At 35.8% G+C, this 288,358-nt stretch overlaps 1 protein-coding gene across 1 annotated transcript; it reads right to left on the bottom strand.

The window, feature by feature from the left end:
• Positions 1-54,310: 54,310 nt before the first annotated feature.
• Positions 54,311-286,623, bottom strand: KCTD8 (potassium channel tetramerization domain containing 8). Its single transcript, XM_031435221.2, has 2 exons — positions 285,250-286,623; positions 54,311-55,656 (listed from the first exon to the last, which is right to left on the bottom strand). Exons 1-2 carry the CDS (start codon positions 286,295-286,297, stop codon positions 55,196-55,198), a joined length of 1,509 nt encoding a protein of 502 aa, XP_031291081.2. The 5' UTR covers positions 286,298-286,623; the 3' UTR covers positions 54,311-55,195.
• Between the last annotated feature and the right edge of the window lie 1,735 nt (positions 286,624-288,358).

Below are 288,358 nucleotides of genomic sequence, written 5' to 3'. Positions count from 1 at the left end.
CTATGAGGGCTTCTGAGTCAGCACCGCCTCTTGGTAACGAGAGGCCCTTCTGAGTCAACCTCTTAAGAAGGCACCTGCACCCCTTATGTTTGCTATTCTCCTCCCTCTCCTTTATTCCTTAACTTCTGGCCCATTTTACCTGTTTTTAGAAACCTACCCTAGCCCCTGTGGTCATTTAATTTGTGGCTCTTAATTGAAGTGAGATTCCAAGCTCCTTAGGCAAACCCAGTGCCTAATACAGCGTTAAATCCACAATAAAAGTTATTTGGGCTGAAACGAACTGTGTACAGAGCTGAAGTCTCATCCAATAGCTCACATGGATTTTCATATCAATTTCCATTAGATGGAGTTCTTAGTGTCTTTTTATTCATTCTTCATTTCCCACTGTCAACAGCAAATAGCACCTTTATCTTGTACTCGTCTTAACCTCGTCTCTACCGAGCAATGATTGGAGTGGCCTCCTTTCAAAGATGCCATTTCCTCTGAAGGCTCCTCCTGAAGCCAGGAGCCCTCAGCCTCCCAAACCAGGATATGATTCATCTTAAATGAGTAAAAAAATAAACAAGGTCATCATAAGGTTACTCTGGCTGTAAAACTGCTGTTTTCCCTCATTATTGAGGGCAGAAGAGCTTTAGCCCCTTAAGTTTGCATTATTAAATATTTGCTCAAGAATTGTGAACCAACTTTCATTTAACTTGCTAAGTAAGACTTTTTGACTCATTCAAATTAATCAGTTCTAAGCAATTTGAAGCCCTAAAATATAATTAGACTCTTCTCTCATTACTCATGTTATCTTAAACATACAGCCTTCAACTAAGTTTATAGCCTATGTTGTAATCCTCATTAAACTTAAAATAAAAATAAAATGTCCTGAATTCCCATATCCGAATAGCTATAAAATCCAAATATTGTGTGATTTTACTCTATTAATTATACAATGTTTAACAAGTTTGGATTTTTTGGAGGGGTTTTTTTTTTGTATGTTTGTTTTCAGCATTTGGGGTGCTAAATTATACTTCTATTGGTTTCCAGAATTTGGAAGGTTTTTTTTCTCCCATCACAATATATTTATTTCACTATATTCTTGAGGTTTTCATTTTTTCCTACTGATGCAATTCTTTTTACTTCAATTCATAACTCATAACTCTAAAAAATCACAAGACATTTAATTTTTTAAAACACATTGATCCTGCTAAGCTTTTATCTTAATTACATAAACTTCAAGATTTATGTGCATTTTCCTCTAAAGAATCTTTCATTTTTCATATATCTTTATTATTTTAACATGGTTACATTTTGCCAAGATCTCTTCTTAATATGTTTTTTTAAAGATAAGTATAAAAAGAGAACTAACTAGATAGGAGCTCTTAGATATTTTAGAGCTGATATTATTTTCATGTCTTTCATTGATTTCTTCTCTAGTATTTCTCTTTGCCTATAATCATCGCAGAAGCGCAATTTATTCTGTGTAATTACTACAGCTACAATTGCCGCTTTTAGTTTTTTTTTTTTTTTTTAACTATTTGTCTTTTTTCCTTGAAACTTTTAATTCACAAAATATCACTTAGTCTCTAACTTCTAGTTTCCTTTCTAAGCACTGGCTAGGTTGGTTTGGAAGCCCACTTTAGCCACATTTTTTTTTTTCTCTTTTCCGTTGCCTTTCTAGAACCTACATACTCCTGTTTGTTTCATTTAAACTCAGTTTAAGAACACTGAATGCTGTCATTAATTTCTTATTCTATTTAGCAGGCTAGAGTTATTTCTGGTTGAGGGAGTAAATGTACTATATAATTATAGTTGATCAAATGTTTTATAATAAAAGTTATAAGAAATGCTTACTGAATATAAACTCAGCCACCACCCCCATTAGATTAACTGGTAACATTTCTGCTACACACCATTTTCCATCTGGCAAACAGTGAAAGGACTTAGAATGGCTCAGGGTCATCTTAATATATGAAGTAAGATAACATAGAAGGAGAGAGTAAGGACTATATTTTTTTCAACAACTAAGATACATGATTTATTTTTTTAAATAATAATTACATCAAAATGTGTTCTCTAAGGCCTGAAAAATTAATCAACTTACTCTGTAATCTTAACCAACCTTTTCTTTTTTGGAAATTTTACTTGTAATAATCACATTGTTGATAGCTTTCAAACTAAAATTTGGAACAAGTCTAACAAGTCTAACAAGTCTGACAAATAGAATTAGATTTACAAAGAGAGTAGGACAAGATCATTGAAATCAGAGTCGTGTCTTATATTCCAGAATGGAAGGGCCCCACCGTAGAGAAACTTCACTAAGCAGAGTGAATGAATGTTCCTCTCAGCATGGACAGGCCCGGCTGGCTTGGATCTTTCTTTCTCTCTCTGCTTCTTTAAAGAATAATGGGGAACAAACATTACACTTTTCTTTTTCCTGCAAATGCTAACTTCAGACCCTTTCCATTTTCAAGCTTGGCTAGATACTTCCACACTTGTTTCAGCATAACATATACAATATCGCATTTGTAGGCTCATAATGAGCCCTGTTCACTTGGAATATAGGAAATATAAACACAGGTGTACCTCAGAGATACTGAGGTTTGGTTCCAGACCACCACAATAAAGCACATATTGCAATAAAGCAAATCACATGAATGTTTTGGCTTCCCAGTGCATGTGAAAGTTATGTTTACACTATACTGTAGTTTATTAAGTGTGCAATAGCATTATGTTTAAAAAACAATGTACATACCTTAATTAAAAATACCTGATTGCTAAAAAATGCTGTCATCAGATGACTGATCACAAATTACCATAACAAATATAATCATAATAATCATGATAAAATTTGAAATATGCTGAGAATTACCAAAATGTGACACAGAGACATGAAGTGAGCAAATGCTGTTGGGAAAATGAGGTTGATAGACTTGCTTGATGCAGGATTGCCACAAAGTTTCAATTTGCAAAAAACAAACAAACAACAACAGAAAAAACCACACAGCATCTGCAAAATCTAAGAAAGTGAAGCACAGCAAAACGAGGTATGCAGGTAACCTGCTGCCAAACTCTCTAACCAGTTATTTTCATAAGCTCATTTTTTAAAACTATCCACTATTATAGAATAGGGCCAATGATGAATCAAATATGTAAAATTTTCAAATACCTCATCATAATTCGAGGGCTTTTTTTTTTTTTGGAAACAAGTTTAGAGAATAATATACAAATATCCTTGAGTTCACTACATGAAGCAGACAAATAGTAATGATTTCTTATATTTGTCTTATATCTTTAAATAAATAAAAAAATATTACTGATAAAGTTGAGGCCCATTTATACTTTATTCCTTGGTCTCATTTACCTCCACCCCAGCGACAAGCACTATCATAAACTGATGTCTGTTCTTTAGTCCAAGTTTTAATATAAAGAAGGAGGAGGAGAAACAGAAGGAAGATTTTTAAATATTGACTTTCTTTTTTTGTTGAACATTCACTATGAAGCAGGGAATCTTCTAAGTGTTTCTAATTGCTTTTCACGTGTTAACTCATTTAATTATCAAAACAAAGGATTTTATAGATGAGAAAATTAAGGCACAGAGAGTTAAAATTGCACAAGGTCACATAGATTATATATTCTAGAAGAATATACACCCAGCCATTCTACCATATACAGAGGCATGTGTATGCTTTAATTATATTTAATATCATTAAATTATGTTTAGTATCATTTTAGTATCATTTTCTATGGTTTAATACTTGTCTTTTAATCAGTGTTTTACTTTTGAGGTACATTATTTTTTGTTTTGTTTTGCTTTGTCAAAACAAGCACAACGATGTAAATATTTTTAAGAAATTATTTTGTATGTATCTAATAACAGAATTTCTGGATCTAGTGAATATATAGTTCTATTTTTAGTAAAGATGATTCAATTATTCTCCACTGTGATTCTGTTTATAGGTGCATCAAATTTCAGAGTTTTCTATTTATCCCAGATACTTCCCAACACTTAATACCATGAGACTTATTTCTTTCTCATTTACGTACGTGTGAAGTGGCAATTAAAAAAAAATATTTCCTTTGTTATGAGAAAGATGGAAAATTTTGTTTTTCTAAAATTTTCCTAGTTCTGTACTTTTCTCAATCATCTTTTGAGTTATTGGTCTCTTTTTCATTGCTATGCAAAACTTTTAATAAATTCTGGATGCAAATCCTTTGTCCATTGCAAATATATTCTCCCAGTTTGTCATAGGTTTCTAAGTCATCTTTTTATGTTTCACATATATTTATTCTTTTGCTAGTTTTAATAAAATCTAATCCATTACACTACTTGTAAATCTCAAACTGTAAGAAATAAGATGGAAAAAAAGCTTAGAATCATCCAGTCATTTAGAGGATATTAGCTCTACCACAAAGATCAGCTCAGAATGATTCTTTCTAATAAGATCCTCCCAGATTTTCTAGGCTAATCTTTACTTAAAGCAAACTTATTATAGATGTGAATCATATCTGCATAATCACTTCATAACAACACTTAGATTAATATTTGATTGAATAATTGGACAAATTGACACAAAACACTGACCATCATACCACATGTCTCTCATTTCAGATGACCTGAAGATAAATACCCATTAAAGTATGTTGTAGGGGAGGGAATATGGATCATTTAGTAAAGAAATAAGGCAGAGAGTAATTTCTGGTAAAGAATTTTCCGTATGACTACTGGTACACCAAATAGATCCATGACTTACTAATTTTTTTGTTGAGGGAGAACCCATGAGCTTGGTCCAAAATAGCATATGTTTGTAAAATAACTCCTGGCAGTCTCCTTTGCCAGGAAAGAGACATTCAGCAAATAAGGAGAAAAGGTCATACTCCACAAAGTTTATTTCATAATTGCCCAAGGGGAATGAATAATGGACAAAGATGCCAGAACAATACATTCAATTTCCTGTTGGATATTCCCCCTTAGATGATCCACAAATTCAATATATTTAAAATTGCAGGAATTATATGTCACCATTCTATTGCCACCCCCATCATAGTTGTTCTCTCTCTTTCTCTCTCTCTCTCTCTCTCTCTCTCACACACACACACATGTCCCTATCTCTATCTTTACTTCTATCTCCTTAAGTTTTCCTTATCTTTTAAAACGGCACCAACATCCACGTCAATCCTTAAATTAGAATTCTGGGAATAAGTGTTGACTCTGTCTCTCTCACTCTACTAATCCGATTGGTTTCCAAATCCAGTGAATGCTACCAGGTAAGTCTCTCTTTAAAATGCCCTCCTACCCATTTTTGCCATCTTAAAGCTACTAGCCATGTCATATCTGTAGCAGGGGCAGTGCTCATTATTGTTTGTCTAGAGCTGGGTTTAATCACTTTATGGAGATTACCACATTTAATTCACAAAGTAATCTTGTAAAATAGGTTCCAAATTATCTTCACTTTATGGGATGTCATTCATCTAGTACACGGTACAGCCAGGACTCTAACTCCAAGCATCCAACACCAGAATCTTCATTCTCACACACTTCAGGCTGTCCTGTTTTCTCATCTCAGTGTCTGTAGAAGCCCTTTGACTGCCTTCTTCCTCCTGCACTGACACCCTCCAAACTTTTATACATACTGCTGTCAAAGCTAAATCATCTTACTCTACTTCCTAAAAATCCCACAATACTTTCACATTTTTTAATGTGTAGAATTCATCATCTTTTCCAGGTCATTGAGGTCAGCCATGCTTGGGTTTTCTCAATTCAACCTCACATCTCGCCCTATTTTCCCTAATATTCTCTTCTTGAGTGACGAGGGTAACTTGAGTTACCCTCTTTGACAGAAATGTCTTCCTTAATCCTAAGTATGAATATAGTTGGAACAGACTAAACTGCTAGAGCAAAGAGATCCAAAAAGATAATGCAGTGACCCAACTGCAATAGAAGCTTTTCTTTTTCATGCAGTAGTCCAGGGTAGGTGTTTCGGTCTGGGACATGAAGGGATACAGCTCTTCTCTGCACGGTTATTCTGAGTTCAAAGCTGACAGTGGCTCTGCCATTGACGCACGGCTTCCAAGGTTGCTGTCATTACCACCATCACAGTCCGTGGGGGATAGAAAGTTGTGGAAGAGTGAACTCCCAGTTTCATGGACCATTGCTGGAAGTAGCATGCATGCTTTCTACTCATTCTCCTTTGGCAAGAGCTTGATCAGATGATGTCATGTCTCTCCGAAGGGCTGAGGTTTACCGTCTTTGGCTAGGCAACTATAGACTAGACGCAGCTATATTGCTGCGGAAGAAAAAAACATAGGTAACAGTAGACAGATTTACCACATATGGTTAACTCTTATTTGTTCTTAAGAACGCAGATCATATGCCATCTGCCCCAAAACATCTTTCCTGATCCCATCAGCTGTGGGGGAGCATCCCTCTTCTGTGATCTCACAGCCTACTGCCTATCGATAAACCATCCTTCCAATTAGAGAGTGAGTTTTTCGATGGGAAAGACCTGTTGTTGATCTCAGTATTCTCAACACATAACACGTTGCTGAGCACATAATAATATCGTTCTCCAGAATATAAATTGGACTGAATTAAATTAAAATGAAATAATATGGACTGTACCAAGATTGAAAAAAAAAAAGGACTGAAAACTATGAGAGGCCAGTGTTATGGAAGCCAGGAGAAGGAGCAGCTGCATCAAATACTTCAGAGAAAGTAATTATGTCTGAGAAAATGGTTTGTAAGTTCCAGCTAACGAACAGAGGTAAACATGTAAAGGAGCGAAGAAAAGGTGAGATAAAAAGTGAAACTAGGTGACAAAAAAAAAATCTAAGGAGGATTTTGTTTTGTTTTTAAAATGGGAAGTCATGACTTTCCCAAAAGGTACTATACGGTATGGAAAATAAACAGCTTGCTCTATAATTGTTCCCAAGTGTCTCGGCTTGGATTCAATTATTTTATACTAAGCATAAATACCATGTGCCCTCAGGTATTCAAGGATAATGATGTCCAATTTTTGTTTTCTCAGTTGTCAAAGAAGTATACTTTCTAAACTAGCTGAGCAGAAATGTAATTAAACAAGCATATTTTATTACTGGAATCAGGGTATTTTGAGTTTTCAAATGTGTTTCAATTCTCAAAAGACAATTTTCCCAAACGTTATATTTCTTCTTGCATTCTTAAGCTAATTTTGATAAAGAAAATTTAATTTTTATCTCTTTATTAGAAATTCAATGTTTATATCTCTTTGTTAGCATCAGTGCACCATAAATCATAGGAGTGATGCTTACCTCTGCTCCAGCAAAGCTTGTCTTCACATGTGTCCAAAATAAAAAACATTATACATTTTTTAGCCTTTTTGCATCTCAAAAATGAGAATCCTCTGCAATACTCTGCATATACTTTCTTCTTTTCCTCTCATTCTGGCCCCCCTAGAACCAGGAATGTAAAAGCAAATCCTGCTGAGATTGAAAAATTTTGAGAAAGTAGAACACCCAACTCTGGAGCATCTCCCTTCTTATTACTCTTTAGGTATCACTGTGTTCAAGAACAGGAACTTTCAGAAGGAGTGAGGAGATTTTGTGAATATCAGATGTTTTAGAGCAAAGAAGACCTTGGGATAGTCCAACACTGCAGATATCTTTTTTCTTTCTTTCTTTCTTTCTTTCTTTCTTTCTTTCTTTCTTTCTTTCTTTCTTTCTTTCTTTCTTTCTTTCTTTCTTTCTTTCTTTCTTTCTTTCTTTCTTTCTTTCTTTCTTTCTTTCTTTCTTTCTTTCTTTCTTTCTCCAGTGTTCTTTGAGCCTGGTTATGCACTCCTTCAGCCAGGGTTAAGATTCTATCCTGTGTGTTTCCATAGAACCTTGCATTAATCATGAAATATCATGTAACACACTTCATTGGAATTATCCTTGGAACCCATTTGGCCCAACTTAGGCCACACATCTACCCCCTGACACGAAATACATATGGCTGTCTGGGTGGGGTTAGAATTCTTAGACAAGGATGATCATGGACTAGAGAGGTGTTTACTGTAGGGACAAAATTCTAGTCAGGACTAGGAAGAACACATGTTAGGATTGTGCATCCGAGTCTGCAGTTAAGAGAGTGTATTAATCATCTGCACAGATTTTGTTTTATTTAAGATATGACATTCCAGAAATATACAAATTAAAGATGGCAAAAGAACAAGGCTTGAGAAGTAGACTGGGAATATCCTAGGAGAGAAGATTCCAAAGGTGAAAAAATTGTGCTTTCTGTCAATCTTAAAAAAAATTCTCCCTCTTTATTTTTTTTAATGCAGCAAATCCTACTAAAATGAATAAGTGTCACTTCAGTAAAGCCCAAAGCGCAGTTTCTAATTAGCTGTCTAAGTTTCAGAGAGATGAGAAAAAGAATTTCATGAGTAATAATTAGCAAGAGATAAAATTAAGCTAAGACTTTTTTAGTTACAAAAAAGGATTTTCCCCTTATTTTTTTTTTACAAAGATGTGGATTTATAATTATAGTTCAAAGTTTTACTATAATCTTTCTTCAAAGTAAATGGCCTTAAACAGACCAATCAAATAGTTCTCATTTTTAACAGCTTTATTGAGATATAAATCACATACCATAAAATTCACCCTTACAAGGACACGATTTTGTGGGTTTTAGAGTATTCACAGAGTTGTGCAAGCATTACTATTATGTATTTTTAGAACATTTCCATCACTCCCCCAAAGAAACTTTGTAACTATTAGCAGTGGTTTCCCTCTTATCATCTTCACATGCCTGGACCCAGTTCTAGGAAGCCACTAATGTACTTTACATCTCAATAGATTTGCCTATTCTGGAAATTTTATATAAATGGGATCATACCATATGTGGTCTTTTGTGACTGGTTTCTTTCACTTAGTATGTTTTCAGGGTTCATTCAAGTTGTGACATATACTAATACTTTATTTTTGTTGCTGAGGAATTTCCCATTGCATGGAAATGCCACAGTCTACACACTCATCAGCTGATGGGCATTTGGGAATCTACACTTTTTGGCTATTATGAAGAATATTGATATGAACATTTATGTACAAGCTTTTGTGTGGACATGATTTTTCAATTCTCTTGCATATATACTTAAAAGTAGAATCACAGGGCCATATGATAACCCTATTTTAACTTTTTAAGGAATTGCCAAACTCTTTTCCTAAGCAGCTGCACCATTTTGTATTCTTACCAGAGATGTATAAGTGTTCCAGTTTCTCCACATCCTCAGCAATACCGTTGGAAGTGCATTGTATTATGATTTTGATTTGCATTTCCCTGATGAAAAATTATCTTAAGCAACTTTTCTTATGAGTTTGTTTGCCATTTGTATCTTTGGAGAAATGTGTATTCAGATCCTTTGTCCATTTTTAATTGAGTGTTTTCCCTTTTTATTGTTGAGTTGTATGAATTCTTTATATATTCTAGATACAACTTCATTATTAGATACATGATTTGAAAACATTTCTTCCCACTTTATGAGTTTTCTTTCTTGATGGTGTCCTGTCCTGTCATTTGAAACACAAAAGTTTTTAATTTCACTGAAATCCAAGTTATCTATGTTTTCTTTGAATATTCATACTTTTGATGTCATGTCTGAGAAACCATTACCTAAACTAAGGTCATGAAGATTGATGCTTATTTCCTTCTGAGAGTTTTATAATTTTAGGTCTATGATCAATTTTGAGTTAATTTTTGTGTATGATGGTAGATAAGAATCCAACTTTAATTCTTTGCATGTGAGTATCCAGTTGTCCCAAGAACATTCACTGAAAGAATATTTATCTCTTAGCTGAGATATTTATGGAAAAGAATCAGACTAATTATTGATATCATTGATAATTAGAAAGATTACTTTTAGAGTTCATAGGAAAAGAAGAAATGTCTGGTTAAAGGTCATTAGACTCTTGGCTGGCAGTCTTCTGGATCTCTAGGTTAACACTTTCCTAGAAAAAACAGCAGGCCCATTATTTTCCCTCAGAAATTACTTACGCATTTCATCAGAAATACAGTTGCTTCCCAGAAGGTGGTTATCATATGTATCACCAAAATAGTTTATTTTCCAGTTCAAGTTTAAAAAAACATTATTAGACTCTAGCAAAAGAGAGATACCAGAGTTCCACCAAATCTGTGCTTTTGACTAATAAAAGTTCTGATAAAATGTTTGTATCAAAGGAAAATATAAAACTTCATATATTGATGTGACATTTACATTTAATCCAGTTTCAGATACTAGAAAAAAATTATTATAGCAAGTATGAGTGAATCTCTTTGCAAAAAAACAAAAACAAACAAACAAAAAAACAGAAATGTTTTCAGTCATTCAAACAATCTCTAGCAAAATTATCAAGGTCCATCTCCTCCTTTTTTGGTTGTCCAGATAGGTTAGAATCCTGGGGTGGTGTACAGGAACAGACACCATGTATTTTAAGAATCTGAGAGATTTTTTGTTGTTCTTGTCATTGTTTTGTTTATTATTGTTGCTATTGTTGTGTATTTTTATTTGAACCAGTCATTATCCCAGTCCAATCTGGACTCCAGAAACCTGTGTTTGCAAGGATTGTGTAACCCAAAATATTATAATATTTAAACAATTCTATATTTTCCAAATCAGAGAGACTGATTTCTAACAGTCCAATGATGGAAATAATAGGAATATTCTAAATCCATTTACTAGATACAAAAGGAAAATAGAGAAGCCATTATGCAAATGATCTCCATGCAAAGGCTTTCAGAGTCACTCTGCCTAGAGAAGATGATATATAATACGGAGGAAAGGAGAAAACCAAAATGGATTTGGCTCACTTGATTTTAAGTTTAATGTTTCATTAATGTTTGTCTTTTGAATGGAGATTAATTTATCATCCTTTTAGTCACCTGTTTGGTATATTTGTATTTCTGGTAATTATTCCCACATTTTTGGGCAAATAATTGTCACTTATAACAAGAATATAAGTTTCAGGAATGTAGGAACTTGATTCCTTAGGAGCCAAGAACTGTTCTAATTTTACTCGTCAACTCCCTTACTCAAAAGTTTCTTAAGATCAACTTTATGAAGTCTTTTTTAACTCTGAGAATGAACAAGTCTATTTTTGAAAGATATTTGCTTTCAAATCCTGTCTAGAGTGAGTAGCATCAATTCCAAAGGCATGGCCTATCCCTGGAATCTAAAAGGAAATGGAAAATGGAAATACATGTGTGTGTATACGTATATATATTATTCTTAGTTGTTCCTCTCATTGTAAATGGAAGGAAGTTTCCCCTGAATAATTTGAATTTTGGAAGGCATGAAAAGGCTATAGCTTATGACTACCTCCAAAGAAATTGAGAGTTTTTCTTAAGCTGAATCACTAGTATCTATGATGCTTTCTTTAGTTCTCATCACTGTGCGACCTTAGGCACGTTCTATAGATTTTCTAAATCTCAGATTTCCAAATGTAAATTGGAGATAATAATAACACCTAACTCATAAAGAAGTTGAGAGGATGCCATTTAAATACTGAATACAGGAGCACATTACAAAGAATCAATACATTTTAGCCATTATTATTATTATCATCACAGAGGTTATAAGAGTAACTTCATAAATGACCTTCCCAGTCATCTATGATGTGTTCTGAAATTCCAAACCAGTTCCACAAATAGCCAGCTTCTTCTGGCTTTCCTCCAGGGGACCAGCAAAGGTGCTGCAGTAGCATTGCCTCGGCCAGACAGAGGACCCGAAGGGAAGTGACACCTTCATTGTAAAAAGAGGAAGCTATTGTTTGAGTTTCCAAGTAGAGTTTATTGAACTAAATAGAAGGAAACACTCTTTAGTGAAATTTGATGGGAAATATGAGGTGGCGAATAAGTGAGAGCTGAAGGAAAATTCAAAGAGATCCACAGAGCTGAGATAGAAAGCTCAGGGTTTGTTTTGTTTTGTTTTGTTTTTTCTATTTATTATCATTTTAACAAGAAGAGTAATCAATGTCTCAGCAATTCTCCTTGCTCAATTCATTTTTTAAACGTTGACTTCTTCCTAAGACTGGCTTCCTTAATTGCAAAATACTTTCACACAGATACAATATAGCTACAGATTTTCTCATTTACATGGATGTGGCAAGACTGTAGCTTTCTACAACCATCAAATTAAAGTTCTGAATTTCAGTTTGATGGGACCAACATGGACCAATAACTGTGACCAGAGCTAATACTACATGGTCACTGATTTAGGCTTGGGTAGTTATTCATCCTTCAACCCATGACTGTGGCAATAGGGATTGTCATTATGTTGATTTGCCCACATCAATCAGTGGGCTCCCATGGAGCTAGAGGTGGGGTTAGCAGCCATCTATATTCCATGAATGCTACACAGGAAAAAGAGAAATACTCTAAAAAAAAAAGATGTGAATTTCCCAAGAAAAAAATCTGCAGTTTGGCTAAAAACAGGTGAGGAGGAGGAAATTGTTGTTAGGGAAGGAGCTGGTTAACATTCACCCCAGATCCAATCAAAACTCACTTTAAGTTCAGTTGGTAAAAAAAAACAAAAACAAAAACAAAACCTCTTTTATTGAAAAATGGGCAAATATGAAGAGATAATAGCTACCATGTATTGATTTTGCCATGCACTCTGGTACAGGAAATGTTCAAAATATCTTCTGTAAGTCTTGAAACATTTGGTATGAAAGTGTAGTTTTAATTTTCCTCATTTCACAGAATGATGACTTAGAGAATTTGAGATACTTGCTCCATGGGCACAAATCTAGTAAGGGATGGAACCAGAATTCGAGCCCAGTTATGTTTGACTCCAAAGCTTTTTCTCTTTGTCTACCACTCTACAATACTTCCTCCTGATCTTGCAAAAAAAAGACATTTCCAGGGAAATAAATAACATATTTAAGACTCTTTGCTGGAGGCAGTGATGAAAAACAATTTTTTATTTAGAATGTAATAAACAGTCATAAAATTAGTAGGAGTATAAATTAACATAAACTTTTTGGAAGGGAACATCATAATATGCACCAAAACTTATATCATAGATAGTTTTTGTTCTATCCATTTCATTGTTAGAGAATACAATTTCAAGTTTGAAAAAATACGGGTACAAGGATATTAATTGCAGTAATTGGTGAAATAAGATAGGAGATAACCAAAAGCATATGTGTTAGAGGGAGGTGAGAGGGAGGTTGCAGTATTAAAGAGAATGGTGAGCAAGGACCTTATCAGGAAGGTGAGATTTGAAACTTGCAGAAGTAAGGAAGGGCATTCCAGAGTGTGGAACAACTTAAAGCAGTATACTAGGATGGGAAGATGCCCAGCAAGTTTAAAAAGCAGCAGGGAGGCCAACATGGCTGGAACAGTACCAGGGAGGGTGAACGTAGGAGATGAAGGCAGAGGCTCAACCAAAGACCACCCAAGGCATTTCAAGCCTTGAAGGGACCTGTACTCATAAACAAACTTGATACAGCCTCATTGAATAGGTATGCAGACTTAGATTGTGTGTATACATATACACTAGAGTGTGAGAGCAGTTCATCTAAAGACTGGGCAGCTGACATAGAGGAGAGATGGGTGCTAGTGAGTAGGAGGCTGAAGAAGTGACAGGTTTGAGAAGATGATGAATTAATTAACTTTATTTATGTCCTTCAGGAGGAAGGACAGATGATGGCATACCTTTAGAGAGACAGAGAATGAGCATGCTGATTCTCTTTCCTGGCTATAGGAAAAGAAGGCTATTTTGATTAGAGATGGGTTGGAGGGAAATAGTTATTTCATAGCTCAGTTCATGTACTGTGAAGAGACTCCGAGTTGATGTTTGAGAAAAATTCTGAAAAAACATAATTTGTTTGCCACCAAAAAAAAAAAAAAAAAAAAAAGCAAGGAGACAAAAACCACTTTGAAAGGAACATAGGAAATGTGCTTCTCCAAATAATTTGAAGACTCAATAAAAAAATCGATTTTTTTTCTTCTTAAGATTTTGTTTTTCAAGCATGGATTAATTACTCCCATAAATTATCCCAGGAAAAATTAGGTATTATACTTAATTAGTCTCTCTTTCTGCATAAAATCAATGTACTTATTTTAATATCACTTTAAATTACAGGAATTCCACAGAAATGCATAAAAATAAATTACTAACAGTGTATATGAATTCTATTTTCTATTTTTATTGCAATCTAGTAACTTGGGAAAAGTTGGTTCTTAATTGCTTCAGGTAATTGTGTCTACCAAATAATTTAGTATAGAGAGAATTAAGTGGCTATTGATTAGAACTCCATGAATTTCCTAATTAATTTTAAGATTTAAAAATGTAACTCTTAGTTATTTTTTAGATTTGCTGTCCCATTCTTTTTTCCTTTTACTTGTATGATACCACTACAGTTGCAGCCAGGCTAGTCCTGGAGAATGACTCAGTGACAAAGTGAAAACACAAAACTACTATATATAAATAGGTAAACAACAAGGTTCTACTGTATAGCACGGGGAACTATATTCAATACCTTGTAATGGTCTTTAATAAAAAAGAATATGAAAAGGAATATGTATATATATATATATACACACACACACACAAATTAATCACTATATTACATACCAAAAATTAACACAATATTGTAAATCAACTATACTTCAATAATAAAATTTTTAAAAAATGAATAAGATTGAGGGCAACATACAACAAAAGAGGACTTGAGAGAAGATGAGGATGGCAGATGGAAGGAAACTCAGGAGACCTTGCAAGGAGAATGGAAAGGGAAGATTTTCAGGCTCTCAGGTCCTTTAGCCACAACACAGTCAGGTAAACAATTAATGTGAGGAAAAAATACACAGTTCAGCTTCTACATGTGAAAAAGAAATTACAATGTTTTTGTTTGTAAGAGTGAAAATACCTTATCAGTTGAAAAATAAAAAGTTCTTCCTTCCTAGACACATTAATTTGATACAATTTCTAATTAGTTAGTTGCTCAAGTGAATAATCCAGAAAATCTGCAGCAATTTGGAGGACGATTGTCCTTAACTTCATAAAGAGGAATTAATAAATGCACTATAGGAGTCCTGCTCCCAGGAGATTTATTTTATTGATAAATATGGTCAAGAATGTGACACAGTTCCTAATATCAGAAGAAGCAACATTTAAAGTATGATAATCTTGCAGGTAAATGATGTAATTCTTTTATACAATTAGTATTGATTGGCTGTGGTGACATTCCACTTCCTATCAGGTGGAGCCTAGTTCCCCTCATCTTGTTTCTCCTCTTAGCTCACTCTCCAGTTCTCCTTTGCTCATTCCAACTCTTCAACTTGACTTGAAAATTTTGTTGGGTCCTTATCCTTGGAACTCCTCTCTCTTCTAACTTCATGGACTTTCTAGACAAATCATTGGTTTTAAGGCCTTAAATACAGTATACATGCTGATTTGTCCTTTAATCAATTCTCTTGTTTAAATTTCAGGTTCATATTTATATTTATTTGTATTATATTTATTTTATATTAAATCCATCAAAATTGAGCTCTTGAATTTCTTCCTGAGACTTCTCTATCTCCAGTGTTCTTCATCCCCAGTAACAACTCCATCATTTCATTTTCTCATGTCATAAACATGAGTCATCTTGACTCCTCTCCTTCTCACACACTATAAAAACAATGTTGGCTCCTTCAAAAGATATCAGAATTGATTATTTATGTTACTACCCTGGTCCTTGCCTCATTCACCCCTCGCCAGGCCTTCTGCTCTCACTCTTGCCCTTTTAAGTCTGTTTTCAAATATATGGTGAAAGTGATAGATCCCTTTAATATCAATGCAGTTGTATCTCTCTTCTGCTTTTAACTTTCTGGTGGGATCTTATCTTACATAGAATAAGTGCATAAATTTTGCAATGAAATACAAGGCTCTCAAAAGATCCTTCACCTTTTTATGTCTCTTCCCTTACTATATACATACCATTATATATATAATTCTTCCCTAGACCTGCGCTGGATACTTTACCATATACACTTCATGCATACTCTTAATGGTTTCATTCTTCTTAGAACACTCTTCCCTCAGATTTCCGCTTGACTGATGTCCTCACCTTTTTCACGTTACCTTTTCAATGAAGCTTTCCCTACTCTGAATTTAAAATTACAACTTCTCCCCTAACATTTCCTTGTCCACTTCCCTGCTTTGTTTCTCTCTGTAACACTCATTATTATCTGACATACCATGCAGGTGGCAAAGGTCATTAGATTCTCTTCGATCAACAGCATTTGTTTTCAATTCAATTTTTTAACTTTAGATTTTATATATACTACATACAGAAGATGAGCTTTACTTTAAATGAGATTAAATATGCATTCCAAGTTTCTTTTATAACATTTATAAACATTAGAAAATGTATGAGACCAAGCCATTGTGTTAGTTTGCTAGAATGGCCATAAAAATAATTACCACACACTACATGGCTTACACAACAGAAATTTGTTTTCTCATAGTTCTATAGACCAGAAGTCCAAGATCAAGGTGTAAGCAGGGTTGGTTTCTTCTGAAAGAAGAATCTGTTTCAGGCCTCTGCCCTTGGCTTTTTCAGGTGGCCATCTTTTCCCTGTGTTTTTATATCATCTTCTTTCTGTCTCTGTCTATATCCAAACTCCCTCTTCTTATAAAGATACATACATTAGATTAGGTCCCACACTACTTACCTCATTTTAACTTAATGACCTCTGTTAAGATCCTATCTCAAATATGGTCACAGTCTGAGGTACTGGAAATTAGAAACTCCAACGTATGAATTTGGGAGACAGCTGGTGGGGAGATACAGTTCAGCCCATGACATCCATTAATTCATACTCAATATCATGAATCTGAAAGTTAACTGACTCTGAATTAAATACAGATATTGTGAAGGAGTGTCTACTGGTGGAAGCGTAAGGAGAAAACATGAAAGAGTAGATTAACAAACAGAATGCATTGGATTTGGATGTTCAGTCACCATTCATGTCCTAGGAGACTTTTCACATCCACTGCTAGCCTCGTCCACCAAATAGAATATTGTTAAAACACAATCTGTTGCCACCTCACCAAAGGATGTCTTAACTTGTGACTTAGACCTAACCCTCAGACGTAGAATCATAGAGTAGTTTGTTATGCTTGAGCATTATGTTGAAAGTTAGAGACATACAAGTTGTACCTAGTTGTGTTTAAACTCTAACCCTTGATATTTTATGAAAGAAATTAGCTTCAAGAATGCTGAATTGAAAATGTTATTTTGATTATTCATTTCTTGGGCCTTAGACTTTTTGACTTTCCCAGACCACTGAAATCTGAATAAATGCCTGAAAACATGCACACCCACACACCCAAAAAGACTGCTGTTGTATTTATCAACTGATTTTTTTTTTTTTTTTGGAAGCCTGCTTAGGAGACTTCAACCTGGTGCGTGTAGAAAATAGGTTATTGTTGGGTTTTGTGTTGTTTTGAATCCTCAAATCTCAGCTACACTATTTATCTTGGAAATGAGTTTAGTTTACATGATTAATTTTTATAAAAATTCAAGATGAGAAACTGGAAGTTTTAAACATTCTGTGTTTGCCAACACTTGGTTCATTGTGCTTATCTGGAAATTAGACACCTGCACTACAAATAAATTATAATTATTTTTAAGTCTGCTTGCTGGGGAATCACTATTATGTTAGAATTCAGGTCATGACAGGTTTTGAATGTCAAATTCACGGTGAATAATCATGGAGCTAATTTGTCTAACTCTTTTGCTTCCAACATTTCTGTAAATCCTTTGGCTTCCTGTTCAGAGAATTCAGGTACAGAATTTTGGGGATTCTTCAATCTGATTCCTGAAAAATTTGATAGGAATGGCTGATCCCAAAATCTCAGAACTTACAGCAATCTCATTTTAGAAGTTTACGAAAAATGTGCAGATGATTGTTGAAAATTCCCTCAGGGGTCAACACTAAGCATTCCAAAAAACTTCAGCAGCACCATCCACTGACCAAAAGCAGGGTATAGGAACCATTATTAATAGGTCCAACGTGAACACTGGCCAGTCGGCTTGGGCAGCTAACAACCAGTCACAGATGGCTCTAGTTCTAAGCAAATGAAATAACCCTTCTGGTGCGTATCAACTATCAGGTCTGTTTACAACTCTGGCAGAATGGCTTCGAATACTCATCTTGCTGTGTGACTTTTAGAAAGTCTTTCAACTCTTTGAACTGCTGCTTTGTTTTGTTTTCTTTCTGTGTCCTGTATCCTGGAAATTATACTGCCTACTTCATGGAATTTTTATAGGATTCAAATGTAAATGGATAATTAAACAAGATATCTCTCAAGCTCTCAACACATAAGCATGCATAAGTGCACATATATGTTTGCAAATCTATGCATTAGAAGTTTCCCAAATGTTTTCTCCACTGATTTGGAGTTTATTATTTCAAAAAGACTATTTGGGGTAACCAAGAATAAAAGAGAATGGGCAGTCCTAAACAATGTGAAGATATTAAGAATTTTCTTCTTTGAGTAATTTTTCCAGATGGTGCTTAATTGCTTAAGAAGAGCCAGGCATTATGAGATATTATAAGAAAAAAAAACAAAAACCAGAGTTTCATTATTATGACTTAGTGTTTGGTTGACTTAGGGAATAAATATGTTGAAAATTTTATTTAATAATGATGATAATAAAAATAACAATATTAATAATATGAATAGGAATCACCTATGTGGTTAATACAATGTTCCAGACATTGTTTTAACTGATTTCCATATATTAACTTATTTAGCCTTGACTATGGAGTATTTATTATCATTGTTCCCTCTTTATAGATAGGTAACTGAGGAAGAAAAATCAAAGCATTGTGACACTGTGACCAAGATCATATCCCGTAAGCGACAGAGCTGGGTCTTGAATCCAAGTAATCCGATTCCAGAGTCTATGTGTGTGACAACTTCACTACTTTCCTTTGTGCATTTCCATGTGCCAGAAACTTTGGCAAGTTCTTTCATTTACCTTATAACATTAATGCTCAGATTGGATTCCTGTCTCAACTCTATGGGATAAGACTCAAAAACATTTAATGATTTAAAAATCAACTTCTGAAGAAGTGACAGATACAGCATCTTCACCTAGGACTTCAAATCCTGTGTCCTATGCAGCAGTTGTATTATATTGAACATTTTATAAACATTTTTAGCTGTCGTTATTTAATTAATTTTAAGTTGGCAAAAGTGTTCCATCTTCTTTATCCAAGTTAATTTTTCTGGCTGAGGTTGTAAATGTAATCTGAAAGCAGGTCTGCTATGTGTAACAAATGGAGCAAGCAACAGAATGGACTGTGATTGTAGCGGTAGGTTCTGCTTTACAGCCACTAAAATAGAATTGCACTATTTGAGAGACTGCCAGTTTTCATTTGGGTGACATCTGGATGTTCCTATAAAATATCTCAAGCAATGGCTAATAAAAGATATTGATAATTGAGAACTCCAAATTCTCAAGGTATAACTTGTCAAGAATGGTAGAGACAAAAAAATCCACTGAGTCCACAGTTTCCTCCTCTCGAGGTAAAATGTGTTCCCCCATAAAGAGAAATGAACACGAGGGCATCACTCTAAAGGGCTGTGACTGATTACCTGGGTGACTAGTAGCAATCAGTCTCTTCCTTTTGAATCACACCTCATATGTCACAACTCAAAGAGCCTTAATGCCGGCAAATGTCTGCACCCAGGAAGAACAAGTAATGAATTCATGGATTGCCTTTCTTTCTATACTTCATTTGGAAAGCTAATTGTTTGGGGAATAGACTCTCCCTGGCTCATTGGTTTAATAATACAGGAAACTCTTGAAATTTCACAAATCTTGCATTTCACAGTAGGAAGCCAAACTCAGCCTAAATGAACAATTCTCTCTTAACCTACACTTGTGATAAAAGCAGAGAGCCTTACTCATTATTAAAATGTAAACAGATAGTGAATGAATTTACTAACTATTCTTTCCTGCTGGGGCATTTAGCCTTTGGGTAGCCGTTAGCTCTAAAATACAAATAAAGTAAATCCTCATTAATTTGAAGCAACAGATCACAAAATAGAACATTTTGTTCCCTGAAATTGATCTTTTAGCTTGACAGACCTCCACCACAAGAATGTCTCCAGATCACTCATAAGGAATAACACTGGTATTTTACCATTTTACTATTTTTGCATTAATTAAGCATGGATTCCAAGTAGCCCAACAGTAATAACATTCGCACGTATTTGCTTTCTGCAATGCAAATTCAGAGTAGGAGAGAAAGTTTTGAAGTTGCAGGCATTGTACCCAGAGTTGCTTATAATCCTAAGTGCATCCAGGAAAATATGTTCAATTTGTGAATGTCATCAGTTACGTGCTTTCAGAAATAAAGCAGGTTGAGAACCACTGATTTAGCTGGTTAATACTTTAAGTCTAAGTTAAAGAAAATATCAATTCTCATAGTCAAAATTGTATACAAGCAGAACTAACAGATACCCAACCCTTGTCCTCTAAGATTTATGTTATAAGGTAAGCATTGCTATCACAGACTAATAAAGTAACGTACTCATGTATGACACAGTAAAAGCATAATGATAATAACACTGCTAATAATAGCAATAATTCAGGTACTGCGTATATAACAGATACTCCATTTTTTTGCCTATATTCCTCCCAACAGCCCACGAAGGTAATGTTATTTTCCCCATTTTTAGAGAAGAAATGCAAGTCTGAGAGAGGATAAAAACTTATCCCTGTAGTCAACTATGGGAGCCGTGATTGGGTTAACAAATTGTAACAGATCCCAGCCACTTACCTCTTAAAGGAAGATGTGCTTAGTAACTGCCTTAAGGTTTTAGCAATGACCCAGGCCCCTGGCTATAAAAGCTGGGCGTGCCTGCTGTTAGTCTTCCATCCCCAAAACAGCCTTGGGCTGGAATGGTAAAAAGCTGCAGATTCAGAGGTGAGAAGGCTGGTTAGCCAATAATGGGTAAGATCCCCTGAGGGGGCAACCTAAGACAGGCACAGCCTGAGTCCAAGAAAAATCTTGTTAAGCAGCTGATTCTCATACGTTCCGCCCTGATAAGCTGAAAGGCTCAACACAAATATGATTTACCAAAAAGGGTCTTCTGACCTTGAGCCAAACACCAACAATAAACAAAGCCTTTGTACTCATTGTGATCCCACCCTATCCTTCCCTAAAATCCTGCATTCCTCCTTTGACTGTACTCAGTAAATATGAGAGATTTGAGAGGCTCATGGAGTCGGCTCCTGACTCCCTCTCAGTCTCTTGACTTTTCCACAGAGTCTTGAGTAATTCATTCCATCTCGGTGGGACTTCTGCTGGCCAGAACCCACAACTGGTGACCAACTCACAGTCGACAAATAGTGGAGGCAAGATTTAAGCCTAGGAATTACTCAAAATTATGTGTGTATCCTTTTCTCTTATGCCATTAAAATATGTTAGCAGCAACCACGGATCAAATTTATGTCCAATATTTAGTCAAGGTCAAAGATGAGTGAGGCTAGGATAGAGAAATAGGAAAGGGTTGAGAAGGATATTGTTAAAATTCTAAGCTGGATCCTGATGGCTCTCGCCCTTGTACAGTCCCCTCCCCTTGAGTGTGGGTGAGGTATGTGAGGACCATGGGATATCCTACTTCACCTGGGAAAACTGAAGGACCTGCTTAGATGTAATCAAGGCTCTAAGCAGTTGATTTTGAGTTACTCAAAAGGAGAGTCTCCTGGGCTTTGCAGGTGAGCTCTTTGATGGGAGGCTCATGTGCTCTCTTACTTGCCTTGAAAAAGTAAACTGCCAGGTCGTGAGAGGGATTGTGGAAGGGGCCACATGGCAAGGATGCAAAGGACACCTTCAACAGCTAAAAGTAGTCCCTGGTCTAGAGCCATCAAATAACAAAACTTATTGATCTCTTTCTAATCATTCTGGATAGGGGAATCCAGAAGTCAACAATGCTTGATACTCTGAAACATGGTAACTAGAAGGTGATTTATAAATGGCCATTTGGAGAAAGCTAATTAGTTAGTGACACCCAATATAATGCCTAAATGCTAAAACTTCCAAACAGCATTGACGAAAAAAGGAAAAAGTAAGTTTAATTCATTAAGAAGAGAACAGTGACTATTATACATAAAAAGTATACTCTCTCTCCTAGAAAGCCTGAGTAGAACACAGAGTGATGATATGAAGAAGCTGGTTTGAAATCCAAGTCTAGCTTTGTCCAATATTTCATTACCTTCACTTCATTTGACATGACAAATGCACAGAAATTTTGATGACACTTTTATATAGAAAATAACACCTCATTTTGACCAAAAATTTACATCTTAAAAGGTTATTTCACCTCTAGGCTGAAATGTAAAATACCACCTTTTGCTTGTCTCATGTGTGTTTCTGAAGCTTTACAATCATTCCTTTTCTGATTTCTGAACGCCCAATCAAGGTGTCCTGAGCTGCATCTAAACTTGAGATTTAATAGAAATTGTGACATCTGCACTGACTCTAAATTGTGGAGGGAAATAGGATATCACACTCAAACTGTGATCACGGAAAATATATAGCAAGCTGAGTAATTAAATGAAGGCAGTACACGATGGTGCTACATTCATCAAGGGAAATACTATGTAACTACTACAAACTTTGTCTTCAAAATATTTAATGACTTTAGAAAACATCAGCAGTAGGTTCAATAGAAAAGTAGGATCTTAGTCTGAGGGTTATTTTGTTAAAAGAAAAATTCAGACAGAAGACATGAAAAAATAGACCAATGTGTTAATAACTATTAGCTCTAGACAGTGGATTATGTGTAATCTTATTTTTCATGTAATTTTGGCATTTATGGGCTTTCATGTATTTATATATAAAAGTATGCAACTTTTTAAAAAAATTTTTTTACATTTTTTCATTGATTTATAGTCATTTTACAATGTTGTGCCAAATTCCAGTGTAGAGCACAATTTTTCAGGTATACATGAACATACATATATTCATTGTCACATTTTTTTTTCACTGTGAGCTACCACAAGATCTTGCATATATTTCCCTGTGCTCTATAGTATAATCTTGTTTATCTATTCTACACTTGGTAGTATGCAACTTTTAAATGAACTGTATTATTTTTAGAATCAGGAAAAACAGTCAAGTTGGGGAAATTGAGCTTCACAGCAAAGCATTAGAATTTGAAGTGACCTAACGGGTCTATAAATAGTGAACAAAATGCAACCATTAAATCCCTTCCAGCTTCCAGATGCCCAGATTCTAAGTTCATGTAGGGACATACGCAGAGAGAGGAACACTTTTTGGCATTTAGCCAGTTTCTGTGGTTCACAATGTAGCATAAATGAAATATTATTCATTTCCTTAACTACAGAAAGGGGTAGCCGAATCAGACCTTGAGCGTCATGATCTCGTCCATCCATAATATTCCATAGTTCCATATTCTGTGATTCACTGGTATAGAATTCTTATAGATTTTCAGATTCGTGTGATGCTTAGAAATTTCATTTTATTTAAAAAAGTATAAACTGAGAACATGCAGCCTTGAATCTCTTATATCATGAAGGAAGTGCATGCAGACAGAAAGTCCAGCATGACATTGACAAGGCCATGGGGTCTGGGGTCAGATTGTCTATGGTCGAGTCATGTCAATAGCACATTTTAGGTGTGTGTCTTGGGGCATGTTATTTCATCTCTCTGTGTTTCAATTTTCTCATCTAGGGTTAAGTGCTGAACTCATAGGGTTGAAGATTAACCTAATTAATAGATGTAGTGTGCTTAGAACAGTGCCTGACACATGTTGAATAAATATGAGTTATTATTATTTTTCTCACCAGCTTAAGTAGGAAGAAAAAATAAGCCAAATGAAAAACAGCTCAAAGGAATTGGAGCAATTTATTCTGCATTAGAAAAGGGCAAGGAGGAACATCTAAAATTTCTCAGTCAAAGCAACCGTGTTAACTTGCATGATGACCTCTCCTCTAAAACCTGATATTTTACCTTTAGAGGAAGAATTATGTGGGCATATTGCTAAAGATAGTAAAATAACTGAGATTCTACCTTAGAAGAGGGAGGATTCTGCATATAACCTGGTTTGCCAATTTACTTTTATCTTTCCTCCAAGGCCATTCTCAAATGGCAAATTTCTCTTTTAAATTTTTCTGTTCATCAAATAGAAATGCTCTCCACCTCATTTTTTTTTAAAGCCCTCCCTTGTGCCAGCACACACATGACACTTTTTATAGAATTCTATTTCATAGGAAATTGTAAATACTATAGATTCTCCAGCCAAGTGTATTAATAATTTATTCAATAAACATGTATCTAGTGCATACTCTGTTCCAAGCTCTGCTCCAAGCACTTTGCAAATATTATCTCATTTAATCCTTGTGGGAGATGGCAAAATATAGCCACAGTTCCTCCCATCTGTGTTTGCACAGCTGTTTGTAATGTGACTTTGTCATTCCTCCCAAATGTATTTCTCCATCCCCTCAAATCCATGTTGCCCTTTGTGATTTGTTTTGACAATAGAATGCATCAGAGGTGACATTTCGTGAGTTGAGAGTTTATGCTGAAAGAAGTCTTACAGCTTTTGCTCTGGCTTTCTTGCTGCCCTGAGATTGCCAGGTAAAGGGACACTAGCCTCTTAGAGGACAAGTAACCACTAACCACGTTGATAGACATTCCAGCCAATGACTAGCACATCGATGAGGTTCTTAGACCAAATATCCCTGGTGAAATCACAAACGACTAGCCACATGAGGACCCAAGCAAGAAGAGCAGGAGCATCACCAAGCTGATTCCAGCCACTAAGTTTGGAGAGGTTTGTTTTACAGCCGAAGATACACTTCCCATAATATTAATATGTAATTCCATTCCCCCTTTACAGGTGAGGAAGATGAGGTGCCTAAATAAATTGTTCAATGTTACACAGCTAGCTCATGGCAAATCGAAGCTTCAAACTCAGAATCTCTGGTCCTAACCATCTCACTAAGCTGACTTCCTTAAATTCATGTTCCTTTATATAGTTTCTTCGGTCACAGAAACATTTATGAAGCATCCTTGCCTTCAATTAAGGACTACAGGTTCTATTGGCATTCTCATTTACATTGTTTTGTTTGAATCTCCCAATTATCCTGTGGTAAGCAGACCAAATGTCAACACTTTCATGCTATAAACGTGAGACAGAGACTCCTAGAGATTAGCATAATGCCCAAAGTTATACATGGAAGAGGGTAGGATCTAAAATACGTTCCCTTTTCTTACACAAATTGCCTAATGCACAGGTACCAAGTTTTCCTCAAGTTGCACACGTTAGAGTGCCTTGCATGTAGTAAGTTTTCAATGAACATTTACCATGAATAAATGCAGTGGGGGTATATCATTTAGCCCTTGTTTAATTTATTTTCCCTTCTTTTGGCAAAAGAGGTCATTCATGTTTCTTATTTCTATTTCTTCATTGCAGATTCCATATGCGACCCTATGTGACAAGGAACAGCCCTCAGAGCCATCGAGAGTGATGACAATAGAGTAGTGATATCCAGAGAGAAATGACTCTCTCTCCTTGTTGTCTCCTGCATGTTTCAATTCAGTACCTAGGGACTTCAAGTGACAATCACCTTGCATTGTGACAGCTTGTGAAAGGAGCAGATAGGTTGGTGAAAAGCATATAGATAGAATAATAGGGTGTAGATTCAAGGACAATAGATTTTTTGGCATAAATATATGACAAGAAAAGGAGGTTACATATGGGCAAGCACTCTGTAAAATCATGGATTTGACCTCTACAGAGCAAAGTTATAAGTTCTTCATTGCATTCCTATAAAAAGATATAGCTATGGATATATCTATATGCATATAGATATAGATATATCTTTTATGCTTGTTATATCTTATGCCAATTTTATGTCTTTCATTTAAGCTTATTATATAAATATATGTGTGTGTGTATATATATATCTTTATTGCTTGAATATGGTATCTGTTTTCAGACAGGAAACTTTGGATGGCATGTAAACTCCAAGTGCTGATAAGAGCCCAGCACTTTTGATTTATAATTAAATGAATAAATATTACAAATCCATGGCGCACAAATATCAGGACTCCTGACCTATTCAGATGCTAATGTCTCACTGAAGTCCTCTGCCATTGCCTTAGGGAAACAGGGCTTGTGGGAGAGTCGTTAATGCCAGCCCCAGGAGGCTGAACTTTAAGAACCAGTGCAAACACCCACCAGGAAGGCAAGATCTATTTGAGCAGAGAGGATGTACTGAATGAAAAATATAAATATAAATGTGCTATTCTTCCTTCCTCTTCGTTTTCCTCCCACAGCAGTGTCTTTTGGGAAACTGAAGGCAAGAAGGAGGCTTGTCAATTTAGCAAAGTGAATTCACTGCCACACTTGAGAAAAAGTAGGAAACAAATTAAAGGTATAACTATAATAATTTAATATTTTTTTCTAGTTCAAGAATCCTTCACACTCTAGACAGAGGCTGCACTACTCCCATAGCACCAGCCTGGTGAGACTCCTCTTCCTGTAGGGATGAATAAAAGGGGAATTCAGAAAGGGTTTGCAAATTCTTTAATACTGCCTCCTCTGGGAAGTGGGATGGACGTTCCTTAGCAAAATATGAGGATGAGGCAGGAAAAGCCTCCTTCCTCCTAGTGAAGAGATGTAGGAGTTGCTCCTTTCCACTCAAAATGAGCCAATAAGGCAAATGACTAAAGCAGATTCATAAAAGACAAGACTTTTACATCCTAGCTTATGATTGCTTTAATAGCACAGCATTGGATACAGAATATTATAGGACCAAGTATTCTTTGGCCAAAAGAGGAAAGGAGGAATAAAGTTAGGAAAGGAAGAAGGGAGGAGGGGAAAAAGAAAGGGGGGATCATGAAAAAAACCCTATTACTGTTAATTTCATAATAGAAAAACAAGAAACTCAGAGAGTAGTCAGAGATTTATTCTATCCTTTTAAGAATTAAGGAAAACAATTTATTAATTTTTTCAAAATCAGTAAGATATTTTCAAAGAAAAAGTCACACTGGACAAAGTTCAACAAGAAAGGAAGATTTTATTCAAGGCTATTGCAATAGGGAAGAGAGGCCAGAACTCAATCTGAACTCAACTTTTCTGATATAAAGAGGTGGAGAGTTTAAGAGCTGGGGTGATGATCTGCGTTTAAGTGCTGTTACCCAAAGGAAAAGTAAGCTTGATAGGAGGTAATTTTACAACTTGGAGAAAGACTCTCCCTTAAATTAGTCTCCTATTTTCCCACAAAAACTGGGAAATAGGGCTATCTCTTCCTTGATGATTACACTCTGAAGAGACAGTTCTCTGGTTCTTGAGAAAGACATTCCTGGGATGTAACCTGGCAAGAGGTTTTTTTTTTTTTTTTAAAGATTTATACTTCAAAGAGGTAGAGAAAGAATTTACAATTACAAGTTTCTAAAGTAAATGCTTTATGAGTAGGGAGGTCAGAAGCCCACTCAGGAAAACATCTGTCTAAAGTTTACTCAAGCTGAGAGGAATATCAAGGCCAGGATTGGTCGATATCATAAACTAGAATTTTAAAAAGGGATAGAGGATATTTAAAAACTCTGATTAGACAACAAATGCTAATGATCCCAATACAGCATAAAAAAAGAATTGGTTGGCAGATAAATGTGGCTGTTCAGTGAACTTTTCTGAAGAGCACAGGTTTACAGGGAACGTATGCTTGAGGAAATTATGAGCAAAGACAGAGCACTAAAAAGAAAAGATTATAAATTAACATCTAAGAAATAAAAACCAATAATGTGCCAATGACTCATAGAGCCTTAACTTGGCACTCATATTTTTGGCTACCTATGATTTTATGATAATGAAAAGGAAACTCAAGATACATTTTTTCAAAAAAATAAGATAATGAAAGAAAGCAAAAGGACAGCTCTGTGACCACTGTTAGTAGAAAGAAGAAAGTCCAGCCAACCTCAGAATTCTTAACCAAGGAGATCGATTTTCAAATGGGAAGTGCTAAAGCAAACATCATTAAAGGGAAATTAAGCCTCAATAAGAAAAATTATAGCAAGAGTACTCAGACATTTGCATTTAAAATAAATGTAAGCATTTAGGCCCAAATCCCCAGAAGAGAGGTTAAAGCTAAAATCTTCAACATATCATAAGAGTCCTGACTACCTGTGGATGGGATTGCAAAAATTATTCTAATAATTTTTGAGAAACTATGGAAAATAAGAAATATATTGAAAGACTTTTTTTTTATTTAAAGGGTACAAAAGGAAAAACTTTCTTTAAAATTTTATAAGCCAAACACATATTTACTATAAGGTTCACCTGCAGCCCTGACATTCTTTTTAGTCTGTATGTTGAAATGACTACTGATTACACATGTATAAAAAGAACCAACTTCTTAGTTTTTTTTTTATTTTTTTTCTATTTAAGATTTACAGTGGTTTCAAATATAAGACAATTCTGAAAGGAGAAAAATAAGCTAGAGCTCACAGAGAAAAAAATGTGACAATGAATATACATATGTTCATGTATAACTGAAAAATGGTGTTCTACAATGGAATTTGACACAACATTGTAAAATGATTATAAATCAATAAAAAATGTTATATTGTTAAAAAAAAAAAGCTAGAGCTGTTGTCTGAATTCTCACAGAAAATACTCTTGTGGAAAATCTTTTCATGTAAATACGAAATATGCATGAAATACATATGCTATATTACATAACCGATGATTTACCAAGACTCAGATTAAACAATAATTTTTTGTGTTTTAAAAATATTAAAATATTTAAATAAAATATTATTGTATCTCTTTACTTAAAAACTCTCTGATTCTACATGCAATTATAAAATAAGAGAAACCACACCCAAATATACTGTCAACTTTATGTTACTACTACATTTTACATCATAAGCACATCTGAGATAGGATTTACTATCAAAGTTTTATCTAATGATTTCAGATTTCCCTCACAAGCAGTAGTAATCTAAGAATTATTTGACAGGTAAAAATTGAATTCAAAATCAGTTTCTTTGTTTCTTTTTTTTTTGCCCATCCTGGTCATTTCTCACTTTCATTATTAAAATATGTCCTCAAGAAAGATTCTGATATTAGTAATTCACATTTGCTTGCAAATCTAATTTAATTTCTTGCCTCCTCCAAATATAATTTCATTTAAACAGTTAATTCGCCTACAATCGTATCCTTTAGGCTTTTTTATCATTCTCTAACAACATGGAATAAGTTGAGTATCACAACATGGATCCTTAAAGCATTATTAATTATAATTTATTGAAATGTATACATTATAATTTATTAATATATGTACTCTGATAGTTATCCACCCAATAGGTAGTTCAGTAGGTCTGCATGTCTCAAGAAGTTTCATATCATTCCACTGACACAGTCCTAGACCATCCCAGATGGGCTCATTCTTTTTCACAAAAAAATTCAGTGTAGATTTTCTGGTGTTTTCAGTTACATTAATTTATATATTCTTTTTCACCGTAATATTCTTAACCTGTGATTAGGGTCACTGCAGGTACAGGAATGGGCAGCTTGGGCTCAGTTAGATCAGGTCTTTCATTTGCTCAATTTATCACTTTGTTCTTGGTGCATCTCACTCTCATATCACCAAAATGCAAGCATTCTGTAGTCTTCGTCTTTGTATCCTCCTGTGGTTTTTCATCAGGTTATAGTGATCCATGGTCCCCTAAATCCACTGACTTAATACTTTCCTATTTCTGCTAGCTACACCTGATATACTGTCTTCATCCAAATCAATAGATTTCTATGCCAGATTTTCTGGAATGAATTTACTCATTGGGTGTTAAAATTATTGCAGACAAAAAGAAACAGAAGATATCTATGTTCTTGAAATATGTCTTCCCAAATGTCCTTGAAAAAGCTTTGCTTTGGTGTATTTGGTTGTTTATTGATAACTAGGCATGAGGGGGGAAACCGATGGTGATGCACAAATCCATGCCCTTCACTCCTTCCTCTCTGCAACTCCTTTTAGTAAGACCTCCACATTGCTCACTGAATTACTGCTTTAGCCTCTTTAACTGGCCTCTACATCTGAAAATGTTGCCTCCTTAAAAGCTAGTCCCTACAATGTTGCCTATGAAAAATTCAGAACTGACCATGCCACTTTCCTGCTTAAAGTATTTCAAAGGGTTTTCTGTGACACTCAAGTCACTTCATGACCTTTACTCTTCTCCTCAGGCCTCATCATCCCACTGTTTCTGCATTTACCCTATTGTAAGTTTTTTTTTTTTTTAACTGATCTGCCTTTATTGACAAGCTAACCAAAAGCATGGGTGGGAGGAGCTGTGATATCTCAGAAGCCTCAGGGGGCCCACAGGGGCTGGCAAGACCCCCCAGTACTCCTTGTGTGCAGGGAATGTCCCACCAGGAGCTGCCAGTGCAGAGAGGTCCACCATGATTACGAAACCAACCACTACTTTCCAGAACACACTCATCATTCGACATCAGTGCCTCCTTGCCTTTGCCATTGCAGTTCTGCTTAGAATTCTTGTCACCTTTCTTTATCTCTGGGCTAAATCCTTACAGTCTTTCTTGGTTATCTCCCTAAGAAATCTTCCCAGCCCCTCTTGCTTCTCTGCTGGGCTGTGCTCCATTAGTAGCCTATGAATGGCTCCAGAAGAGGCTTGCCATATTGGATTTTGGTCTATTTCTCTATCTCTTCCCCTAAGCTCTGAGTCCCTTGAAGTCACACACAGACTCCCTTGAAGTATTGTGTACAGTTTATTTTTCAATGTAAGTGCTATTAACATTTTGAGTGAGGAGATCATTCTTCTTGATGTGAAATGTTATTAACATTATAAAATATTTTGCATTCATGGTCCCAATCAGACGTTTGTAAGACCCTAAGTCAAATTTCCAAATGCCCATTAAGTGGGTGCTACTATCCTTAGTTAAAAACCATTATTCCTCAGCCCCAATATGTGATATAAAGAAGGCACTCAAATGTGTGTTGAAAAATAAAAGAATGGGTAAATGAATTAATGAATGAATAGATGAATGGATACCTTTCCTTTAAAATGAATGAGGATTTTCTTGCTGGTTTCCAACAAATTCTAAATGCTTTAGTTGTCTCCCCTGAAACCTACAATTATTCTGAACCAATTCTTCCTTTAGGCAATTCCTAAGTGACAACTTCTGAAATGATGTCGATGCTGTTAGCACAGATAATGTCTCAATTATTTTAATTTCATAGTCAGATAATTTGTTATTTATTTTAAGTTTTCTTTTGACCTCGAAGCTTAGCCTAATATACTCAAAACTTTTATAAATATAATTTTTTTCCTTTCTTATAACAAATACTACACAACAGACAGCTATCATTAAATGACGGCTGTTTCATGAAGTACAATATACACCAATATTTGTTTCTAGATAAATGATTTTATTACAAATTCCAACAGACTCAGCCCTAAGATTGATGAGTATGTGCTGTTTTGGTGGAATAGAGATAATGGATTATAAATTAGGCTTATATCAATATTAGAGCTTCAAATCATGTCTTTTAGATTGCACAAAAATATGTAGCTTTTATACATATGGAAAGAGTAGTTGTCTAGTCAGTAGAAAATTGTTATTCTACAAGCATCTCACCATAAAAATAAGAAGTTTAGGCATTATCTGTTATAAGAGAGAAAATTTATTTATATCCCTGAAAGCTGTGAATATGTGTAGTCTGTCTTCAAACTTAAAAAATCTATATAAAACTATACATTATCTGAAAGAGAAATGTACATGTCCATGCACACATATACATATACACTCGCCTTGGGAATGTAAACGTTACTGCTCCTTAATGGGTTCAGAACACATAAGAAAACACCTGGGAGGCTCCAATAAAGACACATCTCTTGAGTGTCTTTGAGAGTGATCACCACCACAGTGGTGCCTGCACTGCGTTATATACAGACATTTGCCAGAGCACCTGAAGGTTATGTGTTCATATGTATACATACTTCTTATTGCCCAGTGGCTCTCTCCCACTGGCTCTTTTGTAATTTTTCTTTTAGTGGTGGTACTGGGGATTGAACCCAGGACCTTGTGTATGCTTAGCATGCGCTCTACCACTGAGTCACAGCCACCCCCGCCGGCTCTTGATACACTATTAAGGCAAAGTTTATGGTGGCACTTTGTAAGCAAATTATTACTAATAATGAAGTATTGGAATTTGCCTTGTTTTTTCTATTTACCTCAATTTTAACATTTGTAAGATCGTTTTTATTTTAAAATGTCACTTTCATGTCACTACATTCCTTTAAATGAGAAAGATGATGGTAGACTAATCCTCACAAAAACACCCCATTATTTTCCTATATCCAGACAACTCAAGAACAGTTTGGTTTTCTGTCTGATTTGCAAAATTATCTGAAAACCAGTTCAGCTCTGAGTTTGACACTGTGTTATGCATGTGACCCCAAATTTGCTACTAAACCAAGAAGACTCATTGTGCAATGTCAAACTGGCACCAGACGTAGTAGCCCACTCAAATAATTCTTCTTCAGTTTCGGTTGATAAAAGTAATACAATGTCAGTATAAAGTTACATGTTTTTCTATATTTTGTTAAAGAAGGAAAAAATAAACCAACAAAACATCTATTTTTATCACTTTGGGTCAGAGCTTCTCTTAACTCACTGTGCCTTGAGAGCGAAGCAATTGAATTACGTTTCACTGTTCAGGTTGCCAGGACTACTGCGATTTCTCTTGGGGTGACTTAGTGGCAGGCCTGCAGTCTTAATTCTCCGTGGCCTTCCTTTAATTCATTTGTTACAATATTGCTGGAATTATTATGTTTTTGATATTTAATAATAGGAAAGCTTCTTCTTTTGCTCATTCTCTTCAGATAGCTGACTTTTCTAAGTAAAGTATAATAATTGTGCATACTATCGGTTTACACCACGAAATGCATCTTGAAGGTATCAAGTAAATAAGCCGTCCTGTGTAAAACAAAAGAAGTAATACTACGGAACTCTGAAAGCTTAAAAGGAGATCTAGTACCATTAAATGAAGTGCTCCATCAGGAATCAATTCACAGGATACTTTAGGGCATACCCTCTCATGAAAACAAAAATAAACAAGTAATGTAAAATAAAAATATGATTGTATAGCTTTCTTTAAAAATGATTGTGCCCCCTTACAACAAAAATGAAAGTGTAATGTATGTCTCAACTTCAGTGGCCAAAGTATTTAAGGGGATAAGGCAGAAGACATAAGTTCCTTTCTTTTTTAGGTTCATAGCACTATTTATTTTGTAATTCCAGATAGTAGCATCATCACTACCATATCGTGGAGGTCCAGTGATCATGGGTTAAGAAGCAATATAACAAAGTGATAAAGCTCACAGACTTAGGTTAGAATTCCAGTAATGTAACCTACCAGTTGTGTCACCTTGGACTGATTATGTAGCTTCTGAGCTTCAATATTTGTAGCAATAAAATAGGATTACTAGTACGTCCTTGTCATTTTCATTATATTCATCACCACAACAAATATCTTTTGAGCTTTGCCCATCTTACCATGTGCCAAGGACTGTACTAAGCATTCTCTGTCCATCATCTCCTATAACCCTCCAAGAAATAATAACAAAATGTGTCTTATAGATGAGAACAGAGATCCAGGAAGGTTATTTCATGTGCTCAAGATCACACAGCTAGAAAGAAGCAAAACCTAGAAAGCTAGAAAGAACCAAAGTGTGTCCAAATTCAGGGACTAAGTAAAAGAATGTATATCAAACTTTCAGCCAGGACAAGGTCATAGAGTAAGTGCTACCCTAGATGTTTCCAAGGCAAGTCTCCAAACTCAGAATTTTACAGAGATGGCAGGATAAAGGAGGAAACAGGAGGCAGCCCTCACCACTAGTTCTTCCTCCATTTTCCTTAGTGATTCACACCATGAGTCACACCCAGATAGTTTTAGAACTGAGAGCCCCCAAAACCACTAATGAGCATGTGGTGAGGAAAGAAGAAAATAAACTTACCAAGATAAATATTGGATAAGTGAATCAGTGCCCTGGAGGAGCCAAGCCTCAGTGAAAAACCAACCAGCTAACCAAACAAGCAAAAACAGGGCGCTCAACTTCTCCTTACCCCTAAGGTCATTTTACTGGTCTTTAGAATAGAATGTAATTGTCAGGAAGGGTGAATTCATTCTGAATTTACCATAAATAATGCATTGCTTCCTATGTGCTCTGTTTTCCTTCCTTCAACTTGTCCTTGCTCCCTTTGGCACTGCTAAAACCTAGCCCACTTTCCTCCATTTATGGACCAAAACCAGAGATGGCAAAGTTTTGGGTTATATCTAAACCCCAAATTCAGGTGTTCCTGTAATTCCAAATCAAAGTTTTCTATCCCTGCAATGTTTGTTTTTCTTAACTCACTCTGTGGTCCTTTTACAAATATTTCTCCACCCACAGTTTCAATGAATGAAAATTTATCCTGATGATGAAAGAATTCACTGTCAGGCTCAGTGTCTGGTCAATATTTTCCAAGAAAGATATTGAACAAGAATGTCAGATGTGCAGTTTCCACATGGAGGTAGTCATTACGAGGTGGATTAGTTTGTTAGAGTTGCCATAACAGGGGACCACAGACTGGGTGGCTCAGACCACAAAATTTATTTTCTCACAGTTCTGGAGGCTGGAAGTCCAGGATCAAGGTGTCAGCAGAGTTGATGTCTTCTGAGACGTCTCTACTTGGCTTGGAGATGGTAGTGTTACCCCAAAAGGTAAAGACCCCAGTTTTTGTCTTACCCGAAAGATAAGTTTACAGTTGGGATACAGTGCGTTGTGTAGTGAAAGACTTTAAAAGATTTATTTAGAAAAGAAAAAGTGCACCTCCAAGAACAGGAGGTGGGCTGATCCAATTAAGGAAAAGCAGCAGTTCCTGTCTGCCCTTTCTCTTACACCCTCGCTTGGAGGTGGTCTCTTGATTGACTGCTCTTGTCCCTGGAGTCCTAGTCATGTTTGGCCCCTTTTGCGCATGTCCTTACCCATGGTGTACACAGCAAAACCCAAGAGGGGCCCTAAGCCATAAGGTTATAATTCAATGAACACTGGGTCGTGTACGGTTAAATCCTGTCTGTTACCATGCAGTCATGGCTGTCGGGTTCTAAACTGTTTCTTGCTGGCCCTCATTTAGAGGAATTAAAGCCCCTTTATGCTGGAGGCAGGCATAATGCCATCTTCTGGACCATCCTCCCTCTCCTCCACCTTATCTGCCTGGTGCCTCACTTATCTAACTACCTAAGAGCAGGACCCACTGTATCCTCACATGGTCGTCCCTCTGTCTCCACGTGTGTCCTCATCTCCTCTTCCTATAAGAACAGTAGTCACATTGGATTAGGACTTATAAAGATTCTCTCTTCGACCAAGCTCTACCTAAGCTTACCTGAATTCTCTTCTCAACTAGGCTGTAACTTTTGGGCTTCTGTGTTCCTTTGGAGAATCCTGCATCCTGCTAGGTCAGGTGAGCCAGAATCCCCCACGCTTGCTATGTGATCACCCTGGATATCTGATGGAGTTTCTCCTCCTCTATCACCCTCCAGGTGGTGTCTGATCATCCTGGCCTGCTTTCAGCCAGAATCCTACTAAGGGCAGTTTAGCCAGAATCCCCCCTTATCTCTGATATTTGCTATTAGTAACTTTTTAGCCACGAACACCTGCACCACCCCAACCCTGAGGACATCATTTTAACTTAATTTCATCTTCCAGGACCCTCTGGGTCACATTCTGAGATACTAGGAGGGGTTAGGACTTCAACATACAAATTTGGGGGGAACACAATCTAGCCCATAATACGAGGCATTGTTGCTCTGCATCTGGGCCCTGATTTCAGAATCAGGGCCAAAGGCTTGAGCTTAGAGTTTCCCTCCCTTCTCTTTTCTCTGACTCCCTTTGAGTGAGGATGCAGGCTGGCTCTCAAGAGGCTCCCCAGCGAGACAGCCAATGTGTAGGCCAGCATTTCTGAGCTGCCTCCCTTGGCCTAGGAGCTCCTTATTTTTCAAGTGTTCATAAAAGAATAGTATGATTTACTCAAACCAGTAATTTGCTTCATTCTATTAATTTCCTTTGCACTGAAAAGATTTTAGAAGTCTGTGGAACCAGTGATACAGCAAAGTCAGACAGCAGGTTAATGTGGAGCTCAGTGAAGTGATCTGTGCTGAACCAATAGGCATAAACTCACTCCCTGCAAATATCTGAAGGACTAAGATAGAAACTTATGTCCGTTTTCAGGTGCCCCACATCCACTCTCTCTGGCCCAGTGGGAACAGGCGGCTCTGTGGTGTGGCTGCGGCAGCTGGTTCTGGGGGCAGGCAGAGGCAAAGGATTTGGGCAATCACCTCATCTCATCTCAACCCACACTCCATCATCCATAGAGAACCCAGGTGTCTGAGAGGCAGAATGCAAATCTACATCCCTTTGTTCCCCAGTCCTGACAGTAGGCACAGCGCCATGCCACACGCGTCGCCTCCTGCATTAGCACCAGGAGGCGTCCATCTGGTTTTACAAGTACTTTTTCCTGGAGAGTATAGGCTTTTGTGTTTGTGTGCCTGTGTGTTTACCTTCCTTACAATTTCCAGTGCTAAGACAGAATAGCTGGGATTCTTTTAATGGCTTTAAAAAAATAATCTGTCCTGAGGCCAGGGGAATAAGTGCGTTGTGTGAATGCAATAATAAATAAATAGATTTGGCAAAGAGGAAAATGATACGTTGTTCTTTGGAAGTGCTCCTCAGGGCTCAGCTATGGGCACATTTTACAAATCAGTGATCTTGGAAGTGCTTCTGTTGAAATAAATTAAAATCTCCGGTGAGTGTCAGCAAAGCTTTTCTGCCTTGTTGCTTGTCAGAGGCAACATCCAGAAAGAGAGCTGGGCTCCTTCTGGACTTGCTCTAGAGCTATTTTGACAGATTTTTTTGCTTTTATCCTTTGTACAGTCATTGTTTATGCCTTAATTATTTTTTTCACCACGGAGGCTTAGTATTTCTTCTTGCAGCACAAAAAACAAATTTGCAGAGAGAATGGCCCATTAATCATATTGATCGTAAGTCATTAGCAAGTGTTAACTACATCCCAACAAAAATCCTTAAACACATCCTATAAATGACCATAAAACCTCTGCAACACTTTCTCTGGCCACTTGAAACTTGCTTTGTTTCTGTTATTATAAAGATGTCTTATATTGTATTCGTGAAATATCCATCGAATAAGTGGTTTCTGTTTCTCCTGTGGGTTGTGTTCTTTCAGGATTTCTTTTTGCATTTGGCTATTAATAGTGTAGAGCTCACAGACCGGTATACCCTGATAAAACAAATTTTAATTTTAATAATAGAGGTTTCACTCTATTGGGAAAAGTTAATTAATCATTTAATTGTTTCAAATCAGGCGGGTGTCTCTTTTCAAAACCTCAAATTGTGGAATTGAAATGAATATTAATCTCTGTCTTCTTCTCTGTTAACTCCCTGAGAAAACTCCAATTAAGTAATCATTTTGTCAAATGCAAAGATATAATTGAACCTCACTAGTGGAAGCAGCCTTGAATCTATAAATCCGCGGACACATACACGCACTATACATACACACAAATGAAATACTGGGAGAATCAGGAAAGATGAAAACAATTGTATTTGAAAAGCTTAATTTGAATAGTTTGGACTTTGTTTATTTGTCCCATGGGAAATGACTTCAAGTAAACTGAATCCTTCAGTTTTTATATAAATTCAAATAAAATAGAATTAGATATTATGTAATTCTTTCCATTTGTACCAGTTAAAGTACATTTGATTTGATAAATTCAGTATTTCATCTGCTCCTTCTTTTCTCCTTCCTATTTTCCCTCCATACTTTTTCCACCATTCTTTTTTTTTTGTTTATTTTTTTCACTTTTTGACCCCCTTTTTTTTTTCTTTCTCCTTCTTAAACTATCCTCGCTTGCATTTACCTTTTTTATTTTTCTTTTTGCATTTCCTTCATTGTACTGTCGTTTCTCAATAATTTCCTTTTTCTCTCGAGTGCTTTCTGCATTTTGCTGACTTCTCCCCTCACTCTTCTGCTTCTGTCTCTTGTCCTGTAACATAAAATAACACCATGGTTGCCTTTGCTCTAGCTTCATCGACATGTTTTATTATTGCTCCTTCTCTCCCTCCCTCTGGGCCCTTAAATAATTATTTTTGTCAGGATTTTGCAATCTGCTGCTTAGGAATATAAAATTCTAATAGGTAGGGCTAGTAACGTTGGTAAAGTCTGTGTAATGTTTAAAATGTCTTTGAGTGGAGAATAAATTGTGAACAGCTTATCAAGGGATCTCCTGGCCACCACCACTGACAGAGTGAGACAGGAAGGGGGCAGGGCACAGCCATTCAAGGAATGCTACAGCAATTAATATCACAATGGTGAAAGATTCAACCCCCGGTAGGCCTTGAGGCTTAAGATGGTGGGAGATTTAACTTCTAGTAGACCTTGAGCTTCATTATACGCTTATTGTAATATTAGCATGGTGAATAACATGCTCACAGGTGTCGTGGCAGTCCCAAGGCTAGCCACAAAAGGTCAAAGAGTGGGAAATGGCCAACTTCCTGGGAACCTCAGCCCCTTCCCCAGGCTAGTAAGACTGGTCCTTCCACTTATTTGCATGTGAAGCTACCAAAGCCCATAAAAATGGCAACATTGCCTCTCACGGCCTCTCTGTCTCCCGCACTTTGTCTACTTTTACTCTAATCTGAGCACACAACCCCCACACCTCATGGTCTTTCTCTTGACTTTCAATGTATCTCTCTAAGTAAATCTACCTTTACTCAACTATGGCTCGCTCTTGAATTCTTTCCTGTGCAAAGCCAAGGACCCACACTTCACAGGGCACATCCCAGGGGCTCAACCGAAGCCTGGGACGCGGGCCCTCCTCATGCCCCCACATCCATTTTTCCTGGTTCACGAGCAAAAGATGAATTGATCAAAAATATTTTTCTGGGCTTCATTTTAAAATCTCTGTTCAATTTATTGAATTGAGTATTAATTGAATTGAACTGAATTGAATTGCTCCTTGGGTCAGGGTCTTCTAAAGCTCTTGTATTTTCAGACTTTGCTTTGTGAAGGAAAAACCAGGCTGGACTAACAAGATAACTCACAGGTCTAGGAATGTGAAGGAGAGGCTGGGCTGGGCTAACAAGTCTAAGTATTGGAATACTGATCTGAGTTCTGCTAGACTAACTTGTAAATCTAGGTTAATTAGTGTTGGTTTGCTGTTTATGTGTTTTTGCTAGCCAGCTGGGTTTTCAAAGATACATATCTGGCTTTGGAATGTTGGTTAGCTGCCTCCCAGCCTCCACTTTTGTGATGATAATGCTGCTAAAGCTGTTCCATGCCTATTGGCCGAATACCCCAAGCTTGTACTTTACCCTATAAAACCTCATGTGCACATCTTGAAGGTGCTCAGAGCTTCAGAGCAGAAGCCCCTCTGAGCCCGCCAGCGTAATACATCTGAGTACTCCAACCCTCCGAGTGGTGCTTGTTTCTTGACTGGCCTGTCGTTTCCGTAACATTGTCATTTCCGTAACAGCTTCATGAACTATATAACAACAAAATGAAAAGAGGAGCTTCTTACAACTCAGGTGCTAGCTTTTCTGCACACAAGGATACCAGTTTTGTGAAGGAAAGTGCTGCTTTTGCTTTTATTTTTCATTTCCTCTTAAAGATAATCATTTTCTGAGTTCTTTCTTGTTCATCCTTCACATCAATTTACTAATTATCCACTGTTTTATTATATAAAATATACATATATATACATATGTATACACACACACAGCAGGTGCTACATGGACAGAGTTGATAAAGAAGCCCATTACTGGGCTTTTAGAAACATTACAAAGCAGGAAAGGAATAAGTATGTAAATGACTATTAATATAAAGCATTATGTATCTGTAATTATAGAATTACAAACCAAGTTCCGTGGGTATTTGCGTTAGAGACAGATCTGGTCTTGCTTTGTCAATCAGGAGGTAGAATTTGAGACTATTTTGGAAGATCAATTAACTCTTTTTGAATGCAGAAGGAAATTCCAGGTAGTAAAATAGTGCAAGCAATGACTCAATTAGAAAATCCAGGGTTATTTGTGAAATGATCATCAATTCTGTTTGGCAACAGTGTGAGACATCTAAAAATAAATATGGCAGCTGAAAAAGGACAAGGGGTCGTATTGGGATATAAAGCTGCTGTGTGTTGTCAGCAGATAACTTCAATCAGGAATTCTCTAAAGGTCTTATATTAGGAGAAGAATCTATGTTGTCTGTATGCTGAGGCCAACCAAAGTGATCATTCTATACGGATCCATGGTCAGTCTCAGAACCACTAAAATGTCAGGTCTGTGGTTCTCTTAGACAAACGGCAATACGATATGCATGTAGAGAAAAATTAACATATAAAACCAATAATGTAGAGATTAATATTATGTCTGTGGCTATTTGGACTTTAATAACTCCAAATCATGCAAAACTGGAAGGAGCACATTTCCTGAGTAAAGAGCGAGTGGCTTTACCTTATGCGTGATAAAGAACGTCTTCAGAAATACTCTGCAGCAAAATTACTAGTGATTAACTCTTTGGAGATGAAACTAATCATGCTGTGGGGATATAAGGAAAGCATGTAAATTTATGAAATGGAAATCTCTTTGGGTAAAAATACTGAAAGAAAATAAAAGTGTTGAAAGAAATACACAATAAATACATCTACTTAGTACATAGTAATTCTTTCAGGACTTTTTCCCCAAGATCAGGGAAGACTTTTTTGTTCTGATGAGGCCTCAAATTAACTAGTTTTTAATGAGGCACTGAATGGAAAGTTCACTTATCCAAGCAACAGACATCAGTTTAGGAAACTTTTCAGCAAAGTCCCTTTCTTATCTATTCGTGATAATGTTAATAATCAAGTATCACCTACTGCTTTTTCAAAACTCTGCCAGAGATTTCTCTTTTAAACAATTACAAAGGCCCAAGCCAACCGTCCCCATACACGATCAAAGGACACGCCCTAGTCACTGTCCTTTCCCTTTAAGTGACTTACTTCCTTCTTTTATTTCCAGAATAACATTAATAATGTCTGGTTACATTTTTTTCCCTTTATCATTGGGTGTATGAAGTGGGATTCTTCTGTTTGCTAAAAGAAATATTATAGAATTACAAGGAAAAAAATTTTTTCTTTCGACAGTGAAAGATGGGAACACTGGAAGAAATATTATACTTTATTTTGTTCTTTTCCCCTCATTATAAATTATATAAATTATTTACTGGAAATGGAATGGCTTGGGCTCCTTGGGCTCATAGGAACATTGTGCTGTGTCCATGTGCTCATAGTTGAAGGGAACATCGTCCTGTGGCAAATGTCCAAGAAGCTCTCTCAGCGTGCCTAGGATGGATTGAGGATCCTTTGGCACAATGATCCAAGCTATAAATATAATCTGAAATGAAACAAGGGAGTAATAATGTAGAACATGATTTTACTCAACTTTAAGATGACAGGCTAACTGAAGAAACTATTACATCTTCACTGGGTGGACTGACGATTATACGGGGAAGACTGAAATGTCTGTAGCTCTCTCACTGGGATTTCTGGGATTTTTTTTGACTTGAGTCCAGACCTAGACTGCTATCATTGGTCCAAGTGTTAGGCAATCATTTTACAGGAAGGTGTTGGGTACCAGGGAACACTGTAGAATAGATCAAGTGTCCTTCAGGGGCGCTTCAACTCCCATTTCTCCATCTCAGCCCTCAACCATGTAACACATGTCCAATATTCTAACTGCTTTCTTGCTTTAAAAGTAACATTGAACCAGGTCACTCAGACTCTATTGTAAAGCAGTTTAATTTCCTTTATCTACTCTAGAATTATGTACACATTTAAAGAGAAAAGAACTAATAAAGTTAAAAGACATGAGAATGAATTCCTAATAGAAAAATTCCAGACACTGGTAAGAGAAGAGGCGGTTATTGACACACTGCAGTAGTGTAGTCCTCAAATCATGCCACACAAAAAACAAAGTGTGTTTGTTCTTCACAGTGGAAGGACTCAAGTTTCATGGCATGCTTATGGCAAAAAGGACAAAGTAGTAACTATGTAAAGACTTTTTATGGTAACCTATTTGACTAACAAAAAAGGAAGAGTGTAGTAAACTAATCATACCTTTTGGTACGTGTCGAGAGACCCATAATTGTTCGACTGCCTGCCCTACCCTGTGTACAAAGATCTGCATAAGTAGCCAGGACTGTAAGAGTGTGAAAGCTGAAGCAGATCCTCACTCATGAGGAAGTGTGTCACTCATATTCTAACATACTTGCTAAGTCATACAAGTAAATTCTTACAACCTCTTTAAAAAACAAAACAGTAGGGAGGATATAGCTGAATGGTAGAGCACATGCTTAGCATGCCCAAGGTCCTGGGTTCAATCCCCAGTACCGCCATTAAAAATAAATAAACAAATAAACCTAATTACCCCTCCTAAATAAACGAACAAACAAAACAAAACAAAATAAAAAACCCAAAACAGAAAAAGGAAATTATACAGCTTAAGCAAATAAAGTTTAAAATGAAAGATGTAGTTAAATTAGCTCAGCTAATCAATACCTCAAATTCGTGAAGAATGTAAGATAACGAAACATTACCGTAACACGTGTCCCAGAATGCTTATTTATCTACATGTTATCGCTTACATAGCAACATTCAGCTTTCTTCAGTTCTGATAGTCTGAAGCAAAATAGCCTATGGAATTAAATAGCTGTGGTTGCCAGAAATCACATTTAAGGGCAAGTCAGATCAGCACAAAAGAGAGCAAATTAAATGGGACTCTTGTTCAAGCAACGTGTCACTGACGTCAGGGTGGCTAGGAGGCAAGGGAGTAAGATTCGACCAAACAGCTTTCATTAGTTGCTTTTTGCATGAGAGAATGTTAGTCAAACAGCATCCGGCTTGGCAGTGATATCTCATGGACATAGAGCTAGGAATAAAGAGAAACGTGTCACCAGATGGACTAAAGGTGACCATGAATAATGTAGCAAAGTCAAGCAGGGAAGGAAAAGCTAACACAGGGGGAAACTCCTTTACAGCTACCTCCAGTGACATTAACTGACACATTTTTAGGATCAAAGGCATGTCTGCCTTTAGCCTGTGACTTAAAGAATTGCTGGCTAAAGCAGATGCTCAAGCCTCCATGAAGAAAGATCTAAAGTTTTTGGCAATAAATTAAAGAGTAGTTTCAATGCCTCACCTCACATCTACATCTAAACACTGCTACTTTAAAACTCTATCCAATGGATAGATTTAATTTATCTAAATCCAGAGACTAACTCCAATGGTATCATCTTTCCAAATAATCTGAAGTTATTTGTATGTGGCCATTTAGAATTACTCTTGCAGCAAAGAGCAATTTAAATGAGAAGATTCAAAGCCAACCCATAATTATGTAGACTGTTTCCTAACTGGGAACTCAGAAAACATAGATTCATGCCAGGAAATCAGAGAGGCATTTACTTTAGAGGTTATTGTAATTTTTTGCCATTATCAAAGAGATATGAAAGTTACCAGTAAAGAAAAATATGAGAAGTATGCTCACTAACCTAGGAACACTTGAAGCACTTAATATGCATTTTTATGGCTCTGGGGACACATGATATAAATGACATCTATGTTATAGATACCGTTTATGGACAGTGCTGGGCCAGCCTTCTGGTGGTCTTCACAGGAAGGGGAGGACATGCTGATAATGTTCACATATCATGCAGTAGAAAAAGATACTGACATTATCATTGCAAAGCTCGCCTCTAAACTGTTTTATGCAGGCTAATGGGATTCCTGCAGATGTTTGATGTGACAAATAGATGAAACAGTCAACAGGCTGTGACTTAGAATGTGTAATAGACTATAAAGCTTCTCCTTCCCCAATGTCTCTTTAAGGATAGTTTATTCTTGCTCCAGGTGCATAAGTATTGCTACTAATCTATCTGAATTTACTTTCTTCTACTTATAGCAATATTTCTATTTGTGGTTTATAAAGTACTTTATGTATGTATTATCTGCTAAATATTGTGGGTTTTCTACCATATAACCAAGAAAAGCGAATCCCTGAAGGTTAAGTGGGGCTTGCCAGTCCACGGTGAACAATTGAGGTGGATTTCCATTTGCATCTGCTGCTCTTCTAACTTACAGTTTTAATTACCAACAAAAGTTGTTATAATGGTTATAAAAGTCTTATAAAAGGGTTAAGCTCACCAGACGCATTTGTATCAGGTGTGCTGGGAAAAGAATAGATATATTCTAAGAAACGAATGTATTTCTGACAGACCTGGGTCTTTCCAGTTACTTCACTTCTCTCCATTCCGTGTTTACCACCCTGTTTAAATAGATAATCTCTCCCCTGGGTTATTGTGATGGGATTCCAACTGGTCATACATAAACTCTTACCTTCCTTCCTCTGCAACCACAGTGAGAGTCTAAAAGCTTTCTGGTCATCTACTGTCAAGTTTCCAAACGTTCATCGGCTTCCCATCATCACCAGGAAAAATCCGTAGCCTTTGATGTGGCTTAAAAGGCTCAGTTCTCCACTGATTTCTGCAGCTTTCTCTTTCTACATTCTGCCTTCTGGATTTCTTTTCTTTTCTCTATCTTGCTTTTCAGGTGTAGGCCAAATGTCTTCTGGTAGATCTCCCTCTTTCTCCCGGATCACTTGAGATCCACATGTGCTCCTTTGGCATCTGTGCTTTTATTTTGTTAGCTTTCTTTACACCCAGAATTATTTACTGATGAAAAACTCTGTAAGTCCACCGTGTGTTTCTTATTCGTAACTGTAGCATCAACATTTAATTTGGTTGTCAAATTAAAAAAAAAAAAAAAGAAAAATTAAACAAAAAAATCAACAACAAATGAATGAACAAGTGGATGTAGAAATAAAATGGTGAGTACTGATATGAATGAGAAATGAGTGGTTCTCTAGTCAGGTTTCCATTTAGCTTTTTTAAAAATTGCCCAATTAACCCCCCCCCTGAAACGTGAAAAACCCATATGACAAGTGCATAACGCCAACCTATGGGGTATTTTTACACTACTAGTGGTTAATGGAATGACTAACATACGAGATATGACATTTTGCAGATAGAGAACAGCCGTAGTGATGGATGTTGCAAAAAGGCACACAGTAACAGCATAGGAAACTTTGACTATTTGGAATCAAAATTTCAATGACAGCTCTAACTATGCTATAAATGCATCTGTTTCAGTTTCTACATGCTGACAACAGCACAAGTGAAATGGAAATTTCACCCTAATTTGAAGACAGATCCTGTCTGCTCTCCATCTGTAGGTGATTTCCACTACCAACTGGCAGAATCTAGGCAAAAAATAAAAAATGAAGAACAGTACTAACTACTATATATATAGTATATATATATAATATATATAATAGATAAACAATAAGTTTCTACTGTATAGTACAAGGAGCTATATTCAATATCTTATAGCAATCTATAATGAAAAATAATATGAAAATGAATATACGTATGTATATGTATAACTGAAACATTATGCTCTACACCAGAAATTAACACATTGTAAACTGACTGTACTTTCATAAAAAAATAAAAATATTTTAAAAATTAAAAAAAAACATTTAAGGCTTTCCAGTTAAACATTTAGAGCATTAAATGATTTAACAATACTTTCTATTGTTCTTTTCAATTCTAGGAACAATGACCTGCAAATTTCCTTGGGATAGTTAAGCTTTCTTTATATAGGACTACTGTGATGATTGTTAAAAGCAAGATTGCTGGATATAAAATAATATATTTTTGGCACACTTCATTTTCTTCATGTCCCCAGGTGACAAGAAATAGCATTTTCAGTGACAATTTATTTGTTATTAGGAAGATTCTAGTTTGAGGTTGGATCGATTTAATTAGTGTGTTTTGTGTGTAGGTAGATTCAGAATTTTATGCTGAAATATGGCTAGCAGTTTCTGCTGAGGTGAATGTGCTTATGAAATGGCTGCTTTATCCCTGCATTTGTACTGTCTCCATTTCAAACAAGAAAGAGCCTGAGGTCGTTGAATAATGAGGGAGACGGGAGAAGGCAGGCTATCAAATATGCTAATGAGTTAACTGGATTGAGGGTTTATTATACTGTGATATCAAAAGCATTTTGTTTGGGCTTCAAATTAAAATGCACTATTTAGAAATAAACAGGTTCTAAAGGACATTATACTGCCTTGTTAACAAGCTGGTCCATGCACAGTCATCCACTCACTGTTCAGGGTGCATCAGGACCACACCAATAAACCAACATTTTGAACCTGTACTTCCACAGGCAACTGGTGACTTTGTTTCCTTAATAGAACTTTCCAAGCTGTATCATTCCTCCACTGACAAGTGTTTTGAGAAAGACGTCTATTCTAAACAGCAAACTTTTTGTAATAACCCGATCTAATCAAGGTGAAGATGTGAGCTCTTTTGAAGTGACTGGATTCAGTACTAAGTGAGCAGCTTCTGGCTTGGCCTCTATCGTGCTGCACAAGATTTCTAGGTGCTGAGGGAAGTCGTTATTAGGCTGTGTAGAATGCAGGGAACTCTAGAACAATGGAGGCAGTTATGAAAAATTGATATTTCTGGTTCAGGAAAGGAAATCTAGACACAGCAGTCAGTGTTTTTATTATCATTAGATCAGAACTGCCTATATTTTTAGCTGTGAGAAATATACCTTTTAACATTTCACATTTTCTTTGATTTATGTTTTTCTACTGCAGTCTTATTTTTCATGGTGCATAATTCACCATAGAATTATAATATAATCTCAGAGCGATAAAATCAAGAAGCAAGAATGTAACTAAAGAGGAAAATGGTTGTTCCTGCGGTATGGCTTGACCCTGTATGGTTCTATATAATACCATTGGATGAGCACAGAATTTCTGTGCATAGGAAATATTTGATTTCCTATTTGTGAAAAAAATTTCCCAGAAAAGGACAAATATTAAAATTATATTAAAATTTCAAAACACTGATAGGGCAGAAATGGATTAAAAAAAAATACACTCCAAAAATTCTGTCTTCCGTAGAAGCAATGAAACTGGCAACAGTGGTCAAAATCAACTTTTCAAACACTCAGGAAATTAACCATAGAATTGCAAAAATTTGCGTAGTTTTACTCACAATTTTACAGAATCTCAATAAGAAAAGTCAATGTACTGTTGTCACTGAATTGTATACTGTAAAAGGCTGAATTTTATGGTACTGAATTATATCTTAATAAAAAGCTGATAACACTTGTTCACTAAAGAAAAAAGGGGGAAGAAATTCACTTTGGTGTCAATATTTATATACATTCAAAATAATCAGATAATGAGATATTACAATATTAAATAAAAGTTTAGGGGAAATATTACCTTTGGAACAATAGCAACCCTCCAAAAATTTTTTGGCAAAATCTCAAATTATATTTTCACTCAGATAATTCAGTTTTACTACATTGATATAGATGACTTTGAATTTTAGGTAATTAGAGCAAATATTTGCATGGATAAGCATGGAAAATATCAACACTGATTTGTGTCTGAATTTACTTTAAAAAATTTCCTTGGTGTATAGAAGGGATCTGTGGAGTTTAACTATGTTTATGAAACTTCTGTAAAATAGCCCATTTCCTTGAAATTTTGTACAGCAAATAAATTTTACTAACAAACAAGGGGCAGCTATAAATGATGCATAATGATGAAAAATAGATATGCTTTGGTTTTCTGAATCAGAAAGGTGATGAAAAATTAATAATGGGGCATAACTCCGGAGTCTTAAGGATAAAGCCTGAGTAAAAAATTAGTATCTTATAGAAAAGGCTGGGAATTTGAGAGCATTCATTTCTCCGCAAGCTTCACTTTACAAATTCATGCTACTTTGTTTAATCTCCCTTTCATTCATTAGCCGATTCATTAATATATTTATTCACATATTTAATTTAATTTAGATATTTGATGTTCAGTTAATCTTAAGCATTTATTAAGTAGCTAATGGTGCAAAATATTGTTTAAATGTAGTGAATACAAGACTGGTAACAATTATAACTCTTCTCTCATGTAATTACGGAATGGACTTAAGGCCACGTGTGGAAATCTTTTGAGGTGTAGCAATTACATATCTCTACTAAAGGAATTCAAATACAGAAATACCATCACGGCAAGAAGGTCTTTTTATAAGCAGTTGAAAAGTTCTTGAGCGATTCCAAAAATTGCTTAAAGTGCCTTTCATATGTTAAGTTCACACAGCAACCCTTAAAATAGGCACTACTATTATTACCATGTTATAGAAGGCAACTGTGTGGTGGAGACATGAAGGTTCATCAAGTTCAGCACACTGCTCCTCCCCGTGTGCTATTTTAAAGGTAAACTTGGACATCTTATTGTTTTAGCCATCGTAATTCAGAGAGTATCTCTGAAAGATCTGAACACTTTTTCAAGATAACCACAATATCACTGTTAAAAAATAGTAATTTCTTACCATTAAACATCTATCTGCCTTAAAACTCTTTGATGATGATGATGATTTTTACAGTGGGCTTGACTGGAATCAGGATAAAATCAATATTCCCACATAGCACGTAAAGGCTGTCTTTTGATTAAAGAAATCTTTTTAAGAGGTTTCTTTATCCCCTGTTTTTCCAGCAAAATGGCAGTTAGATCCAGACACCTATAAGATTCAGCTCTAACATTTTTGGTAAGAATACAGCATAGCTCATTTTGGGAGCTTCCTGTTAACATCAAGAGGCACTAATGTCTGGTGTCTCTCTATGTAGAATGTTAAGATTTGGCAGTGAGATCAATATTATAAAGTTTCCCATTACCCTTTCATGTCATAACTTTAGCATCTGTGGATGACAATTATTTAGATCAATTATTTCACTATATTTGCCAAATGGTGGTATTTTATTTTTATTACTTATTCTGCCATGAAAACAAAGCTACAGGGAAAGAGAAAAATGTGGTAGGAAGGGAGTGTGTGCTGTGTTTCCTTTCAAACTCTTTTTATTCTATATCATCAGATAGGTGAGGACTGAGCTCGCAAAACTTCATCTTTAGTTTGGGAGAGGCAGAGGGAGAAACATTCATACACGTTAATGAATTTTGTCCCTGTCATAATAAATATTATATTGGGGGGCACAAAGAAAGAAGTGACAAATAATTCTTGGGAGTTAGAAGCAGTTAGAAACAGCTGGAAAAAGTAATAGAATGTGTGTGTGTGTGTGTGTGTGTGTGTGTGCGCGCCTTTGTACGCATGGGTACATGTTGATAAAATGAGAAAGAGAGGAGGCAGAAAATGGAGGACTTTATTAATCGTATAAAGCACATTTTAAGTTTTTCTTAATAAGAGTGAGATGAAAAATTTTAAGCAAAAGAATATGAAAAATTTGTGTTGTAGGAAGATCACATTTCTAGCTGCAAGAAGGATGGACTGAAAGGAAAAAGACTGAGGCAGACCAGTGCAGTCCTTGGATTCCTGCAGCTGAAGTGGAGGAAGATGAAGGTGTGACACTGTAGCTGCAGTAGAATCAGCCTTTCTTTGTACCCCGAGCTTAGCACTTGTTAAATTAGACTGAAATTTCTAGTCTGCCTTCTGCATTGAACCAGTGAATATCAAACCAAGGTGACGGGAGCAATTTGCCCCAGGTGCAGGCCATAAAAGTGGATCATTTTAAAATGCCAGTAAAACCTACTATCAATTAATCTGCTTTTTATTATCACCATGCACCGGCAATCCTAAACTATGTTCCTATTAAAACACTTCTCCCTGACAAAAACATATTTTGTTGGTCTAAGTTCTCATTCATTGTTTCTTTTCATTAGTTTTAACGAATCAGTTTCCAGTGGGACTCTTAACAGCATTTTAAAGAAAATCTAATTTGCTTCTTCTTTAGTTCCTGCTGCTGTAATTGGAGAGTGAGGGTCAGAGGGAAAAAGAGACTAGATGGATAGAAGTATTTACTCATGAAAATATAATCCTGAAGATGAAGATTATAATAAAAAGTTTCTTCATTAATGTATTCTTGCACATAATAATGTTATATTCAGTTATATTCGAAAGTACATATAATAATATTTTTACAAACATTTTTTCAGAATGTCATCTGCTATAGTTGAGGTGGGAAGCCCCATGAAAAGAGACTGGCAGGACCCCCAGGCAGGGCCACTACTCTCCTGCAAGCACCATCCAGTTCCCTGGCCCAGTGGCTTTATCTCACTTTTTGCCTCTGAAATGGCTTACTTCTAGGAAAGTGGAACTTACCCCTAAAATTCTATTGGTTCCCTGAGCTAACTCCTGATTGGTCCATTTGTAGTGCTTCATTTACGTGGAGCTCACTCTTGATTGGTTATTTCTCTCACTCCTGATTGGTACATTTCTCTCAATCCTGATTGGTCTATTTCTCTCACTCCTGATTGGTCTATTTCTACAAAGCTTGTTCCTAATTAGTCACCTTTGTTATAGCTTATTTGCATATGATGTTACAAAATGTTACAAAGTCTAGACTGGAGCCTATAAAAGCCTGTGTAAACCTACAGAGGGGGTCCAGAGCTTGGAATGTTAACTCCTCTGGGCCCGCTGGCATAATAAACCTGAGTTCTCGAACTCTCTGAGTGCTGCTTGGTCTCTCGCCTGGATCCAGGTTGCTGTCACAGCTGAGCTGTAACACTGAGCTGTAACACTGAGCTGTAACACACTTTTCTGCAACATAGTATTCTTACATATTTAAACTTACAGACTTCTCTCTTTCCTTATAGTGTCCCCTTTTCAACATCCTTATATGTACAAATTCAAATTCCCTTCTTTCAAGCCCCAGCTTAAATTCCATTGCTACCACAAAGCTGTCTCTTCTCTCTAAACTTATGTAGCAGTGCCTTTGTTATAGCTGACTCCTCTGCTTACACTCTGTCAGTCACTGTGTACACATCATCCTATTGAAATTAAATCCATTTTTATTATTGCTTATTCATTGCTGTATCTTTAACATATTTTGTAAAATACTTTGCTCATAGTAGGCACTCTAGAAATAGTCATAGATTACTTTGAGTTCATGTATACAGAGAATTTACATGACTTTTAAGATGCCTTCCAATTCTGCAGTTGTCTGAATCTTTTAACCTCTGGATGTCATGCTTTAAAATGAATGCTTTTGAGAATATAGAGAGGGAGAAAAAATTTGAAAGAAAATAGATTTATGTTTAAGAGTTTTATAAGAAACTCTTCCAAATTGTATCCCTTTTTAATGAACAAAACTATGCTTTGGTAGTGTTTGCTTAACTAACCTATACTAAAAAAACACTAGTATACAATGTTGCCATAATTTGGAAGCAACCAAGGTGTCCTTTAGTAGGTGAATAGATAAACAAACTGTGGTAAATCCAGACAATGAAATATTATTCAGTGCTGAAAAATAAAGGTGTTAAGCCATGACAAGACATGGAGGAAACTTCAATGCATACTACTAAGTGAGAGAAGACAATGTGAAAAGGCTATGCACTGTATGATTCCAACCACATAACATTCTGAAAAAGGCAACACTATGGAAATAGCAAAAAAAAAAAAAAAAAGTGGTTACCAGTGGTTTGGGGAGGGAGGAGGGAATGAATAAGCAGAACATGGGCAATGTAGGGGGCAGTGAAAAATACTCTGTGTGATACTATAATGATGGATACCCTCAGTATGCATTTATCCAAACCCACAGAATGTGCGAGTCCAAGAGTGAACAACAATGTCAACTATGGACTTCGGATGTTAACGATGCATCAGTGCAGGTTCACCAGTTGTAACAATGTACCATTCTGGTGGGGGATGTTGATAGTGGAGGAGGGTATTGGGGCCAGGATGTACATGGGAAATCTCAGTACCTTCCCCTCAATTTTGTTGTGAACCTAAAATTGCTCTTTAAAAAGTTCTTTTTAAAAAGTGGGGAGCCTTAAAATGACTCTGTAATACAATTGTGTCCACCTACTTGCAACCTGACACAGCAAATGTTCTGTCTTGCTAGTTTGTCCCTTTCCTGGTCCTTTGGCAAGAGAGTAAAGAATTTTGCTTGGGCTTGTTTCCTCTGCACCTGTTAAGTGTTTCTGGGTTACCAGCTTCTTTAGCAATACATGAGGTACAAAGAAAACTTAGGAAGTTCCATTCCCATGTTCTTTGGGTCTCAATGTCTCTAACCAGCCTTCCTTCTTCTATTAGCCTTTAAGAGCCTCTGATTTATGTATATCTAAGGTGTTTAGTTATAATTACTGGGAGATATAGGGGAACATATGTCTATTCCATTTTTCCAAAATTGAAAAGCTCACAATTTGACTTTCATTTCCTTTTTCCATCTTAGTTAGTACTAAATATGGCCCCACTTGAACTGATAACATTAAAACATCAGATCACAAGTTAAATAAATGCTATATATTAAACAAAAGGTATACCATGTGAGCTCCAAAATATATTTATTCTCCCAAAATACTCAACTTCAATGCCTGCTTCCAACACTGTTGACTTTTGGTGACCCTCCAGATTTTATCTCATGATTCTTTGGAAAATGAGTTTCATAGAGCAGTATTAGTCTAAGTCATCTTTAAAATTTGGAGTCTCTTTTTCTTCAGGGAAGAGTCCTTATTCTAGCTTCCTGCCTTGATCCTCTTGTAACCCAGTTGGAGTCAACCAGGATGTAGCCTCTGGTGAAAGCATAACGGTTTAGGAGAATCAGACCATAAACTTCTTCCCAAAGGCCATCGCTAGTAATTTGCATTTGTTGAATGTTGTTAACTTTGAGCCAAATTCTTGAGGTATGGTTAAGTATTCAACAGACTATTATTGAAATAATTTACTAAGAAGGACTGTCAGGATAGACAATCTCACTAGCATCACTTCTCTTGTGGTGGACATATGAAGCTCTGAAATAGTCCTCATTTACCAAATTCTTGCCATTGTGACTCAATTTGAAGTTTTGTGTTGGGAAAAAATAGAGCAGGGTGCGAAGTTCAGATCTACCCTCTGCCCTTCACTGCTAGGTTTTGTATTATAGGGGGATCACCTCTGTTAAATTACATTTCCTAGGCTCCTTTGCCAGCTGGTTTCCCCTTATCTTGGGACAATGGAAAGTGTTGGGGGAAGTTGGAATGTGGGGAACTAGGATACTCTCTCCCCTCTCTCTTTGCTTTGGGAGGCATCTTTGGAAGTAACAGTGACTCATTAGAGGCCACAGTTCTTAGTGGACGTTTTACTCCTCTCTGTTTCAAATTCTTCATCTAACAGTACTGACTCCTGGGTTCTGGTAAGACACACTAATTCCCGTTTCCCTCCGTCTCTAGGAACGCTGGCAATGCTGTACCTCAGTTATCTCATATAGATCTTCTCTGTGATGCTGTGTTATCCCCGTTATCCCGTGTCGCACAAGTGGCAAGTGGTGGAGATGGGATTTGAACATCCTAGCCACCAACCTCTATCCATGTAACCAGTGTGTTGCGGTGGCACTAAGCCATTCTTCCCAAAATGAAATGCAGAATTTGAGAGTAGCTCTTTCCCTAAAGCCTGGTAGGTTATTCAAGGCAAATCATATATCTGGGTTTTGCTTAACAGTCCGCTGTGGACAGTACTTTATATAATAGTAGAGAGAGAAATCAAAAATATATCCAAAATTGAACACAGATTTAAAATTCTGAGTTAATAATGTTTTTCTCCCTATATTATCCTGAAAGAAATGATGCGATACGTGCTGCTCAACTTCTGTTCAACCAACCACAGAGGCGGCTGAGCTCTGTAATTCTTGAAGATATTTATTCCCTCTCAGCGCCCCTTCTTTAGGGAAATTTCATGATATTGAGCATCTCTTTCTGCAGAGACGGTGAGGCTTATGATGGGACAGCTTATTTCCACATATGCAACCAGGAAGAAACCTCCTGTCATTCAGGCTGACCTTTTAGCTTGCTATTGACATTTCTGCCTCGTAATTTGTTAAGAGGTAACTTCCCAGTTGTATTGGGAGAGACTTTCAATCTGGTTGTCAGCTAAAATAAGATTTTAGTGCATCCTCAGATGAAATCATTTTCTCTTGTGGGCTAAGAATTTATTAATCAATACCAAGGCTGTTTGGATCGGACTCTACCTCCATTTTGAATTATGTTAAGTCTCCAACTTGTCAACATTAAGGTTGAACCAGTCATTCTCCAGCTTGGGATTTTAAAGGAAAATTGAAGATCATGTAACAACTGAATATTTTAAAAGAAGAGTCAGTAGAGATCAAGGAATTCTAATATATTTCCTTTTTTTTTAATAAATACATAAAGCTCTTTATCATTTCCCTCAATTATTTTGCTTAACATGATAATAAGATCTTTCAGAGCATCATTATACCAATTTTCACAGCCTGATGTAAGGACTCATTTCACAGAAATAATAATGACTAGCAGTAATAGATGAATGTCAGTGCCATAACACAAGATTATAAGGCATATTTACACCATCTTAACATACAGAACACCATACACATACACAAAGAAATCACAGATCTGGAACAAATAAAATTCAACCTAGACAACTTACATTTATAGGCTTTGCCTGAACCTTTTAAAAAAAATTTTTTTTTGGTATTTTTTTTTTCTTTCCAAGCAACAAACAGATATTCCCTAAGTCTTGTGATTTATTTGTAACATTGTGCTCATGCAAAAATAGTACTTGTTTTATTGCATTAACATTTAAACAGTTTTGGGTTTGGGTCCCAAAACCATCATCTAACATTTTACTTGATGTTGCTTCATCCATATTGTTACCTTATTTGGAGTGATACGATGATTTGTTTTTGGTGAGTTACAAAATGACAAACATACCCAGTTGACCACAGTTCAAAAATCAAGATTCTAAGCTTCTTGGTCATGCACATTTTACTTTCATTCTTGTGAAATAGTTTGAATCAGATACACCACTTGATTCAACATCTATTAGTTTTCTGTTTTTTAAAACCATATTTCTAAAAACAACAACAGAAAGAATGAAAGAAAATACCGTCCCACATCCACTGTTCACAAAAAGGAAGAGCAGCAAGAATCACACTGACCATTGTTAGAACACAGTCAGGTGGTGACACCGTAGTAAACATTGAGTGTCATTGAAATACTGCAGGAAGGAGAGAATTACTATAACCCATACTTCTGTAACAGTTCAGATTGCCACTGGCGTTTGCGCTCTGGAAAATAATCTGGAATGTGGATTTTTTTAAAATCCTGAATACACTTTTTCATTTCTTCTTCCACACTCAGCTTCTCACAGACTTTCTTTTTGGAAAGATTAGTTTCCCGGGACTTGCTGATGAGTGTCTGAAAGAGTTCGCTGTTTCTGCGTTTGTCGGGTGGGGGCATCCACTGCACAGGTGCTTTTTTGGAAGGACGATCCAACGTTAAGGTGTTAGGTTGGTGAGCTGTTGCCTGCTGGGTGCTGGGGGGGTTGTCCTGGGGCGTGCTCGCCTCTGAGTGGCTGTCACAACTGGAAGTGGACAGCTCATTACAGGAAGTCCCGCTTTCACTTCCTTTATCCGTGACTTTGTCATGTTTCCTGTCTTCATGCTCTTGTTTAGGTGACACTATTTTGTGAGGTGGTCCTGAAATAGAAAAAAAAAAAGAGTGGAAAAACGGAGTAAGAAGTGGGAAGGTCAAATTCAGTAAGCTTTATATTTTTTTAAAATTTAAACCAAGAACATGTATCATTTTAAGGAAAATGCTGTTTGTTGTACTGGCTTATATTTGAGAGATTAAACACCACACCTGGCATTGTTAATGTAGACTGAAACACGCAGTGGGCTGATTAATTACTGATAGCAATGAAATTCGGGAGGTTTGCCTGATGAGCATTTCTGCCACACTGTATCATCACTAACTTTATGCTTAAAAAAAGGAAATTTTTGTTATTTTAGTTACTAGTTCCTGAAATCTGAATAAAGATATCATACATCAGTATTCTACTAGTCCCCTAACTGTTTCATTAGATAGTTAGTTCATTTCTGTTCTAGCTAATGGCATTAGGTGCCCTGTGTGTATTTATTTTACCGTCATAAAGCAGGAAGTACCGTTGCTCTATTTTACAAAGCAGCAGTATTCTCCAGGCCCAGAAATGCAATAGCATCATTTATACTTCCTAGTGGGAGTCTGGTTTAAATCTTATCCTCAGTATCTTAATCTTGTTTCCTGTCTATTTCCTTGGAGAGAATTATGAAAGTGCTGTAAGATATATATGTGCCCAACGCTATGCTGAAAAAAACATAGTTGAAATATAGTATTCTCTCAAAATACAAGGCTTACCATTTGAGGTAAATTACCTAGGAGGACAATTTTCAGAAAGCGATAGTTTGCCAAGATAATTATTTCAAATGCACAAACAGTTTATTTCCAAGAGGGAGCATATTTTATGTGCCTTGACTCTGCTGTGGGATTAGGACCTCCATCTAACATTTATTGAACATCACCACAAACCCAGAAGGATAATAAAACCTTGATTAAATGGAGCCCAACCATTCAGATATATAAGTTACCCAAATCTGATTATTTTTCTTGTAGTCAACTTTTATGAACAAGTGCTATAAATCAGAATTTGAGGGAAAGGCATCGTATTTTTAAGCAACTGGCCTAGGGGAGCCCACTGTGCAGCCAGAGTTGAGGACAACTTGTCTAATCCATGGGGTTTCAACCTCAGCCACATACGGAGTTACCTGAAAGGCTTAGAGTACTGATGCCTTGGTCTTGGCCCCAGAATCATGCTTTAATGAGGTGCCACCTGGCCATTGGGTCATTTAATAGATCTAGGTGATTTCAACATGCAGTCAAGGTTATGAGCCTTTCCTCAGTCTAATATATATGGATTGAGTTAAAAACAGATAGGAATCGTTTATATGAACGAGAAGGGCAGGGAAACAAGCCAACAAGAATACTTTCATAAGAGCACCTCCCATGTACAACTCACTGTTGGATGCCATCACCAATTTTCCTATTTAGAATCAAAGGAAAAAAACATTGACACCGGACATTTAGTTGAGTGGGATTAAAGATTTTAAAAAGCTTTAGAAGCTGCTGGAATGATGAAAATACTCTATATCTTGACAGTAGTGTCAGATACAGGACTGTACACATTGTGAAAACTGACAAAATTGCATTGCTACAACGGGTGAGGTTTTCTGTATGTTAACTACCCAAATTAGCCTAATCAAAAACAAACAAAAAGCCCAAAGAAACCTTAAAGAATATGCACCTATTTGAGGGAAGGTTTTAACCAACATTTCACGCTTACAACACAGTAAAACTAGAACAAATGCAGGTGCTAATAAAAGCTTAGTAAGAAAGTGCACTAGTACATTTCAGAAGCATTTGCAACCATGCGGTAAAGAAAACAGTTGCTTCCTTTAAACCCCTGCCATTTTCATTTATGGTAAGAGAGACAGCAGGTGAATCTGAGGGATGAGGGTGAAGAAGGCTTACTTCCTAACACTCTTTGCTGACTCACCTAAACCCACTCTGCACTCTCCACTGTCCTTAGTGGCTGATGGGCACAAACCACGTCCTTAGTCTCCCCTGCCTTATGGTTCTCACCTGGATTCAGCCAACGATAAAGACTGGCAAGATCACACCCTCACCTGACCACACCCCTAGGATTTCCGTGATCTGGCTGCATCCCTGGACCAAGCGGCACAGCCCTGTCCAGCAGCTCTCTTCACCTCCTTCTTTCTTCCCCACCCTCCCTCTGCCCCACCTCTTTCCAGATTCCATTAAATTAGGCTCACATCTTCAGGCCTTATAGGTGTTAACCATTTCCTCTGTAACTGGCAGGAGGGCACTGCCTACACGGTGATAAACTGACAATATTCAACTTTTGTCAAACTACCCAATTGGATGTGCGTTCTCTTTCTTCTGGGACCCTGACTGATAGATCCACACTGGTCACCAGCCATCTACTGACTAGCAGAGTGTCATCTGTAGGATCAGATTTTTAGTGGCACCAGGTTTTAGTGGCAATAATATTGAAATGGGATGAGTTTTCTGAAGTCCTACTGAACTGGAACCAAATTCCAGGTCTCTGGCAAATAGCCTCATGGACTTGAGCAAGATACTTAGCTCCTCCAAGCCTCCATTACTTTATCTGTTAAATGGCAGGAGTAGTACTTTCCTCATAGGATCTAGAGTACAGTCATTCCCATTAAGAGCGCAGGAATTTTTTAGTGTGCAGATACTCAGGCCCCTCTCCGGAGATTTAAGTTTGCTGAAGGGTTCATGTGTGTGTTTATGTGGCAGACAGGGCGGTGGAGGAGGTGCGGCCTCTGCTTTCCTAATTATCTTAATGGCTGAATGTGATTCCCAGCTAGCACGATGCCCACCAGCCTAGTACAATGTAGGATATAAGGAAATGTTTTTACCCTTTCTGTCAATCTTCTGCATTACTTTAAACAGAAATCTCTACAGAGACATCTACAATTTTCATTCCCAATAAGGACTAAAGGATCAAACTGCAAATACCTGGGAAAATCAATTTATCTTTAAGGATAAGTGAGTGATGAGAAATCATTCCCTGTTAAAAGGTAGGGGGGATAGAGCATTAGACAGAGATACCCAGGCAGAAAAGTAGTAACATCAGAGTGGAAGACAGTATGGAGAGCGGATACTAGGTCCCACCAGAGCAAGGGGTTCATTCTGTTTTTATTCACTGGAGCAGGAGGGAAATGCTTAATGACATAGGCTAGGTCCACGTGCTAACTCAATAAATTATATACAGCTACTATGCCTAATGGCATTACACTTTATTCATGGAGGTGATTCCTCCCCACTCCCCTCCTCAAATGCACACAAATGCAGACTCCACAAGAGGGTGGAATGCAACGTTTGTATGATGGAAATGGATTGCTCTTGTAGTGGAAGATGGAAGCTCTAGGGAGATTTCTTTGAAGACAGCATGGATCAGTTTAGCCAACAGAATTTTACTGAGAACCACTACATGCCAGGCACTGTGCTGTGATCCAGTGATGCTCATAGATTATTTTACTGTATAACGTTAAAAGTTTAAAATGCATGGAGCACGTTAGAATATCTCCCACTGTAGACTTTAAATTCTATGAAAAAAAGGGAGGTGGGAATCTGACTTGACTATTGTCTTAAAGGCACCTTGGGGGGGAAAAAAGAACTTAGAATAGGTACAGATATTGACAAGAATGAAGAAATATACACATTTATTTCTCACTCCTTTTTTTGTTTATGTTTTTATTTTTTTGTGTCTCACCCCTCCTATTTATTTTCTTTTTAAAAAAAATTTTATTGACGTGTAGTTGATTTACACTGTTAGTTTCAGGTGTACAGTGAAGTAATTCAGTTATACATATATATATACATATACATATATATATATATTTCAGATTCTTTCTATTATATGTTATTACAAGAAATTAAATATAGTTCCCTGTGCTGTACAGTAGGTCCTTATTGTTTATCTATGTTGTATATAGCACTGTATGTCTGTTAATCAGCAATCTTAATTTATCTCTCCCCACCCCTTCTATTTCTTAAGCTATCTTTAGGCAAAGTGGATTCCCAATCAAGAGACTCCCAATTAAGTTCAGATGTTTACTTAAGAGATAATGCTTAACTTTATTTTGTCCACATTTTTGGTTTGTTTTTGAAGTGTAATTGATCTACAGTACTATGTTGTTACTGTTACACAACATAATGATTGACTATTTCTATACATTTTGAAATGCTCACAATAAGTCTAGTTACAATATGTCACCATACAAAGATACTACATAGCTATTCACTATATTCTCTATATTGTACATTTTATACCTGTGACTCATTTATTTTGCAACTAGAAGTTTGTACCTCTTAATCTCCCTCACTTATCTCTTTCTTTCGTCCATCCCCTCCCCTCTGGAAAACACCTGTTTGTTCTCTATGGACAACTCTGTTTCTGTTTTGTTATGTTCATTTGTTTTGTTTTGTTTTAGATTCCGCTTATAAACAAAATCATACAGTACCCCTTGTCTTTCTCTGTTTGACTTATTTCACTTAGTATAATACCCTCTAGGTCCATCCATGTTGTTGTAAATGGCAAGATTTCATTCATTTTATGGCTGAGTAATATTCCTGTGTGTGTGTGTGTGTGTGTGTGTGTGTGTGTATACACACCACGTCTTCTTTATCCATCTGTCTATTGATTGTCACTTAGGTTACTTCCATATCTCAATTATTGCAAATAATGCTGCAGTGAACATAGAGGTGAAGATATCTTTTCTAATTAGTGTTTTCATTTTCTTTGGATAAATATCCAGGGATGGAATTGCTGCATCATATGGTAGTTCTGTTTTTAATTTGAGGAACACACTCTTGAATGTATAGAAAACTATGATAGTTCCTATATAAATCATTAAGAGTAACAGTCTTCTTTTGATTTATGTCAGAATTTTTGCTAATGCGTAACATGTTACATATCATTATTGCTACTTGATTAGGCATACTTTAAATCATCACTGATAACTTAATGGATTTAAATTAGGACTAAGCTAAAATAAGAATATAATTTATCTGTTTTACATGACATGAAATTTAAGAAAAATAAATAAAGAGGAAATAATGATTTACTCTCGTTGCTTAGTTTTCATGTGGATGCCTGCTAATTGTAGGCTTCCAGGGATAATTTAAAATCTTGCATCATTCTATTCAATGATCCAAAGCCACTTGAAATGCCTTCAGCACGACATAAATAATAATTTAAATAACACCAGGACTTGCATATATGGGAACAGCATGGTTGTCAGAAAATTCTGTGTCTCTTCAACTCATAATAGAATCAAATCTATACCTAAGTGATCTTCCTTAAAGTGCTTTTGTCCTCTGAGTTACAGCACCAATCATACAATATAAGAAAAGAAAATGAAAAGTGATTTGGTGGCTTAATCAGCTGGGCTTTATTCCATCACATAATGAGAATAATGACCCACTATTAGGGTAAGTAACAAAACAGTGAATACATACATCTCATACCTATTTAAGATTTAACTTTAAAAAGGAGTTAATTATTTAAAAGTCCAAAACATATGTATAGCTAGAAATGTGTTTGGGAAATTAAATCTTTTACTTTTCATCTGTCTATTTGCCATTAAATAGACTAGGATTTTCAGCTAAGAGTTGATTGTCTTTCAAGGGGATTTACAGCCTTACCAAGGAGACCTGCAAGCCAGCTACTTCGGTCACACCGCTCCACAATTAATTTTTAAAAGAGCAGTCAGGACACACGTGCACACACACATAACATATATTACACTCCTTTATTATGCTCACATCTTTCTTTAGTGTGGGAATAGCCTTGGATGATCTGGGTCTGCACTTGACTCAGACTCTCTAAGCAAGTACTCTGTGCTGGTAATGTCACCTCTATAATATTTGGTCCTCGTTGGTTAAATTTTTTTGGCTTGGCCCCTAGATCCCTTTATGTTATAAAGTCCTGTAATTCTAAATGATATAATGAATAGAAAGGGCTTTTCCATGCAGTAAAGTTCTAATATTAAATGTAAAATGTTAAAAGGTTACCATTAATAGAAATTATCTCTTAGAATAGGGAAACAAATTCAGTTTCTATATAAGTACTTCACAGAATTACAGGGTTCAAGGATAACTTTCTCTAAGTTCACTGATAGGAAGTGTAGTTCTAGAAGACATTATCAACTGACATTTGTTTCATTAAATCTATTCTTGTTATTGAAATGCCAGCAAGTAGAATGATGCCTAAGGCAGCACAGTGCAGACTGGCTGGACTTACATCCCAGTTTAACAACTTACCAGGTGTGTTTTCTTGGTCAGGTGACTTACTTTCCTTGGGCCTCTGTTTACTCATGTTTAAACTTCAAGTTGCAGTAAGAATTAAATGAGCTAACCCATGTGAAGTACTTAGGATGTGGCTGGCATGCATTAATGCTCACGGTGTTAATTATTATTATTAAACAGGATAAATATCCAGGGCTACTTGGCTGTGGTATGACATATTTGTTTATCTGAATATTGACAGTAGTGATTGAGGAATCCAAAAAACTCCATTCTCATTTTGGCTCCACCCATGAACCTAGGAACATATGAATTGCAGGCATGTCATTTACATCTTTGGGCTTTAGTTTTTATCCAGTAAAAATTAAATAAGAATAGTAGTTCCTAGTCACATGGCTATAATAAGAAAGAAGAGAATATATGTCAAAGCAATTTTGCTGTAAAATTCTCCATAATAGACTTGAGAGGCTATTAAGTATTACATTCTATGTCCAAAGAGGAATTTACTGGAGAAAACAGAACACAAAAGCTCTCTTTTGAGTTATTAAAATGTGTGAATTAAAAGTAATAGTAAAAATATTACATTAAACAAAATAAAATAAATTGAAGGTATCACAATGGCCCAAAACCTGTAAAATTCGGCAAAACGGGGCTTTCAATTAATTTCACTGGATTTTATTACATTGATATAAAAAGGAGGAAATGATAGCTTTTCTAAGTCATTTGGGTGAATAGTGAAGTACAGAAATTAAACACTAATATTTTCATCTTTAAAAAAGGCATATGACTGCCTATTAGTTCTGAGTATAGGCACATTCAATAAGAGTACTTCCACATTTTTTCTTGGAAAACACTGGCATTTCCAAATGAAGTTTATGTGTACACCTGCATGCTTGAAAAAAAAAAAAAAAAAAACCTCTTTTATTTTAATCTCTTTACCTGCCTAGTGATGATAAAAAAGACTGAATATGTAAAATGTGTCTGCAACAGGCACAATTCCCGGAAGGGAAATTACCCTTTAATAGTACTAAACTCTATGGTGTGTGAATGGTTATGTGGTACTTGAACAGAAAGAACCGATCCATCTTTAATATTAGCACCACATGCCTCTAAGTATTAAGCAGTTAAATCAAAAGACAAAACTCCATTTCGATTTTGATAAACATTTGCTGAGCACCTACTATGGACCAAGCACAGTGTTAGCTTCAACAGGAAGGACACGCACACACAGAGTCCCTGATGTCAAGCAGTTCAAGCTTAGGGTGACAAGCACAGCAGTGCGGCTCTAACTAAAGTCTGAACAGGACACGAAGGATGGAGCCGAAGCGAATTGTGACTGGAATGAGCTAAGGGATGGGGATCATTTTCAATTCATCCATTAAAATCTGCATATAAACTACAGTCATCCCCTCTGTATACATAGCTCCTGTGTATCTGTGGCTCCCCCCTAATCTGCAATATCTCACGTTAAATTGAAACCTAAAGATCATACAGGAGATGCATTTATCTTAAGAGTAAAAAAAAAAGGCTATTTAAATGAATAAAAATTATTTTTATATAAGAAAAATTAAACTCATTTCTTTATGTTTTTAATAATCTTTACTATTATTACTTGACCACTTCTATGAATGAAAGTGAATAAAAGAGAAAAGAAAAGAAGGGTAATTTATAAAGAGAAACATGCTGTAGCATTCTTTTTCCCACACTGACATGATTAGTCACTAACCCACTCTTCTGACTCTCCTTGTACCTGTTAATTTTGAATGTGCTTATTTACGTACAGTGTGTCTCTCCGTCCTTAAATGGTGACTGCCTAGCCTATCATGACGACTTGATCAGAGTAATTGCTTAACAAAATTAATAAAATGAGAATGATCTTCACTCCTCTGAATTTCTATAGTATTCACTACTGACTGTATCAATCATTTGGTATTTAGCATTCACTACCTTTTATGTTACTAAACATTCACCTAAATGACCACAGGAGCAGTAATTATGCTCCCATCATCCCCACACAAATGTCCATTCCAAAGTCACACAACGAGTGTCCTATATTCCCCAAAAGGGTTAAACGGTTGACGCTTGAACAGCATGGAGGTTTGGACCATCAATCCTCTGTGCAGCCAACAATCTAAGTATAAGTTATAGCCAGCCCCCCATACCTGCAGTTCCTCTGAATCCACAATTCTGTATCCTTGAATTCAACCAACTGTGGATTCATAGTACTGTAATATTTACTACTGAAAAAAATTTACATGGCAGTGGACCCGTGAAGTTCACACCCATGTTGCTGAAGGCTTAACTGTGATTTCCATGACGGCTGAGGCTGTGTCTTAAATTTCCTTCTGTCACTCAGTTCAAGGGGTTGATTTGTTTTATCATCGAATCAAAGATACAAATAGAGTGAACAGGCAAATGTAATACAGCTAGGAAAAAGTGTGCGAGAAAATACACATTTGATGGAACACATGTCGGAGGAGGTTTCCAAACTAATCTTACCGTCTTTGTCCCATTCTGTAAGTCTGTGTCTTCTTGTTCATTATTGCTGCAGATGACATCCAAGTCACCTTTCGCTACCCAATGCATTCATCTTTTATTTCCAACTACTTTCCACGTCTTATTAATTTTGCACTTACAGTAGCTCTTGAATCTATCCCTTCATTGCTATTCCCATTTTCACCGCTTATAACAGGGCTCTCATTATTTCTGTCTCCTAATCAGTTCTCTGACTCCATTTTAGTCCCATTTCAAACTATTCTCTACACCATTGCTAAATAAATATTCCTAAAGTCTAATTCCACCAAGTGTTCTCCCATGTACAAAACAAAACAAATCCTTCTAAATAGTTCCTCTGCACATGTAACGAAATTTGAATGCCACATTTTGGCACCGAGAACTGTCCTCAGGGTGACCCAAAGAAAGGATTGTCCCAGCCCATCTCGTAGTGCTCCTCACAAAGCAGCCAGAGGACACTAATTCCTGGTAAACGCCTGCATCATCTATGCCAGTTTCACTCTCTCTGGGTTGTGTCCCTCCCCTGCCCCATAGCCTTCAAAGTTTGTTCCAAATGGTGCTTTCAGCATAAAACCTTCCGTTCTCACATTTTGGTTGTGAATTCTTGTTATTGTTCTCTTAATGACCCATCGCAGTTTGTATGAACCTACCAAGTGTTGAGCCTGTCTTGTCTTAAATAATAGTTATTTCTATAGGAATTTTAACTTTCATCCTTGTGTTCTGCCCCACAAAACACACACACACAAACACACATACCACCTCTGTTAGTCACTGCAGAACAGTGATTCTTTCCCTTTTATCTTTGTATTTCCTGGAGTGCCACCCCCATGACAAGGCTCATGATAATCCAGTAACTGTTTGCTGAACTGAATTCAGTGAAATTAGTGTAAGCTATAAAAGAACGTCTGAGCACATAGGAAATTGTTTAGTCCCCAAAGAAATCTTCTTTTGTTTTAACTAAAACAGATAAACCCAAGTGTAACTATGTTTACAGTGTGTAACAAACAAACAAAAAACAAAGAAGACACGAGCCTTTGGCAGTAATCTGTAAGAAGGACCTCACAGTCTCTCTAGTAAGTGAAAATATTCCTTTGAAAAGGTCCCTATGTTATCACTTTTAGGTTATTAAAGAGAAATAAAAAGTATCGGGGAACATACATAATAAGGAAAAACAATTTTCTTTGTTGTGCGGAAGAATTCTACATCACTTACGTGATTGTACCTAATACTGGCACGTAAATACATCGAGGAGGAAAGGTATTAAGCGTTCATGTGTCCATTCAGAACCCCTATCACATGCAAAATGGTCACTGACACCTTGCAACAAGTCCAAAAAGTCTTCATTTAAAACTGATCTCCACATTTCACTCATGGGAGCTACGATTCTGTGGCCCATGCACACATTTTGTATTTTAAAAATTTTTTTTAATTAAAAAAAAAGAAAGAAAAACAAGAGCTCCCGAAAGATACCCAGGCTCCTTTTGGATCCTGAAATTAAGAGCTGCTCATTCTCAGGTTCCCACATCCAAATCTACTATCCCTCATTATTGCTGTCTGGCTGTTTTCCCCCAAGTGCTGAGGAAGCCACCTTCTAGTGACCTCCTTTTTCACAGGCACATACTGTATAACAGGGATAATTTATCTGCTTTTCAGATTTGTCAACACCAGCTTACTCTTGCTTGTTCCACGTTTATAAACTGGATCCTAACACCCTCGTGGTGCTCAGCAATGACTAATGAGAAGTTGTATATCCACAACATATCTGATAGCTGTGGGAGGAAGGAAAGGGCACTTGTAGATGTAGGTTGGGGTGCACTTATGGTGTGCCGTGTGTAACAAATTGATAGAAAAAAAAAATGCTGGCTGTGAATTATCCCTGCCTGTTATAAAATACTAAAGAAAAAACTGTCAATGACAACAGAGGAAGGAGAGCTTGTGAAGAGGTAAAAAAAAAAAAAACAGGATAATACTCTTGGGTTACAGGAGCAGCAGCGACTGCAGGCAGAAAGTCATAGTCGAGGGGATTTTTATTTGTCAGATCTCTTCAGATTCTGAGTGTCTGCCAACCAAGAAACGTTTTCAAGTACTTTCAACAATGGCTACGGGATGCAACTTCTTACAGTTGCCATACTATTTAATGTGAGTGCCACCTCTTTCACTTTGAGATTTATAGAAGTGTGTCTGTTACAGAGCCAGTTCAGTGCAGAGTCACTAGAGTGAATGGAAAATGGAAACATCCATGCTCACATCACAGTTTAATTCCATGTTGTGTTGACAATAAAAAAAAAATGCTCAGGTTTTGAAAATAGCAAAACTGTGCTTAAAGTCAAGTTCTGACATCTACTCACTGTGTGCCAACATCTGTCTTTGAGAGTCATTTTCCTATTCTGCTTAAGAGGGATTAAAAATATGGTACCTCCTTCTTAGAATTGCTTTGAGGAAAGATGTGCAAGGAAGAGCCTTACGATAGGCTGAAAAGTAGCCCCCGAAAAGGTAGCAGGTCCTAATCCTTGAAACCTGTAAATGTCACCTCATGTGATAAAGTCTTAGTAGGTGTGATGAAGGATTTGTGGATGGTTATATTATTCTGGATTATCGAATTGGAGCCTAAATCAATCACAGATATCCTTGCAAGAAGGACTTTGAGGGAGATTTGACACACATACACATATGGGATGAGGAGGCAATGGGATCGCAGAGTGAGAGACTAGATTGGTGTGGCTACTAACCAAGGTATGCCGATCACCACCAGCGCTGGAAGAGGCAAGTGATAGATTTTCCCCTTGAGCCTCTGCAGCCAGTGTGGCCCTGCTGTCAGCTTGATTTCCACCTGGTAAAAATGATTTTGGGCTTCAGGCCACTGGAACTGTGAAAGAATAAATTTCTGTTGTTTTAAGCCACCAAATGTATGGTAATTTGTTACAGCAGCCATTGGGAACTGACACAAGTCTATTTAGTCTAATGTATGGCCCTTGGTCAATGCTGAGTGATGGCATTTATATGTGTGAATGTGATATTATCCTTAATAACTGGATGATATTGGAGCTGAATTATAGATTATACTACAAAGCTACAGTAATCAAAACAGTATGATAATGGCATAAAAACAGACACACAGATCAATTAAACAGGATAGAAAGCCCAGAAATAAACTCACCCACTTACAGTTAATTTATCTATGACAAAGGAGGCAAGATTATACAATGAAGAAAAGACAATCTCTTCAATGAGTGGTGCTGGGGAAACTAGACAGCTACATGTAAAAGAATGAAATTAGAACATTCTTTAATACTATATACAAAAAATAAACTCAAATGGATTAAAGACCTAAATGTGAGACTGGATACTATAAAACTCCTAGAGGAAAACATAGGCAGAAAACTCTGACATAAATTGCAGCAATATTTTCTTGAATCCATCTCCTAGAGTAATGGAAATAAAAACAAAAATTAAAAAATAGGGCCTAATTAAATTCAAAAGCCTTTTCACAGCAAAGGGAGCCATAAACAAACTGAAAAGACAACCTAGGAAATGGAAGAAAATATTTGCAAATAATGAGACAGCCAGAGATTAATTTACAAAATATACAAACAGCTCACACAGCTCAATCTCAAAAAACAAATAACCCAATCAACAATGGGCAAAAGACTTAAATATATATTTCTCCAAAGAAGACATATAGATGGCCAACAGGCACATGAAAAGATGTTCCACATCACTAATTATTAGATAAATGCAAATCAAAACTACAACTGAATTATCACCTCACACCTGTCAAAATGGCCATCATCAAAAAGCCTATGAATAATAAATACTGGAGAGGGTGTGGAGAAAAAGGAATCCATCTACACTGTTGGTGAGACTGTAAACTGGTACAGCCACCATGGAGGACAATAAGAAGGTTCCTTCAAAATCTAAAAATGGAGTTACCATATGATCTAGCAATCCCACTCCTGGGCATGTGTCCAGAGAAAACTCTAATCTCAAAAGACACATACAACCCCAATGTTCATAGCAGCACTATTTACAATAGCCAAGACATAGAAGCAAACTAAACATTCATTAACAGATGAATGGATAAAAAAGATTGGTGTATATGTACATATATATGTATATATATACACACACACAAAGGCATATTACTAAGTCATAAAAAAATTGAAATAATGCCATTTGCAGCAACATGGATGGACCTAGAGATTATCATACCAAGTGAAGTGAGTCAGACAAAGACAAATACCATGTGATATTGCTTATACATGGAATCTACAGAAATGATACAAATGAACTCATTTACAAAACAAAAATAGACTCACAGACATACAAAACAAATTTATGGTTACCAAAGGAGAAAGGGGGGAAGGATAAGTTCAGAATTTGAGATGAACATATACACACTACTATATACAAAATAAATAACCAACAAGGACCTACTGTATACCACAAGGAACTATACTCAGTATCTTGTAATAATCTATAATGGAAAAGAATCTGAAAAAAAATATATCTATGTACAACTGAACCACTTTGCTGTACAACTGAAACTAATATAACATTGTAAATCAACTATACTTCAATAAAAAAATTAAGATGTTCCCATTTTAAAACAAATGCTTATTTTGCAATATCCTCTGAAACACATTTTTTTTTTTTTTTGTAAATTTAGACCAATACAAAAGGCTTTTCTACATTAACTGGATAGGCACAGACAAGAAATCAGTACGGTTTAAAGGAAAATTTTATATTTAAATGTGAATTCCACTTTAAAATTTATAGAGTGAAAATCATTAGGAAAATAGGTAAGACGATGTAGATTTACGCAGAGAGGAAATGGAGAGGACAAAGGAATTATCTTAGGACTCATGACTTGTCAGATACTATAACTCCCAAATATCAGAATTAAATTTGTTTAATAAGGCACATTTAAGACTGAACCTTTCAGTGATGTGTGCCTCTTGATCAGGAAAAGTTTCCGACATAAGGCCAGGAATTTCTGCTAAGAGCTTTTGGAACCTTATTAAATAATGAGTAGCTTCTGTCAAGGTTAGATGCCTTGAACTTTTCATGCCACTTTATATTTCACTTTATTCTAAGCCTAATATTTCAATAGCAGCAGCAACATCAATCTCCTTTTCTGACATTAAAGCCTTACAGATTAAAAGTAAAAGATTGTAAGTTGGTGTTAATGAAACTATTACAAGATGAAAAAATGTATTGGTAACATCTTGTACGTAAATCAATCAAATGACTGTAAAAAAGGAATCTGCACTAGGAATGCATTTGGAAAGCCACATTTAATTACAAGATATATTAATAACTATCCATTAAAAGCTTGAAGATAGAACTTTTAAAATATAGGCAGCATTAGTAAAAGAATATGCTCCCAATATGCATTTTGAATAACTCTCCATGAAGTGCTGAAGACACAGGAGTCCCAGAAATGAATAGTCTGCTTTGACTTTATATAGCTCAGTGAAAGTGATCTGGGGGGATCCCTCTTTGTTCCCTTTATAAAACTTTAAACAAGTATGTGTGATTTGAATGAAAAATTCAAACACATGCATTCCTTTTAGGATAAAAAATTTCCATAACAAAGAACTAAACTAGGGCTACAGTTACTCAATAATAAAGACTATATCTAAAGACCACTAATTAATCAGAAATTATGATTTACATTATAATTGATTTTAATACAATTGTGACTGCATTAGAAAAGTATAAAAAACATGTTTAATCAATGACTAAAGACTCACAACTCTTTTGCTTGAGTGGCTGGCTGTTCCATTTGCTTTTAATAAATTGTGACTATTTTGCAAGCAAACCTGCAAGGTCAAGGCCAAAGGTCAAATAGAATACCGAGAATATTCTGATTTTGTAGATCAAAGAGCAAATGACAATGGTTAATGTTTGCTTTTTATTGGTTTTGTTCTAACAATTTTTATCATTTTTGTTTTCAATAGCAAAAATATACATATAATTAGAAAAGGCTTTATAATCAAAATCTTCAGTATTATGTGTCTAAATTGTTCTACCCTTTAACCACTTTATTAATAACAAAAAGATTGTTTTATAATTCAATTTCTGGTAAGACAAGTTTTATTAAAAATATTAACTTTTAGTATAGTGCATTCTAGAGAACTCAAAGTAATTATAAGAAAAAATGAATTAAATCCACATCACTTTTATTAGTACTATATATTTATAGAAAACTACCAGAAAATATGGCATTGTGACTACAGAACATACCCTGCTCTCATGTAATACAGCCTAGAAGGGACAGAAAAAGAAATGGAGGAGATTTAATCAAGATGGCAGGCAATTTTTTTTAATCTGTTACAAAACCTTTAAAATGTTATCTTGAAGGTGGAGGAGAAAGAGAATAAATGAACTAAATCCTTGACAGTTCTAGAAAGCATGAAAACTGTCATGAACAGAACAGATACTGGGAAAATTCTGGGTGACCAAAAGCAGGTGGGATCAGTCTAAAATAAGAGTAGGGAAAAACATTAGCTTGACACATTCACAGGAAAAAAGAAAAGAGAAAAAATGATTCAGTAGAACTCAAAACCCAGAGTAAATTAATAAAAGAGATGGAAGAAATCTTGGGTTAATCATCAGAAGACCTGGGTCTTGCATATAAGGCTGGGCTGTCCATTTCACTAAGCAGAAAGCAGCAGAGGCACTGAACCCAGGGCAAAAACCCTACAGCTCTCTAGAGGATAATGAGAATAATTACTTCAGTGGATGAAGGATTGGGGCTTTGAAGTGATTCCAGATCTTTGCCATCCATCAGTGAGAGAGTGGGCAGGGTTGGATGGGACTCTAAAGAACAAAGGAGATGCTCCCAGCCAAAACAGAAACAAACAAAAATCTCTCCTTGATTTGACTGCAGGTGAGAGTTGAGTACTGTGGAGTTGGGAAGGACTCAGCTTACATGCTAGTTAAATATCAATTCATTCTAAAGTAAGGTCATCCAGTCAAGACACAACCCCTCTCCCATTTGAGGCAGAGCCCAGGCACTGAAATACACTGTTGGGCAAAGAAATCTGAAACTCTGCTAGGTGAAACCCATGCCATCTACCTACTTAGCAGTCTAGTCATTCATCATTAATATAAACAGAAAGCAAAAATTAATAGGCATCTTTACATAAATAAGAGCATTAAAGAGAGAGACTTGGATAAACAACAAAAGTGTTTTTGCCTGAAAAGTAGAAGAGAATTTAAAAATTCTATTTAGAATCCTCAGAGAGAAAGGAGAGAATATTGAATATTTAGAGAGTTGACAACTGATAAAAAAACATTTCTTTGGAAGTAAATATTTTCTGTAAAAAGTAGACTAAGTGATAAAATGAACACATAGAAAAACAGGGCTAAAAATCAAACTAGTACTCTGAAATAAAATGTCATAGACATTTCTTAGAATTTGCAACAAAGTGATATATAGATGAAGTGTAAGTTAAGAATCAATCCAGCATGTCCGTATCTGACTATCAGGAATTCTTAAAAAGAAAGATTGGAGTGAAAGCAGTGGCAATAAAAAAAAAAAAAAAAAAAAAAAGAAATTATAAAAGAAAAATGTTCATAGGTTATAATAAACAGAGATACCTTTCAGATTGAAAGTGCTACTGAGTTCCAAACAACGTAAATTAAGAGAAAGTCATACCTAAATGCATCTCAGTGAATTTTCAGAATTTCAAGGGTAAAGAGAGGGTCCTAAAAACTTCCAGAGGGAAATAAAGCATCCTACAGACAAAAGTTTAAGAAGAAATTTGAACTTGAAAATTTCAACGACCAATCTGATTTCTAGAAGACCATGAAGCAAAACTTTGGAAGGTTTTAGGAAAAAATAGCTTGAACTTAGAGACCTACTCCTAGTTATCTTAGCATTCAAATATAGGATATTTGTGGAGACAAACAAAAGTTCTCATTGAAAGTATTTGTCAATATTATACTTCAGCAAAAATGAAAATCAGCTCATTCATTTGTCAGTTTAATAAATTTAATAAATATTTATTGAGAGCCAATACATGGAAGACATCTTGCTAGAAATATGGAGAATGTACCATGAAATTTAATTTATCTAGTGATAAAGATGGATATTCACTTAATATTCACACAAAATAATGCAGAATTATACTGAGATAAGAGCTGTGTAAACTGGTAACATGATAATATATTTTGGGAAATCACATTTTCCAAAACGTAAAGGATGGGCTTTTCTCAGGAAGCCATCATGAAGGTAAAACAATTATAGGAGGTACTGGCTGAGCAGGGGAGGAGGAGCAAGAGGTTAAGAGCATGAGCAAGGTCCTATTTGCAGTGAAGTGTGAAAAGTTGCAAAAACTAAATAAAGGCAGCACAGGTGGAGCACAACCCAAGTTGAATCCCAGAGGCTGATGAGTGCCAGATAGTTCAAGTTCTTGTCAGGCACCACAAAGAAATTTAGTATTTGTCCAATGAGAAAAAGGAGTGCAACAAAGCAATTTAAACCGAGGAGTACAACAAAGCAATTTAAGCAGGTAGGGAACAAGAGCAAATTTGTATTTTGTAACAATCACCCTGAAATGAGAGAGGAATGGCTTGGCAGGGGACTGTGTGCAGGCAGACAGAGCAGCAGCAACTAGAAGCCTTTCCCTGTTTCCCAGGTGAGAGATGAGGACACATTAGCATAAAATGCTGGTGGTGGTGATGGTGGTGGTGGTGATGGAAAGAAGTGAAAAATATCGGAGAATTTTAAAAAGTAAAAGCCAATAGGAACTAGTGAAGAATTGTCTGTGGGTAAGAAGACAGGGTTGTCAGGGAGATCCTGGAGGTATCAGTGGTGACACTTAGGTTTATGGCCTTTCTAATGGATTGGATGGTTCTATCATATTGAAATAATAGATATTGGAAGAGAACTAGGTTTATGAAAAAATAACCATGAATTTGTTTGTGGTAAACTTACTGAATTTAGACAGTTGACTATATCCAAGTAGAACCTCAGGTAAGCTTTTAAACACATACATGTCTGAAGCCCTCAGAAAAAGAAGCTTCGCCTCTTTTTTTTAAGAAAGATAAAGAATATAAGAAAAATTCTTGAAAAAAGAAATCAGTAAGTCATAATATAAATATGGTTATATTAGCCATCTGGAACTAGCATCAAATGATTACAAGAGGGAAAGCGAGCAGGCTGAGAGAAAGTCATAACATACTAAGGATACTGTCTTGCTGAAAAGACTATAGATGTTAATTCTATATATTGTTGGGAATTATGTGAAGCATGTGTTAAAAATTTTAAACTACTAGAAGAATAAACATACAAAGCATGCATGTAATAATTACAAGAAAAAACAAAATGGAACAAAGTAAGTGAACAATAAAACAATTTACTATGTATTGTCAAAGATAAAAAAAATCAAATGAAAACAGTACTTTGAAAATTATGAGGAGAATATTTATCAATAAATGACTAATGAGGTAAAAATCCCTGAATGACAGAGGTAAAAAATAGTAGCTGAACATTTTTTTTTTTTAATATTTGGATATTTTAAAACAATCTTCTAATTAGTTTTTGGGTTAAAGACAAGATAGATTTCATGGGTTTATCATCTGTGCAGTTACACAAATCCTGAGGTTTCCACACTCAGGATTACCTCATGCTTGGTTTAATGCTTTGCCATGACTGTCTTAAAATAAGAATTTACTCTTTAAACTTGTGTTTTGTGAGTGAAGCCCACTAGGACAAGGGAGCATACGTGTGAGCAGAGGAGATAAGCAGAATTGTCCCAGTTCCTTGTCACTCTATTTGCAGATGGCATTTGGATGCCTCATGACTGTAAGAGTTGAGTGAGACTCAAAGCAAGTATAGACATCTTACCTTAACACTGGGTAAGGGGGGCAGGAAGAGAAGGGTGCAGTTCTGACAGCCCCTAGAGGTCATGCTCTCAACCAGAACTCACTTGAATGCAGAAGGAAAGCAATGGCACTCCAAGTAATGAGAAGGACCAAGGAATCCTACCATATCCTTCCTTAGTCATCATTATGCTAAAACTAATAGCATAGGAAGAAAAGGAAAAATAGGGAAATCCCTAGTTCTTTTTTTCTTTCTGTTCTGTAGTCATTAGTAAGGCAAAGTGGTGTGCTGGCAGAATGTGGGCATATCAAGAAGTGGAATAAAAATGTTGTTAATTTTGTGCAATATTTTTGCTCTTCTAGTAAGAAAATATACATATGCATGTATGGGCATGGGAACACCCATTGTGTAATTCTGGTGATTCTGCTTACCAGTTTCATGCTCTAATATTCACATCTAAAATTGCAATTGCACAATATAAACAATAAAATTCATGCTAATAATTTAAAACTTAACATTTTCTTTATTTAGGCCAGCATTTAATAGCAAATAAAAACATCAATGACAAGTTGTGAGAGTGACCACAGAAGAAAGGAAAAAGTTTTATATTTTAGAACCTCCAGTGGCTCCTTTTTTTTCATTTGGCACTGGGTCATGAAACTTAGATCAATAAAAGACTTTAACCAATTTATGTTAAAATGTAAGCTAATTAGGCTACTAAATACTAAAATGCCACATATCACCCAAAGTGATTCTCAGAGTAAAAAACAATGCATCCTTAAATAGATTTAATATAAAAATTTAAAAAAGAATACACATAAATGAACTGAGCATACAACTCAAGGGACTGGAATATAGCAAAATAACCCAAAATGAATAGGAGCTTAATACAGAAGACAGACAGAAAGTAACAAAGAAGGAAACAAAAATCTGTAGAAAATAAATACAATGAAAGATGACTTAAAAATAGACAATCTTGTGGTATATCTGATAAAAAGAAAACAGAGAATCATTTATTATCTGTAGGGAATATATGAGAAAACTGAATCATTTATCATGATAATGATGATCATTAATTCCAAGGAAGTGAGAATAAATAGAGAATCAGAGAGAATTTAAAGTGATAAAAATATACTATTTTAAAACTTATATCAAAAAATCTTAATGTTCTAAAATAAATATATATATACATAAATTACCAATTCTGAATTACTGAAAAATAGAAAACATGAGCAGATGTATATAAATAATTTTTTTAAAAGGAAATAAGTTCAAGATCTAATCCTAACAAGGAAGCATATGCAAATGTTTTATAGCAAAAAAACCTCTGAGGAAATAAGATCTATGTTACACAAACTGATCCAAACAATAGAAAATAAGAAAAGTTTCCTAATCAATTTTGTAGCATCGATAACTCTGATCTTAAACCCAGAAAAAAATACACAGGTAAAGAATATTGTGAGGTTATCTGCTTTCTGAACCCAGATGTAAAAATCCTAAATAAAATGTATAGAACTTTAATCCAAAAATGTATCAGAAGGATAATGTATCATGACCAAGTAATATTTATTTTAAAAATGAGAGACAATTCATCACCACAAACTATATAATACATTATAAGGTAAAATGAGGAAATAATATAATCATCACAAAACATATAAAGAAACATTAGATAGAATACAACACCCACACTTGATTAATTTTTAAATGGCAAACCTAGATATTGGAAGAAAATCAATTTCTTAATTTGATAGTGAGGTATCAAAACTATTTCTATGAAAGTCAAAATTAAGCCCAAAGCACCTGCTATTATTACTTCCATTCAATTTTTTTACTGAAGGATACGGTCAATAAAATAAAAAGTAAGGAAAATTAAGTAGAAATATTGGAATGGGATTTAAAAAAATCCTTATTTTGGGTGATCTGATATGATCTAGGACAGCTGAAAAACTCTTAAAAACTGTTTCAAAAGGAGGCTGGATAGAAGATTAACACACAAAAATCAACTGCTTTCCTCTGTATTAGCAATGCTAACTTTTAAAACGTATTATAGGAAATAGATCGCATTCAGTGTAGCAACACAAATTTCAGAATAACTGGATAAGTTCAACAAGAGGTATATGAAGAAAAGCATAAAACTTTGGGATTATTGGACTTCATTGAGTGACCTAGAGAAACTGAATAAATGGAGAGAAACACCTACTAGAATATATTGTAGAGATAATTATTCTAAAATAAATGTATAAATACAATGCAAGGTCAATACAAATCTCAGTATTTTATGTAACTTGTCAAACTTACATTAAAATAACTTGGAAAATTATATATACAAGAATAACCTACAATATTTTGAGATGTCCAAAAAATATGAAGAACTTGCCTTCCTATATATCAAACTATACTTTAAAACTTTACCATGATTTTGACAGTGTGACAAATTGTGTCAATTAAATGCAATGGAAAGTGCAAAAACCAAACCATGGTCTATATACAATTGGTGTTTCAATTCAGTGGGGAAAGAATGCAGACTATTCAATGAATTGTGTTAAGGCTATCTATTCGGAAAAATATTTACACCTCACATTATATATGTATTCTAAGTAAACACTAGATGAATTAAATAAACAAATATAAAAAGCTATTAATATACTCAAAGAAAATATATACTTCTTGAAAATGATTTTATATTGGTTAATACAACTCATAAAACTCAGAATCAATAAAGTATGATAGATTTGATTTATAAAATATGAAATTTCTATAAAATACAAAATTTCTACAAAATATAACATTTCTATAAGATAAAAGGTTCCAACACAAAATTGAAGGCTAGTGACCAAATAAGGAAATAACTCTCAACATATAGAATGTATTCTGACCCAATCAGAGAAACCAAGTTTTCTGGCTGATGGAGATCAAAAGATCACATTTATTAATAATAAAATCATTGGAAGACATAGTATTAAGTGTAGGAGCCTAACCATTTTGCTATCACTGCACCCCAGAATTAAACTTACTTATCAGGTTATAGGCAGAACTGAGCAATTACAGACACCCTCCCATACCCCCCACACACACACCCCTCATGGGGGCCTGACATCTCTAAACTTCATGCATAGATGAGCAAAACAAAATGTATCTTTCCTGGAAGTAATCAAATCCAAAACAAAACACAAAAACAAACAAACAAACAAAAAACAGTAAAAAGCTAAGAGGAAACATACCAGTCTAATAAGGGTAGTTTCTCCAGGGAGAAGAGCCTGGTACTGGGAGCAGTGAAGGGGAGCTTTCCTTATATGCTTAAAATTTTAAATTTACAATGACTATGCTTGCATTACTCACAATGAGTATATTTGCATTACTTAAAAGAGCAGGTGAGGAGACATGGCTTCAAGTCTCAGTTCTGCCAGCCACTGGCAGAGGGACCTTCAAGAAGGAACTCCATCAATTTTGGACCACAATTCATTATTGCTTCAATGGCTAAAAACATTATGAGTGATTCCTTTCACTGCTAAATATTACAAACATCCCAGCAGAATATGGGGACTGAGGGCACAGTGTTTCTGACTGGCAAGGCCTAGTTCCATCCCCTAGACTCAAAACTGCCTCCAGCCACAAGCCCACAGCATGTGTGCAGTGTCCACCGCTGCAGGCAGTCAAGATGAAACTGTTCCACATTCAGTACCCAGGTTATTGAGGTCTCTGTCTAGGGCCTCACGTGGATTGATGACAGGGAAGGAACACTCTCTATGCCGCGACCCAAACACTGCAGCATGGTGGTCCTTGGTCAGACTTGCCCTGGTGGACAGAGGCCACTCCCATTTCTCATCCATTCATCCTCAGATAGACTGATAGCTTCTAACTGAGAAGGAATTGTGTCTGGACTGGGTGCCACAAGCTCAGGCTATCAGACAGACGGGCTTGGGTCCAAGCTCACACTTAACCACATCTTAGCTACAGGTGACCCTAAGGAAGTTACTCAAACATCTCCCTATGGATTCTTTCCATCTGTGAAGGGCTGTTGTAAGATTACACAGATGTGCTATTCAGGTAAAGCACTTTTCACATCGTAGGCTTACATTATTATTCTAAGACTTTGAAGATAAAAATAACAATAATGATCACCCAAAACGGTCCTCTCCTAAGAGCTGTGCTTTACAACTCTGTGAGGTAGAATATTCATGCCTACACTTCATGAGAAATCTGATACTTGGGGATGTCAGGGGACTGGATTCTAATACCTGTGTTGTCACCTCACAGCTGTGCAACCTTGAACAAGTTACTTGAACTCTCCGTGTGTTGGATTCCTTATATGTAAACTAGAGATTAAAATTGTCTTTTACAAAGTGCTTTGGTCTTGCACTCAGTAAGCACTCAATAAATATTGTTCACTATGTAACTCATTAATTATTTAAATGCACTGCAAATGATGAAGTACGATATGAAAGATGCCTCACGTTATATAATCTCTTTCACATACTTGATCAATATCATCTTTTCAGTGGGTTTGACCCTGACTACCCTATTTCAAGTAGTAATCCACCTCCACTTCTGTCTACCTGATTCTCATCCTGACTGAGAAGTCCTCCCACATCCTTCTCCTCTGTCCTATGTTACTGGAATACAAAATTGTTTTCTCACCAAATACATTTCAACACGTACAGTTAATGTTTTTTAAACAAATGTGTATTTCTTTAGTTCTGTGGAGGGGGTAAAACTGTCTGCACGTGCCACTTACGTCAACTGCTCCATCAGCACTGAACATGATATATTAAAACTCCTGTGTAGTGGAAACCAAACACCCACTGCTTGCTACAGGAAACCTAGCATAGTGATGAAGAATGAAGTTGCTTTGCCTAAGGAGTTTTATTAGGTTCACCAAACTTGGAGAATGGCTTTCTGCTGAGTTGCTAGCAGTATGAACACAGGCAGAGGAAGCAGGGATGAGAATCAGAGGTAGAAAGACCAGGCTGAGATGATCACTGTTGACCTGTTTGGTGACATCAGAAGTGGCATTCAAGAGACCAGTATTGAAGGAAGCCCCCAGGAAACCGTGATAGGTTAAGAAGTCCTATGTCCATTACAAAGTTTTACTCTTTGAGTATAAAAGGTGAACATAGTCTTTAAGAAGAGGCTCCACTTAGCTTTCTTAGGCAGAAAATTTCTCAGTCACCCCAGCAAATATCCCTGTGATATTCACTAATTCTTCTGTGAAAACAGTTTCTGATCATTGCCATAATTGTCATACAGTCATTACATTCAGTGCTTAACCAAAGGCACTATTGCTAACTGTTTTTACAACAGTTTTACTGAATCAGTACCAACTGGTGTCATCACATATTTGCCCCGTGTTTCTTGGCACCAGCGAGCAGGGGAAGTAATTACCTGGGAGCAGGGCCACAGGGACCTTCAGAGAACTGCACCACCACCAGAATGCATCTTAATGAGCAGCCTTTGAATCTGCACCTCCACCACCCATCACTACTTCCATAAAATGGTGCATTCCCTAATTAGGATCATCGTATCAGGCTACAAGATAGAATTACTGTTTATTGAAAACTGAAAAATAACCCTAAATCAGAAGTTTGATATGCTCCAAAAGTATGATGTATGCAAATTTTTCATCCGAAAAGAAAAAAGATCTTGTCTAGGAGTGGAATAATTGGGATGCAGTTATTGAAGCCTGTACCTCTCAACTTTCACTGATCCACTGTCCTGCCTTTTCATTCATTTGTCCTCATAAAACTCAACCGGAATCTCTCCCAATTATAAATACCACAACTACTGAAGAAAGCAAAGACTTTATCATCACATTAGGAATCAGAGATAAGACTAGGGAGGATATGTTTATTTCTACAGTGTTTGTCAGCTCAGATTTGATGACTGATGTCAAGACAGGACATTCCAAATCAGTTGAAGGTCCATCTTTAATCCACTATCTAAGTCTCTAGGGAGTATAGGAAGGTTTATTTGTTTGCTTGTTTATTAAGAGGCATTCAGTTCCTTTGCATGTGGATTCTGTTTGAGGGTTTGCTATTTTAAAAACAGCATGCAATTTCTGTTTAAGTGTCCTAATATAAAAATTAAAACAAAAGGATAAAAATGTGTTTGTTCTGGAAACTTGGATTTTTTTACCCCCTCACAAGCAATGATATTTAATGATCTGATAAAATGAGTTTTTTCTGAAGGGTTTTTATTATGCATACACAGCAGGGCTTGCTTTAAAATGGCTTCTCTGGCAATGAGAAACAGAAAAGAGACGTGATGGGCCAGAGAACTTAATAAAAGAATATGAGATTCAGAATTCCTGTTCAAAGACAAGATACTCACTGAGGAATATCAGGTTCAAATATGATTCCCATCTCTTTGAGTTCACTCTTCAAGCCAGTAAACATCTTATTTAACAGACTTTAGCAAAAAAAAAAAAAAAAAAAAAAAAAAAAAAAAGGAGTCATTTCTCTTTCTTTCACGTTATATAAAATAAAAACATAAGATTATGAATGAAAAGCAAAAAACAAAAATAAATGTATGAGCAGAGGCACATTAAAGAGCCTGGACAGACTGGGCAGTGAAAATGTAAAGCTGGATGGCTACAGAAGAATTACAACAAGAGACCAACGGAGACGACGCAGTTCTAACTAATTCTTAAGAGTTGAAAGCAGTAAAAACAGAAAGACCAGAAGGCAAGTTAACCTCTCCAAGCTCAATTTGAGATCTATCTGAATGCCCAACATATATTTATTTCTCAGCATTGTGTAAATATTACAACAATCAGATAGCAGTTATCTCTTCTCTTTGCTTCATAATTCTTTTAAAGCATCTTCAGTGAATCTGAACCCTTTAAGTCTGGGGAATGGGGAGTTGCTGTAGGTATAAAATTTCAGTCATATAAGAGGACTAAGTTCTAGAGATCTACTGTACAACACTGTGATTGTAGTTACTCATATCTACTGTACACCTTTGCTGAGACAGTATGTCTCATGTTATCTGTTCATACCACATTTTTTAAAAGGCATTTTGGAACGTCAGATGACCCCTGTAATGAGCCTTTCCAGTTCCCTAACCCTCTGGGTGTACCGGTGGCAGTGAAACAATGCTGAGGCATTTTTCTTTATCTTATACATTTACCCCCTATTAGTCACAGTAGTTTTGTTTGAAAGCAAGAAAAAGGTAGTCTGGAAAATGCTTTTATAAAATAACCAAGAAAAAAGTCTTATCAAATGAGAATATATATGTAAGTGACTAGGAAATTACGAAGGAGTTGGCCATAAAAATAAGTGGTTTTTTACTGATATTTCATTACTATTATCTGCCTCAAAGAGCACCTATCTACTGTTTGTTTTGATAATCATATAGAAAAAAAACTGTTACTAAAAAATCACCATAGGGTTTTGATTAAATCTGATAAACAAATGCTAGAAGGAGGAGATATATTCAAGTAGAGGATAAATTTACAAATTTCTTGTGGTAATATGGAGACTGGAAGACAGGGAGGAGAGGGACCACTTTTTGTCTTTTAAGATATGCTTGGAGGCTGGGACTGCAGCCAGACTCTCAGCAGTTCAGTTCCAGGAGAGCTTCCACTTGGAGTTTAAAGAGAGGAAAGCTTGCTCTCTGGATGTGGGCAGAGAGGCAGTGTCACCATCAACTGAAGTGACAGCAGGACCAGGCAGGTGGGCAAGTTGCACTGCAGCAGAGACACAGCTCGCCAGTCATCTAGAGGCAGACACGTCTTTATCAGATTCATAGTTTTCCTTAACTAATTTGAGACTTAGTGGAAATGAAAACTTACTACGGAAAAACATATTTTCTGAAGTGTTGTCAATTTACAATGTTAGTTTCAGGTATACAGCAAAGCAATTCAGTTATACATATACATACATACATACATACACATATATTTTTTCAGTTTCTTTTTTATTATGTCACATTATAAGAAATTAAATATAGCTCCCTGTGCTATACAGTAGGCCTTGTTTCTTATCTATTTTATATATAGTAATGTGTAGCTCTTAATCCCAAACTCCTAAACTATCCCAATTCAATATTTTTAGACCTCAAGCCTAAATTAATCAATGGGGTAATCAATATTTTGGCCACCCTCTTGGAAAAAAGAAACTAGAATATTTGAACTCTGACCATCAGCCTCTCTAGTTACATGCTATTTCTTGGCCAGTATTCTGTTTTACCTTAAAGTTTTTGTAATTCCACTATTTAGACACTATCATTATTATATTGGGAAAACATATAATTTTCGGTATAGGTTAATTTCTACGTTTTTGAGCTTTTCTGCTAGATTCTTCTTGAAATATTTCTTTTATAAAATGTTTTTGAGGATCTGTTGATAGTAAATTATGCTTTTACTCATGTATTTTTAAAAATTTATGTTTATTCCTAAAAGATAATATTGCTGAGTACATACATCTAAGTGGAGTGTACATTTTTCTTAGCAATTTAAAGATATGTGTCCAATGTTTTCTGACTTCCTATAGCTGTGGAGAAGTCTGTTGTCATTTAGCTGATCATTCTTTTGTCTGTAGGTCCTTTTAGCAGAGACGGGGATACTACACCTCATGGCCTGTGTCTTGTTCTTACATGGCTCTCAAGCTAAGAATTTTCTTTTTTTTAATATTTTTAAAAGATGAAAAAAGAGCAATATGAGACAGTAATCCTACATGGCACACAAAGCCTAAAATATTTGCTCTCTGGTCCTTTTCAGAAAAAGCCTGCATTGTCGCTGTTTGCCTGTTATGAGGATAGTTTCATTTTCTCTTTGCCTCATTTATTCCTTCCTTCCTTTATTTCTCCCTTCCTTCCTCTCCTTTCCTCTTCCTCTTCTTCCTTCCTCTCTCTCTCTCTCTCCTATCTTCCTCCCTTTTTTTTCTTTTTGTTTGTTTTGCAATTTCTCTGCAATATGACAGGTGCCAGTTTATTTTTGTTTATTCTACTTGATATAACTTGTGAACTTTGTACTGGTGAACTCATAGATTTGGTTTACTTAAAAATAAATACTAACATTGTCTTTCAAGTATTGTCTCTCTCTGACTTTTTCTACCAATGGAACTTCTCTTTCTATGTTCCATGTCTATTAAACTTTCATAATTTAAATCTCCTCTTTTCTTAGAAACTACATTGTGAGCCATTTTTTCAGCTCTATTTTCACTTTCATGAGTTCTCTTTTCATGTGTGTCTAAATTGCTATATATAATTTATATATTAAGTCTTTCTTGTCAATGATTAATGTTTTTGATTTTTAGAAGTTTTACTTTGATTTCTAAAAGTTATACTTTAATTTTGTTTCCAATCATTATACTTCGTTCTGTTATATTTTGTTCTTTGCCAACAAGTTTTTGTTAATTTCTTATCTTTCCCGATTTTTTATTTTAAATTTCATGCTTTACTTATGCATATTTAGCTTGTCTTCTGAATTTAATAATAAGCAAATGTTAAGCATGTATGCATTAAATTTATTTTTTTTACAGTAATTCTCACTCATGGTGATTAATATAACTAAAAGTTAGCTATTTTTTTTTTAAAATCATGGCCACATATTTAGTTCAGGTTAATAAATGAGAATCCTTAGGATTTAAATTTAATTAATTAATTAATTAATTAAATTTATTTTTTTTAATAGGATTTAAGATTACTTACTTGTAAAGAAGATTTGGATATCCTTCTGCTTGGGTCAAGACTGACACCAAAGTGAAACTCCTCACTTCAGTAGTCCTAAACTAAAACCAAATGTCAGGTTGGCTTCTCCACCTTGTGACACTGCAGGCTTAGCTTTCTTACTGAGCTCAGCTATCTCAGCTCCTTCCCTGATGTTTGCTCCCACACAGGCCTTAGCTACACTTGGCTTGGGGGCACTCTTCAAATTCTCTTCTCCACACTTTCTCCTGTTCCTATTTCTTCTTTTTCTGGTCCTTTCAGATTTCCCTGAATGCTCAAGAGTCTTTAAATATTATTTATGGTAGTTTATCAATGATCTACTTGTATGTAGATTATTCTTCAGACTGTATAGTTTTTGCTGCTGTAAAAAAAAAAAATGAATACTTTAACTTACAGATAAGAAAATGAAAAGTTGGAAAGATTATGCTATTTTTCCAAAGCAACATGGGTTAAAAAGTGGCAGAGACAGCCTCATAATTTATAATTTCTAGTTTTAATTCCAGTACTTACTCCATTTGTTATAATATTACAACTGACTCTCATGGATGAAGTCCATTATTATTGGCTCCTTTGAATTCAAAGTGAAGTATAATATGAACTACTCTATTCATCACCACTTACTTTATACTCATGTATATAGTTCATTTATTTTTAATGTGTATCAGTTTTGTCTCCATATCTAGAATGGAAAATCTCTGATGCCAGGCAAAAAAACCCTGTCCTCAAACCTTTATCCCTTTATCTTTCGAATATCTAAGTGAATATTTAAATTCTAAGCACTAACGCTTGTACATTGACTGTTTATGAATCAATGTAATCTATGTAACATTTTAGCTCCTGCTTTCTTTACTGTTTCTCCTTCTCTTTCTGTTTTAGTCCGTATCTCAAGTATACAAAAATTCAGTGCTCTTCATAACAATTCTGCTTAAAAGGGAAATATGCATATTAATGACCTATAGATATATAGTAATATGAGCAATGCTTCATAGCTTAGTATTGTACCAGTCTAAAACTAAATCTGTAAAGAACTATTTATAAAATAAAAGAATAAAACATCATAACTCAGAAATAAAATTATTTTAAGAATTTTTTCAATTAAAAATGTAGATAAGTGGTAATTCAATTTAAATAAAATAATCTTCACTTATTTAAATTTTAATAACATTATTTTAAATAGTTTATAATTTTTTATATGGAAACACTTCATTAATTTTAATTGAAAACTAAGGACAGGTAAATTTAACACTTCTATATTCTGATCATGATATTTAATTAGGAGGTCAATAAATTAATTCTTTAATTCAGAATTCTTTAGAGAAGTAACAAAAAATGTTGCATGGAATTGATCATGAATTTTAGTTCAGATCTGCTTTAGAATATGATTACCTTCTTAATTTGTAATGCTTCATTAATGTTATACAAAGATTTTATGAATCTAGAATTATATAATACAAAAGGGTTTTTTGGAAACTAGTGGACCAATATTAAGCTGTCTAGTTTTCTTGAGAGGAAAGAACCCACAAACATGAAGAGTAGAATGTCTTTCTTAGAATACAAAACCAGAAATATGTCCCCTGTCCCAAAGTTAAGGGTGGGACTGGGAAAGCTTAGGGATTGTTAAACTGACCTGCAAGAAATCTTCACTTGCTAGAAGAGGAATATTTGTGCAAGCAACAATGAAACATTAGCACCGACACAGAAGTGTGTAAGCACCATTCAAACTAGTTTCGAAAGATAAGAAATATGGAGTGCCATAGTATCTGTATTTGGTTATTGTTACCAAGTCAAGGGTCTTTTCAACATTCCTTCCTCAAGTACTATCTCCCACTCTTCCTGGGTCAGTGCAGCTTCATGAAATAAGAGTTAAAGATACACAACATTAAGTGAGATTCTGAGCTAAATAATGATTATAGAATTCTTCTCTGCTTCATAAAACCAGAGCCCTGTGGCCACTGATTTTCATAACACTGCAATTGTGTTTTCCTAAGTGCCCCAGACAAGCCATTTCATTCTCTTCTATTCGCAGTGCCGTGGTTCAGTGTTTCATACTGTAGGACACAGCCTTGTGCTTTTTTGACATATCACCCCTCCATAAGCCTAGCACAAGTTCTACTCAGCCACTTCAAAAAGCATTATAAAGGAACCACATTTTAAAAACTCCTTAATGAATAATGTTACACTATAATGAATTTCAATTTTATTTCTGACTTCATGCTCAAGCCACAATTTTTGTAATTAACTTATATAGACAAATTTCTTTAAAATGTTGCAAATTACATTTTGACCATTTTAAGTAAAGAGAAATGATGCTATGAAGTAAAGAATCAACTAATAAATACCAATTTCCAGTTGCTTTGTGTTGTGGGCTGAGCTGTGTACTCAAAAATATATGTTCATGTCTTAATTCTCTGTATGTTGAATGTGACCTTATTTGGAACTAGGGTCTCTGCCAATGTAATCGAGTTAAGATGGGGTCATATTAGATTAGGATGAGTTCTAATCCAATGACGGGTGTCCTTATATGATGGAGGAAATTTGGGCAGAGACACAGAGGGGAAAATGACATGTGAAGATAGAGGCAGACTGGAGTCACAAGAGCTACAAGTCAAGGAATGCCAAAGATTGAAAGCCACCACCAGAAGCTAGGAAGAGCTGAGGGGGGATTCTACCCAGAGGCTCAGATAGAGCATGGCTTCTTGATTTCAGACTTTGAGAGTCCAGACCTGTGAAAGAATAAATTTCTGTTGTTTTAAGCTACCCAGCTATGTTAATTTGTTATGGCAGCCCTAGGAGACCTGTCACTTTATTATTAAATATTTGTCATGGTAGTCACTGTTAAAGATAATTTTTGGTTACTATATCTGCATAGAAATAAAATTTATAATCACTGTTTCAAAGAATGACCTATATCTGTGAGAACAGCTAGGATAATTTAAACATTTTACCAAAGGCAAATTATCTGTAAGAGTCATACCACAACAATGTATAATTTATGGATATAAAAAGTTTAAGTCCTTTATTTTCTGTAAGTGAAAACTATTATTTGAGTGTTTATGTAACCAAAATTAATCAGTACAAAATGATATGAGAGGTCCAAAAAGTTGTAAGACTGGGTTTTTGTACTCATGTTGAAAGAACGCACAAAGTTTTTACATCTGCAGGTTAAAGCAGCACATATGGTGCACAAAATGTAACCATGAGTTATTCCACTGACTTTACTACCCATTTTTTGATTTTGGGACTTCAACCTTGCTTTTGGATTGAAGATGAGTTCAGAATTTTATCCAATTTTCATCTAAGCTAAAAGATAAATTCTAACTAGCTTACTTAATGGCTATTGTAGCAGTTTCAAAGAACACAGAAGGTCAGAAATTAAATGCCACTTGTCTGTTATGTAAATCTTCAAGCTGTACGATGGGTTTTCTTGTGAGATGGGGCTTTCTCAGTATAGCCTGATAAACATAATAGAGCCCAAATCTAGTATTACACTAGTGAAGGGAAGGCCCACATTCGAGGTGCTGGTATAGAGCAAGGTAGAGTCATCAAAGTGATGAATCTAAATTATTTACCATCCTAGGGAAACTGGTATTAAGTGACTGCATGCTCTCATAGATGCAGTCAATAATATCCATGTCAAGAGCTAGAGAACATTCTTTTTAAAAGCAACGGCAAAGATGGTAAGGCAGACGAGGTTAAAAGACCTTTAAAGGGGAGTCCTCCCTTATATAGCTTAATCCCAAAGTGGTGGCATGTAAAAGTGTTGACTACCATGTAGGGATCTATTGAAAAAAGAAATAGTTGGGGTTTCATTGGAGAGAGGGATATAAGGGTATTTCCTAATAGGCTGCAGATAATCAGAGTGATGTGAAAGATTCACTTTTTTTTTTTCCTACAATAGGGTAAGTAGGTCTGAGAAGAACACACCTAACGTTGTCTAACGCCTAGGATGCTGCAGCAATATGCAGACATTGATGAAAAGACATATAAGAAATATCTTTGGGGAGTGCACCAAGGTGTGACTAGGGGAAGGGTGTGGTAGAAGGAACATCACACTGTACCCCGATCCTTCCCAAAGCACCATTCGTGCTTCCTTAATAAAGATGCAATTATCAAAATGAGGTTCGCAGCACTGGACATTCTGCTCCTGCTACCCACTGAGGAGCTGCTTGTTTTTGACTCCTCTGTATTCTTCCCTCTACAAAGAGATGTACCTTATAATGCTAAGTTCTTTGGAACTTCTTTAATACTGAATAGAGACAAATGCTGTCAGAGAGGAATCACAGTTTTCGGAGCTGGAGTCAAAGATGGAAAATTTCAGGAGTATTTGGAGTAAAGGATTCACTATGTTTGTATGTGAGGAAATGAACTGAAGATGAGAAAAGAAAATTTAAGACAGGCTTTATCTCTCTCTCCCTCCACAGTGTTTGAGAATTACTTTAGGTTGAAAGGTTTGTCTTCTTTCTTTTGACCATGTTACTATTCTAACCCTAGAACATGAGGGCCCTGGCTTCCTATTTGTTGTATTTTGGGAGACAGGTAATGGATTTTAGACCTAAGGATTAATAGCCAGTTGTGCACCCCCCCCCACACACAGGCACACACATACATATACCTGAATAAACAGAATAAGTCCATCATCTTGGTATGAGCTAGAATGTATATCATCACCACTGCTTCATGCTTGACTGAGAAGGGTACAAACAGGCAAATATCATCAGCTAGAAATCCATGATTGTCCTTGGAATGCTACTAAGACACCAAAAGAACTCTGTAAAGCAGTTACCAATTTAATGCCTTACAGCTCCAAATTCACCCTTCAGTACCTTCTCTGTTTAAATGGACTGAGCTTCTTAAGTATTTCAAGCTTTTCTCCTTTAAAGTGAGCATGTTAAGTACTGACAGCAGAGGGTGGTGGAACACTGCAGGAAGAACTGGGTAGCTCTTGTTCCACTGTGTGTGTGTGTGTGTGTGTGTGTGTGCATGTGTGTGTGTGTGTAGGGACATCCAGTGGTGTTGTGTCTTACCCATGTGCCCGAGGGGCAGTTCCTTGGGCATCACATTGACCTGGCATGGTCTGGTGATGACACTGCTATTGCCCTTATAAAATGAACAATGCCTGATTCAGGACTCATGCCCAAATCTGTGTCCCAGGATCCTCTTCATGCTCACCCACTAGCTTCTGCTCACGTATGCCCCACAGGGCTGTTTCCTGGACAACTTCTTCTCCATCCTGTGGGCTGCAACCTCACCTGCAACGAGGTCTAATTCCAGATTTCGGGAGTATATATGTTCCCTGGGGCTACTCTAACAGATTACCACAAATCAAGTGACTTAAAACAACAAAAATCTATTGTCTTGCAACTTTGGAGCCTGGAAGTTTGGAATCAAGGTGTTGGCAGGTCAGTGCTCCCTCTGAAAGCTGTAGAGAAATTCCTCCTTGACTCTTCCTAACTTCTGGTGGTTTGCAGTAATCTTTGGCATGCCTTGGCTTGCAGCCACTTCACTGCAATCTCTTCCCTTGTTGTCATGTGTCTGTACATCTCTGTCTCCATAGCTGGTCTTCTTCTAAGGACACTGGTCACACTGGATTAGGGGTCCACTCCACCTCAGCATGACTTCATCTTAACTAATTACATTTGCAACAGTTCTATTTCAAATAAGGTCACCCATTCTGAGGTACTGGGAATTAGATCTTCAACAAACTGGTGGGCACATCTTGCTCCAAAACAGGGAGGAAAGTCTCCTTTCAAGTGTGTCCGTCCTCAGATACCCGCCCCCTCAGACTTTGGGTACCTTTTAGAGTTCTTGTTATGTCTTTATATTTACTCTTCTACCATAATCTAAGCAATCTTTCTATTAAACTTCTCTGCTTCAATTGATGTGTGGTTTCTATCTCCCGACTGGACTCAGACTAGCAAAGGTTGTGGAAAACATACTAAAATTGAAATAATTTTTGGAAGACTTCAAATTTGAACTGGATGGTCTGATTGGAGAATGAGATTTATGTGTCATCAATGAGAAATTTTCCAAAAATCTCTGGTGAAATAACTTTCCATTTAAAAAATTAAGCTTTAATATAAGCCTATTTTTTTTCAATAAGCTGGAATTCTTTTGAAAGGGGTAAGGAGATAACATCCTAGAAACTCTTAACTATAACAAGGGGACAAGGAAACAAATAGGGTTTAGGATACAAGATACAAAGCATTTTCTTTGAGGAATTTTAAAATCTACCTCAGGGTATTTCAGGTTGGCAAAAAGGGACTATAAGTTGAAACACAGAAAAATGAATAGACACAGAGTGGAGAATTGTCATTATCTGTGTATAAGCTAGGGAGGTTCATCCTAAAAGTTACAAGTGAAGGTTCTGAGCAGAGTTGCCTCATTGACCTGGATCATGTGTATGTCCCAGGAGACAGGTCCTGGGTTTATATTCTAAATTCCTAACCTTGGATCTGTGAAATATATACTAGGCTTTCATGTTTGAACTAGAAGATGAATCACAATATTCCATTCATCATAGATAGGAATTTTCTAATCAGAAATACCAAAGAACTAGAAGCAGTTAAACTGAGTTCATGATGAAGCAGTATTTAATCAAAAATTAATAAAGGATATCTGATTTCACTTATAATCCAAGAAATCATCCTGACTCTCACTTAAACTCATTTAACAATGACTGACAAGAAAAAGCAAATAAAACAGGAGTAGAACTGAGTTGATAAGGCAAGAAAATTCAGGAAGCCAGAAGTGTTATACATCTGATTCCCCCTACCTTTCCAGAAAATGCATCTCTGACAGATGGGGTCACAGGAGGTGAAGAAATACTGGTCCTGCAGTCCTAGTTAGGGGAGCTCTTGGCAATGCCTGGTGACATTTTTGTTTGGCGTAACTGGTCAGAGGTGCTACTAGCATCTCATGGATTCAGGCCGAGGATGATACTAAACATCTGTAGTGCATGGGACATCCTCGCCCTTTCTGCCCTCCATCCACACATGAAAGGGGATTATCTGGCCCAAACTGTCAATAGTGGCAGGCTGCAACATCTTGATTTAGGCTGACAAGGCACATTATCTAGAATTCCTTTCTCTCCTTCTAATTCTGAGAAGAGTGGCAGCTGAGGCAAACCATTGTAACACGTGATTCATTCAGCAGGACAAACTCTAGACGGGCATGCTCAGCTGGCCTGATCACACTTCAACTCCGGCCCACTTCTTATCTCCTAGGACATGATGCTTTCCCAGGAAAGGATCAAGCTGATTTATATAATGGCCGCAGAATTTCTGAAGACACTGAAGGTGCCACACAGGGTGAGGTGACTAACCAATGGTGGACTAAAGTCTTGAGGGCTCAAGTAGAGGCTGCCGCCATTCTGACTATATTAGGAAAGAGGAAATGCTTTGGTGAGAGGTTCTACTTTACTTTAGGAAAAAAAAGATGCCTTGCTAACAAGTCCAGAGTATCTGACTTTGTGCTTAATATTGTGATTTTGACCAAAGAAGAAGTGACAGGTTGTAAATGAATGTGAGTAAAAATTAATACCCAACCTCCTTCCAACCTGGTCACAAGCACAGTGATTAACACTATAGACATTTAATGCAGATTCTGTGATGCAGCTGCCCTCATTCTATTTACTTATCTCAAATAAAGTGAAAATTACAGAAAATTTCTGTTCTGCAGAACAGAAAACAATCTTTTTCATATTTACTGCCCAAAAGTAAAATGTTTCAAATATAATGAAGACCACTAATTGAATTCCTAAACTGTATTAGCTAATTTCTTAAAAATTCAAATGTTTTATTAATGATATTGTTTCTCATTATTATAAATAAAAGGTAATATGTAAGTAGGTAGATGATAAATAAACTGATTAACAGATACATAGATTGAGATGTTATCTGACCTTAGCAGGCTCTTCACTGATTTTTTGGCAACCATTTTATTTATATCTTCATTGAATTACTCACAATGTTTTTGCAAACATTTAGTTCTTGTCTCTAGCTCAGAAGCCCTTTTAGCTTCTTCTCATCATTATCTCTACACTCAATAGATGCTACATTAATGCAACAAGTATTTATTGATTGTCTTGATGAACCAGGCAATGTGATACATCTTCAAGATATATTGTTCAAAAAGACCAACAACTTACTGCCTCATAGAGCTTGCTTTCTAGTGGGGCAAAGAGATATTCAGCAATAAAATAGATAACCACAGATCTGATAGATATTATGAGAGAAATAAATGTAACAGAGAGGATCTATTTAAGATGAGGAATTGGGAGAAACTTCTTTAATATCTCTTTAAGAATAAATATTTTCGCTAAAACCCAAGGATTCACTCAGAGGAGTAGAATTGCTATGAGAGGATAGAATAAGGGATTAATTATAGGTGTTAGTCCTCATGCAAGTGTGGGAGCTGATGGGAGTGTCTGGGCAGCCCACTGTCTCTGTTTCCAGGGTTGAACCTGCTGTTGCTGTCAGATCATGAAGACTGGAAGTCATGAAGGAAATCTGAATGTGAACGAGAGCAAGGACAAACTGAAACCTGCAAGGACAGACTGGAAACCACAAAGAATCCTGAAACTATGTCGATCCTTCAAGCACTCTAACCTTGATCTTGTGGGTGACCTGCAGGGATAGCTAGCCCTTCGCAGCCGCACACATACGCTTACAACCAGAGACGCTGAAGTTGGAGATCTGGCCAGAGCTGAAGGAGCTGTAGATTGGGATAATGCCACACCCCAAAATGTGAGCCACCATTACAGTGAGATGCCATACTCCCTGGTGTTCTGCATTATCATTCAGAGAGTTAAAAAATGTGACTGTAACTTCACTGACACTTTCCAAATCTCATGCAAAATATGTCTTATGTTCAAGGCTAACTGTAAACTGAAAGGAAGTCTGGGAATTCTAGGTGAGCACATCATGCATAAAGCCACTACATCTGCCTAATATGCAAACAGAAGGGGAAAGAACCAGGTAGAAAAAAGGGAAAGTAAAAATATCTGGAAGCAAAAAAGAGCATGAGAATTTTTAGGAAACAAAAGCAACAATGACTGGCTGTTATTGGATAAGGTGGAGACTGGTCTTGATACTAGGTTGGAGATGTGGATAAGAGACTAATTATAGACGTCCTTGTAGATCAGGATGTGGTGTATAGATTCATTCCACATTCAATGGGAAATTATGGAACAGTTTTGACCAGAAAAGTAACTGACTTAACAATTGCATAGAGAATGTAAGGAGGATATCAGTACTGGAAGCAGCGGTATTCTGTAGTAATCCATGAGATATATGAGTGAAGAGAAATAGATTTTTTAAAATTGAATTCAGGAGTAGGATCCACAAGAGTGCCTGAAAATTTAGATTTTTTTCCCCCCAAATTGTATTCCTCTAAGGAAGAGAACCAGAATGGCTCATAGGGCTTCTGTTTTTAGTGACTGAATAAATGGCACAGTCACTGATGAAGAACACTGGAAGACTAGATTTTGAGGAGGAGGAGGAAAGGAAATCAAATTTAAATTTTATACCTGCTAATTTTGAGGTGCTTTTGGGGACATCCGAGTATGCAAGTGTTAAATAACTTGTTCTAAGTCAAGAATATTTCCACTAATGGCATGACTGTTTTCCATTAACTCAAGCTTAACAGACATTCTGAAACACTTTGGGTCTTTGTTTATTCCTTCTCATTCTCCATTTTCAGAAAGCTAAAATTTTTCCAATGATTTAAACAGATATTTCACTGAGTACTTACTATGTTCACAATATGAAGATGAATACAATTTAGCCTTTCTTTCATGGAGTGCCTAGTCTAGTAGCAGAGAAAGAGGGATGCTGATTTTAGAGTCGAATGGAAAGTGCTCCATTAGCTGTGCAAGTTCTGTCTGATTGATGTCTATGTGTTACATTCCTTTCTTTCTTTGTCTTTCCATCCGCCAATCCCTCAGTCCCATAGCTGAAGTCTTATTGCCCTTGCATCTAGACTGGGGATGTGGGAAAACTAAAGCCCACAGGCTGCTCAACTGTGTTTGTAAATAAAGTTTTATTGGAACATAGCCATGCCTATTCATTAAAATACAGTCTATGACTGCTCTCATAAAGGCAGAGTTGAGAAGTTGTGGGCTGCAAGCCTGAAATTTTATCTGGCCCTTAAGAGACAATAGTAGATCCCTGATTTAGACCAAAGCATTGCAGTATTTTTTATGTGAGTTCCTTATCTCCTCTTTCCCTCAATCCAATCCTTCTTATATATCACTGCTACATTAATATCTCAAAAGTTGTTATAATCCTTTCTTCAAAGAGACATGGTATACTTAAATAAATATGAAAAAAACATTCTAAAAATGCCTTTGAATATATTATAGCCTACTCATAATTCTTCAACAGCTCTCTACTGCCTTATGAATTAAATATGAACATCCATTCTGACATTCAAAAGCCTCTATTATATGATCAAGACCAAATTGTTTAGGCTCATCTCCAATTACATTCTAGTAGGGGTGCTTCAGCCAAATTGGTCTCCTTCCCATTTCTGTGATTTCTCCTCTCTGGGTCTTTACTCTTATGCCATTTCCTCTACAGAAATCCCCTCTTACTATCGTTCTCTTGGCTGTTTCAGTGATACACATCTGCATTTGTTAGGATAATGTTAGCTTTTAAAACAGACAAACTCTTAAATTCCTGGCTTAATACAATAAAAATAAATTTTTACCCACACAATAGTTCAGTGTTTGTGATCTTAGTCATTAGTGTGAGGCAAAAGTCATTCAAGACGGCCGTCTTCAACACAAGTCTTCCAAGGTCAACACAGGCATCCATGACCAGCCAGTAGGCAGGGAAGAGACAGTAGAAAAGGGATATTGCTTCTGAAGCCCAAAGAAGTCACACGCATTGCTTCTGCCTACATTTTATTGACGAGGTCCCACATAATTTCAAGGGAGTCTGAGAAATACGGTTCCTGGTTAAGCATATACTCCTCCACAACAAGTTTACATGATCAGTGGGGAGCATGAACCTTTGATGGACAGTTAGCAGTCTCTGCCAAACCACCTTTCACTGAACAACTCCACACTGACCTCCTACTCAGACAAGTTGTGTTCTTTATTTGATTTTTGTAGCACTTCATTTTTGTCTAGTATTGAGTTCTAACATGGTGTATTGGGCATTATATGTCTATTCATATTACTGTTTATTTACTTGATTTATCTTTTTGCTTTTCTGACAATATCCTTTACTGACCTTACTTTCCTGACAATACTCTTTGCATCCACTGTGGTAATGAGTGAAAAACCCTTGTGTTGAATTTCATTTTGAATTTGTTGTTCAGGAAGTAATTTTTGTGAGCATCCGGCATTCTTCCTGTCCCTGCACTACCAAGATTGACATTTGAGTGATGCAGGAGGAAACAGACTCAGTGAAATGCTTCCTGAGAGACAAAACCCCTGAGGTGACACTGAGATTCACAGACAGTCCCTGCTAGAAGCACAGAATAGTCTTAAAATGTGCATGGCTATATAATGCTAGAAACTAACTGTTACTGGCTTAATTGTGCTCCCCTTCCCAAAGCCAAAACGAAGAGGTATGTTGAAGTCCTAATCCTCAATACTTCAGAATGTGAGCTTACTGAGAAAGAGCATCTTCACATGGATAATCAAGTTAAAATGAGGTCATTGTTGTGGGCTCGATTCCAACATGACTGGTGTCCTTATTAAAAAAGGGAACATTTAGACACAGAGACAGATTCTCACAGAGGAAAGATGATGCAAAGACACACAGGGAGAATGAAGTGCAGATGAATCAGAATCTGGCGCTCTGCTGCCACGAGCCAGGGAACTCCTGGGTAGCAGAAGCTGGAAGAGGCTTGGAAGGTCTTTCCTCTTGGGTTTCAGAGGGACCATGGCCCTGCTGACATCTTGATTTTGGACATCTAGTCTCCAGAACTGTGAGCCAATGAATTTTTCTGCTCTCTGCACATCAGGCTTTTTCTCTTTCTTTTTCATAGTCATTGTCAGTTCCTCAGAGAAGTCTTCCCTGACTAACAAATCTAAAGCATGACGATTGCCCACTCTCCCCCATCATAATCTAGCTTAGCATATTTATTGTCGTTGTCCCTGCTTAAAATGTAACCTGTGGGGCAGGGTACTAATCGCACTCATTTGTTGATTTAGGCCCTCTGTACACAGCACAGTGACTCATACATCATAGGGCCTCCATCAACAACTGGTGAATGAATGAATGAATGAATGATCGTTCCTTTTGTTTTCTATAAAGTAAGAAAGTTATTCAAATAAATTATCAAATCTTTTCAAACTTCTTTCTGCTACATTTTGGATTTAAAATACACAGATTCTGAAGCCAAACCTGCTGGATTCAAAACCCAGCCTTGGCATCTCATAGCTCTCACTTAGGGTAAGTTGAATAATCTCACTGTTATTCAATTTTCACATCTGTAAGATGGAGGTAACATCTATACCTAAGGAACTGGATTGCTATTGTGACTGAATGAATTGTACACAAAGTATTTAGAACTACACCCAGCACATGGTAAGTGCTATATTTGTTGCTATTATTATTAAAAATATGCAAGGTACAGTTTATTTGCTATAGTTGATAAAAAGAAATTAAAGCTATTTTTTCTGCCTACAAGGACTTTACTACATAGCTAGGGAGACTGTATAAGTTAAGTTATTCAAATAAAATTCAACTTAAGTTAAAGCAAATGAGATAATGCAAATATAAAATATTTGGGGTAATAATTATGATGAAAATGACTATAATTCACATGATTATGCATCATATAGTTATCAGCATGTGAATGGTTCTGCTTGGGACTGATTTCACCATCTCTCATCATCTGAAGTACAATGCGTGTCCCAAGAAGCTTTATTTACAAGGGACTTCACTAGACTTTACAAATTAACTCCTCCTGAAGTATTTCTAGGAAAAGTTCTTCAATGATGTGAAAAGACTCAGTGACTGGCAGAAATCTGCAAAATACAGGATGTCTCAGGGCCTCTCCCAGCAGGCACCCCCAAATTTGGGATCAGTATGCTGCTTATGCTCGTGAGTGCTCCTTCTCACAGAGGAATTGAGGTGAACTTTCAGTTCAGCTTTGCCATTAAAATCTCTTAAGATTCAAAGCTTGTCTTCAGAATCTTACTAGTACATCCCATTTTCAATAGCTACCAGTCAGGAACAGCCAGACTCTCAAGCACCATGGATGGAAAAAAGCGTGGTATCTGAGCCCATCTAGCCATCTGTGCTGGGCAGTTCCAAGCAACTATCCTGAAAAAATGGATTTAACTTGCAAATTTATAAATTTGGTCATAAATTCCTGGTGTTCGTTTAGTGTTCCTCCACTGGGCAGCAGAGATGCTAAGTGGTAATAAACTCAGATGTGCACATTTAGGTGACTATTTTGAATTCCAAACACCTGCGCCAAGAGTTGATCAGTATTCAATAATCCCAGTTATCCTCCAGCTGCCATACGACTGGTTTTATATGTAGGCTAGGAAAAGGTCATATATCTCACCCTTTTCTCCCCACACAGGTCCTATCTCTGATTTTCAGGTCTTTCTATAATTGCTTCAGTCAATGCTATAACACATTAAGTGCATATTTATGGAAAATCAATTCAGAACGCTATAATTAGCAAGCACTGTAAGCCTGGAAATGTTGATGCAAAGCATTCAGCTCCAGGAAGGGATTTATCTATAATAAAATTTGTATAAAATTGCCTGTGACATTTACCAATACTGACTTGGCTGATGCTTAAATCTTGGTTTTTAGTTTGTATATTTGATATAATACATATCATGATTTTATTTTATTTTCTCAAATGATGATAAAGCCATATTTGATGAAAATAGAATATTGTCTCTGAAAATGTAGTTTAAATATTTTCAACATTATGTTAGGAGTACTTAAGAAATCTATTTGTGCATCCTGTTGGTAAAATTATTTTAAAGTTCTTCACATGTGAGAGAGGCGTACTAAAATGTTTAACTACATATGTTTTTAACTTTACTTTTTATTAAAAATTTTTTTCTTGGAATGAATCAATTCTCTTCTCTTCTCTTCTCTTCTCTTCTCTTCTCTTCTCTTCTCTTCTCTTCTCTTCTCTTTTCTCTCTCTCTTTCTCTGATTCTCTGTGTGTGTCTGTCTGATGGAATAACAAGTTGTTACCAGGTTGATTCTAGCCAGTGACTCCAGAAATGAAATCAGAGTGACTGCTCTAACAGTCAAAGGCCAAAATAGAAACCTCTTCAGTATCTTTGGGTATGTGCAGAATGAAGTAAACAATTTCAAACTGGATAATACTGTCCCTATCACTAGTTCCCAGGCTTTTATATCTACCAGAATCACCTGAGGAGAAGGTGTGCTGGTTAAAATGCAGATTTCTAGGCCGTGATCGTACAAATTCTGATTCATTAGATCTTTAGTGAGACCTCTTTTTTGTAAAGCCGGATGAGTCTTCAGTGGCCACTTAAGGGTTAAGTGATCCAGAAACAGCATTGTCAGAAACAACAATTTCTAGACTACCTTTCTATTTCATCTTTCCTACTGATGAATTTCTCAAGGTCTTGTCTTTATTCTCCCCAGGGCCGTAATCTCACCTCTCCTTTATTAATGGTTGGAGTGGTTACAGAAACTGTCAAAAAAATGCAGTGGCAGAGCAGAGACTCAAACCCACTCTTCTGCCCCACTCTTTCCATCATGTCACCCTGTTCCTTTATAGACCCAGTCTGCCCAGCATGGTGTCTGATTGACTGACTGGACTGTAACAGTCATCAACAATCTCAGTTTTCAAGATAGCTGCGTAGCTAGAGAATGAAGTGGGCTGGGACATTCCATTCAATTTACAGAAAAAAAGGAATTCAGCAGTGTTTCTCCCCCTGTAGCAGAAGAAGAGACTTTGTATTAACTTTACCTTCTAAAATATAATGGCAAAATAAATAGATTGAGCTATTACAGTGGTAGCTCAATAAAAATAATAAACAACAAATGCAGAGTAGTGGTTTCCTTTGGGAAAGGGCAGTCTAACTGTGGCTGGTGTGTTTTATTTTTAAGTTGGGACATAGGCTCATTGCATTATTTCTTAATCCTATTTGATTTAATTAGATATTTAAATAAAATAGTGTTATATATTTATCTAGAAACATGGATGTAAATGATGAAATAAAAAAGGAAATAAGTAGAAAATGGTTGCCTCTGAGGAGCTAAAGTTGGGAGTGGGAAAGTGCTGGAATGTAGAGAAAACTCCTCATTTCTATTACAGATCTTGTAGTACTAGTTGACCTTTAAAACCATATAATGCAATAGTCAATAAATCCAAAACCTAAGTAAAATATTTAAAGGATACTAGCTTAGTTAATATTTTATTCATCTAGTGTTTAATTTCTAATTTTCTGTTTTGCTGGGTTTTTTTAGAAGCAAGCTAATTTAGGTGCTTACCTTATGGAATTCTTTCTAGAGAGAAAATAAAAAAGAAATGTGTGTTTTCCTTACTGTTCATTTTAGTTGTTATCTTTATACTATTCTGACCTTTGGTTTTGCTTGACTATTTTCTGCCTTTTTAGTATCTTCCAAAACCTCAAAATATTTTATTGTTAAAAACTGATTCTTTTACCATTTTTATTTTTCCTTTCAATTCAGAGTGTTTCTGTTTCTGTGAATCTAATAATCACAAACGTAATTCACTCTTTTTCAAGTAGCTTCCTAATCCATCTCAAAGCTGCAAGGCATTCCAGTTTCACTGGGTTTGTTTGCCACTTCAGCATCTGTACATCATCTGACCTGTCAATTCCTAATTTAACTGAGATTGAACTTGCTTTAATGTAGAAAATACAGTTGCCCCCAGGTTTAGGTACAATGAACTGAAGGGTTGAAACCAAGCTGCTGTCATATGGAACTGTCAGATGTATTATGTTGCTTTATTCTGGTTCTATTTTTTTACATAAATTCTATATCTCAGGAAATATCAAAAGTTATCAACATTTAGATTAATTTACCATAAATCTAGTCACACAAGTTACCATAAGTCTATTTCCTGAAAAAGGAAAAGTGTACTTTATATAGTTCCTAAGAATTTTAAGTTTTTTTTCTAAAAATTAGGATTCCTTTCAAATTATGTATTATTGACAAAAACACAATGTAGAACATTTCAATAAAGAAGTAGTCTGTAAATACGGTGGTTTCAAATATTTTCCCATTAATTTATATATTATTTCCTACTAGCTACACCACTTACAGGAAATTGCTTAACCTCTTTGTGCCTCCGTTTTTTCTTCTGTAAAATGAGGCTTAAAATACTTACTACCAGTATTATAAGATTAAATAATTTAATAATAAAGCTAACAATTATGCATATTTAGCATGTGTCAGGCACAGCTTTAAGTCTCTTGTGTATAATTATTATTCAATCCTCAAAACAACCCGTGCTAGAGTTACTCTTGTCATTATCTGAATTTTACAGATTAGGAAAGTGATGCTGGGCAATTGAGATAAGACAGAGTTGTCTGTGACCTACAACAGGCATGGTTTCTATTCTTAGGGAGCTTATACAGGATATAGAAAATGATCAAACTCAAGTGTGATTTGCGTTTAGGCATGAGCACATGACAGGAGCCAATACGAGGCTCCAATGGACTAGAGGGTGGAGAAAACCCCTTCAGGACAAAGCTCTCCCCGTTTGATGAAGTAGTAAAAGCTGAGCCCCATGAGAGTTCTGAAGATGACAGCAAGGGTGGTCTCGGTAGGTGTTTTTTGGTAGATGGGTATCAAATGAGAGGGTTGGAGAGAAGGCTTCTTAGGATGAATGGAGGAAAGTTGTAGCTATCCTATTTCTTTTTCTCTAGTATTATTCATAAGTGCCAATTTAGAAGGGGAGTCCAGCACTGGTCAAGGTTTGCACTACGTCTCTCTGCCTGGACCGTCAGAGAGACACAGCAGAACAGAAAGCCCCTCCTCCTGCCCACCCGCCCCACCTCCTTTTGTCAATGAGCACATAAGAGATCACTGCAGTCCAGGCCCTGCTGGGAAATAGCAGGGAAGACTGCAGATACAGTGTGTACCCTTAGGGCCTTTACATCGCTATGGGCCTAACAAAAGTGAAGGCTTCACTTCTGAAATTATCACTCTTCTCCAGGGGGGGAAAAAAAAGTAAAATTCTAGAACAGGCAGACTCCGGCTCAGTTCTCATTAACATTTCCTTTAATGGCAGGATTGGCCGATGAACTCAGCCCTGAACAACAGTGTAAATATTAAACAGAATGTATGAAGAATTGTTAGGCAGAAAGTGATGTCTGGTTGTGGTCCAACTCTAATAACAAATCAAGATCACAAAATCATCCAATCAAAACATGAATCGACAGCAACCACGTTGAGCGATGATGATATTGATGATAATGATACGTTGGTAAAAATAACGGAAAAATGATTAAGCACTTAAAACTTGTCAAGCAGTGTGCCAAGTTTTGTACATATAACATCTCATTCAACCCTCAAAACCTTTTGTACATGAGAAATGTGAGACTCAGAAGAGTTAAATGACTAGTCCAAAGTCACCCAGCAAGTAAAAATTGAGATTTAAATCCATACTTGCCATGATACTTTTTTTGGATGTCATTAAGCTAGGATAAATCAAGAATAGTTTGGGTGAAATCTGATCTCTAAGCAGGGAATGGAGCAAATAGCTCTCAGTCTACCAATAAAATTGTTTTACTTTAGTATTTTACTCCTGATTATGTTATTTTAAGTAGTACACAGAGTTTAGTAGAGAAATAATAGCATAACATCTCTCAACTGTGGGGCACCCTCTGTGTTTATCCAGAGATTCTGACTCATCAATTCTCCCCCAAAACATACCATAATGCCCTAAGGATTCTAGGCTTTGATTTTACACAGTTCATCACCTTTATTACAATGACTTCCTGTACCAGTCAAGGTCATGGCAGGAAAACAGCACTCACAGATGTTGATGGAGCAGAAGTTAAGGAAGGACAAAGGGTGAGTGGGGATAAAGGGGACCCGACAAGAGATGCTAAAGCACCGTTGGGCTAGGAATACACAGGAATCTTTACTGTGTCTCCAGAACTGAAGAACACAACTATCCCAACCTGGAAAGAGTGACTCCAGCTGAGCTGAGAGCTGCCCAGCAGGGGCTCTGGCCCCAGATCCAGGAACTCAGCCACTGCCACCTGCAACCATGAAAAAGGGAGCCCAGGGAATCAATACCCCAGCCTCATTATTCTCCTGTGCTCCCAATATCCTGCGGTGCCTCCCACTGCCCGAACCCTATCTGAAGCTAGAGCGCAAGTGAGCATGATTGATGCAGTACAGAAAGGGCAGCCTCCAGGAGTCTGCAGCGTGAGGTACACGTAGGAGTCCAGGTAGGTTCCACGGTTTCTGACTACAGCGTGGACAGTGGTTGGGAACTGACTCACAAAAAGGGATGGAGAAGGGGAAGATAAGGAGTTCATTTTGAAACCAAGTGGATCACTTTAAAACAAGTTCTGTTTTGGAAGAAATATTTATTTCTTCCCATCCCTTTTAGAGGTTTTAATAACTGTGAGTTGATTGTATTAAATTCTTATGTGTGAAAACATGCAATTTTGAAGCTATATATATACAAAGATAAAAAGCAATCACTCTTCTCCACCTAGGATACTGCGTTTAAATTTGCCTGAAATATAAACACTGTTAAGTATGTATGTCTACATAGAAGATGAGTTGAAAGGACCAGATCTTTTAGAAGATAATGAAGAAACAAAATAAAACAAAGAAAAATGAAAATATAGTTAAATAGCTATGGAGGAGGGTGGATATATATTTACCATTTCTTGTTTCTATAAGAGGAAAGAAATTTCCATTACACTCTTAAGAGAAATCCTCTACACCTCTTTTTTCATATCTTCTCACTCTTTCCCAGGGAAGGAAGAGTGGTATCTGACAGGTGAATAATTCTAGAGTCTCCCCCTTTTTCCCTTTCTCTTTCTTTCCATTGTCCTCTTCATGATACACAGAGTTCTGTAGATTGAGTTTATCAGAATAGAATCTGACCCTACAGGTTGCTGTTGGGGAGGTGGAAGGGGATTTGATGGGATGGAGTGGGCCTATAGTTATGGGTGAGTAAACTTAATTCATGGAACACTATGAGGAAGACCAGTTGTGACCTGGATTTAAGTTGTATTCTCTGATTCAGATTAACCCATAGCAAAGCAAACATTTTGATCTCCATCTGTCTAGTATATCATTTTAGCTGGTTTGCAATTTTGGAGGAAAATAAAAGGCATGGTCTCCATTACTCTGCCCTGTAAAGAAGCCCAGCCACTACTATCTTGAAGAATTAAATAATATAAGAAATCTTCCTGTCCTGATTCTCTGTTTAACCCTGAGCATATCACACTTTGTAAGACTTTTAATCTGCCCACTCAGTTTGAGTAGGCACATCATAAGACCACGATGACTCATTAAATAAATCTCAGGTGTTGGAGGGGAGAAGCACTGCTGAGAGATTATGCAGAAACCAATGAAACAGCTGAGGTCCACATTTCAGTTTTCAGTTGTGTGTACACAACACCCAGATCTGCTTCTGTCACTCTTACTTTTCCAAACATCTTATTCAAAATAACACAAACAACAAAACAGAAACCCTCCAATGTCTTCCATTGCTCTCAAGGTGAAGTCTGAAATCTCAGACAAGATCAGAGCTCTGATCTCTTCTTCCTCTCACAATTCATCTAATACTATAATCTCCTCCACGCTCCAGATTCTCTAGTCTTCAAACCCAACATGCTCCCTCCTGCCACAGGACCTTTGTGTATGCCGTTAGCTCTACTTGGAATGTTCTTCCCATTCTTATCCTAGTTAACTGCTATTCATGTTCCTTATTTTAGTTTAAGCTTCTCTTCTTCAGGAAAGCTTCCTTGACCTTCTAGCTTAGGTTACTGATATTGTTATACACTCTCATGGTTTCAGCTGTTCTCATTCTCTGCCTCTCTGTCTCTCTTGACTTATCCCAGTAGTGATGTTTTATTTATTGATGGGATTATTTGACTGATGAACTATTTCAATCCAATCTGTAGTTTCATGAAGGTAAAGCCCATGTGTAATCTGGCCACCTATCATTTAAAATAGAATAGCAGGGTCTTAATAATTATGTGTTGAATTAATAAATAAAATAATGAATGCAAATTAATTAAAAAAAGGTCACCCCTGAGTTAATATATCATCTGTATAAATGCAGAGTTAATGATTCAATAGATTATATGGATCTTAGTAGATAAGATCTTAGTGTATCTCAAGAAAATATGCCATATTGAAAAAATAAATTGATTTCTACATTAGATTTTAGTAGTTAGTTTTTGTTTCTTTAGAAATAAGTTTATTTCATTTTAATGGCATAGAGTTCTTTAAAAAATTGTCTCTGCTGTGATACAGTGAAATTATTTCTTTCTTAATCACATGATTATGCCATTTTTAAAATCTATATAACTCATATAAATGGTAGCAGTATTACATATTATCTTAACTATTGAGATACTCCAGTGAATTTTGTAAAATTATATGTTGATCCTAAAATAAATGTTGCACATTCGCGTCTTGTATTAGCTTTGATTTATAAAAGAAGACCATAAAATGCTTGGAAGCAGAACAGGAGAAGCTGATTGCTTTGTGGAGAAAAAAAAGAGCACTTGGGTTCTAGTTCATTCCACAGATCGTGAGTCATGTGCAGGAGTAAATTTAAACAACCTGAACATCTTTGTGACTGAGGGAAATACGCTCTGCTCTGTCCTTTTCACTGGGGAGGATTACAAAAATAATGTGGTCTCATGTCTTGGAAAAATCTAAAGTATGATTCAAATCCAAGATGATCATAGGCAATCCTTATGCTGTGAAATTTCAGAGAGGATTTTGATGTTGTTGTGGACTCTGAAGCTACATCCTACTCTTCCAAAGCCAGAAATGTTGGGATTAAGAACAAAGCCTCAGTGTTCATAGGCAGTAACTCCTTCATATCAGTCTTGCCTTTGATTTTTTTTTTTTAATCTGATACCAAAAGCAACAAGTGCAGAAATAAACAAGTGGGACTGCATCAAAATTAAAAAGCTTCTGTGCAGCAAAGACAACCATCCACAAAATGAAAAGACAACCTACAAATTGGGAGAAATTATTTGCAAATCTTGTATCTGAGAAGTGGCTAATATCAAAAAATATATAAAGAATTCAAACAACTCAATAGAAAAAATAATGCCCGATTTTAAAATAGGCAGAAGATCTGAATAGACAGTTTTCCAAATGGCCAATAGGTACATGAAAAGATGCTCTGCATTATTAATTATCAGAGAAATGAAAATCAAAACTACAATGAGATATCACCTCACTCCTGTTAAGAGTGGCTATTATCAAAAAGACAATAATAACAAATGTTGGCAAGGAGGTGGGAGAAAGGGAATCCTTAAGCACTGTTGATGGGAATATAAATTGGTGCAGCCACTATGGAAAGCAGCATTGACATTCCTCAAAAAATTAAAAAATGAACTACCATATGATCTAGCAATTCTACTTCTGGGTATTTATCCAAAGAAAACGAAAATATTAACTTGAAAAAAATACATGCACCCCCATATTCATTGCAGCATTATTTACAATAGCCAAGACATGAAAACAACCTGTGTCCACTAAGCATCCATCAATGGATGAATGGATAAAGAAGATATGATATATATACACATACACACACACACAATGAAATATTAATCAGCCATAAAAAAGAATGAAATCTTGCCATTTGCAACAACATGGAGAGATCTTGAGGGCATTATGCTTAGTGAAATAAGATGGATAAAGACAAATACAGTATGATCTCTCTTATACGTGGAATCTAAAAGCAAAAAAATAAAAAAAACAAACAAAAAACAAGCTCATAGATACGGAGAACAGACTGGTGGTTGCCAGAGGTAGGGGATTGGGAGCTGAAGAAATGAGTAAACATTTTTTTTAAGCTTAAATAAATTAAAAATTTTTTAAATATGCTTGGGATATTAAATATTTAAAGTCTTTGGGCTGCTTATATGCTACTTTCGGAAGCAGGCCCTTGGTCCTCAATCTTTCAGCTAACATGTGTTTAACAGCTGCTATATTCTCAGCAATGTGTTAAGCTGATTCAGCTAAGTAAACACATGAACAGTAATAAATATGAGTTAAAAAAAAAAAAAAACAGAACAGACCACAGCATCTAAAGTCAGAAGGCTGGCCTTAAATTCCAGCTTCCTCATTTGCTGTGTGTGCACATGCAAGTTACTTCATCTCTCTGTGCCTGTTTCCTCAGTAATGTGAAGGCAATAGTGGCGTATGTCACACAGTGTTATCATGCGGATGAAATGAGGTAGTGTATGAGAAGTCTGAAAAACAGTGCCTACCACAATTATTCACAGGACTGGTGCCGGGGAAGGACTCATTGTCTGGTCTATGGGTTCCTTATATCGGATGGTGTGGGTGGTGGCAGTTTATTAATCTCTTTGCCACTTGAGTCTGCAGCCATCTGGGTATGAAATAACAACAACAAAAATACTCTGTCCATTTAACACTCTGGGGATATTTTGTCAAGGGGAATACAGCTTTGCCAACTGGAATTTAATTGAAAGACATTGATCATTTTTAATTTACTGCTTATCTCTACCTCTCTGGTTTCACTTACACTCGGGCTTCTCCCACCATGAGATGTGTTTCTGGTCCTTCAGATTGGCTTGCATTTTCCTCTCTCAGAGTTTTCCTAAGCAGTTTGGCCTCTAACCTTGCTATCTGGTTTCTCTTGGTCTAGAGGGTTTTCATGTAAAGATCTGGTAAACTCTCCTTCCCATTTAATGTCAATTACATCCCCATGTAGAGTTCTTAAGAAAGACATTGGAGATGCGACCAGATACTAACTCCTGCAGAAACCACTGGAACTTCCCATGGGGCCATTTATCTTGACCCCACTGCCAGTCTCTATGATGTGAAGCAGGTTCACTTTGAAGCCCACTTATATCAATTTGTAAAACAGCCTGAGACACGAACAGATGATTTACTGAAAACTGAGATACAACCATTGCCTTCTTGGCAGCCAGAAATGGTGTCCGTCCACCAAAAAAGCCATCAGGTGAGTTTTGCATGATTGGCTTTTAAGAGACCCACAGTCTTCACTGTTCACATTTGTTTTATCCTCTAGATGCTGCCAGCTCCTCTTTCTATCCCTTCGCTTGTTAGAGATTAAAGAGAGATGTGAGAGTTGGTGATTGCCAGCGGCAGGTCGTGCAGCCCCACACTCGCTTTCATCACCATCTCGTATTGCTCCTGGCATATTTTTAATGTATGTCTTTAACCTAATCCATGAATCAGAATTACTATCAGCCTCAAGATTTTTATTCTAGTTTGTGTTCATGAATGATTCTGTTGTCCTTCCAAGGACTGTCAAAGGAATCCAGCATCTCCAGGAGCCCTGAGTAAAAGACATCCCCTACAGCAGCGTTTAAAACATGTTTAAGACTGACATTATTACAATCTGGCTGTGGTCACAATAACGTATCTAGGGAGGTGCAGTCTGCAGCACCTCCAAGGCTGCCATGTAACTGTAGTGAAATAAACAGAGATTTCTGTTATTTTGCAAAACTGACCTATCTGAAGGTGTTCAGAGGAAGACAAGCAACAAGGTCCTCACTCCTTGCTCCCTTCTCCATGATCTCAGGCAGAACAATCTCTCTTGAGGTCAAAACCCACACTTAATTTTCCTGTAGTGTCTACCAAACCAACTCTTCCCCTCCCTCATTTCTAAGCTCGCTGTTGCCTTGTTCTCATTTTGCCAATTACAAAATCCCCAATCTACACTTCAGCTACTTTCTGCTAGGCTAGGTGCCAAGCACTGGTTATGAGTTTTACGTGCATTTTCTCTTTTTAGCCAGGAAAAAAGAAAACCATTCATTTTATAACACTGGTGCCTCTCACCAAAGGTCAAAAATATGTAGGGTTGTAAGTAGCTGAAAAGTAGATTTATCCTGTAAATGTTATATCAATTCTAAAGGAAAATTAGGAGGTTGTATCTAATATGATAGCAATAAATAAATCAAGATGTATATATGCATGTTATTAATGAAATGAGCATGTGTGTGTATACATTTAAATACACACACACTTTAGTCCTTGCTCAAATCTCTATGATTATCTCATTTCAGAAAATTAAATTGTAACATAGAACAATTAAGCAACTTCTAAAAGTTCTAACAGCTAAATAAATGGTAGAGTCAGATTTTGGACACAGGTAGCCTGGTTCCAAAACTAATTCAAGAAATACTGAAGGAGTACATGCTATATGCACAGGGCAGTATAGAAAGTAAATGCTATTATGTAATCTTTTCTTCTTTAAAAAACTCCACCTATACAAAAGCAAATAAGTAACTTGTATAGGATTGAATTCTCAGTTCAGTAAAGGAGACAGGAATCACAGGTGAGAGCCACCAAGGGACTTGTCCCTTGAATGGCAGGTTGAGTTAATCAGATCTCTAGTAAAATGTAACCAAACCTCTAAACGGAGAAGCCTAGATAGTCCAGCCCACAAAAATTAACCTGGTTATGAAACTGTTTCTCAGTTATACAAAAGAGAGAGCATAAGGTACCTGCCTTCTTTTTATGCCTCTAATGAATGCACAGGCTGGACTCTGACCCTCGGTTAAGCTTTTATGACCCTAGGGGTAGGTTTCCCTCCAGTGGGATGTCACTGTTACTCTGTGCATCGGTCAGTGCCTTGACTGAATCTCACGCTGCCTTTCAGATTCACTTCAGCTGCTGATCTCTGGACCACTGACTACCCTGTGTGCAGAGGATGCAGAGTACAAGGCTAATTTGCTTGTGAAGCAAAATCCGGATTTAATACAAGGGCTTACTATGCACAAGGTACTGCTTTAAATGTTTTAACTGTATTACACTATTTAATCCTCATATCAACCTATGTGGTAAGTTCAATTCTCGCCTTCTCCTGACACCTCCATTTTTTCATAAGTGGATGCCAAAGCACAGAGCAGTTAAGTAACTTAACCAAAGTCACCTGACCAGCAGGTGAGTGAAAAAAGAGCTATTTTAGAGAGAGAGAAAGATTATACAGACTTAATTGAACCACAAAGACAGAAAGCCACAGGGCAATGGATAAACAGAGAATATGGAAGGGAACTGATGATTTTAAAGTCAAGAAGAGCAAATTTTTTGTGTGTAGGTTCCAGCCATGTAAAAACTGGAGAGTTATAGGGGGAGGGTATAGCAGTGATAAAGCATGTGCTTAGTAACATGCACGAGGTCCTGGGTTCAGTCTGCAGTACTTCAGTTAAATAAACAAACAAACAAACAAACCTAATTACCTCTCCCAAAATTAAAAATATATATATTTAAAAAAATTTGAGAGATATTAAAACAGCAGTTAAAAATCTGTGCTGTCATTTTACATTTAATAAATGAAAACCCATGTAGCCATGTGTTCTGACAAGCTGATCCTCTTGCTACGTCAAGGATGGTTATGACTTTTATATATACAGGATAATTCCAGTAGTAATAAAAGTTACCAATTTATGGTTCATTACTCAGTGCCTGAGTTTACAGTTGTGAGACAAATATCTTCCATGAATTCCTCTACCTCTGAGACTATATGTATAAAATCTTTCAGAGATAATTCCCAAAGTCCTAATGCAGGGGTCTTCATAAATGTGAGGCCTGGGCAAGCAGCCCTTCTGGATTCCAGTCATTGGTCTTTTTTTGGAATGGCCTGGGATGGCCAACACACTCTGATTTGAGTGATTTAAGAAATCATTTATTTAGTCTTCACAACAAACTTTTCATTTTTACAAGCTGGGACAAATGTGAGTCAGGGTTGTTCATGAACCTGACTAAGAACCATCCACCTGTAAGAAGTGACAATGCCAGGATTAAAACCTAAACCTGTCAATTTCTAAAGCCACATGGCTGCCCTGTCATTAGACAGCAAAAGAATAGGAAAAGAATAAAATGGCTGGTGGCAGAAACACTCCTGTCCATTATCTCCTTTCATCCTCCTGAGTCCCTTCTCACAGGTCACCATCACTTGCCATCTACAGGATGCTTGTCTACTATGCGTCTGGCTCCCAAAGAGTCTGCTTTCACTCCTCTAGACTTTCAACAGTGGACCTCAGAAGATGGCTTAGCTCTATGGCCCTTTGATCCCCTACATTCTGACTACTCCCAGGTAGAGCTGCCAGATAAAACACAAGATGCCCATGCAATATTTGGGACATATGTATACTGTAAGTCATTCACTATCGTTATCTGGAATTCAAATTTGACTGGACAATCTGTATTATATAATTGAAATATAGTTGCAGTACAATATTATAGAAGTTACAGGTGTACAACATAGTGATACAATTTTTAAAGGCTATGCTCCATTTATAGTTACTATATAATACTGGCTATATTCCTCAAGTTGTACAGTATACCTTTGTAACTTATTTTATACCTAATAGTCTGTACTTCTTACGCCCCTACCCCTGCTATGCCCCTTCCCCATTCCCTCCTCCGCAGGTAACCTCTAGTTTGTGCTCTATATCTGTGAGTTTGCTTGTTTTTTGTTATATAAGGGCAGTCTGTATTTTTATTTGCTAAATCTTACAATCCTGTTACCAGGAGACATTAATTTAAGCAAAATGTCCATATTCTATTATCAGCACTTCTGTTCTCAATACTCTGAACAGGTTCAAGCTTCCTCTTCCTTAGGCTTCCTCTCCATATTCAAACACAAAGATATTTATAGAGACTGATTTTTCATATTTTCTTGTGATTCTGAAATTTGATTGCAGAAAACATTTTAACTACGCGTATTTTTTTGCAGATTTTCTTAGAGTAAAATAAACATATCTAACCTGTCCTTCTTTCCTCCAGCAATTGCTAAAAAGTAGCAAAAAAAAAAAAGTGCAAACTTTTGAATTTATGGCTTCAAAACTCTATAAAACATGTCCAAAAAGGAGTGTTGTGGGTGAGGATAATGAGAATAGAGAATAAAAGAGCCAGCTGGGTTTCTGGGGAAGAAAAGGGAGTAGGGAAATGAAATGAGTCTAAGAGTCTTTAGAATATTTAAAAATATATAAAACATTAATGTCACTGTACTAAGACTGAAAAATGTGGGATATATCATACTCAAAATAATACTCAAAAGAGGCTAAGATTGGCAGCTATCAAAATGTGTGTTTCTGTTTCTGTTTGGAAACCTCAGAAAATAATATGACAGAAAAATAACAAACTCTTACACTTAGTTAATGATATGCATAGAGTCTGGGTTAACATGCATGTAAGTTTTTATATGTGTTACAGCTTTCATAGCACATATGGGGATTTTTCTCTTTCATTTTCTTTGGAAGAAAAGAATTATTATTAAGATATCAGTATAAAAGAAATATAAGATTATTCTCATAATTCAATAAAGTGATAAAGGAGACTATTAACAAAATGAGATTAAGAGTGTAGTCTAATTGGTGTTAAAATGTCAATATTCCAATAACCATATGCCAGCACTAAAGTCAACTTAATTAGTATTTTTTTCTTATCAAGCAATAAATCAAGTAGAAGACTGATTGCAGAATAATAAGCTGGCACTTATGAAACATTCTGGAATTAGTGTTCTAAAAGGAAGATGCCTTCAGATAGATCAGAGAATGCTTGAAACAGTTTGAATAATTCAAGAATTCAGAAAATAATATATAATCTGTAATCCTCTCAGTGCTTCCTACATATGCTTCCCAATATTTAATTTTTTCAATTTAATTTTTTAATTTAATTAAAAATTATTTTTATTTTTAATTTTTTGGGGTTTCAGGTAGTTAGATTTATTTATTTATTTTTGGAGGAGGTACTAGGGATTGAACCCAGGACCTCGTGCATGCTAAGCATCACTCTACTACTTGAGCTATACCCTCCCCCTTAAATTATTTTTTAAAACCAAGAAGACAATAAACACTAGAGCAAGCAAATGAAGAAGAAAACAATATTTCCTTATTAGTTGGGTATTAGAAAGTATTAGAAAGTAGAGTATGATAATTGGCCCTGAAAATTGGTGACTCATAGTTATAACAGATTCCAATATAAAAAGACATTTGGACAATGTACTTATTTCTGTCACATGGGAAATCCTTCCAATCTAAACTATCATTCCATTGATCCAAACTACTGAGAAATCAAACCAGACCTTTATAACAATCCTCACATAAGTCAACTTTAAATGCTTTCATTTCTGGCAAATGAATCTGTCTCCTACTTAAAACAGAATTTGAAATCACTGGGTATGAACTACAAGTCTCCAAACAATCAAACTTATCTACCTCTTATCCTATTTTTCTCTCCATCTTTCAGGATGCAATGCCTCTACTCTTGTTTAAAATTAGTCAACCCACTTACAGTTTTTAACCCATTGTTTTCCATTTCTTCAAGGATCATGGTCCATCAATCAGATGTAATTTCTCTGAGAGCTTCAATCTGCAAACATCCTTCCTTCAAAAAGAGCAAGCCTACGTTCCTCCTATTATGAGAATCAAAATCCCTCCTTTGGCTTAAAGCCACTTTCTAACTACTCCTTTTCCTCTCTCTCAGTCTCCCCACTTTATCTTTAAAGAGCCATCCATCCTCAATGCTTTTAATTCCTCACTTCTCATTCACTCTCGGCCATCTATCTTACTACACCCTCCCACCTTCAACCCCACACTGTCCCCTGGAAATACCCTTGCTAAGGCCAACTATGGAGACTTGCCAAATCCAATTGCAAATTCCTAGAACTTATCACATTTTCTTTATGTTGTCAGTATAACTCTCTCTACGTTCATAGGATCGTTAACTTTCATATGCTCTATTCAAAACGTTTAAAAACGCATTATTACACATCAGAGTGAATGTAGGCTTTTCAGCATGGCATGAAAGAATTCCATGATTCGTACCATTACCAGATTTATAAAATTAAGTGATTTCATAGAACATACCTATTATCTATCTGAAATTCAATCTATCTGAAATTCAGATATCCTGCATTTTCTGCAAACCCAATAATAGGGGACTTGCTTACTTCTCGAGATTATTCTTCTTGTGCTCCACCCACATTAGTACTTCTGACCCTGTACCCTGTTATCCACCCCAACCCAAGAAAAAGGAAAGCCTACTGGCCTACCTTACTCTTCTTCCTTAACTTAAAAACACTCTATTTTCTTGCCTATAATGTCTTCTCTCCACCTTTGTTGTGCTCCCTTAATAGCTGTGCCTACTTCTGCTCAGCTAGACCCCACTTCTCAAATGGACTAGCAGCTAGATGTGGCCTTATGCTTAAATTATCTCCAGTGAAGCAGGATCAAATGTAATCTGTGCCATAATCCAGCCCTGTTTCATAAAACCTCCAAAGATTGCCCTTCCATATTCTTTGGGATGATGACACAGAGAGGGAGGGACCTTAAGTGCATGTGTGGATGATAACCACACTGCCATCAGCCTGGGTCCCTGAGAAACTGGGTACCTGAAAGGTCTCTCCATCTTGAAGCACCTGCCTCAGAGCTTTTGTGAACAACGATGACAAAAACTCTATTGTGTTTGAGCCATTATTCTCAGGGTCTAACTAACCTATCAAATGGTATCATTTCTGCACACAATCCTCTGTAGCCAGTTTTTTCCCCCCACTAAGCATTTTCTTTTGAAATTTAACGTGTAGATTGAGTTAGTTCATTTTCACTACTCTGTAATACTTTGGTATGTCTACAGTGTATTCACCATTCTCCACAGGTTGACACTGTACTTTTTTTTTAAATTCTAGCAAACAGTGTGGCTATGGATATCTTTGTATATCTGTACAAAATGTGTATGTGTAAGATTATACATGTCCATGGGTGAGATTTTTTCCTTAGGCTCCTTGAAGTGGAAATGCTGAGTATTAAAATATGTGTATCTTCAATTATACTGTTGCCAAATTGCATTTCATATCAGATGTTTTGTTCTCACCAGCAATATCTTCGTTCCTGTTTTCTTACATCTTGACACACAGGTTGTTATCTGACTTAAAATGTTTGCCTAATAGTGTTAAATGAAATCTTCTTATTGTTTTAATAATAATTTCTTGGCCTTATGAAATGCTTATGTTAAGCTTGATCTAATGGTTAATATGTGCTAACACAATCATATGAGGGAAGTAATATATTCATCTTCATTATACAGCTGAGATAACAGAGGCTCAAAAGTGTAAATTAACTTTCCCAGGCTCACTTGGCTACTCAGCGGTAAAAATCAGAATTTGAACTGATTAATCTGATTCCAAAAAGTATGTTTTTTACCTGTGATAATTCTCTTTCTAGGTTTGACTTTGCATTTCTCTGATCATGAGTAAAATTGATGATCATGATATACGTTTATTAAAATGCAGATTTCCTCTTTTGTGAACTGCCTGATATACCCTTGGCTTACAGGCTCATAATTATTTAATTGTGCTTTTCAAAATTGATTTTCAGAAGTACTTTATGCATTCTGAAAAGTAAGCACTATTTAGTTTATATAGGAGACAAGTATTTTCTTCAATTTAAGAGCCTGATTTTTAATTTTCTTATGTCATTTTGAGCTAAAACTTTTTTGTATGCAAATTTATTACACTTCATTCTTTTACTTCATGTTTGTCCTTTAAAATTTTTATTCAAGAAATTCTTTCTTACTTCAAGATGATAAAGTCTTTTTTGTGTGATTTCTTCTTTATATGTCCTTTTTTCCCATACAAATAACCAACTTTACCACATCATTTATGGAAAAATCCACCCTTTGCCCTGCTGAATTGTAGTGTCACCTGCAACAAGTCCTATTTCTAAATGTGAAGTGATTTGGGGGGTTTTATTCATTTCTGCTGAGAAATTTATGTCTTCAGATATCAAAATATTTTAACTGCCATATCTGTTTAGTAAGTCTTACCATCTAGTGGGGTCAATTTTCTCTCACATTCATGAAAATACTAAGACTTGGGTATTTTCATCCCTTAAGATTTTCATGTAAATTTTAGGATCAGTTAGATAAATGCAAAAAAAAAAAAAAATGAACAAAGACCAACTGTTGTATTGGGCATAATTTGAATATATGGATTAATTTAGGAAGAACTGACATCTTTATTGAGTCTTTGCAAACATGAGCATGGAAAATCTCTCAATCTATTTGTGCCTTTTTATGTCTTTCTTTGATATTTAATATATTTTTTCTATAAGAGCTCCATATAACTTCTGTTACATTTATTCTTAAAGTGCCTTATTTTAGTTGTTATTGTAAATAAAATATTTTAAGTTATGTTTTCTAATTCTTTCTTGCTGGCACTTGTGAAAGTATATATATATTTTTTTTTTTTTCATAATAGGCATCCTTATTTTGCTCCTCCTTTAAAATAAAATGTCTCTAACATTTCTCCATTAAAGATGATAAACATTATGGGTTTGGACAATAACTTGTGTGGAGCTAAGGGCATTGTTCTCTATTCCTAACTTAGTAAGAGTTTTCTTCTTTTAAAACAATGATTAAGTGTGGAACTTTTCAAATGCTTTTTTGTATGTGCTGAGAGGTTATTTCCCCTTTATTGTTTACTGTGGAAAATTTCAATAATACATTTTTTTCTAATGTTAAACCACTATTGCTCTACTGAAATAAACCATATCGTCCCCATGTATTTTTTAAAGTACACTCCTGGATTGATGCTGCTGACACTTTATTTAATATTTTTACATCTACAACCACCCATGATGTGGCTTACGGTTTTCTTTTCATAGAAAGATACTTGAAATTTTTACTGAGTTATTCAGCAGTCTCACAAACTGAAAAGGGGTACTTGCCCTGTTTTCCGGAATAGCTTGCATATTATAGGGAATAACAATTTGAAGGTTTCTCATAACCTAACCTCCTCAGACTAGTGTTTAGTTGTGTATTTGATGGTGGACTTTAATGTATTGACCTTGTTCATTTAGTAGACAAAAATTGTTTCAGATATTCCTTAAATCAGATTATCAAGGTTTCATAAACATTGGAATAAAGTTATGCATCATAAAGCATTATGTGCTTTTGTTATTTTTAATATTCTTATATTTTAAAATTGATGACTTCTTCTTTGTTCTTGTTCAATCTCATTGGAGGTTTTATAGTTCATTAGTCTTTTCAAAGACAGAGTTTTGGTTTTGTTGATCTTCTTTATTTATTTCATAAAATTTATCAGTGAAATCATCTAGGTCTGGGGTTTTCTTCATGGAAAAGTTTCATTATAAATTCAATTTTAATAGCTATCGGATATTCATATTTTTAATTTGTTCTTTATTTTTAATAAAATGTGATTTTGAAAGAATGTGTCTCTGGTTGATTAAAAGTGGCCATAAATCACTGTTACTATCCTGCTTACAGTAGAATTTGCATCCTCTTCTTTAAATGTGGGGCTGGTTTTGCTAAACAAAACTCAACAGAACATGGCGGGGGTGATGCCATGCCAGCTCTAGACCTAGCCATTAAGAGGGCTTGCAGCTTCCACTTCATATCTTTCTTATTCTTGGAATCCAGATGCTACAGAAAGAAGCTATCCTCATGGTGAGTCCCAAAAGGCAGAGAGAGGTACCACCCTTTCTTTATTAGCACTTCTAATTCTCCAGTCACACGTGTGAGTGAAGCCATTTTAGCTCTTCTAGCCCTACCTGTCCTCTTATTTCAGCCACATGACTGACACAATGGAATAACTACTTTGTCAAGCCAGAGATTCATGAGAAAATACATGAGTTATTTTTGTATTTTACTATTGGGTTTTGGAGTTTTTGTTAGATAGCAATAAGTAACCAAAACAGAAATCTGAAAGTGGGGTGAAACTATAACAAAATCCTAAAATTTGTGCTACTGGAGATGGACAGAAGCTTGACGGGAACTGAATAGTGGCAAGACAGTGAAAAAAACTTATTGCAGGGATTGAAAAAGACAACCTGTGCTATGCAGTGGTTAAAAATGTGGCAACACTGTTACCCATAGTAACATGAAAAATAGAAAATATATCTAATGAATTTGTGGATTTGGCTAAGAAGATGTCCATGCAGAATATTGAAAATATTGTTTCTTTCAGCTGTATATGCTAAGGCATAGAGAGAGAGAGATGAACTAAATAATAAATTGTTCTATTATTAAGCAGAATCTAGAGGAATTATTTCTAAAACTTGCAAGTATAAAACTGTGTCTAGTTCCCAATCTTCCTCAGCAAAAGATTTTCAAAACCAGTAATGATCTGAGGGGAAAAATCAAATTCAGGTCCTGATAGGAAAACATGGTCTTAGGATGAAGATGCCAATGACTCCCTGTGCTGCTCAAGCTCTGATGCCTGCATTCAATTCCCAGCCTGCAGGACCCAGTCACTGCTAGGTCTTACAGAGACATCCTACAGATACACAGCGCAGCCTGAGGCCAAGGGGGTCTGTAATGAACACCAACATAGACCTCTAGGAAAATATTGCTACAGTTCATGTCAGAGAATGTTTTACCTATGTTTGCTTCTAGGAGATTTATGGTGTCCTGTCTTATGTTTAACTCTTTAGGCCATTTTGAGTTTATTTTTATGTACGGTGTGAGGAAGTAGGAATGTAACTTGGTGCAGCCTCTATGGAAGACAGTATGGAGATTCCTTGAAAAAAACTAAAAATATACCTTCCATATGATCCAGCAATCCCCTTCCTGGGCATATATCTGGAGGAAACCCTAATTCAAAAAGATACATGCACCCAAATGTTCATAGAAGCACTATTTACAATAGTCAAGACATGGAAGCAACTTAAATGTCCAACAAATGACTGGATAAAGAAGTTGTGGTATAGATATACAATGGAATACTACTCAGCCGTAAGACAGAATAAAATAATGCCATTTGCAGCAACACGGATGGACCTAGAGATTATCATACTAAGTGAAGTAAGTCAGAGAGAGAAAGACTAATATTATATGACATCACTTATATATGCAATCTAAAAAATGACACAAATGAATTCATTTACAAAACAGAAATAGACTGACAGACATAGGAAACAAATTTATGGTTACCAAAGGGAAAAGGGGAATAAATTAGGAGTTTTATATTAGCAGATATGAACTACTATATACATAATAGAGAAACAACAATTGCATAGCTCAGAGAACTATATTCAATAGCTGGCAATAATCTGCAATAAAAAAATATGAAATATAATATATAGGTATATGTATAACTGAATCATGATTCTGTACACCAGAAACTAATATAACATTGTAAATCAACCATACTTCAATTAAATAAATGCTGTATGTCTAATTTACATAGAATTTAAAAATTAAAAAAGAACTATGACTATAGAAATGTAAATAGTGGCTACTCCTGGGGGCAGCATAGAGTCTACATGGGAGCAAAAGATATAAATTTGGGAGCTGTTAATGTCTGTTCCTTAGTCTGGGTGATGGTTATACTAAGGGGTTCAGTTTATGAAAATCCATCACTTTCTCTACGTATACTTTTCTGTAAGTATTTGATACTTCAATAAAAAGTTAAAATATAAATTTAAAATGTGACCTAGAAATTTCTTTTGATCAACAACAAGGAAGATTAAAATCTGTGGAAAATTTAGACATTTAAAAAAATTAAAATGATTTAAAAAGTCACTTTGGGTAAATCCATCAAATTAACCAAGGTCTTTTTGAGGTCTTATTTAAAAATTGAAACATTCTCTCAAGGCCTGAGGGCCTAGCTAAAGGCTAGGTCTGTCCCTGGAGCACTGTTATGAGGTCATGAATATTTAATTGAATAGTTAATTGAAATACACATGGAAAAAATTTTTTCCCAAAGCTGACACAACAGTAATATTTTCCTTTCTAATTATTTGGTCCAATGTCCCTATTGAGACTAAGGTCTTAATATAGGCTGCACTTTTAGCTACAGTCACTTCTAGTTAGATGTATTTCAATTCCTAGTTAGCCTTTTGCACCACCTCATCTTACCAGACACACTGTCATCAGTGTCAGCTGCTCTCTGTTTAGAGAGCAGATGAGTAAGGATGCAAGGCAGTCATGATCCAGGTTTTAAAAATGAGTTGTGAGTAATGGACAAGTCCCCTAATTTCCCTCTTTACCTCTTCATAAGGAAAAGGCATTCCACTGTCAATGTACAAAAGTCTTGATTCACTGACCTGAATACCCATTTTTTAAAGATCCAAGGAGCTAGACAGGCTGTTGATATCCATGAGTAAACTCATCTTCAACAGGAAGAAAGATACTTTCCTAAAGTGTGCCTTGCAGTTCACTAATTCCTTTTAGTTTAATGCAATATACTTTGAGTTGCCTATTGGTTACAAAGTGCTGTTTTAAGAAACTGAGTGGGTAACAAAAATGAGTTAGGAAGTCTTTGCCCTCAAAGAAACTGGATTCTTATAGGAAAGCTAAGTCATAATTCATGGGCACAAACATATTACTATGATATCTCTCCAATTCATTTCTAAGTTTTAAGTTTAAGGGAGTATCTGGAATATTCATAAAAGAAAATTTGAATTGGGGGTTGAAACAGTGAAGATTCAATAAATTCAGAATATATATATATATACACATATATGTGTATATATACATATGTACATATGTATACATATCATCATTGCACATCACCTATACTGTAGAGTACATCGCCTACATTAGGCAAGTGTACAATCCTACATGCTAAATGTTATTGCAGACAAGTTATGAATAACATAACAGTATAAAGCAAAGACCACTACCTTCTGTAATTTAGTTTGAGATAAATTTCTCAGTTTGAGTTCTGAAACTAGAAGTAAAAAATATATAAACTTTTCATAATTTCTCTATGTCTATATGGTGAAATAAAGAAGTGATGTTCAGCATTCTGTTCTTCTGCCTTTATCACCCATTACTGCAGAGCATTTGATGAAGCGTTAGGAGTCTTCATTACCTATGGTAACCTTCCTCAAGAAAACTATCCACCCTAGTCTGTTCAAGGAGCCATTCCAGGCCAGTTCATTCATTTAAGCCAACACATCACCTCAGTGTCAGGGGACTGGACCAGAAAGGGGCACCTAGAGCAGAGAGAGCCAATATTAGAAACTCTCTTAAAGGATTTATAAATTTGAGACCAAGAAACTAAAATCAGAAATTGAGAGCATGTAGTCAGAGACAAGCAGTGAGTGTGAGACAAAGGGAGCCATGAGAGACATGAATAAAAAGAGGTTGTTAACAACGCTATGAGCAGGCAGAAATCAACAGTGTAAGAAGTCGAGTCTGAGGAGGAGGCAGCTGGAGTGGGAGATATAAAACGAGGAGAGGCTGTCACACATTAGAAGCAGAGCGAACTCTCAGAATGGGGAAAATATATGCAAATCATGTGTCTGAAAGGGCTTTGTACCCAGTATACAAAGAATTCAATACTAAAAAGACAAGTAACATAATTAAAAGAGTAAAGGATCTGAGCAGACTTATATACAAAGAAAATACACAAATGGCCAATAAGCACATGAAAAGATGCTCAACATCATTAGTCATCAGGACAATGCAAATCAAAATGACAATGAAATACCACCTCACATCCACTGTGATGCCTTTAACCAAAAACTCAAACCATAAAATGTGTTGACCAAGTTGTGGAGAAAATGGAACATTCATTCATTTCTGGTAGGAATGTCTGGGAATGTCATGTTCAGTCATTTTGAAAAAATGGCTTGGCATTTACTAAATTGCTAAACATAGATTTAGCATGTGACCCAGCAATTCCATTCCTAGGTATATATGCAGCTGAGATGAAAACAGGTCCACCAAAATTCTGTACACAAATGATATACCAGCATTCTCCATAATTGCCAAGTGCAAATCACCTAAATGTCCATAAAATGATGAATGCACAAACAAAATGTGGTATGTTCATACACTGCAACGTTATTCTGCCACTAAAAGGAACGAAATACTGATACATCTCACAACATGGATGGACCCTGAAAACATTATGTTAAGTAAAAGAAGCCTGTCATAAAAGACTGCATACTGTACAATCACATGGCTTATGAGACATCCAGAACAGGCAAAGCAATAGAGATGTAGCATGGATTAGTATTTTCCCGGAGCTGGGAGGGGCGAGGACAAGGATGAGTACTAACAGGTACAGGGATTACTTTAGGAATGATGAAAATGTTCTAAACTTAGGTTGTGCTGATGGCTAGCTAGCTCTGTCCAGATGCTTTAAAATACACTAAACTGTATTTCATAAACAGGTGAATTTTATGATATTAGATTATATCTCTATAAAGAGTTTTTCTTAAGCAGAGCACTAGGGGAGGGATTAATAAATCCATGCTTCTGGGGAGAAGGGAGGTGAAGGCCAGAACTGAACTAGGTTTCCTCCATCCAAAGCCAAGCGGGAGTATATGCGAGTGCCCATAATTTTTGGTTGTGTGGCTATTTATATATTTGCAAACTGAGGTGATTTCACTCCCTCAATTTTACATATGCCTTTATTGCAAAACATTCTCAACTTTAAGTACCCTGAGTGAGACTGTTCTCCTTAAAACCCGAAGAGGATATTTAATACACTTCCCTGGATAATACCTCATTCCATTTTCATACTGGCTCCACTTCCTTTAACCCAACAAGATTACAAAGATTTGACATCTTTGACATATGATGCAAGTATTTTAAAATGTGGGTTCTCTAGCTAAAGCACTTGGATGCCAATCTGGTTCCACCACTTACAAACTGTGTGATTCTGGAAAAGTTCTTAATCTCCTTGGGTCTCAGCTTCCTCATTGTAAAATGGGAGCAATAATGATACCTACAATGTAAAACTGATGTGAAGTACCTGACACACAGTGAGCACTCACAAATACTATTAATGTATCATTTAGTGCCAATATATTTCTAAATATGTTGCTTCCACAATTAATGGACTGAGTTAGGAAACTTAAGACAAAGCAGCCTTCTCACAATTCCCAAATACCAACAGCATTTAAACTTTCAGCCAAAGACTCTGTACTGGGTTTGGAACAGTGCCTCCAGGAGCTTCGTTTGTTTGTTTTACAAAATTGTTTTGTTTTCAGAGCGATAGTACATGATCTTCTATAGGTCACAGTTTGGATGGAGTGATGGTAATTACATTTCTTTCATGCACCACACATAATGAGGAAATTATGTAGTTCTCAAATACCATCAGCAAGTCCCTGGTATAAATCAAGTATAAACATGCCACATTGTATACAAATGTCACATCATTATGTTGTACACCTGAAACTAAAGTAATGAATTATGTCAATTATACCACAATTAAAAATAAATTAAATTTAGAAAACCATGTCACTCTAACACTCTGAATCTGGCAAATAAAGTTTCTACTTCTTTTTCAAGTAGAAAAGGCCACAGGATTATAGCAGTAGAGATTTAATAGAGCAGGAAGTGATTGTAAGATTTATTTAGTTCATCCTTCTACATCCAAGCACTTAAGTCATCCCCAGAAGTAACAGGAACTTTATTCTCCAAAACTTCTTGAGATGGTAATGTATTTTTCTTGGTAACCTCTTCCAATTTCTTATAATCTGTACACCCAAATAGTTCTTTCTAAAGCAAGTTCAGAGTAAAAAAAAAAAAAAAAACACATCATTTCTATTTCTGGTTCTTTCTGTATACATGATTTTCCTTTCCATAGAAGCTGCCTGAATTTGATTATCACTTTTGTGAAATGTTTGAAGCCATTAATGCTAGAAAATTTTAATAGGAGCAAAAAGTCTAAAGGCAAATTGCTCTTTATGTCTATTCCTTCATGTATATTGAGTTTTTCATGGTTTCTCTCACTGCCCCCAAAATTCTTAAATATTGATTCCAATTGTTGTAAATCAAACATTTTGAACATATGATTATGTGCTCAATTTCATATCTTGGGCATAAATTTGACAGGAAGGCTCAAAACCATATCCTAAGCATAACTTTGACAGGAAGACTCAATTTCTATATATACTTCAGCTTTCCACAAGTTATTTAGTTGTTAGAAAGCCAGCCTGAAGACGAACAGAATGCATTACTAGTATCTGAAGCTCTGAAAAGGCTAGTGTGGTTGTATGCAAACAGAGATAACATCAAATTGAAAATAAATATTTTATGTTAAAATGTAAAAACAGTTATTAGACAAGAGAAATGATTGGTAGAAAAGTAAGTAGGATAAAATTAGAAAATGTCTTGAATTAAATAGGAACGTGGCGGGACTAGGGAAGTGATAACCCTAATTTACTCAGCATATCCGAGCGCTTACTATGTTCCAGGCACTGGAGAGTCAGCAGTGCACAAAACAGAAAAGATGTTCATCTTCATGAGACTCACCTTCCAAGCAGGAAGACTGACAACAACAAAATAATAAAGTTATATAAAACATAATCTTAGAGATTGACGAGTGTTTTGAAGGAAAAAAAATAAAGCAGGAAAGGTGACACTTAAGATAGAGTGGTCAGGGAATGTTTTTTGAGGTGCTGTCATTTTAGCTAAGGTTGGAGTAAAGTGAGAATTGAATCTTGCAAATGTGTGCAAGGAAAGTATTCCAGTTCAGGAACTCCAAGAGCAAAGAGCCTTGGGGTTCCTGTCACCACGTTTAGAAGTTTCAAAGAACAGAAAGACCAGTGTGGCAGGAGCTAAGTGAGTAAGAAGAAGATTGATGGAAATGAGTTATGAGAGCTACCCAGAGGCTGGATGATATAGACAATGACATATGGGCCAAGAACTCAGGGAGGTTAAGAACAGATAAGTAAAATGATAACGTACTTTGTTTTGCAAAGGATCTCTCTTGTTGCTGTGGGGTAAACAGACTTCAATGAAGTAAGACTGGGAACAGGGAGACTAGTCAAGAGCCTACCCAGTTAAAGCATGAAAGAGATTAAAGAGGTTGAGACTAGGTTCTTGGTGGTGAGGATGAGAAGTGGTAACGGTTGGGTTCTCTTTTGAAGGCACAGCTAGTACAGTTTCTACTGGTTTGCATAGGAGACAGAAGAGAAGAAGGGCAGAGGACTCAAGGGAGATGCCAAGATTTTTGACCTGAGCAATTGGTGGTCTTCCCTGAGTTGGGGAATACTGGAGGACTAAGAGGGTTGGAAAGAAAAAACAAATGTCAAGTTTGAAACGTCTCTGAGATGTGCAGGAAAGTGCCGCCAAGGAGTTAAACACACAAGCCTAGATTTGGGTTTGCAAGTTTCATTCTATAATTCAGAAGTTAGCCTTCATCAGAGTACAAATGTGATTTAAAATGAGAATGGATCAGGTCGCCAAAGGAAGTTGGTATAAACAGAGAAGAGAAGAGATCTCAGAATTGTGCCCTAAGCCCTATAGCACTTGAAATTCTCAACATTGGGAAAATAAGCCAGAAATAGAGACTGAGAAGGAGTAATATTGAGATAGAGGTACCTGGAGAGTAGTGTCCTAGAAACCTAGGGAAGAGGGGTACTTAAAGAAGAAAAACAATGAACAGTTCTGTTAAATGCTTAGCTGTGAACAAGTGTTTACTGGGTTTGACAATCAGGAAGTCATTGGTGACTTTGACAATTTCTTGACTAGACTTTCAGTGGAGTGATGGGGAAGAAAGTGTGGTTACACTGGGTTCAAGGGAGATGGAAGATGAGGAAGTATAAATTTTGAAGTATTTTCCCCTTAAGCTGAACAAACGAAGCCATTGTTGGCAAGGGGGATTTAAGATCAAATATAAGACCAAGGTATCTATCTATCTATATCTATCTATCATCTATATCTATCATCTATCAAGTAAAGATCTAGGAGAGAAGAGAAGGGATGACTGGTGATAAAGAAGAGAGAAGGAATAACTGCATGAGTGAAATCTCTGACAAAAAATAAGGGGATACATTCACATTAATTACATAAACACATTGCTTACTTAAGAAAAAAAATGTGCCTTACTTACAGTAAGTCACCTTAAGGTTAAAAAAAAAGCATTTATTCTTTTCTTTGATGCTAAGGAGATATTTCATTTTGATTTTAATGAGAAAGCCTCTAGAAAGTGTGCATTAAATTTTATTTGAATCACCTTTTTGTCAATGTCTTAACGGTACAAAAAGGTAGATAAAAACAACTGGTAGAGCCCTAAAAGAAAATGATTTCCATAACAGTCACATTTTCCCCCACTTCAGGTTTTAGAAAATATTAAGTAATAAGATGAGGAATGCACAGAGGTAGAATGATGAAACCTGGCTTGTGTATTTTATTCCCAAAGGAAAGTGTAACCGCTTGTTCAAAAATTAATCTTTGATGTTCTCAAGGGTATATTTCAAATTTCAAAGCAAGACTTTTTGATGTTTTAGTTTGTATGAAAACTTGAGAAAAGAAAAAGAGCCAGTATAATGAAATTCGTTAAATTACCAGAACAAGAGATCAGTTTCGGGCAAGAGGCTCCTTGCTGTATGAGATTTTATGTTGTTGCCTTCGCTCTGCCCAGGACAATTCTAAATTTCACTCCAATATGTTCCTTCTTCTGCCACTTCAACAATGGGAAGCACATGGCAGTTCTTCTCTTAGGCCTGTATTTTGATCATCTTTATTTTGTCACATTTTAGGCATAACTAGAAACGTGAAATCTGCTCCTTTCTCTCTATGAAACATGAATTGATATGCTGGAAATCTAGCATATAAGATGAAAGAATGAAGTTGTTTTATTTTGTAAAGAATCCAGGTTCCATGAACCATGTTTGTAGCTCTAAATTCTTTCACAGAGAATAACAGAACACCAATGTTGTCCTGACCTCAAATCAATGTAATGGGGTTGCCTCTGTGTGAATGCACTGATGTTTTGGCCCCTAAACATGGTTACTTCTTAATTGTTTACTGTAGCTTCAAATCTTTTTAACCCATATATAAACACTGCATCCTTATTGTTTACAGAAGGATTAATAGACAATTCATTATTTTATTTTACTTTGATATTGGAAAGAATTGGGAGTAGTAAAACTAGAAGGAAAGAAAAAGGAAAAGAGGTGAGAAAAGGACATGAAGGAAAGGCATTACCCAGTTTGGAGAAAATGACTTAGAAATAATGAAAAGTGCTATTAAGTTTACTGATGCCTTAAAATGCATCCCTAGTCAACAGTCTTCAAATGGCATAAGAAGTTGAATCTGCCACCAAGTCAGGAAGTAGAGTCATTTATCCATCAACAGGCATGCTTGCAATATCCAGTAGAAACTGAAGGCATTCCAAAGAAGGCCCTTTGTGTCCCTGACATGGTGACATCAATTGATATATATTTTATTTATATATATATATAAATATATATATATACACATAATAGATATAATTTATATATATTATTATATATTATTTATATATATATTTATATTTATATATATATTATATATATATTATTTTCAGGGAACTATCTCCAATCTCTCTCACTATTTCCAAGTGACTGGGGTACCCAGCCACATTTGACTGCACCCCAAAGACAATAATTCAGAGCAGAGACTTGTCTCTTTTGCTCATCTATAAAACTGGGACAATATCAATTTCTACCTCAAAGGGTTACTATGGAGATTAAATAAATGAAAAAGGTAAAATGCCTTAAACTGCACCTAGAACTCTTTAAAGACTCAATAAATATTATTACTAGTATTACTGTTAGTCCTGAAATAATAAAGAGCAACTCCTTTTCACTCTTTAAGTTCAAAACTGAAACTTTCTCAAAGCTTACCCTAGTTTTTGAGCCAGAATGCAATATTTGGCCCCTTTATTACTTAACCAATATAACATTTAAACCAATTGTTAGGAATTCCATAAGTCAGTGTCAAATTTTCTTACTTCCTTCATACTAGGGTATTTGCCGAGCCTCATCAGAGTATCTGTATTAAATTATAAAGTCCCAGGAGCAGTATTAGGCTTCTATTGGAAATTTTCATATACTTATTATGCTGTAGCACTTGGGTTTAACAAATGCTTTGGGATAATCCTGTTCCGAAAAAGTAAGTGGCATATTCCACCTAAGGAGAAACTTCTGAAAGCATAAACAGTTTATTGGCAACCATATTTTCATCAACAAATTGTTTCATAAAAGTGTGTTTATATGTGCATTTATGCTTATTTTGTTCTATATGATTTCCATGTCAAAATTTGAGCTTTCTCTTCAGGACTGTGCCACCTTTGAATAAGAAGAGTGCTTTTAAATCCACTTATTATCAGGATGCCATTCCTTTCCCCAACACTCCTCTCCTAACCTTTTTCTTCTTTCATTCTGACTTTTGTTTTCATACTTTAAGAACGTGAAAAGAGCTAACCCACCTGTTGACTATATGTATTATGAAAGATTGTACACTACAGAACCCCCTGCACATATTATATGAAGGCATGGACTTAGGAGCCAAATTGAGGCTAAAATCCATAAAGAATAACAGCAAGTTATACAAGTGTTTACACCTATTAATTAAAATTTTAATTTATTATAACTATTATTGCCTGTCAGAAGAAACAATGTCCTTCAAAGCCACTCCATTTGGAGTTCATCCTCAATCAGTATTAACCTAGAATTCCAGTCCTCTAGCAGGAATATTCAACTTAATGAACAGTAATCAATCATGATAGGAATATATTCAGTATACTAGATAATTAATTTGTGAATAATTATTTCATTGTGGGAGACTGAATGTCATAATAACTAAGAGTCTACATGTTCAAACTCCCAACTTCTAATGTTCAAATCTCAATGCCACAGTTTGCTGACTATGTTAATTTCTCTACCAAATAAAGATAATATTATTACCTACACCGCATGGGGGTTGTTGTCAGTGTGAAATAAGACACACATGAAGTGCCCATGCACAGTAGTGGTCCATCAATAAATACCCATAATATTATTAACACAGATACACGTTAGGCTGAGCCACACATAACTGCTATTTTTGTAAATATCCATCAAATATTGGAATTTTCAGATAGCTCAATCCAATAAATAAATACACAGAGTGAACCTCCAAAATCTTAAAAAGAAACCCCACAAAAATTAACAAGAACATTTTCCCCATAGAGTTTTCCAGAAAGACAAATAAATAAGCCAAACTAAAAAAAAAATTAAAGCTACTTCTAGGATATATTATAGGATCAGCATACATTTTCCCATCTCTCATATTCATATCTAAAGTAACATACAATGACAATTCAAAATGAGGCACTTTATGAACTTGAGGAACTTCAAACCATCAGATCTTAAAGTATGTGTAGAGTGAGGTGTATTTCCATGTACTCATGTTCTTTGAAAGATGGTTATATAGGATACTATTTTAGATAATCAGTATATGAAATTAATTTAACAATTTAAGAATTCTTAAAGAATTTGTGCCACCATAAGCTCATAAACATGTGTGGCGTGTGTGCATATGAATTGCATGGATGGTAACACAGGGTGTATATCATTGTGCATTTTGATTCATACATTAATTCAACAGATCTATTTTCATGTCAATCATGTGTCAGGCACGTTGTCAGACACTGGGGCCATAACGTTCAATGAGACAGGCACAGTCTCCGCTCACAACCAGGCACAGATCATCGAATCTGCTGAAATCTAGTTATTACCGCAATGCCACCAAAACAGAAAATAAAAAATTCTTCAAATACAAAAACTCAGGAATTCGAAATTTGCACCACTTGGAGAGTGATGGAAATGTTAGCTATCCTGATTGTGGTGGTGGTTTCATTGGTGTATACATCTATCAAAATTCATCAAATTGTACATCTGAAATATGTGCAGTTTGCTGTACGAGAATCATACCACAATAAAGATGCTAAAAAAAAAAAAACCCTCAAACTCCTTTTCTCACTGTAAGCATTTAGCAGGGCTGGAGTTGTTGACATTTCTGAAAACGAGAGCATAAGTGGTTCTTATAGATAATCCCTCCTCATTTAAGAGTAACATCACATATTGAGAACCACAAATTTTTTATTTGACTTGAAGAGTTAGATCGCTAACACCAAAACTGGGAAATGGAAGAGTAATTGGCGAATCACAAATCTGCTTAAAGAATTCTGAATGTTATATGACAGTCCATTCTTCAACAGCTTCTGCCCTAAAAAGAAATGTTTCCCAATTTTTTAAAAAAATCAAATATTCATAAATATTCAGAAGGTGACATTCTTTCCATGTGGCATATATAAATCATCATTTTCCCCATACTGTCATTATACAGGTAAAAAAAAAATAGATACACTGAACATGTGCTGGCTATTTATTTGAATTTAAAAGCTTACTCTCCCAGCAAGAAGTTTATAGCAAAAAAAAAAAATGTGTGTACATCTGTCATATTTATATTTACAGACCTCTACATAAATATTTTCTATGAGAAAACAACTAAGACATTTTCAATGTTAGCATCGTAAAACTTCAATAAATTTTTCATGGCTGAAAGAGTAAAGAGGATTGGAGTAAGAATTACAAATCTTATAAGAGGTTGAAAATGTCTCTCAAGCTAATCATGGGACCATGTGGGAAAAAGATAAAGACTTCAGAGAAAAGGAATCACCTGTCCTGAACTCAAGAAAACTGCTTAGGAGCTGAATTGCCAGGATGGTTCACACATGGTCACGTGACAGGACAACCCCGATACCAGTAGTTAAGCCACATATTTTGGATGCTTGTAAACTCATAAAAATGATCCATAACATTTGAAAGTGCTATAATCATAATATACTTCGTAATTCTCTTGTCAAGATGAGAAGATGCTAATTTGGATCCTCAGTGTTATGTTTACTAAAAACCATATTAAAGTCTGAAGAGTAAAACATAGATTATTGCCATCTGAAAGCTTTTATTTCTTTGTAAAAGTCTTTCTGATGTTTGAAATTATGTAAATAGGCAACCACAGAGAAAGTCTCTTCTTTCAACTTACTCTTCTAAACTGAAAAAGATACTAAAACCCTACCCGACCCATCGCCAATGTCAAAATCCCCTGTCCTCCTTGAGTTTAATGCCAGAAACTGTTTTAATAAAATTGAACATGTGGCCCAAATTCAGAGGCAGTGACAGAGATCTTATAATACTAGATTTAGACAGAGATGTCTCATATGCTTAATCAATAATTTCAAATACGTGCATCCTCCTTGGAGTAATTTAAAAAGACTTCTTCTAGCCTTAGGAGAGTTTAAGAATCTAATGTCATTCTCTTGAATGATTCAGGTGTCTTTTAGAGACATCTTATTCTTTCTTTTCCCCAAAGTTATTACAATTAATTTAATATTTTTATTTTTTATTCTCCATAATGACTATCTAAGGACTTCTAGTTTTTCCCTGAACCAATAAATTGTGAAACTCCACGTCAAACAAAATGCTAATTATACAGTCATACGAAGGTCACATCTTAGGCTCTTGCAAGCTAGTCTTCTGCCATATTACATTATCAGATTGGATTGGCTCTGAGTATCTGAACTTAATTATGTTCATATTTATACAGTCAACCCTTAGCCCATGTCAAGAAATTGGCTGAAGATTACTTATTCATTCATGGTGAGAGAGTTCATTCATGGGAGGTGTATTACTAATAAATCTTATCCTACTTTCTAAAACAGTCTCAAATCAGGATTACATTGGCTAAGCACTTGCTATAAAGCAAAGATATCTACTCTTCTATCTTTGGAACAGAGTTCAACCAATTTAGAGATTGGAATGTGGTCCACTGCAGCTTATTAATGCTTCTTTATCATTTATCCTGATTCAGGACATATACACAAAGTTGCAAAGTCATTTTTATTACCCAGAATGGCTTTTAGGGGATGAAATGATTTACTAAGAAAATATGTCTTGATGAGAACTTGGAATACAAGTTGATACTGCAAAGTCTTGCTCAAACAATAAAACCTCTACATATGGGACAGGATGAAGATTTTATGTTGCTCCTTAATTAAAGTGTATGGAAAGATGTGAAAAGTATCCTTTAAGAAAAAAACTTGGGAATGAGACAGTGATCACATGGAAAATGTAAGACTAGTAACCTCTAACTCCAAGTCCTGGAGTGGCTAAGGGCAGTAGGAATATAAAGATGGGTTCTCAACATTACAAGTGGTGAGGTGTGAGTATCAGGTAAATTATCTCCATGAGTAGATGTTTTCACTTTTTCCTTCTTCGTCTTATCTCTCTCTCTCCCTCTTTTCCCCTTCCTTCTCTTCCCTTGTTTTCTTCCTTTTCTATTTTATGTGAGAACCAAAAAAAAAAAAAAATAGTCTAAAATAACCACAGCAGGCATAAAGGCACGAAAGCAGAAGAGACCAAGAGCCTTTGGGAATTTCCAAAGTCTCAGGAGGAAGAGGGCTTTAGTCATCCATAAACTGTACAAATGAGGAAACAAGTTTATTTCAGGTTCACATGTGTAAACTCGAAGTTGAACTACAGTTTAACCAAAGCCAAGAATCTACAAAATACTGAGTACGGTCTTTACATGTAAAAACAATAGCCTCTTTCTAGTGCCCTTTACCAGCTTTTTATGTTTTGTGCAACATGGTGGAACAAGCTGGTTTTAAGTGGTAGCAATCTCTGCACACTGCATGCCCACGTAAGGAGTGGCACTCATGCAGTCCAAATGCCAGACTTGGGGAGGGTGCTCCTGGCACGTGGTGTGGCAGTGTGAAGGGGTGATGGGAGTTGGGCAGGAGTGATGCTATCATGTAAAGCCCCCAACAGAAAAGTAGTGCAACTTTTCAAACCCATGAGTTAACCAACTGGTATCAGTCAAGGAAACACTTCTTAAAGGTACTATTCAGCCAATAAAATAAAATAAAATAAAATAAAATAAAATAAAATAAAATAAAATAAAATAAAGCCATTTTCAGCAACATGGATGGACCGATGGACATGGAGATCATCATCCTAAATGAAGTAAGCCAGAAAGAGGAAGAAAAATACCATATAATATCACTCATACGTGGAATCTAAAAAAAAAAAAAAAAAAAGACAAATTAACTCATTTACAAACAGAAACAGACTCACAGACATAGAAAATAAACTTATGGTTACCAGTGGGGAAAGGGTGGGAAGGGATAAATTGAGAGTTTGAGATGTACAGGTACTAACTACTGTATATAAAATAGATAGACAACAAGTTTATACTGTATAGCACAGGAAACTACATTCAATATCTTATAGTAATCTATAATGAAAAAGAATATGAAAATGAATATATGTATGTATACCTGAAACATTATGCTGTACACCAGAAATTGACACAACATTGTAAACTGACTATACTTCAATAAAAAAAGAAAAAAAAATAGTAAAAAAAATGCAATTGAACTTGCTCTAAACATGGTTTCTTCTTCCATGAGAGCCAGTAAGTATATTAGAGTGCTTACTCCTATGGACCCCGAACAGTGGCCTAAAGAAGGGTAGGACAGTGGAATCCACCTGCCCCCTGTAGGCAATAAGGTTGGTACCCTGTAGACAAATTAAAAACAATAATAAAATTTAACAAAAGTTTGTCCTTTTATTACTATCATGCACAGGTAATTCTCAACAATTTCCATGATACAATACTCTTCTGTGAAAACATCTTTTGTTTGACTAAGTTCTAAATAATTCTACAGTCACTAGCAAGTTTTAATAATTCTGTGTAAGCTTCAAATTAACACATTTCTGTTACATACCCTTTAGTAAACATATTATTCTACATGGGAATTCATTCATTCTGAGAAGTTGCAGTTACATAGTTGGCCTCTGACCCCCGTGGACTCAGCTGTATGCATCTCTTTTTAAGTTAAGTTCCTAAGGATTCAGATTGATCACATGGTCTCAGGAAACATTTTTGGCTTTATTTCAGTGGTAATACATATTCCTTAGTTTAAACAAAAACTTAAATAAGTAATAATGCCACAATGATTACAAAAATAGAGAAACCAAACTTGAATTATTTGATTTCTGCCATTCTATGTTACCACTTGTTTTTAAAACTTTGCATTTAAAACATTTTTAACAGTAAAACAGAGTGAGAAATGCATAGTGCAATATTTTTGTTTGGTTAAGTACAAGTTTTATTTACTAGATTAACTATTTATTGATTTAAAGAAAGTTCAAATTTACGTTTTTTTCCAAAAATTTAATTGTCTTAAAATGAAAGAGTTAATTGAGAAAAGGATTGTCATTGAACATTACATGACTCTTACTGAAAATAATTTTGTCAGACAGTAGAGACGAGGTGTTAAAAAATGACCCACACTGATGTTTTAAATACTCTAGGCATGCCATTGGGACAGAATACTTGAGTCCAACTCTCAGCCCAGTTACTTACTGTCTTTGTAACTTTGGGCAAGAGATTAAGTTTCTTTACTTGTAATGTGAAAAATTAGAAAAAAAAACTAACTAATTGGATTGTGTTGAGTATTAAATGAGTTCGTTCAAGCAGTTAGAACACTGCCTGGCAAATATTAAGTGACTGCTGTGTTCCATGTTATGGATATTCATTGGAAGATGACACACCAGCATCACCTAAATCAAGTTCCTCAAAATGCTAATTCTATGAAATGCTCAAGGAAAAGAAGGTTATATTAAAACCCAAATAAAACAAAATGAAAGGAAATATCTTTACATGAAAACCCTAAATTAGACAGTCACAATTTACATTAGCAATAAAGGACTCCACTGCAAGCAAGAAAACTTCTAAATTTGGTTTAATCCTCCATTTCCCTTATCTAGACCGTGGAATCCTCTTCAAGAAATACTCATTAGTGTACCACAGAAAACAGATTCACGGAGTGAATTCATTCATTTATTCATTCGTTCGTTCAACAAAAGCTTACCGAGTAACAACCAAATAGCAAACAACCATACTGGCCTGCAGACAATCTGGAGGGGAACTAGACACCAGTTTTTCCCTAATAATTAACGATAAACATCAAAGTTCCATTTTACTTTACTAAACATTTTTAGTTCATTATTTTATTTTTCAAACTCTCACCTCAGTCTTATATAGAGACAGTGAACTCTGTTTTAAAGATAAAAAGCCTGAGGTTTAGAACCACCCAACTAGTAAGTTCTGGAACAGGACTCTGGACCAAGATATCCCTGACTCCAAAATCTGCGCTCTTACTATGCCACTATATTCTTATGCATATTTTAATCTGTTCCTAAAGGATTTACTGTCTGGAAAAAGCAACACATTTTTACAGGAAGGTAAAACCATAGTTTTTTAATTTTTCTCTTGTTCCTTGCCTTCCAGAAACCTCAGAGCTAAGGAATGTGCTCAGTTCTAAAAACTTAAGTCTTGGTTTCTTGACACCCATGACCCTCCCTCTGTTTTTCATTACTTTGGGTTTCCTCTACTGTCTTTGAACATTTGACTTATACCAGCGTGTTCACACAGATACGTACATAAATTAAGCCAAGTCCACTGGGGAGGTTATCGGTGGGAATGTTAGAGAAAAAAAGTTCCAAGTATATAATAATTATATGCATCAACATCGAATCATTCACAAATGATGCCATATTCTGTAACTACTCCTATTTTCTGTAACTATTCTGAATATGTCCCCAGTACGTGTCAGGGTTTCTTCCATTCTGCCATTGGTCCTTTACTAACCGCACTTTCTTTTCATTCCTATTGCAGGAAAAGAAAGGCAGCTGTGGTGTGCTTTTTATAGGCAATAAATGCTTATTAAAAAGTCAAACTATTGACAGGGTAGAATAGTAATTACTTTAATATTGATTACAAGGGCAATGGTGAAAAATGAAGGGGGCAGCATATTTATAGAGACGATGAGGAAACAGTTTAGAAACTTATAGAAGAGTCAATAGTCATTGGCTCTCTGGCCTCATCCTGGAAAGTCATCCAAACGTCCTTTAAAATTCTGTTGGAGTTGGAAAACCTATCACATCCACATTGACCAATAACATTCAGATTGAAATGAAAACGGCCTGAAATCAGAAATGATGAGAGTAACAGTGACCAGTTTCACAGTAAATCCAAGGCCTCATCTCTGTCCTCATCTTTCCTGACCTCTCAGCCATGACTGAGAGTTGACCACTCTGCCTCCATTAGTCCTCATCTGTGCAGAGGACAGACTCCACTGGCTACCAAAACCTTCTGCTCACTTGCCCCAATGTTTTCATTACTGATATGCTGTGGTTCATTTCCAGACTCTCTGATCTCTGGTCTTGTTCCTTGTACTCTTACATTTGGGACACTCCCCTCTTAGAATCTGTCAGGTACACATGGACTAGTGGCAAGAGCGTAGGCCTGGGGATCAAAGACCCCTGGGTCTTAGTCCCCATTGCACATACCAGCTGTGTGATCTACAATGCCTTTAAGCCTCACTTTGCCTTTAAGCCTCACTTGTATCTGTGAAATGGACATGATATCTGTAACTATCCGTTTTCTATTGCTGCCATAACTCAATACCACAAACTTAGTAGTTTAAAATAACACCCATTTATTATGTCATCATTTTCGTGGGTCAGAAGCTCAGGCACAGTGTGACTCAATGGATTTCTCTGCTTAAGTTCTCATAAGGCTGAAATCAAGGTTTTGATGATGCTGTGTGCCAAACTGGAGGTTTGACAGAAAAAATACATTCAAGTTCATTCAGGACATTGAAAAATTCAGTTCCTTCCCACGCTTTCCATGTGATTCCCTCTATCTTCAAGCCAGTAAAGGTGCTTAGAATCTCTCTCATGATTCAAATCTCATTGACTTTCTCTCTCTGCTCTCGGCTGAGAGAAAGATCTGCTTTTAAGAGCTCAGTGATACACTAGGTCCACAAGGATAATACAGATACTCTATCTATAATCAATTTATTAGTAACTTTAATTACATTTCTTTTGCAATGAACATAATGTATTTATGAACATGATGCCAGGAGACAAAGGTCATGGGGGCCAAAATTCTGTCTACTGCCAAGGATTAATGTGAAGATCAAATGAGAAAACACATGTGTAGGCTGAAGATCTCCATGGTGAAAGATACAAAACACATTCTAAATAAATATATTGTTTTCAGGGCTCACTCTACAACATGCACGCGTGTGCACACACACTTCTTTTAGCTTTGATATGTTGGCTTATATCTTTCCTTAAAAGATTAGATGGATCCACTAAGATGAAATGTAGCTTTTTATCCCAATTTCATTTAGAAAGGTATTAATGCGTTAAATATCAACCAAAAATCTTTATTATTTTTCCTTAATTTTTATGATCAACTTGTATCTAAGCTTTTAGCTCCTACTTTAACCTGGGACTGATAAAGGATTGGGGAATTTTCAATCACCTTGGACAAGACACTGAAACATAAAATTCCTTGGCCCAGAGAACTGCTCATGGACAAGAACTACTGGGAAAACAGATTTATCTGTCTCTCTGAGGAACTAAGAAATTTCAAAGAGCATGGCTGAGGCTAAAACACACCTATATTAGGACTATGTTAACTAGAGAGAGCCATGGCTTTTCTTCTCCAATGAAATTGGAAGAAGTCACTGGAAAATAGACAATTTTATACTGCAAGTCTTTGGGCATTTTTTTCACTCCACACCAATTCAAATTTTTAAGCAAATGGTGTTATCTTCCACTCTCCCCACTCAACTTTTCCATCACTATTGAGAGTGACATGCTTTCCTCAGATTTAGGACCATCCAGGCACTCAAACTCGAATGATGGCAATTATTAATCTCACTACTGAGGATCAAGAAAACAAATGAGATGCTTCAGAGGGAGGAAGAAGTCAAGACCTCCTTCACAGCTACCTTGGGCTAGGACGACTATCACAGGGAATCAAGTTGTGGAACGGGACAGGTACATGTGCTACAGACACTCTTTCCATTATGATCCCATAGGTCCTGTCAAATCTAGATGAAATTCTTGCCCCCTGCTACTGAAATTGTGCCCTTGGTTTTCTTCGTGGGTTCCTTGGGTTCATGTACATCATTTCAGCATAAGTTAAAATTAATAGAAAAAGGAATTGTAGTTGCAGAGTTTCATTAGGAATAAAATGGAAAGTAAGATGGTATTTCTAGAGGTAGAGTATTCCTCCAAGAAAACTGTCATTTTTACCATGATAGAGTTCAGAACCATGAGATTCCAAATGACCTAATCCAACTATGTTGTTTAAAAAAAAATAGTAAATTGAGGCTAAGAGAAGCCAAGTAATTTGCCTAAAGTGGGACAACTTAATCAGAGCCAGAGAGGATCTGCACAAGGGAGGGCAATATGATGTTCCTTCCACGATGCCACACCCCCTTCAAAATTCTGTTAACCTTGGTTAGTTTGTGAAACTGTCTTTGGTTATCTGCACCCAAATTAATCAGTGCTGATAACATCCGCATTCCTGATTGTTGGGGATTTATTGATTGCAACCGAGTTAAAGTTATGGGTTGCTTTTTCATATAGAATGCATTCTCAATGGTTTCCATTTCATAAAGTGTACATATTTTCCTACTCAGATTTAGAAGGAATGTATGTCCTTCTCCCTTCCTTCTAAAGACTAAACTGTAAATGGCTCAAGTTGCAGAGATATTTGCTTTTAGCAACTTCTCCTGGACACTACTCTGAACAAACTGATGTATACACTCATTAAATACTGGGGTTTGACTGATAAGACTTTTCAGCATGCCTTCTTCTGTCTAATGATATTAAGACAGAGTTCCCAATTTGTACCTGTGGTGATTTACTGTTCCTGCCCCAAGAGTAATGATGGAAAATGCTTTTCCACTATCATTTAATTAGCCCAGAATCCTAGTAGAAATTAGTCTTAAAAATGTACCAGCAGAGAAAAGATTGAGAGCAGCTATAAAGAACCCTGCACCAACTCTGGACAGCTTTAATAGCACAGCATTGACATTAAACACTATCAATAATGGAAGTAATCCTTTACTATAAAAGAGTTAGAAGCAGACATCCTTAGCTTTTGGGGACTTGCAGTCCCTATCTGTATAATGAAGAGGCTGGGCTAGCACATTTGAAATATTCATCCCCCAAAAGATGTCCTAAAACAAAGTGGCCCTGAGGATGATTACCATGCTAATAAATATTCTAAAATGAATGGGAAATAATTCCAAACAATGATGAAAATCTGGCTTGCTTAACTATGTATGTCTTGTCATACAATAGCTTCAATCTTATAAGTCCCCATGTACCAGCAAAGTATCCAATCACTTAAAAATATGAAGCATAGTTGTGATTGTTCTCCTGCTTTTTATACAGCAAATATACATTCATCTGGAATGGTTAATTAAAAAATTAGGGTAACAGCCCAGGACTGATATGCTCTTAAAAACTAAATAAGAGTTAACAATATTTAAATAATTAAAGTACAATAAAATACTAAATATTGAAGCCATAGTGAACGAAACAGATACTATGATATGCTTTAGAATTACATAGTGATTTTGAGTCGTATTATTTAAAAAAAAGGAAAACTCGATAAATTTTGAATCTTTGCACTTTCCAGCTCACTATAAAAGTGAAGAAACCTCTAATAAAGAATAATATCAAGCAAATAATAATACAAGACTTTTCTTCCTTAATCTAGCAGTCAAAATACATCCAATTCTTTATAAGAAAAATATATCTTTTGCCTTTATGTTCTTTTGTTTTCTCTTCAGTAAACTGAAAAATTAGAGACACACTGAATATCACACAATCAAAAGGAGGTAGTGTACCAGTTACATCTCTGCTTCTCAGGCATGTAGATGCAAATACACAAACAAATTTCAATACCAGATTTATGGTAATGTCTTCAGTTCTGATTTTTAACAAATCTGAAAGTCAATCATGGTAGATTCAACTACAAGACTGCACAAATCATGTATCTAAAATGAGGTGAAAAATCATTTTATCACAGCACATTGAAGTAGAGGGTTTTTAGATTTTTAATTATATGAATACCTGATTCACAGAGAACCTAATAAATATAAATGGTTCAGAACTGCTGTTTTTTTCTTTAAACAAACTGCACAAACTTGAAAGAAAAATCTATGGAAACCAAGCAAAAAGTAAAATCTATTTCCTGACTAAACTAAACGTCACATATATATCAAGGTACAAGTCAATTTCAAAATTTTTATTATAGAGAAGAGTTATTACTCTCTATGGAGCAAGGCAATAATGTCAGACGATTAGAAATAAGGGTTCCAGTGCACCTGGTAGATCTCTTAATTTCAAGAATGAAAGATAATTTTAGTCTGAGAATATTTTATAAAAACTGTTATGGAAAGCAATGTTTTTTGACTAGTCAATCATTTCAAGACCTAAATTTTATCATTTAAGTTATTTTGATATTTTTTTCATTTTACAGCACTGGACAAATAGCACAGTACTTAAAATTTCCCATTTAAAAGCATGACTAGAGAGATAATCACTTAAAAATATTAATGTATAGTTCTATAGTAGACTTGAGTTTGCAAAACATTTTTTTTACCTTTTCTTACTTAATCCTCCCTGAAATTTTCCCTTTTTACAGAAGAGAAAAATTGAGACTTCCTATCTGCAAATGGCTTTGCTTTCTATTTCTCCGAAAGAATTGAAAAAAATATATGTGGAAAAAATTCCATAGAGTTCCACATCTACCAACCTGAGTAACTCTACCCACTTTCTCTGCGTTTTTGTGAATGAACCACCTGTGGCCTGTCTAAAGCCATTCTCTCTACTTGGAAAGTAAATCCTATTCTCTCTCACAAATTCACATATCTTGCTCAAGCATTTATCACCTCTCTTCCATATCAACTTTTTTTGTTGTTTTTTAAATGCACACATCCATCAACACAAAAATAATACAAATGTGGTATAATTTCTTCCATTTAAAACAAACAACACTTGACTTTACTCCATTTCCTGCTGTAGCCACAATCCAAATAATTTTTTTACCTGTCCAATAAAACTCCTTGAAAGAGATGGTTGTATTTGCTGTCTCCAGTTCCTCTCTTCCTATTCTCTCCTAATCTACGCCAGTTCGCAAGGTCAACAAGAATTTACTAGTTGCCAAATTCAATGGTCCCTTCTCAGCTCTCATCTTCCTTGACAACTTAGCACCATTTGACATGGCTAATCTATCCCATTTCTCATTACATGCTCTTAACTAGACTTTTTGAACACCACACTCATTGGTCACTCCCTCTCAGTCTCCTTTGCAGCCTTCTTCTCTTTTTCTAAAACCTCTTAACATTCTAGGGTTCTCTAGTTCAGATCTTACCCTCTTTTCATTGTTGTCTATGTTCAGTCCCTTAGTAAACATAGGAAGCCTCATGACTTTAACTACTAAGTACATTCCAACAACTCACAGAATCTTATCTCAACCCAGACCTTATCAACTCCAGGGTCATATATCCAACTCTTAGACATCGCAAATTTAACATGTTCAAAACTGAATTCCTGATCTCCTCTTCCAAATATACCCCAACCTTAGCTTCTCCCATTTTAATTGATGACAACTCTATCCTTCTAGTGGATCAGGCTAAAGATCTTGGAGTCATCCTTAAATCCTCTTTCTGTCACAATATATCTGTCAGGAATTGCTGTTGGTGTTATCCTCAAAATACATCCGTAATTGACTACTTCTCATCATGTCCAATACTACCACCTGTGTTTCTCACTTACAATGATGCAATAGTCTCCTAACACATAAAAAGTCCAGTGTGGCTGGGCATGTGGATGAGGGAAAGAGGATATGGGCTATCAGAGAGAAAGGTCAGAGGTAGATTCCTGTAGACTTTTTAGGTAAAGGTAAGAAGCTTAGATCTCACGCTACTATGATAGGAATCTATTGTAGTACTTTAAGTAGGAAAGTGATGTGACCTGACCTGTGTTTTAAAGAAGATTACTCTGCTCCTGGAGGGAAGATGGAACGGTATAGAAGCAATGATCAAAACAGAATGTTAATCAGAATGGGTATGGAAATTATAGGGCTGATTCAGGATTAGGGGTAGAGACCACAGGGCTTGTTCATGGATTGTCTGAAAGAAGGTGAAGGAAAGAGAAATTAATGTATCTCCTGGACATTTAGCCAAGCAACCTGGTAGGTAATGTTATTTACTCAAGGGGGATTCATTTACTATAGTTTTATGGCATCTTCAAAGGTATAACCCAAAGACTATTTATTCTCACTTTAAGACCATAAAGACTTGCATAAATTCAATAAAAATTGAGATTTTAAAAATTATTATATATATTTCACATATTTAATAATGCTTCTCTGCTTTAAAATGAACTCTTTAATCATATCTTGGTCTTATTAATAAACTACTTCCTACAAGCTTCAAATCATAGAGTGGCAAGTCTCTATAAGGTTTAATATTTCTCAAATATTTGGCTAACCTACACACTAAAAATTCCAAGGAAGGAAATTCATTCACCACAGGGACTCTAGGACAATCTTTAAACTCATCTAATCATTAAAGCACTTTTCTCTGTATTGAACCAAAATCTACCTCCTGGTGTATTTATCTAACAGTCCTGATTCTGCCATCTGTGGTAAATAAATAGTGTCTAATCTAGGATAAACAGTATTTGCCACTTTAGCACCACTTTTCATTCTTCAGCTCAGAGAAGACATTGCTAATTGATCAACATACCCTTCCTTGCTGATCCAGCAGTGGCTTCAGGATCACTCTCAACAAAGTACTCTTGGCAGCCACTACAAATCAACAGAAGATAAATGGAATTCCTCCAAACCAAAAAAATGTTTATTGAGTGCTTATCATGTTTCTACCCTTAAGGAACTCACATAATAGACTTACATGTAGATGATTATAAAATAATTTCATAAATACTATCCAAAAGGAAGTGCAGAATACTTTGAAAGCACAGAAAAGGTCACCTAGCCCAGATTAAACAGATTAAGGAAGAGCTGTCTTCTTGCTAACAGGCCTTTAGTTAAGTAGATATTATATATCTTTCATTTTCTTTCTCCACGCTAAATGTCCTTAGTATCCTCAAGCTCATGTGCTAAAAGAAAATGTTAAAATATATCAGGGAAAGATTTCTTATCCTTTTCTATGTATAAGGCATTTATGACATGCCCATAATTAACATTAGAAGATAGTTGAGAAATGACTGCACAGTTCTAATGTGAAAATATAAATCAAGAATTGTATACTTAGTCATGTACTCCTCCATCTATAATTAGCAGAGACACTGGTCACTATTCAAGAGATTAGGCAATTTAGCCCATGGAAGCGCTTCATTAAAAACACACAGACATACAAACTGACAATGAAATCTAGCCAATGAGGAGATTACTCAGAATAGCTCAGTAATGAAACAGTGATAAATCAAAAATAGAAACATGGCGATAAGTCAAATGTATCCAATGATGAGTGCCTAATCTAGTTAAACACAGAAATTAAGCATCTGTGGACTTTGTAAGGTGATAATTTCCTCTTCTTTCCTAGCAGTGAGTCAGTGGATCCTTTACATAATACAAAAATACATCAACACCAAGTGACATAGGTGTTACTTTAGAGGTATTTGGAAGTAATTTTATCTTTTCATGAAGAAACATTCAAGATTCTTTCAGTTTTACTTCTGTTCTTTTTATTTCAGTTATATTGAAGTAAAAATTATATCAATGTTTTCTATCTTCAAGTGAAAATGCACCATCCCATTTCCAAAAGTCATGTCTTTCTAACCAACCATCTAACTTCCCTCTTCCTTTCTGTGAACATATTAAGAGATGTAGATGTATAATCTATTCAGAAAAGATGGGTAATGAGAAGTCAGATTTTGAGCCTTATTTCAATTTTTCTTATAAATATGTATAACTTTCATAAAAAAGTAAAGTAAGTTTAAAGAACAATAGTCTAAAAATCTATATTTTAATTTTAGTCTTATTTATTGTTCTGAATATTTTCAGAATTCTCATCTGTAAAATAGGGATACTGTCTATCTCACAGATTGTTGTGAGCTTTAAACAAATTGATCTGTAAAATGCTCTCTGAACTGTTTAATGTTTCATATTCATACCTACATATACATATTATATAAATATATGTCATATTATTATATAATATACAATATAACTATATATTAACATAAGAGTATAAAATTAATAGTAGTATGTATTAATGTCATGATATATTAATATAACATAATCATATTAACATTATATGGAAACTACACCTCAGCAGTAGTAATCTCTCACAATATATTAATTATGACAACCTGGGCATAAATGATCATAGACCAAAGCACAAGAAAAAATTAAATACAAGTCAAAATACAAAACTGGTACAATTGTTCTTAGATAAAACAAGACTGATCCAACTTATCCATCACTGAAACACAATTAGATCATGATATACATTTTTCTTTAGTGACTAGTTACCAGATTTAGGTACATTGGGGGAAAAAAATCCAAGCAGTATCAAGTAAGACTTAGTCTTCATTAATAGCTCTTCAGCCTGAAAGGGCCTATTTTTCTAACCATTACATAGCTTTCTATGGGATTAAATTTTATCTCAGAAATATCAGTTATTCCCAGATAATTATTTTAATTATAAATTTAAATTATAAAGCACTTTGCTGATTACAGCTGTATGTTTACATAGGGACTATGGGAAACAATTTTTCTGCATCTTTTGTGGTTGAAATCCTTTTCAACCCTCCTTGTAAATAAATTTCTAATTATTAGAGACTGGAGATAATCATTGTAGATCATTAAGAAATGCTGACAAAATACTGCAAAGAAAATATAAATAAATTTCAGCTAGTTAAAAAAAATGACCAAAATCTGAACCAATGGAAACCTTATCTAAGCACAGGATTATTATGGACACTAACATCTCTGTTCTCCTAACTTTATTTTTTCCAAATAATGTATTTTTCTCCTGAAAACTATGTTAAGAGATTTTTTTCCCTTCTTAGTTGAGGGCCTTTTCCCAGTCAGAGTTGTCAAATATAATCTACCAAATTACTGAGCTCAAATTATCTCCAAAAGAATGTTCAGCTTGCCCAAATTTAAAACCAGATTAATTTACCCTCCACACTTAACTGGAGACAATTAACCTTAACTGTGGCCAAGAATTTGAATCCAGTTCTGCATCCTGATTTGGGTTTGATCTGGGCAAACAGTCATTAGTAGCTATAGATTCAAGCATGGAAGCCATGAAGGTGGAATTGCTAGAAGCAGCACTGAAAAGACATAAAGAAAACTGATTCCTGAAAGAAGATGTCAGGGAAGAACAAATGTTCTTTACTACTTAGTAAGCTAGACTTGTCAGGTTTTGATTTTTTTTCCCTGGGAATCTGATGTGGTGGGTTGATTGATAATATTTTAATCAATTGATTGATTTCAAAGAAAAAGACCCAAGAATGTTTTTAATATGAGCCAAAAAATGGAGTACACAGTTGAAAATATTGGAGAATAGCTACTTGAAAATTCTTTCATCATCCTGGAGTTAAAGAACAGGATATGGCACTAAAATACTGTCAGACAGCCTATAGAAAGCCAATCAAAAAGGAGAATTCCTTATCCGAATTGTTGTAAAAAGAATTATTGCATTGAGAGTGAGATAAGTCCATTTATTAATTTGTTCAACAATCTTCATGAACATTTACTTGTGCTAACTTAATTAACAATTCAAAAATTTCACATGACTAATAATTAAAATTTAAATTAATGCAATACTATGTCTTTTGCTTAAATATTGACAAAGATAGCCTTCATGGTTGGCAAGAGTTTGGTGAAGTTGACATTAAAAAAATTAAGATGTAAGTGATACTGTGTTTTTGTGGATCTAAATCGCAGAAATGATTTGATACATGTAGGTTCTATATAACTATACAGAAGGAAAAATGAACAATTACATTACTACTTCCTGGATGTTTCTTCTCATGGTATATCTGAATCCCTGGAATCCTGTGATAATGTTGGGAAAATGAAAGCCAATCTGACACTTACAAACATAGTAGATTTTATGACTTTCACTTGCCCACTGATATCTAGGAGCCATCAAAGAACTCTCAATTTCAAAATATAGGAACACATTCTGAATTAGGCTTTTATAAATCAAAACAAGATTTCTTCATTATAATGAGATAAAATGTTTTCTTAAAACAAAATCTATTCTTTTCTCATGCCATCCAGTTCAAGTTCAGTTCCTTATCACCCTCTAGCATCATAGCAATTGGTGAGATTATCTGGTTTTGATTTATAATCAAATCAGGCTCACTATGAAACTGAGTACCTATTTATGAATACTGAAGAAAATTTCCTGATGGAACCTGATTTTCGTGATAACTTATCCCCTAAGGTGTCACTTGAGTTCTCAACAAATATCATCATCAACAGAGTGGAAGAATGCTGACTCTGCATAACATCCTTTATACTGATTTGCATACAAGTTTTCCAACTTCAGTTTTAAAGTTGGACTTATTTTCCTAAGTGAATCTTATGCAGAGCCCAATATACAGAACACATAAAAGTGGAACTGATTAAAAAAAAAAATGGAGAAATCATCATGCTTCATGTTTAAGGTCCCACTTTTCCCTGGTAAAATCCTGAGGTATGTCTATTGAATCTTAAGGCAAAGGAGAACTCAATTAATACACCACAGAAATAGGGAAATGGTAAGACAAAATGTTCTGGGACTAGAGGAGATAAAAGGCTATTAGAGACAGAGAAACTAGAGGGTGACACACATGTCCTCTAACAGGGCCTTCTAAAACTAAGACACTGGCAATCTTAGGTTTGGCTATGGGCTCAATGGCATTTAAATGTGAGGACCATGAGACCCCTCTATTCAGGTCTTTTGATGTCATCCTTATTTAATTGACAGTTTCTGGGAAAGGGAAGGAAAGTAATGAAAAAAAAATTCTAATAATCATTTATAATACTATTATAATATGTTTCAAAGTGATATATTAATGACTTATGAAACATTATAATTTACAAATCAGTTCTATTTATTAAAGAAAGAGATAACTCAGATCCAGTATAATCTGTAGACTATTTTCCTGACCCTTAACAAGGTCACAAGATTTCTTGACATCTCTGATAACACAGTGATGAATGGTATCACCAGTGCTCCACTAATACTATTTTCCCTGAATTCCAATAAAGACACCAGAAAGCTGAGTACTTTTCCCCCCAATCTTTAGTTTCTGTGATTTTTCTGAAAAATCATTTTGAATGTTCCCCACAGTGATAATCTAAAATCAAAAGGTACAAATTTTCTCAAAAAATTCAAAAACAATGAGAGCCCAACAATTATTCTATCCTCAGGGTCACACAGTTCCCTTTATGTGAGGCATAATCTGAAATAGTCCAGTAGATAGTGGAAAATGGTCCCTTTCTATTTTCTCTTCCAAAATTAACACTGCATATTTTAAAGAGTATATTTGGTGCTACAGAAGCAGTGTACTTTCACAAATATTTTAGGAATATCTGTGTGCCAAGCACTAGACTGACATCATAAAAACCCAAATAACACATTCAATAATTCAATTAAGATAATAACATATAAAGCATCCTATCAATGAAAAGCACTAATCCAAACAATAATTTTTAATACTATAAGAAAAGCAAAAGCATTTCACAAATAGGTACATTCAGTAAATGGAACAAATTAAAATAAAATGGCCTAAATAGTAATATTCTTAACAAACTTGTAAAAGTAGAATAGCCATTTAAATTTCAATTTACTTTGCAAAATTAATTTCTGTTTTCTATGAAAAAAAACTTCTTTTAATGTAACATGGTTTCCTACTTCTAAGATGCAGTTTTTTTTTTCTATTTAAATAGCTATCTACATTTATTATTACAGTACTATTATATCTTTTTTCCTTTGGTAAACTATTAAATAGCACCTTAAGATCAATGAAACATAGTATATATGTATGTTTTCTATTTTGGGGGGCAAACACTAATTTACCATTTCCTTGTATTTTAACACATATTTGAAAAATAATGTCCCCTGTAAGAATGGTCAAAATCTTAACACTGACAACACCAAGTGTTGGTGAGAATGAGTAGCAACCGGAACTCTCATTCATCGTTGGTGGGAATATAAAATGAATCAGCCACTTTGGGAAACAGTCTGGCAATTCCTTACAAGATTAAACATACTCTTACTACATAATCCAGCAATCACATTCCTTGGTATTTACCCAAAGAAACTGAAAAACACGTATCTACACAAAACTTGCATGCAGATGTTTATAGCAGCTTTATTCTAACTGCCCAAACCTGGAAGCAACCAAGATAAGCCTTGTAAGGTGAAAGTACCAATAAGCTGTGGTACAACCAGACAATGAAATACATTGTTCAGCACTAAAACTAAGTGAACTATCAAGCTGTGAAAAGACATGGAGGAAACTTAAATGCATACTACTAAATGAAAGAAGCCAATCTGAAAAGGCTACATACTGTATGATCCCAACTATATGGCATTCTAGAATAGGTGACACTCTGGAGACAGCAGAAAGATAAGTGGTTGTCAGGGGTTTGGGAGCGGGAAGAGATGAATAGACAGCACAGAGGATTTTCAGTGCAGTGAAAATATTCTGTACGATACTGTAGTGTTGGATACATGCCATTATACCTTTTTCCAAAACCCCCAAATGAATATACACCACCAAGAGTGAACCATAATGTAAACTATGGATTATGGGTGATTGTTATGTGTCAGTGTAGGTTCAAGTGCAACAAATTTACTACTATGGTGAAAGATGTTGATAATGGGGGAGGCCATGCACATGTAGGGATAAGGGTTATATGGGAAATCTCTGTATCCTTCCCTTAAATTTTGCTGTGAACCTAAAACTGCTCTAAAAATATAAAGTTTAAATAAATAAAAACTAGCAATGTCCCTCTTATATGGCTACCATAAAAGCATCTTGAATAAAGATTGTATTTATTAATAACTTATAAATAGAACACTATACCTACTTCTTCCTAGACAAAGCTTTCCAGATGCTAATAGGAACATACGTCTTAGACTCTTTATAGTCCAAGAGACTATAATTATCTTATATATTTAAGCATGAGAAAAGCCCAATTTTTCATGATGCATTTGAGACTTGCATTTGTGCAATGTCTTTTGAACACATCTGAGTAATTCCACAGAAAAACCTATGACTCTTCAAGGAATTTTTTACCTGTGGCAATTAGAGGTGGTCCTAATTTTTAAAGGACACAGTAGATTCAGTATCCCTTTATTATGTAACTGGTGTCTCCATGTGTGAGCCTGCCATTAGACTGAACTAGTTGCAGTCAAGAACCATCTTAGTTATCTCTTTCCCTTCACAAAGAGCACAGTGTCCAGTACAGAGTATGTCAATGTCAAGAAGACATGTGTGGAATGAGCTACAATGGGAAATACACACACAAAAATGTGTATACAAGAAACATACATGAAGATGCTGCAGGAATAATAAAAGGATGCTGGGTCCAAAGTGTCTCTTTGTCTGTGATCAGAAGGGGATCTGACCTCTTTGTTTCTCACAAATAGTCTTTCAGGGCTCCTTCTGTTTCGGAATTAGAAGATGGTACTTTTCAGTTATATGTATCACCCAGAATGGATCTGGATTCCTGCAGGAACATAGTGAAGTCTCTATCTTTTTGAATTCCTTCACTCTGATGACCTGCCCAATTTTTTAAATAAAATTAACCAAAATAAATCAGGAAGAAAAGCATCATCACTACCAATGACTTTGCTACATTTTTGTTTTGTTTTAGCAGAAATAAGGTATGAATACATATTAAAAATCACCTCAGGGGAAGAGCTGACAGCTGTAGGAAACAGCTCCCTGGAGAACTTCCCTAGAACTTGCTTCCTGATAGTTGTCCTGACAGCTCCAGTGTGAAACAAACTCCCTCAACCGACCGAACTCTACAAGTGTGGAGAAGGGCTATCACGCCCTTCTGGAGTTCACACCCCCTGGGTCTGTATCCAGGTGACAAAAAGCTACCTTCTTTAAGACAGGTGACAACATTTCTGGTCTGAATAACCCTCACTGGATCTGGAAGAATAAACTACAACACAGAAGTCAGACCTGAAATGAAATATATATTAAATGACAGCAAATAAAGTAACAGGTGAATGGACCTTTTGAAAAAGCCATTTATCTCATGTAATAGACAGCCTATAAAGGTGAAAACATGGTGAAACAGATAGAGTTTAAAAACTTGATCCAAGTTTTGAATGGCAATAAAATCTCATTTTAACTTTATTATTCTAAGCATCTTTGAAAACTGCCATGAAGCTAGGTAAGAAATATAAACATCACTAAGCTTTCTTGAGACATACATTAATTAGGTGTCATTTTTCCCCATTACAGATGTGAATGGACACACGCTTGTGGAAATTTATAAAAACCAGCAAAGTGTGGCTAATAACTGCTGGTAATACATAATGCATACGATAACTGCATATATATGAATATAATAGCTGTAGCCATATAAAGGATGCTAATAACTGCATCACCTAAAGATAAGCATTGCTAAAATTCTTATCTAACATTGGAACAGATGTTTGCAAGAGTCATCTCAGTCTCATTTTCTAAAAGAAACTCTTCCTCATTTCTCTTCAAAAAGTAGGCATGTCATCATGGTTTGCTGCCCACCAAGTCTTCTTCCACGTAGCAACATTCTCACATAATGAATGTGCTATTTCCTCTGAAAATTTAAAGTGAAACAGCAAGCTATAGTGTGTTCCTTTCTTCTTGCATAAAAATGTGGTGGGTATTTTTAAAAATAACTGACTCATCTGTTTTTAATATGTAACAGAAATTCAGAATTGTCTAAAATGACCTACAGAGGTGTAGGGTAACATACTGTTTTGCATTATAATTAGATTTTCCCACTTATGCATAAATTAGAAGAGATTATAGTACTCCAAAGGTCTGGTATTTATTAGAGACATAGTTTCTGCTTCAGTTTCCTACTCATGACTTTTATGGCTAGTAATATAAGATAATAATAAATGTAAAGCACCTTCCAAAATGGATCTAATTCCAATCATACTATCAGAAAAAAGATTATATTCACATATTTTATGAGAAAATTATTCTCTGTGTTGCCATCTCTTTTTAAATGAAAACTTATCCGAAAGAGTCTACTAAAAGATTGCAGAAAAAAGTAATTGGCTTTGCAATCTGATTGCAACAAGGTAAAATACTATCCTATGTGATAGCTAGCAGAAAAAAAATTAAACATTGTTATGGTATGTTTTATAAATGCTCAGTTCAAATCACTTCTACACTAGTAAAGATTATCAACAAGGATTTCTAAATGTTTTTCAAGTTTTTTTAAATAGGCTGAAAGAAAGCAAACGTTCTTTAAATCAGCAGGTTGTTAGCAGAAAGAGTACAGTGTTCCAAAATCTTGGCTGCAAGACAAATACAAATTCAGGTTACAAATCAATAATGCAACACGTATGAAGTCATGCTGCTAATACTTCACAAACACTAAGTTGTGGCAGGGCACAGGCAATCAGTCCAGCCTCCAGCACTGCCCTGTGCACTGAGAAGACATCATTAACGAACCTGAGGCACCTGAATTTTGAATCTGTCTATAAATATTCCAAGGGATCGTCTACACTCCTAGTTGTATGAGAATCCATTTTTCCCTATCACAGCCTTTTTGTTTTCTCTAAGCCCAAGAAGTATAAAACAAAAATAAGGAAAGGTGAGTGAGTGGTAAACAGATCATTCTAGGTGTGGTAAAGATTGAAATGTCTGACACAGAGAACATTTTCAATAAATATCTGTTGATGAAGTAAAAAACATGGAATCAAGATAATATTAGGAGGAGTAGAAGGCCTGCATTTTAACAATATTTTCCCTAACCCTAATTTTGCTTCTTAGTATGGAACTATTATTTAATGTTTAGATCAAATATTGTATCCTCACTTTCCTCTTAAATAACTTGCCAAAGATTACATGGTTAGTAACTTGGATATTAAAACACATGTCTCCCTAGATCCAAAACCTGTGGCTTTTTCTAATACCCTTTAAACATCACGTTACATTATCAAAAATAGTATAACTTGAATTCCAGTCTCCTTAGTTTATGCTTTGCCAGCTGCATAGACCATATGCCAAAATAAATAATTTTAAAAAATCAGTTTCACGAATTGGAATATGGAAGCCCTAATCACAAAGGTATTTATATCCCTATTATTTAAAGTGTAAAACATGGACTGCTATTACCTGGAAGCCTTTTAAAAATGTAGAGTTTCAGGCCCACCCTAAACTTATGCATCAGAAATGACATTTTCACAAGATGACCAGGTAATTCATAGGCACACTCAATTTTAAGAACATTACTATATATAATTAATTATCCATCTACTAACATATCTAAATGAAGGATCATGTGGAATATTCATATCAAATGACCAGAGCATAGTGTTGGGAAAAATTAACATTCTAGAAAATGGAATTAAGATTCCCAAAGATCTGGGTAGGCGTAAACCTGACGCAAGACCAACAAATGCCTACATTTTGTTAAATGGCCTACTATGTGCTGTTCACAGTGCTAACTTTTTTTTAATCTTATTAAAAAAAAATGAAGCAATGGTTACAACCCTATTTTATAGATGACAAAAAATGAAGGGTAAAGAATTTTTTAAAAATAGGCCTGAAATTTAGGCCCGTTTGACCCCTAAAGCCCTGTGTTTTCCCTCTGTGATGCATCTTGTATTTTAGATTTTAAAAATCCTATCTGTATATGAGAAGATAAAGCTAAATGGTAGCTTATGTTTAAAAAAAAAAAAAAAGACCTGAGAATTGTAATGGACAATAAATTTAAGCAAAGTACACAGTGTAACATAGCACTTAAAATAATATATGCACCCCTAGAAGTATCATGCCCCTATTTTGGTATGATCATCAAATTAGCCTGTATCTTCAACACTACCTTAGTTATATTTTTTAAAAAGTGGATCAGAGGCTGAGTTTGGCTACATATAACAAAACCCCTAATAGTAGCTGCAACAAGTTAGTGAATTCTTTTTCTCTCACATCAAGTGCAATTCAAAGAAGGTATGCCAGTTCCACAACGTAATCTGAGATCCGCTGTCCTTCAGTATTCCTGTTCGGCCACTCTTAAGCAAGGGCTTGTTGCCTCATTAAGACAAGATGACGGACCCATCTCTTTTTTCTGAATTACAGTCAGAAAAAAAAGGGTAAAAAGAAAAGGTCCATCAATGTGAGTCGATTCCCATGCAAAGGCATTTTCAGGGAGAATATATCCAACATTTTCTACTTAAACGTGATTGGCCAGAAGATACGTGAATGGCTATCTTGGCGAGCTAAGGAGTGTGAATTTTTATTGGATTTGTCTTTAATAAAACTAGCCTTCTGTTAGTAAAGAAAAAAATGAATTTTAATAGGCAACAAGTACTCTCTGCCACAGATCATTGAAAAAAGGAGGGCGAGAAAGAAAAGAAAAAGACAAGCCTCTAATTAACAAATTAGATTATCTTCAATAGAAGGCAAGAACCAGAAAAGCTAGGATATCTGAAAACCCAAAAGATATAAAGAATGCTTAAAAATACCACGGACATTTCAACATGAGAGAGTGACTTGACAGCCGTCTTCAAATATATGATGAATTATTTAACCATAGCAGCCAAAAACAAGAATGATTAAGAGCTATTAAGGGAGAGCATTGGACTCAACGTAAGAAAGGATATTTTTATTAAGCATTAACCAATCAAAGCCAGTGGAGAAGTTCTTCATCCCTAAAGAATTTCACCACGATCTGGATGAATGTTCGTTAGGGATACTGTAGAAGGGCTATTTGTCTAAGTGGAAGATCAGATTAGGAGAAGATGAAGACGCCTTCCAAGCCTGTGTTCAGGTTCCAGTCATGATGATCACATGCTTTCTTTGCATATTATGCCCAGAATTAAGCAAAGTTATGAATTTAGACTTTAGCTCGCTCATCTATATCTGTTGTCTAAAACTTACCTGCTATCCTATGGGAAATGCCCAAACACTCTCACATTGTGAATTCATCCTGTACTTGTTAGTGCAACATCATTTTCAAGATGAATATCACTTATAGAAAATAATTTAGTACTAGATGTATATGTTTTCAATGTTTTGTCAAATGCAACATATATTTATTGGAGTTCAATACACCATCATTGTGATGTCAGATTACAAACACAATGTGAATCTTTATTTAAAAAAAAAAATAGACCCCTGGGAATAACACAAGATTACCTCCATTGTAATACATTTTCCAATTAACTGCATAATTAACTTTCTAACCCCAAGAGAAAACACTCTAATTTAAGCTGCATATCAGCCTATGCTTTTTATTATATCAACTGACATGATAAGCAAAGTAGAAATTATTATGAAATAGGCCACAATGTTTACATAATTTTTTCAGACTCATAAATGTTTCACTCATAAATCGATGTACCTAAATAAAAATCTCTGATCAAAATCATTAAAATTAAAATAGTATAGAAGTTCAGTGCATAACAGTTTAAAGAGACCCAGAGGACAGATTTATTAAATACAAAAAGGTCAATGTCACTTCCTTAAGCAATTACAAACTTGGGAAAACAGAAAACTTTTAGTCATCTATTGCTTATTTCCATATACTGAAATACATTTCTTATCTATTTTTCATATTATTAAATTGTTATTATATGTAGATATAAACTTTGCCCATTATATGCAGGTGCTCTTTTATATATAATTCAGTGATCCACATTTATAAGTTAAATAAAACTTTCCATGGGTCAAGGTGAGAAAAGAACATTTAAGTATCCGTAATGTCTCATGGCTAGATGTGGCAACAAAACTTTCAAACTGATGTTACTGTAGTACAACCAATCATTTATCAATCAATCAATCAATCAATCAAGTGCTGGTTAAGCACTAAACCTATGCCCACAAAAGAGATTCTATTACAATAAACCCTCTTCTTTTCCTCTAAAAAAGTAGTGTGTCCCATATTCAGACAGTTCATTAAGAAAATTATCTAAACCTCATTTCTGGCTTAATAGATTGTATGCTAATCAGAACCTATCAGAAAGAGTAATATGTAAATAGGAAAGGAGTAAATAAGGAAAAACAATGTGGAATTTGATCCATTCTTTGTTCAACATCTGTATGATTTGGTATTGAGATATTTTATTCTGTATATATTTTAGTTTAAAATTATGGATGCATATTTTGAAAAGGTTGTAATGTTTACATGGATAAATATACTATTAAATGAGAGTAAAAAGGCTTATATTTATGCACACATCTTATATAATGTTTATGGCCTATTCCTTACAAAGTTAAAGATAAAAATAAACACAGATTGGAATTTTAAAATAAAGTAACATACTAATCGATAACAAAAATGCAGACTATTCAATAACATTCTCTAAGACACTAGAAGTTTTTTTTTAAATAAAATATGAAGAAATAAATGTTGAATCACTGACCCAAAATAGCACATTAATCCTATTCTGTGCAGGAGTGGCAATTATTGATATAGAGCATCGAAAGAACATAACTGTATTGAATAATGACTTTAATCAAATACCAGACAAATAATGTTAACATTACTCTGACTCATTTTTGACAAACAAAATGGAAGAATTTTACATCTTACATTTACAAGCAGGTGTTTGAACTCCTAAATTAATTTCAATTTCAACACTATCTTAGTCACAATAATTTAAAAGCAATTTTTCACAGAATTTAAAGCCTCTTAAAGGGAAGATATATACCTTACAAATTGTATTCTTCTGAGCATCGACAATATTCTGGAAATCCAGTAAAATCTTTCAGCTATATTTAATTATCTTACTCATAAAATATTCAGCAATTCATACTATTAGAATTATATAGCTGAGATAAAATGAAGCTAACTATGACTTTTCCCAAGTTAGATAATAAGTTTCACAGAGCTATTCCCATAATGTCTTTTTCCCAATTCTCAACATTTGATTCGTAAAATATGTTTATATTAATTGCATCTATTAAAATAATAATAATATGAACTACAGTTACTTAACAGAGTATTGAATCTTTGAAGGCAGTGAAATCATAGGATTTGAGACTTCTAAGTCCTTGAGGAGATCCTTCAAAAAGAAAAGTAGAAAAAAAAGAGCTGCATATTCTTTAGAAGCATAGGGCCTGGTATCACTAAACTAGATCCAATCAAGAAGAAATACAATCTTTATTTGCAGGTACTACTATACCTGACATTTTAGAGATCAATTTGAAACTTAATTATATGTAGCCCAGTGAAATAAATAGATTGATCGTATACTTGCTGCCTTTATAATAGAGACTTCGTGAATAACCTAACTTTGGATATAGAAACAGCCTTACTTAGTACATAATTTCCAGACCAAGAAACACTAAGTGTAATGAAGTGTTGCTGAACTGAGTGATTTTTAGTGCTATAATAAAAAAAGGCACCAGGATGTTTTATGAATAATCAAAATATTAAAATGAGAATAAAAGTACAAAATTTTAATACATAATTCAGCAAGGTAAGGTCTAAAGTCTCCTGATACGGTTGAAACCATGGCTATTGCTGGCTAATCACTTTCAGGGAAAAAAACAAAAAAACTACTTCACCATCATAGGCTTTCTATCCTATCATTAAAATGTAAACTCTGAAATGTTACAGTTACTAGTCTTACACTGACTGTACCATAAAGCGAGTGATCAGATTCACAAGGAATCCAACATAATTAATTACCATCGATGTGCAGAGACACTGCAAATACAATTAATGACGTTTCAATTAGTAATCCTATTTTAATTTCAGAAAATCTTTTGATCTGATCAGTCCAGTGTTGTCAGGAATTTGTTTTTCTTTTTCCTGGTGTATTCTTGTGTATGTAATTATATATGAGTCAATTATTTTCTGGATTTGGCAGAAAAGATTAGCTCTGAGAAACCCTCCCTACTGAATTGAACGTAAAGAATAGATCACATCATTGGTTTTCTAAAACAGGGCTATTCTAAACTCATCATTCGCGCACTTCTACATCCCTGATTCCTCATTCCTTTGTATTATTTTCATACAGGTCTGAGTTTTAGGCTTGGTGATTTGTCTTAAGGTAAATAATTTTCTAAGATCTCTTCTTTACAGACCCAGTTAGACCCTCACATTCTTCCATAAATAAGGTTCCAATCAATCTCTTAAATCACAGACATAAACAGCCTTTTGTTCCAATATCCTTTCTCCATCATTTTCCTCCTCCAAAATTTTAAAAATTATTTTACATCCAGTTTAAATGATAATAAGGCCAGTATCTACTATAAGCTCTCTCTCTCCATCACACTCCTGTCTTCCACAGTGCTACCAACTCCAAATTATTTTCGCTAGAAGATCCAAATCTCCATTTGAATATTGAGGAGTTAAACAAGGAATTTATGGAGGAAAGTGAAGAATTCTACGACTCTCTCATGAATTGCCACTGGCAGCCCCTGAATACAGTTCACTCTGAAGTCCCAGATGAGACACCGGAAAAGAAAGATGTTCATTAAGCTACCCAGATAGCATATTCATTGTATTTTGGTTTTTGTGTTTGTTAAAGTAAAAAAAAAAAAATTCTCCCAGGAATGTATTGGATTCTGTATGTAAATCCAGGAATGTATTGGATTCCATATGTAAATACAGATTTCCAGGACTTCAGTGTGATTGACACGAGAGAATGTAATGTAAATAAACTTTACCAGCATTAAAAAAAAAAAAGCCCACCTCCAAATTACTTTCCATAATAGGAGGAGCTCCTTTCACCACAAAGGTAGATAATCTCCCCGTCTACACATTACATCCATACCAGTAAGATGGAAATGAAAACTGCTCATTCCACCTCAAATTATATTTACATATAGCAAATATAAAACTATTCACATTAACTTTAAAGAAGTTAGATTTTGAAATCCAAGGGTCACCAATGTATACCACAGTGTGTCCATCACCCATCCCCTTCGCCAATCAGATGAAAACCTGTCATTACAATGTTGCAACCCAAGTGAAACATACGGTATTTAACATCCAACAAAACGTGGCATTACCAAACAAATCCAAAGGGAGGGGATTAAAATAAATGTGCTCTAAAGTATGAACCTGAGATGCAAGTAATTCAGGGTCTGCAAAACAAAAGGCCAAGATAATTTATTTACATCTCTAAACCCCTAACTTGAATTTTAAAAGCTGAATGCTTTATTTTTATTCTTCCTGGTTTCCTCATTGGCGTTCTGTAGTCTCATGTCTCCTCACAGAGGACAGTTAACTGGGCGGATCTAAGTGCCCAAATCTCCATTTGAATATTGAGGAGTTAAACAAGGAATTTATGGAGGAAAGTGAAGAATTCTACGACTCTCTCATGAATTGCCACTGGCAGCCCCTGAATACAGTTCACTCTGAAGTCCCAGATGAGACACCGGAAAAGAAAGATGTTTATTAAGCTACCCAGATAGCATATTCATTGTATTTTGATTTTTGTGTTTGTTAAAGTAAAAAAAAAAAAATTCTCCCAGGAATGTATTGGATTCTGACACCTGTGGTCAAAGAGCTCACTAAATTTTTTTTTTTTTTGAGATACCTATCAGAAATAAAGGATCACAATTATTCTCTCTATCATTTTCCCCTCTCAGCTCCAAAACCCACTTCTCTTTTGAGTTTTAGGCGTTTTGATTTATGGCTTTTTAAAAGTTAGATAAAATGTACCTGTGGGGATAGATGTATTTTCAGATTTTGAAGTAGTTAAATCTTGGGAGAGCTCAAAAGATTTTTCACATGATATATTTAGCTCTTTGGGAGCTCTCTGAGAGTGGAGGGGGTATTTTATTTATCTATGTTTCTCAAAATACATTTAGATGCTCAACAAGTGTGGAGGGTTCTAAGCCAGATGACTCACTTGACTGAACTCTTAAATTGAACTGACTAGACTCTAATTGCATTTGCAAACAGAAAGGCCACTCAAGTCAGGACCTGAATCACTGGAGATCAATAATTGGTTGTTTTTTTAGGGTACAACAAATACATATGATTAATATTGGTGTTGTCTTTTTCTTCTTTGCAGTGGTTCACTCATTTTTCAGTGCAATAGTAAATGAAAATTATCCCAGGTATAAAGCTTTAAAAATAACAATAGAAAAGACGGCACTACATATGACTACAGAACTAACAACTAAATCATTTTGATGCATCTGGAAAGTAAAGTTTGAAATGTACATGGATGTATGAAGAAAGCATCACTTCTACCCTATCCTCTGCGGCTTTTAAGACTGAAGTTTGCTGTGCATCCCTTTACAACGTTCTTTATACATAAATATGTGTTTCTATACATACACATCGTAAAACTGATTATTGGATTCTTTTGCTTGTTGGTGGTGTTTTATATATGCAATGATGTTAGTGGGACAAACAGGTTTGTTCAATGAATGATCCAGATGCTGCTCTGAAATTGCCTGGTAAGAGCTAGCTGCATCAGAGTCTTCCTCCTCTCCCAACAAGGGGTGCTGTGTGATAATCTTCATTTTACCCAAAGCCTCCAGTTGGGGAAGTCGAGTAATAGCTTTTATTTTCTCAATTACATAAATTATATGTTCTTTTAAACTGATCCAAGCAGTGAAATGTGCATTGAATAAGAGATGAATCCTGCTTCCTTCACCGGTGCAAATCCCAATCCTCAGGAGTCATCAGTGGCACTTTGGTGCGTATTACACCAGATATCGTCTATGCGTATATAAGCACATGCATCTCTATGTATATTTACATACGTATACACTAGGGACTGCATTCTATGTTCTGTGACTTACTTATGTGACTTATTAGATTGTGTCTATATTTAACTATCAGCTCATAGCTATTTAGGCTATGCTTTGTAATGGCATCATATTCCATCGTATAAATATATCATGAGTAAATCATTTAAAATTTATATTTAAATGCTTATTATAGAAATAATTCAAGGGAACTATGAAAAAAAGTAATAAAAATAAAATTAAAGACGTAAAATTTTCCTTCTTTACTCCAGAATCAACCACATTTAGTTTTTTTTTTTTTTTTTAACATTTTAGGATATCTGGAGGTTGTTGCCAAGTATTACACTTAGAATTGTATTATAGAATTCACCAACTTCAGATCTCTATTACTTCTCACCTATAAAAGATGAAAAATTTAAGAAGTTTATGCAACCTCTCATTTCTCTTGCCCTCTACATCCACATCTTTGTTAGTTAATAATTTTAATTTCTTCTAGAGTTTGCATTTTTATTTGTTACAGATCATAATCTCTTTTTTCTAGAATTATCATTTTTAATATTATTTATCTTCCCCTGAGTTAAAAAAGAGGAAACTAGCTACTTAGAGTCTGTCCATCTTTTCTTCCACTTCCCAAAACCTTTAGGTATAAATTATTACTTTTTTATTGTTAAGGCCTATAAATTTTGCATTCACTTCTATATATATAAATTCTAAAGGTAATTTTCTTTATTTCTATAGTTTATTACTAAAAAAATATTTAACCATTGTACAGAGTTTACTACATGATTATATAAGCATTATATAATACCATAGAATCAAAAAGTGGGATTGAACAAATAGAGATATAAGAATGTATCATTTAAATTCTTGTTACTTAGCTGTCTTCCTCATAAGACTATTTTTGTATTTCATATTGCCTCTTTTTCCCACCTTTTGCGGGGAGGTTGTTCTTTTAATTTTCTGGAATACTTTCTCAAGTGTTTTTTTTTTTTTTCCATAAAGTAAATATGCATAGTAAAAATTCTAAGTCATTCTATTTATTAAAAAGCATGTATTTAAAAAAAAAAAAGCCAGAAAGAGAAAGAAAAATACCATGAGATCGCTCATATGTGAATCTAAAAAATAATAATAATAATAATAAAATAAATACAAAACAGAAACAGACTCACAGACATAGACTACAAACCTGTGGTTGCCAAGGAGGAGGGAGATGGGAAGGGACAGACTGGTAGTTCAAAATTTGTAGATACTGACAGGCATATACAGAAGAGATAAACAAAATTATACTGTATAGCACAGGGAAATATATACAAGATCTTGTGGTAGCTCACAGCAAAAATAAAAGGTGACAATGAATATATGTATGTTCATGCATAACTGAAAAATTGTGCTCTACACTGGAATTTGACACAACTTTGTAAAATGACTATAACTCAACAAAAAATGTAAAAAAAAAAAAAAAAGCATGTATTTTAACTTCACATTTGATTGATAATAGTCCCAGATACATAACCCTCGGTTCAAAACATTCTCCCTGAGACTCAGGAAGCCACTGTTCGAGGGTCCAGTGTTGTGGATGAGAAGTCTGATGTCTTCCTGAGTCCTGATTCTTTGAAATCAACATAAATCTGACATAATTGTTTTATTTTATTTCTTTCCAGATGATTTTAGGATTTTCTCCTTAACCTTAATATTCTAAAATTTTACTGTTTTGGTTCTTTTCATTCTTGCACAGCAATTAAATACCTGATTTATTTTTACTCCTGTATTCAGAACATCAGATAAGGCAAATCAGTGTCTCTCTAGTCTCCCTCTAAAACTCCTTTTGGACATGTACTGAGCTTTTCTGATTCCATTTTCTTTAATTGAATTTTCCTCGTACTTTTGATCTCTGTTTCTTTTTTGTCTAAATTCTATCAGATTCCTTTATGTTTTTCCAGATGATTTTTTGCTCTTAAGATAATTTCTCCCCCCAGTACACTTTAACTATATTACTTTTTACCATTCAGACTTAGTCTTTTTTATTTCCATACTTACTTATATTTAAAATTTATAATGAATCATTCTAATAGTTTAATTTTCACCTAAATCTTTTATAAGGACAATTACATTTATCTTTAAGTTTTCTTTTGTCCTCTGAATTATCTCTAATCCCACACGGCTGTTTTTTCTTTTAGTTTATCTTGGTTCTTTTCTTCTCTTCCATAATGTTGATTTTTTTCAGATGTCATATGTTCAACAATAAATATAAAGGAAATACTATGTGAGCTAGTATATGTGGCTAAGATTTGTTTTCTCCCCTGTAATATAGGTCTCTTCTAGGCAATATCTCTCTTTAATGGAAGATCAACTGCAATTTTTAATATAAATATTCGGGCATGTCAACAGGTAATCTTGCTATAGGCTACACAGATAAGAAATGGGAAGCTACACATCTACTCTGCCAGTATGAGGAGTAAGTAATTTGACAGTGAAGACAATCCTTTTACTACTGAATGAAACTACATGTATTTTCATTTCTCTCCTTGGTTTTCTGTGGGTCTAGAGCTTGGGTTGACGTATATAACACAATGTCAATGGGACACAGCCGTGCTCATCAGTTTATGTTCTGTCTATAGCCGCTTTTATGCTATGACAGAATTGAGTAGTTGCAACAGAAAGTTATAAGGTCTGTAAAGCCTAAAATAGTTACTATAAAGTCCTTTGTTGAGAAAGTTTGGCAACTCCTCATCTAGGGTATCAGTATCTTCAAGCCCCGTGCTACTTCTTTCTCATCCTCAAAACTCACTAGTAGTTGTGCTCAGGTAGATTATGTTCTGGGTTTAGGAAAGAATTCTCAGTATTTATCTTTATGTCAAAAGTTCCAATTGTTAGTTACTTAGTTTAGAATAGGAAGAGGGAAGAAAGGCATCTGTCTCAGGTATTCTAAAGGTGTTTACTAAATTAATTACCTGGTTGGTTCCTACTGCCCTTCGACTTTGTTGACTCGGAACTTGGAGCATCTCTGGACTTCCTTGCAAAGCCCCTGCTCATCCTGGATGTCTGTAGGATATTCTATATTACTCTTATGCTGTCTACTTTCTATATCCCAACTTTATGAAATTTCTGATTCATTGTTGACATAAATTATTTCTTATTTATTATCATTGTAATTGTACCCTATCTTTCTGTTTCCATGAAATTTCCGATTGGTCTAAGAAAACTTCTGAAATAGGTGAGCTGGATTCTTGTGCTCAACCTGTCATCTGGCACATGAAACTCCACAAGAAGAAAGTTTTACAGAAAGTAATAATCAATATTATTAAATACTGCTGAGAATTCAAGTGAGATGTGGGTGTAAAAGTGGCTCTAGATATAGAAACAAGGATGTCATTGGTTACCTTGGAGACTGCAGGTTAAGTGGGATAGTGAGGGAAGAGGGCAGAGAGCAAAAGTTTGGGGAATGATTGTGATTTGAAGAAACAGCTACAGTGCACATATACAACTTTCTGGTGTTTGATTGTGAAGGAGAAGAGAGATATAGGTCAGTATGTGGCTAGAAATATGTGATTAAATTGTGGAATTTGGGAGTTTATTGTTGTTGATATTCCTTTATAAGATAGAAGTGAATATATCAAACTTAAAATTTGGTGGAGTGAATATATCAAACTTAAAATTTTGTCGTTTTGAGACAAAACGACATTTTATTTGAAGAAAGAGGGAAGGAGATGGTATAATTTATGAAATGTGTCCTTGAAGAGTCAGAAAAGGATAGAATCCCAGGTACAGATGGAAGAATTCACTTTAGATAAGATGGCAGACAGGAGAGGAGGGAGGGACAGGTGGGGATACAGTCTAGAAATGAATAGCAGTAAGTTGCAAAGGTTTTCATCCTTATCGCTTTTATTTTCATACTTCATGTGTCAGCTAGCCTAGGAAATTCAGAAAAGGTTGGAAGAGCTGCCATTCATAATGGAAGAGAAAGAGTTGGATAACACTGGAGTACTGAGCAAGTATTAAGGATCCAATTGAGGAGGGGCACCATTCTTTTGTAGTGACACTAGCTTCAGTTTGTAATTTTCTATAACAGCTTCCCACAATCTCAATAAGGGTGCAGAAGAAGCCCACAGCTAGGTTTATCTCAAGTTACGGTTTTATCCAGTAAGGAATTGGGAAATTAGCAAAAGATTAATTGAAATTTGACCATGACATTTAAGATGACTAGGAAGGAAGCAAAAACAGGAGGTGACTGAAAGAAAATATAAAGGATATAGGGACTGTGTACTATTGTGGTTAAAAATGCAAGATAGTATAAAAACATGGAGTGAGAAACTTGCAAGTAAAATGTTATGGCAAGAGAGTGAATCTTTAAATTTAAAACAGTAGAGGGGAGGGTATAGCTCAAGTGGTAGAGCACATGCTTAGCATACACAAGGTCCTGGGTTCAATCCCCAGTACCTCCTCTAAAAATAAATAAGCAAACCTAATTACCTACAACTCCCCCCAAAATAAAATAAAATAAAGTAATAGAGATAAAGGAATCCTATGCCATGGTCCATTCCTCTTGCAGTTATGGAAATAAATTTCTAATTAAATTCTCACTTCAAATTAAAGAATTATTCATTAATTTCTCTTAAAGGTGAGAAAATCAAGTCTGAGAACAGTAACTTGCAGAGTTACACAATGCCAAAAAGTGATGGATCTGAAATGTGAAAAGTATAGATGTTTGTAAAGTCAATCCTATATTCGTCATGCTTTCCCTGTATCTCAGTGATACTTCCAATGAGAAGGGGACCAGGAGAGAATGAGTTCTATGCCCTGTTCCCATGGACCATCAACTCCTGGAGCAAGTTACTCTTGACCACTCCTGTATTTCCTATCCACCTTTCATACACAATTTCACATAAAGAAAAAATTGGGCATGCCAGATCTGGAGGGAACTTTTTATTTGCAACTAGGTTTTTAAAAAGTCATTTAGAAAAGGATATTTCAGAATTTTCTTCAATAGAAATCTCACTTTAGATTTTGGCATTGCCTTAAATTATAAGAATACATGTTATGATTCAGATATACAGCTGTATCTAGTCACCAGTATTTTTCCCCTGCAAATATTATGAAATAAGCTTTCATACGTTTTGGTAGTGTAAAGAGAATCACTGAAAAATAGACCTTGCCTAATAAAGCATTTTTATTTTGGAAGCATAATTACTGCCTTAGATGACTCTGCTAGAATTCATTTCCGGGAAAGGTTTGGAAAATGGGATGCACAACAGTCAAGCAGCAGTTGTGTGTGAGAAAATGGAGACAATGTTTTGAATCTGTAATAAATCCCTCTGCAATGGTGACTGGAAAGATGGAAGAGAGTGAAATGAAGCAAAACCCATGGTTTATTCCCAGTTCTAAGAAAAGCCTCTTTGCTAATGTACTTTCTTTGTTGGAGACATTTTAAGAAGGCAAAGCAAAAGGACAAGATTAGAGCGGCGGGAGAAGCTTGATGGTGGAGCCAGGAGCCTCCCCAAATGGCCTTCCCATGCGGATCTGCATGTGCTGCTCTCTACGTTCCTAGAACCCGTTCCTTGCAATGCGCATGCTCCATTTGTTCAGCGGTTTTTCTTCCAAAAGTGTCATTTGCTCACAGCAGCTTTCATCAACCACCCTAGGTAAATGCTTCTTGCCCTGTTTTGCCTATCACTCTACTCTGTACCTTTCCTTCAAATTTATCATCATACCTGCTTTACTTGTACTTTTTATTCTCACTTTCTCTGTCCTCTCTTTCACCCGCATGTTTAGTGTATGAGCAGTCAGATCAGGACCCATGCGAGTTTATGTACAGTTGTCGCCATGAACCTCATACACAGCACCCACTTGACTATCCTTTGCTGATTTCCTTAACCTGCCATCCTCATCTTTCTGACAACAGTGTTAAGACTGTCACTCAAGATTGTGTTTGAGTGCAATCAACAGAGACTCTACAGTGGCTTATCCGAAGGACAGAGTTGTTTTGCTTTGTTTTTTCACATGACAAAGTGCTCAGAGGTAAGCAGTAGTTCAGGTAAGGTGTGACAACTCCACATTACCATTGCCCTAAAATCCTTAGACTTCTCTGTTTTCCCAGCCTTAGCATCCTGCAAAAGAGATTGGAAAATGTGAGGGTTTTTTGTTTGTTTGTTGGAAATATTATAAAATAAATCAATGTTCTGTTAATAAGAAAGAAGTCCGGGCTGAGAATTAATAGTCCCATATACACAGTAGAAGGGCCTCTTTATTGATAAATGACGGCACTCAAAATCATGATCACATGATCTACATCACCCCAGCAGGCATAATCAGACATGGAGAATGTTCTACACAGGATACACAATCTTCATCAGAGAAGGTCTAGAGAGCACTGAGTTAAAATGAAGAGAGACAGATAAATGAAATAAACATGTATTGGCAGGATAAGACAGACCGATGCATACGTATTCACTTTAGGGATGGCTTGTCCACTAAGATAGGAATATTCAAGCTTTGCTGAAAAAGACATCTTCTTCTCCAGACCATATTTGGATTGACAGACAACTCTTAATTCTGGGATCCGCTCTTGTCTATACTTCATTTTCGGACTAAATCCTTTCTTAAGGGCATAGTCTTTCTTTTGACATTGTGCTATATTAAATTAGATTAAATTTAGTTTTATAGCTCAAGAAGCTAGTATATCTTTTTAAGGCAACTCAGCATATCTCTGATATATCTATTATGTGTTGACTTCACAATTTAACCCTCAGAAAACAATTTTTCTCCATTTTTTTCCAAGTGCTCCTGGACACTTCAGCATAGTCATAAAATACTTACAAGCACATATGTAATGACAATACTTAGTGTGCAGTCTTAAAACTGACTAATACACATTCACCATAAAATATCTTTCAGTTTATTTAATTAATTTTTCCTTCAGTTGTCCCTTAGGTTGGATAATTGTCCCCAGTAGTATTTTAGGAATAAAGATTCTTCTGCTAATGCCCAATATTGATATTGGCTTCCCCCTGGAGACTTTTTGTGAATGTATTATTTTCTTAACCTAAGAATTGTTAACATTTCTGAATGTTTGGTTGCTTAGCATTCACCAATACATTATCAATTTATTCTCTTTTTCAGTGCAAGGATTTGGAATCTCAATGGTCCAATCTGAGGCTGGCTTGACATTACTAACTGTGATTTTAGGCAACTCACTTGACATCCCTGCAACTTCATTTTCGCCATCCAATGATATTTTGGCCAAGCCTATCATACACAATTATTTTAAAAATCAGATTACATAGGATGAGAAGGAATCATCTTGGTTAAAGCTAGGATTTCTAAATGTTGCTTAACTCTAAATTTCTATAATTCTGGAAAAAGAACTTAAAATACAGTTGCCTGTTTGAATATATCTAATGCAGATATCTGGCCAAAACTGCTTCCTTGGAGGGTCACAGGGAGTTTGGATGTGTAAGCTGAGATACCGCAGAGGTGTGTATGTAGGGCCCCTGGAAAGACAGGAGGAAGCCAAGGTGAAGAGAACGGTATAAAACTCCAAGTGGGGGACTGGCTGAAATGACAAGCTCTCCTGGCACAGCCATGTTCCAGAACAGACTCTGAAGCTTCTTATAATTCTAAATTTTCACCTGGCTTTCTAGCTTTATAGGAAAATAAGGTAGTCAAGTTATGGAGATAAAACCTGTTTTATTTACTAATTTGCTAGACAACTTTTAGCATTCATACATATAGTGCATATCCTTGCCCCAGATCTGCAAATGTTAGCAGCTGGCTTAAGTCTTAATCTCTTCCCATAGTTAGGAAATATTTATCTATAGCCCTACAGAAGGAGGTGTATCCTCATCTCCTTAATTCATGGGGTATATAATCTTGTGCCTAGTGTTACAAGGCACAAGACATCCAAAACAGGGAAGGAAGAAACTTGTGCAGATACAAGGTACACATTCATCTGCTTCAAAGGGTGGTGAGGTGGGAAAAATTCTAGATTCAATGCATAACTTCTCAAAGTAGTATCTCTGAGTATAAAGGAAAAACAAAGGTGAACAAGGCAGCCATTGTGCAAATGGCCAGATCTGAGATGCGCTCTAACACATTCAGTTTGGAATGCATATCCCTTGTATGCCATTGTTTCTTCTATGTTCACAACTTTGTACTGTTTGGGGGTTTTGTTTGTTTGTTTCATGCATTCAGTAAATTGAGCATCTTCTATGGGTGGTGAGCCTTTTGTACATTTTTAACATTCAACGCTTCATATTTTGGGTCATTTTTTACCTTCAGGAACAACAGCATGGCACCAATTACACTATGGTTAAACATGATTCTGTTGGGGAAGGGAGGGGTTGGTAGCTGTCTACACCACCTGGATTAGTTTTTTTTTTCCTAAAAAAAGGGGATTCTATTTTGTGCCATATGCCTTTAAATTCTCTGGGTTTAGAATTAGGATTAAAGCAGTGTGATTTAGTGAAAGTGGTTACTCAAAACCCTCTGTGTATAAAAACCTCAGGTCTGTTTCCATAGATTTGACTTACAGGGTTTGGGACCTGAATTACCAAGATAATTCCCTCCACTCTTCGTTGCATTTGTCTAAGCAATTTAAAACTTAAGCACTACTTTATTTTTCACATTTCAGTTCATTTGTTTTGTTTGTTTGTTTCTGTATAAACAGGTTGTTTCTTCCTCGGCGTTACGCCCTAGCTGTTTGTCTAGTTAGCTCTCTCCCTACTTGTTATTTACTAGGCAAGGCCACAGCTGAGGGTCCTGTCTTTCTAATATCTGCACAAATGAAAGCAAGCTGTTTTCCAGAAAGATTCCCAAGCATGAGGAACAGGTATTCTGACAGCAAAATTAACCACCTCATATTCCTCATCCCTTTATTCCTGCAAATGAGAAAACTAATCTTGTTATGTAAGAAGTCATTACTTCATCTGCTCATCAGCTGTTTCTGACATGCTCCAGTTGGCTCTCAGTTTGGAAATAAAATTACACAAGGATGAAAATGAAGCCTGTTTCAGAACATTTTCAAGGAAGATTTGTTCCTTTAATGGGCTCTCAGCCAAAAGATATGGTTTTTAATTTGTGAGAAAGTAAAAATGCAGTTCAAAGAAGCGAAGCATAAAAAGTCAGGGGTCAAAAGACTTTCTTATTTTTTTATAGCAAGGAAGTTCAAACTCCATATGAAGTGAAATCACAAGCACAATTTTTGCTGTGATTTACCTCTAACAGTTTGGGCAATTCATCAGAAGACAACTTAAAATTTAGTCTGGCTTTGATGTCAGTTTTTCATAGATAGTAGTTTTAGAATCCAATTTTTTTCCCAAGTAAGTATTAAGCACATTGACTTCAGTCTTACTGTCTCTATTTTCTTATAATTATAGGTCTCTGTTTTACTTTTTCTGACAAATAATATATTTCTCAATTAACACACGAAGGAATAAAGAACGTTTGCACAATGTCCTCCACAGTTGCAAGAGATTTTGTAAATATTGGAGCTGAGCGCAAACCCTCGGGATACAGTGAAATAATCAAGGGTCGGAAAGAACACAAGAGTCTAAGATAAAGCTACTTATAATTATCATTAATATTATACTTACTGTTATTTTATTTAACTGCTTACAGAAGGTAGGAATTAAGACAATGCAGTCTCTGAAGATGAAGTTTCTTATACTCACATACTAAGTTCACCAAAACCTCGCTGTTCAGCTGTGTGGTCTTGGGCAAGTTACTCAACACATCTATGCCTCAACAGCCTCACCTGTTGCCCGGAACCAAGGCTGGGAAGAGGGGATGAGTAAAGCAGGTCCTAACTCATACAGATGTCGTGAAGACTTAATGAATCATCACAAAAAGTTGTCACTTCCTGAGCACTTACTTCACATCAGACACTATTTTAAGCAATTTATAATCCCCAAAGCTGGTAACTTGAAGAAGTTCTAAAATACTACTTTAGAAAGCACATTGGGAATTTATACACTCCTTCAGGGATACTTTTTTTATAAGAAAATAAAGTAATGTCATTATCTCATATCAAGAACTAATTTAATATTTCTCCTAATACTAAGCTGTCCTATGTATTGTGTTCATTCTGAAATACAAAGACATGATAGTCAGATGTATTGTTTGTAGAAGGCACACTGCACAAAGACTCAACATAAAAATAAACCGCATAGTTGCTAAATTTGTTGATGACAAGGGCGACAGTGATATAATTGACTTATTTTTAAAGGATCTTTCATAACCCCTACTAAATGTTATGTTCCTCTAGCAAATATACTTGAATTAGAAAGAGGCCTTTGTACAACTGAACTGCATGACTACTTTGTTAAGATACATTCTTTGACAAACCCAACGATGTGGCCTATTGCATATATCTTCTCTTAGTTTATGGCAATTTTCACTCTACGTGGAGGGTATCCATGAAATATACAGATATTGTCGAGCATAGTAAGTACTCGATAAAAATAATGTTAGATAACTTTTCATTAGGGACACAAGACTGCTAACCACTCTGTGCTAGCAAAGACAATGAGAATCAAGCTGCTAAATAATCAGTGCCATCCAGAGAACTGCTTTTAAGCTTCAGCAAATAATAGATGTGGCTGAACACAGCTAAGAGGAACGGTTCCAGCTTTTATTGAGTCGAACCTGAACTACCCACAAGTTACTTTGGAAAATCCATTAATCTTTAGAGAGCTCTGAGATTTACTTCATTATTGATGGTCAGTAGAAACTGAGTTTGTCTATCACTCCTTGGCAGCTAAGCAGAACAGTGCAGAGAAAAAGAGAACTGGGTTCTGGTCCCCACTCTAGAGCAACTTAGCTGATATACTGTGCAAGTCACTCATGATCCTGGGGCTTTTGTTTTTCTACCTACATATTGACACTAAAACACTTCTCTTAAGATCTTGCTAAATTTTGGATCATGGGTAGGTACCAATAAGAAACAGAGTGTTCCTACTGGGACATCTTATCAGAGAAATAAATATTACCTCAGTCTTGTAGAGTTAATGGGTTTCAATAGTTTTAAGGATAAATTCTCTCTCTTTTTTTTTTTTAAGATAGAAAGCAATTTCGTTCTTTTTTCTTCTCAGATCTGTTTTAAACGTATGGATATATCAAAAATGATTATTCAGCTGGAAGAGAGAAGATGGCGGAGTAGAAGGACGCTCGCAGGTCACCCTCTCCCACAAATACACCAAGACCCACATCTACAGACCCACTCAGCCAACCAGAGCATCTGCTGAACTCCAACAGAACATCGCCCTCTTCAAAAGATAAAGACGCCAAAAATCTGGTAGGAGAAAAGGAAAAAAGAAAGAACAAAAGGCAAAGCAGCGCGGGACGGGTCCCGCGGGGAGGGAGCGGCAAAGGAGGACTGGCGCTCGCTCGCTGGGTCTCCCCTCTCCAACTGAGAGGCCAGCTGGACGGAGGGGGAGCCTCCGAGGCTCGGATCTGTACAGAGCAGCCCTTGACTGACAGAACTAAGTTAAACGGGCACAGACGGTCCCCCCAACACCCAGCCTGAGACGCGGGCCGGCAGCGGCGGGCAGGGCCAGGCTGCACAAGCCGGGCGGAGGACGGAAGTGGCTGCACGGAGGCAGCCCCGGGGGAACGCAAGGGGCTGTGCGCCGTGGCTGTGGGTGCACAGGGCAGAACAACCTGGGCCCTCCATAAAACAGCAAGGTTGATGTGCTCTCGGGGGAAGGGTGCACACCCCCATCTCTGAAAACCCGCGGAAAGTTTTCGGGGGAAGAGAGGCGGGGCTCAGGCACAGCCGCCATATCCTCCGGAGTTTAGCACCCAGGCGGGGGCGGGGGCGAAACCTGCATCCGCACTGAAGGGCTTAGCAGCCTCACAGGCCAGACTGAGACTTGCCTACAGCCCAAGGCAGATAGGATCCTTCCATCCTGGTCTCTCAGAGAACTTGCTCCACAAAGACAAACAAGGAGCTGGGTTTTGGCTCGGAGCAGGGACAGGGCTGTCCCTCGGTCTTCCCCGAGCCCACCCGCGGAGCGCCGACCAGGGCGGAGCGCGCAGCCGCACAGAGAGCGGAACTACCGGCGGCGCAGGTAGAGGGAGAGCAGCCCCCCGCCTTTCGGGCAGGAACACAGCCCCTGACCGAGGTGCTGGGAGGGGGCGCGACCCGCCCTCCTACATGGCTAGTCTGCGACATCTGACTGCGGCATCGGGAGGGGCAGCGACCCGCCCGCCCACAGCAGAGGAGAGCTGCACCTGACCCAGTGTTAGGAGGAGGCGCCATCTGCTTGCCCACAGGTGCTGGGAGCAGCACAGAAGAGGGCGCCAACGGAGGGCCTCTGAAAACACCAAGCTGAGCTTCCAAAACAGGACGAAGACAGAAAGACTTCACATTAAAAGCACACAGACTCCAGGAGAACATCGACACCACCCCCCTTTTTTTTTAAAATCTGTTTTTACCTGCTCTATTTTCTATTACCCTCTAAATTTTTACTTAATTCATTTCTATTTCTCTTGGGTTTTGATGTCCTGTTATTGATTAGACACATGTTTCAAATACATCTTTTCATCTTTTTCCCCTTTTTAAAAGGTTTTAAAAGGACATCTCAACCCAATTGATATTCTGCTTCAGCTCACTCTTCTATTATTCATTATACACTGTTTTCAAACCTTCTTTCTCCTTTCTTTTAAAATTCTTTCTCTCTCTTATTTTTTCTTTTTTTCCTAAGTCTTATTCCTAAATAGGCATTAGATAGATAAACTCCTTAAGGACCAAAATAGATAACTGATACTTCATAAACCACAGTGCCAGAGAGGTATGAGCAAGATGAAGAAGCAGAGAAACATTTCCCAATTAAAAGAACAAGAGAAATCCCCTGAAAGAAAGATCAATGAAATAGATATCGATAGCCTACTAGATCAAGATTTCAAAAAAGGAGTGATCAAAGTGCTGAAGGAATTAAAAGAGATAGTGTTTAGAGATATAAAATATGTCAAAAATGAAATTGAAGCTATAAAGAAGAGCCAAGTAGAATGGGTAAACTCATTGACAGTGATGAGGAATGATCTAATAGCTGTGCAAAGCCAACTAGATAATGCACAGGAACGAATTAATGACCTAGAAGACAGGACAATAGAAAGCACCCATTCAGAAGAACTACAAGATAAACAAATAAAAAATAATGAAAATAGCATAAGGGACCTATGGGATAATATAAAGCATCCCAATCTTCGCATAATAGGGGTCCCAGAAGGGGAAGAAAGATCAAAGGGGATTGTAAAGGTTTTTGAAGAAATCATGACTGATAACTTCCCAAACTTAAAGAAGGAATCAGATATCCAAGTACAGGAAGCTCAGAGGGTCCCAAACAGGAAGAACCCAAATAGACCTACACCAAGACATATCATAATCAAGATGGCCAGATTCAAGGATAAAGAAATGATTCTAAAGGCAGCAAGAGAAAAGCAAAGAGTAAGTTACAAGGGAACCCCCATAAGGCTCTCAGCTGATTTCTCTACACAAACACTACAGGCCAGAAAGGAGTGGCAAGATATATTCAAAGTCCTGAATGAAAAAAAGATGCAGCCTAGGACACTTTATCGAGCAAGGCTATCCTTTAGGATAGAAGGAGACATAAAGAATTTCACAGACAAGAAAAAGCTGCAGGAGTTTAGCAACACTAAACCCATGCTAAAAGAAATATTGAAAGGTATTCTAAATAGAAAAGCAGCAGGATGCTACAGAAATGAGAAACTCACAACTGGAAAGGTGATAACTCATGAATTACAAATAAAATAAACACGAAATTTTATAAAAGAAGACATACAAATCACTGAGAGTGGGAGAGGGAGGCAGGGAAATATAGAATATATTTTTTCTTTCTTTTTTAAAAATTTTTAACGGTAGGATGGGTTTGAGATCATGTTACTATCAGTTTAATAAAAACAGTTATAGTAATGGGCTAATAGATTTACGAAAAAGGGTAACCACAAGCCAAAAACTTACAAGGGAGTCACAAAAATTAAATAAAATCCATGATAATACAAAGGAAAATTACCAAACCACAAAAGGAAGAAGAAAGGAACAAAGAGGATATACCAATTCAACTGCAAAGATAAGTTCAAAATGGCAATAAACACACATCTATCATTAATTACTGTAAGTGTTAATGGACTAAATGCTCCAGTCAAAAGACATCAAGTGGCAGACTGGATAATAAAGCAAGAACCTTCAATATGCTGCATACAAGAGACCCACTTTAGGGAGAAGGACACATATAGATTGAGAGTGAAAGGATGGAAAAGGATATTCCATGCAAATGGAAAAGCCAAAAAAGCAGGTGTTGCAGTACTGATTTCAGACAAAATAGACTTTAAAACAAAGGCCATAAAGAAAGATAAAGAGGGACATTTTATAATGATTAAAGGAGTGATACAAGATTAGACTCGTTAATATATATGCACACAATATAGGAGCACCTAAGTACATAGAACAATTACTAACAGAGATAAAGGGGGATATTGATGGGAATACAATCATAGTTGGAGATTTTAACACTGCATTAACATCACTGACAGATCTTCCAGACAGAAAATAAACAAGGCAACAGAGAAATTAAATAATACAATAGAAAAACTAGATTTGGTGGATATTTTCAGAGCATTACACCCCCAAAAAATAGGATATACATTCTTTTCAAGTGCACATGGAACATTTTCCAGGATCGATCATGTAGGGCACAAAAGAAACCTCAACAATTTTAAGAAGATAGAAATTATCTCAAGTATCTTTACTGACCACAATGCCATGAAACTGGAAATCAACAACAGAGAAACAAAGGAGAAAAAAAGGAAAGCATGGAGATTAAACAATATGTTATTGAAACAACAATCGGTCAATGAGGAAATCAAAGCTGGAATTAAAAAATACCTTGAGACAAATGACATTGAAAGCACAACCACTCAAAATTTATGGGACACAGCAAAGGCAGTGCTAAGAGGGAAGTATATAGTGATACAGGCATTCCTCAAAAAAGAAGAACAATCTCAAATAAACAATTTAACCCACCACCTGAATGAATTAGAAAGAGAAGAACAAAAAGCCCCAAAAAATCAGCAGAAGGAAGGAAATAATAAAGATCAGAGAGGAAATAAATACAATAGAGATTAACAAGACCATAGAAAAAATCAACCAAACCAAAAGCTGGTTTTTTGAAAAAGTAAATAAAATCGACAAACTTCTGGCCAAACTGACAAAAAAGAAAAAAGAGAGAGTACAAATCAGCAAAATAAGAAAGGAAAATGGAGAAATTACAACAAATAAAATAGAAATACAAAATATCATATGAGAATATTATGAAAAACTATATGGAACCAAACTGGATAACCTAGAGGAGATGGACAAGTTTCTGGAAACATACTGTCCACCAAGACTGAATCAAGAAGAAACTGACCACTTGAACAATCCGATCAGTAGAAAGGAAATAGAAATAGCAATTAAAAACCTCCCTACAAATAGAAGTCCAGGACTGGATGGCTTCACTGGGGAATTCTACAAAACATACAAAGAAGAACTCATGCCAGTCCTTCTCAAACTCTTCCAGATGATTGAAAAGGAGGGAGTACTCCCAAACTCATTCTCTGAAGCCACCATCACCCTGATACCAAAATCAGGCAAAGACACTACAAAAAAAGAGAATTATAGGCCAATATCACTGATTAACATAGACGCCAAAATCCTCACCACAATTTTAGCAAATAGAATCCAACAACACATAAAAAAGATTATACATCATGACCAAGTGGGGTTCATCCCAGGGACACAAGGGTGGTTCAACATACACAAATCAATCAATGTAATACATCACATCAACAAGAGAAAGGACAAAAACCACATGATCATCTCAATCAATGCAGAAAAAGCATTTGATAAAATTCAACACCCATTTGTGATAAAAACTCTCGCCAAAGTGGGTATAGAGGGAACATATCTCAACATAATAAAAGCTATATATGACAAACCTACAGCCAGAATAGTACTCAACGGTGAAAAACTCAAAAGCTTCCCACTAAAATCTGGGACAAGACAAGGATGCCCACTATCACCACTCCTAGTCAACATAGTCCTGGAAGTCCTAGCCACAGCAATCAGGCAAGAGAGAGAAATAAAAGGGATCCAAATTGGAAAAGAAGAGGTAAAAGTGTCACTATATGCTGATGACATGTTACTATATATAGAAAACCCTAAAAAGTCCACACAGAAACTACTAGAGCTGATTGAAGAATTCAGCAAGGTAACAGGTTACAAAATTAATGTTCAAAATTCAGTTGCATTTCTTTACACTAACAATGAATCAACAGAAAAAGAAAGTAAAGAAACAATCCCCTTTAAAATAGCACCCAAAGTAATAAAATATCTGGGAATAAATCTAACCAAGGAGGTGAAAGAATTATACACAGAAAACTATAAACCATTGATGAAGGAAATTAAAGAAGACTTTAAAAAATGGAAAGATATTCCATGCTCTTGGATTGGAAGAATCAATATTGTTAAAATGGTCACACTGCCCAAGGCAATCTACAGATTTAATGCAATCCCTATCCAATTACCCAGGACATATTTCACAGAACTAGAACAAATCATAATAAAATTTATACGGAACCATCAAAGTCCTAGAATTGCCTAAGCATTACTGAAGAAAAAGAAAGAGGCTGGAGGAAAAACTCTCCCAGACTTCAGACAATACTATTGAGCTACAGTCATCAAGACAGCATGGTATTGGTACAAAAACAGACATATAGACCAATGGAACAGAATAGAGAGCCCAGAAATGAACCTACAAACTTTTGGTCAACTCATCTTCGACAAAGGAGGCAAGAATATACAATGGAATAAAGACAGTCTCTTCAGCACATGGTGTAGGGAAAACTGGACAGCACCATGTAAAGCAATGAAGCTAGAACACTCCCTTACACCATACACAAAAATAAACTCAAAATGGATCAAAGACTTAAACATAGGGCAAGATACAATAAACCTCCTAGAAGAAAATATAGGCAAAACATTATCTGACATATATCTGAAAAGTGTTCTCCTAGGGAAGTCTATGCAAGCAATAGAAATAAAAGCAAGAATAAACAAATGGAACCTAATTAAACTTACAAGCTTCTGCACAGCAAAGGAAACCATAAGTAAAACAAAAAGACAACCTATGGAATGGGAGAAAATTTTTGCAAATGAAACCGATGAAGGCTTGATCTCCAGAATATATAAGCAGCTCATACGACTTAATAAGAAAAAAATAAACAACCCAATCCAAAAATGGGCCAAAGACCTAAACAAGCAATTCTCCAAGGAAGAAATACAAATGATCAATAGGCATATGAAAAAATGCTCAATATCACTAATTATCAGAGAAATGCAAATCAAAACTACAATGAGATATCACCTCACACCAGTCAGAATGACCATCATTTCAAAGTCCACAAATGACAAATGCTGGAGAGGCTGTGGAGAAAAGGGAACCCTCCTACACTGCTGGTGGGAATGCAGTTTGGTGCAGCCACTATGGAAAACAGTGTGGAGATTCCTCAAAAGACTAGGAATAGACTTACCATATGACCCATGAATCCCACTCCTGGGCTTGTATCCAGAAGGAACCCTACTTCAGGATGACACCTGCACCCCAATGTTCATAGCAGCACTATTTACAATAGCCAAAACATGGAAACAGCCTAAATGTCCATCAACAGGTGACTGGATAAAGAAGAGGTGGTATATTTATACAATGGAGTACTACTCAACCATAAAAACCGACAACATAATGCCATTTGCAGCAACATGGATGTTCCTGGAGAATGTCATTCTAAGTAAAGTAAGCCAGAAAGAGAAAGAAAAATACCATATGAGATTGCTCATATGTGGAATCTAAAAAACAAAAACAAACAAACAAACAAAAACAAAGCATAAATACAGGACAGAAACAGGCTCATAGACAGAGAATACAGACTTGTGGTTGCCAGGGGGGCGGAGGGTGGGAAGGGATAGACTGGGATTTCAAAATTGTAGAATAGATAAACAAGATTATACTGTATAGCATAGGGAAATATACACAAATGTTATGGTAGCTCACAGAGAAAAAAAATGTGACAATGAGTGTGTATATGTCCATGTATGACTGAAAAATTGTGCTGAACACTGGAATTTGACACATTGTAAAATGATTATAAATCAATAAAAAATGTTAAAAAAATGATTATTCACAGACTAACTGCATTTTTTGGCAAAGACGAAGTTTCTTAGGCAGTATTATAAAAACTTTGAAAAAAAGTCTCTACGCCCATTTTACATGTTTCTTAATAAGTCTGTGTTATTTTCTCTCCTAATCCTTTCCCAGGGGTCTCTCTGCAAGCATCATTTCAATGACAACAGGTGAGGTGGAACTGCCCCTGGCTTGACCACAGTGTTACTGGGAGTTAGTCATTCAGCCTGGTGAGCCTCCGTTGCTCACCTGCAGCACAGGAGGAACAAGTGGGAAAAGTACCTCACTACTGGAAGTGTACCAGCAACACCGATGTCACCCAGGACCTTGCAGGAAATGCAGAAACTTCAGCCCATATCTGCTGAGTCAGAACTCACATTTTAACAAAATCCCCAAGTGATTGCTATACACAGTAAACTTTGAAAAGTGTTAAAAGAATGAACTGTGAAAGCAGTTTGTAGACTGTAAAGTTCTATAGAGAGGTAACATCGCCAATATTCTCACGTTCTTAATTCCAATTAGAGATATCATTAACCCTTTACTTTTTCTTTACAATCAGATTAAAAACATAAGCCTCCAAAACAAACCTTTGTACTAGATTATGAACAATTACTGCAAATTTCTTGAATGAAAAAGAAAAGTGACACTTACCCAAAGAAAACACAAACACTAATTCAAAAGATATATGCATTCCAATGTTCACTGAAGCATCATTTACAATAGCCAAGACATGAAAGCAACCTAAGTGTCCATCAACAGACGAATGGATAAAGAAGATGCGGTATAAACATACAATGGAATATTGCTCAGCCATAAAAAAAGAATGAGACATTGTCCTTTGGTAAATGATTGGACCTAGAGGGTAATATGCTAAGTGAAATAAATCAGCAGGGAAAGATAAATACTACATGATCTCACTTATGTGTGAAATCTAAAAAACAAAACAAATGAAACAAAATGAAAACAGTCTTATAGATACAGAGAACCGACAAGTGGTTGCCAGAAGAGAGGAAGGTGGGATGGGCCAAAATAGTTGAGGAGAATTAAGAGGTACATACCTCCAGTTACATAATGAATAAGTCACAGGGATGTAATATGCAGCATAAGGAATATTGTTAATAATATTGTAATAACAACTTTGTATGGGAAATATGGTTACCAGACTTACCATGGTGGTCATTTCTTAATACATGCAAATGTCAAATCATTATGTAGACACCCGAAACATAATTAGTCAATAACATATACAGTTAATTATGTTTCAGTAAAAAAAAAGCTAGAAAAGAGTTGAAAATATAGAACATCTGTTCTAAATATAATATCAATAATAATCTATTACATAATTTTATTGATACAAATAATTTAAATCACTGATTTTTGTCTCTCAATGTCATACTGCCCATACAAGTAGTGCCAATACTGCCAATACAGTGAAGAAGGAAGGTGGGTTTTAAAATGTAATTAAAACTAACAATGTATTTTGTACAGGTCAGAGAGGGAAAGATTCATGGAGTAGCCTGCACTAGTGGAAATAATTTTTAATAATCCAAATAAATAGCCTTTTATTTATCCTGGAATAATCTTTTCCACATAAAGTTTAAATGTCCATTCTAAATCTGACCTCATAGGTTTTAGCTTATAGGAGAATACTGAGTATAACTCTGACTTTTCATTTAAGACCATGGCAGCTTCCACCTACTGGAATTTCCCAGCAACACCATAATAAATATCTTATGAAACCTCATGGCTCAATACCTCACAATCTGGCTACTGCCCCACTTTATGTCACTTTATGTCAAAGCCCCAACAATTCAGAAAAAAATGCACATGAGCCTGTCAGCTTTTTTTCTCGACGTTCTACCTTTCAGTGTAACTAAAAGCTTCACATTCCAGATTAGATACGCCTCCATCACAGCATTTAGGTGGATCGTTTTGGTTAGTTTTACAGCCTAACCAAAAAGGCTGTTAGAATTTCCTGTAAGATTTACAAATGTGAGTCATACCTCAAGTGGAATTTTCACTTATAAAAATTATACCCACTCTTGATCATTTGCTTGAAACCTCAGGTCAGTGTTGTCTTTCTTTTTCTGTAATACTGTCACTAGATCATTCCCATGTTGTTATCCATTGGTGTTGTCAATATCTATTCATGTTATTCATGGGTGTTATCGATGTTGGTATCTTTATCTGTCAATATCAGAATGTTATCTATTTTGCAGAGTTTCCAGCCCTTTGTAGTAGCTTTTAAAACAAGAAGTGAGTAGTTAATTGTGGTATGCATGATGGAGGGGAAATTCGAATCAAAAATCAGAGAGACCTGGGTATAAATCAGTCTGACAGCTACCAGAGGTGTGAATTGAATTAAGGTACTCTGAGCCTTGGTGAAGCTGTCTATACATCAGGTATGAAAAATAGCTACCAGAAATTCACACAAGAAATGTGAAAACAAAATAATGTAATATATGCAAGGCATATGGTACATAGTAAACATAGGTCTTCAATGTCATGCAGGCTTGGTTGTGATGATGAAGACATCGACTGCAGTGTTGACAAAAACAATGTGTGGGTGATGCTGATTCCATTGCATCCCTGTTTGAGCCAGAGAAGGAAAGGCTTTGGCACAAACACTTTCTCCTAGAGCAGAGAGGACACTGCAACTCTGCCCACCAACCCCATCCTCATCAGGTGTCATTAAGGCACCCTAGATGCTTTATAATAAGACAGCAAAACTTACTTTTTGTGGATTATACATGTTAGACATTTTGTCATCAGAGAAATAGGTCTATAATCCCAGGTACATTATAAACTGAAAAGATAGGGTAGTTTCACAAGACTTCTAATGAAAGCCCATGAAAAGATAAAAATGAAAAAAATTACATTTTTGTAGCTATCTGTTTCTTCTCAGTTCGGCAGTAGATTTTTGGTGAAAAGAATAGCTTTATATGAAAAAGTGATTCATAAGTGAATCACTATGCTGTACACCAGAAACTAACACAACATTGCAAATCAACTATATTGCAATAAAAAATAAACAAAAATTTTTAAAAAGAATATTTCTAATTGGCAGGCTTTAAATACATATTCTTAATTTTATACCCTGTAACGTCAAGAAAAAAATGAGAACCAGAGTATTAACTATACACAGACACATCCAGTGTTGAGGATATTTTAATTCAATGGTGATAGGAATAAAATTAGTTCTTGCACACTTTAACAATCGTAGTATTTTAAAAATTATTTTCTTTTAGAAAAATATATCCACTCAATATATTACATTTATTCTATTATAAAACACTGAGAAAACAATTTGGAATTAGTGAGAGAAAATAGATCACAGGGTCTTAATGATGGGAAAATCATATTATTCTTGATATAATGTATGCGCTACAATGTGAATTTAAATCAATCTGCCAAAAAACTCATTGCCATTTTTGAGTAGAAAATTCACGGCTCATCTTCCTTGTTGATTTTGTAGATAGCAATTTATAGAAGCAAATTATAGAATATTTCTCTCTAAATATACATAGAGACAGAAAGAATGCAACCCTACAAGTCTGTGCAAATAACTGTATTATTCTGAGACCGATTTTTCAGAAGCTTGAAATAAGGCACAAGTAAGAAGTTACTTTACAGTTACTCCACAGAAACTAATGAAATCCCAAGTAAAACATGTATCAACTCTCTCTCAGATCATCACCCTTTAAAAGACATAAAGTTTGATGCAATAGGCTAAAAGAAATACTCCAAAGAGTCAGGAGACCCAAGATTCACTGATTGGTCAATTATTTTCCAGCTACACAGTCTCAAGTCACATCTTCTAAATTTCAGTATTCTTAATTTCTGTAGAAGGAGTTGGACTATACTTGTGTTTTTCCCACTGGTCTTCTTAACCAGTCGAATACTATTTTTCTAGCACAGTCTATACAGAATTTTAATAAGTTCCTAACAGATGACAGTGGATCTGCTCTGTTGCAATGAAGATGAGAGAAATGGTCCAGTACCTTCAGCCTTATCTGTCACACATGACTATTATGCAAATATCTCAAACATTGTTTCATATCAAGTAACTCCATTTCTAAAAATTATTCATCACATGCCTACAAATTTCAGTCTTCCAACACAGAAGAAGATAGAACATTACTCGACATTTTTATTCTCAGTGGAACCACACAGCCTAAGTGCTGAATAAATGATTATTGACTTGAATGCCTTCATCTGCAATTCTACCTTACATTTATGTACTATTTTACTTCTTACAAAGCACTTTCACAGTTTCTCACTATCTCATTTGCTTTTATCACTTACAAATAGGAAAGACAAGTATAAATAAAAAAAGAGTAGGTTCTTTCTCACTGTCTTCATCTTTCACTTTAAAGAAAAATCTCAATATTTAGGAAAAGACAACTCCATCATACTAATTTCACCATGAATGACTATATTTTTATCACACCACATAACACACATGTCCCATATCCATATCACTCTTTCAAAGATGTCTTTTATTTTACATGGTCAGACCAGGGATTCTCAGCTTTGGCTCTACTGACATTTGGGGTTGGATAATTCTCTGCTGTGGAGTGCTATCCTGTGAACTGTAGGATGTTTACCAGCATCTCTGGCCTTTACCCTCTACATACTTTTCAAACTTCCCCATTGTGACAACCAAAAATGTTGTCAAAGTCCCCTGGGGGACAAAATCATCCCCAGGTGAGAAGCACTTGATAGACAAACACTGAGATCAAATATAATGACCAATTCATTTCAATATGCCTGTCATATTTGCACGATTGAATAGAGAACAATGCCATTCTTTTTTGTTGTTGTTGTTGTTCCTGTTGTTGTTTTAAATGGCCCAGGTAACCAACTGAATTCACTGGATCCTTCACATTTTACCCATAAGGAGAGAGTGGAATGAGTACCCTCATAAATATATAGGTTATTTCATTAGATTTTGGAAAACACCGTATCTCTTCATTGATATTGAAGATAGAGACAGAAAATCTAAAGCAGAAACCAGGGAAGATATGAGTCCTGTAATGAATACTACTGACTCAAATTACATAGAATAGCAGACTGCATACAAAATACCATGTGCTTAAATAAAAGGGAAGCTCTTTACTGGAGATGTTCTGAATCAAACCCTGTGCTACTGTCTTAAAGATATAACTCAGTACTTCTCAAATACGGTGCTCTTCCCACATCCTCCAAGTGATGCACAATAGTAGTTCAGTTGTCACGAGGAGATGTGAGCACAAGATGGGTAGATATGACTATGGTCAAGTCTTCAATGAATACATAAGGACAGTACAAAACTGACAGTCCTTCCAGGAAGGTCCTGATGACCACTCAAAACTGACGCCATCCCTCATCCATTTCTCCACACATTTGTTAAGTGATTGCTTTATCTGGCAATATATAAGAGATCCAAAAGTAAAGATAAGATAATATAGCAGCTGAGCTAAAGATGTGATGGATGAAGGTGAATGAGATTAATGATATGAAGACAGACACTCCCTTGACAGAGAAGTTTTAAAAATGAAGGGCAAAAACATAAGGCAAATTCTGATGTAAGAAAGAGAAATGGCTACATTATTAGTTGCCAAAGAAATAAAGGAAAAGAAGGTCAATCACTTTATACATTTAAAAATTAATATTCCTAGAAAGATAGAATATTCATAATCCTTTATGCACTAAAAAGCTATCATCAAATTATATGGTGCAAAGACTAGTATGAGAAAAATTGAACAAAATGCACCTCCAGATAGCACTACCAATTTATTGTCAATTAAGAAGACAGAAATTGGGACAGAATTTGAAGAATAGAATTAATAAAGTTGAGTTAATAACTACAGTATATTGAACTTAGCATTTTACAGAGATATATTACACTTTTTATTCCAATAAACTACTAAACATTTTTAAAAGTCACTCAATACATTAGGTACTATATGCCAGGTACTCTTTGAGTAACTGGGATACAGCAAAGAACAAAAGATAAAATTCTCTTCATCATGTAGCATACACTCTGTTACATTAAGCCATCAAAAAACCTTCAATAAATTTCAAAGCAAAAATTGTACAGGACACATTTTCTAACCACAACATGATATAGAAAGAAATTAAACTGGACATATTCAAGCAAAACCCTCATCATTTTTTTTCTTTTTTTCATATTAATTTTTTAGACAGTTTTACCTATAACACTAGTTCTAGGAGTTTACTCTAAGAAAATAATTAGAGATGGGCATACAGATTTATTTGCAAGGGTATTTATCAAGGCATTAATTACATTAATGAAAGCCCTATAGGATTTGAATTATAAATTTATGGAAACATTTTTAAACAACTATATGACGTAATAATATGGAACCTTTTAAAACATTGGTTTAAGGAGAATGTATAATAGCATGAGAAAATCCTTGAACATAACAACTAAATAATCCAGGATATACTCTGAGTGTACACTTTGATCACAAAGGAATATGACCTCAAAATGGCAGCCATAAATATTTGGAACTGGGGACATGAAGGGGAGAGGATTATCACTTCATGAAATAAACAAATACACATTAGAAATTTTGAAATACTTTGCTCAATTGCTTTATAATCAAAGTGAAATCCAAACATAAAACTGCAGATTATCTGGAATACATCCAAATTGAGGATAAAATCAAAATTTTTAAATGTTAACACATAGGAGGCGAATTAGAAAAAATGATTACTTTTTTGTCATACAGGGGATAATATCATGAAAATAAGGTTTTAGACTAAAATTAAAAGTATTCAAATAAACAATTAAATACAATAATTGGTTATGGTAAAACATTTTTTAATGATCTATCTAGAAAGCACAAATAAAGCTAGGATTAAAAAGGTATATATAATACATATAAAAATATTTGAAAAATATGACATCATGGACCAGTCTATGCTAACAAAGTTGATTATCTCAATGAAATGGAAAATTATTTTTAAGTGAAACGCCTAACAAGAACAAGTAAGCAAGCAAAAATCCTGAAAACCGTGAAAAGACCATTAGTCATAGAAGATATTTTAAAGATAAGAAAGGATCTCTGCAAGAATGACAGTTTTACTAGTGAATTGAGAATTATTAGTGAATTTGTTATGCTTTCCAGAACCAGGCGATACCTGTTACAGGTGCAATATAGACATAGATATAAGAAAAACGATAGTTTCCTAGGGAATGGAAAAGAATGAAAGCATCCCCTCCTGATTCAGTGAGAAGATTACAACCTCACAGGACCTCTGACAACAACAGAAGACATTACTGAAGAATTATAAAAGAAAACTATAAAATAAAATTTAAAAATATTAGCAAATTTAACCTACTTGACTATTAAAGCATTAATCAAAAATATCAACAAGAATAAATCTCATAAATATAAAATGGCTTAATAGTTGAATTTCGAATAAAATAACATATCAATAAAACAAACCAGGAAAAAGGATCATTTTCATAGAATTAAAAATATATTTGGTAAGTTTCATTATAACCCAATTAGAAAATCAAGAATAAAGAATGCTTCCTTAAAGTCAACAGTCATGGCATACTCCGACAGATAGCATTTTATTTATTTTTATTTAATGTGAGTCACTAAAGGCACCCATGTCAAAATCAAAAACCAAAAATTGTTATTATTTCTGGTCTATAAAACAACAAAACATGACACACAAATAAAAGCTATAATTATAAGAGAAAGAATGACTGTTTACAAGGTATCAGCTGAAAAGGCAGAGATAAAAAATTCATTCAAATGGCTGAGAAGATAAAGTTGCAAAAATAACAACTTTTATTTGTAGCAGTAACAGAAAATATAGTATATAAACAGTCATAATATCATAAAATTAAAATATTCCAAGCAGTAAATGTGTGACACCTATTTGGAGAAAACTATATACCTTAATTAGGAGATGTAAAAAGAATTGATGAGAACTTTGTTAAAAAAAAAAAAAAAGAATAAAATAATATATCCACTCTGTGTATTAAAAGAAACAGAATAAAATAAAAATACCACATAACAAATTTCTATATTAGAGAAGTCTTTTTATTTTCAAACATGATTGAAGAAATGACAATGAAAAAAAATTAAATAAAATTAAAATGGCAAATGAGAAAAGAGTTACAATAATTATGCCAAAAATAAATTAATTCAGGAAAGGATCTGAATAGATAAGTCATAAAAGAAGAAATACACGTAAGTAATAAATACCTCCAAAATGTTCAATCTAACTGTATAATAAATTATAAAGTAAAGCAAATTATAAATTAATTGATCTAAGTATAATAGAGCTAATGACAGGGACTTTTCAAAAGTATGTATTTTAAATTGGACTTTTTAGAGCAAGGAGAAGATGGTAAGGCAAATAATTTGTACTTATAATAGAAAAAATCTCCCTTTTATATACTGAAAGAAAACAAAGAGAAATAGCAAGTTGAGGCCTGTTTTGAATAGGGAAGTACATTCTGAATTTACAGGAAGAAGAATGATTTTTTTTCCTATTTTTCAACAACCTTGCATGGCAGGGGAGTTTAGATTTTGGAGGCAGGGAAAAAACAGGTTAAAATCATGAATCTATGGTTTAAATGCTGAGTGACTTTGAGCTTCATTGACTTTATCTCCAAAGTGGAGGTATTTGCCCAATTTACCTAGCAGGATTGTTTGAAGACCAAATCTTTGTTTAACCTTCTATAGATTTGCGTAACACACACAAACACACACATGTTCTTTTTAAGTTAAATGTTTTCACCTTGATTGAAATACTGGTAATTTTAAAACAATCTTTTCTCTTGCTGTTTATATGTTTCGATATTTTGTTTAAGCTTCTCAGGAGACAGCAAGATAAAAGGGTCAAAGATATAGAAATCAAAAGACATATCTAGGGAAAAAAAACCCAGCAAAATAGGCTTACAATGAACAGATATGATTAAAATGATAAAAAAAGTCAATTCATCAGGAAGACATAATTCCAAATACATACGTACCTAATAATGGAGCTTCAAAACACATAAAACAAAATGACATACCTAAAGTGAGAAATAGACAGTTCCACAATTATAGTTGAAGGATTTGCACCTCCTCTCAGTAACTGATAAAATAGGAGACAAAAAACTTGCAGGGATGTTTAAGATTTTAACACCACCAACTAACTTAAAATAACTGACAATTTAGAACATTACAACAAAATATTGAGAAGGAACATATTCCAATACAAATCATTACTTTGAAAGGATTTATATCACCTAAAATATGCTCTCTGAGCACAATATTAAATTAAAAACCAATAGCAAATATATTTCAGATAATAGCCAAATGCTTGGAAATTAAATAAACAATAATTATGTCATAATTGTGTAATGAAATAGTTGTATAAATATAAAAACATTATTCAAATAAATACTTAAAGATAAAACCGAACAGGGGAAAAAAAAAACTTGGAAAGACACTTCAAAAATAAAATACACAAACGGTCAATAAGCTCATAAAAGGTGTTCAATCTCATTAGTCATCAGGGAAATATAAAGTAAACCATAACAAGATACCACCACAAACTCACTAAACTAGCTAAATTTAAAGACTGACAGCACTAAAACTTTGAAAGCACATCAAGAAACTGGAACTCTCTATATTGTTATTAAGAGTGAAAATGCTACAGCCACTTTGGAAACTTATCTTGCACTCTTTTATTAAATTAAATAACACATCATTTGACAAAGTAATTCTACTAGGTTTACAAAAATAAGTAAAAACGTATGTCCACATAAAGAAATATATAGCAATGTTAGCAACTTTATTCATATCAGGCAAAAGTTGGAGGCAACTTAAATATCTATCTAAAGATCAATTGTGGCATATTCAAACAATGGATAACTATTCAGCCATAAAAAGAAATGAACTCTAGCAAGTTATTTTGTGGCTACAGACAAAAGATTCTAAAGCTTATATGTAGAGGCAAAAGATACAGAGTGGCCCACAGAATATTGAAGAAGAAAATGTTGAGGACTGAAACTATCCAACTGCAAAATTACTATAAAGCTACAGTAATCAAGACAGTGTGGTATTGGCAAAAGAACAGACAAAGAGATTAATGAAATAGAATAGCTCAGAAGTAGACCCACACAGACATATTCAGCTCTTTGACAAAGGAGCAAAGGCAATACAATGGAGCAAAGACAAAATTTCAACAAATGATGCTAGAACAAATGAGCATCTACATGCAAAAAAATAAATCCATACACATACTTCACTCCTTTCATAAAAATTAACTCAAAATGGATCACAAGCCTAAATATAAAATACCTAGAAGATAACATATGAGAAAACCTGGACGAACTTGATTACTTCTTCTGCATTTGTCCAAATCCTTACCATTTTTCTGAAGATGACTTTTTAGATACAACATCAAAGTTATGAACCATGAAAGAAATAACTGATAAGCTGAACTTCATTGAAATTTAAAATGTGTAATCTGCAAAAGACAAAGTCAAGAGAATAAGAAGACGAGCCACAGACTGGAAGAAAATATTTGTTAAAAACACACCTGATATAGGACTCTTATCCAAAAGAGACAAAGAAACTCTTAAAACTTAACAATAGAAAAACAAACAACCCAATTTAAAAAATGGTCCAAAGACCTTAAAAGACACCTCACCAAAGAAGACACACAGATGGCAAACAAGCATATGAAAAGGTGTTCCATTTCATACGGTACCAGGGAAATGCAAATTAAAACAGCAGTGAGATGCCACTACACACCTATTAGAATGGCCAAAATCCAAAATATGTGATAACACTAGATCCTGGTGAGGATGTGGAGGAACAGGAAGTCTCATCCACTGATGGTGGGAATGCAAACTGGCAAAGTCACTCTGCAAGACAGATTGCCAGTTTCTTATAAAACTAAACATGCTCTCGTGTGATCCAGCAATTGCCCTCCTTGGTATTTACCCTAAGGAGTTGAAAACTTATAACCAAACAAAAACCTGAACACAAATGTTTACCACAGCATTATTACAATTGCCAAAACTTGGAAGCAATGAAGGTGTTCTTCAATAGATAAATAGATAAATAAACTGTGGTAAATCCAGATAATGGAATATTATTCAGCGCTAAGAAATGAGTTATCAAGCCATGAGAAGATACGGAGTCAACTTAAATGCAGATTACTATGTGAAAGAAACCAATTTGAAAAGGCTACATATATTGCATGATTCCAACTATATGACATTCTGGAAAAGGTAGAACTCTGAAGACAGTAAAAAGATCAGTGGTTGCCAGGAGTTGGAAGATGGGGAGAGAGAGGAATTAGCAGAGCACAGAGGATTTTCAGAGCAGGGAAAATACCCTGCATGATGACCTAATGATAGAAACACATCATTGTACATTTGTCCAAACCCCAAGAATGTACAAAGCCAAGAGTGCACAATAATGTAAACTATGGGCTTTGGGTGATAATGATGTGTTAATAATTATAAGTTCATCAGTTGTAACAGATATATCACTGTGGTGGGACATGTTGATACTGGGGGAGTTCATACACGTGTGGGGACAGGAACTATATGAGAAACCTCTGTACCTTCTCAATTTTGCTGTGAAACACAATTTTTCTTTAAAAAAAAGGGAAAGAACTGAACAGATAATGCAACAACATGGACAAATATGCTGAAGAAGATGATTACACAAGGGCATATGCTGTATAATCCCACTATAAGAAATCCAAAAACAGACAAAACTATGGCAGTAAAAATCAGAAGAGGGCTTTCCTTGGAGAAGGAGTGATGGTCAGGATTGACAAAAAAGGCAGGATGTGAAATGTTTCTGGTGTGATATGTTCCATATTTTAATAGGGATGTATATTATATTTATGTATGTTTTTGTCAGAATTCATTAAATTGTATATATAATAAGATCAATGAATTTTAGTGCATATGAATACTATTTTAATATCATAAAAATCTACAACACGTAATTAGGTATAGACTTATTGAGCTTTTAGGTCTTTAGCAACTATACAATCTAAATATATATAACACAAATATAGTTGATGTGATAAAATATGTTAATATTAACATTAACATAAAGTAAGAGATACTGTTGTTATGCTGAACTAAATCAGTATTTACCTGAAAATTGAACTGGCCACCACATTAAGGGGGGGTCTATGTGCAAACTGCCAAGTTAGTTCTGTTTTTCTCTAGTCAAACTACTATGGACACTTCAGTTACACAGAATCCCATGACACTATCAGGACTTGTTTTTCAGTTCACATGCGTCATTTACACCTTGTCTCTGTCTCTCCTCTGTTATTGGCTACACAATTAAAGCAGCACTATAATAAGATCTAAAAAGCAATGCAAATACAGGCAGAGAATCTGGTGTTCCAAGACAATGGCCAAGCACTGATTGAGAATAGTCTCATAGTAATTTTTCAAAGATTACCACTGAATTAAAAACACAGAATTTCAGTATTAAGGAATTTCCATAAATATGTGAAAGAAGAATGTTCTGTGGGTTACAGTTTCAGGACCAGTACTATAAACTTCCCCTTTTCAACTAGCAATGCATGTTTCTCCAGACAGCAAGGAAGAAATTAGTGAAATGTGGCCCCTCTGCACTGTTCTTCTGCTTCCGCTTCCGGCTCATGTTATTCCCTTTCTCCTTGTTTCTGTGTTCTTTCATCAAGTCCCAAGAAAAAACTTCAATGCCTTTCCTATACCTTCTAGGACACATTACGATTGAACTACTTTGGCATGTTTCTCAAGCTTGGATACTTCAGACAATTTCTAGTTTATTTCTTAGGCATTTCTAGAACTTCTGACTTGTTCATGTCCAGTAATCTAATATTTAGCTTGAGAATATTTTAAGTACTAAGAATAATAAATTAGCCTTTAATTTTTAATTTATCATAGAAATTATTTTTAACATTCAAAAACCCTGATTTTTAATAATATAAACAATTTTCATGAATAATAAATGCAAAAGAAGAATGAATATCAGAGAGAGTCAAACATAGCAAAGAAAATTGGAAATTTTCTCAAACATGTTCTTGGCAGATTAGAATAAAATACCCTAAGGAAATGGTTTCAAAAGTACTCTCTGGTTAGACTTATACAAAGTAAAACAAAGAACTAACAATTAAGTGAGAAATTCTAGAAGTATATTCAACCAATATGAATAGTTTAAACAAAAGTATATCATTGGTCCTAGCTATCTAAACATATATATACACACACACACATACATACCCCTAATTTACCATATAGTGTTCACAAAACATTAAATTAAGTTCTGTAGAGAGCTAGTATCATTAAAATGAATTTAATTTACTGTAAGAAATTAAAAATTTTATACATTTACTGCATATACTGATCAATTTTTCACCTTTTTATTTTGCCCCAAACACAAGCATTCTCTCTTCTAGTCAAAAGGGTTCTGTGTTTTTGCTTGTTTGGTTTTGGTTTTTGGATTTTTGTGTGTTTCTTTCTTTCTTAACACCCCAACTAGACTGGACAGTATTGTGAAGTACAAGATTCTCCACAAAGCAGAGCATTGGGGAGAAGATGCAATATGTGTTACTAAAATTAAAATTGATTTATACACTACCTAGATAAAAAAAAATACAAAATAGACTTTTTAGCAATTGTATATCACAAGTCAAGTTTCAAAAAATGTATTCAAAACACTGAATACTGGAAGCCAAGGGAAAGACAATGAAAGAAGTATAAGAACAATTTAAGATGCTTATATTCTACTAGAGGAATTGTCAGTTGAATTGAGAAGTTCATAAACTCTGTGGCTATGCTTTAATATTAACAATTTGCTAGCATATTAAAGGAAAGGTATGAACATTAGCTAGATCTGCATTTGAATAGGTAAGCAGACTCAGATCTCAATAGGAGACCACCTGAGAATTCTCCAGTAGATTGTAAGCTTTTTTTCAAATGATTATGTACATATTTATATACCTCAAAGGCTTAATTTTGTCAAAATGACTTCAGGATTGCAAGATCATACTACCCAAGGTTTTAGCTGATACCTATAACCAGAGGCCCTGGTCCTCATTCCAAAGATAAGGGAGATACAGCAGCAAACTATACGAGCAGACTAATTTTATATCCCCACATCCAAACATTCTGGAGCTATTTTAAATTCCAAATCCCAAATCTCTTTGAGGGGCTAATAAAAGTGACAAATTCAACCAGTCAGACTTTCTCTACATCTGAAGTCCAGTCAATAGCTGATTTCATCAGTTTCCTTCTGATAGCTTGTTAAATATCCAGAGTAACTACATCACATGATTAGACCAATTATTAAACCAACTAAGTGGCCAGAGGCCACTTTTAGTGACAGACCCTAAGTTTCAGGGAAAGAATGAACATGATTCAAACCAAAACTGTACACAGATACAAATTTTACCCCACCTCTGGCTGCATGAAAGAAACTGGATATTGGAACACAAATGATGTTGTAGCAGAGGCACAAAGAGAAACCTGTAATGCTGCCAGCCCTCCTTAGTTCTCCAAGTCACCAGAAACTGGGACTCGCAGTGAGCTTGTGCTCTTCCTAATGAAATACACACAGCCTTTTAATTAAAAGAAATAGACATCTTCATGTTTAGTGATTGGGATTGTAGCCTTGGTTTTATAAGCTCATAAACCCAAAAAGTGAGGTACATATTTGAAAGGAAAGAACAAGATTACTAAGACCTGGATTGAATCTCTCATGAGCTCAGCAGGAAATGGGGAAATAAGACCAGTTACCAAACTGCTCTCTAGGGTCCTTCAGATTTAGATTCTCCAGAACACATTATCTAGGATGATACTAGAGCCCAAAACGTTACATACGGCAATGCTCTGTTGGGAGATGTCAAAGTGGAGGCAGCCCCTCGGATGCTGTGACTAGAGATATAATTCTAGCCCTTCTTAAAGTGAATGTCATGCCAGCCAGTAGAAATGAGCAAGTGTTCATCATTTCAAAGAGTCAATCAGACCTTGTTAAACACGGTAACATCAGCATGAGGTACATCTAATGAATGAAAGGGCTATCTAAATTCCTCTGGCCAAAGTCCATGACAATCATGGTTGGAACAAAGGCTTTGGACCACAGATGACTCAGGTCATAAGGCAGAGAGGATGGCAAGTGACTCAGCTTTTTCTCAGTGCTAATCAGTGGCAACAAAAGTCCTAGGATCAGAATGCACTCCTGGAGACACCGAGAGCAGAAAGTTACTAGTCAATGGAGACCTACTAACCTCCATCTTCCAGATTTGATCCTGGAGAAATCCCTTGGTTTGCTCCTATTCATTCCCCAATGTTTAATACCGTATTCCTAAGTTTTTTCAACTAAACATGCTTGGTTAGCCCTAAAATCCAGTAAATGATTAATAAGTAAGTTATTTTATGTCCCAATTTTTTGTGTATGTACAAAAATGGAACTAAACTTCATAGAATTAATGAGAAAATTATATTAGTTAAAAATTCATCAGCATTATCAACACTCTAACATTTATGATCAATAAAAGAATGTTATATAAAACTCTTCAGCTATATGATTTTAAAATTAGTTTTAAATATAGTAGTACCCTGTGTATAAATGAGAATCATGCTAATGGTAATGCAGGCAGCCACATACTTCTCCTGGTACCAGTAAAGAAATCATTAGATCAATATTTTTATACAAAAAATTGCTATTATTGCCCCTGTAGGGCATAATCTTGCTCTTCCACTTATGAAAAGTCGGCAAGTTTCCTTCATGATAAATAATATAATATTAATATCACAGTTGGAAAACTGTTCTCTGAATACACACAGCAGGTATAGAAATTACAGCCCAATTTGACTTGGAAATACACCATTCCTTCCTAATGAGTATGTCTAGCTCCAAATAACAGAAGGACAGAATTAAGACCATAATTAAAATGATTGCATTACAGAAAAAAGCACACAACTTTGTATGGTAAAGACTGTAGGTCGGCTGTGAAAATCACTAAAGAAAATGACACAGTTAATTAGGCTAAATATTAGTCAAGTAAAGCCATTATTCAAAGCCCTATTTTTCTACTTCCCCTTTCTTAACATAATTTTAAATAACTGCAATAATGCAGATGGCGTTTGTAACACCAATCTGAAAGTCCCACTGTAGAAAAGAAGTGTGTAAACCACCTTAAGAAGATGTTATGTTTAGTTCCATTTGCTTCAACCAGAGTGGAAAGTGAATGCAAATTAGTCAAAACCACAAAGATAAATGCAAATGAAGTGTGTGAGTGTGTATCTTCAAGGTTTCTCTTCTTGTGATCCATGGCATTCATTCTTATAATGAATATCGGTGTGTCTTAACGACGGTTGATTATGGTTCTTACGTCAATTCCTTACCACAAACACTTAGAAGAAAAAATACATGCCTATTGTGTCATTGGGGAAGTGGTATTTCCTTAGGGTTTTTGACATGATTAAGTTCTAGACCCAAGATTCTAGGAGATTAGTGACTCCTCTTGGACTCTGTTGCCTACAGCCATTCATGCTCACACTGGTGAACAGAGTCACATTTCAGAAACAGAAAAAGCAGGTAACATGACCTTTTTGCTGTGTTCACCCTCCTTGACAGCTTGGCAGTGTTTATGGTATTGATCCCTTCTTCATCACTGAAACTCTTTTCTCTTTTGGCACAGTTCTCCTCTTACTACCCTTGAGCCTTCTTTTTTTCTGAATTTTCCTCTCTTTCTTAGGTTCCACCTCTTTAGATACATTGGCAGTTCTAGAAACCACACACTTATAAACTGTATTTCTGGCTGAGACTATAGAAAAACTTAGGTGATGCCAAAGTAAGTCTTATCATTAGCATCATCATCATCATCACCACCACCACCATCCCCCAGCAACAGCTCTGGCATGTGTCTTCACTTTTTGCCTTTCACACTTTCATTATCCCAAGATGAATATTTTTGAGATAGAATGAGAAGCACATGAAATTTGTTGGGGATGATATCGATGAAAGATAATAATAGGTGAAGAAGGAAAACTGGGTAGGGAAAGCCTTCAGATTGTGATACAGATCTGAAAAATGTTTAAGACAAGGATTTGGAGGAAGTGAGAAGCAGGATTGGCAGAGAGAGCCTCAAACCACAGTCAAGATCTGACAAAGTCTTGGCTAACTTGGCTAACCCAGTGTGGAGCTCTGGAGCAAGGACTTTCCACTACAGGAGTCCGACAGTGGGCAGAAATGGCCAGGAGTCAGGGCCCCCGACATGCTCAGTCACTGGCAGCGAGCTGCCCAGTAAAAAGCAGGACCTCGGTTTAAAAACCTGTGTGAATCCTGAAAGCACTGAACAGTGGGGATCTGTCCGCTAACCGTAAAACCTGCAACTGACCAGCAGGTTGTTCCTCCTGAAAGGGAGAGCCAAGCAGTGCACCTCCAGGGCTGCCATCCTCTTGGGAACTTCCGCTTGCATGACTACATTTGACTTACTCTTGGTGTGTTCTATCCTGATTTCTCCATACCAATCAGTTCTAGACTCAGCTACCTGATTGACTTTCCAAAGCACAGGTCTGACTGTACTAACGCCTACTCAAAAAGACATCTATGCTATTTAATATTATTATGTATTTATTACTTAATAAATGAAGTTGACATTCTTGAACTCAGTATCAAAGGCCAGCCAAAATAGGGGCCCAATGATTCTTTATGAACTTAACTAAGAGACAGTAAAGTCTGGTAGAAAAGACACTTCAGAGCCAGATATGCTTTGGATATGCTGATGCCATCCTCTGTTCAGTAAGTACATAACGTGTTTTTCACCTGAATTTCCTCATTAGTAAAATAAGAATATGTGAGGTGGGTTTTCTGAAAGTTTATTGAGACAATTTTAGAGCACAAAAAGCAGAAGACATCTAATTCCCTTTTACTGTTCTTTCTCCTCTGCTTATATCCAGTCAGCTCATGGGCCACGCCTTTTCTATTTCTCAGGCTTTCTTGCCTAGGCCTTACCTCTATCCCTTTTTCAAACACTTCCTCTGCCCCATACCATTCTCCCAGTATCTTTGCAGCTATGAAAATCCTACCCATTACCTGAGGTCTTGCAGTCCAACCCTTCTGATCACTGCAGGAAGACGGAGCTCCTAATTTAGACTGGAACAAAAACAAAGCAAAACAAACAAGTTTGGGGGGAACATACATGAACGAACTGCCATGGTTCTTTTTATGTCTGCACCTATACGTTTTCATTTTTTCCTAGAATAAGTGGATCACAAGTCCAGGTCAGTGCATATATACATATTATACATAAATACATGCATACTCAGCTTTTGCAGTAGTAGATTTTTCAATAAATATTTCAGTATAACAGCATCTGGTTGTATGCAGACTAACAACTTCATGAGATTATTTAGTGATGTTCTAAGGACATCTGTTTATGTATGATGGCACCACAAAAGATATACTTCGGCAAAATGGATAAAAATTTTCATTGTTTAGAAAAAAACAGATAGCCACTAATCTATGAAATGCCATCAATGTAAAATGACATTATAATGAATCAGGAAAACTAGACCATCCTCTTAATCATTTATTCAACAAATATTGATTTTCTGCCCTCACTCAAAGTCCTTAAAAGACTCGTCAGTACCTACTCTCTTCCTTATCTCTTTCCCTTTCCTCTGATCCACTACAATCAGACTTCTGTCCCCATCTTGAATACATGCGTTAGCACATCTGCCAACGAGCTCCATGTTAGCTGCCTGGAACACTCATGGGGTGGATTCCAATTTACCCATTATCTCAATTTCAATCGGATCTTTGTCTAAGTATAGCTCCTCAGCTTCCCTGACCCCCTATTTAAGAAAGAATTTCCCCCCACTTATTCTCTTTCTGTGCTTGTCCTCACATACTTATAATTTCCTGACATAATTTACATATTGACTTTTTAAACTAGTCAACATTTTTGTCTCCTTCCTGGGAATGCAAGTTTAATAAGAACATAGACTTTATCTTTTTCACTGTTGTGTCACGCATGAGTAAATGACAGTCTAAGCATAACATGGGTTAGATGATCGGATCGTTTCTGATTAGTTTGGACTCAAATTAGTTTGAATTTCAGTTATTTAAAAAAGGGTTTTTGTACATTAAAAGTCCCCAAACAAACACATTTAGTTAGTGTATCAAAACCAAGTTAGATTTCCATATTGTTTTGGCTATATTTCTTCAGAAAAAAAATTATGTAGATTGCTGCAAAATTATCTTTGACGTTGATTTTCAAATTGTGTGCTCCAGGATCATAAGGTTCTGAGGTTTGGGGATCCAAATAGGTACCCTAGACCTCTGTGGAGATTTCTGGAGGGACACACTGAGTTCTGAGTTTGAAGGCTCACATCCCCTCCCATCCCACCTGTCTTTTTTCTTTAATTTCATACACTGAAGTCCCATACAATATTTCCTCTGGATAGGATGATGTAAAAACTGAGGTTTTATTACTGTAATAATGTGACGACCCAGGAAATATCATTAATGTAAAGTATCAATACGCTAGAATAGGACAAATGGATCATAAGCTCCTTGAATTCATGAATCTGACCCTTCAGTAACTTCACATTATCTCTCTACCTGAAAACTACTGAGTACAGAGGGATGGCATTTGTTATAGCTGAGTTGAATACAATCATGGATTCTCTTTTTTTTGAGGTGGGGGGTAATTAGGTTTATTTATTTATTTTTTTAATGAAGGTATTGGAGATTGAACCCAGGACCTTGTGCAGGCTAAGCATGTGCTCTACCCTCCTCCCCTCATTTATTCTTTATTAAACATTTTAGTTTCAATTTATCCAGGCAAATTCAAACTCCATTAAAAGTCCATTCATTTTGCCTATACTGGATTAGTCTACAAAGAAGAAGAAATAAAATAGTTTACATATTTTAAGGAAGCAAATGGGCCTAGGGAATCTAGAAAACTTTTTGCATGGTCACCACTAGGGACATCGGCATTCTCTTTCCACTCAATGAACCCTGAAGTTTGGCTCACTTTCCTTGGAATATCACCCTGGATATAGGCTGGTTTTCATTAAAATGAAGCCAGCTTCCTAAAAATGAAGGCCTTGTTTGCCTTAGTGAACATTTTTTTCCAGCTTACACTGACATTTCAGATGTTTATCAATGAACTGTTTGTGCTCTGGATTACCTCTGAGGCACTGAAACACTGATTTGTAGTTAAGTGGGTGACATATGATGATGGTTAGAGAATCACATAGCTCCCTTGATTGACAGGGACAAGAAACTCACTAATAAAAAGATTAGAAAGGTATCAGATTAACTGCTATTAATCCAACCCACTGAATTTTAATTTCAGGACTTTTATATTTCAGCTGTGAGTTTCATTTAATTCTCTTTCATATCTTCTATTTCTATTATTATTCTGTTCACGGTTTTCTTTAAATCCTCATCAAGTTTATAACAAATGATTTAAGTCATTTTCTGCTATTTTCATCGTCTCTATAATTTCTACATTCATTGCTATTATATTTTTTCCTAAGGAGATTAGGAGTTACATTTTTTTTTTTTGCATAACTCACATTTTTTTGTTTGTTTGTTTTGGTTTCTGGATATTGTGAATGCTACGTTATTGAGTTCTGAATTTTGTTGAACTTTTCAAAAAAGCATCAGACTTTTCTTCTGACGAGCAGTAATGTGCAGACCAGCTTAATCTTTTAGGGGTTTATTTTAGGTTTTGTGTGTGTTGATTTTTTTTCTGGAGGGGAAGGGTCTTGTGTAGCCTTAATTCTAAGCTAAATTTACAGCTATTTCTAAGGTGTGACCCTTATGGGGACTCTTAGGAATGTCTCAAATGTTCAAACAATTCTCCCTACTCCAGCCTGTTAGAACTAAAACATCCCCAAGCCCTGTGTGAGCTCTGAAAATCTATCATGATCACCTACTCATTCCCTAATCAGCTTCATGGAATTTCCCTCTACACCTGGCTGGCTTATTTTTCATAACAGACTTGACGATATAACTATTCTGGGTTTGGGAGCTTTTCCTCCATAGCATCCTTCAGTCTTGCAAATTCCAGCAGTCTGAACTTGCTACACTCTGTTTCTTTCATCTCAATTCAGAGAGGCCACAGAACTCTGCCTTGGCTCTGCCTCCTTGCCCTACGGTTAGGAAAACGTTTCCAGGGAAAAAGCCAAGGTGATCATCAAGCTGTCCTCATTTTTCCTCTTCTCCCTGTGATCTCCCTGCCTTTCCCATTGCCCAACATCCAAAAACATTTGTTCAACCTATTTTATCCAGTGATCTAGTTGTTTGCTGAGACACAGCTACTCCAGTCCCAGTTATGCTGTCATGGCTGGAAAACTTGCTTTGGGTTATTCCAGGCATTGTTACTGGTCACCCTGCAACCAATAGAAGAAAAAAAATTTGGTAGATAATCCAAATGAAAGTTAATTTTTGAATATCCATCCATGACTCCTCCTTTCTCATTCTTATTATCACTAACCTATTTCCTTATTGTAAGTTTTTTTCCAATAACATACATGTCTCTTTTCCTCCAATCTTTTTTTAAAAAAAACTACATACATAAATTTTCTAAGATAAAATTTTAAACATATCAGCTTCCAGGCTTAATAATATCTGTTTGTTTCTTTTTTTTTTTTTGTAATTTCTAAATTAAGTAAAAAAAGTTCTCAGATTGGCCCAGCAGCCCTCCCACTCTCTGACCCCAACATACTGTTTCCAGATAGTTTGGTCTTATTCCTTTGTGCTTACTTTCCATATCGGTGAAAATGGAGGACTCTTCCTTTAACATGACACAAAATCCCATCTGTGAGCTATGGCTCTCTCCATCTGGAATAGACATCTCTTCCAGAGTGTTGTCTTGTCCACTTGCCAAAATCACATTTTTAACATCCATCTCAGACACTACCTTTTCCATTTAGCTATAGAAGATGTAGTCTCCAACTTCTGAACCATTATAATATACTCTTATTTTGTTAAGTTATTCAGCACTTAGCATGTGCCACCTACTTTTCTAAGTGTTCAACGTATACTATCTTATTTGAGCCTCATAAAGTCCTGTGGAGTGAGTACTACTACTCTTCTTATCATACAACTGGGGGAACTAAGGCACAAGGATGATGAATAAATTGTCTACAAGTTACACCCTGGTAAGCACTATGCTGTGTTGTTTTGCTCAGCACAGCCTTTCAGTATCATAGCTATATTATAAACTCCAGGAGGGCGGTGGCTTTGCAAAGACCCTTCATAGAGCAAGCATAATACAGTAAGCATAAGTGCCTGCTCTGGAGGACAGAAAGAGTGAAAAATAATAGCCATAAAATGTGATTCTTTTTTAAAAGTTGATACAATTTGGAGAAAATGAAAAAAGTACGAAAATCAGGAAGTAGGTAGTAAATAACAGTTAGAGCTATCTCGACATTTTATTTGCATAATTGTTTTATTAAACTAAAAATTGGAATAGAACACTTTATGAAAAATTGAGTCAATTGAGAAGCATTTAATAACTGATAGTCATGATGAAAACACTGTTTCCAGATAATTAAAGTTTACCCTTTATGTAATAAAATATTATTTTAAACATTATTCATTATTGTCGAGGAAATTCTTGAACTACATATGCTTCCCTCTGTCTTTTAAAACAGGAAATACCAAAATATAACTTATCCTTTCTCTGATAACATAGTCATCAAAAATATTGATTGCTAAACTATGCAGTTATTATGTCATGTCTTCAGTACTTAAGCAAGATCGATTAAAACATTTGCTTTACTGCTGGGCATGTTGCTTTTTGTGTCTTCGTCCTCATTAGGAACCACGATATGGTGTTTTAGCTTTCCATAACTCTAATCTATGCTGTTAGTATTTTGTGATGTTAAATTTACTAAATTAGGCAACATAACTTTACACATACTCTTTAAAATATTCTCTGCTATTGTGTGTGGTTCTAATCCAATTGTCATCCTCTGTGGACTTTGCAGTGTTTCTCTTAAGAGATTGTTTTTGTTCATTTCTTAGTGTACTTTTTTTTATTGCTAGAGTTGTCAGAGTATGACTTCTACACAAGTAGAATATTTATATAAATAGAATAAATTTCCATCCAGTATCTTAATGAAAATTATTTGTTCTGTATATAGAGGGCATGGACATAATCAATTGAGAAATCCATATTAGCATACTTCTCCATTCGATAATATTAATCTCCAACTAAGAATGCAACTCATTCGTCTTTGCATTCCATATGGTGCAGTGTAGTCACTTAAAATGTTTTGTAAATGAACAAAGTTACTGAAAAAGTTAAATCTAATCATTAAAATTCATGGAAGTATAAAAATACTCTATACAATTTACAGCAAAAATTAAAGAAATACAAAATCTGAGTATTATCGTCAGCAATCATTTGCAAAATGATCACTTTCTAAACCTGGAATATAATTACACAAACACATGATATGTAGACACACTACGCGTAACTTCATCATCCCATCTTGGCTTTGCCCCTAATGTTTACACAGTTTACACACATCCTTCTAACGTACTCTGAATCTCATAGTTTTCAGATTTTTTACTACAGCTTTTGCACATCTAATTTTGCATCAAATGTCTTTTTTCTAACTCTCTCTCACTCAATTTTAATCTACTTTACATAAAATGCATTAAGATCCTAAAGATCCTAAGCAGTTTGCTGTGAGTAAAAAATGATGGATATAGTCTCTCTCCTTACATTTTTCTGTATCACTTCTTCTTTTATGGCAAAATAAAAAATAAAGGAAAGACTAAGCATTATTAGTTGGCAATTATAAAAAAGTAATTTCTTCTATCTATAGATCTCATAATATGTTCTTAAATCCCCATTTTCTCTGCCTCCTATCAGGTACCTAGGTCCTGCATAAGGTAGTATCAAATGAAAAGAGCAGTGTACTACAACTGATGTGATCCATATTTCATTCTGTCTTGGCTACTTGCTGTCTGTACACTTGGAATAAGAGACTCAGTTTGCATGAAGGTATTAATGACTATGACGGCTGTGACATAAAAGTGTCTTTACGACTCAATAATTCCTATTTAGAACAATATTTTGAGAACTCTAAGCAGTATAAAATTATTAGATATTCTTTTTGTAGACAATCCTCCTTTGTAAGATGTCATACCATTTTTCACAAAACTTAATTTAAAGGCAATTATTGCCAAAGGATATTTAAAACAAAAAAAGTCTTCAAAACAAAGACATAAAATAGTTAACAGTTATATTACTTGAATTAATCCATATCCCTTTCTTTACCACACCATTCTGTTCCCATTTTAAAGAGGAGAGAAGTGAGAAACAAAGAGGTTAAATAACTTGACAAAGGTCACACTAGTATAGTGGTGGAACTCAGGCAGCCTAGCTGCAAACACTATGCTCTGGATTCAACCTTTGTCCTTTCTTCTGCAGTCTACCCTTTCTCCCCTTCTCTCCTCTCCTCCATCACTGGCACAGAGAAAAAGGAATATGTATTTCAGTGAATGAATGCATGCAGCATTCTTCTCTTGATTAAGATTAATCCAAGTCACAGATGATTCCATAAAATAACTACATTGGCTCTCAATTCAAAAAGCAAACACATGAAATGTATTACAAGAATATTTCAGACTGAGTAGGTGGTCAGTTAACACCACTAAAACAGCAGAGAATTCTAAAGCTAATTACCTAAAAAAAAAGGAACAAAAAATATTAAGATAAACTCCATGAGAAACTCTGCTCAGAGGAATCACCAAAATTGGATATACCTTTCAGAGGATAAAAGTGGGAACACTACATAGAATGGTCACCACTGTGTAACTCAACTAAAATTGAAGAAAAAATCTGTACATACTTAAAAAAAATGTATACATTTACTTTCTGTTTAGACAAATGTTATCCTCTGGTATCATCAAAATCAAAGGAAATATGAAAGTTAAGGACTAATTATATCTGGCATAGTAATCAAAATCTTGTCTAAACATAAATATTCTTTAATTAGGTGTCCTACTTTTCATCTATTCTATGTGTTTCTGTGTTTGTTTCTATTTCATAGTATAGTAAAAAAAAAATGTTAGGGAAAAGAAAAACTGCCAGAAGTACCTTCCTATGGTAACCTTGAATAATATTACAGTGTCTAAATATAGAAGATGAAACTAAGTAGGAAATTTCTACAAAATCCATAGAGGAAGGACTTCACAAGGTTGTTTCTTTCTTTTTTTTTTTTTTTTTTTTTTTCTCCTCTCTTGAAGCTATACACTTCTTGTAATTTGAGTACAAACATGTTGCTTAAAATATCAAGGTAGGGTCACTGCTTAATTAGCACTTTAAAAATTATTTATTTCAAGGCCATTACAGTATAATGGATATGCAGCAGAATAATTGGAGGTAGTGTAAAGTATACTGATTTAGGAGCTAGTGAACTGAGTTCTGGTCCCAGCACCACTACCAAGTGACATTTTCACATCACTTTCCTCTATGAATCTCTTTTGCCTCTTTACTAAAATGAAATTACTGTTTTGGATGATCTCTAAGGTGCCATGGTATATTAGATTGAGTTATTGTCTTTTTTTCCTATTTGAGAAGAGTTTTTTGTTTTGTTTTTCTATCAAAAATACAGTAACTTATGTTCTTCCAAAGCTCCCCTTTGACTCAATGTATTCTTGAAGTTTCAGAGAGCAGTAAGGAGGACTTTCAAAACTAATATCTTCATTGCTCTCTAACCTGTGAATTTTATCACCATGAGCTTCTCATTTTGGAATTATATAATTTACTATTTGCTTAATATACTGATTTATTTCCTCTTACTTTCTCAAGTTACTATACAATTGTCTTCATTCTGCATTTCATATTAAAGGAAAAAGCACTTAAATTTCTACCATATTTCTTACAGAATGAAATATAGTGCTGGAAACAAAAAGATATTAAAATATCATTCTTAAGTAAACCTAATGGTATTAGTGAGTAATTAATTATGGTTTACTGAACAAGTTCAAGAGGCAGACTGTAGAGGGTTGACTCCTGACTCACTACCAACCTGCTGAGTGACCTCTGATAAATTTCCTAATCCCTCTGTGCTTTGGCACCCTTACCTACCAAGTAAGGAAAACTTCCTTCATCAGATAGTTGTGAAGATTAAATAAACTAGAAATGTAAAGATCTTAGGAATTTGCCTGCCACATGGTAAGCACGAAATAATATATATAAGTAATTATTATACTGCATTTTTTCTATTTTGGCATCCAGTTAAAAAAGAAATTTTATCCATAAGAGAAATACCAAATAATAGTTTATAATCATAGGGCAGAAAAGGCTACCCTAAATGTAACAGAAAACCATGAACTAACAAAAGATCAGAAGATTAAAAATAGAAAAAGAAATTCTTCTGTAAAAAATATCTCCATAAATAAAGTTAAAGAATAAATACCACACTGGAATAAATATTTGCATCATATGTGATAGCCAAAGCACAACAACTTTACTTTTTAAAGGGTTCCAGTAAGTCAATAATAAAAAGACAACCTAATTAAAAATGAGAAGAGAGGGCTGCAGCCAAGATGGCAGCACTGGAAGACTCTAAACTCACATCCTCCCATGAGCACATCCAAATTACAACTGCTTACAGAGCAACTATCTGTGAGAATGTCCTGAAAACTAGCAGAAAAGATTTTCCACAACTAAAAATATAAAGAAGGAACCACACAAGACAGGTAGGAGGGGAGGAGATGCAGTATAATCAGGGCCTTTGGGTCAGCAAACCACAAATGGAAGGAATATCCAATGTCAGAGGTATTCCCCAAAGAGTGAAGGGTCTGAGTCCCATATTAGGCTTCCATGTCCAAGTCCTACATGGGAAAGACAAGCCCCCGGAAAGTCTGACTTTAAAAACCAGCAGGGCTTATGTTTAGAGAGTTGGAAGTCTACAGGAAACAGAGACTCCTCTCTTAAAATGTGTGCACATAATCTCACATGCTACTAGTCCCAGCAGAAAGGCAGAATTTGAAAGGAGCCTGGGTCAAACGTACTTGCTGACCTGGGAGAGCCTCTCCAAGAGGCAGAAGGCAACTGGGACTCTGCTGGGGTCAGAAATGTTGGCAACAGAAATGTTGGTGAATTCTACTCAACATTTAATGAAGTATTAATGACTATAATTCTCAAACAATTCCAAGAAATTGAACAGGAAGGAATGTCTCTGAACTGATTCTATGAGGCCATCATCACCTAATACCAAAGTCAGATAAAAACACCACACACAAAAAGAAAATTAGAAGTCAATGTCACTGATGAACATAGATGAAAAAAATCCTCAACAAAATATTAGCAAACCAAATTCAACAATACATTAAAAAGATCATACACAATGATCAAATGGAATTTTTCCCAATAATGCAAGAATGGTCCAATACCCACAAATCAATCAATGTGATACACCACATAAAACAAACTAAAGAATAAAAAATGTGATCATCTGAATAGATGCAAAAAAAAAAAAAAAGCTTTTGAAAACATTCAATATTCATTCATGATAAAAACTGTCAACAAAGTGGGGGAACATACCTCAACATAATAAAGGCCACATATGACAAGCCAATAGCTAACATCATACTTGTTGGTGAAATTTGAAAGTGTTTCCTCTAAGATCATGAACAGGACAAGAATGTCCAAGCTCACCATTTTTATTCAACATAGTGTTGGATGTTGTTGCCACAGCAATGATGAGAAAAAGAAATAAAAGGAATTCAAATTAGAAAGGAATAAGTAAAACGTCACTGTTTGCAGATGACATGATACCACATATAGAAAATCCTAAAGACATCACCAAAAGACTGCTAGAATTATACATTAATCCAGTAATGCTGCAAGATACAAGATTAAGATGTAGAAATCTACTGTGCATCTATACACTATTAACGAATTATAAGAAATAGACATTAAAGAAAACAATCCCATTTAAAATTGCATCAAAAGAAATAAAATGCCTAGGAATAAATCTATCCAAGGAGGTAAAATACATGTACTCTGAAAACTACAAGATATTGATGAAAGAAATTGAAGAAGGATATACAATGTGCATGGATTCGAAGAATTAGAATTCTCAAAATGACCACACTCCCCAAGGCAATCTACAGATTCATGGAAATCCCTCTCAAAATACCAATGGCATTTTTCACGGAACATAAACAAATAATTCTAAACATGAAAGACTCCAAATGAACAAAGCAATCTTGAGAAAGAAGAACAAAGATGGAGGTATCATGCTCCCTGGCTGCAAACTATATTACAAAGCTTCAGTATAATACTGGTACAAAAAAAGAGACATACAGATTAATGAAACAGAACAGAGAGCCCATAAATACTCTCATGCTTATATGTTCAATTAAATCTGTGACCAAGGAGGCAGTGAGGAAAAGAGAATCTCTTCAATAAACAATATTGGGAAAACTGGACAGCTACATGCAAAAGAATCAAACTGGACTACTTTCTCACACCATACACAAAAAGACACTGAAAATGAATTTCAGACTTAAACGTAAGGCCTCAAGCCATAAATCTCCCAGAAGAAAACATAGTCAGTGTGCTCTCTGACATCGGTCTTAGCAATATTCTTTTGGATCTGTCTTCTCAGGCAAAGGAAACAAAAGCAAAAATAAACACATGGGAATATATCAATGTAAAGCACTTATACACATTGAAGCAAACCATCAATGAAGTAAATTAACCCTCTGAATGGTAGAAGATATTTGCAAATGATATATCTGATAAAGGGCTAATACCCAAAATATACAAAAAACTAATAAAACTCAACATCAAAACAAACAATTAAAAAATGGGAAGAATTCAATTAAAAAAAATGGAGAGAGGATCTGAACAGACATCTTCCTAAAAAAGACATACAGATGGTCAACAGACACATGAGGTTATACTCAACATCACTGATTTTCAGGGACATGCAAACAAAACCTCAATGAGATAATACCTCAAACTTGTCAGAATGGCTGTCATCAAAAAGACAACAAATAACAAGTATTGGTGAGGATGTGGATAAAAGGGAACCCTCGTGCACTGTTGGTGGAACTACTATGGAAAACAGTATGTAAGTTCCTCAAAAAATTATAAATAGAACTGCCAGGTGATCCAGCAGTTTCACTTCTTGATAGCTACCCAAAGAAACAAAAATATCTATTCAAAAAGATATACGCACCCCAATGTTCATAGCAGCATTATTTACAATAGCTAAGATATGGAAGAAACCAAAGTGCCCATTGATAGATGGATAAAGAAGGTGCAGTGTGTGTGTGTGTGTGTGTGTGTGTATATAACCCTCTGAATGGTGTACATATATATATATATATATATATATATATATATATATATATATATGAATGAATATTACTCACCCATAAAAAATGAAATCTTGCCATTTTGGACAACATGGATGGATCTAGAGTGTACAAGTGAAATACATCATACAGAGAAAGATAAATTTCTTATGATCTTCCTTAGACGTGGAATCTAAAAAATAAAACAAACAAAACAAAGCAAAATAGGCTCATAGATACAGAGAGCAGACATATGGTTGCCAGAATGAAGGGGAGTGAAGGGGAGTGGACAAAATAGGTGAAGGAGATTAAAGGTACAAACCTACAGTTAAAATAAATAAGCCACGGGGATGTCACATACAGCACAAAGACTATGGTTAATAATATTATAAACTTTGTATGGGATCAGATGGTTACTAAACCTGTCATGGTGATCATTTCATAAATAATATATAATATATAATATATAACAGCATATAAATATCAAATCACTATGTAGTACACCTGAAACTAACATACTATTGTACGTCAACATTTCAATTAAAATAAAAGAGGAGAGGACATTCCCAGGAAATTGTCTCAAATTACAGCCTCCTTTAAAAAATGGAAATTAAAATGATATGTCATTTCTGAGTATCAATTTGTCCAAAATAAAAACATTGTGATTATTATTTAGTGTTAGAGAAAATGTGAGGTTAGTGCTCCAAAACAATATGCCTGATGTGAGTGTAAATCACAACATTATTAGAGAACAATTTGACATTTTATGTCAAAAATTGAAATCACATACTCTGAACCCAGTAATTCCAGTTAAGGAATCTATTATAGAAATATTCACATACATTTGCAAAGAAGTCCTTTGCAACATGATGATACAAATAAAGGAAAAATGTATATACTTATTAAAAGGGGTATGGATAAATTCATTTTTAGAACATCCAAGCTATTAAATAATTCTTTTTTTAAAAAGATAGATATATTAATACAAATATATATTGCTGTTTTAAAAAACATGTTGCTGAGTAGTTATATATTGTTATCATTTTCTTCTAAATCACACATGTTAGGGGGAAATATTGATAAATATATATGAATGACACAAGCATGGGCTTATAATAATTTTTCTCTTCATTCTATTTTTGTGTTAAGTCTTTTCAATAAGAATAGTATGTATTATTAATTCTTTGGATGGGAACTAGATTACATGCATGCAATATTGAAACGACACTTTTATTCATTAACAAGATGATAATGTACCGCCATAAGCACTTTAAAAACCTCTCAATGCAGTGATTTTACAAATTAAAGTGATGCTTTCTTCGACTTTCACTTTATCAAAAGGAGGGTTATGTTACCAGTTCCATTATTTAGAAACTCTTAACAATATAAACACATGACATTTTAATGATGATATGATGTTTCTTTCTATTGAATCCCTATCCAAAACAAAAATGCCCTTTGTGTATTGTACATACACTCCTGACAGGCATTCACACTGAGGTTTCATGTAAAAATTCAGTAATATCTGAAACACAATTTAGAAAGTCAAGCCAGTCTATTCAGTGCTGTCCTGAACTTCAGAAGTAAATTCAATCTGCACAAATATCATTGAACTATTATTATGAAAGCATATTAAACAATTCCATTTTTCTCTTTTAAAGGTGTCTCATGTATTCCTAAAACAATTAACAGTTGAAGATACACAGCATAGTAAGAAAGAAACAAAAACACTTAGTGAGGTCGAGTTAGTTGTGTTCAAATACGTACAGTGTTGTCATGTGGAGAAGATGAGACAGACACACATTCTCTGGCTTTAGAGGCTGAACTTAGTCAGATGTGTGGAGATAGCAGAGCAGAAGAATGATTTTAGCAGTATAAGAAACTTCTAAGCTTTCACTTTTCATCATTCAATTCTCTATTACCTGCATAGGTATTTTTTTTAAGAAACATGTATTATTTTTAGAATGAAAAAAATCACATTCAGAAAAAAAAAGTAGAGAAAAAGGAAGTAGAGTCATGAAATCTTCAAGAATTGATATAGGGGAGGGTATACCTCAGTGGCAGAGCACATGCTTAGCATAAATGAGGTCATGGGTCCAATCCCCAGTACCTTGGTTAAATAAAAAATAATAAATAAATAAACCTAATTACCCACCTCCAAGAAAAAAATTAAAAAAAAAAAAAAAAAGAATTGATACCGAAAGTAACTTTAGTATTGTCAGATAATGGAAAAGGTTTTCTCAAAGAGTACCATTCTTCATCCCAGGAAGCTTTCCAATGGATAGTAGGCAATTAAATTCCAGAGATACATAGGCCAAGTTCCTAATTTAGTTTGAATTAAAAGATCTCTAAACTCTATCTGAAATACAATAGACTAACACAGCATTATAACATTTAGTCCTTCACATATATGAACATTACTCTAAATGTAATTAATCTCCAGGAGCCTAACACAACTGGAAACATGTCCACAGGTAGTGACTCATTTTGTGAGTAACATGGAGGCATCCCTGGGAATGGAAAAAGGGTTAAATATCAACCCTAACTGAACTTAAATGCTCTGCCAAAAAAGTTCTATATATTTTATTTTAATTCCTGGAAAAGTTAAATCATAGGGTATCTTTCTCTTTATTCACTTAATAATACAAGTTTCTATGGAAAAAATATTAAAAATAGTTACACCAAGATTTGACTTTCTAATTCTCTAATCCTCTGTTTCCCTAAACCTTTCTTTAAATAAATTATCATGTTTTAACAGATTAAAATAAATAAGGGATAACAGCAGAATGTATAGATATATGGGAGAGAGAATATACTGGCTCCAGAAACCCTACTACAGTATGTATCCATATTTAGCAAAGCATTTGCTACTAAATTTTAGAGAGAACTGCCTAGTGGATGCCAGACTGTCTTCTATGATCTCCCTCTAAGGAGGAGTAACTCTTCTTAAAAAAATATGCAACTTTCTTTGAGGAATTATAAGCTGTTCTCTTTTCCTCATTGTATGTGTAGCACTGGTGAAAAGATAATTTTCAGAAACCATATTCTACTAAAGCCCAAAGACAACATTTCCCTCTCTTTACACAAGGAGAGTCAGGAAGTGATTTAAGTTGGGTGAATTAAGTGCTCTATGCTGTGAATATTACACTTGAGAAACAGAGGCCAGAATAAGCAAGAACAGGTCTCAGAGGAAGCATGCTTTCAAACCTCCGTTCATGCTCCCAGAACTTCAGGGTTGCCTTGGTTCTCGTTTTCAAAACAGATCCCCAGGATCCCAGAAATCTGGACTCTCACCTATATTCTTCTCCTTTGCATAACTTAGCCAAATTCATTTTCTGTTGCTGGCAGCCAAAATCCTTCAATTATCAGGTGAATGACAAAGTTATAGCACTAAATTCAGATACACAGTAAGAATTACTATTCCTAATATAAAATAATTTTAGAAGATTTACATGGATGCCAGAGACATAGTTTTGTGAGGGTGCTAGATACATATTAGTTTGAAAAACACTCTGTTTACAACAGTAGGAAAACCAACCAAATACTAGGATTAAATCTCATTAAAGGCATGCAAGACCCCTTCACAGAAAAACATAACATTTCTCTGAGAGAAAATAAAGAAGATCTAAAAAACTGGAGAGATACACGTGTTCATAGATTTGAAGTCTCAAAATTTCAAGATGTTAATTCTCCCCAAATTGCTCTAAGGATTAAATGAAATCCAAGTAAAAATTGCAACTTTGTGTGATGTGTGTGCATTTGTGTTTGTAACTTGACGAGTTTCTACTTAATGTGGAAATGCAGAGTCAAGAATAGCTAAGATGCTACTGGGGAAGAACAAGGCTAAAAGACTTGCTCTATGGGATATCAGGAGTTACAAAAATACAGTTATCAAAACAATGTTGTATTGGCACAAGGACAGACAAGTGAACAAATAAACGGGACAAAATGGAGAGTTCATTACCAGATGCATGCATATACGGACAACTGATTTTTAACAAAGTTAGCACTTCATACAGTGGGGAAGGGGCAGTCTCTTTCAATAAACAATTCTAGGGCAATTTAACATCTGCACGGAGTAAAATGAAACTTGACATCTATCTCACATAATATGTAAAAACCAATTCCAGGTAAACTGTAGAGCAAAATGTGAAAGGTAAAACAATAAAGCTTCCAGAATATAATACAGGAAAGCAGCTTTATGACAGTTCAGGGAAAGATTTCTTAAACAGGACACAATAAGCAATAACCATGAAGGAAAAGACTGATACACTGGACCATATAAAAATTAATCATTTTTGTTTCCAGCAGACAACATTAAGAAAGTAAAAAAGGTAAAACTGCATATCCTGGGAGGAGATATTTAGAACAAACACAACAAACACAGGAGTTTTACACTTTGTGTGTGTGTGATCATACAAATCCACAGAGAGGAAAGAAAAGATACGGCAGGAGATTTAAACAAAAACTTCACAAATTGCCAAATGGAACTCAACCTAAATGGTCAGATATGCAAATTAAAAGTAACTGAAGACACCAGAACATGCCCATCAGAGTAACTAGAATTTAAAAACCTGACAAATCCCAATGGTTGGTAAGGATGTGAAGCAATGGGGAAAAATCTCAAGTGGGAGTGCATAACTATACCATGTCAGAAGCAGGTTAGCATTACCCCTAGAGTTGAAGATACATATTCCTAGCAGTTCTGCACCTAAGTATACACTCAACAGACATCAAGATAGGAATTAGAAACATTAATAAAAGAGCACTGTGAATTTTGTTCTATTACTTTTTTCCTATCTAGATTCATGTATTCAGCAATTGTTCCTTCTTCTACTAACTGCCTTTTCCTAATGTGTCAAGTATTTGATTTTCATACTCTATTGATATTTTATTGAAATTAATGGCAAGATAAAGCTTGTAACAGGAATAAAATTAATTGAATTTTGAATATATCATTGACAAAGTGTGTGATCATCCAAATCATCAGTTATTTGTAGACTGGACAGTAAACACACCTCAGAAACCAAGAAGGAAATAAAATATATAGGAAAACCTAGTGGAACTGTTTCTTATGTACTTCCTCTTGCACTGAAGTAATATAATATTCAAAACCCTCAACATAACTAATTGATTTTATGTAAATGTCATTGATTTCTTTGCTTATTTAACTCTGGTATTAGGGTCTTGCTGATTGTGAGGCTTAATTCAAAGTTTAAACACTTGTAGAACACTTATCTTTTCTTTAGTTTTAAACAAAATTTCTAGCCCCAAAGACCATTCAACACTGATCTGAGATCAGATGAGACCAGACTGAGAACACATTAGGAAATTTATTATTAAAAATTTGCCTGGAGTTCTCCCCTAAACATTTTGGGACAGTACAGCTTAACAAAATTATATATTTTTTATTCTAACTTTTGTGTTGCAGAGTGAATAGATGTACATGTGACATTTTAAAAAATAAGGAATAATGCATTACTTCAGCAGGGTAAAAGCACAGTTGATTATTACATTAAGGATACACATACAGGAGCAAAACTATTTACCCTTAGGAAAAAGGGACTGGAACTGTTTCAGTGAATTTTTTCAGTAGATAGAAGTTAGCAATTCAACACCTAAATATATTTTATTTTATAATTTAATAACATATTTTATTCATAGAAAGAAAAGCTTGGAACATATAAATTATAAATTCAACATAATGAAAAAGTAGATTATCCAGATTGCTTCGAATACACCGTCCAAATTCTCTAAGAAGCCACAAAATTTTCACTAGCATTATGTATTCCTGGCCTCAAAGAAAAGATGAGTTGTTTAAAGCCCTGCTTCCTATTAGGCTTTGCACACTTACTGCAATTACTGTATGTAACTCGCTTTCTGTCAGAGCCATCCAGGATTCTACTGTTATCTTTCATGGACAATTTCATAAAATTCTTACAGAAAACTACAAGCAGTCAATAGAACTGAAGCTGCCATAAGGAACACAACAACGCTAAATGGATGGCTTTAATTATCTTTACAGCTGCTGGAAGTCTGGAGAGGTAGACCACAAACAAGTATTTTCTTTATTAAATAAATTGAGTGTTCTTTTTCAAACAGCCAGGAATATCAAGAGAACAGAATGGAAAGAGAATCTTTCTACTTAATGCATTTGTTAAAAACTAACCAAAGGAAAACACAGAAATCCTGGAGGGATCCTTTCAGGAAAGCAATCATAAAAATTCAGTATTTGAACGTTTTAAATTTTTTTCTAAAGATTAACCAGTCAATATAAATGCACAGCAAACAGTTTTTTAAACTTCAGATTGACAAATGTTAAGTATCTCTTAAAGATGAAATCTAGACAAGCCTTCTATTTGGGAGCCCTTCTGTGCTTTTTATGTTTCATTTATTTATGGGTATATTTCTTTCGACTTGGCTTTTTGCCATTTAATTCCCAATATTGCTTCTTCAGTTTTCTCAAATGCTCTTTTCTTTTCCTCTCCCCTTTGACCAAAGTCCATTATCATCTCTTCATTCTCCATCTCAAAGCAGAATTTTCCTGAGAGACATCATTAAAATCCTTCACATGCCTTATGCTTACCTGATCTCATGCAAGGTGAAATTTTTCTTTCTTGATTTTACTCATTCCAAGTTTTTCACTGACATAATTTATCTGTCACTGCAATAGCTCTAGGGTTCATTTACCATGTTCATTTGTGAAGATCCTTATTTAATAAGGAAGGCTATGAAATCATCTTCACTGGGGATAATTAAGACCACAAGAATTGTCTTCCTGTCAGATATGGTTTAGGAAAATCTTTCCTGAAAATACGGAAAATGTATTAAACAGGTTTAGAAGGCTTTATTAGTCTTATGGTGTATAATGAGATATTATGTGATTACCTGGGGTATTTTTTAACATGCTCTTCTGAACAAAAAGGACACTCACTTAGTAATACAATAGAATCTTATGTGTTCTGATGGTTTGGAATCAGAAACAAACTTGATATTTTTAAAAATGCAAAGTATCAGTTAAAAATGCCTCAGATTCTTTCCTTAATGGGAATAGACCTGTCAACCTCTGACACATTAGGAGACATTTCTGCTGTTATAACCACTGTGAGCTAATTTTCTAGATAATAATAATAATAAATATACTCAAAGTGATGTGCATTCTGCATTGCTAAGTTCATCTAAGATGTCTTCTTAAACTAATACAGGAAAAACACAATTATCCCAAATTTTGTTAATTTTTTTCTCATAGTTTGTATCTGCTAATCTCAAACTCCTAATTCACCCCTTTCCTACCCTCTTTCCCCTCTGGTAACCAACCATAAGTGTGTTTTATATGTCTGTCAGTCTGTTTCTGTTTTATAAACAAGTTCATTTTGTCTTTTTTTTTAAGATTCCATATGTAAGTGATATCATATATTTGTCATTCTCTCTCTGACTTACTTTACTTGGTGTGACAATCTTTAGGTCCATCCATGTTGCTGCAAATGGCATTATTTCATTCTTTTTGATGGTTGAGTAGTATTCCATTGTACATGTGTACCACAGCTTCTTTATCCAATCATCTGTTGGACATTTAGGCTTCTTCCATATCTTGGCTATTCTAAACAGTGCTGCTATGAACATTGGGGTGCATGTGTCTTTTCAACTTAGAGTTTTCTCCATGTTTATGCCCAGGAATGGGACTGCTGGATCATATGGCAACTCTATCTTTAGTATTTTAACCAAATTTTGTCCACTTTTAATGGTGTAATGAGGAAAAAAACTCTCTATGAGAGATAATCCTGAAACAATAGGGTAATTTTGATTATTAAAAAGGTAAATGATGTCTTAATTCACCAAATGGTAATTGAAAACTCTCTTTGTGTCAGATATAGTTCTAAGTGTATAAGCTTGCATGAATATAACACTGGCTATGCTATTGAATGCCTTATAGTCTCTTAAGAAAGGCCTTTACACAAGTAACTATTACTCAAAGTAGTACCTGTTAAGTGCCATAAGAAGGTAAAAATTAGTGCCTGATAAATATCAAGAAGAAAAAGGTCATTAATTTTAGACTGGCTACATTTGATCAGGAATTTGAAGATGTCATGTCAGGTTGCATTAAGGACTTGGTAGCATTACAATAAATGATGAAGACAGAGGGAAGAATTTCCAGGCAGCAGAAATATAAATAGAGGTGGAGGTATAGGATGAGAGAAGCCCAGATAGGTCAGGGGAGTTCTGAGTGGGCTTTGGCTAAAATCTGGGCCATATATTAATGAGTTAATGTATTGAGAGGTGTTGTCTGAGCTCAAAATTTGGTTGATTTTATATGCCAAGTTAAGAATTCTGGACTTTTTTCTTTAGACAGCTGAGAAATATCAAGAGGACAAGCATTAGTTTTATTTAACCATAACCCAAACTTTTATGAGTTTGTTGATTAAACCTCATTTTATAGTTAAGGACATAACTTAGAGAGATTAGAGAATGCGTACAAATATGCAGAAGTAATAAGTGGTTTTTATTCTAAAACCTATATTCTTTCTACACCACAAGGCAGAACAGTTACTATAATAATATGAGCAATGTAGTGATTGTGGAAGATCAAATAGCGTGTAGCATATGGGGCAAAACAGTGAAGGAAAAGACTGAAGTCAGAGACATCGTGAAGTTATTATAAAAATAGTTCAAGTGAGATGAAATGGAAACCTGCAATAATTGTAGTAGGAAAGTAATGGGAAAGGAATACATAAAATGATACTGCAAAGAATCTACACAGCTTCTTTCCTGAATTATAAAGGGAATACCAGGATAACTTCAAGTGGCTATTTCTTTCTAAGTTAAAGTTAAATTTCTTAATTAAAACTTTAACACAGTTAAGACCCCTCAAAATGAATAAACAGCAGATATTTAAATACTAAGACATAGCTCAGAAACCCAAAACATAATTCTCTAAATACCAAAAATGTTGTAAGACATAATATTTAAGCTATCTGATTTGCTTTTTTTTTGGTGTTGTTGTTTCTATACTTTGGGTTAAAATAACCTGGTAGAATTGGACAAAAATAAGCATGGTGTTATATGGATTAAAGTAATTCTTGAAATTGATGTTTTCAAATCATTCACACCAGAAAGGAGCTTATACGCAAGATGGTAATTTAACCTAGAAGCTAGAGGAATTAAAAATGCATTTCTTTTTCAATTCAACTGAAAGCATTATTAATTCTAAGTATTTCCTTGATACCTGTCACCATGGTATCAAATCACAGAACTATTAGAAGAGAAACACTAAAAGGGAACTGAAACTGCTACGTCTTTTTATTCCATTGTAAGTCATATCAAAGCTTAGGAACCAAGAGAAATACTTCCAAGTTATTTATTCTGAGGTTAAAGGGGGACACTGAAAAAAATATATCTTTGATGTATTCCTGCACATGTTAATACTGAGACTAGAGCGAGTCTTCAAGATCACAGATCAGGAACTAGGGCGTCTGAGAACTCACTGCCTCTGGCATCAGTGAATGAAGTTCACTGCATGCCAACAAGGACAAAGATTACAGACTTGAGTAAAATGAGAAGCTGAAAGAAGGACCAGGGCAGAGAGGAAAGATGTTAGAAAACATAATTTCTCTTCTAGGCAACATCTATAATTTGCACTGATTTTTGAATAGTCCTTGGTGTGTTACTAAACAACATACAAGTTGTGTTAAAATTGGGCATTATGAAAGTGTTCCTGCCAGTGATTTTATCCTAAATTAAAGACTGTTAGAATATACAGAAGTCACGGTTTTGGCTTTCAAGCAGACTACTCCAAAGTAGCAAAGGAGTCAACTCTGCATGTAAATCTATAGTCACATTTATATCCTAGTATAAATAACACAGAGACGTTTGAGGGTTCCAAGAACTGGCAAAAAATATCTGTGTTGCCTGATCAACTGGACATCCACACACAGAAACAGAATATAAATACAGCCCTTACACCCCTCACAAAAATCAGCTCAGAATGGATCATGGACCTAAATGTAAAACACAAGCTATGAAACTCCTAGAAGATAACATAGGAGAAAACTTAGATGACTTTGTTTTTGGAGGTGACCTTTTTATTTGAAAAAATATATACATGAAAGAAAAAAAATGATAAATTGGACTTCACTGAAATTAAGAATCTCTGCTCTGTGAAAGACACTGTTAAGAGAATGAAAGGGCAAGCCATAGAAAATATCTGTAAAGCCACATATTCGATAAAAGACTTGTATCCAAAATACACAAAGAATTCTTAAAACTCAACGATAAGAAAACAAACAACCCAATTAAAACATGGTGAAAAATATCTGAACAGACACCAGACTAAAAACAGTGTACAGATGGCAAATAAGTAGATGAAAATTTGCTCAACATATGTAATAGGAAATTACAAATTAAAACAACGTGATACTACTGCACATCTATTAGAATGGCAAAATTAGGAAACACTGACACCTCAAATGCTGGGAGGATGTGGAGCAACAGGAACTCATTTATTGGTGGTGAGGAAACAAAATGGTACAGTCACTCTGGAAGACGACTGACAGCTTCTTACAAAGCTAATTATAGTCTTACCATATGACCCAGCAATTACACTTTATCCATATGTGTTGAAAACATGTCCACACAAAAACCTAGACACAAATGTTTATAGAAACTTCATCCATAATTTCAAAAAAACGGAAGCCATAGGTAAACAAACTCTGACTTGGAATATTATTTAGCAACAAGAAAAAAAATAAGCTCTCAAGCCACAAAAAGAAAGGGAATAACCTTAAATACCTGATGCTAAGTGAAAGAACCCAATCTGAAAATGCTGCATTCTACAAGATTCCAACTACATGACATTCTGGAAAAGACAAAACTGTAAAGACAGTAAAAATGTCTATTGCTTCCAGGGGTTCAGGCAAGGAAATGAGGGAAGAGAGGAGAGGTGAACAGAACAAATGGAGCACAGAGATTTTTAGGACAGTAAAAATATTTTATATGCAACTGTAAAGTAGATACATGACGTTATACTTTTTCCCAAACCCACAGAAAGTACAGCACAAAGAGTGAACCCTAATATGAGCTATGGGCCATAGTTAATAATAATGTGTCAATATTGGTTCATCAACTGTGACAGAAGCACCACACTAATGCAAGATGTTAAAAACAGGGAACTGCGGGAAGGGTGGGGGGCATATGGTAACTCTGTATTTTCTGCACAATTTTTCTATAAACCTGTAACTGTTCCAAAAAATAGAGTCTATTAATTTTTAAAAGATTAGGTAAAACATCTGTGAACTGTTTAGTCTTGAGAAAAATAGGGCTTTGCATAACAGCATTAAAGAAAATGTGTCTTTATAATGTTGATTGTATCTCGTCCCACCACATTTTTATACTATCCCTGAATAAAAAAAAATAGGACTCCAAAGTCTATTTTAAAAGGATATGTCATATTAAGCACTAAAATATTTTAAGAATATTTATTGATTTTAAATTAATTCAAAAAAATGAAATTAATACACCAAAATGTGATATAGAGTTGTTGAGAAATACAACATCAATTTTTCTTTTAAAAAGTGAATGAAAACAGCAAAGCTATCACCTGTAACCTCTCAGAAAGGCAAAAAATAATCATCTGAATAAAAATGTATCTATCCAGCCTTGTTAAAGATGTGGCAAAATGGACATTATCTCCAAAACTGATAAAGATTAAATTGTTTCAAACTTTTTGGAGGGCAGAGAAATCATAAACAAATTGAAATTTTAAATGTTTATACCAAGTTATCCAGTAATTTCATCTAGCAGTTTATCCTAAGAAGATAATCAGACAAAGATTAAAAAAAAAAAAGATTTATTTCCAAGGATATTCATTACAGTCTGGTATAGTAGGAAAAAATGGAAGTAGCACACATGTTCCTCAAATGGAGATTATTAAATAAATTCTGGTCATTCCCTAATAGATGACTATGTAATCATCAAATTGGAGCTGCTGTATGTCTCACTGACAAAGAAATATCTTGCTTAAAATTTGAGTTTGAAAAGCAGTTTGTAAAATTATACTTCTAACACAAATTTACATAAAATTATATATAGGCTGTCTGCATGCACACATTTATATGTGTTTCACTGCGCATGTTTGTGTACAAAGAGAGAGGACTGAGAAGGAATCTTTGCTTTTATTTTTGTATCTTACCTTCTTAAGAATATGGACCTAGAAATAAATGATTAAAACAAGTAGACAAGCAAACAAACAAAAACAAAACCAGAGAGATTAATTAGGAAGACTTCCATGAGGGGAGACTTGGCCATATGGATTAGCTTACCTCACTTATGAATAGTTATCATCATAATAAATGTTGTTTTCATAATTCATTGTAACGGAATTTGGAATTACAAACAATCATGACCAATTTCTGGGAACGTGATTAAGCAAGCCAGTCTTTCTCTCACTACCCTTTTGTCATTTGTAAAGTCCTAGAAAGCCCCAAGCAGATGGCGGGTATACACTCCCCACCCTCCATTTTTTTCCCACCTTCACAGCTTGAGTGGTCTTTTTTAGAAGAGGAATTTTTATCATGTTATTATATGTGCTCTGCCCTGTTCTCTGAATCACCTACTTTAAAATCCTTAATGAATTTCCATTACTCCAGAGATAAAGGTAAAGCACTCTAGGGCCCCACCTGATGGCTGTTACTACCCGCTCCAGCCTCACAATGAGCTACGTTCTATGCTACACTCCAGCCACCCCTGTCTTCCTTCCGCCCCTTGGACTTGCTGGGCTTCCCTCTACTGCAGGTCCTCTTGTCCTTTTCTAGTTAACTCCTGCTTCTCCTCCACATGTCAGTTCAAGCATGGTCCTCACCAAAGCCCTCATTGACCTCCCTGACTAGGTGAAGTCCCCCATCATGCAATCACATAGCATCATACAGTTCTGTGGCTCTTATCACAACTGCAACGTGTGATAAATTTGATGAATACCTCTCTCCCCTACTTCACAGCAAGCTCCAAGAGTACAGGGAACATGTCTATTTATGCATACTACTGCATTGCCAGCCCTCAGCTTGATACCTAGGAGGAACTCAGTAAATCATTTACTGAATGAATAAGTAAATGAACCAATCAATCAATCTCAAAGCTAACAGAATTCTGAGAGGTTCACCCCCCCATTACTGGATCCCGTTTAGCACATCAGACTATAATGTTTACACTGTACCTTAAGTTTACAACAAGGAATCATCTGTGACCAGGCAAACTATCACTGACCTTATAAAGAATGACTTTTACAATATTCTTAAAGAAGAAAATTAAAAATATTTTTAATACCAGTAAAATATATATTCTCTCAATATTCAAGTTTTTTTGGGGGGGGTGCTCAACACAGTTGAAATTAGAATTAATACCACAGTCTACTCAACTGACAAACTGGCATTATTGGTAACCTCTGAGATGGTTACAGAAAAAAATGGTGGTGGTATTTCTTTTTCACTGGCTGTGAGTTTGATGATCTAGGCAGGTAATCTTTTAAATACCTTTCCAGCTACTGGATGTATAAAATACAGCAAATGGCACAACAGAAGCCATCACCCGTCCAAAGATATTCAAGATTTCATATCATCTTTAAAGCTAACACTGTAGGTTGCTATCTTAAATTATGATAGAGACCCAAGGTGGGAAAAATAAACTGACAAAGTTATAAAAAATTTTTTCTTCAAAACAATCTTTTGGCTGCTTTATCAAGATGGCCTTCAGCTGAAATCCTCTGATATGGGTAGTCATTCCCAATCTTTGAGATTAAAGTTAAAACCAGGATTTCACAGCATCACCCAGAGCTTCTTGAACAGTTTTATCAGTGTCTGGTCTGTATCTTTCTTAAAGGCAAATCGGATTCTGCAGAAGCCATACTCTGGAATTCAGCCAATGACAGTTGAAACTCAGAGACACTAAGCTAACAGCAGGATACTCAATCACAAATCATTTTTTGCTAAGATTAAGTGGAGGACCACCTTTAGTGTATGAAAAAAAAAACCCTATAAATACAGATAGAACAAGCTATGCTTAAAATCCCTTGACTGTTGGAATCAGCAGCAGAAAGATAAATATGGATTTTGGCACCCAGAACAGGAACAGCTTTTCTGAGGGGAAAAGCTGTTATGTAAACCAACAGGTAAAGAGGTAAGCTCAGAGACAACCCACAATCAACCCTGTTAGACTCATCTTTATTCCACAGTATTTTCAAAACCACCAGCTTCAGAGAAAGCAACATAAATCCAGAGTTACAGTTAACTATGAAGGGCAAAGGATGATATTTTGAGAAAGTATTAAAGTTTTGTAATCATTAAGAAAACACACTTTCTAGAAATCTTACCTTCTGGCACATTTTTAGTATCTGGACTGGGCTGCTTCTAACCTGATTTTACACTTGACCGAACCTCAGTGAGGCACCAGCACAGACACTGCTCAGCTCCTCCTGCTCTTTTTTCTTTTTTTGCAAAATTACATGCAAGTTAGTTGTCCAGGTTTTCTACACTGGGGGCTCTACTCAAGCAGTAGCTGAATGTACCCCAGTGTAAGGAAGACACAGAATGAAAATATTCCTTTCTGGTTAAGAGGGAAAAATCAGAGCATTCACTGGCATAAAAGGACTCTATAGTGGAACAGAAATGCATTGAGGAGGGAGAAGTATTCCATTAGCATAATCTTCTGTAATTGATCGGAGAGAGGTTATTTAAGCTCCTTTAAGGTACTTCTAATTAGGTCATGCTTACCATTCAAGAAAACAATTACCAAAGGAAAGCTTTTTTTTCTTTTCTTTTTTTTTTTTTTTGCCTTCTATGTAGGAGAGCTGAGCATAATGACTAGTTCAGTATATGCTTATAGTTCCAAACAAGATAAGAGGATGTTTAAGAGAAAATAACCATACGAACCTGCTAGCAGGATTTACACATTTTACGTGAAGGAGATTGCAAACTGTAGAGCACTTCGACATGTGAAGTCTTTTGAGTTTTGCTAGTGGATAACCACTTTATTTTTTTTAAGGGGATATGAGTTGCTTTTGCTGGCATTTCTTTTCTGAGTACTTGCAGTTTTTTTTGTTTCTTTGTTTTAATAAATAATATCATATCTATTGACTGGCATTCTCCTGGAATTTACACAAATTCTTAACACATTTTCTGGGTTAAAAATTATCCAGATATTTCAGAATAATGAAGAAAATGCAAGTTGGATGAACGTACAAGCACCTCCTGACACAGCAGTTCTTCCTGACTCTGCGTCTTAGGATGAAGATTGGTTTCTGCTTTCACCCACAACCTTCACACAAGGAAATGTTCTCTTTTTGAAAAAGGCTCTGGGGCATCCATTAGTGTTCTACTATTTCTCTCTTAATCTTGCTTTCTCATAGGAAGTAGATGGGGATATTTTCAGATCTCAAATCTACCTTTAATATCATTGAAAAGACATGAAGAGTTGAAAATATACAGTTTAGAAATACCAGTCACTTGAATTGGATGCTGTCATGTATTTGGGATTATAAATGTTTCCAACCTTCAAAATTGTAAATATGGCCAAAATGTACCCAAAATCACATCCTTATACAGAAATAACTATACATCTAGAAATTAATCTTATCAGAATACTTAGAAATAGGCTCAAATTTTACATATGATATTACCATTAGAGCATAACTTGAAAACTGGAAAAGGTATAAAGCCACCTAAAGACATTGAAATAGAAGATTGGCTAAATAACAGATAACATTAAGGCTCTATGTAGTTGCAAATAACAGGAAATCTGACTAATGGGGTTTTGATTAATTCATATATAATCATATGATTATATATGAATTATATTAATTCTTTTTTTAAACATTTTTATTGAGTTATAGTTATTTAACAATGTTGTGTCAAATTCCACTGTAGAGCACAATTTTTCAGTTATATATGAACATATATATATATTCATTGTCACATTTCCTTTTCGCTGTGAGCTACCACGAGATCTTGCATATATTTCCCTGTGCTATACAGTATAATCTTGTTTATCTATTCTACATATGCCTGTCAGTATCTACAAATTTTGAACTCCTAGTATATCCCTTCCCACCTCCCTCCCCCTTGGTAACACAGGTTTGTATTCTATGTCTATGAGTCTGTTTGTTTTGTATTTATGTTCCTTTTTTTTTTTTAGATTCCACATATGAGCAATCTTATATGGTATTTTGCTTTCTCTTTCTGGCTTACTTTACTTAGAATGACATTCTCCAGGAACATCCATGTTGCTGCAAATGGCGTTATGTTGTCGGTTTTTATGGCTGAATAGTATTCCATTGTATAAATATACCACCACTTCTTTATCCAGTCATCTGTTGTTGGACATTTACGCTGTTTCCATGTCTCAGCTATTGTAAATAGTGCTGCTATGAACATTGGGGTGCAGGTGTCTTTTTGAGGTAGGGTTCCTTCTGGATATATGCCCAGGAGCGGGATTCCTGGGTCATATGGTAGGTCTGTTCCTAGTCTTTCAAGGAATCTCCATACTGTTTTCCACAGTGGCTGCACCAAACTGCATTCCCACCAGCAGTGTAGGAGGATTCCCTTTTCTCCACAGCCTCTCCAGCATTTGTCATTTGTGGACTTTGAAATGATGGTCATTCTGACTGGTGTGAGGTGATATCTCATTGTAGTTTTGATTTGCATTTCTCTGATAATTAGTGATATTGAGCATTTTTTCATGTGCCTATTGATCATTTGTATGTCTTCCTTGGAGAATTGCTTGTTTAGGTCTTTGGCCCATTTTTGGATTGGGTTGTTTGTTTTTTTCTTATTAAGTCGTATGAGCTGCTTATATATTCTGGAGATCAAGCCTTCATCGGTTTCATTTGCAAAAATTTTCTCCCATTCCATAGGTTGTCTTTTTGTTTTACTTATGGTTTCCTTTGCTGTGCAGAAGCTTGTAAGTTTAATTAGGTTCCATTTGTTTATTCTTGCTTTTATTTCTATTGCTTGCATAGACTGCCCTAGGAGAACACTTTTCAGATATATGTCAGATAATGTTTTGCCTATATTTTCTTCTAGGAGGTTTATTGTATCTTGCCTTATGTTTAAGTCTTTGATCCATTTTGAGTTTATTTTTGTGTATGGTGTAAGGGAGTGTTCTAGCTTCATTGCTTTACATGCTGCTGTCCAGTTTTCCCTACACCATTTGCTGAAGAGACTGTCTTTATTCCATTGTATATTCTTGCCTCCTTTGTTGAAGATTAGTTGACCGAAAGTTTGTAGGTTCATTTCTGGGCTCTCTATTCTGTTCCATTGGTCTATATGTCTGTTTTTGTACCAATACCATGCTGTCTTGATGACTGTAGCTCAATAGTATTGCCTGAAGTCTGGGAGAGTTATTCCTCCAGCCTCTTTCTTTTTCTTCAGTAATGCTTTGGCAATAGTAGGTCTTTGAATTATATTAATTCTTATATAAATTATTTATAAGAGTTAATTTTTCTCACATAATAAGTCTACTTAGAAGTAGTGGCTCACACGCCTTTGATGCTCAGCAATGCCAGAATTTTTCTATATTCCTGATCTAACAGCCTTCGAATGTTGTTTGCATTCTCATAGTTGAAAGACAGCAGACATGGCTTCTTTCAAGGTAGAAAGAACAGGATAAAGATCTAAAAAAATCTTAGCATACCAGGCCTTTTTATCAACAAAGCAGAAACTTCCCAGAAATCTAGCAGAAGACTTTTACTTAAATCCCATAAGCCATAAATGGGTTACACTGACAACCCTAGCTGGAAGACAAGTGTGAAAGATTATTTCTTTTCCAGCCTCAATTCCTGGAAGTAGAGAGAAGGAGATGGAAATGACAGCTGAGTGAGCCAACCAACAGTCCTGACCACATAAATTACATCTTTGAAATAAGTTACAAGAGAACAGGAGCTTTACCTCTTGGCTTTTGCATCCCTGGAGTAGAGTACTCTGCTCGACACACGGGAATGTTCAGTAAATGGCTGATGAATGAATAGGTTGATAAATGAATAGAATATTGGCAGTCATAAAAGTATATTTTCAAAGGGTTTTAAGAGCACTGAAGACTGCTTCCAACAAAATATTATACAAAGTAAGCAGAATACAAACCTATATATTCTGTGTCTATAGCCTGGAATTAAGGTCAATCCTGAAACATGTACATATAAACAAGTGTGAATACAAATTTCATATTGTTAAAGTGTTCTCTCTTGTTAGTATTCCTATGAGTTACAACCCTGCTGTGCCTTAGTATCTATATTATAAAATTGGTAACATCCCAAGTTTATTAGGATAATGAAATGAAATGAAGTTAGTTGTTAGTTAACCAAAAGAATCTACTTTCTTCCCTTTCCTATCCTTTGATTAGTTTTTTAGCCAGTATTAAATTTTTGTTTTAGCTTTATTTTCCTGCCTGATTCTCTCAATTTCTGCTCCAGATAATTTATGTGGTGCTTAGAGCTACATTCTGCTGATCGTCTACTTCAGGTCAATCTTGACCATGCAAAAAAATTTTTTAAAGTAACTATTGGTAAATACTGGTGACAATCTTTGTACTTCTAGGGATCCATGCATTTTCTTTTTCTGATGGAAACAGCATCATTGCCCTCTTGACAATATTTTAGTGGTGCTAGGTGATCCAGACTTTCAATGAGCACAATGCATCATACAGTCCATTAGAATGAATATAGTAAAGTCCCCTCTCTCAAGGGGCTTGCTTGAAGTCCAGAGAAAGACAAACAGAGGAACTGAGAATTTTAAGTGCATGAGGCCGGTGCACTGATGACACTGAAGCTATAGTGAGGGTACAGACACAAGTGTGGAGGATCAGCCAGGGGCAGGAGGGACGAAGGCAGTTTATGGAGGAGGTGACAGCACAGAAGACTCATATTACACAGATAGGTGGATGCTGAAGGGGAGGAAAGGGAGGTAAAGCAGTCAAGAACAATTAAAAAAGAACATCTTTTAAGGGATTAACCATTTCTATGAAAAGAGGCCCTGGGACATTTCTCCTTCAGTTACTTTGCTTGCAAACCTGCTTCAAAATCCAGTGTGTTTTTGATTAATAAGCATCCTTTACTGTGTCTGAAAGGAAAGGTCTTAAGGTCAGTAACAGGATGCCTTTCCAGGCACAGAACTGGGTCTCAATATTTGCTTCCAAAAATCAGGCCACGTTTTGGAGACACTGCTTAGATTATTTTAAAAACCTGGGACACTGTTACAAGGTGCTGCTTGGTGCAGAGAAATAACCCCACATCATCTTTCAGGACAGCACAGCTATAATTAAAATCCCAGCCTTATCAGTGATTTTGGAAATCCATTCATATGATAGGTTTCATGAGCTCATAAAATATGGAGGGACATTTCTCTATTCAATAACATAGGATGATGCATCTGTTGCAAATACTACTTATTTTGTAGAAAGTAAATGCAAAATGTTTACCTTTATTAATGGAGCTCATCTTCCTTGAGCCTCCTTCTTCCTCCCCTCACCTGGCTGACCTCCACTACCAGCGGGCATAACCTTACCTTCTCTGGAATCCTTTACTAACTCAGGAACCCTGGGAGAGACGTCTTTCCTGGAGGGTCCCTATGCTCTTCATCCTAACACATGTCTACTCATTACCCCGTCCTTCACGACACCGACAGGGCTCAGGGACCGGAGACCCTCAGGAAGCCTCAGTACAGGTTGTAGTTAAGAGCAAGGGATCCAGAGCAGGGCTGCCGGGGATCACATACCAGCCCCATGCTCCGTGGCTCTAACACTGTATGTACTTAATCTGTTTATTCCTCAGTTTCCTCATTTGTAAAATGGGAACCATAACAATATTTATGTCATAGGGTTGTTATAAAGATAACATGATTCAATATTTTAAAGCATTTATTCTGGGACCCAACCCATCATAAGTACTATACAAGTTTAGCTATTTTTTAAAAATTAATCATCGGTGTTTGTCCAGGACTAACATTATTCCTGGCCCCAAACTGGTGATAAATAATATGTTGAATAAAGCAACAGAATTAAATCACTGAGCAAATTTTGTTCTCTTATCTCATTCTTCCCACTGTTCCTGCCTCTCTTCCCCAGGCCCCAGTCTCTTTTCCTTCTCTCTTCTTTCCGCCTCTCTCACTCACATCCAGTCAATACTCCAAGAGTTTACAAAATCCTTGGATTAGAAATTGTGAAATTTCACACACTTCATTCGCTGCACTGAAAAGTCAGGCCTCATTAAAGATATCTAAGTCTATTTCTCCCAAAGTACGATCCTTTATAAATAACACCAAATAGTTTAGACAGCTACACAGCAAGGTAAGTGAAGACTACAGTCTTCTCAGAAGAACTGGGGCACTCCTCAAAACCAGTCTTTCACTTAGATAATGCTCAGTATGTGTTAGCCTAGACTGTCTACAGCTTTCTAGAAGATCGCACAGCTTTTCACTCTACACTGATGGGGAGGCCCAAAGTCAAAGTGTAGACTAATGCACAAGAAGTACACAAAGGCGCTCCTGGAGGAGAAAGAACGATCAACACAGAGCAGAGGGCTGGCATGTGATGAGAAGAATCTGACCTACATTTTAGCAGACCTAGAGGCTGCAGGAAACGGCCTGAAGCCTTCCTTCCTGAGATAGAACTACAGCTCTCCTCTCATATCCTGTGGAGTTCCATAGCCTGTTCACTCATGGCTGCATGAGGATTGTAATGTCCCAGACAGCTGGACGGCAAATGTATTCAGGCGCCCTCCCTACAAAAAGTCCTGAAGCTGAGATTTAGGAAAAGGTGGCAGGGCCCCCAGCCCTTCTGCAGCCTCAAGCTCTCAACGTGGTTTTACCGGAGAGGCATGCACGTTGGGCCTATGGCGGCTTCTTATAAATGATGAGTTTTTTTCAGTCTAATTACCTATACATCTAGTACAGATGTTTTCAATCAGCTAGGACCAACAGGAAGAAGAAAACTAAGTGATTTTCATCTCACGCCATCGAGATAGTTGAGAAACCTATGTCTTCCCTCATTGTTACTACTATGAGCAAAGCAATGGGAATATAGACGTAACAAAATGCAGTTGTTTCCATCAGGGAGCTCACATTCCAGTCAGGGATATCAGAGCAGTAGTAAGACTAAAAGGAGCCACAATAGGTAAAGGGTTAACTGTGACCAGAGGAGGTTGGAGATAACTTCGGTTCTGGGTCTCCAAAAATACGTGTCAGGTTCTTAGATGAAAAAGTAGGAAAGGGTATTCCTGGTGGAGGAGGCAGTATGAGCAAAAGCATCAAGCAGCATGGAAGGCTGAGACATCTGGGAGAGACTGGATGTGTCTGGAGCACCTGGAATGAGTGAGAAGCAGGGGGAAATAATCCTGGAGGGAAGTCCTGACACTAACGTTTGCAGCACCCAGGGTAAAAAATGTAAAAGAAGCCTGCATACCATATGACTAGTTAAAATGTATAAATCAAGATAACCTAATGTTAAATAAAATATGCTCTAGCCTCCTACCTTTACGAATAGACAGTCTTAACAACCTGAAGGCCAGAATGAAATTTAGAGCTCTTGTATTTCTTGAGGTTTCACATGAAAAGACAGCCCCCATACCCCACAACACGACAACTTAAACAACAAATATTCACTGTCTTACAGTTCTATGGGTTAGTAATGCCTGCATTACAGCCCTGGCTCAAGATCTTTCATATGGTTGCAACCAGACTGTCCACTGGAGCTGTGATCTCACTTGGAGGCTTGACTAGGAGACAATATGCTTCCAAGATCACTCACATGGCAGGAGTCTGTTTCTTAATGTCTGTTGGATCAATAACCTCAGTTCATCACTAGCTATAGGTTTGGCCAGAGATTTCCATTTCCATCAGGTCCACGTCACGTGGATCTCTCCACAGGGCACTCACAACATAGCAGTTGGCTTCTCTCAGAGAGAATGAATGAGTAAGAGGTCAAGAGTAAACATCCAAGATGGAAGTCTTTGCCTTTTTATAACCCAATCCAAGAAGTGACACCCCATCACTTTTGCTGGATTGTATTCATTAGAAGGGAGTCACCAGGCCCAGCCCATACTCAAGGAAAGGATAACACAAGAGCATGAATACCAGGAAGTAGGATCAATGGGCGACCACCTTACAAGCTTCTTGCCACAGACTAACACGCAGATGACAATTTTAATCAAGCATCCTTCTTTATATATACAATATATATACCACACACGTGTGTGTGTGTATACATCAATGAGTGAACAAGATATTAGGATAAAATGTTCACATATCCTTGATTTAAAATGGTTTTGAATTAACTATTAGTGACTGCAATGAAAAATGTAATGATTATTTTTTTCTAATGAAGCAATCAGAAAGAAATCCACACAAATATTTTGGGGTCGAATTAATTTCCTACAGCTGCCGTTTCCTCTGGTAGCAAATCACTAAAAATTCAGTGGCTTAAAACAACATAAATTTACTACCTTACAGTTTGAGAGGTTAGAAGTTCAAAATCAATCTTAGTGGGCTAAAATCAAGGTGTAAAAGTCGCCTACTCTTTGGCCATGCAATTTAAATGAAGAAACAAAGACCAAATAACATCAAATTGTTTACAACTGTCCCTAATCTTCTGAAAGGAGCACATCCTGGGATTACACTTGATAAACTATTGAGAATTACTATTGGGCCTCACATGAGGACTGAACAGTAACACTGTTTACATGGAGTCTTTGACAGATTCTGCGTAAATTATGTGATTAGTCCATGGAAACTAAAACAGAAGCCACAAAGTGGAGTAAAACCAGGTGTGAGTGTGTGAATGTACGTGTGTGTGTGTGTGGTCTGTCTTCTGTGTCTGTGTGCACACTTACACATGCATGCAAGGGGTAAAAGAGTGATGATACTTCACAATGGATAAACTGGTTAAGAGTCAAAATCCCATGTTCTTCACACTTTAGTGTAAAATATCCTCTGTGAGATAGCACAGGATAGCACAAAGGATATTAGCTATCTAATGTGACTGAAGCACCATATTAAGCTAGGTAATGGAATTACGTATTATTGCCATGTAAAATTACATTAATTTTTATGTTGCTAATTTTTAAATTTTAATCAATTCTACTATATGACCATCACACACACTGTGGAAATCTAGCAATTACACAGAACTTGGCTTTTTTTTTCTGTTCAGAACATGAAGGCCTTTATTTTAACATTGGGTAATATTCCCAGAAAACTCATAGCCAGTCACAAAGCCTCCTCCCCATCCCCCATTTCAGCCTGACAAAATCCTGAGACTTACATTTTAGATGTTCAAAGTCTAAAATTTTTACTAGCTCATTTTGTAATTCCCTGATGGAGCTAGGTATTTCCTCTTCAATTAAATAAAAACTATTATAATATTTCATATTCACTTTGTAGATCAATGATAAATTTAGCATTGTCTGATAAAGGAACAAAGTTCCTAGCATATACTGTTTTGTTTCCTGAAGTATCACACTTGAATGTACTTGAATGTAGCAATTACTGTGAGCCTCAGGATCAGTCCCAGACTTTTCCATTTTATTATTCCATCATGGGGGACATCATATAGACTATCGTCAACTGTCCTCCTAGCACCCCCTTTCTTTTAATGTTCAGCAACAACATCATCAAATTAATCTGATCTGGATTCCAGTCTTTTAGCTCACTTCTACAACACAGTTAAACACACCTATCCACTTAAGACAGAGGTAAACCAATTATGAAATTTGGCCAAATGCTGAATGAGTGCATGTTAAAAATCAATATTTGCCCAAGGTTAAAAAAGACCAAAGGGAATATTTTAATTGTGTAATAAATGTATGAGACATAATCATAAATCTGATATTTTATTAATTTAATTACTAACATAATGTTATTATTAAAATGCTTTATGGTCAGATTTTTAAAGGTCAACGTTATAGTCCAGGAAGGACGATTTCTTAGCACAGAGAGTTACCACATTGCTCTTGTGATTACCCAACTTCACATCTGCGATCCTAAAGAGATCCTCACTTTGCAGTAGGAAAAAAAAAAACAAAACAAGATATTTAGGATATACCTCAATTTTCTCTATAACTTTGTTTTTTACTTCATACTTTTTAATATTCTCCATAATGTCTGGATTGAAGAGAATTAATCATGAATCTTATATGTAATTTGGAAGGTTTCCCTCCTTGTGAAATATTGGAAGTGCAAAGTTGATATTTTATGTTATTCTTCCTTAAAAGGTGTAAAGATTTTCAACGTGAAACCTTCACATTTAATTTTTAAAAATTAGAATTATGAAATCACAAATCTCTAAATTCTGCCTTTTACTGTTATTAAAATTATATAAACATTTGTAGATTCAAAAACAATATAATGTCTTCCTAAGCTATTTAATTAGTGCAATTACTCCTAATATACTTATTAGATTTCAATGTACTTCCAAATTTATTTGGACATTTTAAATACATATTTTTGTTAATAAAATTAGAAGCCTTCACAATTATGCCTTATTGTAGCATTTTTATGCTTACACTAACAACATACACTTATACTTCAAAGTATAAATCACATGAGACTTTTCACTCAGCATTACCTCTAAAATGTTTACTTGTTTTTAAAAATGAATATTCATCTACAAAAAAACCTTAGAATGAATGATTTCAGCAATGTTGCATGATACAAAATCAACACTCAAAAATCAATTGTATTTCTACATACTAGCAATGAATATGCTGATAAAGAAATTAAGAAAACAAATCAATTTACAGTAAGACCAAAAAGAATAAAATACTTAGCAATAAATTTAACCAAGTAGGCAAAAGAGTTGTACACTGAAAACTATAGAACACTGAAAGAAATTAAAGAAGACACAAATAAATGCAAATATATTATGTGTTTATGGTTGGAAGACTTAATATTATTAAGACATCAATACTATCCAAAGTGATCTACAGATTTAATGCAATCTTTATCAAAATATTGATGTCATTTTTGGTAGAAATAGAAAAATCCATCTTAAACTCATATGGAATCTTAAGAAAACCTGAATAGCCAAAACAGTTTTGAAAAAGAACAAATTTGGAACTCTCATTTTCTAATTTTAAAACTTATTCCATAGCTACAGTAATCAAAACAGTGTAGTACTGGCATAAAAACAGACATACAGACCAATGGAATGTAATAGAGAGCTCAGAAATAAACCCATATGGTCAAACGCTTTTTGACAAGTGTGCCAAGATTATTCAATGGAGAAAGGCCAGTCTTTCTAACAAATAGTGTTGAGGAAACTATGTATCTATATACAAAAGAATAAAGAAAACTGGATATCCACAGCCATATGCAAAAAAATGAATGAAGAATGCAAGAATGAGAATAAAGTTGGACCCTTTCCCTACATTATATACAAAGATTAACTCATAATTGATCAAAGACCTAAAACTATAAAACTCTTAGAGGAAAACACAGGAGAAAAGCTTAATGACATTGGATTTGACAATGATTTCTTGAATATGACCCCAAAATCACAGGCAACAACAACAATTGGATAAGCTGGACTACATCAAAATCTAAAACTTCTGTGCATCAAGAGATACAGTCGACAGAATGAAAAAGAAATCCACAGAATGGGAGAAAATATTTACATATCACACATCTAATAAGGGATTAATATCCAGAATATATAAAGAACTCCAATAACTCAACAACAACAACAACAACAACCAACCTGATTAAAATGGGCAAAGGACTTGAAAAGACATTTCTACCAAGAAGATATACAAGTGGCCAACAAGCACAATAAAAAATGCTCAATATCTGTAATCATTAGAGAAATGCAAATCAAAACTACAATAAGATACTATGTCATGCCCATTAGGATGGCTACTATGTTAAAAATATATATAAAAACAGAAAACAGAAAATAACAGCCACTGGCAAGGATATGGGGAAACTGGAACCCTGTGTACTGTTTGATAAAAATCTAAAACGATGCAATTGGCTATGGAAAACAATATGAGAGTTTGTCAAAAAATTAAAAACAGAATTACCATATGATTCAGCAATTCCACTTCTGGGTGTGCATCCAAAAGAACTGAAAGTAGTGAGTGTCTCAAAGAGATATTCTTACACCCATATTCATAGCAGCATTATTAACAATAGCTAAAATGTGAAGCAACCCAACCGTCCATCCACAGAAGAATGGAGAAATAAAAATGTGGTATATACATACAATGAAATATAATTAAACCTAAAAAAGGAAAGAAACTCTGACACATGCTACAATATGGATGAAACTTGAGGGCATTATGCTAAGTGAAATAAGCCATTCAAAAAGAAAAAGGGAAAAAAAGGACAAATATTACATGATTCCATTTACATGAGGTACCTAAAGTAATCAAATTCTTTGAGACAAAAGTAGAATGGTAGTTGCCAGAGGCCGGGGAAGAGGGATAAGGAACTGTTTATTGAGTATAGAGTTTCAGTTTTGCAATGAAAACAGTCCTGCAGATTGGTTGCTGCTATGATCTGAAATTCCTATGTTGAAACCTGATACTCAATTTGAAGGTATTAGGAGGTAGGACCTTTGGGAGGTATAAGTAGGTCATAAGGGTGGAGCCCTCATGAGAGGATTAATGCCCTTCTAAAAGAGGAGTAAGAGGACTCCACACCACGTGAGCACAAGGGCACAGTCCAAGAACCAGAAGTGGGTCTTAATCAAACTTTGAATCTCCCTCTAGCTTGATCTTTTACTTTACAGCCTCCAGAACTGTGAGAAATAAATTTCTGTCGTTTATAAGCTACTCAGTCTATGATAGTCTGTGATAGCCGCCCAAACAGACCAAAACAGTTGTGCAACAATGTGAGTGCACTTAACACTACTGAGCTGCACACAGTGACTGAGACGGTAAGTTGTATGTTACATGTCTTTTACTACAATTAAAAAATTCAAAAACAATAAACATATCTTCAGATTTTCAGAATCAAAACAAATGTCATACTTTGTATTCCTATTGCATCGATTAGACGTACCACCATATGATGGCCTTCCACACGATCACACAAGTTCAGGGTTGCCAGAAATGACAGAGATGGCAGTCAGCAAACCAAGCTTCCTGAGCCTGATGCTAAAGCCAAACAGCAGGTGTAGCCTAAATTTCAAGGCTGTGCCAAATCTCAGTACAAGCTGAAAAGAAGACTCTTACAGAGTCTTGCCAATTTTGAAAATTTTAGAAACTCTGGCAGACAGGTGGAGAACAAATTTTTGGTGAAGCAGCCAAAACCCTCAACCCAGATAGATCTTGCTATTTAGACTAATGATCATTCTATTAACTCAGAGAAGTAGACCCATAGGTTTTCACTATCCCTAAAACTTAAATAGGCCTCTTCCTTTTTTTTCAGTTGCTGCTGAGAAAGTACATTAAGGTTTTATGGAAGAAGAGAGAGTTGGTCCTCTGAGTGGGTGCATCACGTGGCCCTTTCCTATCGTGGCAGTGTTCTAGAAGCCTCCTACAGTGATGTACATGGCCTTCTGCAAAACAAGTCATTAAATATATATTAAATAACATTTACTGACCATAGCCTGTGAATCCTAAAAGAATCACAAGTTGAGCTTCTGGGTTGGGATTTTAATCTCACAGTTTCAACTACTGCTGAGTCAGATCAGGCAGAACATTACAGTCAGATTTTAGTTAAATGTTTTGAGTGTGCTTGGAAAGGACTCTGAATTGCTCCAAACCACCTTGGTTCCCCCTGCCAATATTCATGAGCATCCAAAGGTCAGAGGCTGTTTCACTCACATAAAGTACCATGAGAAAAGATGCTTACTAAGTATTTCTCATCAAGTTGCTGATGAAAAACTTCTGGAGCTAAGAATAGCCAGGTGAGATAATCCTGAATGGTGTATGTGACTTCCCCCCCGGGCTAAATGAGGAAAAGTATAAAATGGTGAGATTTGGCTTTCTGGCAGAGAATGGTCTCAATTCATCATAATTTATTCCTTGAACATTGCAATATAAAGTTTATTATAAACTATAGCTCTGTACAGCTGAAAAACATCTATTTTTACTAGACACCAAAAATATCGCCAAATGATATTCATGAGATAAGCCTAAATATATCAAATTGTCAGAACAGATAAGGACAAAGAAGCACTTTCCTCCAAGCCTACAAAGTAAGAATACTGATCACTGCCACGTCATAGTTGGGAAAAGTGCTGACACTGAATCCCAATTCCTGCTGGAAACAGTTACGCCACAAAATGTGGGAAAGATGCAATATTGTGACAACAGCGGAGTTGTACTCCCTCCTTATTTAAGCATTGATTGTAATGAGCATAGTTCTGTGGCCTTAAATGAGTATGGTATTTTTAGAAGTATTATAACAGCAAACTGCAGCTTGGCTGGCTCTTCAAAAGGAGGATCAGGTAAAGGAGACAGGGTAGGGTCAAAAACAAAGGTTATGCTGTTTTCCTAAAGTTATAAAGTTCAAAGAAGAATACAAATTTGGTCTTGCAAATCGTATAATCCTTACAAATTAGCGTCAAAAAAAAGTCTAAAACTACATTACAGTTATTCCCACACCAGGGAGGCTAAAAATAGGTGGTTAAACAAAAAATTAGGAAATAAGAAATTAAAAGTATGACAATAACGTTAATAAATGTACTATCTTTTCAAAACAGAGTAGCTACTGATGGTCACTCAAAAAAATACATGAAAAAAGGCCTATTAAGAAACTTAAATTTTTTAAGAATCAGTCATAAAATTCAAACGAGCATTCTTAGAAAACTACTATGCATGAACAATAATGTTTCTGGATAGTAACTGTCAGAATAGTAAAGTATCTTATGAATCATTAATGTAAAAGTATTTAGTGGTATTTAGTATGCCAGTGTTAATTATATTTACAGCTCTCCAATTACTTTGAATTTGATCGTCTGTGTAACACTTTTTTTTAATATTTTTATTGAAGTATAGTCAGTTTACAATGTTGTGTCACATGGTTTTGATCAATGATAATACAGAGTTCAAGAGAACATAATATTTCCCGATCTTTTGATGTGTTTAGTTTATTGTCACTACTTTCCTTTCTGTTAAGTCATTAGAAAGTATCAAAAGTAATTATTTATTTCAAAATATGGAGCATTCACGCTAACACATAAGTATAAGGAGCTAATTCAAATGAATCAGAAGAATCTACTGATTGTCCAACAGCAGGGCAAGGACTAGGAGTTTTCACACGCATCACCTCATTCAGCTGAGGATAAGTGCACGATGCCCTTCAATGCAGGCAAAGAAAGAGAGGTTCAGAAAGATCAAATAATGAGCCCAACGTCACAATTCACAGCAGTGGTATTTGAGAACTTGTCTTCTTTGAGCTTCCAAATTCCATGATCCTAGTGTAAAAATCATAATGTGTCTCAAAGAAAACTTACACTCAGAAAGGAAAAAAAAAAAATCCTGTTTTATTTTTTAAGTACCCCAAGAGAAAGCCAATGTCTGTGCAATATGTATTCCCATATTGTTGTATTTAATGTCACAAAAAAAAAACATGATGTAGTGATTATCATTCCTATTTTAAATGTAATTCCTCAAGATTAAATCCCAGCTTCCAACTCAAGTCAGTCTGACAATATAAAACCACATGGAGCTCAAATCAGTAACTGAAGCTCACACCTTGATGTGGTGCGGGCATGGTGTGGACAAATGACACATTCCCTCTGCAGGCTTCTGACTACAACCCCAAACCAAACCAAAGTCTCAAAAACAAAGACAAGAGAACCTTAGCCTGAATCAGTGAAGAAAGAGATACTGCATCAACTAGGTGATGTTTACCTGGTTGAAAATAATGGAAAATCTTCCTTACAGTGACCAACGTTTCCTCATATCAATAAGGCATTTAGGTTCCAAGGCAGGCCTTGGCGCAGTGACTCAATCATGTCAAGGCTCAGCTCTGTGGTTATCCAGGCTCTTCTTTCATGTATGGTCCTTCACGCTCTCAAGGTGGCTGCTCAGGTCTCAGGCATCATAGGTGTGCTTATGGCAAGAAGAGGGAGAAAGGAGCAATGTCACCCCTTGGTTTTCCCCTTGTAATGAGAAAGCAAAGCTTTCCTGGGCACATTCCTAGAGGATCTCCTCCTATGTCTCGTAGGCAGAACTGTGAGAGCTTTCCAACCCTACCAGCAACAAAGGTGGGGAAAGAGAGTGTTCAGCTTTCCAGACTCTATAGAAAAGACAGGAAAAGGAGTAGGAAGAGGGAAAGGGCTGCTGTGTGATCTAACTACAGTGTTTGCCTCAAGAACCACAAGGGAGGTTTTTTAAATGCTTCAGTTTAAAGAGATACTCGCCATTTTGTTTATCCTCAAAACTGGTTCTCAAAAATCTAAAACAACCTCATCAACTTTTATTTTTATGGATCTGCTCATAGCATGAAACTTTTGAAGAAACAAAACAAACAGAAAGAATGATTGGCTCAACACCTAAGAAAAAAAAAATCAATCTGTGTTTGCCCTAACCTACTGGGGAAAAATCTATGGCAGAGTCCGCCACTTGCGTACGCTGTAACTTCTCTCCACGTCTTCCTCACTAAGAGAATCACCTTCCTTAGCAGCAGGAGTGCCTTCAGGACACGTTTCAAATCCATGCAGTGGAAACTGTTGGAAGGAGTTTTAAGAAAGCTCCTCAAAAGAAAGGAACCAATCAGCTGATATGTCCCATTCTGCCCTTTTTCTTCCTTTTACTTATAGTTTGAAATACAAGCCTGCTGGCTGAACTCTAGCAGACAATTTGCAAGCTTGAGAAGTAAATCCTCTAAGGAGAGAGGATTAGAAAGCTAGGAAGGGTCTGAATTCTGCAGACGGTACAGGGGCTCCATAACACTCCTAGGCTGCCTCCATCTAGACCCTTTCACACAAATGAAAAATAACCCCTGAATTTGTTTAAGCAATAGTTTTTCAAGTCATGTTACCCAAAGTATGAACTGCTATTAACTGGACATAAAATAAAGAGAGCATAATAAATCTAAACGAATCAGTTTACATAATAATGAGAACCACAAAAATATCAAGAACCAATAGTGCTTCTATAGATCCCATGGCAATTAGTGAAACTATCTTTTATTAATTGACAAGTATCTTGACCATAAGAAGCAAATAAAGTCTATTTTCCTAATATTTATATACACACATTTAAATAAGTATACGTATATTTATGCACATTCATCTATACGCATATAGAAAGTTTATTTATATATGCATGTGTGCGTGGTGTATACACTCACACATACACATATAAACATAATATATATACACAGACTACAACAATCAGTTGATAAATAGGAACTTATGCTCATGGCTCAAAATGAAGTTAATTCAAGTCTTATATAAAGAGATGACTAGAATGTCACCTGCATATTATTGGTAATAGTATTTTCTGGGTGGTTACATTTTAATAACTTTTAAAAATGTTTATTCTTGAATGTTTCTGTATTGCTTACCTATTTTTTAAATAATGAGTTTGTATCTTTTTCTTACAAAAAGAATGAAATCATTCTTTAGAAAAAAGAAGTTAGGATTTATTGTTGGTAATGTGTTAAAACTAAATTATACTGCAAATGTTTTTACTATGTGAGAAAACATTATAAGAATTTCGAACTGTTCTTTCAAGCACAGTTCTTTGCAATTATGGTATCTAACAAATAGAATTAATTCATCTGCAATTACAAAGCAGATGTAGCATAATGAATTACAGTTAAATCTATGTTTTAAAAAAAAACCTAAATATCCTTTTTGCTTAGATGTATATTTTAATACAAAGGATTCATTTTGCAGTCTGTTCCTATAGGAAAATCAGTTAGAAAACTGAAATATTTATTCTTGATTTCAAACAATAAAACTCAGAAATGTATTTTACTTTAAAAGACAATCATAAGAAAATCTTTAAAATGACATATGTCAGGTAAGTAACTAGAATTTATATAGCTTTATGCCTTCAGAGGTCAAAGTCCTTTATCTGTTTTCCTTAATGCCTAAAAGTTATTCCTGAGAAGTTAAGTTTAAAAATTCAACTATTTCAGTCCCTTAAATCAGAAATGCAAGAAAATGGTACACACTTGTCTGAATTAATGTGTCCTCTTTGCTACCTTTGGTTCTGAAAGGATTAGATTCTTTATGTCACATCTCCTCAGAAATAAAAGAGCAAAACTGAAGCATAAACATGAAAGATGAAGAACAAAGAGAGGTGACTTATCATAAGTCACACAATGGTAACTGATTTATTCATTAAGCATCCACTGTGTATCAACTATATTCTAGCTGTTGAGGACACAAAGTTGATGAAGGGGATACCTGAAGGTATTTGGCTTAATAGCTGTTATAACAGCCATTCAATTCTATCATCTTAGGTCATTTATGTCTATCACAGAATTAAAGACCCAGAACAAACTCTAGAGGACATCTAGTACAAGCTTATTTTACAGCTGACTTCACTAGGCAGGAAGAAGGCAGACCTCTTCTCTATAAGGTAGTCATGTGAAATGACACCTGAAGAAAGAGCCAAGCATGTGAAGACTGCGGTGCAGCATTTACTAAGCACACAGCAGGAAAGAACACACATGGTTCTTGAAACTGAGGGAAGGCCAGAGTGACGGAAGGATATTGATGCCAAAGAAGAGAAACATGAGTTGACGTTAGAAACTAAGCCAGGATCAGAACATGCAGATTCCTGGGCACTATGGTAAACAGGTGGGATTTAGTTTCAAGTCAATAAACAAATGAGAGAAGAGATTTGATAAAACCTTCAAGAATGCCTTCATACCTTTGGTATAGAGGAGAAGGAAAAGGAACCAGCAATTCTGGGCACTATGAAGATACCAACACAGAACTATGTCACAGAAGCCAAAGATGGAGAGAGTTTTGGGGAGGGTGGGGGGAACTGATCAATACCACCAAACATTACAGGCACATCATGGAAGTTATTTCATTTCTCTATTAGATGAGAACAATTTCAATAAAACACTGAAAAGGAAGAAGCCAGATTGTGGGAGAGTTAAAAATAATTGCTTAGTGAAATAATTCAGACAACTGGATTTTGCAAGTGAAGGGAATAAGAGAAGCATCAGTGAAGAGAGACCACTCAGATGGAAGTAATAATGAAAAAATTTTGTTTGAATGTGGAAATTTTACTTTGGATGCAGGGAGAGGTAAAAGAGCCAGTGAAATAGGGAGAGACTGAGGATGTGAGCAAGATGGTAGAAAAGGCAGAAAGGGATGGACTCTGGAAAAAGAAATAAAAAAGAAAAGACCAGTGAGACCAAGAGCTGGTTTGTTGAAAAGAAAAACAAAACTGATCAACCTTTAGCCAGGATCATAATGAAGAAAAAAGAACCCACTAGACAAAATAAAAAAACAAAGAAGAAAAATAACAACTGATACAAGAAAGGTACAAAAAATCCTAAGAGAAAAATACTAGAAATAGTTCTATGCCAACAAATTGGACAATATAGAAGAAATGACAAATTTCTAGAAACATGCAACACACCAAGACTGAATCAGGGAGAAAGAGACAATTTGAACAAACCGATCACTAGAAGTGAAATTGAATTTATTAAAAAAAAAAAAAAAAAAACTTCCAACAAACAAAAATCTAGGACCAGACAGCTTCACAGGGAAGTTCTACCAAAAATATAAAGAGCAAATACCCATGCACCTATGGTCAATTAATCTATGACAAAAGAGGCAAGAATACACAATGGAGAAAAGACAGTCTCTTCAATCAGTGGTGCTGGGAAAATTGGACAGCCACACATAAAAGAATGAGATTAGAACATTTCCTCACACTATGTACAAAAATAAACTCAAAATGGTTTAAAGACCTAAATGTAAGACCTGAAACCATAAAACTCTAAGAAGAGAACATAGGCAGAACACTTTCATATAAATCATAGCAATATTTTTTTTTTTTGATCTGTCTCCTAGGGCAAAAGAAATAAAAGAAAAATAAACAAATGGGACCTAATTAAACTTAAAAGCTTTTTGCACAACAAAGGAAACCATCAGCATAATGAAAGGACAACCTATGCAACTGGGAAAAAATATTTTCAAATGATATGCTCAACAAGGGCTTAATATTGAAAATAGATAAACAGCTCATACAACTCGATATTAAAAAAAAAAAAAAACACTGAATAGAAATAGGACAGAAGACCTGAATAGATGTTTTCCAAAGAAGACATGCAGATGACTAACAGGCACATGAAAAGATGCTCAACATCACTAATTCTTAGAGAAATGCAAATAAAAAACCACAATGATATATCACCTCACACCTGTCAAAATACTTATCATCACAAAGGCCACAAATAACAAATGCTAGCGAGGATGTGGATAAAAGGCAACCCTGGTACACTGTTAGCGGGACTGTAAATTAGAGCAACCAGTATGGAAAACAGTATGGACGTTACTCAAAAAATTAAAAATAGAACTACCATATGTTTCCACTGCTGGGTATGTAACCAGAAAAAAACAAAAGCACTAATTCAAAAAGATACATGTCCTCCAGTGTTCATGGAAGCACTATTTATGATAGCCAAGATACGGAAGCAACACACCAGACAAATGGCTGAAGAAGAGATATATATATACACACAATGGAAAGTTAGCCATAAAAAAGAATGAAATTCTGCCATTTGCAGCAATGTTGATGGACCTTGAGAACATTATGCTTAGAGAAATAAGTCAGGCAGAGAAAGACAAATTCTGTATGATATCACTTATATGTAGAATCTGAAAAATAAAGCAAATAAATGCACATAGGAAAACAGAGACAGACTCACAGATATAGAATACAAATTAGTGGTTACCATGGGGGAAAGGGAAAGGGAGGGAACAAACAGCAGTTGGGGATTAAGAGATACAAACTACTATGTGTAAAATAGGTAACAAATAAGAATGTACTGTACAACACAGGGAATTATAGCCATTATTTTGTAATAAATTCAAATGGAGTATAATCTATAAAAATACTGAATCACCCTGCTGCACATCTGAACTAATATAACATTGTACATCAACTATACTTCAAAAATAAAGAAAAAGAAGTAGCTCTTTCAACACCTTTAATTCTGCAAGCTCAATCAATCTCAAGGGAATTCACTACATGGCTATTTTATTTTAGTTCAATGGATAAACCTCATGATTTTGTTTTGATCGTGAGTTTCTTAAGATGCAGTTTGGTATGATAAATAAATGCTGTAGGCTCCTGGTGCTGAGGGCTTTCAAACAAGACTTTACAATTTATACTTTCAGTACTTTTCCTCTAATCACCATATCAGAAGCATGAATCCTTCAGAACTCTCTGGAATGACTGAAGTTTTCTTTTCTTCTTCTTTTTTTTTTTTTTTTCCTTCAGTGTGTTTCTCTGATGTGCAGATTCCTGCAGCCTTCACGGACTCACTGCCAAAGGAAGGGCAGTCGAGGTCAAAGGTTGGGCATTTGGGCTTTCAAGTCAGACACCTGTGGGTTTAAGCCACGTTTATGCAAGTGACTTCAGCTCTCTGAGCCTTGGTCTCCTCATCTATAAAATGAGAAGGAAATGTTGCGTATATTGCAGTTGTTTTCAAGAGTAAATGAGTTAGTACTCATACAATGTTTCACACAGGACAGAGTGCCTACTAAATCTTAACCAACGGCAGCAATCACTGTTCTATTTAGGCATCTGCTCTTATTCCAGTTTCCTATTATTCACTCTAAGCTTCAAAATGCCTACACTGCTCCCTCCAAAAACTGCAATATCATTGTGACGTTGAATAAATGAATCTGTTTTCAACATTGTCAAGAGCAGCACAGCTCTCCCAAAATTATTTTGTACAAAGGGCAGAGAATTTCCACAAACTGGAATATAGGAAGAAGCATAAGGAAGTCCAACAAGGATTCCCCTAGTTATTTCAAACTCCCACATTTAAAAAAAAATTCTAAATTTTAGAACAAAAATCTATGTTCTAGAGCAAAAACTGAATTCACAAAGGTAAAGCACACCTGGCATTTGAATATACAGCAAAAAAGACTTAACTGCAGAACAGCAACAAAATACAGGATAATTCAGCAAGTTACAGTTTCACTTCTTAGATTTTAGTCATGCTGCTATTTGATTTTTCACTTTATTACCTCTGAATTTAAGCCTTTCAACCTCAAATGCTTATTTTCTCTTTTAAGCACAGACCTTAGCTCAACAGAGTAATTAATATGAACAATAATCTATTCTTGCAAACATTTCAAGACTCTATTTCCTCTTGGCATTAGAGTCCTTAACAGAGTATCAGTATTTAATCACTATTTAATTGAAACTGTCAAATGACATTTAAATATATTAGAAAGAATAAAAATGCACAAATCCACACTTTAGAAAATTAAAAAAGAAAGAAAACTACATAGAGAAAAAGACTATTAACCACTATGTGAATTTCAGCAAATCTCTGGAGTCCCAGAAGCCAACTTACACAGAAGCTAATAAAGATTAAGCTCCAAGGCTCCCCTCTAGGCCCTAGGAGGAACCCTAGCAGTGGATTTACACTGAGAGTTTCATAAAATTTGCGAACGATATTTTAAGTGTAATTGATTCTAATTGCTGTCTTTCCCCATGTTGATTTCTGTCACATTGAAGTGTCTGTGAACACTTCAGGAATCTGGCCGGGGGAATTTGAATTAGGAATGTATGTTGTCTCATATACTGTAATGATTTTAAGTAGCTTCCATTAGATTACCCATCTCAGCATACAAAGGCTTCCAAGAAAACTCCTACTGTCGACCGGCACAACAACTTTGTAACACAACGGCACAGACTTAAGATTACATTGTGACATAATTGTGTCCTTTGGCACCCACAACTAAAAGTATGTGTTCAGTGAAGGAGAAATAAGATTGAAAATGAATGGAGCCAGAAGCTAATCTTTGGGAAATTCTTTCATTTATCAAACATTTGGATGCAAAATTGAAAATGGAAAATCTATCAACACCTGGGTAAAACTGAAGACCTAGCTTGTCAAGATACTCAACAATGCAGCCTGTATAAAAGCATCAAAGCCTATCTTGGCAGGGCTGGAGTTGAGCAAAATGGAATTTATCAGAATTACTCTCTTTGCTGATCATAATGTGAGTACATCTGTGTGTGATGCATCCCAATAATAAAAAATATATTCCAACCATTCATGCAAGAGGAAAAGTTGAAGTATCTATCTTTTCCATAGAAAATATTACAAAACCATTTTAGTAGGTGGCAGGTGGGGGGCCTCTATTAGTCAGCTAGGGCTGCCACAACAAAATCCTACAGATTGGGGGGTGAGGGGGGCTGAAACAACATACATTTATTTTCTCACAGTTCTGGAGATTAGAAGTCCAACACCAGGGTGTCAGCTGGTTTGGTTTCTCCCCAGGCCTCTCTCCTTGCCTTGCAGATGGCGGTCTTGTCACTGAGTCTTCACATGGCCTTTCCTCGGTGAGCACATGTCCCTAGTGTCCCTTTGTGTGTCCTAATCTCCTCTTCTTAAAAGGATACCAGTCAGATTGGATTAGGGCCCACCCTCAAGGTCTCATTTGAACTTAAAGGCCCTATCTTCATTCTGAGATACTGAGGGTGCAGGTCTCCATATACAAATTTGGGGGGAGTACAATTCAGCCCGTAACAGACACTAAGAGTATGCAGCCATAAAATGTAATGAAAAAGGTAAACTTTGTAGGCAATTAATTATTTTTTAAATCTTATTTTTTTATTGAAGTGTTGTCGATGAATAATGTTACTTTCATGTGTACAGCAAAGCGATTCAGTTACACATATACAAACATGTATACTTTTTTCAGATTCTTTTCCATTATGGCTCATTACAAGAAACTGAACATAGTTCCCTGTGATCTACAGTAGGTCCTTGTTGTTTATCTATTTTATATATAGTAATGTCTATAAGCAATGAATAATTTTTAAGTATTTTGTTTCCATGGATTTCGAGATGTTTCTAGCATTTGTCACCCTTTTCAAACATGCAATTTATTGCCATTTATTTTCTCATGTGAAAGATACATTCACTTTTGTACCAGTTTTTGTAACCATAATTTATTTTGGATTCCTTCAAGAGAGCTGCTTGCCTCCCATAATGCACTGGATTCAGTCCCTACAAAATCAGGATCCACTCTCATCTCACAGGTTCAATATCTTTAAAGATTCAACTGGTTAAGCTCTAAAATAGAAAGCATTTTATTGACATCGAAAAATGTGTAGTTTCCATTTCAATATAAGGTATCTGCAGTTTGCAAAGAAATGGTCACCTCTGAAATGTCATATATTCAAACTGTTACCTAGAAGGTCATAAAAAGGTTTTTTTTCCTAATATTCAGCTTCCTTAAATCTAGACATTAAATTCCTCTGTGTTCTTGTTATATTTCATGTCTTGTTCCTACCTCCATACATAAAGGTCCTAAGTAGAAAAATGTTTAAATACCATTTTCCAACGCCTATGAAGAAAATGTTGCCCGTGACACCAACAATATCTACATGAACCTGACCTTGCCAAGAAGACAAATCAGTATGACATTTAACATTTCTATATTATAGTCTATACATCATTCTTTAATGGGACACTAATGGGGTAAACTTGTGTAGAGTTTCTCCTGGATTACCAGCATGCCCTTGAGTATGACCGAAATTTTGCCTTAAGTCCAAGGAGATAGAATCCAGAAGAGGAAACAAACTGAATGACCTCAAAAGCTGGCCTATTTGACAGATAAGCAGGGGGATAATGAGATAGAGAAATTAAGGAGCTGATTTATAAAATCCTCGTGTTTTGCATTTCAAAAAATCCCCTAACTCACACTCAGTCAAGATTCTATCATTTTATGTTTAATTTCATGTTTGAAGTCACATAAAAGTAATAAAGCTTGTCAAGTCATCTCACTTTAAACATTCCCTGAAATGTTGAGAAGAATATAGGTCAGATTTCAGGTGCTAAATACCTCTCTTGTTTCATAATAATCACAGTTCACCTTCACTTGGCAGGGTTTGAAGTAAAATATTTGGGGTTTCTGAGCACAAAGCTGCTTTGAAAAGCCTCAAGAAATTTCAGTTCAAAGTAGATAACTGCAATTTTATTTTTCTAAATCTAAATTTCATGAGCTTCTTAATTTAGGTCTGGATTTCTACTGTCTTTGATCTAATATTAATGACCAAATATATACCAGCTTTTGTTCCAACCAAAACCACAGCAGAAAAAGGATTTAAAACACTCACGCATGATCACAGGTTAATTAAAAAAAAAAAAAGTCAGTTGCAAAAATGTGTTCCTTTTAAGGGTCAAAGATCTCCTCAGCCAGGTCTTTAAAATCAAGAACGAGTAGAATAGGGCGTGGTCATAGTTAGTGTCACTCTTCTAATATACTTCTGTTTTCTCCTCTGGAACTCTACTCAAACAGCCTCACATACCGTGAAAAACATATTATTCATTTTTATCTTAACCCAGGATAAAAACCAAAAAGTTTCTTAGTGGTGGTCAATGCTAATTTCTGGATCAATTAATCAATCATCCCTCTGGCTATGAGTCTTTGAAGAGTTGCCCAGTTTCCTCCAGAGAACAACCAATAGTATGATTTATCTCATTAGCATGGTCTGTCTCATTCCAAAGCATGTCTTTATACTCTGAGCCACTCTTCTAACAAGTTTTGGTTGGCGGGAAGTAGGCAAGAGTAGAAGAAATGGGTGGCTATGTTAGAAGACCGGCATGATTATTTTGACAGCCCTGCTTTGAGATCAACTTATATTTTTCATCTCTTTATAAAGTTATAGCCAATAGAAAAATGTATCATGTCTCCTCTAGATTGATATATTTCTGCTTTCTTCATACTCGTCCAGTACCTACTTCTTCTTCCCACCCTGGGACAGCATCCAAGGATGACGAGGTGAAAATACAGTGAATATCAGTTCTGAGGTTCTGAGATTACAATAGAAAATGGACAAATCTGTGGTAGTCAGCACAGTATGAAGAGTATATAATGGTTGTCTTTCAGGAACTAAATATAGTCTGGAGAGTTAACGTCAAAGCATAATTTTATGCACTGAAAGATACGGTTCTTCTCTTAACTCAAACATGATCTATATAACATCAAATCTAAGACAGGATTTAGTAGCATAAATATCTATGGGAATGACAGCTTTGACCAAAAAAAAAAAAAAAAAAAAAAAACCCAGTTGAAGCAAAATTTTTGAAGGAAATTCAAGTGATTCAAGTGAATCCCATCTGTGCTTCTTGCCACATTATTTTTATCCTCAAATTTACATATTGTATTTACAAATGTTTCTGTTCTCAGGTTAATTTTAAGAACTCAAGTTGAGTATTTAAATGTTTGAATTAAGCATAACAACTAAATAAATAAGAGAACACAAATCTTGGATGTTAAATGCAGATAGATGACTAATTTTTTTTCTTAATTCTCAGCCAACCCTTGGGTTCAGCTCCATCTGTCTAATAGTCCACAAGAAACAGCCATTGTATTGTCCAACCACCACCCCATGATTCTCTGAATATGTTACTTTTTGTTCCTCAAAAAAGTACTGCTTTACATTGTTTCCTTACTTTAATATTATCAATTTTTTTCAATTATTTAAAACACAAATTTCAGCATCTTCGTTCTCTCATTCATTCCTTTCACCCCCAAATAAGTTCTGAAGATACTGCCTTTAAAAAATATCCTCTTTTATTAACTTAGTCAAGGTTCTCATCATTATCATCTCAATCACTATAATAAACTCCTAATTCATTTTAATGCTTCAAAGACTACCTCTTTCCAGTTACCCTGATAGAGTCATCACATTAATTTTTTTTAATTCACTGTTTTCATCATGACATTTCATCCCCCTGGATCAAATCCTTCAATAATTCTTCATCACCTACTGAAACAATTTTAAGATTTCTAGTCTGTTACCTACTTCCTCACTACCTATTAAATTCTCATATTTCAAGAGTTAATCTGGCCTCACCTCTTCTCCAATTTTTCTTTATCCCTGTATCATTGGAAGCAGTGCAGTCAAGTAGGAAATATATACCCTGGGGTTTCAGGAAGGACAAGTTAAATTCTCAAACCTTGGCCTCATTATCTGCATTACAGGGGATAATAAAACCAAACTCATATGGCCAATGAAAGATTAAATAAAACAGTGTATGCAAAGAACTAGCATGGACAAGTGATTTTACTTGGCAGACTAAATGCTAATCCATATTTCTAAATATAATAATAAAGTGTTAAAATTATGATCTTGAATTAATACATATTAATATTTATTAAATAGAAAAGAAATCTCTGTAGCAAAGTTTTATTACTGCTTTACATTCCTGTTCTATGAGCTTTTTGAAAATTAATAATTTATAGCCGGTGTATATCCTGCATTTAACTAGAATTATTTATTAACAAAACAAACAAACAAAAACAATCCCCTCAAATGATATATCCCCAAATAGCCAGACAGAATTTAATATATTTAATAGTCAAGAAATGAGTGTGAAGATTTGTGAATTCAGAAAGATGTGAATAGATGATTTCTAACCATCCTTTTTGGCGTTATGATTCTTCTAAGAAAAATGATTGACACAGAAGAAAATGACATTTTTATATATCCAAAGGAGACACCAAGCAGCTCCTCCAAGACAGAACTGTCACCCAGCATAGAGCTGTGCTGGGACAATGGTCCACACCCTCTAACGGGTGGGAAGACATCTGCTGACTCAAGTGGTCTGGCTGTAAGAGGCACAGTGGTAGCCATGTTGGCACCCACTTGAAAAAATCATAAGGAACTGATGGGCTAAGAGGGACATTCAGAAATGAAGAAATAATATTGAAGTGGTAGCTTGGGAGCTATCGTTAGTTTGCCCCAAAATAATCATTTTAAGGGACATAATTTTACCAACCGGATAGAGGTCACAGTACTAGCAATTTCAACCGTGTAGAGAAATACGCTCAAGAATCTGCAGAAAAAAAATAGCTTCTAGCCATCTTTATTAGAGAAAGAATTGAATAACTTTCTTTATCAGTTTTCCAGCTTACAGAATATTTTTAAAAAGCAAAGGAATGAAATAAGTCATAGAGCAAAACATTTAGGAAACAGAAAGAAAAAATAATTACCAACTGAATGCCTGACATAAAGGACAATAAGAGAAAAAGCAAAAAAATCCAAAGCACAGCATGCTGGGGCTTTTATTACAAGTTCTCTCAGCCTTATATTCAATTGCTCCAGGGGCTTCACTTAATTTATTAATAGTACAATAAAATGACTAGTATTCCCAATGAAGAACCTTCTTAATTTTAATCATCCTCCAAAAAACACTTCCTAAAATATACTGCACAATTTCCTCCCTTATTATACATATTACACCAATTCTAATATAACCTTTTTCTTTTTTTCTTGAGATATTGCTATAAAATACCTAAAATACTTAAATACTCAGAATAAAAAATATGATCTCTTTTTATTCTGTAAATTATATAGAAATTGTGTTCAAGCTAATAACTATAGCTCTCTTGTTTGATAGATCTCAACATCACTCTGGATTAATGCCTAGTGGCAAATATTGGCTAATTATGAAGCCAATCACAGTAGTTAACAATCACATATTGAACATTCCTATGGTCCAATACTGGGTCATACTCTTTGCCTCTTTTATCTTATTTCATAGTCTCAATAATTTTTATGATATAACTACAATTATTCTCATTTTACAATTGAGAAAACTGAAGCATACAAAGGTTAATTAATCTCTCCATGTTTTTAAGGAAAAGGGACAATAGTATATATGTTGTGATCCCTTAATTTGTCATTTTCCAAGATATTTGTTCAAAGTAATGACTATTAATATAATTAAGAGTTTCTGACATCAAACACATTTAGGGAACTTATGGTTAGGTTCAATAGATTTTACACAGGACTTCTGAATGACTTTAACTGGGGCACTAAGTCTCCAAGAAGGGTGCATAAAATATTCAGTCAATCCCACAATTACTTGATAACACACTCCATTCTTCTCAGAGCATCTTGAAAAATTAGTTTTTCTTGGAACAAACTTGGGGACGCACTTACTTATAAAAAGTACCAATAACTGTTTTCAAACACTAATTAGTCCTTGATATAAACCTGAGAATATAATGCCAAAAAACACAATTTAAAAAATAATTGTATGTTTTTCCAAATATAGTACACACGACATTATGGGTTGAATTGTGTCCTCCAAAGAAGATATGTTGAAATTCTAACCCCCAAGCCTTCAGAACATTACCCTATTCAAAAACACAGTTGTAACCAATGTATTAGCTAAGAAGAGGTCATCTTGGAGTAGGCTAGACCCTTATTCTGATGTGACTAGTGTCCTTATAGGAGGGACAGGAAGGAGAATGCCTCGTGAAGACACACAGACACACCAGGAAAACTCCACGTGATGACAGAGGCTGCAGTTGCAAGCCAAGCAATGCCAAGCACTGACATCCATCAACAGATGCAATGAACAGGCAAGGAAGGATTCTACTCAGTGTCTCAGGAGAGCATGGCCCTGCAGATACCTTGATTTTGAACTTCTCCAGAACTGCAAGAGAATAAATTGCTGTTGTTTTAAGCCACCTAGTTTATGGTACTTTGTTACAGAAGCTCAAAGGAAACCAATACACACAGGTTACAAGAAGATAAAATTTTGATACTTTGAACGTGGGATAAAATTTAGAATACTTAGAGTAGAGCACTATGTAACGATCGGACAGATTAAACAATCAGGAAAGAGACTTGAGAGCAGATATTCATGTGGCCAACTGAGAAGAGATCTACTTGTTTACATTAATTTTTTAAATTAATCTAAAGTAACTAATATCTGTCTGAAATTCCACGTTTCCTTATCTGGAAAATGGGGTTAGTGGCTCATACAAGGTTATGATGGTGATTAACAGATACGTAGTATTTGGAAGCAATCAAGATGTGTTATTATATTAGCTACTTTATACTATCAAATTATCTCTCCAGCCAGAGACTTTGAGTTAGCTCAGAGAACTCCAAAGTCACTGAAAAAGTGTTCTTCTAGAGAAGGAAGAACACATACTCATCACTAAGTTCCCAAGTTATAATATAATTTTTCAAATACGGTATCTGTAAAATACTGTGCATCAGCTTAATGTCTCAGGAGCACTTGCACAACTTCTAAAAGCAATGGATTTATTAGAAGACAGCAAGCCATACAGCTTTGAAAATTAGCCTTCTATGAAAGGAATTCCTATAAGATTTGCTTCTTTGATAGAGATAGCAGGCAGACCATGGCCTAAGATTACACATTTTAAGAGTATTTAATCAGACAGAACAATCTCCAAGTATATAATGGAATGAGAAAGGAAGCACTTACTACAATGACACTCAAAATAAAATTTAAAATTAATACTATCATTTTTCTAGCCATACTGTCAATTAGTTAAATTTTTAATATGATGTAAAAGCTATTTGCCTGAGACTGCATGTAGGTAGGTAGTTTTTATTTTTTTAAACGGCTGGTCCAAAGCACAAAAATACCCTTCTCTTACAATTCAACAAATACCTTTTGCTCATAATTCTAATTCCTTTCTCCCAGTCATCTTTTCTTTGTCAAGATCACACTTTCCTGCTATTGAAATTTATTCATTAGTGCAGAATCTATAAAATGAATAGATAATGCAATAAAATACTGCCTGTATTCCACCTGGAAGTCACTCCCAAGTAAACGATGTTTATTCTGTCTTTACATTTTGCTGCTTAGTATCATAAATTCTTTAGTAATAGTACCTATTACATCTCAAGCCAATGTAAACATATTGCATCAATATATGGAAGGCCCTCAAAGAGATAAATTCACTGTATAATTTACCTCAACTGACAGGGAAAAATATGAGCATATTTAAACAAGTCAGAATAACGTATTTGTTAAAATTTATCAAATGCCTATATATGACACAGTAATATCTAACTAAATTAGCATCCTTAGAAAATGAGCAATTCCATGGAAATAAATTTCCCAGGTAACTGAAACTTGCAACTTTATTATTTTTTTTATTAAAATATAGTTAGCTTACAATATTACATTAGCTTCAGGTGTAAAGCATAGTGATTCAGTATTTTTATAAATTATACTCAATTAAATGTTATCCCAAGATAATGGCCATAATTCCCTGTGCTACACACTATATCCTTGTTGCTTATCCATTTTACACATATTAGTCTGTACCTTTTATCTCTTATTCCTATATTGCCCCTCCCCACTGCCCTCTCCCCACCGGTAACCACTAATTTGTTCTCTACATTTGTGAGTCTGCTTCCTTTTTATTATTTTCACTAGTTTGTTTTATTTTTCAGATTCTAGATGGAAGTGATATCATATAGTATTTGTCTTCCTCTGTCTGTTATTTCACTTAGCATAATGCCATCCAAGTCCATCCATATCACTGCAAATGGCAAGACTTCATTATTTTTTATGGCTGAATAGTATTCCATTGGGTATATGGAATATATATGTGCATTCCACATGTGTGTGTGTGTGTGTGTGTGTATCACATCTTCTTTATTCATTCATCAGTTGATGAACAGTTAGGTTGCTTCCATATCTTGGCAATTGTAAATAATCCTGTTATGAACACTGAGGTACATCTATTATTTCAAATTAGTGTTTTTGTTTTTATTTTCAGATATACACCCAGGAATTTCTGGGTCATATGGAAGTTCTATTTTTAGTTTTTTGAGAAACTTCCATACAAATAAACAAAGGGGATCTAATTAAACTTAAAAGCTTTTGCACAGCAAAGACAACCATTGACAAAACAAAAAGACAACCTACTGAATGGGAGAAAATATTTGCAAATGATATGACCAATAAGGGGTTAATATCCAACACTTATAAATAGCTCATACAACTCAACATCGCAAAAGCAAACAACCTACATATGCTGGGTTGAATCAGACAGAATCAGGCAGAGACAGATAGAGAGATTAATTTGAAATATTACTCTGCTGGGTTTAAAGATGGAAGGGGTCCAAGAACCAAACAATACAGGCAGGTTTCTAGAAGCTAGAAAAAGCAAGGAAAAGAGATTGTCCACTAGAGCCTCCTCTAAAAGAAACACAGCCCTGCTGACACAAATTTTAGCCCAAAGAGACCCATTTCAGACTTCTGAACTCCAGAAGTATAAGATGTATATTGTTTTAAGCCACTAAGTTTGTGGTAATTTGTTACAGCAGTAATAGAAAACTAATATGTTGGTCTTCACAGAGTACTGAAAAAACACTGAAAAAGTACAAAATATTGAGGTTTTTTTTTATTATTATTACTCACCATGACCAAAGGAGAGAGACTCTGAAGTACACTAGTTATTGGAAAAGTATACTCTTCTTGGTCAGGAGACCTTTGTGGATCAATAAGCAACTTGGATTAAAAAAAAAAATAAATCCCACGAAACAATGCAATTCCCTTTGATCTGCTTCAGTGCTCCCCTTACAAACTTTTAGTGACCAAATTGGTTTCCAGGGTGTAAAATAAGATGAGAGGCCTCTGAGTTGTGAATTGTAACATAAAAATGGCACTGTTTCCACTAGACATCAGATAAAAAGTCGGAAGCATCTCCTGATCCTTTTGAGTCCATTTAAAATAACGTATCCTAACAAATTGTCTGGCCCCCCCATAGCCGAGGATTAGAATGATGGCCACTCTTTCTGAGGCCATGAGTCCTTTGCAACACTTTCACCTCACTTTTCTTTTTTTATTTTGACACTTACTTGCATAGGTATACTGTAAAATATTTGAAATATTTAAAAATATTCAATATTTAATAATTAAATATTTAAACAATTCAGGGGAATTATTGCAGTAGCATAAAGATAGTAAATATATGTTGAGGGCTTACTATATGCCAGGCATGCTACTATGAATATTTAGAATCATAATCTCTTTTAATCCTCAAAATAATATCTGAAGCATCTCACAGTGAAGAAATGATACTGAGAGCACACAACGAATAAGGAGCCAGAAGTTGAATCCTTGTGTGTCTGACTTCAAAGCCCCAAGCTCCAAATTCCAATCCCTGTAACATAACAATGATGTTGGAGGTGACTTATGGCTTTTCACTCCCAGACCAAATTGTCCCTGAGAGCTAGATATTCGACATCTTCCCTGGTTTTTTCCTAGCTTATTATCAGAATCTAATGTATAGCTCCCATAGAAATTAGAAAACAAAGTTTATTAAAAAGCATGACCAAATTATAGCTCATAGGTGATTACTTTAGGAGAGCACTTTATCTACAAATTGTCTTTGATGAAACATCAGCCTTGAGAATTATTTTAAGATAAAATAATAACATTATCTATTCTAGTAAATTATTGACTCAATGAGCTTGCCACACTGTTTTATACTCCTGGGTAATATGTTTTTTCTTGTTAGATAACATACTATCTGCAGTAAAGATCCAGGCATTACTTGGGTTTGTATCCCTGTCTATTGCAGATCCTTGAGAAAAACCTCCTCCATGAAGTCTGAAAAACACACCAGTGATGCCCACTGGGAACAAGTCTCCCTTCCTGCAGGAAGCTGGAAGTACTGACAGGCTGTGTAAATCGTTCCTATTGTCTAAAAAAGCTGTCCAAAGGTCTGTGAGCCTTTTCCCAAAACTAGAGACTGCATCTTGCAATAAGGAAGGAGAACATCAAATATCCTCCAGTTTCCTAGAAACTGTTTTTATATATTTCTATTTAAAAACAGAGATAAATTTTCTCTGGTGCATCACAAGTAAGGTAAGAAAATTACGTTTGAATTTCATCCAAAGATCTAACTTCTCCCCTGAGATGAAGGAGCCAAAAGATAACTCCTTTGCAACATCCATTCAGAGAGTAATGATAACCTGGAACCTAGACCCACCAGGACAACTGAATAATTTCACCTTTAGGCAGAGGACCAGAAGAGGTTTAATTAACTTCTGAATATTGTTTAAGACTGTATTTGATCAGAAAATAAATGAATAGTAAAGCCGCTTTGTCTAGTCTTTGTCTCTTGACATCCTAAAATTTCTATGTCACTGTAATTTAAAAAATCAAAGCAGAGAGTTTTCCAGAAAGGTCCATCACCCCTGATTTGGGCAAATGCTAGACCTATCTAGAGATGACAGCTATTAGCTTTCAATACATACGTGATTTATTAAATGAGTGAATAAATAAATGAATGACAGAAATGTAAGTTGATAAACCATGTGAAGTTGGAGAAAAGAAAATCAATCTGAATTTGGCCTTATAAAGGCAGTATTTAATTTATCCTTAAAATTCAATTTGTTTAAATGAATATAAACCACTAGACCCAAGAACAGGAAAAGCTGATTACAAATGTTAATTAAAAGTATTTAATTTTCTGGGCATGATGAGCTACATGAAGAAATACTATTCACACTCAGATAATTCTCAGAGAACTACCAAGCAAGGAAAAAAAGTTAATTTTGTGGCAAATAGAGGTAAACAACTGCTGTTTGCTGTTTAGCCATGCTTATTTAAGTCTAGTTTTGAATATATGCTATTAGATAAGTAATAACAGAAAAGCCAAGTAAATGTGCAATTGCTAAGTATTTGTTTTCTAACCAAGAAGCTAAAACTTGTCTTACAACTAACAGTTTAATCTCACCAGTACTGACTGGGTTTATCTAACAAAGCTGATTTAAGTAACTACTGAATTCTAGGCACCCGAGGCTCTGGGGTCACAAAGATGAGTAAGGTGTGTCCTTCTCCTCGGTAAATGCAGAGCCTAGGAGATCGGACAGGTTCACAAATAATTCCCCTAAACACATTCTGATGAATGCTATGATAAAGATCCTTTCCAATGACTGGGCAAGGACCATTAAGGACCATACATTCTGCCTGGGCATTGGCAGAAACTGGCGACAGCTTCACAGAGCAGGCCACCTCTGCATCTGGCTTTAGAGGATGGCAAATGGAAGGAGCACACACACGAAGAGGCAGCAGGATGAGCGAAGACAAGGATGAAACTCAATGGCAGCACTACAGAAAGGGAACAGATTGCTCTGGCCAGGGCACAGGATTTATAACGGGCAGTCGTTGGAAACAGGGCAAAAAAAAAATCAGCAAGGGCCAGTGGTAGAACTGTTGAAATTTCTTCTGTGGCAATAAAATGTGAACTGTAATACTGTCTATTCATAGACCTTTCTGGCCAATTCGAACTTACAACAGAGGTTTTAACATTTTCTTGTTTTGGATTCTTATGGTTAAACAAGGGATCAAACTGAGATTAGCAGGCAAGGAGGAAGCTGAGAAAGGATGGGTGAGGGTATTTTTAGCAGCTTTTACAGAAGATTAGGGCAGTGGGTAAGGGAATAGAGAAAAGAAGAAAGAAGAAAAGCAGGTCTTCCTGAACAACTGAAAGTGGATTACAGTGGACAAGGCACAGGCTTTGGACTTAGACACGCCTTTGTCAGAATTCCAGCTCCCCAATTACTAGTGTGTTACCTTGTGCAAATCATACTTAACTTCTTTGAGCCTCAGCCTCCTCATCTGTAAAATAATAACAAATGCTCTGTACCTCCTCAGGTAAATTAAGATAATACACAAAGAAAAAATGATCAAAAAGAGTAGCTATCATTACTATAATTTTTAAATGCACACATTACCAGTGTGTTCACCTGACAACCACCGTGCATATACCCAAGGGTGGCTGTGTTTAATAAAAACTCAAATTATTTTATTATTCTTATTCTCAAACAGTCTAACATACTACATCCAAATAAATTTAACCAATCCAAAAGAATTGAGTCATAAATTCTGGGAAAATGGTGGAAGCAGGGGAAACCTAATTTTGAATCTTCTGAATCTCCATGTAAAAATAGAGAGCGTTATTCTATTGCAAAATTAGGAACCCATGGACAGCATTTACCAATTAGGTGAAAAGATATCCTGCAAAGTCTCAAAGTAAAAGTGAGTGGTTTCAAACCACCAACAGTCATAAGACCTGCTTGGTATCATCACTTTGTAAAAAGAAACAGAGGGAATCAACAAAGCCACTGAAGACCTGAGAACAAAAGAACCCCGAATTAGCCACTAGGTAGTCACTGAAAAGTGCCACTGGTCAGTTTAAGAACCGCAATTGAACGGCAGAGGTTTCCCCCACTCCAACGGTAAGGACTGAAGGAGCTGAACAATTTAATGCCTGTGACTTCTAAAAAGGACCTTCCAAGCTGCCTTCCTGAACAGGACTCCATATCAAGGAAAAACTACTGGCAAATACAGAGGAAGGAAGAAATAAAATAGCCCAGAAGAGAACCAAGCCAGGAAATCTCAGAAAGTAAGAAACCATATTAGCTTAATGCTACAAAAACATCAGACTGTAGGAAAATCTACCAAATTACCCAGGTTCTTTAACAGATAAATTGTAAGAGAAAAAAAAGAGAGACAGAGGAGGAGGAATGGCAACTTTTGGGTATTACATGGGGATATAGAGAATTGAAAAAACTTCACTCCCAACTTTAAACAAAACACGATGGATGTCTTAGTTCATCTGGGCTTCAGTAACAGAACACCACAGACTGAGTGGTTTATAACCAACAGAAATCTATTTCTCACAGTTTCGGAGATTGGGAAGTCCAAGATCAAGGCACTGACAGATTCAGTGTCTGGTGAGGACCTGCTTTCTGGTTCGTAAATGGCCATCTTTTCACTGTGTCCTTGCATGACAGAAGGGGAGAGCAAGCTCCCCAGGTCTCGTTTATAAAGGCACCAGTCCCATTCAGGAGAGCTCCCCCTTCATGACCTTATCACTTTTCAAAGGCCTCACCTCCAAATACCATTATGTTGGGCATGAGGATTTAACACATAAATTTTGAGGGGCACAAATATTCAGTCCAGAGCAATGAATAAACAGCAAGTTGACAGCTTGAACTTAACCGGCAACCAAAGGGCCCAAAATGTAAGGCAAGTCAGGTGCCTGCAAGAAGAGATGAGGTGAACAGTGGTTTAATTGGCAAAGATTCATCTGGACACTGATAGGAAAAAAATCAAGGGCTGGCAAATTTTTTTTCATAGGGTCAGAGAGTAAATATTTTCAGCTTTGGAGGCCATAGACTGGGTCACAACTACTCAGCTATGTCAAAAACAGACACAGCTAATAGGGAGATGAATGAGCATGATGTGTCCCAATAGAAGGTTATTTACAAAAATTTCACAGTGGCCATGGTCGGTCCCCCTAAATGGGACGTGCATTCCATTGATGGGGACTGAGGATGCCCTGGCAAAGGAGCTGCAAATACAGAGAGAGGTCACAACCTCTCCCAGGTTTCTCCCCTAGGCATTCAGAGAAAAGATCAGGAAAATCCTGAGAAAGTCTCTCTCGTGAAATAAAATAATTCCTAACACTTCAGGTAATATTATTAAAAAGTAATAAGGAAAAATTATAAGACTGTCAGGAAGCTAATTTTTAAAAGTCAGAAAATGAAGGCTCTAAAGAAACTACAATTAAATAGTTTAAAATAGAGTATGGTTAGTGGTCTTCAATCCATAGGATGACTCTCGTCCAGAGGCAAATACAAGCTGCTTTTTAGGAAGTGGAGGGGAATAATAAGCAGTGAATTTCCAACAGAAAGGCAAGGGACTTGTAGAATTCCTTCCTGAAGGTGCATTTAAAATTGTTTTCTCTTTCATTTCTTTGTCATTTTATTGTTTTGTTAATTCAGACAACTGATGTAGCGTAAGTAGGTTTTCCTGAAAGCAAATGTTTTTTTCATACCCTCTGGTTTTGTAATATTTACTAAGTATGACATATAGTATATATTTCCTTCCAAGGAATGAAACACATTTCTCAAGATTAGACTTTGGAGAGCACCTATCCAAACAGATTCACAGAAGTTCAATCACAGCCTATGCATGATGGGGATATTAAATGACTCCCTATCCATTACCTACCATTTGGAATAGATAAAACCCTTGGAAATTATGGGGGGAAAAACATGCAGCATCTGTTTCAGATGTTTCAATATTTGATGTAGCTGCTATTGGGAGAAAGCCCAGGATTCTTACAATATGAGAGAAAAAAGTCACAATGGCTTGTTCGTCATAATGTTTATAGCTTCCAATTTTAACTACGGATCTCCTTTTTTTCTTTATATAAATTATTCTGTGCTTAACAGCAGTTACACAATCTGAGCTTGGGCATTAATTAACTATTCCTAAAATACGTGCCATTCATTCTTATTTTTGTTACTTAGCAATATCTTTCTAAATGTCTGTGCTTGATGCAATATACTGTGTTCTTTACATATAAAATAGAAATCTCAAAAACTTGACATTCTTATCTTTAACTTAGAATTTTAGCCCTCCTTAGTTTTTCTACCTACTTCTTAGCCATGTCGTTGCTAATCAAACCCCTTCAAGAAAACAAAACCAAGTACTGAAGTCTATTAAACTTTGTTATTAGAAAGAAGGTCTTATAATTTAGGAATTAAGGTGCTTGTAATATGAGGTAATTTTCTTCATTATCAATTATTGGAGTGAATACCTTTTCGATACATTCATTAGTGTGATTTTCAATCTGGGTACGTAGGAGGGAAGGAAGGAGGCAGGACCAATCCCATAGTCCAAGAAAGAACGTAAATCCCAATACTTTGGAGAGTAGATACAGTGTCAAGGGGGTCCCTCCAAATTCTGTGTTAATTTTAAAATGACAACCATATGGCATTTGAAGTAGACCTAATCATTTTATTAATATATTAAAATTTTAAAAAGTAAAACAGAATACAAATCTGGAAGCTTAGAACCATGTTACCACTGATAGAAATGGTAGAACTTGCAGAAGAAAGTGTTTTAAGGACACAGCAGAATGAGATGGAAGGAACAGGGTCTGGAGATGGGTCTGGTTAGGTTTCATCCTAACTGCGTCACCTATAAGGTGTCTGACCCTGTGTACGTAGCTTAATCACCTTGAGCCTCAATCCACAGGGAAGCAGAATGAGAACAACAATGTTCTCTTCAGCGCTCTTAGGAGGAAAGAAATGAAATAATGGCCCCGGAAGTCCCTGGAACTGGATTTAAACCCAGCAAATGTTCCTTTCCATCCCCCCAGCCCAAAGGCAGTATCGATGGCTGTTGCTGCCATGGTTTCTGACTAGGAAAGGGCTGACCACAACTCTATTTTTACCAACCATAACTTTGACTGTTTCAGCTTCCAGGGTAGATTTTAAAACTGATCTAAGTCAGTGGTTCTCAACTACGGCAACTTCCCCCCACCCCTCCGCCTGAGGACATTTGGAAATATCTGGGGACTTTTTTAGCTATCACAACTGGAAGTAGGACATGCTAGTGGCACCTATTAGATAGAGGCCAGGAATGGTACTAAACAGCCTGCACAAGAATTACTGGAGCAAGACGTCAGAAATCCTGAAGTTGGGAAACCCTGACCTGAATTAGTGAAGTGAGCACACTTACATTGTTTCTTCAGTGAATACCCATTACACAGAACAGGTTCATGCTTTTCCACTCTTGGGCAATTTTTGAAGCAAGCAATCACAATATTCTGAACACAAAATATCCCATTAATAAAACAGCTATGCTGTTAATTATTTTGTGAATTGTCAAGACATCAGTGAAACAAGAGCTTCTCTGCAGTTCATTAACTGACACAGCTGTGATTCCAGAGAATGTCTATAAGTCAGTCTGCTTAACAAAAAACAAAGTGGCCCAATTCCTCTGTTGGAAAAAGTTCTTGAGAATGGTTCACAAGAGACAATGAACTCCATCTCCGTTTAGAGGCAAAATAAGAATTCTAAAGACAAATGGAGGGTAGAAAGTTAGCAGGGGGAAAAAGTAAGTAATAAATGTACCATGAGATTATTATTTACTTGAATCAACAATGATGGAGAAATTATAAGCTTTTTCTATCCCACTGAGCTATGAACAGAAGGTGCGCTGCTTAAAGCATAAAAAGAAGAGCACTGTAATCAGCAGATCTGCATACCTTCTATATATTCTGAAGTTCTTTCCTAAAGAAAAGTTTAATTTCTTCCATAGGTATCTAATGAGACTTCTGATAATCCTTACGGCTTGATTTAACAGCAGAATTCATTCAGAGAGAGCTTACACAATCTCAGGTGCTGATGCAAGTATCTAAATGATATCATAATTTCATCCTGAACTATACCCTAACAAAGCAGCACTGAGTAGTTTCTGCAGGTTTCTCTAACACTACCTAACTTTAAACCAGCTAAATGGCTTCGAGTTTGATTGTATGCAATACTTCAGATCCAGGAAAATACTATTAACCAGTTAGGGTTGGCCAATCTTTTCTAAAGATGTTTCTATGGCCTTAGGAGACTCTCCTGGGGCTCCCACCAACTTGCTCAACCCTTCCCCTGGTCACCCACCCACCTGGCCATTTGCCTGTGTCTGTCTATACACATAGTACAAGCTCCTAGAGTCTTACCTATCTGTCCTCACTCCCAGTCCAGCAATCAGGGTTCTTTTCACTAAATAATCCTGCTTTTCTACATAATTCAATAGACTCCCACACATACACACAATATAAACAGCCATTCTCTCTTCTCTGTCAGTCAATTTTGCCTCTACACTTACAGGCAAATATATATATATATAAAAAAGAATGGGAAATTTGGAACAGAAAAAAATTTTACAAAAAGTTAGAGACTCAAATCCTGTTCGGGAAATACCAGTTGAAAGCAGTCCGGTTTGATATAATTGTGCGAGGTTGTTCCTCTATAATTCAGGTTTGTCCACCAAAAATAAGTTTAGTAGTTGCATCAAACTTTAGCCTCGAAAAGCAAAACACATAGTTACATGATTTAAAACACTCCAAAAAGTCAACTCAAAAGTTAACCTATGGAAATGATACATAGTTCTGCTAACTTAACCACAGAGAACATCTACCAGAAACACTTGTTATAATATTAAGAAACACTTCATGGTTACATAATTTCCATGGTTATAGACTGAAGTGTACCCTCCCAAAACTCGTATGATGAAGGCCTAAGCCCGAGTACCTCAGAATGTGACTATACTTGGGGATAAGGTTTTTCAAAGAGGTCATTTTAAAGAGGTAATTACAGTTTAATAAAATAAGCAAGGTGGGCCCTAACCTGATACAGCTGGTGTCCTTACTAAAAGAGGATATTAGGACACAGACATACCAGTGGGAAAACCATGTGAAGAAACTAGATGAAGCTGTCAACAAGCAAGGAGAGAGGCCGTGGGAGAAACCAACCCTGCCTACACCGTGACCTCAGACGTCTAGCCTCCAGAACTGAAAATAAACTTCTGTTGCTCAAGTCACCCGGTCTGTGGTTCTTTGTTATGGCAGCCTTAGGAAATACACCGGGGGAGCCTCAACATTCTGATTTTCGAATAATGTTTGAAAAAGAAGAAAAGTTCCCACTTCTTATAGATTATTTCCACAATTAAATGTAATTCACTAATTTTGATCTATTTGCGTCTGAAAGAACAAAAGCAAACAGAGCAGACACTGCAGTCAACCAGTCTTCCACGCCTCCGCACAGTGAGTATCCCCGTGCCTGGCATTAATTCTGACAAATCAGTTAGTTTTGCATTTATAAATAGGAGAAGTTTCACTTTGGCTTAAAAACAAAAAGTTTTTATCAATGAAAGTGTAGGTAAGACACACTAAGCAGATTGGTATGTCTTTTTCACCACTTAAGCCTCAGCACCTCGAACTATTCTGGACACTGTCATAGTTCAATCAATAGTTATTGAATGCTGAAAGAATTAATGCTCCTCCTCATTCCTGAGAAGATGGCAAACTAGCCCAGGCTACTGCTGCTTCCCCCAAAATTCACCCTTAGGACAAAAGACACAGGAAACCATAGATTCTCATAGTTTCTCTAAACTATGAGAAAATTCTTGTGGGATTATAACACCATGTGGCAGGGCGTGGCTAGGCACAGAATCAGAAGATAATTTGGGGAGGGATCCTGCTCTTGCCTCTCCTAAGTATTGTTTTAAGAGAATTATTGTCTGTCCCACACCATTTTCCAGAAAGAAGCCGGTATTAACAGCATCTATATCAAAAATATCTGACCCAAAGCTATAAAAACTAGCAACCACTAAAAAAGAGGAACTGAAAAAAATGTATCTAGAACCAAGTCAAATACTACTAAATGACATATCCTAAAACAGAAAAGAGAAATGAAATAGTACAAACTGAATAATCCCTATCAACATGTCTATGACACTTATAAAGTATCATTTAAGTGGAAATTTAAGTACACTCATCAAGAATGAAAAAGGGCTGGAAAAAAATAAGCCAAGCCTTGAACTTGGAAAGTGGGAAAAAGAACAACATGGCAAACCGAGAGAAAGGAGGAGAAAGAAAATAATAAAGACACTGACAAAAATCAATACACAGGGAACAAACCCACCAAAAATGAGGGAAAACAAAAAAGTAAAAGCTTTTAGGAGATTAATAGATAAACAGACTCTGGCAGTTAGTTTTGGGAGAAAAGGAGGGAGAAAGAGGAGAGAGAAGATAAATAAAAAACAGAAGTGAGGAAGAAATAACTGTAAACACAAAAGGATATTAAAATGATAAAAGAATATTATAAGCACCCATATGGTACTAAACATGCAACCATAGGCAAAACATATATTTCTGGAAAAATACAAAATATGAAATTAGTATAAAAGGAAATATTAAAAATTGAATACAGTAATAAGTATTAAAGAAATTAAAAAGGCAAAGTCCCTTCCTCTGTAAACTTCTCTGGCATTGCTGATTTTCAGGTGCATTCTTCCAAACATCAAGGAACAGATAATTCTTACCTTTCAAGGAAAAGCAGAGAGAGGGAACGGTGCCCATTTTAGCAGGCTACTGTAATCTTTATTCTAAATTAGATAAAGACAGTACAAAAAGAAAAGCATAGGCCTGTTCAGTTACAAATGTATGCAAATTCCAAAATAAATATTAGCCAAATGAAAGGTATATTATAATAAAATTTAATATGATCAAGTAGGATTTATCCCAGAACTGGGAGAATATTTTAGTATAAAAAGATGCAGCAATATAATTTACCATATCAATAAATAAATATATAATAAAGAAAACATATAATTATTTCAAGAGATGTAGGTAAATGGATTACATAAAACCTGAAATGTATTTATGATCAAAAAAAAAACCTACCCCTAGAAAACTAGGAATAGAAGGAAATAGCCTAAAATTGACGATGGTTATGAACTTCATACCTAAAGCAAACATGCTTAAACACTACATTTAAAGGAAAAATTTTAGACACATTTCTTTTACAATTAAGATAGGCATTCATATCAACCTGTGTATTGAATTTCAGGGGACTTACGGAACTGCAAGAGGTCCAAGAAACTGCAAAATTACATATGCTTTGGATAGTATTATAAATCCTGGCAAGTGGTATAAAAAAAAGACATAGATATAAAAGTACAAAGATTGGAAGGGAAGGCATAAAACTGTTCTCTAGATAATATGATGGTCTATAAGAGAAAAAAATGATACCATTAGACAAACTATTAAAACGAAAAAAAAAAGTTTTATCAAATACAAATGCAAGATCAATTTATAAAAATTATAAACACTTCTCTACACTAGACATAATCAAATAACCAGCTGCAGAATATAATGAGAAATAAAATATCCTTCATAATAGAAATAATGAAGAAAACCTACAAAATAGGAATCAATTTAAGGAAGAATACATAAAACCACAGTAATAAAAAATAGTGTAGTATGAACAAAATTAAACAAATGGAACAAAACAGAGAGACTCAGAGACTGAAGCATATAGTATACATCATTACACAAGAAAGGGAATTTCATAAATCAAGGTGATAAGTAATGCGGTAGCATAAATGAAGGGAAAAGGATAAAGTTCTTTGTAGTAATAAGAGATAAATTTCTATGTAGTAGATAGACGAAAATGAATAAAACTATATTTCTACTTTTAAATATCACATACAAAAGAGTACTCCAGATGGTCAAAAGACCTTAATATAAAAGTAAAACTATGAATTTAATAAAAGAAATGTTTTTGCAATGTTTCCTTTGTCATTTTTGACATCCTGTCATAATAGTGGAAGCCTGATTGTTACTTCGAATAGTAAAATCGGCCAGAATTAGGCTGGGTAATAACAGAATCATAAGTCAGAGGCAGATCAGAGCACATGAAACATAACGGAAATTAACTTGTGCCGACAAGTTAAAAGAAGCTCATTCCAACATAGCATTTTAAAACATAAATGTGAAATTTGATAAAAATAACAATTTTAAAAGTTTGCTTATAAGCATAATCTGTTTGAATTTGAAATAAATTATAAACAGAGAATTTTCCTGTGCTTATGCACAGCAAAGGGTAAGTACCTTCAGGCTTAGGTTACTATCAGTGTAGTTTCATTTGGGATAAGAAGTGATGACCTCTACTGAAAATAATTTGATTTTGACCACCAAATGTGTTAAGGGAAAAGAACAGTGGCCTGGAATTTGGGGCCTAGGTTTGAGTTCCACCTTAGGGTCTAGCCAGAATTTTGACCGTGCCAAAGTCACTTACATTCTCTGGGTTTCAGTTTCCTCATCCATGAGTGAGGAAGTTAACCAAAATATCAGTTAGTGCTAGCGATATTTTCTTGGATTCTAGACCCCCTTGAGAATCTCATGAATACCAGGAACCTTCTTCTCTCCTAAAAATCCTCCGATGATTGTGCACAGAAAATTGTGAATCAAATGTCAGAGCATTCACAGATCTGCCAGAGGTCCCTGCACCTTAGGTTAAATACTTCTAAACTAGCAAATACCTGCAATTCCTTCCAATTCTAAAAGACAAACAAGTACAGAAATGGGTCATGGTTTCTGGTTTCTATATCAGAATGCTTAAAACGGCCATTTACTGAAAGGGACAACACTGGAATTAACATAGGTGTTGGTAGGAGTGAAAGAAGAGGGAGATTATGAGTTTTAAACTTGTTAACTACTTGGACATAGTAAATCAGACATGTCACTCACATACTCTCATAGAAATGGTGAACAGAAGCTGGGATATCAGTAGGTATGGCACTCAGAGGAGAAGTCTATGTTAGGGACTCCACCTCCCCACTTCCCTTGGAGTCAGAAAGCAGTCCACAAGCCCTAATGATTGTTTCCTCACAATGTTTTTCATGCATTCCTTTCTTTTCCAAACCAATTATCATCAGCTCAGTTCAAGCCAGGGCCATCTCATGCATGGACTCTGGCAATCACCTCACAAAGGCTTTTTTTGCTATAATTTACTCCCTTCCTCTTTTCTTTTGCCTCAGTATCTTTAATGTCTGTCATTATTTTCAGGATAAAGGTCTCATTTGTTGTTTACAAAAACACCACCTATATTGTAAGCTCTCTGAAAGTTAAGGACAATATTCATGATATACACGTATATACATTTTAATATCCCTCTTTAGACTCTTTAAAGAGTCCAGGTTATAATAATTACTCAAGAAACATTTATGAATTTGACATAGTCATCTGGCTCTGATAATACTGGGCATACCACTAGCTTTGTCAAAATGCAATAACAAAAAAAAATTCCTTAGTTCAAGTCTTCTAGGAAGCATTCTGGCCTCCTGTACTCAATCCTTATCAGGATAGCTTTTGACAGACATACTCCTAGGTAACCAGGAATCTATGGCAGATTTCAGCCATTTCTCCAAGGTGGCCTTTGGGATTTTCTGAACACAGCTGGATTCATGACCTCGGACTTTTTTTCAGACTGATGCTCCCTCTATATCACCACACTGATTCTACAGAGTGATCTGTAAATTTTTTTTCTCATGATACTTGAACAATTTAGGTCTTGATCAAAAAAGTAAGTAGAAGCTGAGAGCCTGAACATCTGTAGTTTCTAGGGGATGGACCACCCGAGGCAAAATTATGATGTACATGGAATTTATTTTTCACAAAGTTCTGCTTTTACTCCAGGTTGCTCTCAGATATCTTTCCCTCTATACCTTATCCCAGTATAAAAGGGCTTTAATGTTCTTTTCCTTCTATCTTTATTAAAGCACTCCCTTTAAGACAGTATCCTTTCAATCTCTGTATCTATAATCCAGCATTTAGAAATAGATCATTTATTAGCTACCAATTTTTTAAATAATTGTAATTTATTTTTAATTATAAAAGATATATAAGCTAAAATTAAAATATTTACAAAAAGATAAATTATTTAAAATCCTACAGTCTACAAATAATTAAGTGCACTTCCTTCCAGACTTTTAAATGCATGGAACATAGACTTGCATCTTTTTAAATATAATTATCAGCATTCTATGCATGCAGATTTCTGTCCTATTTTTTAACTTAGTATTTTAGCAAGCCCATAATTTTTCTCAGTACCCACTTGTTTATAATTAGAGAAGTTCTTGAACATTAATCTGGAAAGCTGCTTAAAGACTATACTCAGGCACCACCCCCCAGAGATCCTAATTCAGTATAAAACAAATATAGAATTTTAACCAACATCCTAGTTCTAACCAACTGTGAGTCCCTTGGACTATCATAGCTTTATTGATTTCTTTACCGATCCTGGAGACAGAAACTAGTAGCATCAATGAGTACATTTATCAGCATCCTTAACTAGTTCTGCTCTGTTCTTCACAGCACCCGCACCAAGACGCTGCAAGCCTGGATGAACCTCATTATCTACCCTTTCTACTTCTGCATCCACTCCAGAGACTATCTCCCCATCACACAATTTGTTACCACTACAAATTTATAATTTTCTTTAATTATCTCTAAAATCACTAATGAGTTCCTAATTGGTAAAACTAATTGATGTTTTCAGTCTTAATCGACGGTCAACTCTCTGAAGCATTTATACTGTTCTGCTTAAAACTCACTTCTTTGTGCTTAAAATGTCTCTTTTTTCCCATAGATTCCACAACCACTTCTCTCTTCTGATACTTCTAATGTCTGACAGGCCTTTCTCAGTATTGTTCACCACCTTCTCTTTAACTACCTATTCCTTCAACAGCCTCAGCACGGTTCTCTTTTTCTCCAAATTTACTGATCACCCATTTAATCTCCAGTGCCTGCATTTGAGATAGAATCACCTGAAAATTACACAGGCACCTCAAATTTAACAGGTCTAAAACTGACCTTATCATCTGCTCCTTAGGGATGCGTACAGGATCTCCCTCCTCCAGTATCTCAGTTAAGATAATCACCAACTGGACTCATCCTCCATATTTTTCTCCCTATTCCTTACATCCAATAGGTCAAAACGTTTGAACTAAGACACAGGATCAGATGATCACACTGGATGCCCATGAAACAGAGATCAGAGTATCAAGTTTCACTAATAATTTAAAGAAGAAAGGCATAGATGAAACAAAGAGTGGTCTGGGACATCCCACGTGGCTCCTTGACTCCTTCCTTCCCACACAGGGCATTCACTCTCTGGCCTAGAATGATCAATGAGGAATTCAAGGGAAGTTTTCTGGGGCTCCCCACACAGACAAAGATATACTAAGTTGTAAAACTTCTACATCTTATATGCCCAGAGAAATGAATAGCTCATATGGTATCCTCCAGGGATCCACACCTTATAAATTCTGTAATTACTGACTATAAGTCATCCTTTAGCCAAGATCATTTGGTAAAGATGTTCTCTAGATAAGATCTCTTCTTCCTAGAAAAATATCATTCATCTATTTACTTGGAGAGCCAGTTGACCAGAAGATTAGAGCAAGTCCCCTGCCTTCTTGTCTTTCTTCCAAAACATTCTCCTGGCGAAGGAAATGAATGACTCAACAGCCAGCTGCCAGATGCTTTAGTTCTTTCCTCCCAGAGTTCAATTGACTGTACCACCTGCACAGCACTAGAATACACCCCTTACTCCCTGTCTCCACCGGAGCACATCCGCTCACCTCCAGCCTGAACCTTGCCCGTAACCACCAGCTAATCAAGTAACTTCAGTTTCCCCAATTCCACGTCTCACTCTGCTGCCATAGTTGCTTCTTGAAAATGCATATGTAATCATGTCCTTTACTGATTTAAAATCCTTTGGCCGATCTAAGATGTACCGCACCATCTTTCCACTGCCAGCATTTCCAGATTTTCCCCCAACACCTTCCCTGAGATCCAGCCAGACCAACCTATTCTCTAATACTCCCAAGTTCTCACACTGACACCCACTGTTCAGCCCATCATTTGCAATGTCACCTTCTCTCTGATGCCTTCCCTGAACCTGCTATTCAGTTCAGGCAATAACCACCTCCTCCTTACTGCCATTGTTCTTTATAAATAATAAGTAAAATAGTCCACTTTAGAAAATCTTGACTTTGAATAAGATGCTGTGCCAAGAGTTTTATATGCATTATACCGTTTAATCCTCAGAGAACCCTCTGAAATATGTACAATTATTCTGATAACTTCACAGAAGAGGAAACAATGTTTGGGGACAATAAATGACTTGCCCAAAGTCACACAGTTATTAATTTAAAAAGTTAGGATATGTCTGTAGCCCTGGTTGACGCCAGAGCCCTCCTCCTTAAACCCAGTCATAATATGTCTCTAATCACCCAACACACAGCTTCCCTAATTAAATCAATAAACATTTGCTAAGTGACGATTTGGTGCCAGACACAGTGTGAAGCTTCACTGAGTAAGGTGTGGAAAGTAAACCTAATTTTAAAAAATCACCCCCTCTAACTAAAGAAATCGCCAGTTTTAATTTTGTTTAAAAACCCAGACTAGTACATACCACTCTTTACTACTTCAATCAAGACACAGTGTCAGACACAGTGTGAGACTTCACTCCACAGGAAAGGGAGAGCAGATCTAACGTGAAATTATCCCCTTAACTTGATTGGCAAGAAAAAAAAAATCTGCATCAAGTTTAACAGTGAATTTCTCTGGGGATTTAAAGTCAACTAGTAATTGCTGTCATTCATGAGCTTTTGTGGGATTATTTATTACACTGTACAAGCATTTCTGTTGCCTGTACTTTTTTTCCATCTTCCCTATATCTTGCACTCCCCTGACTTAAAGTCACATTCCCGTGCCATGTGAAAGTTATTTGTCTGGCAAGTGGCTGGGGTAGAGCCCTCGGCTTGTATCTCACCTGTTAGGAGAGAGAGACAGCACCTTAATCAGCTTTTCCTCCTAGTTTATCTCAAGGCAATTTATGTGCTGATTCTACTGGTTCAATTTATACCAGACAACTCAACTGAGGGGCTAAAAACACCTGACACGTATCATCTCATTTATACTGAAATCATTCTTCAGATGAGAGATGAGAACATAACCTCAAAGTATTTAAGTGACTGTCATGAAATCAATAACTTAAAAGTGACAGAGGCAGAAGGCTAGCCAAGGTCCTCTGATTTTCTCCAATGTTTGCCAGAATCCATATGCACTTCAGCATTACTAGCCTACAGCTGTCTAACCATTTAGCAGATACTCATTTCTCCTAGACTCAAACATGCATATTTTGAAATCACATACTTCCACAATATCTATATTCCTCAGGTATATATATTTTTTTATCTTCCAGGCTGACATCCTACTCTTTATACTTGTTCCTCACTGATGGCTTGCACTGAAATGATGCGATTAAAATTACTAGGCTCCTTTCTATCACACACACATTAGTACATAAAAGAATTCCCATAAGAGGAGTTATGCAATGATGTCTTTGTACACTATGTATGAATACGAATATTTGCAGGCATTTCAGTAAAAAGTACCGTCTTTCAGATGTTCTTCTCAAAGTCACACGAGGCACAGGGTATGCGGGTCACATCAGACAGGCCTGCTATAAACTAGCATGACGAGGCTAGAGACCTGGAAACCAAATTTCCTGATTCCACTGAGATGGGCTTCTAGATGGATCCGTGTTGCATGAACCAGTTGTCCTCCGACAGACTTTGATTCAGAACTCAGGGGAGGCAGGGAGCGGGGCATCAGGGCACTGCAGGGGAAGGAGTCTGCAGCTGCGCTAGCAGATTCTCGGTCTGAGATCGCTGATTGTGGCAAAGGCAGCAGCCCATCAGTGGCCAGTCCTCCAGAGGGGCTGGAAGTCTTGCCTCCTGGAGTCTAATTCTTCAGTCCTTCCTATGATTCTGTGAGACATCATCTGGATCCTTAACAAATCCCTTTCAGCTTAAACTAACTAGAGAGCATATGGTTTTATGCAGCTGATAAATGTAACTTAGACTAGAGAATGTGGCTCTTGCTGTAATTAAAAAAAACTAAACTATGACACTGGTTTAATGTAGCAGGAAAGCAGTCAGGTGGTTGGACACAGGATAAAGATGTTGCAAATGAAAACACAGACAATGACCATTATGTGACGGAGACCATTTGGTCCAATTATGCTACATTGGTACCTTAGAAGGTAGATATATGCCAATGACAGCCATAGCATGAGATAAAATGTAGGAAATGTCAGAATATTCGTGTGTAGTATTGGTTTCCTGCCACTTTCCACAAAATCTTAGAAGACCCACCTAGCAAACCTTCCAGAAGAGAGAAAAGAACACAGCTTTTCTAAAGGAGGCACTCTCTTCTCCCTTTCCCCCAAAGACAAGTTGAAGGGCAATTCCACAATCTGGAAAATTATGGATTTAACAAATCCAGCTAATTCTACACAACAAACGAAAGTAGTTAAAAGTTGTAGCTACATAACTGCAAGTCATCTACCAAGGACTTAATGGGCTGTGTCAAAGGGGCACAAAGTCTCTCACCAGTCAAAGGAGAGAGGTACAACTCTTCCACACAAGGGTGGCTGCCCTGCTGACGAAGCTGGCCCCATCCTCCTAGACCACCAATTTAACAGAGGGGGAAATGAGTGATTCACAGAGCCCACAAAAGAAAGAGTCTTCAGGCCTAAAAGTGACAAAACACAAGATTTTCTTTGCTCTTAATCCACTCATGAAACTGACCAAAAGTGCACTACAATTTTGAAGGAATTCTTTTGCTGAAGAAACTGAAAGACTGGCCAGCAATAGTCTTGGCTATCTAACTCTGAAGCCCAACCTGCAAACCCCTGCATCTGCAAAGTTAGCAATGAACTGCGAAATCTGTGCAGCTACAAAGAGGGTGTACTGCCCAACGCGGGCCTCAGATGTGGCTACAGAGGACAATTAACAGGAAAGAATCTCCCAGAAGGGAAAGGGAAAGAAAGGGACCATAAAGGACAATAGGCAGAACCAGGTGCTGCCAGAGAGGTTTAACAAGGAATTCACTTTGTTGCCAATAAAGGGAGTCTCTGCTGTCTGCAAGGTGGGACTTGCTGTGGACCTGAGGTGCTATGCGTTTCCCATTCTCCCCCTTTTAGAACAAAAGCCCTTTCTGTCAAATCATCCCACTCCTATTTGGCATTGTTTACTGAGTGCACTGAGGACAAATAATTTATAAATTAACATACTAACTCAAAGCTGACGGTCCCAATGGAGTCACATTCGGACCTCATACAACATACGGTACATCACCCAAAGATGGAGGCAGGGCTGGTGAGACCTTGGGTCTCCTCTCTGTGAGGATGGCCAGGAAAATACTCATTTGCATGAGGGGCAATTTCATCAAGTTAAGCAGGAGCATCGTTGGTGATACTACTGCTGTGGTTTAATGGAAGAAGAAAGTGGACAAAGAGATAGACTGTAATGAATCTTCTTGAAAGGCTTACTCAGAATCTTTCCAATACACTTCTAATTGACAATGACTAAAGAGCCAAAAACTATATTCCCATCAGCAGTAATTAGAGAGATGAAATTTAAAACAACAATGAAATATTTTTCATCTATTTTTGCAACACTTAGAAAACAGAATTTTGCCAAGTGTTGGCAGGGAAATGGAGATGATAGAATCCTCAAGAACTGCTCTTAGAAGTGAAGAATGGAGCACTGACTTGGGAAAGCGATCCGATGGTACTTCATCAAATGAAGTCTGTGCCTCTCCAATGACCTGGTAATCTCCCCCTCACCCCGCCTTGAGGTATATTTCAAAGAATTCTCACATAGGTCAACAGTGGAGTTGGCCATGATCAGATTGAAGGCAATCTGAGTGTAGATCAACGGAGGAGAGGTTACTTAGGTAAAATGTACACCAGGAAGTAACCTGCAGCAGTCAGAAATTACCAATTAGCTTAGATGGGCGTGTGAAAATGAGATCTTAATGAAAAAATCACAAATGTGTAAATTAACAACAAGAAAAATAAAACAATATACATTTTTCAGGAATACATAAATATAAGGATACACATTAAATACATTAGAATGGTGTTTATGGGGTAAAGTGGTAAAAACTGAATGGTTTAAATTTTTTTATAATAATAAAAATAATAAATAAGCTTACTCAGACCAATGCTGATGATGTGCCATGAAGATTTGTTACTACTGCTTCTGGTTTTAAAGCTACATTTCCTACACTCTCTTACAGCTAGGGTTCCATATGTGACTCAGGTTGCACAACCAGACACTTGTGAACTGAGGAGTAAGGGGAGACTGGCAGTTTGCTGGTGACCTTACTTTCCCTGTTACAGATCACGGCAGAGGTTATGTGGCTAGACTCTGCAGCTGCATGGCAGTTGCCTAATTCTGAGCTCCCACATCACTGCAAGGCAGCACCACCTGTAGCAACCATATTTCTGTGGTGTGGATGGGAATCACTCCTGGAAGCTCAGACCTCCCGAACATCTGTGAGCTATCGACATTATACTTCAAATGTCTTTTCCATTTGGAATGATCGAGAATGGAGTCTGTTGTCTGAAAAAACACAGGGAGTTTTAAAACCAGTGCATTTCCAACTTTTCCCAGATTTGTTACTAGAGTTTGAAATGACTGCAGCACTTTGCTGGGGCTGCCATAACAAAGTACCACATACCGGATGGCTTAAACAACAGAAGTGTATTATCTCACTGTTCTGGAAGCTAGATGTCGGAGATCAAGGTGTTGGAAGGTTTAGTTCTCCCTGAGGGATGTGAGGAAGAATCCATTCCATGCTCCTCTCCTTGCATCTGTGGGTTTGCTGACGATCCGGAGCATTCCTTTGCCTGTAGATGTGTCAGCGTGAGCTCCACCTTCGTGCTCACATGGTGATCTCCCAGTGTGAGTGCACATCTGTTATCTCCATGTCCAAAATTTCTCCTTTTTATAAGGACACCAGTCACACTGGATTAGGCCCACCCTAATGATCTCATTCTAAATTGATCACCTCTGTAAAGACCCTGTTTCCATATACAGTCAGATTCTGAGGTGCTAGAGGTTAGGGCATCAACATACCTTTGGGCTGGAAAGGGGCAGGGGGCACAATTTAACCCATAAAATACTGCATATACTTTAACATAAATTATAGCCATTAGTCTCTAGGATCTGGTGCTTGTACTAAAACTGTGAGGTAATTCTGTTATCCCTTTTTTTTTTTAGTTTTACAAAATACTGGATATTACAGAGCTTCACAGTATGAATGCTAAGTACCAAATTACAATAATGATAAATATGGCTTGATAGTGTCAGCTATAAAGCAGACAGCTTGAAATAACCACTAAGTTTGCTTTACAATCCAAACACGCTAACACAGAAAGTAAAAAGTGAAATATTCTGATAGTTCTTGCATGCCTTAGAAACACATCAGTCCAGCAGAAGAAATGCAAATGATTACACAAAGCTACAGAAACTTCAATGCTGGACTTCCTAACTTATTTATTCATGGCTCCATTTACCAGCAACATGAACAATCATTTACAAGTTCCAAATCTCCTTGCTACAAAGCAAATATATATCTTTTTATTGCCACTGTCCGTGAAACAGGCTAAATCAACCCATCACAGGTCTGCTTGACTGAAATGAAAAGGAGTACCTCATAGCCATTTCAAATTCAAACTTAATCTTAATTATAGAATACTTCTCAAAGGTAACCGGGAAAAGTCTCTAATTTTGACTTTAGAATTTCTTCGTGGAGAACAGGAAACCTCAACAAATGTTTCATTAATATCGATATACTAACACATTCTCTTTAAGAAATGACAGTCCAACACACTAAAATAAGAACAAATATCCTATTTTTACTCATCACAGATTACTTTAAACATATTAGTTATAGAGTAATATGTAAAAGTTCATAGAGGTAAGATAAAAAAGAACAATTTCCACCATTTTCTACATGAAAAATGAAGCCCAGTAAAGTGAAGTTAGCACAAAATAAAACAAATCTGCATACTAATGAAGGTTAAGACTACAGCCCAAAGACTTCTACTGCCAAATCTTTCTTTTTTATTCTAAGTCAGGATCAACATCAGAAAGACCCATCCTTAATTTAGGAATTTACATTAGGGGTTTGGGATTAACAGATACACATTACTATATATAAAACAGATAAACAACAAGGACCTACTGCATAGCACAGGAAGCTATATTCAATTTCTTGTAATAACATATAATGGAAAAGAATCTGAAAGATATAAGTATGTATGTACATGTATAACTGAATCACTTTGTTGTACACTTGAAACTAACATTGTAAACTACACTTCAATAAAAACAAAATTTTTAATGCAATAAAAAAAATAATAAGAGCCAAATAAAGGACTCATCCCAAAAATCACTGTATAAGATTACACCAATAATTTCTAATCACCACACCTACTTCCTCCTGTGACTCACTATAAAGTAAGTTGTCACTGTAGCAACTTCTCCGTATCAAAAACAGAAGTCACTTTAGAATTATATGAATGAGTCCTTACCCTCCACCTGCAAAGAAATGCAGCTTCCGCCAACCAAAGGAAAAGAGGTCAAAACATTGGAGAATTACTTCTGAATGGCTGCCAGCATCTCCCTTAGAGCTCCGTGCTTTCTTCAAATATCTGGATTTCTAGTAACTAGAAACCTTATATTCAAAATGTGTACAGTGCTTTCAAAAGGAGCTGATTGAGTCGAAAACTAACAGCTTTCCTAAAATTATAGAGATCTGTATTTGAATTATAGAGATCTGTATTTGAATCTAGCCTGAAACTTGGCCAAATGCCCAAACTCTAAGCAATGTTCGAGCCCCCGGCCCTGCGACAATTTGTTCTCTTGCATAAAACTGCTGAAAATTAAAGCTAAAAGCTTTGATCAGAAATACAGATATAAAATGTGATTAAGAGGTGCTCTGCCTAAATTCACCCCATAGTTTGAAAAAAAAAAACCACTGAATACTAGTATTACTGTTAATTGTGTCAAAATTGACCAAGGTAGAGCATGAGACATGGAAGGAAGAATTTTTCCCCTAAACAATAAAGAACAAACTAGAATAAACTTATTTTAATAATGTTACAATTAACTTTATACTTAGAAGGTCAATATTTTTTTTTTAATTTCACTAATGATAACGGGACATTTTCAGAGCAATTCTGAATAGGTATTACTATCAATTTCCTCAAAAAGAAGAATTTCGGTACTATGAATTAATAATGGAGAGAAATGGAATTAAATAGAGCTGTATTTGGAGGATCTTAAGTTAATAAATGACACTAGTTGACATATATTGAGCATTTAATTTGTACCTGTTTGATAGTCTTCTGAGTGTTTTACATGGATTAATTCATTTAATCCTCATAATAAAACTATGAGATGAATATTATTGTTTCCCTCACTTTCCCTTCAAGGAGATTAAATTATTTTTCCAAGGTCTCAAAGCTAGAGCTGGAATTTGTCAAGGAATCTGACTAAAAAGTATAAAACCATTCAAAGTGTGTAAGCTCTTTGCTTGTTAGGAGTGAGGACCAGGAGATTTTGGTTTCATCTCTTTCTAAACACAGTACTCCTCTCCCTAGTTTCCTTGTACCAGAAATTAGAGAACATGTCTATTAATACAAGGTGAAGAGAAATGGCAATATATTATGGATTGGATTCTATCTATGCCCAAGGGTTTTGTTATTAACTAGTGCAAGAAACGGAAGTAACACAACTGAATGGTTGAATCACTCACTATTCTGGTGACCTGAAATCAACACTATATATTTATTTTATTCTTTTGTTGCATTCAACTCTTTTCCCCAGTATATAAGTAGGATTTAATAGGAGAATGGGTACGGTAGGTAAATATAACGTTCCAAATTTAACTGCTGAACGAACATTGAACTAAGTTAAACAGGTGAATAAACACTGAACTAACAGGCACCCTGTTAGGTATCATACAGCTATGTGTGGTTAGTGCCAGAAAAGTTGATTTGCTTTCATTAACTACCCTGACACAAGGTTAAGAAGTAAAACTAATACTGTAATATTAATCATAAAATAGCAATACCTCAACGGTTTTTCAAGATATCTTTTAAAAACTGAGTAGAGATAACAATATAGAGTTTACTGGATCCTCACCTCTGCAGACACCTACTAGCATAAACAAATACTTCCTGAACTCACATTACACCACAATAGGGCCTGATCACATCTGGTGGCAGCAGGCACTTCACATTGTAAGATTTTTGAAAGGCAAGTACTCAACAATGTGGTCGTGGGTAGGCTGCAGCTGAGGGTATAACATCTTTCATCCGTTAAAAAAAAAAAAAGTCACCTAATTCTTTGTTCCCTTATAATTTCTATCCTACCACTCATTTAAGTACAAATACATAATCGTGTGTGTCTGTGTGTGCATCTCTGTGTGTATGTTTATAATCATAACAACTTCACGTATAACATTATTTTAATCTGTCTCACATTTTAGTTAACATTTCACTGATTTTCATTCTTTATATAGATGTCCGTTCAACATCATCTCATGTCATTACTCTGCCTCTTGTTAACACGCCAAGTAATGCCTCTCTAACATAACTCACTATTATATAAAGCTTACTGTGATCACCTTAAATGTAGGGTCTCTTTTCATTCACACTTGCATGTCTTGTACAAAGCTATAGCCCAAGAATAGGTTCAATAGGTGCAATTTAAATTGAAGTAAAAATAAATCTCAATTCAGCAACTATTTTGATAGAAACTCCAATATCTCTGGTTCACTTGTTAATCTGCACTTTCCTTCAAAATAAAGAAATATTTACTGAGTTCTTAATGTGGTACTAGCCACTGCACTGGGGACTGAGAATACAAAAGTGAGACTTGGTGCCAACTCTCAGGGAAAAAGTAGGCCAGTGTGGAAAGCCAACATGAAAAGAGATAGTTCTACGATCCAGCAATCCCACTCTGGATATACACCTAAAGGAAACAAAGACAAGGACATCTAAATGACATCTGCACTCCATGTTTATTGCAGCATTATACACAATAGCCAAGAAAAAGAAACAACCTAAGTGCCCCCTCAACAAATGAATGACTAAAGAGGGTGCAGTGTATACATACAATGGACTATTATTCAGTCATAATGAAGAAGAAAATCCTGCCGTTTGCAAGAAGACAGATGGACCTTGAGGCATTATGCTAGGTAGAAAGAAAAAAAGTCAGACAGAACAAGACAAATACTATATAATATAATTTATATGTGGAATCCAAAAACACCAAGCTCATAGAAACAGAGTAGAATGGTAGTTACCAGGGGCTGAAGAGGGGCGGAGGAAAGGAGGAGATGCTGGTCAAAGGGTACAAACTTCCATATGAATAGTTCTGGGGATCTAACCCACAGCATTGTGATTACAGTTTAAAACATGGTACTATACTGCACTACACTGTACTTGAAAGTTGCTTAAAGAGTAGATCTTAAATGTTCTCACCACGGAAAAAAGACATTGTAATTATGTGAGAAATGGAAGTGTTAGCTAACACTACAGTGGTAATCAAATTGCAATATATAAGTGTATCAAATCAACACATCGTTAACTTACAAAATGTTATATGTCAATTATTTCTCAATAAAGCTAGGGGAAAAAATAGGGATATAACAAGACAGAAAAAAAAGAAGAGATTCAGTTACATATTGTAGGAAATGCAATGAGGGCCCTATGCATAGTGTGCTCTGAAGAGACAGGTAAGTGCGGAGGTTAAATGCAGAGGATTCGACAGCAAGAGGTCAGTATGACATGACTATGATCCCAGTGGGCACATTAAAAAACCAGTGAATTAAGAAATAAACTTGTAAGCAGTGTAAGCTCAGAATAAAACACTTCATAAAGTACAAAATACAACTAAACTTACAGGATAATTAGGTTTCATGAAACTCTCGCAAAAATGAATGACGAGAAGTGTTCAGACCGAAGGCACAGGGCACCTAGATTCAAGTCTGCAGCTGGAGGTCTGTTACCCTGAGAACTTATAAAGGAGTTAACTCACCTATCGGAGTGACTTTGAAATCCTGTAAATAAAGTTAGTCTCATCTTTAGGTAAGTCCTTAAAAATCTCTTTTGGTGTAGCCTCCCACAACTAAAAGAATGAACTCCATTAAAGAAGCCACCAGCCCTGTCTTGCAGGATTGTGGCTGCTCAGAGCTGACAATACCCTGCAGTTAATTCAAAAGAGGCTTTAAAAATAATATCCGTAATTAAACATAGATTGAAGGGTTACCTAAAACATTACTTTCCAAGTTCTTCAAATTTATAGATGTACTTCCACAACACTCCAAGGCTTTAAAAACAGCAAAAGCTAATCCCAATACTAAGAAGGTATTTGATACTTTTTCAGCCTAATTATAGCAAGTATATAATTTAAAAGCATTAACCAAGATTTAGGACCAATAGACTATATATAATTAACAAAATTGATTTCAGCTAAAACCCCCTCTTCATTTTGTCACCTTCTAAGAACATATAAAAATGTGTTCTATTACACGGGGTAAAATGAACTTTCCACAGAAGACTAGCTTAGCACTGTTTAACTTTGTCAGTCTATCAAACCTATAGATATTTCTTGTTCCCCTAAAAGAAAAATAAATTGAATCAAATGATTTTATTTTCTTTAATTTTAAAAATACCCATGAACATAGCAGCCTTAGTCAATGAAAGTTAACTCTTTCATCAAGTAAAGACACCAAACATACACAGCTGACTCTACAACAAGGTGGGGGTTAGGGGCCACTGACCTCTGCTCCATGGAAAATCTGGTTATAACTTTATAGTTGGCCTTTGTATTGGAGGTTCTGCAACTTCTGATTCAACCAACCGCAATACATATTATCTGGGAAAAAAAATCTGCTTATAGGTGGACCCTCGCAGTTCAAGCCCAGGTTGTTCAAGGATCAGCTTCATTTACTATATTCTTATGGAAATTTAACATAGATTAAGAAATATTAAGTTCATTCATATACAGCTCACACCACCAATTTTTGCTTGTAGAGCTAAGTAAAGTACTTCAGTAGACACTGAAGTATATTTGCAAATTGATTGTATGAAACAGGCATTATTTTTAAATATTTCAGAGTAAGGGCTTGGGAATAAGACAGAACTATTCAAATTCCAGCTCAGCCCCATACCAGCTCTGTGACCTGAGGATGTTGCCTAACCTCTCCAAATCAGAGTTTTCTAACTAAAGTAGCAGGGAACTAATGCTAAGCTAAAGGAATGCTAGAGAAGTAAACAAAGCAATGCTATAAAACATTTATCACAAAATTAGGTACGTAGTAAATGTTTTTTTTTTTATTACACATACTATATTTTGAAAAAAAAATCACTCTTTTCTAAGCTTGCAGGGAGAAAGTTCAACAGCAATATTTACTTACAATAACATCTGTGGCAAGTCATGTATTATACTTTAAGATGTCAATAAAAAATTCAATGTCTTGGGGAAAATGTGACTAAATGTATAACTGCTTTAAATGTATACAACAAAACACAACAAAGATGACATGCAGACCATCGACATAGTATCACCATAATGCTAAAAAAGTATGCTTGTCATCTTCATATGCTTAGAACAAAGATTAGGAGGAAATGAGTCAAGATTTTATTAGCAGTTACTGGTGATGATATTCCTTTAATTTCACATTTTTCTTATAAAATTCCTAAAACTGCATATATTAGCTTCATTATCAAAAAGGGTGGCTTCTGAATGACAAGTTGACAATCATTTTCACATTTTAAACTATCTGACCCAATAACATATCAATAGGATAGACAATCATTAGTGCTAATTTTGTAAATATTATACATCTTTCTTCCCAAAGAGATTTCTTTTTCTTTTTAAGTAAGGCATACTCCCACACTCACACACACACATGCACACACATTGTGAGTTCTAGCAGTCTAAGCTACAAAAGAGAAAGAACTTCGCCAAATAAAACTTGTAGTGCCATTCAGTCTTTTAGCTTCATTATGTGCTTAAGGATTGACCACATGAAGCTGTAGAAAGGCTGTCAGGGAAAGATACAGCCCTGACACTATTTAAAAGATCAAGTTTAGAGACAGTACTAGGCCAGGTATAAAAGTTTAATGCCCTTGAACAGCAACCAATGCCATGGCGTAGCCTCCAAACATTTGGCCTCCAAGGTTTTTGTCATTTTGTTTGCATTATTATTGCAATTATTTGCATGAAATAAGAATCCCAGTGTTTTAGAAAGTTGTCTACTCCCTGTTGATTCAAACGTTATTCAGCTATGTGTTTGCAGAAGAAATTTCCCCATGATAATTATAAAAATAACTAGCAAGTCTCCAGGAGGATAAGAGTCAACTTAAAAAAAAAAAAAAAAAAAAAAAAAAAACAACCAAGGTTCTTTTCCATAAATCAGTGTTTGGTGATAAAAGTAGAAGTATTTTTAGACTAGAAAACAATATATCATTTTAAAGACATGCATCTAAATAGAATGATCGTTTTAAAGATGCTTCTTAGGAAGTTTTTAATGCAACAGGCCTGCTAACATAGGACTGAAATAGTTTTCTGAAAGTTTTCAACTCAACTAGCTTTCTCCAACCCAACACGGTGAAATAAATCAGAATAAATCTGAAAGAGTGGATATAAAAATCCATTAAGACAAAGTAGAATTCACAGCCCAGTTCAGTAATAGTATTAATTCCTAGATCTGGCACTCTCATACATCACAACAAAAAAGGATACACCAATTTAAGGAATATCAAGTGTGTCCTGGAGAAATGCATACTTTCACACTACATATTATTCAAGCAACACATAGAATGCAAAACTCAAAGCACTATAAAAGGAGCAATGAATCAGTACTAGTTTTCTGTGAACACAGATTATGAGAAATATATATATATATATAAATGCCCATTTTAATTATGGGTAGTGTACGTGTCACATTCCAAGCAGATATCTACTGTCTATGTAATATAATGCCAACATAAAATGCCCTTCTTGTCTCCTAGATATTGCTAAAAACAGCCACAATTGCACTTCACAGACACCCCACAAAAAAAAAAAAAAAAAAAAAAAAAACCAGAAAGCACAATAAATCACTCTGTTTTCCTTCAAGAAAGGATAATCCATCTTCAGGATTAGAAGAGTAACACGGAACTTACTAGTACTAGTATATGTTGCAGAGTCTAAAACTCTTGATAAAACAATGAGTTATGACTGATAATAGATACATACATCCATGTAGCCAAATGGAGCTGGTATGAAATCGTTAATAGCCTGCATATAACCTTCAGTGTTAGAACCCAATTTGGATACAAGCACTTAAGGAAATCTGAATCTAGCTCAGTGTTTGTCAGAAAACTGCCACAGTTTCATGTCCTAATGGAGAGGATTAAAACACTTCTTGGCCCTAGATTAGAAAAAGGTTCTGTTGGAGTCAATCCAAAAGAATTGACTAGAGTGTGACTGGCAAACCCGGGTGACTGAAAAATACAAGTTTGGGGAAAGAATTTGGTTATTAAATTGGTTGTTTCAAACTTCTGAAAGTTTATTATGTAATCATTTAATTGCAAAATATTTTCAAATTAACTTTACAACCAAATCAACTATACTTACTAGAAAACAAAATTTAAATGTAATGCTGACAAGAAAAATAGTCTTTATTACTTAACAATTTTAACAGTTAACATTTTTTAAGCTTTTGTTATAGGTTAAGCACTGGTCTTAGCACTTTACATGTATTATCAAATTCTAAAAAATTTGTACTAAATAACCTCCATTGCACGGGTGAGGAAACTGAAACACAGAACAAGTAAATAATTTAACCAAGATCACACATTTGACAAATAGCAGTGTCTGGTATTACTCAACCATTTGCCACTCTCCTCCCATCTATATAGAAATTCAGTGGCAAAGAAGGGGAGGGGGGAAGAGTGAGGAGCTGAAATTGATGTTTAAGTATATAAATTCCAATTCTATAGTTTTCAGAGCAGTTTCAAACTACTAAGGATACATGTAGCCTGAACTGTAAAAGATGTTAACATAACTAATCCATTTTATACATTAAATATTTGTTGAAAGAACTGCGTCAACAGGGAAATAAAAGATAATAAGTCCTTCTCTGTATCTAAATCAGCGGACAAACAAGTTCATCCAATAATTTTGTTTTTATCAATAATATCGATAGTCTTTTTAAATAGAGACTGCCAAACAAGATAATTACACTCTGTATACTAAACATTATCACCTACACTAAATTGGCTGGGAATACAAATATTTTATAGTGCATTTTCATTTGCCAAAATTAAAAGGAATCCCATCCGAAATAATTTGTGAAAATATGCTGCAAGCTATACAAAACATAAAATAAATGTATGCATAACAGTGTTCAAAGTAAACTTTATATCACAAATGGAAGATGGCAACTACGTTTGGTTGGTCGTTGACTGGAATACCACTTCAAAAGAACCACACAGGATAATCAGTGAAGATGGCTATGAGTTGCTCCCTTAAATTTCTGGGACTTTTATGAATGAATTTCAGAGCTCATTAGTTACGTGAGTAGCAAGTGGTTATTCATAATATAAATATTTTATTTTGTTTACAGTTCTAGTTCCACAAGTGAAATATCCTGGATTTCAAATAGCTCTCAAATTATCTTATGAGTTAAATTAGCTGAGTTTCCAACTTGAGTATACTACCTTATGAGCATTTTTTCATAATTTAGAGACAATTTGTCTTATCTCTTTATAATCAAAGTAATGAACATTTTCAAGTCGACAAGTTTCTAGGGGACAAAGAAAGACCAAAACTATGAAAGACTCCAAATGCAAGAACCTTAACTGCAGAACACTTATGCTTATATCTTCTCTGACAAAAATCACTAACTACACAAAAAAGTCAAAAGTTCATTTCATCTCATCTTCTGAAATGCCTGGAAATATATCCATGTTAAAATGACATAAATGTTTAAGATCTAAAGTGTTAATAAAGGTTCTTTCCTTTAGGTGGCTTTTCTGACTATCGATTTGACTATTGATCCTTTTACTGTGTAACAAATACTTTCATATAATTAAGGCAATTAGATTTTTATTGAAATGTAGTTGATTTACAATATTGTGTTAGTTTCAGCAAAGCGATTCAGTTATGTATACATATATGTTTTTCAGATTACTTTGCCTTATAGGTTATTACAAGATACTGTATATACAAGATATTGTGCTATAAAATAAATTCTTTTATCCTATCTTATGTATAGTAGTTTGTATCTGTTAATCCTATACTCTTAATGTGTCCCTCCCTGCCTGCCTTTCCCTTTTGGTGATCATAAGGCTGTTTTCTATGTCTATTCAGTCTGTTTCTGTTTTGTATGTAAATTAATTTGTATTATTTTTTAGATTCCACATATAAGTGATACCATATAATATTTGTCTTTCTCTAAGACAGTTAGATTTATATCTACCACTTCAATGGACCCTTTCTTTGCTTCTCTGTTGAAATGGTTTTCTCAGGAAATCTAGCACTATTAAAAAAGACAATCCAAGTGTGCTGTGTTTTGTCACCCTACCTCCAAGGTTACTAGAATATATGAACGATGGGCAACTTCCAATCAAGCTTGGATCTGTGCAGAGAGGTCCTTTGCACTTCCCTAGTCAAAATAAAGTGCAAACAAATTGCCTGGATCCCAAACAGTGACTGAATTACCAAAGAAATACAATTAAATCTGGGCTTATTTGTATCATAGGCTGTCAATACTGAGCTCTCTAACACTACAGGCAAGTTTAAAATCTCGTGTCTTGACAAAGAAAAACGTTTGCCAAATTATGTTCCTGCAGCCATCCCAGATGGCTTTTCATTTGTGCAAATAGCTTTCGAGTTGTGGCCCTCCCCATTTATAAACATCACTGAGAACTGTGCCTGTCCGGGTTCCCCATCCTCCAAGCCCTAGTGATGTTCCGTGGAGTTCTTGTACTTGATCCACAAGCCCCCCTCCTGAAGCGCACTACAAAAGCATCATGCCAGGTGCTTTCCAAATCCTCTCCCTCGTTCTCATTTCATAAAATCACTGCATTCATTCCCCCGGGGAAGTGAACTCCATCCACCTTCCACACTTGAGATGCCCAGAAAGGAAACACAATCACACACGCACACACAGATACATACGCACGCGCGCGCGCACAAACACACACCATATCCCTTCCTAATCTCCAACTCGGACAGCAGCACTCAGACAACCAGTCTCTAGTTCCCTCCACCTTCTGCAGTCCAAAACGCCTATCAGTTACAGGTGACAACTGGCACAGGAGAAACTGGAGGTTTCTATGGGTCGATGGAGACCTCTTTCCCACAAGCAGTTCTCACGGCCCCGGGAGGGGCTTTGGAGGCACAGTCGCCAGTTCTCTGGTTACCCTCTTCCGAAACTACCCGTAACTGGATGCTCCTGCGCCAACCCGCACCACCAGGAGGCAATCCTGGTGGTGCGCGGCGATACCTGATGCCAACCTGCCCTCTGGAGGGACACCACTGGGGCCCATAAAAGTTGACCCCCAGGAGTCCTGCGGAGTCAGCGAGGAGGAGGACCTCTTCCCCCAGCCTCTTGCTTGCGTCTCTTCGCCGCCCTCCTTCGCTATAGTAGAAAGGAGCCCAACAGCTCCAAGAGCTGGGCGGGGGCGAGAGGACAAGATTAATAGAGTTAAGAAAGAGGACTGCGTGGGGACTGCGTTCTCCTGAGTTGGAGAAGAGAGGAGTCTAAAGGGAGATAGCAAGGGGCGAAACCATAAATCTTGTCTGCTGCGAGAAGGAAGGCGCGCAAGGACCGCAGACGGGCTCGAGCCCGCCGCGGGTCGCGGAGGCGGCGGGGAGAACCGGGAAAAGCGGTGACCGCGAACTTACGGAAGAAGATGTACTCGGTGTAGCTGCTCCAGATCTTGTCGTCTCGGTACTGATGGATGAAGGCGGCGGTGCCCGAGGAGTTACACGCCACCATGTGGAAGCCGGCCTCGGACAGGCGATCGAACGCCTGCTCCAAGTAGGTGAACTTGAGGTAGAAGCGGGACGTGTACTTCTCTGGCGGCCGGTCAGGGTCGCGGCTCTCGTTGAGCGTGTCCCCGAAAACCTCCTTGGCCAGCGCGATGCGTCCGCACACCATGATGCGCGCCACACGCCGGAACTTGGCGTCCGCCTGGTTGTCGCGCACCGTGGTGTAGGAGCCGCGGTAGCCGAGCGTGAGGAAGCCCGAGCGCTTGTCCGGCGCGCCGCCGCCGCCGTGCGCTCCGGGGCCCGAGGGCGCGGCGGCCGCCGCCCCGCGCAGAAGCAGCGCGTCGCTGCTGCCCTGCGAGACGTTGTCCTCCAGGTCGCTCTGGCAGCCCTCGTCGTTGAGCGAGTTCTGCTTGGTGACCTTGGGCGACAGCAGCTTGACCAGGTCTGTGAGCTGGAAGTACTCGGCCTCGCGCAGGAGCCGCTCCTTCTCGGGGAAGTGCTCCGGCAGCGCCAGCTGCTTGTCCCGCAGGTAATCCAGCACGTACCTGAAGAGGAAGCCGTCCCGGTCGATGAAGAAGCGCGCCCGGCTGTCCCTGGGCAGCTCGCCCCGGCGTCGGGCGCCGCCCCGGGGGCTGGAGGGCGAGAACATACTGGCCAGAGTGCTGTCCGGGACGCTGAGCAGCGTCGAGTGCTTGGTCACATAGACCTGGCCTCCCACGTTCAGCTCCACCACCTCGGGGAAGGGCGAGGGCGCGCAGGGCCCGGAGGCGGCGGCTGCCGACGCGCCGGGCGAGCTGGACGAGGAGACCATCTCGCTAATGGGTAGGATGGTGCTGCCGCCGCTGCCCGTGTCCTTCAAAGCCATGGTCCCCCTGCTGCCGGCCAAATGACCCTGGAGAGCAGCACTTTCTCCTTCCCGAAACCCGCGCCCGACACCCCCGGCGGCCCCCGGCCTCAGCATGCGCCTGATGCGCCCTCGGGCCGGGCGGCACGTTCCTCCGGCCGGGGCGGCCCGGTTCAGGGCTCGGGGCAGCGGCGGCGGCGCCCGGGCTCCATCGAGGGAGCGCTGCGCGGGAGAGGAGCTCTGCGGGGCTCCGCGGTGGCGGCGGAGGCGCGAGGAAGAGCTGCCGCTCCTCTGGGGCGACGGCGGGGAAGTGTGAGAGAGACTTGCGAGAGGCTCTTAGGCTGCCGCTCGGCTCTCCACGGGGAGGGCGGGAGGAGGGGCCGGAGCAAAGAAAACTCGCCGCCCCAGTAGCTGGCGAGCGCGGCGCGAGCCCCGAGCGCGGACGGTGGCGCTAACTACTCCTCGCGGCTGGGGAGGCTGCACTGACGTCAAGCCCCAGACTGGGACCCGAGCCACAGCTGTCATTTAAAGAGATAGGCGCCAGCCTCTGGCCGCGGGGCTCCGACGCTAGGGGGCGGGGCCGAGGGCCGAGCCTGGAGGTGATGCTACTTGACAGCGAGCCTGGAGAAGCGGGCAGGGAACCAAAAACAAAACAGAAAAAAGGACAGCATCTTTTCTTCATTCATTTCATTCCTCCTTCCGTCCGTCCATCCATCCCTTCCTCTCTCATTCTGTTCGCTCTGTAAAACTATTTTTTTTACGCTTGCATTAAATTGGGAAGTGGGGTGAAGGTATGGATTATAATAAAAATGCTAGGCTCCTAATCTGAAATTACTACAAATGTTGGCGTGAGAGCAGTGATTGCCAAAAGACTACGTGGGGGTAGCTCTCTTGTAGTGGTTTTGTAAGTTTTTGAAGTGAGGAGTGAAATGCCCCAACCTCTGTTACATTCAGATGTCATAACTTCGTATTTAACTGCATGCGCTACATATAGTTGAAGAATTTCTAAAACTGAAATATGATATCAGTTCACAAAACTAACAAAGGATTGTATGTAATGTAACTGTTTTCTCCTTTCATCTGTTCAGTACTTGACTCATAGTAAATGCTTAGTAAATGTTTCGGGAGGAAGGGACAAATCCAGGGAGGAAACTTACTCCACTTGTTCCTAATTTCTGATCCTCATCGGTCCCTTCATTAATCTCTCCATTTCCCTTTCAACTCCATAGGGCAAGAGAAGGGGCTTATGTCTTCTAACCCCAAGAGTCCAGTAACAAAGGAAAATTATATGAATTTAAGCTCACTTTAATTTCCATTTGTACACAGCACAGGTACAGTCGTAAGATAAGCATTATTTGTGATAAAGAGTGAGGAAAGAAATGCAAATGAGAAATCTTCCTTCTTGTGGCTATTCATCCTGAGGCATCCTTTTGTGTTCAGAAACATAAAGAATGATTGCTTTATAAAGTACAAACGTGAAAAGAGTATACTGTGGCACAAGTAGTTTGCTTGAAAAATTATCATAGTATTATAGATGAACTTTACCCATAAAATAATAAAAATAATATAAAATAATGTACAGATTTTAATGTCTTGAAAATTTGAATCACTACTTAAGATTCCTTCTCTTTGAATCCACCACAGAAAAGTACTGAATTTGAGATAACATAACCTAAAAGTTTTTATAAATAATTAATAAATTATTTTAAGCATTACAGACTATATTTAATTCATTGATCCTTATAAACCACATCCCCAGAAAATGCTCTATCAGTTTTGAAGTTAGATTACCTGAGACTGAGAGAACCTAATGGACCAATGAAAGAAAATAATACATACATTTAAAACTAGGTCTGTATTATGCATCTTTATGCAATCCTCTTATGCAAGCCTATTGCCTCCCCCCAAATTTATACACTGATCTAATTAAGAAGTAGAATTGATTTTAGCCTTCTTCACTTAAAAGTTAACATCAGAAAGCATCTGGAATTTGAAATAATGGTTCCTGAAAAATTAGTTAGTTAATTAATTAATTAATTGTTCCTGGAAAATGAATTAATAGAAGCTTTATAACCTTTATAGATGAATAAATAAGCCTCAAACTACTACTAATGAAGCCCATTTATCAAGAGGTAAGTGTCCCTAATGATAGGTATGTTATAGACCATAGAATCATAA

Source organism: Camelus dromedarius, chromosome 1, assembly GCF_036321535.1.
Source record: "Camelus dromedarius isolate mCamDro1 chromosome 1, mCamDro1.pat, whole genome shotgun sequence".
NCBI classification, from domain to species: domain Eukaryota; kingdom Metazoa; phylum Chordata; class Mammalia; order Artiodactyla; family Camelidae; genus Camelus; species Camelus dromedarius.
Note: the sequence above shows the minus strand (reverse complement) of the source record. Positions and strands in the feature narration are given on the sequence as shown.

Coding starts and splice junctions, on each gene's coding strand:
- KCTD8 (XM_031435221.2), bottom strand. CDS start 286,297: ATGCTGAGGCCGGGGGCCGCCGGGGGTGTCGGGCGCGGGTTTCGGGAA. Junction 55,657..285,249: donor CACCGAGTACATCTTCTTCC/GTAAGTTCGCGG, acceptor TTTCTATTTCAG/GACCACCTCACAAAATAGTG.